At 51.1% G+C, this 283,427-nt stretch overlaps 5 protein-coding genes and 1 long non-coding RNA gene across 10 annotated transcripts; all 6 read left to right on the top strand.

The window, feature by feature from the left end:
- Positions 1 to 11,748: 11,748 nt before the first annotated feature.
- LOC140402395 (uncharacterized) lies at positions 11,749 to 14,506 on the top strand. The gene is made up of 2 exons (XR_011938132.1): positions 11,749 to 11,885; positions 14,051 to 14,506. It is a non-coding gene; the product is annotated as an uncharacterized lncRNA (long non-coding RNA).
- A 965-nt stretch (positions 14,507 to 15,471) lies between these two features.
- Positions 15,472 to 32,650, top strand: LOC140402394 (WD repeat-containing protein 20-like). The gene is made up of 5 exons (XM_072490146.1): positions 15,472 to 15,723; positions 15,989 to 15,997; positions 21,549 to 21,731; positions 23,120 to 24,397; positions 31,881 to 32,650. Exons 1-5 carry the CDS (start codon positions 15,481 to 15,483, stop codon positions 31,932 to 31,934), a joined length of 1,767 nt encoding a protein of 588 aa, XP_072346247.1. The 5' UTR covers positions 15,472 to 15,480; the 3' UTR covers positions 31,935 to 32,650.
- Positions 32,651 to 40,232: 7,582 nt separating this feature from the next.
- On the top strand, positions 40,233 to 67,319 carry tbcb (tubulin folding cofactor B). The gene is made up of 6 exons (XM_072490145.1): positions 40,233 to 40,507; positions 54,416 to 54,559; positions 60,040 to 60,136; positions 65,107 to 65,298; positions 66,713 to 66,785; positions 66,933 to 67,319. The coding sequence occupies exons 1-6, from the start codon at positions 40,385 to 40,387 to the stop codon at positions 67,048 to 67,050; spliced, it is 747 nt and encodes a 248-aa protein (XP_072346246.1). The 5' UTR covers positions 40,233 to 40,384; the 3' UTR covers positions 67,051 to 67,319.
- A 7,084-nt stretch (positions 67,320 to 74,403) lies between these two features.
- sdhaf1 (succinate dehydrogenase complex assembly factor 1) lies at positions 74,404 to 79,073 on the top strand. 4 transcript variants are annotated; one of them, XM_072490141.1, is made up of 2 exons: positions 74,404 to 74,548; positions 78,483 to 79,073. In XM_072490141.1, the coding sequence occupies exon 2, from the start codon at positions 78,502 to 78,504 to the stop codon at positions 78,781 to 78,783; it is 282 nt and encodes a 93-aa protein (XP_072346242.1). In that variant the 5' UTR covers positions 74,404 to 74,548; positions 78,483 to 78,501; the 3' UTR covers positions 78,784 to 79,073. The 4 variants fall into 4 exon arrangements, with proteins under 4 accessions (XP_072346242.1, XP_072346244.1, XP_072346243.1 ...); XM_072490143.1 differs by lacking the exon at positions 74,404 to 74,548 and adding an exon at positions 74,667 to 74,848; XM_072490142.1 differs by lacking the exon at positions 74,404 to 74,548 and adding an exon at positions 74,850 to 74,869.
- A 13,446-nt stretch (positions 79,074 to 92,519) lies between these two features.
- Positions 92,520 to 167,884, top strand: clptm1 (CLPTM1 regulator of GABA type A receptor forward trafficking). Of its 2 annotated transcripts, XM_072490139.1 has the most exons (14): positions 92,575 to 92,698; positions 111,891 to 112,018; positions 113,845 to 113,968; positions 115,874 to 116,032; positions 118,479 to 118,596; positions 128,429 to 128,514; positions 128,780 to 128,900; positions 133,998 to 134,242; positions 140,602 to 140,695; positions 141,882 to 142,072; positions 146,392 to 146,487; positions 154,120 to 154,255; positions 159,789 to 159,956; positions 167,464 to 167,884. In XM_072490139.1, exons 1-14 carry the CDS (start codon positions 92,651 to 92,653, stop codon positions 167,628 to 167,630), a joined length of 1,881 nt encoding a protein of 626 aa, XP_072346240.1. In that variant the 5' UTR covers positions 92,575 to 92,650; the 3' UTR covers positions 167,631 to 167,884. The 2 variants fall into 2 exon arrangements, with proteins under 2 accessions (XP_072346241.1, XP_072346240.1); XM_072490140.1 differs by lacking the exon at positions 111,891 to 112,018 and having other exon boundaries at positions 92,520 to 92,698.
- Positions 167,885 to 193,929: 26,045 nt separating this feature from the next.
- On the top strand, positions 193,930 to 206,256 carry LOC140402525 (potassium channel subfamily K member 13-like). The gene is made up of 2 exons (XM_072490384.1): positions 193,930 to 194,292; positions 204,452 to 206,256. The coding sequence occupies exons 1-2, from the start codon at positions 193,959 to 193,961 to the stop codon at positions 205,336 to 205,338; spliced, it is 1,221 nt and encodes a 406-aa protein (XP_072346485.1). The 5' UTR covers positions 193,930 to 193,958; the 3' UTR covers positions 205,339 to 206,256.
- Positions 206,257 to 283,427: the final 77,171 nt, after the last annotated feature.

Here is a 283,427-nt window from a genome sequence, read left to right as displayed (position 1 = left end):
CCCACCCCACACATCTCCCCCCCCCCACCCACACATCTCCCCCCCCACCCGCACATCTCCCCCCCCACCCGCACATCTCCCCCCCCCCACCCGCACATCTCCCCCCCCCACCCGCACATCTCCCCCCCCACCCGCCCATCTCCCCCCCCCCACCCACACATCTCCCCCCCCACCCGCACATCTCCCCCCCACCCCACATCTCCCCCCCCCCACCCGCACATCTCCCCCCCCCCACCCGCACATCTCCCCCCCCACCCGCACATCTCCCCCCCCACCCGCCCATCTCCCCCCCCCCACCCACACATCTCCCCCCCCACCCGCCCATCTCCCCCCCCCACCCGCCCATCTCCCCCCCCACCTGCCCATCTCCCCCCCCACCCGCCCATCTCCCCCCCCACCTGCCCATCTCCCCCCCCACCTGCCCATCTCCCCCCCCCCCACCTGCCCATCTCCCCCCCCCCCAGCTGCCCATCTCCCCCCCCCCAGCTGCCCATCTCCCCCCCCCCACCTGCCCATCTCCCCCCCCCCACCCGCCCATCTCCCCGCCCCACCCGCCCATCTTCCCCCCCCCACCCCGCCCATCTTCCCCCCCCACCCGCCCATCTCCCCCCCCCACCCGCCCCATCTCCCCCCCCCACCCGCCCATCTCCCCCCCCACCACCCGCCCATCTCCCCCCCCACCCGCCCATCTCCCCCCCCACCCGCCCATCTCCCCCCCCACCCGCCCATCTCCCCCCCCACCCGCCCATCTCCCCCCCCACCCGCCCATCTCCCCCCCCCCACCCGCCCATCTCCCCCCCCACCCCGCCCATCTCCCCCCCCCCCACCCGCCCATCTCCCCCCCCACCCGCCCATCTCCCCCCCACCCGCCCATCTCCCCCCCCACCCGCCCATCTCCCCCCCACCCGCCCATCTCCCCCCCACCCGCCCATCTCCCCCCCCACCCGCCCATCTCCCCCCCACCCGCCCATCTCCCCCCCCACCCGCCCCATCTCCCCGCACATCTCCCCCCCACACCCGCCCATCTCCCCCCCCACCCGCCCATCTCCCCCCCCCACCCATCTCCCCCCCCCACCCGCCCATCTCCCCCCCCCCACCCGCCACATCTCCCCCCCCGCCCATCTCTCCCCCCCCACCCGCCCATCTCCCCCCCACCCGCCCATCTCCCCCCCCCCCACCCGCCCATCTCCCCCACCCGCCCATCTCCCCCCCCACCCGCCCATCTCCCCCCCCACCCGCCCATCTCCCCCCCCACCCGCCCATCTCCCCCCCCACCCGCCCATCTCCCCCCCACCCGCCCATCTCCCCCCACCCGCCCATCTCCCCCACCCGCCATCTCCCCCCCACCCGCCCATCTCCCCCCCACCCGCCCATCTCCCCCTCACCCGCCCATCTCCCCCCCACCCGCCCATCTCCCCCCCCACCCGCCCATCTCCCCCCCCACCCGCCCATCTCCCCCCCCACCCGCCCATCTCCCCCCCCCCACCCGCCCATCTCCCCCCCCCCACCCGCACCATCTCCCCCCCCCCACCCGCAGATCTCCCCCACCCGCCATCTCCCCCCCCCCCACCCGCCCATCTCCCCACCCCCACCCGCCCATCTCCCCCCCCCCCCACCCGCCCATCTTCCTCCCCCCACCCGCCCATCTTCCTCCCCCCACCCGCCCATCTTCCTCCCCCCACCCGCCCATCTTCCTCCCCCCACCCGCCCATCTTCCTCCCCCCACCCGCCCATCTTCCTCCCCCCACCCGCCCATCTTCCTCCCCCCACCCGCCCATCTCCCCCCCCCCACCCGCCCATCTCCCCCCCCCACCCGCCCATCTCCCCCCCCCCACCCGCCCATCTCCCCCCCACCCGCCCATCTCCCCCCCCCCACCCGCCCATCTCCCCCCCCCCCACCCGCCCATCTCCCCCCCCACCCGCCCATCTCCCCCCCCACCGCCCATCTCCCCCCCCACCCGCCCATCTTCCTCCCCCCACCCGCCCCATCTCCTCCCCCACCCGCCCATCTTCCTCCCCCCACCCGCCCATCTTCCTCCCCCCACCCGCCCATCTTCCTCCACCCCACCCGCCCATCTTCCTCCCCCCACCCGCCCATCTTCCTCCCCCCACCCGCCCATCTTCCTCCCCCCACCCGCCCATCTTCCTCCCCCCACCCGCCCATCTTCCTCCCCCACCCGCCCATCTTCCCTCCCCCACCCGCCCATCTTCCTCCCCCCACCCGCCCATCTTCCTCCCCCACCCGCCCATCTTCCTCCCCCACCCGCCCATCTTCCGCCCCCCACCCGCCCATCTTCCTCCCCCACCCGCCCATCTCCCTCCCCCACCCGCCCATCTCCCTCCCCCACCCGCCCATCTTCCGCCCCCCACCCGCCCATCTTCCTCCCCCCACCCGCCCATCTTCCTCCCCCCACCCGCCCATCTTCATCCCCCACCCGCCCATCTTCCTCCCCCCACCCGCCCATCTTCCCCACCCGCCCATCTTCCCCCCCCACCCGCCCATCTTCCCCCCCACTCGCCCATCTTCCCCCCCCACTCGCCCATCTTCCCCCCCCCCACTCGCCATCTTCGCCCCCCGCCCATCTTCGCCCCCCGCCCATCTTCGCCCCCCGCCCATCTTCGCCCCCCGCCCATCTTCGCCCCCCGCCCATCTTCGCCCCCCGCCCATCTTCGCCCCCCGCCCATCTTCGCCCCCCGCCCATCTTCGCCCCCCCGCCCATCTTCGCCCCCCGCCCATCTTCGCCCCCCGCCCATCTTCGCCCCCCGCCCATCTTCGCCCCCCGCCCATCTTCGCCCCCGCCCATCTTCGCCCCCCCGCCCATCTTCGCCCCACGCCCATCTTCGCCCCACGCCCATCTTCGCCCCACGCCCATCTTCGCCCCCACGCCCATCTTCGCCCCACGCCCATCTTCGCCCCACGCCCATCTTCGCCCCACGCCCATCTTCGCCCCACGCCCATCTTCGTCCCCCCGCCCATCTTCGCCCCCCCGCCCATCTTCGCCCCCCCGCCCATCTTCGCCCCCCCGCCCATCTTCGCCCCCCCGCCCATCTTCGCCCCCCCGCCCATCTTCGCCCCCCCCCGCCCATCTTCGCCCCCCCCCCGCCCCATCTTCGCCCCCCCGCCCATCTTCGCCTCCCCGCCCATCTTCGCCCCCCCGCCCATCTTCGCCCCCCCGCCCATCTTCGCCCCCCGCCCATCTTCGCCCCCCCGCCCATCTTCGCCCCCCCGCCCATCTTCGCCCCCCCGCCCATCTTCGCCCCCCCGCCCATCTTCGCCCCCCCGCCCATCTTCGCCCCCCCGCCCATCTTCGCCCCCCCGCCCATCTTCGCCCCCCCGCCCATCTTCGCCCCCCCGCCCATCTTCGCCCCCCCGCCCATCTTCGCCCCCCCGCCCATCTTCGCCCCCCCGCCCATCTTCGCCCCCCCCGCCCATCTTCGCCCCCCCGCCCATCTTCGCCCCCCCGCCCATCTTCGCCCCCCCGCCCATCTTCGCCCCCCCGCCCATCTTCGCCCCCCCGCCCATCTTCGCCCCCCCGCCCATCTTCGCCCCCCCGCCCATCTTCGCCCCCCCCGCCCAACTTCGCCCCCCCGCCCAACTTCGCCCCCCCCGCCCAACTTCGCCCCCCCGCCCATCTTCGCCCCCCCGCCCATCTTCGCCCCCCCGCCCATCTTCGCCCCCCCGCCCATCTTCGCCCCCCCGCCCATCTTCGCCCCCCCGCCCATCTTCGCCCCCCCGCCCATCTTCGCCCCCCCGCCCATCTTCGCCCCCCCGCCCATCTTCGCCCCCCCCCGCCCATCTCCCCCCCCACCCGCCCATCTCCCCCCCCACCCGCCCATCTCCCCCCCCACCCGCCCATCTCCCCCCCCACCCGCCCATCTCCCCCCCCCCACCCGCCCATCTCCCCCCCCACCCCACCCGCCCATCTTCCTCCCCCACCCGCCCATCTTCCCCCCCCCACCCGCCCATCTTCCCCCCCCCCCACCCGCCCATCTTCCTCCCCCCACCCGCCCATCTTCCTCCCCCCACCCGCCCATCTTCCTCCCCCCCACCCGCCCATCTTCCTCCCCCACCCGCCCATCTTCCTCCCCCCACCCGCCCATCTTCCTCCCCCCACCCGCCCATCTTCCTCCCCCCACCCGCCCATCTCCCCCCCACCCGCCCATCTCCCCCCCCCCCACCCGCCCATCTTCCTCCCCCACCCGCCCATCTTCCTCCCCCACCCGCCCATCTCCCCCCCCACCCACCCATCTCCCCCCCCCCCACCCGCCCATCTCCCCCCCCACCCGCCCATCTCCCCCCCCCCACCCGCCCATCTCCCCCCCCCCACCCGCCCATCTCCCCCCCCCCACCCGCCCATCTTCCTCCCCCACCCGCCCATCTCCCCCCCACCCGCCCATCTCCCCCCCACCCGCCCATCTCCCCCCCCCCACCCATCTCAACCCCCCACCCGCCCATCTCCCCCCCCCACCCGCCCATCTCCCCCCCCCACCCGCCCATCTCCCCCCCCCACCCGCCCATCTCCCCCCCCCACCCGCCAATTCTTCCTCCCCCACCCCACCCGCCCATCTTCCTCCCCCCACCCGCCCATCTTCCTCCCCCCACCCGCCCATCTTTCCTCCCCCCACCCGCCCATCTCCCCCCCAACCCGCCCATCTCCCCCCCCACCCGCCCATCTCCCCCCCCCCACCCGCCCATCTCCCCTCACACCCGCCCATCTCCCCCCCCCACCCGCCCATGCTCCCCCCCCACCCGCCCATCTCCCCCCCCACCCGCCCATCTGCCCCCCCCCACCCGCCCATCTCCCCTCACCTACTCATCCCCCCCCCCACCCACCCATCCTCCCCCCCCCCCCACCCGCCCATCTCCCCCCCACCCGCCCATCTCCCTCCCCCACCCCGCCCATCTCCCCCCCCACCCGCCATCTCCCCCCCCACCCGCCCATCTCCCCCCCCACCCGCCCATCTCCCCCCCCCCACCCGCCCATCTCCCCCCCCCACCCGCCCATCTCCCCCCCCCCCACCCGCCCATCTCCCCCCCCCCCACCCGCCCATCTCCCCCCCCCCCCACCCGCCCATCTCCCCCCCCCCCACCCGCCCATCTCCCCCCCCCCCCCCACCTGCCCATCCCCCCCCCCCACCCGCCCATCTCCCCCCCCGCCCATCTTCGCCCCCCCCGCCCATCTCCCCCCCCCCACCCGCCCATCTCCCCCCCCCACCCGCCCATCTCCCCCCCCCAACCCGCCCATCTCCCCCCACCCGCCCATCTCCCCCCCCCCACCCGCCCATCTCCCCCCCCCCACCCGCCCATCTCCCCCTCCCCACCCGCCCATCTCCCCCCCCCCCCACCCGCCCATCTCCCCCCCCCACCCATCTCCCCCCCCCACCCGCCATCTTCCTCCCCCCACCCCGCCATCTCCTCCCCCACCCGCCATCTTCCTCCCCCCACCCGCCCATCTTCCTCCCCCAACTGCCCATCTTCTCCCCCCACCCGCCCCATCTTCCTCCCCCCACCCGCCCATCTTCCTCCCCCCCACCCGCCATCTTCCTCCCCCCACCCGCCCGTCACCCCCCACCCGCCCATCCCCCCCCCACCCGCCCATCTCCCCCCCCCCCACCCGCCCATCTCCGCCCCCCCCACCCGCCCATCTCCCCCCCCCACCCGCCCATCTCCCCCCCACCCGCCCATCTCCCCCCCCACCCGCCCATCTCCCCCCCCACCCGCCCATCTCCCCCCCCCACCCCGCCCACCTCCCCCCCCCCACCCGCCCATCTCCCCCCCCCCCCCACCCGCCCATCTCCCCCCCCCCCACCCGCCCATCTTCCTCCCCCCACCCGCCCATCTTCCTCCCCCCACCCGCCAATCTTCCCCCTCCTCTCGCCCATCTTCCTCCCCCCACCCGCCCATCTTCCCTCCCCCCACCCGCCCATCTTCACCCCACCCGCCCATCTTCCTCCCCCCACCCGCCCATCTTCCTCCCCCCACCCGCCCATCTTCCTCCCCCCACCCGCCCATCTTCCTCTCCCCACCCGCCCATCTTCCTCCCCCCACCCGCCCATCTTCCTCCCCCCACCCGCCCATCTTCCTCCCCCCACCCGCCCACATCCGCCCCCCCACCCGCCCATCTCCCCCCCCCACACCCGCCCATCTCCCCCCCCCCACCCGCCCATCTCCCCCCCCCCACCCGCCCATCTCCCCCCCCCCCCCCCACCCGCCCATCTCCCCCCCCCCCACCCGCCCATCTCCCCCCCCCCACCCGCCCATCTCCCTCCCCCCACCCGCCCATCTCCCTCCCCCCACCCCGCCCATCTACCCCCCCCCCCACCCGCCCATCTACCCCCCCCCACCCGCCCATCTCCCCCCCCCCACCCGCCCATCTCCCCCCCCCCCACCCGCCCATCTTCCTCCCCCCACCCGCCCATCTTCCTCCCCCCACCCACCCATCTTCCTCCCCCCACCACCCATCTTCCTCCCCCCACCCGCCCATCTTCCTCCCCCAACCCGCCCATCTTCCTCCCCCCCACCCGCCCATCTTCCTCCCCCCACCCGCCCATCTCCCCCCCCAACCCGCCCATCTCCCCCCCACCCGCCCATCTCCCCCCCACCCGCCCATCTCCCCCCCCCACCCGCCCATCTCCCCTCACACCCGCCCATCTCCCCCCCCCACCCGCCCATCTCCCCCCCCCACCCGCCCATCTGCCCCCCCCCCACCCGCCCATCTCCCCCCACCTACTCATCTCCCCCCCACCCACCCATCTCCCCCCCACCCACCCATCTCCCCCCCACCCACCCATCTCCCCCCCCCACCCGCCCATCTCCCCCCCCACCCGCCCATCTCCCCCCCACCCGCCCATCTCCCCCACACCCGCCCATCTCCCCCCCACCCGCCCATCTCCCCCCCCCACCCGCTCCATCTCCCCCCCCCACCCGCCCATCTCCCCCCCCACCCGCCCATCTCCCCCCCCCCACCTGCCCATCTCCCCCCCCCCCCACCCGCCCATCTCCCCCCCCCGCCCATCTTCGCCCCCCCCGCCCATCTTCGCCCCCCGCCCATCTCCCCCCCCCACCGCCCTTCTCCCCCCCCCACCCGCCCATCTCCCCCCCCACCCGCCCATCTCCCCCCCCCCCACCCATCTCCCCCCCCCACCCGCCCATCTCCCCCCCCCACCCGCCCATCTCCCCCCCCCACCCGCCCATCTCCCCCCCCGCCCATCTCTCCCCCCACCCGCCCATCTCCCCCCCCACCCGCCCATCTCCCCCCCCCACCCGCCCATCTCCCCCCCCACCCGCCCATCTCCCCCCCCACCGCCCATCTCCCCCCCCCACCCGCCCATCTCCCCCCCCACCCGCCCACCTTCGCCCCCCCGCCCATCTTCGCCCCCCCGCCCATCTTCGCCCCCCCGCCCATCTTCGCCCCCCGCCCATCTCCCCCCCCCCACCCGCCCATCTCCCCCCCCCCACCCGGCCATCTGCACCCCCCACCCGCCCATCTCCCCCCACCTACTCATCTCCCCCCCACCCACCCATCTCCCCCCCCCACCCACCCATCTCCCCCCCCCACCCGCCCATCTCCCCCCCACCCGCCCATCTCCCCCCTCACCCGCCCATCTCCCCCCCCACCCGCCCATCTCCCCCCCACCCGCCCATCTCCCCCCCCCCCACCCGCCCATCTCCCCCCCCCACCCGCCCATCTCCCCCCCCCACCTGCCCATCTCCCCCCCCCCCACCCGCCCATCTCCCCCCCCCGCCCATCTTCGCCCCCCCGCCCATCTTCGCCCCCCCGCCCATCTCCCCCCCCCACCCGCCCATCTCCCCCCCACCCACCCGCCCATCTCCCCCCCCACCCGCCCATCTCCCCCCCCCACCCGCCCATCTCCCCCCCCACCCGCCCATCTCCCCCCCCACCCGCCCATCTCCCCCCCCCACCCGCCCATCTCCTCCCCCCACCCGCCCATCTTCCTCCCCCCCACCCGCCCATCTCCCCCCCCACCCGCCCATCTCCCCCCCCACCCGCCCATCTCCCCCCCCCACCCGCCCATCTCCCCCCCCCACCCGCCCATCTCCCCCCCCCACCCGCCCATCTCCCCCCCCACCCCGCCCATCTTCCTCCCCCCACCCGCCCATCTTCCTCCCCCCACCCGCCCTCTTCCTCCCCCACCCGCCCATCTTCCTCCCCCCACCCGCCCATCTTCCTCCCCCCACCCGCCCATCTTCCTCCCCCCACCCGCCCATCTTCTTCCCCCCACCCGCCCATCCTCCCCCCCCACCCGCCATCTCCCCCCCACCCGCCCATCTCCCCCCCCCCACCCGCCCATCTCCCCCCCCCCACCCGCCCATCTCCCCCACCCCACCCGCCCATCTTCCTCCCCCACCCCGCCCATCTCCCCCCCCCCACCCGCCCATCTCCCCCCCCCACCCGCCCATCTCCCCCCCCCACCCGCCCATCTCCCCCCCCCACCCGCCCATCTTCCTCCCCCACCCGCCCATCTCCCCCCCCCACCCGCCCATCTCCCCCCCCCCACCCGCCCATCTCCCCCCCCCACCCGCCCATCTCCCCCCCCCCACCCGCCCATCTTCCCCCCCCACCCGCCCATCTTTCCTCCCCCACCCGCCCATCTTCCTCCCCCCACCCGCCCATCTTCCTCCCCCCACCCGCCCATCTCCCCCCCCCAACCCGCCCATCTCCCCCCCCCCCACCATCTCCCCCCCCACCCGCCCATCTCCCCTCACACCGGCCCATCTCCCCCCCCACCCGCCCATCTCCCCCCCCACCCGCCCATCTCCCCCCCCCCACCCGCCCATCTGCCCCCCCCACCCGCCCATCTCCCCCCACCTACTCATCTCCCCCCCCCACCCACCCATCTCCCCCCCCCACCCGCCCATCTCCCCCACCCTGCCCATCTCCCCCCCCCCACCCTGCCCATCTCCCCCCCCCACCCGCCCATCTCCCCCCCCACCCGCCCATCTCCCCCCCCACCCGCCATCTCCCCCCCCACCCGCCCATCTCCCCCCCCACCCGCCCATCTCCCCCCCCCCACCCGCCCATCTCCCCCCCCCACCCGCCCATCTCCCCCCCCCCACCCGCCCATCTCCCCCCCCCCACCCGCCCATCTCCCCCCCCCCCCCACCCGCCCATCTCCCCCCGCCCCCATCTCCCCCCCACCCGCCCATCTCCCCCCCCACCCGCCCATCTTCCCCCCCCACCCGCCCATCTTCCCCCCCCACCCGCCCATCTCCACCCCCCACCCGCCCATCTCCCCCCCACCCGCCCATCTCCCCCCCCACCCGCCCATCTCCCCCCCCACCCGCCCATCTCCCCCCCCACCCGCCCATCTCCCCCCCCCCACCCGCCCATCTCCCCCCCCCCACCCGCCCATCTCCCCCCCCCACCCGCCCATCTCCCCCCCCACCCATCTCACCCCCCCCCACCCATCTCACCCCCCCACCCGCCCATCTCCCCCCCACCCGCCCATCTCCCCCCACCCCACCCGCCCATCTCCCCCCCACCCGCCCATCTCCCCCCCCCCACCCGCCCATCTCCCCCCCCGCCCCACCCGCCCATCTCCCCCCCCACCCGCCCATCTCCCCCCCCCCCACCCGCCCATCTCCCCCCCCCCCCACCCGCCCATCTCCCCCCCCACCCGCCCATCTCCCCCCCCACCCGCCCATCTCCCCCACCCCCCACCCGCCCATCTCCCCCCCCCCCACCCACCCATCTCCCCCCCCCACCCGCCCATCTCCCCCCCCCGCCCATCTTCGCCCCCCGCCCATCTTCGCCCCCCGCCCATCTTCGCCCCCCCGCCGATCTTCGCCCCCCCGCCCATCTTCGCCCCCCCCGCCCATCTTCGCCCCCCCCGCCCATCTTCGCCCCCCCGCCCATCTTCGCCCCCCCGCCCATCTTCGCCCCCCCCCACCCGCCCATCTTCGCCCCCCCCCACCCGCCCATATTCCTCCCCCCACCCGCCCATCTTCCTCCCCCCACCCGCCCATCTCCCCCCCCCACCCGCCCATCTCCCCCCCCCACCCGCCCATCTCCCCCCCCCACCCGCCCATCTCCCCCCCCCACCCGCCCATCTTCCTCCCGCCCACCCGCCCATCTCCCCCCCCCCACCCCGCCCATCTCCCTCCCCCCACCCGCCCATCTCCCTCCCCCCACCCGCCCATCTCATCTCCCCCCCCCCACCCGCCCATCTCCCCCCCCCACCCGCCCATCTCCCCCCCCCCACCGCCCATCTCCCCCCCCACCCGCCCATCTCCCCCCCCCACCCGCCCATCTCCCTCCCCCCACCCGCCCCATCTTCTCCCCCCCACCCGCCCATCTTCCTCCCCCCACCCGCCCATCTTCCTCCCCCCACCCGCCCATCTTCCTCCCCCCACCCGCCCATCTTCCTCCCCCCACCCGCCCATCTTCCTCCCCCCACCCGCCCATCTTCCTCCCCCCACCCGCCCATCTTCCTCCCCCCACCCCGCCCATCTTCCTCCCCCCACCCGCCCATCTTCCTCCCCCACCCGCCCATCTTCCTCCCCCCACCCGCCCATCTTCCTCCCCCCACCCGCCCATCTTCCTCCCCCCACCCGCCCATCTTCCTCCCCCCACCCGCCCATCCTTCCTCCCCCCACCCGCCCATCTTCCTCCCCCCACCCGCCCATCTTCCTCCCCCCACCCGCCCATCTTCCTCCCCCCACCCGCCCATCTTCCTCCCCCCACCCGCCCCATCTTCCTCCCCCCACCCGCCCATCTTCCCCCCCGCCCGCCCATCTTCCCCCCCCGCCCGCCCATCTTCCTCCCCCCACCCGCCCATCTTCCTCCCCCCCACTCCCCCCACCCGCCCATCTTCCTCCCCCCACCCGCCCATCTTCCTCCCCCCACCCGCCCATCTTCCTCCCCCCACCCGCCCATCTTCCTCCCCCCACCCGCCCATCTTCCTCCCCCCACCCGCCCATCTTCCTCCCCCCACCCGCCCATCTTCCTCCCCCCACCCGCCCATCTTCCCCCCCCGACCGCCCATCTTCCCCCCCCGACCGCCCATCTTCCCCCCCCACCGCCCATCTTCCCCCCCACCCGCCGCCCATCTTCCCCCCCCGCCCCGCCCATCTTCCCCCCCCGCCCGCCCATCTTCCCCCCCCGCCCGCCCATCTTCCCCCCCCGCCCGCCCATCTTCCCCCCCCCGCCCGCCCATCTTCCCCCCCGCCCGCCCATCTTCCCCCCCGCCCGCCCATCTTCCCCCCGCCCGCCCATCTTCCCCCCCCGCCCGCCCGCCCATCTTCCCCCCCCGCCCGCCCGCCCATCTTCCCCCCCCGCCCGCCCGCCCATCTTCCCCCCCGCCCGCCCATCTTCCCCCCCCGCCCGCCCATCTTCCCCCCCCCCGCCCGCCCATCTTCCCCCCCCGCCCGCTCATCTTCCCGCCCCGCCCGCTCATCTTCCCGCCCTCCACCGCCCCCACCCGCCCATCTTCACCCCCCCCACCCGCCCATCTTCACCCCCCCCCCCACCCGCCATCTTAACCCCCCCCACCCGCCCACCTTCCCCCCCCCCTGTCAATCTCCCCCTCCCCTATCCCCCATTTCCCCCCTCTCCTAACCCCCCATTTCCCCCCTCCCCTAACCCCCCCATTTCCCCCCTCCCCTACCTCCGATCACCCCCCCCCCCCCCAACTACCCCTTTTCCCACTCCCCCCACCCCCTCCTTTCCCCCGCCCTGGCCTGACCCTCTCTCCCATCACTTGAAGCTGAAATGATCTGATTCTTGTTGCAGGTGGCTCTGTGGAACTGGCTGAATTGTGATGATGAAGCGAGCAAACAGCTGCTGAAGGCAGTGACTGGAGCTCGAGTGGCTCACTCACTTTACCAGCACCTAACGGGGCAGGATCTTATTGACATGTACAAGGTAATGAGAGTGGCAATCACCCCAAGAGTGTTTGATGGGGACAGTGTAGAGGGAGCTTTGCTCTGTATCTAACCCCGTGCTGTACCTGTCCTGGGAGTGTTTGACGGGGACAGTGTAGAGGGAGCTTTACTCTGTATCTAACCCCGTGCTGTACCTGTCCTGGGAGTGTTTGATGGGGACAGCGTTGAGGGAGCTTTACTCTGTATCTAACCCCGTGCTGTACCTATCCTGGGCGTGTTTGATGGGGACAGTGTCGAGAGAGCTTTATTCTGTATCTAACCCGTGCTGTACCTGTCCTGGGAGTGTTTGATGGGGACAGTGTAGAGGGTGCTTTACTTTGTATCTAACCCTGTGCTATAATTGTCCTGGGAATATTTGATGGGGACAGTGTAGAGGGAGCTTTACTCTGTATCTAACCCCGTGCTGTACCTGTCCTGCGAGTGTTTGATGGGGCAGTGTAGAGGGAGCTTTACTCTGTATCTAATTCCGTGCTGTACCTGTCCTGGGAGTGTTTGATGGGGACAGTGTCGAGGGGGCTTTACTCTGCATCTAACCCCGTGCTGTACCTGTCCTGGGAGTGTTTGATGGGGTCAGTGTAGAGGGAGCTTTACTCTGTATCTAACCCCGTGCTGTACCTGTCCTGGGAGTGTTTGATGGGGACAGTGTAGAGGGTGCTTTACTTTGTATCTAACCCTGTGCTATAATTGACCTGGGAATATTTGATGGGGACAGTGTAGAGGGAGCTTTACTCTGTATCTAACCCCATGCTGTACCTGTCCTGGGAGTGTTTGATGGGGACAGTGTAGAGGGAGCTTTACTCTGTATCTAACCCCGTGCTGTGCCTGTCCTGGGAGTGTTTGATGGGGACAGTGTCGAGGGAGCTTTACTCTGTATCTAACCCCGTGCTGTGCCTGTCCTGGGAGTGTTTGATGGGGACAGTGTAGAGGGAGCATTACTCTGTATCTAACCCCATGCTGTACCTGCCCCCTGTTTGATGGGGGCAGTGTAGGGAGAACCCCTGAAGGAAGTTTCAAGTTGAAGGGAGTGGACTGATGTGACGTCATTCACTGTTGTGGTGAGTATAGAGAGCATCAGGATATTTTTGGAAACGTCTGAAACTACAAAAGGTTGATCGTCCAAGGGACTTGGGCGTTCTCCTACAAGGAACATGAAGTTAGCATGTAGGTGCAACAAGAAATTAGGAAGGACATCTTGTCTATTAATGCAAGGGTGTTGGAGCAGAAGAATAAAGGTCTAATTATACGGGGCTTTGGTGGGACCACATTCGGAACATTGTGCCCAGTTTTGGTCTCCATATTTAAGGCACAATAAATGTGTCTTGGAGGTGGTTCAATTAATGTTCACTTGGTTGGCCCCTGGGTGAGAGGATTGTCCTACGATGAGAGGCTGGGTAAATGGTGTCTATATTCTCTGGCGTTGAGAAGAATGAGCTGTGATCTCATTGAAGCAGAGGATTCTGGAGGGATTTGACGGGGAAGATACTGATGGGCTCTTTCCACTGGTTTGGGAATCCTAGAACGCAGGTACAGCCTCGGGGTTAGGGGGGGGCGATCATTTGAGATCGAGATGAAGAGAAACCTCTTCACTCAGTTGTGAATCTTTGAAATTCTCCACCGCACAGGGACCGCTGAATTTATTTAAGGCCTTCTGCAGGAAATTAGAGGGTTGGTCATACAGTTAACGGCAATAGATAACATCACAGGGCCTGAATGGATGTCAGGAGTGAGAGTTTGACCCTCAACGCCGATTGGGGGTCACCTCAGACTGAGTTCAAGCCCAACCCTGTGTTGCAATGGGAAAGGGAGTTCTCGGAGCTGCTCGTGATCAGCATGGGATTTTGATCTTGTGGGGAATGAAGGGATGTGGGGAGTTGGCGGGAAGGCGGGTTAAAGATCAGCCATGATCGTATTGAATGGTGCAGCAGGCCCGAGGGGCTGAATGGTCTAATCCTGCTCCTATTTTGTGTTGTGATGTTTGCCTCTTCCCTGCCCTGTGGGTCCTAAGAGTGGCAGATAGTGGCAAGTTGGAGAGTTGGCGACTATCTCCCTCCACTGCTTTCCGGGTGCTTTTAAGTCGAGAGGATGTTTCGAAGAAACCCGCCGTCCCTTTGCTGTGATTAACCACTTGCTGGCTTTCGCCCTCAGAGACAGTGTATCCTTGGCATCGTGGAGTTTGTGAAGGAGCACCCCCGGGCCTCCCCATCTCAGCTGAACAAGGAGCTGGAGAAGCAAATTCTGCTGTTTGCAGCCAGAGTCCATGCCCTGCAGTAACGTAACGGCTGGCGATTACGGGGAGGTTCCTGACTGCCTCGAAACGGGATCGTTCTCGAACTGAGCTGCCCCCAGTTGGCGCTTGTTTGTTAAACTCTATCATAAGCCTTGTTGCTCTTCACTCTGTCCTCTGTAACATTCCCTGTTTGCTGCTGATCCTGTGACCAAGTCGTGCTGTGGCCCGAAGGTTTGAAGATGTGGCTTTGTTGCTGGGGGTGTCCCAATAAAAAGGGGATTTTGACTGTATGTGTCTCAGGTTGGGTCCTGCAGCGATTATAATAAAACCCTTTTACATCTTGTTCTAAATAAAATGAAATCTCTGTGAACAAACCCGGCCCTGAATGTGTCACTTTATTGTTTCGAAATCCTCCCTCATCCGGTTTGTTTTACGTGAACATCTGGAGCAAGAATCAAATCCAAACTGCTCAGCACATCACACTGAGGGTTGGGGTAGAGCGTAAACGCCTGATTACGACGGAGGGGCCGAATGGCCTGGCGCACATTTGATGCAATTCACCTGCCGCCCTGGAGGAGGCGCTGTGGACGGAGGCCCGGCCGGGAGGGGGCGCTGTGGGCGGAGGCCGGGTGCTGCAGGCTGGGCGCGCTGTGGGCGGAGGCCGGGCTGGAGGAGGTGCTGTGGACGGAGGCCCGGCCGGGCGGGAGGGGGCGCTGTGGGTGGAGGCCGGGTGCTGCAGGCTGGGCGGGAGGGCGCGCTGTGGGCGGAGGCCGGCGCTATGGGCAGAGGCCGGGCGGGAGGGGGCGCTGTAGGCGGAGACCGGCCGGGCGGGGAGGCTGCGCTGGGGTCAGAGACCGGGCGGGAGGGGGCGCGATGGGCGGAGGCCGGACGGGAGGGGGGCGCTGTGGGCGGAGGCCGGGCGCTCCGCGGGAGGACGCGCTGTGGGCGGAGGCCAAGCGGGACGGGGCGCTGTTGGCGGAGGCCGGGCGCTCAGCGCTGCGCGGGAGGGGGGCGCTGTAGGCGGAGGCCGGGAGCTCCCCGCTGGGCGGTAGGCGGCGCTGTTGGCGGAGGGCGGGTGCTCAGCGCTGCGCGGGAGGGGGCGCTGTAGGCGGAGGCCGGGAGCTCCCCACTGGGCGGTAGGCGGCGCTGTTGGCGGAGGCCGGGCGCTCAGCGCTGGGCGGTAGGGGGCGCTGTAGGCGGAGGTCGGGCGGGAGGGGGCGCTGTGGGCGGAGGCCGGGCGGGAGGGGGCGCTGTGGGCGGAGGCCGGGCGGGAGGGGGCGCTGTGGGCGGAGGCCGGGCGGGAGGGGGGCGCTGTGGGCGGAGGCCGCAGTTTGGCGGCTCCGGGAAGATGGCGGCGGAGGGCGGCGGGAAGGAGCTGAACGAGATCAAGTCCCAGTTCCGGACCCGGGAGGGAGCCTATCAGCTACTCAGTCTGTCCGAGTACAGCCGCCCCAACCGAGTGCCGCTCAGCGCCGCCCAGGGCACCAACCCGGTCCGGGTGTCGCTGGTCAACGTCCGCGAGCCCAGCGCCGGCGGGCAGCGCATCTGCTTCAATGTGGGCCGCGAGCTCTACCTCTACCTGTACCGGGGGGCCGCGCAAGGTGAGGCCGGGGTCAAGGGGTAGAGGGGCGGGGTCAGGGGGTAGAGGGGCGGGGTCAGGGGGTAGAGGGGCGGGGTCAGGGGGTAGAGGGGCGGGGTCAGGGGGTAGAGGGGCGGGGGTCAGGCAGTAGGGAACCAGGGTCAAGAGGTTAGTACGCTTAATGGGGTCACAGGTTGAATTCAGGTTCATGTTGGGGGTCAGGAGTTGAAGTCAGAGAGTCAAGTTCAGAAGGCTGAAGGTCAAAGGTTTGGTTCAGGTGCAGAGAGTTCAAAGGTTGGGTTCAGGTAGCAGGTGGTGAGGGGTTGCTGGGTCTCGGGGCAGGGCAGATGGTTGAGCTCCAGGGCAAAGAAATTAGTGGAATCTGAAAATCAATCTGACCAGTTAGATACTGAGTACTAAATAATAAATACTCTGTGTCTAACCCCGTGCTGTACCTGTCCTGGGAGTGTTTGATGGGGACAGCGTGGAGGGAGCTTTACTCTGTGTCTAACCCCGTGCTGTACCTGTCCTGGGAGTGTTTGATGGGGACAGTGTAGAGGGAGCTTTACTCTGTGTCTAACCCCGTGCTGTACCTGTCCTGGGAGAGTTTGATGGGGACAGTGTAGTGGGAGCTTTACTCTGTATCTAACCCTGTGCTGTACCTGTTCTGCTGGGAGTGTTTAATGGGGACAGTGTAGAGGGCATACATAAATACACAATGTAAATACACGGGCACAGGCAGCGGGTGAAGCCTACGGAGTGTAGTACTACTGAGTAGAGAAGAGATCAGTTACTTCATAAGAGAGTCATTTAGGAGTCTGGTAACAGCGGGGAAGAAGCTGATTTTGAATCTGTTCGTGCGTGTTCTCAGACTTTTGTATCTCCTGCCCGATGGAAGAAATTGGAAGAGAGAATAACTCGGGTGGGAGGGATTTTGATGATGCTGCCCGCTTTCCCAGGCAGCGAGAGGTGGAGACAGTCAATGGATGGGAGGCGGGTCCACGTGATGGACTGGGCTGTGTTCACGATTCTCTGTAGTTTCTTACAATCCTGGGCCAAGCAGTTGCCATACCAGGCTGTGATGCAGCCAGATAGGATGCTTTCTATGGTGCATCTATAAAAATTGGTAAGTGTCAATGTGGACATGCCGAATTTCCTTCGTTTCCTGAGGAAGTATAGGCAGTGTTGTGGTTTCTTGACCAGCTCTTTAGTTTTGCTGACATTGAGGGAGAGATTGTTGTCGCTACACCACGCCACTAGGTTCTCCATCTCCCTCCTGTATTCTGACTCATCGTTGTTCGAGATCCGACCCCCTGTGGTCATGTCATCAGTAAACTTGTAGATGGAGTTGGAGCCGAATTTTGCCACACAGGTGTGTGTAGAGGGAGTATAGTAGGGGGCTAAGCACACAGTCTTGTGGGGCCCTGATTTTGAGGACTATCATGTTTATCCTTACTGATTGTGGTCTATGTGTCAGGAATTTGAGGAGCCAGTTGCAGAGGGAGGCACCAAGTCCAATGTTTTGGAATTTGGATATGACCTTGGCTGGGATTATGGTGTTGAAGGCGTAGCTGTACTCAATGAATAGGAGTCTGATGCAGGAGTCCTTTTTGTTGAGATGCTCCAGGGATGAGTTTGGACCAGGGAGCTGATATCTGCTGTGGACCTGTTGTGATGGTAAGCGAATTGCCGCGGAACAAGTATGGAGTTTTTTTCAAATTTAAAATGCCCAAATCATTTTTTTTCCAATTAAGGGGCAATTTAGCGCGGCCAATCCACCAACCATGCACATCCTTGGGTTGTGGGGATGAGACCCAAGCAGACACGGGGAGAATGTGCAAACTCCACATGGACAGTGACCCAGGGCCAGGATCGAACTCAGGTCTTTGGCACCGTGAGGCAGCAGTGCTAACCACTGAGCCACCGTGCGGCCCCTCGGAGTATGGAGTTGATGTGTCTCATGACCAACCTGTTGAATCGTTTCATAATGACCAATGTCAAGGTCACCAGACGTGAGTCGTTGAGGCACGTTGCCCAGTATTTGATGAGGACAGTGTAGAGAGAGAATACTCTGTACCTAACCCTGTGCTGTACCTGTCCTGGGAGTGTTTGATGGGGGACAGTGTAGAGGGAGCTTCACTCTGTATCTAACCCCGTGCTGTGCCTGTCCTGGGAGTGTTTGATGGGGTCAGTGTAGAGGGAGCCTTACTCTGTATCTAACCCCGTGCTGTACCTGTCCTGGGAGTGTTTAATGGGGACAGTGTTGAGGAAGCTTTACTCTGTATCTAACCCCGTGCTGTACCTGTCCTGGTAGTGTTTGATGGGGACAGTGTAGAGGGAGCATTACTCTGTATCTAACCCCGTGCTGTACCTGTCCTGGGAGTGTTTGAGGGGGTCAGTGTAGAGGGAGCTTTACTCTGTATCTAACCCCGTGCTGTACCTGTCCTGGTAGTGTTTGATGGGGACAGTGTAGAGGGAGCATTACTCTGTATCTAACCCCGTGCTGTACCTGTCCTGGGAGTGTTTGATGGGGACAGTGTAGAGGGAGCCTTACTCTGTATCTAACCCCGTGCTGTACCTGTCCTGGGAGTGTTTAATGGGGACAGTGTTGAGGAAGCTTTACTCTGTATCTAACCCCGTGCTGTACCTGTCCTGGGAGTGTTTGATGGGGTCAGTGTAGAGGGAGCTTTACTCTGTATCTAACCCCGTCCTGTACCTGTCCTGGGAGTGTTTGATGGAAACAGTGTAGAGGGAGCTTTACTCTGTATCTAACCCTGTGCTGTACCTGTTCTGCTGGGAGTGTTTAATGGGGACAGTGAAGAGGGAGCTTGCACTGTATCGAACCCTGTGCTGTGCCTGTACTGGGAATGTTTAATGGGGACAGTGCAGAGGAAGTTTTACTCAGTATCTGACCCCGTGCTGTAGCTGTCCTGGAAGTGTTTGATGGGGACAGTGCAGAGGGAGCTTTACTCTGTATCTAACCCCGTGCTGTACCTGTCCTGGAAGTGTTTAATGGGGACAATGTAGAGGGAGCTTTACTCTGTATCTAAACCTGTGCTGTACCTGTCCTGGGAGTGTTTGATGGGGGTCAGTGTAGAGGGAGCTTTACTCTGTATCTAACCCCGTGCTGTACCTGTCCTGCGAGTGTTTAATGGGGACAGTGTTGAGGAAGCTTTACTCTGTATCTAACCCCGTGCTGTACCTGTCCTGGGAGTGTTTGATGGGGTCAGTGTAGAGGGAGCTTTACTCTGTATCTAACCCCGTGCTGTACCTGTCCTGGGAGTGTTTGATGGGGACAGTGTAGAAGGATCTCATCTCTGTATCTAACCCCGTGCTGTACCTGTCCTGGGAGTGTTTGATGGAAACAGTGTAGAGGGAGCTTTACTCTGTATCTAACCCTGTGCTGTACCTGTTCTGCTGGGAGTGTTTAATGGGGACAGTGTAGAGGGAGCTTTCACTGTATCTAACCCTGTGCTATGCCTGTACTGGGAATGTTTAATGGGGACAGTGTAGATGAAGTTTTACTCAGTATCTGACCCCGTGCTGTAGCTGTCCTGGAAGTGTTTGATGGGGACAATGTAGAGATGGCTTTACTCTGTATCTAAACCTGTGCTGTACCTGTCCTGGGAGTGTTTGATGGGGTCAGTGTAGAGGGAGCTTTACTCTGTATCTAACCCCGTGCTGTACCTGTCCTGGGAGTGTTTAATGGGGACAGTGTTGAGGATGCTTTACTCTGTATCTAACCCCGTGCTGTGCCTGTCCTGGGAGTGTTTGATGGGGTCAGTGTAGAGGGAGCTTTACTCTGTATCTAACCCCGTGCTGTACCTGTCCTGGGAGTGTTTGATGGGGACAGTGTAGAGAGATCTCTACTCTGTATCTAACCCCGTGCTGTACCTGTCCTGGGAGTGTTTGATGGAAACAGTGTAGAGGGAGCTTTACTCTGTATCTAACCCTGTGCTGTACCTGTTCTGCTGGGAGTGTTTAATGGGGACAGTGTAGAGGGAGCTTTCACTGTATCTAACCCTGTGCTGTGCCTGTACTGGGAATGTTTAATGGGGACAGTGTAGATGAAGTTTTACTCAGTATCTGACCCCGTGCTGTAGCTGTCCTGGAAGTGTTTGATGGGGACAATGTAGAGGGAGCTTTACTCTGTATCTAAACCTGTGCTGTACCTGTCCTGGGAGTGTTTGATGGGGACAGTGTAGAGGGAGCTTTACTCTGTATCTAACCCCGTGCTGTACCTGTCCTGGGAGTGTTTGATGGGGACAGTGTAGAGGGAGCTTTACTCTGTATCTAACCCCGTGCTGTACCTGTCCTGGGAGTGTTTGATGGAAACCGTGTAGAGGGAGCTTTACTCTGTATCTAAACCTGTGCTGTACCTGTCCTGGGAGTGTTTGATGGGGACAGTGTAGAGGGAGCTTTACTCTGTATCTAACCCCGTGCTGTACCTGTCCTGTGAGTGTTTGATGGGGACAGTGTAGAGGGAGCTTTACTCTGTATCTAACCCCGTGCTGTACCTGTCCTGGGAGTGTTTGATGGAAACCGTGTAGAGGGAGCTTTACTCTGTATCTAACCCCGTGCTGTTCCTGTTCTGCTGGGAGTGTTTAATGGGGACAGCGAAGAGGGAGCTTTCACTGTATCGAACCTTGTGCTGTGCCTGTACTGGGAATGTTTAATGGGGACAGTGTAGACGAAGTTTTACTCAGTATCTGACCCCGTGCTGTGGCTGTCCTGGGAGTGTTTGATAGGGACAGTGTAGAGGGAGCTTTACTCTGTATCTGACCCCGTGCTGTAGCTGCCCTGGAAGTGTTTGATGGGGACAATGTAGAAGGAGCTTTACTCTGTCTCTAAACCTGTGCTGTACCTGTCCTGGGAGTGTTTGATGGGGTCAGTGTAGAGGGAGCTTTACTCCATATCTAACCCCGTGCTGTACCTGTCCTGGGAATGTTTGATGGGGACAGTGTAGAAGGATCTCTACTCTGTATCTAACCCCGTGCTGTACCTGTCCTGGGAGTGTTTGATGGAAACAGTGTAGAGGGAGCTTTACTCTGTATCTAACCCTGTGCTGTACCTGTTCTGCTGGGAGTGTTTAATGGGGACAGTGTAGAGGGAGCTTTACTCTGTATCTAACCCCGTGCTGTACCTGTCCTGGGAGTGTTTGATGGGGACAGTGTAGAGGGAGCTTTACTCTGTATCTAACCCCGTGCTGTACCTGTCCTGGGAGTGTTTGATGGGGACGGTGTGGAGGGAGCTTTACTCTCTACCTAACCCCGTGCAGTACCTGTACCGGGACCGTTTGATGGGGCCAGTGTAGAGGTGGCTGGCTGGAGTGAATAAAATAATTCTTCACGAGCGGGAGGGTAGTAGTTTCTGGAACATTACGGACAGAAATCGGAACTGTCTCCACTCTTCGCATAGTGAATCCTTCAGATCATCTTGAGTACTTGGTAAATCAGGGAATGTGAATTGGTTGAGGTTCAAGTTGATCGTATTGGTCCTACTCCCCCTGTTAACTTGTGTGTCTGTGTTACTGGTTTGGTATTGGGCCTAACTAAGCAATGCCAGCCCTTGCTCCAGTATCATACGGTAATGAGCCGAGGTCTGAATGGCCTACTTCTGTTGCTATGTCCCTGACATGTTGTGCCAGGATTTTAGAAGGCAAACAAATGTGTCGGGTTTTTCACGCCCACGCCGTCTTGTTTGCAGTCACAGTTTAGTCACCCTGGTGGGATTTGGGCCATTGGCCTGACAGGAGTTATAAAATGTTGGTGGTTTTCCTGCTTGGGGTGCTGACACCCCCGAGTTTGACTAACAATTGCACCTTTTGTACTCCTTAGGCGGCAGATTTGAGTAAGCCCATCGACAAGCGTATCTACAAAGGGACACAGCCCACCTGCCATGATTTTAACCAGTTCACCGCCACGCCCGACAGTGTCTCGCTCGTGATCGGCTTCTCGGCCGGACAAGTCCAGTATCTGGATCCAATCAAGAAAGAGACCAGCAAGCTGTTCAATGAAGAGGTAACTGTTCGCCCCCAAGTACGCATCGCACCTTTGAGGCTTGGCTGTGGTTTCAACAGTCCCTTTCTAACCAGAGGGGCAGGGGTTCCCATTGGCCCCTCTGAGAATGGCCCTAGTCTGCTACCCCTTGCTCTCGAGGTGTAGCTTAAGAGTTCATCCATCACCCCGGTCGAAAGCCCCCTCCATTTTATACCCTCGCTTTCAAACCTCCCCGTGGCCTTACACCATCTCAATCACTCTCTAACACACTCCCAAGGGTTCTGCCCTCCTTACACTCTGACCTCCTGTGCAACCCCTATTTGAATCCCTCTGCCATTGGTACTCTGCCGCAGTCCTAAGCTCTGGAATTAATTTCCTGAATCTCTCATTCCTCTGAGCCGTTCCTGGAAGCCCATCCCTTTGAGCGGGCTTTCGGACATCTTCCCCAGCATGCCGTTAGGTGCCTCGGTGTGACATTGTGTGGCTGACGCTCCTGTGAAGGTGCCTTATGGTGCTTTGCTGTGTTAAAGGCGCCACCTCAGTGCAAGCGGCTTTTGACCTTCAGGGTACCCCAGTCTGCCACTGGCAAGCGCACTGGTTCAATTCACCTTTGGGTAAACGTGCCGGGGGCTGGACTATTCGCCTCCCGTCATCTTTTCCCTGGGGATGAACGGGACAGGGAAGTACTGGGAGATGGTCAGTGCTCTTTCATGGAATGTGGGCTGTGTTGACGTTGAATTTGTGCCGCAATAGAAGACGGACTTCAAATTGGTAACTAAGCACAGCCGTCCCGAGTTGGGGATGGGTGAGGGAATTATTGCACGCGTATATAAAGCAGTTCACTCTGGGTGCCTGGGAGGAACCGGGAGAGTCTGTGACTGTGCATTGCTGTCTTGGAAATCAACCTGTTTTAAGGTGCAGGGTAGCTTCAGATTCATTCATCCTCAGCATACAATTATTGGAATTAACTAACGTCCCTGGCTAGGCCAACATTCATTGCCCATTCCGAATTGCCTTTTAAAACAACTTGCTTCCCACTGAATGCACCCAACAGAATAATTGGCACTCAGGATCCCAGACGGTTACCTGGGTCAGCTGTTCCCGCATCACAAACCTAACTTTTATTTTTTCAATCTTGGAGGGGCGCAGCATGTACTCAGACTCTCCACACCTACCGCCTCGACCTGGGTTCGATCCCAGCGCCGGGTCACTGTCTGTCTGGAGTTTGCACATTCTCCCCATGTCTGTATGGGTCTCACCCCCTGTGCAGGCTAGGTGGATTGGGCACGCCAAATTGCCACTTAATTGGGGGGGGGGGGGGGGGGGAATGAATTGGGGTACTTTAAATTTTTTAAAAATAAGTTTCTCTGCAGAGGTTTAAAGGTCTTTTGTTCCTCTTTGCTGTGCAGAGATTTATCGACAAGACCAAGGTGACCTGCTTGAAGTGGATGCCAGAGTCCGAGAGCCTCTTCCTTGTCGCCCACACCAGTGGCAACCTCTACCTCTACAATGTGGAGCACCCATGTGGCACCACCGCACCCCACTACCAGCCGCTGAAACAGGGGCCTGGCTTCGCCGTGTACACCTGCAAAAGCAAGTCGAGCCGCAATCCGCTACTCAAATGGTCGGTTGGCGAGGGCGCCCTCCACGAGTTCGCCTTCGCCCCTGATGGCAAACACGTGGCATGTGCCAGTCAAGACGGCAGCCTGAGGGTCTTCCACTTCGACTCGATGGAGCTGTACGGTGCCATGAAGAGCTACTTTGGGGGCCTGCTGTGCGTGTGCTGGAGCCCGGACGGCAGGTATATTGTGACTGGGGGCGAGGACGACCTGGTGACGGTCTGGTCCTTCTGGGACTGCCGGGTCATCGCTCGGGGCCACGGCCACAAGTCCTGGGTCAGCGTGGTGGCCTTTGACCCTTACACGAGCAGCGTCGACGACGGGGAGCAGCCAGAGTTCAGCGGCAGCGACGAGGACTTTCAGGAGCATGCCCCGTTTGGCCGCAATCGGACCAACAGCACTTTATCCAGACTCTCCAAGCACAACTCGACGGACGGCCGGGCAACAAACGTGACTTACCGGTTTGGCTCCGTGGGGCAGGACACCCAGTTCTGCCTGTGGGATTTGACGGAAGACATTCTGTTCCCCCATCAGCCCCTCTCACGAGCTCGGACGCACACAAATGTGGTGAACACAGCTGTCCCCGGCTCCCTGAGCTGTGGAAGCCACTCTGGTGGCCTGGCGCTGGAAGCCAACCTGGCCAACTCCATCCCGCACTCGCTGTCCCGGTCAAACAGTCTTCCACACCCGGCCGTTACGAACGCCAACAGCAAGGCCCACGCGACGGACGGGGGCGGCTCCTTCAGCATCAGCAAGTTTGCGACACTGACACTCCACGAGCGCAAAGATAAAAGTGCAGAGAAGGACCACAAACGGAACCACAGCATCGGGCACGTCATCAGCAAGAGCAACGACAAGCTCAACCTGGTCATGAGAAACAAACTAGATTCAGCAAAGACTTTGGGGACCACTTTGTGTCCTCGCATGGACGAGGTGCCCTTGCTGGAGCCTCTGGTCTGTAAAAAGATTGCACACGAGAGACTAACGGTGTTGATATTCTTGGAGGACTGCATAGTCACTGCTTGCCAAGAAGGCTTCATTTGCACATGGGCAAGGCCAGGTAAAGTGGTGAGTATGGGAGGGATGGAGCGGGGCCAGAGTCAGTCTCTCTGTGACCTCCTGCAGCCTCCCAACCCTCCAGAGATCTCTGTGCTCCCCAACTCCTGGCCTCCTGTACACCCCCCGGTTTTAAGCGCTCCGCCATTGGCAGCCGTGACTTCAGCCTTGACCCTAAAGTCTGGAATCCCTTCCCTAACCCCGTCTGCCTCTTTACCTCTCATTCCTTCGAAGACTGCTTTTCAAACCCCACCCCTTCGGCCAACCCACCTAAGTATCTCCTCATGAAGCTCGGTGTTTGGTGAAATGCCTTGGGACATTATAGAAATGAAGTTGTTAGTCGGTTGGAAATGAACCGCTGCAAAGTCTTGTTGGCGAAGAGCTGGAGAACATTTTAAATGTACTGGACACCTGCAGAACAAATACCAAATGTTCTTGACCTCTTTGTACCTGCACAATGCTGATTCCTCCGCCCTCCAACAGGTTTTCTGCATCCCGGCCTTTCTAAGCCCTCGCAACCCCCCCCCCCCCCCCCCCACCCCCATTTTCTTTGCTCCTCTGTTGCTAGCCATTCCTTTTTTTTTAAATACGTTTTATTTAAAAAAAATTCCCAAACAACAATTTTTCCCCTCTTACAAGGCAAACGCAACAATAACAATACAGAAATTTTTAACAATACACAAGTAACAAAACCCCTTTATCTTTGACCTAAACTAAACCCCCCCCTCCCCCCCCCCCCCCCCTCCCCCCCCCTGGGTTGCTGCTGCTGGTCATCTGTCTTCCCTCTAACGTTCCCCTAGGTAGTCGAGAAATGGCTGCCACCGCCTGGTGAACCCTTGAGCTGATCCTCTCAGGGCAAACTTTTATCTGCTCCAGTTTAATGAACCCCGCCATATCATTTACCCAGGCCTCCAGTCCGGGGGGTTTCGCCTCCTTCCACATGAGTAGGATCCTGCGCCGGGCTACTAGGGACGCAAAGGCCACAACGTCGGCCTCTTTCGCCTCCTGCACTCCCGGCTCTTCCGCAACTCCAAATAGAGCTAGCCCCCAGCCTGGTTTGACCCGGGCCTTCACCACCCGCGAAATCACTCCCGTCACTCCCTTCCAATACCCTTCCAGTGCCGGGCACGCCCAAAACATATGTGCGTGGTTTGCCGGGCTCCCGCCACACCTCCCACATTTGTCCTCCACTCCAAAGAACCTGCTCAATCTTGCTCCCGTTATGTGTGCTCTATGTAGCACCTTAAATTGAATCAGGCTAAGCCTGGTGCATGAGGAAGAGGAATTTACCCTGCTTAGGGCATCAGCCCACATACCCTCCTCTATCTCCTCCCCTAGTTCTTCTTCCCACTTTCCTTTTAGTTCGCCCACCGACTCCTCCCCCTCTTCCCTCATCTCTCGGTAAATCTCTGACACCTTGCCCTCTCCGACCCACACCCCTGAAAGCACCCTGTCCTGTATCCCCTGTGTCGGGAGCAACGGAAATTCCCTCACCTGTTGTCTAGTAAACACCCTCACCTGCATATATCTCAGTTGCTAGCCATTCCTTCAGCAACCTCTGCCCCAAACTCCGGAGTTCACTCTTCAACCTCTCCGTGTCCATCCTTTTTAAAACCATTAAAAGCCACCTCCGTGACCAAGACTTTGAACCCCTGTCCATTTATCTATTCTGTCAGGTGATCCTCCTGTGAAGTACCCAGGGGCATTTTGCTCCACATGAGGTGCCACCCAAGTGTTGCTGTGCATCTCTTAAGAACTACAGCAATAGCTCTGCAGAGTGATGAGGGAAACCCCCCCCACAGGTAGTGGGATTTTGAACTTCCAACAACTTGTATTTTCATAGCACCTTTAACATAATAAATGAGCATCATGTGGCGCAATTTGACATCCAACCACTTGAGGTGATGTGAGGGCAGGTGGCTGAAAGCTTGGTTTCAAGCGCAGGTTTCAAGGAGCATCCCGGAGGAAGGAGGAGAGGTTTTGGGAGGGGTTTTCCAGAGCGTAAGGCCCAGGCGGCTGTTGGCATGGCTGATTAAAATCGGGGACGCCCAAGAAACCCCAACTGGCTGAGCGGAGGCAGGTGGGGCTGGCGGAGATTACAGAAGCGGGGAGAGGCGGAGCCATACAGGGGATTGGAATGCAAGACTGAGGATTTTAAAATCGAGGCATTTCTTGAACCGGAGCCAAGCACCGGCGAATATTTATGGATCTTGGCCACTGTGAGGAAGGGGGAGAGGGTAGATGAGGTTATTTTGCCAGTCTTTATTTGTACTGTTAACTCATGGCTGTGCTGTGTGTCACATTAAATCGATTGTACCCTATTCCTTGCTGCGTGCTTGCTCAGCGATGCTGTTCTTTGCGACTTTCCCCTCCTCCTCCAGAGGCATTCACCTTTTCTGGATATAGTTCTATGATTCCAGTCTGAGGAACAGCCTCTTGAGCCTTCAGGAAGATATGCGCCTAACTCCATATGCCTACCGTTCCCCGATATTCCTTAATATCATTGGTTAGCAGGGCGGCGCAGTGGTTAGCACTGCTGCCTCACGGTGCCGAGATCCCAGGTTCGATCGCGGTTCTGGGTCACTGTCTGTGTGGGTCCTCCCCGTGTTTGCGTGGGTTTCGCCCCCACAACCCAAAAATATGCAGCGTAGGTGAATTGGCCACGCTAAGTTGACCCTTAATTGGAAAAAATAATTGGGTACTCTAAATTTATAAAAAAATATATCGTTGGTTTCCGAAAACTCGTACCAATCTTATTTAAACTTTGCATCAATTACAGTGGTTAGCACTGCTGCCTCACAGCACCAGGGACCCAGGTTCGATTCTGGGCTTGGGTGACTGTCAGTGTGGAGTTTGCACATTCTCCCCGTGTCTGCGTGGGTTTCCTCCCACAGTCCAAAGATGTGCAGGTTAGGTGGATTGGCCGTGCTAAATTGCGTCTTAGTGAAGATGTGCAGGTTAGGTGGATTGGCCGTGCTAAATTGCGCCTTAGTGTCCAAAACAAATGTGCAGGTTAAATGGGGTTGTGGGGATAAAGTGGGGGAGTGGGCCTAGATAGGGTGCTCTTTTAGAATGTCAGTGCGAGGGCGGCATGTTACGCAATGGTTAGCACTGGGACTGGGGCGCTGAGGACCCGGTTTCGAATCCCGGCCCGTGTGGAGTTTGCACATTCTCCCCATGTCTGCGTGGGTTTCACCCCCACAACCCAAAAGACGTGCAGGGTAGGTAGATTGGCCACACTAAATTGTCCCTTAATTGGAGAAAAATAATTGGGTACTCTAAATTTATTTTAAAAAAAAGAATGTGCGGACATGATTGGATTGGATTTGTTTATTGTCACGTGTACCGAGGTACAGTGAAAAGTATTTTTCTGCGAGCAGCTCAACAGATCATTAAGTACATGAGAAGAAAAGGGAATAAAAGAAAATACATAATAGAGCAACATAACATATACAATGTAACTACATAAGCACCGGCATCGGATGAAGCATACAGGGTGTAGTGTTAATGAGGTCAGTCCATAAGAGGGTCATTTAGGAGTCTGGTGACAGCGGGGAAGAAGCTGTTTTTGAGTCTGTTCGTGCGTGTTCTCAGACTTCTGTATCTCCTGCCCGATGGAAGAAGTTGGAAGAGTGAGTAAGCCGGGTGGGAGGGATCTTTGATTATGCTGCCCGCTTTTCCCAGGCAGCGGGAGGTGTAGATGGAGTCAATGGATGGGAGGCAGGTTTGTGTGATGGACTGGGCGGTGTTCACGACTCTCTGAAGTTTCTTGCGGTCCTGGGCCGAGCAGTTGCCGCAGAATGGCCGCCTTCTCCGCTCGGAGTTCTATGGCTCTAATTGCTTTTGCGCAGGTTGTTTTTTGCAGTAACTGATAGTTTCATGGTCTCCATTACTGAGACTTGTTTTCTGTTCTCAAGGGCAATTAGGGATAGCAATAAATACTCTCAGGGCAGCACGTGGTGCAGCGGTTAGCACTGCTGCCTCACGCCGCTGAGGACCCAGGTTCGATTCCTGCCTCGGGTCACTGTCTGTGTGGAGTTTCCACTTTCTCCCCGTGTCTGCGTGGGTCTCACCCCCCACAACCCAAAAAGATGTGCAGGGTAGGTGGATTGAACACGCTCAATTGCCTCTTAATTGGAATTTGTTTTTTAAAAAAGCAATAAATCCTCGCCTGGCCAACGAAGAGACATCACGTGAATACATTTTTTCAAAATTCCAGTCACCCTTGACTCCCCAACTTGGGGAGTAGTATATCTCGTCTACTTGACCAGTTCGTCTTGATAGCTTGAAAATTTTTATCAAATCATTTCTTCTTCTTACAAATTCTGGGGAATACCATCCTCGTTCATGTAATCTCTCTTCATGATTTAACCTTTCGAATCCAGGTATTATTCTCGCAAATCTAGGCGGCACTCCCTCCAAAGCCATTATATTCTTTCACAATACTCCATGTATCTTCCCTCTAGTACTTCAGCTGTGGTCATTTTTCTAAGGGCCATGGCAGGGTTTGAACCTGTGTCTCCAAAGCAGGAGCCTGGGTCTCTGGATTACTAGTTTGGTGATATTACCGCTATAGAATCTTCTGTTCGGCGGCGTGAGGCAGCAGTGCTAACCACTGCGCCACCGTGCTGCCCTAAGAGTATTTATTGCTAGCCCGAATTGCCCTCGAGAACAGGAGACGGTTTAGCACAGGGCTAAATAGCTGGCTTTTAAAGCAGGCCAGCAGCACGGTTTAATTCCCGTACCAGCCTCCCCGAACAGGCGCCGGAATGTGGCGACGAGGGGCTTTTCACAGTAACTTCATTTGAAGCCTGCTTGTGACAATAAGCGATTTTCATTTCATTTCATTTCAGAATCCCTACAGTACAGAAGGAGGCCATTTGGCCCATCGAGTCTGCACCAACACTACCAAGAACACCCCACCTAGGCCCAATCCCTGTAACCCCAACTATCCTGCAGATTCCTGGACACTAAGGGGCAATTTAGCATGGCCAATCCACTGAATCTGCACATCTTTGGACTGTGGGAGGAAACCGGAGCACCCGGAGGAAACCCACGCAGACACTGGAAGAACGTGCAAACTCCACACAGACAGTGAATTGAACCTGGTCCCTGGTGCTGGGAGGCATCAGTGCTAACCACTGAGCTGCCCCGCGTCTCCCCTTCAATGCAATTGAGTGGTGGAATAGATTTGAGCGACGGAACCAACTTAACTTTCCTTTTGTGATTCCTTGCATTAATAGTCCCTGAGGGGTTTCGGTGATTATCGAATCATACGACACAGGTCATTTGGCTCATTGTGTCTGTGCTGGATCCTTCTTTTTTTTAAATTTAGAGGACCCAATTCTTTTTTGTTTTCCAATTAAGGGGCAATTTAACGTGGCCAATCCACCGACCCTGCACATCTTTTATGGGTTGCGGGGGTGAGACCCACAGACACAGGGAGAATGTGCAAACTCCACAGTCAGTGACCCGTGGCTGGGATTGAACCCGGGTCCTCGGTGCAGTGAGGCAGCTGTGCTAACCATTGCGCCACCGTGCCACCCCGGATCGCTGACAGAGCTTTCCTTTGGGCAGCACGGTAGCACAAGTGGATAGCACTGTGGCTTCACAGCGCAGGGTCCCAGGTTCGATTCCCCGCTGGGTGATCGTCTGTGCGGAGTCTGCACGTTCTCCCCGTGTCTACGTGGGTTTCGTCCCACAGTCCAAAGACGTGGGAGGTTAGGTGGATTGGCCATGATAAATTGTCCTTAGTGACTAAAAAGGTTAGGAGGGGTTATGTGGATAGATTTCATAGATTTTACAGTGCAGAAGGAGGCCATTCGGCCCATCGAGTCTGCACCGGCTCTTGGAAAGAGCAACCTACCCAAGGTCCACACCTCCACCCTATCCCCGCAACCCCACCCAACACTATGGGCAATTTTGGACACCTAAGAGCAATTTAGCATGGCCAATCCACCTAACCTGCACATCTTTGGACTAATATAGGGGTGATTCATTTCCCCCATCACCCCCAACACAAGTTGCCTTTCTTCTGGCACCTGTCCCATGCAAGCACAGGAGGCGCAACACCCTCCCACTGATCAAGATCCCAAACACTGCACCTGGTGAAACAACGATATACATGTACTTCATCCAAGTCAACATTATGCATTTGCTTCTCTGCACCAAGGGAAACTGGGTGTAGCGAGTACTTGAACAATCCTGCTGTCTGCGGGTACAACTAAACTTATTATCCCATTCTTATCCATGGCCACCTCCTTGCTTCCAATGAAGGTCACAAAAGCTCAAGAAACAGCTCCATATCTCTATATGTGGGCATCCCGCTCCTATGAAGAGCAGCTTCAGACTTTAAGTAGAGCTCCCTCTCTGGCTAGAGGTGTGGAATGGTGTACCAGCATTGATATTGGTGTGCAGGAGAGCAAAGCAGGTCAATGCCTGGGTCGGGAACCATTGAAATAGTGCTTTGGCAGGGTGAGCACTCTTGGTGTCGGCCTGCTTTTCCCACCTGCCCCCCACCAAGATCCTGGACTACTACAATCTGCTCTGCTGTTTTATACTACTCTGCCACGTATCTCTCTCTCCATGCCTTTTAACTATTCCCAATTTTTTGATTTCTTTCATTATGTCTCCCACTACCCCATGTTTAAACCACTTCAGGCATATAGCTGTGACCCATTTTGCATATAAACCTTGTGTGGGTCAGTGTTCGGGCCCCATTATGTCTCCTTAAATGCTAGTCCTCTGCGAAAGAGTGAAAGGTTGAAAAACAAAAGTGGTTTGTTTTGTACACAGATTCATCCTGTGATAATTAAATGGGCGTTGTGGTACTTATTTCACACATTTCAGATTAGCACATGAAAGTGCCTACACACCAGCTAAGAAATTATTTCCAAAAATAGCAACCAGCTGAGGTAATGAAAGAATTGTTGTTTAATATAACCTCCTTTCACGTGGATATTTAAATAGGACTTTCAAACTGTTGTTCTCAAACGACATTGTATAAATAGAGCAACATGTTCCCCTTTTGTGTCAGACAGAAAATTTACCAAAAAAAATTTAATCCAATGACAAAGCAGCCAGAGTTGCTTAAAAGTTTTGATTATTCCGGTTTTTAATATTTAAGTACCCTCCAGCTCTTCGTGTACCCTTAACACTGTCTGTACCAGCTCATAGGTAACTTCTCCTGCCGAGGTGATTGGTTTGCCCAGTGGAAGGAACTGGTATCTTTCATAGATTCTGTAAGTTTGGAGTACTTAGTGGAAGACAGAATGTGGACTTTCAGTGCACACCAGGCAGAGCAAGGAAGTGAGGGCTTAAGTGGGTCGGTGCAGACTCGATGGGCCAAATGGCCTCCTGTACTGTATGTTCTAGCTATCCAATTCATCCGACTCCCCTGCTCTTTCCCAATTACACCCTGGCTGGGGTGTTACGGCTGTGGCCCCTTTGTTAACCAGTATGTCGTGATAACCTGTTGCATATTTTCTATTCACAGGGTCTGCTGTCGGCACAGAATCAAGCAAATTCGCCCAGTGGGACCGTGGTGTAGCTGGCGTCTGAGGCAAAACATACTTTCTGCGGCCTGGGCACTGCCAGTACACTGGCACTCGCCCGTCGATTGTCGGAGCTGCTGGTGCACTGACGCTCCCAGTTCTGGGACAAGGAATCCCGAAACTGCCACACATCACTGGTGGAAGAAAATAAACTTCTTTATTTATTAATAGTTTGAAACTAAATCCCTCGGTGGAGCCCGAACCTCAAATCACTTCTAATTTATGTAACTCTACAGTCTAAATGTAACCCAGCGAGCAATGCGGGGAGCTTTATCAGTGTCTTACTACAGATAGATTATTATATATTGTGTACATAGACAAAGAAACTAATTAAGGGCAGAGAAATCAGTGTAATTCTCATCACAGTATCAGGTACGAGCAAAGAGCAATATAAATCCCACAAGCGTCAGAGGTAGCATTTGGTCAAAAACCAGGCCCAATTTTTGGAATTGTTCATCTCCAAACTGGAAGAGGAATTTGAGGCCTTGGCGGAACAATGTCTGCTGCTGTTTGCAGAGTGGGCAAGTGGAGGGTTGCCATTGTTTTAATTTTTAATTTGCACTTAATTGAATTGTTCTACCGAAAACTGAGCTACGGTGCACTACATTTGGTGGTATTAGCTCTGGCCATAAATATTGTCTATGCTGTGATTTGCAAATGATAACAAATGACTGGTTTCCCCTTTATTAAAATATTTAAAATATGTTTCTAACACGGTGGGGGTTGCTTTTCTTGACTTGTTCTACCCTGGCCAGGGTGAGTGGGGGAGCAAGGTGTGAATGTCCGCAAGCTGTGGGAGGCCGGTGTGCCCTGGAGACAGCGCCAAGATGAGGGGGACATCGTGACTCTTCGAGATTCTCTACTCCAGAGGGTGGTGGATGCTCCTTGGGCAAGGCTGAGATCGCATGATTTTCTTGGCTGGAGGACTCGAGAGATGGGGCACTGATGGCCTGTACTGCGCTGTATCGTTCTATGTTCTATATGTTCTATGATGTGGGAAGAGGAGTTTGAGGCAGAAAATTAGCCACAATCTTATTAAATGACAGGAGGTTTCAGGGGCCAAATCTTAATGCCTTAATTATATCTTAATGCCTCCATTTTAAATGCCTGTTGACCTTATTTATCTGACCCTCTTAGTAAGCCTGCAGGGGGAGCCTCCAGCTGCATTTTGCTGACCGTACTAATCCATGGGCAATTTCTATTCAGCCATCTGTCAATTGGTATCCCTGGAAAATGGCTGGAAGGTGACACCTCCCCACATTTTAAGTGGGATTAAAATGTTCCCATTGGTTTGAGGCAAACATTTCCTGAACTGCCTGTTGATCCCAGCAGATCCAAATCACGTGTAAACAGACTCCAGACCCATGAAGCTGGACATTCACTCCTAATTCGTGTCCCTCTGCCAACTGGGCAACATGCCCATTGTAGCGTGCATGGATTTGGCCCCATGACACCCACTTGTGGTTTGAATTTGTACCTGCGCCTACACAGATTCGGCTCTGCAGTGGTTTGTTGCTCAGTTTGCAGTCGTTACCAATACTGCAATGCTCTTTGACCTTTGGGCCTTAAGTGGAAGGATTACAGGTTATCCCCCTGCAGACATCAATTTTGGCCACGTCAGTCGAGTTCCTAGCTGTAAGGACGAACAGCAAAAAATGTTCCTGTCGTTTACTTACTCAAGAAGCTCACAGAATAGGCTTTGCTTGTGATGAGGGTAGGAGGCGGGATGAGGCTGAGGGAGAGTCTGCGAGGAGGCAGACAGAACAGTGAGGGGCTAAGAAGACGAGGACTTAAAGGAGTGTCTTAACAATGAGGCGGGACTGAAGGGAGACGGGCTGAGAAGAGGGAGGGGCTGAGAGGGCATGGGGAGAGGAGGGAATCCAGGTTTCCAGAGCCAATACCATTACACCACTGCCTCCCCCAGATAGAAGTCTCTGTGACTCAGGGAAATGTCTGAAAAATACATTTTGAATTTGTGATGGTGATGCCAGACAAATGGTGATCTCTGTGGAATTAGTTACACGCTTTAATTATTCCACAATTAAATCAAGTGTTTAATCAGATCTGGAGAGATAAAATTAACTAAATAATTGCTAACCATGGGGATGAGTACTGTGGCGGTGGCATGGATCACCAGAATGCTAACCATGGCATCTTGGGAGAGGAAATAACCAAAAAGAACAATAAACCCAAATTTTAAAACCTGGTCGAAGGAACAAACAATCTAACTTAAAAATGTAAGCATGGATTTCAAAACGGAGCCAACCTTCTTGCATTCTCTGAACATGTAAAAGAACAGTAAGAAGTCTTACATCACCAGGTTAAAGTCCGACAGGTTTGTTTCAAATCGCTAGCTTTCGGAGCACTGCTCCGTCCTCAGGTGAATGAAGAGGTAGGTTTCAGAAACATATATATATATATATATATAGACAAAGTCAAAGATGCAAGACAATGCTTTGAATGCGAGCATTTGCAGATAATTAAGTCTTTATAGATCCAGAGATAGGGGTAACCCAGGTTAAAGAGGTGTGGGTAAAAGAAAACATAGCTAATGGCGGGTGCAATTTAGTTTGATTTTCTAAAGGGCCTTTGATTAGGTAGCCTACTGCCAAAGGTCAGAACATGTGGAAACGAGACAGGGAGCAGAATGGATAGCACGTTGGCTACACTCCAGAGAATGGAGGAGTTGATGCTCTGTCCTCAGAGGGGCAAAAACATGTGAAGTGGTTTTCCACCAGCATCACACCGTTGTTCAATATTTACGTGAATGGTTTGGAATTGAAAATAAGATAAATTTGCCAACCAAGTTGGCGGACTTCGTGAATGCAGTGAAACAAAATAAATTCACACAACGGGTTTGTAATTGGCAACCGGAGGGCAACACGGTGGCGTAGTAGTTACCACTGCTGCCTCACGACACGAAGGGCCATGGTTCGATCCCGGCTCTGGGTCACTGTCCGTGCAGAGTTTGCACATTCTCCCCGTGTTTGCGTGGGTTTCGCCCCCACAACCCAAAGATTTGCAGGGTAGCTGGATTGGCCACGCTAAGTTGCCCCTTAATTGGATAAAATGAATGGAGTACTCCAAATTTATTTTTTAAAAAGTAATTGGCAACCGGACCGCAAAATCACTGTGTGCTGAGGTCCACTTTGGTATGAAGGATACAATGCCACCTGGAGGAAAATGAAGCCTGTATTTTCGCAAGAGTCCATTTGCAAATTGATCTATGTAGAAAACAGAAACTTACTGTGCTGGCCATTTTGAAATGCTCTTTCAGATGTTTTATGAATGAAGTATATTGTTGCAATGAAGAAATATTAAAAACGACAGGTAAGGCCAGATTTCAGAAATCCCGTTCCCCGGCACCCCTGATTGCTGCTGGAGTGCATTAAGGTTGCAGGTAGCGAGAGTACACCTGCACGTCTGGTCTCGAAGGCCGCATTATGCGGACAGGCATCTCCTAGCTCTCTGCACTTCTCACGATGTCAAGCTAGCTTCTCCGTGACTTGTGGTTTACGGTCCCTTGGAGGAGTCGTGAGCTGTAGTCTGGATTTGGAAAGTTCTTGCAAATTAAGTTCAAGAGGTCTTATCCATGATCCCCCCCCCCACCCCACCATTCCAACTCAGTTTGAATTTATGGCCCCTGTGGACCCCATTACAACTTCTGAACCTTCCATGCCCATTCACTCAGTGTACACTGCAAAACCAATGAGCCATATAGTAACAATAGCATGGATGGAACTGCGCAAAAAGTCATTCACAAATTGGAAAAAAAATGCTACAACCCTATATAAATGTCAATCAGACAGACTACTCGAGTATCAATAGCAGAGACTTCAAACACTTCTCACCTCTTGGTGCTGTCCAAATAAGCAGTGAGACATTGATAAAAGTGACCACAGAAAGAACCCCTTATAACCACTTAAAAATGTCAAGCAGGTAGAGTCAAGTGTTGTCTCCTGTTGTCAAAACAGAACCCCCGACTGAGATAATCCTTTTCTGACTCTGGGCTCTCAGTCAAGCCTCATTATGTTTGCTTTAAACATTAACCAGCAAGTGGTACTCCGCATACAATAATGGAATAAATGTGTAAGTGGTGCTAATACTATGTGTTGATCTAGAAACCTCACCAGTATAACATTTCAAACACCCATATGCATATCCTACCACATTGATGTGGTGCATCCTGTGTGGCTACAGCACAGGTAGCTGCAAGCTAGTCAGATCGCTGCACTAACTGCCGAGAGGCTTTTGACCTATGATCTCAGGGATTAGGACACCGATGGTCCACTAAAGAGTGCTACAATCAACAGATGAGCATTCCTAAAGGAGTCTAACTTCCATGAACCCTCTTATGAGTAACTTCACTCCTACTATGCTGGAAGCAGCTTCCTGAAGATAGGTGATACACTGCGAGTCCATGGATAAGGCACCTATTTAAGGCAGCAGCCATTTCATGCTCAGCTGTGGATTTGCCCTGCTCGGAGTTGGCTGCTCCATGGCATTCTCACAATTAATTATGAAAACAATGTACCCCCTGTTCAAGCTCCTCCTCCCCCTCCACTATTGTGGAGGGTGTACGTGACATGTCCTTCAATGCCTGACAAAGTCAGTGCTGTCAAAGCCACTTTATCTCCTTCTCAACATTGGTCTCCGGGGTTCAACCTCTGTCTTCAGCTGAGCAGAAACAAGATAGGTTTGCACTCCCTGAAGTGGACTCTCCACAGATGCTCCTGCCACCAGAGCTAACGGGTGAAAAGTTAACTCATGCTCCGACTGGACCGATTGAGGCGCAAGTATGTGTGCTGGCTGGATGGCTGTACATCATATGCATTCACAGAAGGAAGGTATTCTGAGAAATTGTCCTCTTTATCTCCATGGATTGATACATGGAGAGACGAGGACGTACATTGGGCTAGGCTCCTTTTGATTTCCCTTTGTTCTCATTTCTTTTGTTTTATTATTTTTGATCCATGGACTCATAATTGGAATGTGCCTTTAAGCAGTGCACTCAAGATGAAGCAGCCTGCTAGTCAGAGCAGTGTGTTCCAGGATTTTTTGGGAGGTGAATATAGATTCATCGGCGCCGGGTGAATTTTAAGAACCAGATTTGGAGGAAGTTGATTCGATTGGCTGGCTGGCAACCTGTGGGCTGGCCAGGGACAGTGTTCTGGCTGACAACAGTCAGTGATTGGTTCCTGTGGGATGCTTCTGAGAGGGCTGGGCAGAAGTGATTAGACCCTGAAGGGAGTAGGAACTCTCACCGCTGGTAAATAACTGCTTTATTGTTCGAAAATCAGCGAGTGCCTGGCAGATCCTTATAGTTGAAATGATCTTGAATCTACAAAGCACTCTTTTCCCTTGGTTAATGTGGCTCCCCCTGCCCCTCCCCCTCACTGTCCCCTCCCCCTCACTGTCCCCTGCCCCATACTGACCCCTGCCCCACTGTCTCCTGCCCTCACTGACCCCGCCCCCTGCCCTCACTGACCCCCCCTGCCCTCACTGACCCCTCCCCCTGCCCTCACTGACCCTTCCCCCTGCCCTCACTGACCCCTCCCCCTGCCCTCACTGACTCCTCCCCCTGCCCTCACAGACCCCTCCCCCTGCCCCATACTGTCCCCTGCCCCACTGTCTCCTGCCCTCACTGACCCCTCCCACTCCCCCACTGACCCCTCCCCTGCCCTCACTGACCCCTCCCCCACTGACCCCTCCCCCCACTGACCCCTCCCCCTGCCCTCACTGACCCCTCCCCCAGCCCTCACGGACCCCTCCCCCAGCCCTCACGGACCCCTCCCCCAGCCCTCACGGACCCCTCCCCCAGCCCTCACGGACCCCTCCCCCAGCCCTCACTGACCCCTCCCCCTGCCCTCACTGACCCCTCCCCCTGCCCTCACTGACCCCTCCCCCTGCCCTCACTGACCCCTCCCCCTGCCCTCACTGACCCCTCCCCCTGCCCTCACTGACCCCTCCCCTTGCCCTCACTGACCCCTCCCCTTGCCCTCTGACCCCTCCCCCTGCCCTCACTGACCCCTCCCCCTGCCCTCACTGACCCCTCCCCCTGCCCTCACTGACCCCTCCCCCTGCCCTCACTGACCCCCTCCCCCTGCCCTCACTGACCCCCTCCCCCTGCCCTCACTGACCCCCTCCCCCTGCCCTCACTGACCCCCTCCCCCTGCCCTCACTGACCCCCTCCCCCTGCCCTCACTGACCCCCCTCCCCCTGCCCTCACTGACCCCCCTCCCCCTGCCCTCACTGACCCCCCTCCCCCTGCCCTCACTGACCCCCCTCCCCCTGCCCTCACTGACCCCCCTCCCCCTGCCCTCACTGACCCCCCTCCCCCTGCCCTCACTGACCCCCCTCCCCCTGCCCTCACTGACCCCCCTCCCCCTGCCCTCACTGACCCCCCTCCCCCTGCCCTCACTGACCCCCCTCCCCTGCCCTCACTGACCCCCCTCCCCTGCCCTCACTGACCCCCCTCCCCCTGCCCTCACTGACCCCCCTCCCCCTGCCCTCACTGACCCCCCTCCCCCTGCCCTCACTGACCCCCCTCCCCCTGCCCTCACTGACCCCCCTCCCCCTGCCCTCACTGACCCCCCTCCCCCTGCCCTCACTGACCCCCCTCCCCCTGCCCTCACTGACCCCCCTCCCCCTGCCCTCACTGACCCCCCCTCCCCCTGCCCTCACTGACCCCCCTCCCCCTGCCCTCACTGACCCCCCTCCCCCTGCCCTCACTGACCCCCTCTCCCCCTGCCCTCACTGACCCCCCTCCCCCTGCCCTCACTGACCCCCCTCCCCCTGCCCTCACTGACCCCCCTCCCCCTGCCCTCACTGACCCCCCTCCCCCTGCCCCTGCCCTCACTGACCCCCCTCCCCCTGCCCTCACTGACCCCCCTCCCCCTGCCCTCACTGACCCCCCTCCCCCTGCCCTCACTGACCCCCCTCCCCCTGCCCTCACTGACCCCCCTCCCCCTGCCCTCACTGACCCCCCCTCCCCCTGCCCTCACTGACCCCCCCTCCCCCTGCCCTCACTGACCCCCCCTCCCCCTGCCCTCACTGACCCCCCCCTCCCCCTGCCCTCACTGACCCCCCCTCCCCCTGCCCTCACTGACCCCCCCTCCCCCTGCCCTCACTGACCCCCCCTCCCCCTGCCCTCACTGACCCCCCCTCCCCCTGCCCTCACTGACCCCCCCTCCCCCTGCCCTCACTGACCCCCCCTCCCCCTGCCCTCACTGACCCCCCCCTCCCCCTGCCCTCACTGACCCCCCCTCCCCCTGCCCTCACTGACCCCCCCCTCCCCCTGCCCTCACTGACCCCCCCTCCCCCTGCCCTCACTGACCCCCCTCCCCCTGCCCTCACTGACCCCCCTCCCCCTGCCCTCACTGACCCCCCTCCCCCTGCCCTCACTGACCCCCCTCCCCCTGCCCTCACTGACCCCCCTCCCCCTGCCCTCACTGACCCCCCTCCCCCTGCCCTCACTGACCCCCCTCCCCCTGCCCTCACTGACCCCCCTCCCCCTGCCCTCACTGACCCCCCTCCCCCTGCCCTCACTGACCCCCCTCCCCCTGCCCTCACTGACCCCCCTCCCCCTGCCCTCACTGACCCCCCTCCCCCTGCCCTCACTGACCCCCCTCCCCCTGCCCTCACTGACCCCCCTCCCCCTGCCCTCACTGACCCCCCTCCCCCTGCCCTCACTGACCCCCCCCTCCCCTGCCCTCACTGACCCCCCTCCCCCTGCCCTCACTGACCCCCCTCCCCCTGCCCTCACTGACCCCCCTCCCCCTGCCCTCACTGACCCCCCTCCCCCTGCCCTCACTGACCCCCCTCCCCCTGCCCTCACTGACCCCCCTCCCCCTGCCCTCACTGACCCCCCCTCCCCCTGCCCTCACTGACCCCCCTCCCCCTGCCCTCACTGACCCCCCTCCCCCTGCCCTCACTGACCCCCCTCCCCCTGCCCTCACTGACCCCCCTCCCCCTGCCCTCACTGACCCCCCTCCCCCTGCCCTCACTGACCCCCCTCCCCCTGCCCTCACTGACCCCCCTCCCCCTGCCCTCACTGACCCCCCTCCCCCTGCCCTCACTGACCCCCCTCCCCCGGCCCTCACTGACCCCCCTCCCCCTGCCCTCACTGACCCCCCCTCCCCCTGCCCTCACTGACCCCCCTCCCCCTGCCCTCACTGACCCCCTCCCCTCCCCTCTCCCCCTGCCCTCACTGACCCCCTCCCCTCTCCCCGTGCTGATTGGATGTTGAGAATGGGGCGTGGCCTCCCGTCTATCCAATCAGCGTTGGCCCGGAGGCAGCCGCTGGAAGATTCTGGAAGCGGCGCCGCGCGAGAGCCAAACGGCCCCGAGATTCAAACCGGCGGCACCGGGACTGAGGAGTCGCCAGGCGCGGGCCAGCCGCTATTCGGAGGTGGGAGGGCGGTGAGGACCGGACTCTGTGGCCGGGATGGAGGAGGGCTCATACCGGGTGGTGTCGGCGCCGGCGGTCGAGGTGCGAATCAGCAGCTCGCTTTCGTCCTTTGTGTCGGAGAAAAGATTCAACCGCGGCGTCACCGTGTCCGAGCTGAAAGTGAGTCACCGGCGGGCCTGGGGGATCTGCCATCCGCGAAATTTAAACCCTCCCAGGCGGCGGCTGCGGGGCCGGGCCGAGTGTCCGCGGCCGAGCCAGGCGGGGGCGGGGCCGGGCCATCTGGAGGCGGGGCTGATTGTTCAAGGGCGGGGTCCGCGGGGGAAATGAGGGCGGGACGAGGCATTCGGGGCGGGGTACGTAGGGAGTGGGCGGAGTCAACGCGTGGACACTGCCTCCCGGGCCTGCGCCGACTCGGGGCCGGGTTAATTTATGGTGGGCGGGGTCATAACGGGAGTGGGGCGTCGGGATCAGATTGTGATAGGCGGGGTTTAAGGTCGCACATGCGCTCCTTGCCTTGACAGATGTGTCAAGTGCCATTGAATCAAAGACTTTATCGTCCAGAAGGAGGCCTTTAGGCCCATCGTCTGCACCAGCCCTTGGAAAGAGCACCCTACCTAAGCTCACACCTCCACCGTATCCCAGTAACCCCACCTAACCTTTTTGGTGTCTGAGAGGGCAAGTTAGCATAGCCAATCTACCTAACTTGCACATCTTTGGACTGTGGGAGGAAACCCGGAGCACCCGGAGAAAACACACGCTGACACCGGGAGAACGTGCGGACTTTGCACAGACCGTGACCCAAACTGGGAATCAAAGCTGGAGCTGGGAAGCAACAGTGATAACCACTGCACTGCTGTGCCGCCCAGCTCGGGGTGTGGTGCCAGGTATCCAATCACCAAAATCACACCTTCCCAAATGCGCTCTCTACCTCCAACCTCATGGCAGCTTGCCATAGATCACTGGGCGGCCAGTGGAAACATTTCAAAGATACCCCGAAAGCCTATTTTTGAATAATAATAATCTTTATTGTCACAAGTAAGCTTACAGTAATCTTTGTCACAAGTTGGCTATGAAGTTACTGTGAAAAGCCCCTAGTCACCACATTCCGGTGCCTGTTTGGGAGAATTCAGAATGTCCAAATTACCTAATACCACGTCTTTCGGGACTTGTGGGAGGAAACTGGAGCACCCAGAGGACACCCATGCAGACACAGGGAGAACGTGCAGACTCCGCACAGACAGTGACCCGAGCCGGGAATCGAACCTGGGACCCTGCATTGTGACACCATAGTGCTAACCACTGTGCTACTGTGGGTTTGCTTTGACCTCAAAAGCAGAGAAGAATGTGCTCTGGACACATTCAGGAGTAAAAGGAAACCTCAAGAAGGTGTGCAACCCCCCCCCCCCCCCCCATATTGACCACCGACTAACCATAAGATGTAGGAGCAGAGTTTGTCCACTCAGCCATCAAGTCTGCTCCGCCATAGGGTCAGATGATGTGGAGTCTGTGTGGGTAGAGTTGAGGAACCACAAAGGCAAAAAAAGCATAATGGGAGTTATGTATAGGCCTCCTAACAGTGGTCAGCACCTGGGGCACAAAATGCACCACAAAATAGAAAGGGCATGTCAGAAAGGCAAGGTCACAGTGATCATGGGGGACTTCAACATGCAGGTGGACTGGGTAAATAATGTTTCATTCATTGAATGTTTACAGGAGGGCTTTTTGGAACAGCTTGTGATGGAGCCCACGAGGGAACAGGCCATTCTGGACTTAGTATTATGTAATGAGCCAGACTTGATAAAAGATCTTAAAGTAAGGGAACACTTAGGAGGCAGTGATCATAATATGGTAGAATTCAGTCTGCAATTTGAAAGAAAGAAGGTAGAATCAGATGTAAAGGTGTTACAGTTAAATAAAGGTAACTACAGAGTAGAACAGCAATGGCAGGAGTTTCTGGGAGTAATTGAGGACACAGTACAGAGGTTCATCCCAAAGAAAAGAAAGGTTATCAGAGGGGGGATTAGGCAGCCATGGCTGACAAAGGAAGTCAGGGAATGCATCAAAGCAAAAGAGAAAGCCTATAATGTGGCAAAGAGTAGTGGGAAGTCAGAAGATTGGGAAGGCTACAAAAACAAACAGAGGATAACAAAGAGAGAAATAAGGAAAGAAAGGATCAAATATGAAGGTAGGCTAGCCAGTAACATTAGGAATGATAGTAAAAGTTTCTTTAAATACATTAAAAACAAACGGGAGGCAAAAGTAGACATTGGGCCGCTCCAAAATTACGCTGGTAATCTAGTGATGGGAGACAAGGAAATAGCTGAGGAACTAAATAAGTACTTTGCGTCAGTCTTCACAGTAGAAGACATGAGTAATATCCCAACAATTCAGGAGAGTCAGGGGGCAGAGTTGAATATGGTAGCCATCACAAAGGAGAAAGTGCTAGAGAAACTAAGGTCTAAAAATTGATAAATCTCCGGGCCCAGATGGGCTACATCCTAGAGTTCTAAAGGAGATAGCTGAAGAAATAGTGCAGGCGTTAGTTATGATCTTTCAAAAGTCACTGGAGTCAGGGAAAGTCCCAGAGGATTGGAAAATCACTGTTGTAACCCCCTGTTCAAGAAGGGAAAAAGGAAAAAGATGGAAAATTATAGGCCAATTAGCCTAACCTCGGTTGTTGGCAAGATTCTAGAATCCATTGTTAAGGATGAGATTTCTAAATTCTTGGAAGTGCAGGGTCGGATTAGGACAAGTCAGCATGGATTTAGTAAGGGGAGGTCGTGCCTGACAAACCTGTTAGAGTTCTTTGAAGAGATAACAAATAGGTTAGATCAAGGAGAGCCAATGGATGTTATCTATCTTGACTTCCAAAAGGCCTTTGATAAGGTGCCTCACGGAAGACTGCTGAGTAAAATAAGGGCCCATGGTATTCGAGGCAAGGTACTGTTGTAGGGAAAAATCCCTTGTACCAGTGCATTCAAGAGGCCGAGTCTCAAGGCAAGGTTCAAAGCGTTGTTCCTTATTGTACAATTACTGAAGCCTTCAGGGAGACCCACGCAGCCAGCTCAAACAGTGGCTTGGCCCACGTTGATCTCGACAATTACACATTCGCTCTGGATTTTTATAGGAATCCAAATTCGAGCGGGAACATTTGCTCATACATAATAGTTAAAAACTGGCGGGTAGTTTTGATTTAGATCTCTCAGACAGGTTTAAACTGAGAATATGCATCCTATTCGGCCAGGAAGCTCCCTGGTAGACTTTGTCAATTTGCATCTGTATGGTGTGTGTATGTGTTGATGAGATTATCTGTGCTCGCTCCGGTGTCCCTTGTGAATTTGCATCTGTATGGTGTGTGTCCATGTTGATGTGATTATCTGTGCTCGCTCCGGTGTTCCTCACTTTTCTAATGTGTTTTCCATTATCTCCCTGATGTGTCTCCTTAACTAAATCGACCTCCGATGTCTGTGGCTGTGCTATGCTTTTGTTTCTGTGTTTGCTAGATGAGGTGTTAATGTCATCTTTGTCCTGTGTGTGTAGGGGACGCCAATCTAATCTATGCATTTCTTTTATTCCTTCTATTCTGGTTTCTTTGCCTGCCTTGGCCATTTTATTTATATACTATTTCATTCTTTCATAAGTCTTTGTAATACAGTTGTGCCATATATCCCACTGCCAGGGTCTTGACTCGCAGATATCCCGATCTCCTGGCCATGGGGCCGTTTTAAGATGCAGCCTCGTGCTGTTGCTGGGCAGAACAAGGGTCTTCCATCAATTTCGAATTAAAGGTCTCTCAGCTGTGCAGAAGGGGATTTAAACAAATGTCCATCCGGGTGTCCCCTTCTGCATTGTGGGCACATTATAAACGGTGCCAATCAGTCCAATAAAACAGTCCAATGAATGAAGAATGTTTGATGAGATGAGATAAAAATATGATCTTGGAAAATGGCCTACTTCAGTACTAACATGGATTGACGATTGGCTGTCAGGCAGAAGGCAGAGAGTTGGGATAAAAGGTTCTTTTTCGGAATGGCAACCCGTGACGAATGGTGGCCCCGCAGGGTTCAGTGTTGGGGCCACAGCTGTTCTCTTTGTATATTAACGATCTAGATGACGGGATTGGGGGCATTCTGGCTAAGTTTGCTGATGATACAAAGATAGGTGGAGGGGCAGGTAGTAGAGGAGCTGGGGAGGCTGCAGAAAGATTTAGACAGTTTAGGAGAGTGGTCCAAGAAATGGCCGATGAAATTCACCGTGGGCAAGTGCGAGGTCTTGCACTTTGGAAAAAAGAATAGAGGCATGGACTATTTTCTAAACGGTGACAAAATTCATAATGCTGAAGTGCAAAGGGATTGGGAGTCCTAGTCCAGGATTCTCTAAAGGTAAACTTGCAGGTTGAGTCCGTAATTAAGAAAGCAAATGCAATGTTGTCATTTATCTCGAGGCTTGGAATATGAAAGCAGGAATGTACTTCTGAAGCTTTATAAAGCACTAGTTAGGCCCCATTTAGAATACTGTGAGCAATTTTGGGCCCCACACCTCAGGACGGACATACTGGCACTGGAGCGGGTCCAGCGGAGATTCACACGGATGATCCCAGGAATGGTAGGCCTAACATACGATGAACGTCTGAGGATCCTGGGATTATATTCATTGGAGTTTAGGAGGTTGAGGGGAGATCCAATAGAAACTTACAAGATAATGAATGGCTTAGATAGGGTGGACGTAGGGAAGTTGTTTCCATTAGCAGGGGAGACTAGGACCCGGGGGCACAGCCTTAGAATAAAAGGGAGTCACTTCAGAACAGAGATGAGGAGAAATTTCTTCAGCCAGAGAGTGGTGGATCTGTGGAATTCATTGCCACAGAGGGCGGTGGAGGCCGGGACGTTGAGTGTCTTTAAGGCAGAAGTTGATAAATTCTTGATTTCTCAAGGAATTAAGGGCTATGGAGAGAGAGCGGGTAAATGGAGTTGAAATCAGCCATGATTGAATGGTGGAGTGGACTCGATGGCCGAATGGCCTTACTTCCGCTCCTATGTCTTATGGCCATTCAATCGTGGCTAGTATTTTTCTCATCCCCATTCTCCTGCCTTCTCCCCATAACTCCTGATCCCTTATTTAAAAAATTTTTTTAGAGCACCCGATTCATTTTTTCCCATTAAGGGGCAATTTAACGTCGTCAATCCACCTACCCTGCACATCTTTGGGTTGTGGGGAGCGTAACCCACGCAAACACGGGGAGAATGTGCAAGCTCCACACGGACAGTGACCCAGAGCCGGGATTGAACCTGGGACGTCGGCGCCGTGAGACAGCAGTGCTAATCACTGTGCTACCGTGCTGCCCTTGATCCCCTTATTAATCAAGAACCGGGGACTTCCGGTTGCGGCGATGCCCTGCTAGCCGCACGTTTCGGCGGCTCCAGCTCCGACGGACCTTCGGGCTCTTTTAAGAGCCCCAACGGGAAATTTTTGGGCGACGCAACCCGGTGTGGGGTGAGTGAATAGGGAGGTCCCCCCCCCCCCCCCCCCCCCCCCCAACGAAAGAGGAAAATATCGGCGGCGGCTGCTGCAGCGCGAGGAATCGTCGACGAAAGGGACAGAAAGGGAGAAGACACAAGATGGCGGCGGAGAAAGCCCAGGCGACATGGGGGCCCCGAGCAAGACGAATTTCTGAGACGGTGTGTGGAGCTACTAAAGAGGGAGGTGCTGACCCCGATGCTACAGGCAATTGAGGGGCTCAAGGAGGCACAAAGGACCCAGGAGACAGAGCTTCGCGTGGTGGAGCAGAAGGTGACGGATAATGAGGACGAGATCCTGGGCCTGGCGGTCAAAACACAGACGCACGAGGCACTCCATAAAAAGTGTATTGAGAGGATTGAGGCCCTAGAAAACAGAGCGCGAAGGAAGAGCCTTCGGATACTGGGTCTCCCTGAGGGAGTGGAAGGAGCGGACTGTGGAGCTTATGTAAGTACGATGCTAAGCTCATTGATGGGAGCTGAGGCCCCTGCGGGCCCCTTGGAGGTGGAGTGGGCACATCGGATCCTGGCGAGAAGACCAAAAGCGGGAGAACCACCCAGGGCGACAATCGTGCGATTTCACCGCCTTAAAGATAGAGAAGAGGTCCTGAGATGGGCTAAAAAGGTGCGGAGTAGCAGATGGGAGAATGCAGTTGTACGGGTGTACCAGGATTGGAGTGCGGAGGTGGCGAGAAGGAGGGCGAGTTTTAACCGAGCCAAGGAGGCGTTACACAAAAAGAAGGTGAAGTTCGGGATGCTGCAGCCGACACGACTATGGGTCACGTACCAGGAGAGACACCATTATTTCGATACGGCGGAAGAAGCATGGACCTTTATTAAAGAGGAGAAATTGGATCGGAACTGAGGGACTGATACTGTAGGGAATGTTATTGTTATTGTTGATGTAAATAGAGAAGTAAATTGGGATGGGGGAGATACTAGGAAATGTGGGCGCCGGTGAGGGGGGAAAGAAGGGACATAGGCGGAGAATGAGGAATGGGAGGGGGAGAGGAAAGGGAGCTGCGCCACAAGAGGCGGGTCAGATAAAGGGATGTTCCCACGCCAGAAAGATTATGGCGGGAAGACAGGCGCAAGGCGGATGGGAGTTCCCCACACGGGGGGGGTCAAGGAGTGAGCAGGAGTAGCCGGGGTCAGTTGAAGTCAGCTGACTTGCGGAAGTAATCACGCTAGAAAGGGATCTAGCGGGGGGGGGGACAACTGGGTTGCTGCTGCGGAAATCAAAAAGGAAATGGCTAAAGAGTGGGTGGACGGGGATGGAATGCGACGCCTGGGGAGCGAGTGGGAGCGCGGAGGCGGGATATGGGACTGGCCTAGAGAAGGTGATGGCTAGTCGACACGGGAGGGGGGCAGGTAGCCCCCTAGTGAGGCTGATCACGTGGAACGTGAGAGGCCTGAACGGACTGATTAAAAGGGCCCGAGTGCTCGCGCACTTGAAAGGACTAAGGGCAGACGTGGCTATGCTCCAAGAGACGCACCTGAAGGTGGCGGACCAAGTTAGGTTAAGGAAAGGATGGGTGGGACAGGTGTTCCACTCAGGACTAGATGCAAAGAATAGAGGGGTGGCCATATTGGTGGGAGACGGGTAGCATTTGAAGCAAAGAACATCGTAGCAGATAGCGGGGGTAGATATGTCATGGTGAGTGGCAGGCTGGAGGGAATGGAGGTCGTGTTGGTTAATGTATATGCCCCGAATTGGGACGATGCGGGATTTATGAGACTAATGCTGGGTCGTATACCGGACCTGGAGGTAGGAAACTTGATATTGGGAGGGGACTTCAATACCGTGCTGGACCCAGGGCTAGATAGATCCAGATCAAAGACCGGAAGAAGGCTGGCAGCTCAAGGGGTTTATGGACCAAATGGGGGGAGTGGATCCATGGCGATTTCTTAGACCGAGGGCCAGGGAGTTCTCCTTCTTCTCCCATGTCCATAAAGTGTACTCCCGGATAGATTTTTTTGTTCTGGGAAGGTCGTTGATCTCAAGGGTGGAAGAAGCTGAGTATTCAGCCATAGCGGTTTCGGACCATGCCCCACACTGGGTGGACCTGGAACTAGGAGAGGAAAGGGAGCAGAGAGCACTCTGGCGATTAGATGCGGGATTGATGGCGGACGAGGCAGTGTGTGGAAGAGTGCGGGGGTGTATTGTGAGATACCTGGAGGTCAATGACGACGGGGAGGTCCGTGTGGGAGTGGTATGGGAAGCACTAAAAGCGGTGGTCAGAGGAGAGCTGATCTCCATTGGGGCCCACAAAGGGAAAACAGAGGCCAAGGAAAGGGAAAGATTACTGGGGGAGATTTTAAGGGTGGATAGGGAATTTGCAGAGACCCCGGAGGAGGGACTGTACAGGGAGAGGAGACGACGCCAGACGGAGTTTGACCTCCTGACCACCAGAAAGGTGGAGGTGCTGTGGAGGAAGGCACAGGGGAGGAGGTATGAATATGGGGAAAAGACTAGTCGCCTGCTGGCTCATCAGTTACGAAAGAGGACAGCGGCGAGGGAGATAGGGGGAATTAGAGACGAAAAGGGAGCCACGGTGCGAAGAGCAGGGAAGATAAACGAGGTGTTCAAGACCTTTTATGAGGGACTGTATAGGTCCCAACCCCCAGAGGGAGAGGAGGGGATGCGGCAGTTCCTGGATCAATTGAGGTTCCCGAGGGTGGAGCAGCAGGAGGTGGAAGGCCTGGGGGCACCGATTGGGATGGACGAGGTTATTAAGGGGCTGGGGAACATGCAAGCAGGGAAGGCTCCGGGACCAGACGGGTTCCCGGTGGAATTTTATAGAAAATACGTGGACTTGTTGGCCCCGTTGTTGGTGAGGACTTTCAATGAGGCCAGGGAAGGAGGGACTTTACCCCCGACAATGTCGGAGGCGACGATATCGCTAATTCTGAAGAGGGATAAAGATCCGTTGCAGTGCGGGTCCTATAGACCTATTTCATTATTGAATGTGGACGCCAAATTGCTGGCAATGGTACTGGCATCGAGGATAGAGGACTGTGTCCCGGGGGTGGTGCATGAAGACCAGACAGGGTTCGTAAAGGGGAGACAACTGAATGTCAACGTGCGACGACTATTAGGGGTAATAATGATGCCCCCAGTGGAGGGAGAGGCAGAGATAGTGGCGGCAATGGATGCAGAGAAGGCGTTTGATAGGGTGGAGTGGGAGTATTTATGGGAGGTGTTAAGGAGGTTTGGGTTCGGGAACGGGTTTATTAGCTGGGTCAAACTTCTTTATGGGGCCCCAACGGCAAGTGTAGTCACGTGTCGGCAAAGATCGGAGTATTTCCGATTATATAGGGGAACAAGACAGGGATGCCCACTATCTCCACTGTTGTTCGCGTTGGCAATTGAACCTCTGGCCATGGCGTTGAGAGACTCCAGGAAATGGAGAGGGATGATTAGAGGGGGAGAAGAACACTGAGTCTCGCTATACGCGGATAACCTACTGTTGTATGTGTCGGACCCAGCGGGGGGGATGATAGAGGTTATGCGGATGTTGCGGGAGTTCGGAGATTTCTCGGGATATAGGCTTAACATGGGGAAGAGTGAACTATTCGTGATACACCCAGGGGACCAGAGTAGAGAGATAGAAGGCCTGCCTCTAAGGAAAGTGGAAAGAAACTTCCGATACCTGGGGATTCAGATCGCTAGGAGCTGGGGAACCTTGCACAGACTTAATCTGACACGATTGGTAGAACAAATGGAGGAGGACTTCAAGAGGTGGGACATGCAGCCTCTGTCGTTGGCGGGCAGAGTGCAGGCAATTAAGATGATGGTCCTCCCGAGGTTCTTATTTGTATTTCAATGTCTCCCTATACTAATCACTAAGACCTTTTTTTAAAAAATAGACAGGAGCATCACGAGCTTCGTGTGGGCAGGGAAAGTCCCGAGGGTAAGGAGGGGGTTCCTACAACGTAGCAGGGACAGAGGAGGACTGGCGCTACCGAATTTGGGTGACTACTATTGGGCCGCCAATGTGGCGATGATTCGTAAATGGATGATAGAGGGAGCGGCGTGGAAAAGACTGGAGAGAAAGTCCTGTAAAGGGACGAGCTTAGAGGCGCTGGTGACGGCGCCGCTACTGCTCTCACCAAAAAAGTTTACCACGAACCCGGTGGTGGCGGCAACATTGAATATCTGGGGACAATGGAGGTGACAGAGAGGTGTGCGGGGAGCCCTGGTGGGGTCCCCAGTCAGGAACAACCATAGGTTTGCCCCAGGAAGAATGGATGGAGGATTTCAGAGCTGGCACCAGTTGGGAATTAGGAGGGTGGGAGATTTATTTATAGATGGGACGTTTGCGAGCTTGGGAGCATTGGAGGAAAAGTATAAGTTGCCCCGGGGAAACTTCCTTAGATATATGCAGGTGAGGGCGTTCACAAGACAACAGGTGAGGGAATTTCCGCTGCTCCCGGTACAGGGGATTCAGGACAGAGTGCTTTCGGGGGTGTGGGTCGGAGAGGGCAAGGTGTCAGAGATATACCGAGAGATGAGGGAAGAGGGGGAGGAGTTGGTGGGCGAATTAAAAGGAAAGTGGGAAGAAGAGCTAGGGGAGGAGATAGAGGAGGGTATGTGGGCTGATGCCCTAAGCAGGGTAAATTCCTCTTCCTCGTGCGCCAGGCTTAGCCTGATTCAATTCAAGGTGCTACATAGAGCACACATAACGGGAGCAAGACTGAGCAGGTTCTTTGGAGTGGAGGACAAGTGTGGGAGGTGCGGCGGAAGCCCGGCAAACCACGCACATATGTTTTGGTCGTGCCCGGCACTGGAGGGGTATTGGAAGGGAGTGACGGGAGTGATTTCTAAGGTGGTGAAGGCCCGGGTCAAACCAGGCTGGGGGCTAGCTCTATTTGGAGTTGCGGATGAGCCGGGAGTGCAGGAGGCGAAAGAGGCCGATGTTGTGGCCTTTGCGTCCCTAGTAGCCCGGCGTAGGATTCTACTCATGTGGAAGGAGGCGAAACCCCCCGGACTGGAGGCCTGGGTAAACGATATGGCGGGGTTCATAAAACTGGAGCGGATAAAGTTTGCCCTGAGAGGATCAGCTCAAGGGTTCACCAGGCGGTGGCAGCCATTCCTCGACTACCTAGGGGAACGTTAGAGGGAAGACAGATGACCAGCAGCAGCAACCCAGGGGGGAGGGGGGGGGGTGGAAGTTTTAGTTTATGTTGAACGATTAGATTACCATGTTGATTAGCCATTTGTTTATTGTTAAACTTTCTTTACTGTTATGTTTGATCTGTAAAGGGAAAAAATTTTGATCGAAAACATTTCAATAAAACATATATTTTTAAAAAATTAATCAAGAACCTATCTATCTCTGTCTTAAAGACACTGAGTGATTTGGTCTCCACAGCCTTTTGCGGCAAAGACCCACAGATTCACCACCCTCTGGCTGAAGAAATTCCTCCTCATCTCTATTTTAAAGCATTGTCTCTTCAGTCCGAGATTGTGTCCTCTGGTTCTAGTTTTACTACAAGTGGAAACATCCTCTCCACGTCCACTCTTTCAACTGACTGAGTGCTTCCCAAACATAACCCCTGGGGATGATGGTGTTCATTCCCGGAGTGGCAGGGCCATTGAGTGTTTTTAAGGCAGAGGTAGATAGATTATGGACTCAAAAGGGGTCCACGGTTACCAGGGTTGGGCAGAATATGGATTTCAGACCACAATCAGATAGATCATGATATTGAATGGTGGAGCAAGCTCAAAGGGCCCAAAGGACCTGCTCCTAATTTGTTTGTTCGTATTTGAAGGGACCTCACAACTGTCAAAAATCAGTCCGAGCTCAGCCTTGGAATTCACGGCAGCAAAATCTGGCCCCGCTCAGGATCATGATGCACAGATTGTGAAGCCCTGGACTAATGACTGACTGATTGAGAAATGTGGATTTTGGATTTGTTTTTCACCTGAATGTTTTCTATCAACCTTTTCCGTCTCCTTTATCTTGTACTGACTTCTTGTACTGACTTCACCTCATCTCATAGCCTCTACCTTTCTCCCCCTCTTCTCTCCCTCCCTCCCTCTCTCTACTCTTGAGATTCCACGGCATGCACCCTCCTCGCTCTGAGGGACCACCATTAGTTAGTCACATCCAGCAGGCAGCTAGAGCCAGTAGGTGCTACAGAATCTTTAGTAACTGGCTATATGCAGCTTATCATAGAATCCCTACAGTGCAGAAGGAGGCCATTCGGCCTGTCGAGTCTGCACTGACCCTCTGAAAGAGTATCCCATTCCCCTGCTCAATCCCCGCAACCTCACCTGACCTGCACATCCTTGGACACTAAAAGTCAATTTAGCACTGCAAATCCATCTAACCTGCACATCTTTGGACTTTGGGAGGAAACCCACGCAGACACGGGGAGAACGTGCAGACTCCGCGCAGACAGTGACCCAAGCCGGGAATCGAACCTGGTACCCTGAAGCTGTGAAGCAACTGTGCTAACCACTGACAATCGCCCAAGGCCATAATTGAACCCGGGTTCCTTGCGCTGTGAAGCAGCAGTGCTGACCACTGCCACCCAACATGATTTCTGTAATTTGTTTGGCTGTCTTTATTCACAGCTAAAAGCAAACTAAACTTTCTCTTTGCTTAAAGGAAAGCTTTTGTATGCATCAGGGTGAGGCAAACATTATGATATGGGACCATTTTTCCACTTTATGTATATGATGTCAGCATTGGAAAGTTCAGATTATGTGCCGATCAATATACCCTGTCTCAACTGGTTTCTCAAAGAAACGTTACAGACGTGCCATTCTAAATATCTGCCTCAAATCAGTAGAACACCAATTTATTTGGGGAAAATTAGAAGGATGAAGCACTGACCTGCAGCCACTGTGAAAGCAAGCATACATATTAACATACAAATTAGGAGCAAGGGTAGGCCATTGACCCCATCAGGCCTTGTCCGCCATTCAATTTGATCATGGCTGATCTGATTTTACCCTCAACTTTACATTCCTGCCTACCCCCTATAAACCTTTCACCCCCTTGTTTATTAAGAATCTATCTACCTCTGGCTTAACGATATTCAAGGACTCTGCCTCAACCAGCTTTTGAGGAAGAGAATTCCAAAAATCTCTGTCCCTATTTTGAATCAGTGACCCCGAGTTTTATATTCTGCCAGAAGAAGAAACATCCTTTCCATCCAACTCGCCTCAGGATCTCAGCTGTGTGCAGTTCTGTGCACTGCAGCACAGGGTTATCCTGTCCTCGGACTAGAATCTGGCAGATATTTGGTATTGGGCACTGACAAAAGATATGGCCATCTGGTGGGACAGGTCAACATTTTGAAATGAATACTTTTGGTAAAGGTAAAGATTGGAGTCGAGAAGGACATTCAACCAGGATAATATGGCAGAATCAAAGAACTAATTGATCGCTTCCTACATTACAACAGGGGCTCAAAAGTACTTCATTGGATGTAAAGCACTTTGAGATGACTCGTAGTCCTGAGAAGCACAATATAAATGGATGTCTTTCTTTTGCTTCTCCCTCCTTAGCTTTAGTGTTGAAGCAAAAATCCTGCTCGATGGATGTAATTTGGTATTAATTGAGAGCTAAATATACAGAATTAGAAATGTGCTGTTGGGATTATTGTCTCCTGTAAGGTGCACAGCCACACTGCAGTCTGGAACACACTGCACTGCAACAGATTGCACATAGCAAAAGTTCCCTCTAATACATAAATTACTCCGGTTTGGGAATAGAACAGAGGGTATTGATGATATCTGGATGTTCTGTCTTTGCACTTTTAAACTATATTTACTCAAGATGTGGAAAAATAAAGTTTATTTTAATGTTGGCCTTTAAGCCTAATGTTTTCACAAGTATTTTTCTGGGGGGAAAAAAGAATGCTTGCACAAGTTAGGTGCTAATTTGTGAGCTTTGCTTTCCCAGGATCTGTATGTTTTGCGAGCCTGCCATAGAACCTGCACATTCCTTCACACCCATTGTTTCGGAAAGTCGTTGGTTACTCTCTTGCTGTGGAATCCACAACAATTTTAACTTGTGTTCACCCTTAATGTCGTAAAACATCCCAGGACATTTCACCGGAGCATTATGAAACACAGTATGACTGAGCCACATGGGGAGACATTGGATCAGATGACGCAACGCTCAATGAAAGAGAGTGGTGGGTGTTGGACAGGCAGTCATATATTTTCAACACAAGGCTGCCGAAAGCATAATAACCTCTGTGGAGTTGGGTCACAGAACAGGCTCGAGGTGCTGGCTGTTCTCATGTGCTCTGTGAGGTGTGTGCATGTGCAACAGTCCAGAAGGTACCATGCAAGCTGCTCACAAGTTGTTCCATTCAAGATAATGCATGTGTTATTCAAAATTGAAAGGTACCATGCACACTGCAAAAAGGTAACAGGGAAAATTGGCACGAATGATGCAATGAAGAGAGTAGTTAAGAATTAGTTTTAAGGCATATAACCCCACTGCTATGGATATCCAGTTTCTGTTAAATCCTCAATATGTTGTGAGGAACCTGTTTTTAAAACCTTGCTGTTCTTTGTTTACAACAGTGCAAATTGGAGCTGATTGTGGGCTCTCCAGCCACCTGCATGGAGCTGCAGCTCTTCAGTCCAGATGACAAATTCATTGGCTTGCTGAACCAAGATGATGCATTGCTGGGTTCCTATCCAATTGATGATCGCTGCCGAATACATGTGAGTATAGCACAGTCACACCTATCTTCAGTAAAGCTCATTGAATGTGAACCTCAATGAGTCCAATAAAAGGACCTTTTTAAAAAAAATCTACTTTTTCATATTCCTTTCGTTTTAATTGTCCTTGATCCCATCAAGTGCCTTTTCAATCTTCCTTGTTGCCCACATTATCATCTATTTTAAAAATTCATTTATTGTATGTGGGTGTTGCTGGCCAGGCCAACATTGGTTGGCCATCCCTAATTGCCCCTTGAGAAGGGTAGTGGTGAGCTGGCTTATTGAACTGCTGCAGTCCATCTGTAGGTACACCCATAGTGCTGTCAGGCAGAGAATCCAGGATTTTGACCCAGCGGCAGTGAAGGAAAGGTGATTATAGTTCCAGTGAGTGGCTTGAAGGGGAATTTTCAGGTGGTAGTGTTGTTGTTTTCTCTAATTCCAGCCTTTGAACACCATCTAGGCTGGTACGTGAAAGCAGAATTAATCTAATTCTCCACACTTGTGCCTGTTCTTCTTTTGGATGTGATGTTAGAGTAATAACAAATTTATGTCTTTTCATAACCCTGGCTCTATTTGAAGTTGTTCAGGAAACTACTGTTATTTGCATCATTATTATCCTACCAAAACCCACTAAATTGTTGTTTGATGTATTGCTGAGAAGAGATACATCGGAACTTTTAGTCTTGCACTAATCATGACACTTACAAGAAGGGACTTACGGTGACGCCATGTAAAGACGACACACAAAAAGTGGCTTTGTATTTGATCCTTTTTACCTATTTCACCCCCCCCCCCCCCCCCCCCCCCCCCTGGATTTTCTGAGCCCAAGCCCAGTGAGTTGAGTAGGTGAACTCTTTCCTAATGGAGGTATGTCGAAATCATCGTCAAAGAAGCCCAATGTTAAAAAGGCTCAGGAGGGAAACCCATCGAAGGAAGGAGATGGCCGTCATGCCACAACATTAAACACGTTGGTTGTGGTAATGGTGCAGGAGCTTAAAAGTCAATAAACTAATGGACAGGCAGCCCGAGCGGCAGGGCCAGGAAATTAAGGAATCTTTTAAAGCGGCTTTGGGCCTGTTCCATGAACAGTTGATGCGAACTTCGAAAGTGGTGCAGGCACAAGGCAAGACCCTAAAAGGGGTCGAGGGGCCTTGTCGAAGCATGAGGATATGTTTGCCTCAATGGAGGCAGAGTTGCTGATGGTGGCGGAAAGTAAAAAAGGCTTGAAACTCAAATTGGAGGACCTCGAGAATAGGTCATGGCGGTTAAACCTCAGGTTGGTGGGGCTGCCAGTGGGAGCGGAGGGCCAAAAGCCGAACCAGTATTTTTCTTGGCAGGTGGGGGAAGATGAGGTATTCGTCCCTCCAGAATTGGTCAGAGCACGTCGGGCGATCAGGCAAAAGCCAAGACCGAATGAGCCACTGCGGGCGGTGATAATCCACAATTATCAAAGGAAGGAGAGGGTCTTGGACTGAGTTAAAAGGATTCAGAATATTGACTGGGACGGGCTTACGATCTGAATATATCAAGATATTGGTACTGAATTTGCAAAGAGGTGTGCGGCCTTCAGTAGGCCGAAGGCGGTATTTTATAATGGGGTGAGGTGTGGGGCGGTGTACCCGACGCAACTATGGGTTACAATGGATTCAAATGATCACTTTTTTGATACGCTGGAGCAAGCAGAGGCCTTCATCCTAGAGAAGAAGTTGGGACGGTTGTGTCTAGGACTATTTTAGATTCTGTGTACGAAGGGGAGTGTTTGTACGAAGGGGAGTGTTTGTACGAAGGGGAGTGTTTGTACGAAGGGGAGTGTTTGTACGAAGGGGAGTGTTTGTATGATGTAGTTATGCTGCTCTGTTTTTCACTGTTTCACTTTTGTTCTGTTGCGGGAGGGAGTTGGTTGCAAAAGGGGATTGGTATGTGTTCTCTTGTTTTTATTTCTCTTGGCGGGGAAAGAGGTTTAGGAATCATGTTCGGATTTGGGCACAGTTGGGGAGGGGGTGGAAGGGACGTTTTAGCTGTTGTTTGAGGGGACATGTTAAGGGGACCTTGTTTGGGAGCTGCTTTGCTAGCAATGAGGAGTGGAGAGGCTAGCAAATGGGAGTGGAGTGGGGGAAGAGAGGCTGCGGATGCTGTTTGTTTACGGTTCCGGAGAAGTTTGGGATTGATCCTGGGTATATTGAAGAGGTTCAGTTCCTTTTCAGGCTATAAACTAAATGTTGGGAAGAGTGAATATTTTGTGGTTAGCTCTCTTAAGGGGGGGTGTTGGGTTGGGGACATTGCCATTCCATCGGGTGGGGACCAGTTTTCGCTATTTGGGGGTTTAGGTGGCCCTGAATTGGCCGCGACTTTGTAAACTGAACTCTTCAGCTTGGGAGCAAGGTTGGAGTGGACTTGCAGAGGTGGGACAGCCTTCCACTGCCACTGGCGGGCTGAGTTCAATCTATTAAAATTAACATTTTGCTGCCAATTGTGTTCTTACTTCAATGCCACCCAATTTTTTTCGGGAGATGGAGTGGCTCATAATGGGCGTCAAGGGCAGCACAATGGTTAGCACTGCTGCATCACAACGCCGAGAACCCAGGTTCGATACCGGCTCTGGGTCACTGCCTGTGTGGAGTTTGTACATTCTCCCCTTGCCTGCGTGGGTTTCGCCCCCACAACCCAAAGATGTGCAGGGTAGGTAGGTTGGCCACACTAAATTGCCCTTTAATTGGAAAAAATTAATTGGGTACTCTAAATTTAAAAAAAAATAATAATGGGCTTAATATGGGTGGGGAGAACAGCTTGGATTCGGAGATGGGTCCTACAGAGGGGAAGGCAAATGGGGGAGAGGGGGGGTTGGCAGTGCCAAACCTGTTGTATTATTACTGGACGGCCAATGCGGAGAAGGTGTTGGGGTAGTTTGAGGATCAGGAAGATAATTGGGTCCAGATTGAGTTGGGGTCATGTAGAGGGACAGGTCTGGAGGCCCTTTTGATGGCATCTCTGCCATTTTCGACAGCAAAATATTCTGTGAATCCGGTGGTAATCTCGAAAAGTATGGCGGCAACTCTGTCAGTACTTTAAGTTGAGGGCGGTGTCAAGGTGGGTCCCAATCTGTAGGAATAGTTTGAGCTGGCAAAATTGGATGTTACATTCAGGGGGTGGAAAGACAAGGAGAGGGTGAGGGATTTGTTTCTGGGGTGGGTGGTTTGTGAGCTGGGAGGAATTGAAGGAGAAAGCAGGGTTTGGGAGACAGGATAGGTTCCAATAGTACCAGGTGCAGGACTTTGTTCGGGGTTAAACCAAGTAGTTGGATTGGTCAAGGCATTGCCCTGAGAAATGAGTCAGTGAATGGCTGTCACTTACTTTGTTTAGCTGAAACATGTACAATGTGGGTACATGTTCTTTCTGTCTGTAAAGAACAGGGCCCTGTGTATTAATATATATAGCTTCCAGTACGCACAAATGTACCATACTGCGAGCCAGACTGACGATCACTAATTTTCAGTGTGCTAAGAATTATGCTGCCAACCAATTTAATTTGTCAGTTGAGCTTGCAGTGTGGTCCGTTGACCAATCGGTCAAACTGCCTGGTTAAATTTCAAACAATGCTTGGCACTTAACTGTCAGTCACCTGGTGCATTCCCCATGGCAACACCTCTACCAATCAATCAGTTCTTTCTTTTCGTACAGAATAAATTGTTGTTTTTGCCTGATATCTGTACTCTTGAGAGTGTCCTGATGAATGCAAGTCAAAGCTTCAAATGTCTCTTTCTCTTTTGTTTCAGCAACAACTAAACTGTTTGTCTCGGTCATGTTTGTCTGAAACTGTCTCTTTGAGGGAGCAGGCTGAAAACAAAATTATTACTGCCCGTGTCCAATTTGTAGCACTTCAGAAACAGCTGCTGCCCTGTGGAGCCTTTTGGAATATCCTCAGCAACGTAAAACAGTGTTTGAAATTCTGTGGAAATTTGAGTGCATTCAGTAAATCCTATCTTACTGTTTCTCTTTCAAACTATATCCAGGTTAAAATCTTTCATTTATCGCCCCTTACTGACCAGACCCAATTTGAAAATCATAGAATCCCTACAGTGCAGAAGGAGGCCATTCGGCCCACGAGTCTGCACCGATCCTCTGAAAGAGCACCCTATCTAGACCCACGCCCCCACCCTATCCCCATAACTAGTAACCCCACCTAAATATTTGAACACTAGGGGACAATTTAGCGTGACCAATCCACCTAACCTGTATATCTTTGAACTGAAATAAATCGCTGTCCCACCTATCCAAATGCCCCTTGGACCAAGTCATCACTTTTGGCCACTCTCACTCCTGCTCCGCAATCTTTTTTTAACATATAAATTAGAGTACCCAATTCATTTTTCCCAATTAAGGGGCAATTTAGCGTGGCCAATCCACCTACCCTGCACATCTTTGGGTTGTGGGAGCGAAATCCACTCTCACATGGGGAGACTGTGCAAATTCCACACGGACAGTGCCCCAGAGCCGGGATCGAACCTGGGACCTCTGCGCCGTGAGGCTGCAGGGCTAACCACTGCACCACCATGCTGCCCCTCAATCTTTAATTACTATAGCTAATTGTGCATAAAACTTGATTGATTTCACCACATGTTCAGTTAAAAAGCTGGAAATACAAAACAAAATTGTTGAATAGGTTAGTAATTTGTGTACAAAATCAGCTTAGACACCCTAAATTCTTTTGAATGGGGAATGATTGAATATGTTTCTCTGTAAGACCACCAAAATAACATGAATGTGTGCTGAAACATGCAGCTTCTGATAATCGAATCCCTACAATGCAGAAGGAGGCCATTTGGCCCTTCCAGTCTGCACTGACCCTCCGAAAGAACACCTTACCTACGGCCAATCCCCCTAACCACATCTTGACTGTGGGAGGAAACCGGAGCACCTGGAGGAAACCCACACAGACACTGGGAGAAAGTGTAAACTCCACACAGTTACCCAAGGTCGGAATCGAACCTGGGTCCCTGGCGCTGTGTGGCAGCAGCGCTAACCACTTTGCCACCGCGCCGCCCTTCATGTTGAAGGATGAAAAAAAAAAAATTGGATTGCTTTTTTTTCCACTTCCTGGAATCTGAAAGAATGAATTAGATTAACTTCTTTGAATGTTACGTAAGCCTTTGAGGTGGTATGAAATCACCACAATGGAATGAATTCATTTCACTTCATTGCTCCTGAGCTGACAGATGGGAATTTAATAGTACTCTTTAAAGTTTTAATAATCCCGCATTTGATAAATCGAAAGGATTCACCAAATGACTGAAATACCAGGTGGTTGCTGGTGAGGTTCGACTAAGTTCAGATAGAAATCCTATTTTGGTGCTGTACAGAAGAACAGTGCTTGATAGAATTTGGTTTGAGTTTCTGGAGCAGATTGTCTCCACCCACTGGCACAGTGCAGAATGGTTATTATCATTTTCCTTACCTAGGGTGATTATTTAATATTTGTTTTGTAGGTAATAGACCAAAGTGGGGTGAAGATTGGAGAGTTTGAGGATGTGTCTAACGTTATAAAATATGAAATGTCCAATGAAGCCTATGATAAGAGATCAGGTAAGATGGCTTTGGAAGCAATGTCTTGTGCTGGCTTTTTTCAAAGAAAATACTCTAACCATGGAATGATTCAGTCTTGCATTCTATAACGTGTAGAATTGTTTTTGGAAAATGGGCTGAGAGTTTATGGTTCCATTTCTGATTTTCTTATTTAACCACTAGTTACTTCATGTGGCCAGGTTCTCGCTGCCAGAATGCTCTTAAACCAGGCACTGTGTATGCAGGAGTCACCTGAGCTGACACTTTTTTTGAAAGAGGATTGCAGGTGAAGTGAAGGAATTCACATGCAACACTAAATCTGGTTTGCAACGTGATCTTTTTATTGTGTTCAAATATACCTTTGTCACACGCATTGTCTGTAAGTAGCAGACTTCTGGAAAAAACACTACCCATTCGGGGATCCCTGTGATGCTGACTTTCTGTAAATTGTGAAGGAGTGCCCAAGAACTACATAGACCTAGATGATTCATTACATCCGGATAGCTTTTGTGAATAAATCTTTCCCCCCCCCCCCCCCCCACCACCACACACACACACACACACACACACACACACACACACAAATGAGGTAGCACTGACAAAACGACAAAACACCAGATGCCAACCCGTCCACCTGTCCCATTGTCCCATTCCCTATTGCTGTCTCGGGACTCGTCTCATTTAACAATGTAATGACATTTTGTCAGGCGGATATGAACTGCGCAAACTGCATTTTCAGCCAACGTTAAACGGCATAGTCAGCTAAATTGTGTACCCTGCCACACTAAACCTGAAAGCTGATCCTGAGTATGAGCGACATTTAAGCACATCATTGTTTCTAGCCGCAATACAAAGTCACCAAACATTGGGCAAAAAAGAAGAAAACAAAAAAACCTTAATTGTCCCAAGATACTCTAATCCTACATATATATGTATTCATTATATCTTACAGAGACATGGCCACAATTTGGGCACCTTCCTAATAGTTACCCTGGATTTTCGTCAAAAAGCAGATTCCTTGGGGAAAATCCACATTTTCTCAAATAGCGTGGAACAGTGAATCCTTAAACCATTGGAGTATGCACCAGAAAAATGGTGTGTAAAAGGTGTATCCTCCTGATCTCTGAGGTAGTGAAAGCACTCCTGACAAACCATTTTTTGCTAAGGCTAAAAATACTTCTGAAGTTTAGCTATGACTTTCATTTTAACAATGCATTTCACTAAACCCCCAAAATAGTCCTGTACAATAATTGATATTTACAGTTCTTAAGTCATTTTTGCATTGGTGATGAGAAGCTTTGAGAACTGATTCTCATGGAGGCCCTTTCAATCTCCCAACCTGGTCAGAGCAATGCAAAAACAGGGGATTTAAACTAGAGATTGGGGGGGGGGGGGGGAAGGGAAAGTCAGGGAACCAAGAGGTGAAGTAATCAGTGGGAAGCGTAGCTGCTTAAGAATACAAAAAAGCACGAAAAGACAGAACTCAGGAGAGGTTACGATAGTCCCCATCCCACAAAATATGACAGTGTATGGAAAGGCTCAGTAAACCAAGGTCCACCACACTAAGAAAACAAAAAGGGACAGTCAATAGAGAATTAAAGGTGCTATATTTAAATGCGCGCAGTGTACGGAACAAGGTAGATGAGCTTGTGGCCCAGATTGTGACTGGCAGGTATGATGTGGTAGGCATCACAGACGTGGTTGCAGGGGGTTCAGGACTGGCATTTAAACATCCAGGGATTCACAACCTATCGAAAAGACAGAGGTGGGCAGAGGGGGTGGGGTTACCTTGTTAATTAGGAATGAAATTAAATCAATAGCACTAAACGACATGGAGTCAGATGACGTGGAGTCTGTGGGTAGAGTTGAGGAACCACAAAGGCAAAAAACCCATAATGGGAGTTATGTACAGGCCTCCTAACAGTGGTCAGGACCGGGGCACAAAATGCACCGTGAAATAGAAAGTGCATGTCAGAAAGGCAAGGTCACAGTGATCATGGGGGACTTCAATATGCAGGTGGACTGGGTAGATAATGCTGCCAGTGGACCTAAGGAAAGGGAATTTATTGAATGTTTACAGGAGTGCTTTTTGGAACAGCTTGTGATGGAGCCCACGAGGGGACAGGCCATTCTGGACTTAGTATTATGTAATGAGCCAGACTTGATTAAAGATCTTAAAGTAAGGGAACACTTAGGAGGCAGTGATCATAATATGGTAGAATTCAATCTCCAATTTGAAAGAAAGAAGGTAGAATCAGATGTAAAGGTGTTACAGTTAAATAAAGGTAACTACAGGGGCATGAGGGAGGAACTGACGAAAATCGACTGGAAGCAAAGCCTAGTGGGAAAGACAGTAGAACAGCAATGGCAGGAGTTTCTGGGAGTAATTGAGGACACAGTACAGAGGTTCATCCCAAAGAAAAGAAAGGTTATCAGAGGGGGGATTAGGCAGCCATGGCTGACAAAGGAAGTTAGGGAATGCATCAAAGCTAAAGAGAAAGCCTATAATGTGGCAAAGAGTAGTGGGAAGTCAGAAGATTGGGAAGGCTACAAAAACAAACAGAGGATAATAAAGAGAGAAATAAGGAAAGAGGGTCAATTATGAAGGTAGGCTAGCCAGTAAAATTAGGAATGATAGTAAAAGTTTCTTTAAATACATTAAAAACAAACGGGAGGCAAAAGTAGACATTGGGCCGCTCCAAAATGACGCTGGTAATCTAGTGATGGGAGACAAGGAAATAGCTGAGGAACTAAATAAGTACTTTGCATCAGTCTTCACAGTAGAAGACATGAGTAATATCCCAACAATTCAGGAGAGTCAGGGGGCAGAGTTGAATATGGTAGCCATCACAAAGGAGAAAGTGCTAGAGAAACTAAGAGGTCTAAAAATTAATAAATCTCCGGGCCCAGATGGGCTACATCCTAGAGTTCTAAAGGAGATAGCTGAAGAAATAGTGCAGGCGTTAGTTATGATCTTTCAAAAGTCGCTGGAGTCAGGGACAGTCCCAGAGGATTGGAAAATCGCTGTTGTAACCCCCCTGTTCAAGAAGGGAAAAAGGAAAAAGATGGAAAATTATAGGCCAATTAGCCTAACCTCTGTTGTTGGCAAGATTCTAGAATCCATTGTTAAGGATGAGATTTCTAAATTCTTGGAAGTGCAGGGTCGGATTAGGACAAGTCAGCATGGATTTAGTAAGGGGAGGTCGTGCCTGACAAACCTGTTAGAGTTCTTTGAAGAGATAACAAATAGGTTAGATCAAGGAGAGCCAATGGATGTTATCTATCTTGACTTCCAAAAGGCCTTTGATAAGGTGCCTCACGGGAGACTGCTGAGTAAAATAAGGGCCCATGGTATTCGAGGCAAGGTACTAACATGGATTGACGATTGGCTGTCAGGCAGAAGGCAGAGAGTTGGGATAAAAGGTTCCTTTTCGGAATGGCAACCGGTGACGAGTGGTGTCCCGCAGGGTTCAGATTTGGGGCCACAGCTGTTCTCTTTATATATTAACGATCTAGATGACGGGACTGGGGGCATTCTGGCTAAGTTTGCCGATGATACAAAGATAGGTGATGGGGCAGGTAGTATGGAGGAGGTGGGGAGGCTGCAGAAAGATTTAGACAGTTTAGGAGAGTGGTCCAAGAAATGGCTGATGAAATTCAACGTGGGCAAGTGTGAGGTCTTGCACTTTGGAAAAAAGAATAGAGGCATGGACTATTTTCTAAACGGTGACAAAATTCATAATGCTGAAGGGACTTGGGAGTCCTAGTCCAGGATTCTCTAAAGGTAAACTTGCAGGTTGAGTCCGTAAATAAGAAAGCAAATGCAATGTTGTCATTTATCTCAAGAGGCTTGGAATATAAAAGCAGGGATATGCTTCTGAAGCTTTATAAAGCATTAGTTAGGCCCCATTTAGAATACTGTGAGCAATTTTGGGCCCCACACCTCAGGAAGGACATACTGGCACTGGAGCGGGTCCAGCAGAGATTCACATGGATGATCCCAGGAATGGTAAGCCTAACATACGATGAACGTCTGAGGATCCTGGGATTCTATTCATTGGAGTTTAGGAGATTGAGGGGAGATCTAATAGAAACTTACTAATGGCTTAGATAGGGTGGACGTAGGGAAGTTGTTTCCATTAGCAGGGGAGACTAGGACCCGGGGGCACACCCTGAGAATAAAAGGGAGTCACTTTAGAACAGAGATGAGGAGAACTTTCTTCAGCCAGAGAGTGGTGGGTCTGTGGAATTCATTGCCACAGAGGGCGGTGGAAGCCGGGAGGTTGAGTGTCTTTAAGACAGAAGCTGATAAATTCTTGATTTCTCGAGGAATTAAGGTCTATGGAGAGAGAGCGGGTAAATGGAGTTGAAATCAGCCATGATTGAATGGTGGAGTGGACTCGATGGGCCGAATGGCCTTACTTCCGCTCCTATGTCTTATGATTGAGAAAATGGGCGCCAGTCTGGCTAAATGACTATCCAAGCAGGCACAGTGGTGAGATGGCAGCATTCCATATTGATTTAAAGTAGTGTTGCCTGATCTCTGCTGGGCAAATGGGAATGTGGACAAAATGAACCCTCATCATACTGTTTCCTTAGCTGATTAACTACCAGTCAACAGTCTGGCCTGCTTTCCTCAGTTATTTTACCCAGCTTCTAATTTCCATTTTTAATCGTATGATCACTCTGGTTTAAAAAAACCTCTCAATTTATCAACACCTGTAAAGGGGAAATAGTAGTGGTTTCCAACTTAGATCTATCTATGTGGGAAGGGGAGTTACAGGGTGCACCTTGAAGAAAACACAGAGCTGGTGAGTGAAGTTTAGTGTGTGGCATTAGTAAGGGAGTTTCATTCCGCTCCTCATATGCATTTGTTCAGTTAGCTTTTATATTAGGTTTTTGAACTGTGTTCCAACAAATGTGGTGAGAGAAGTTAGCTGAAATTGCTTCTGGCTGTTTATAACCAAACAATTAATCGGTTTCTATTTTAGATTCGATGCGTTTGTTCCTGAAACGCAGTAAACTGGGCTTGTATAATGAAGAACAGAAAGCAAAGAATGAGATCGAACTTGAGCAGAGGGTACAAGAAGAAAAGACTTTGGCTGGTGCCATTCTAGTTGGTGCAAGATGTGAGGTTGTAATCTCGGGCCAGCCAATTAAACGTGGCACAGTAATGTATGTGGGTAAGTTGCTGCTGACTTGACAGTAGAGTCCACAATTTAAAGATCTTCACATTTTTTCAAATGTAACATATCCTTTTGCCAGGCATTCGATATTTCCCTTCCCCCTCCTTTTTCTCCCCCAGTCCGGCCACTTCATCCCTACACAGATTCCTTTGTGTTGATTGAGATGAAACGTAGAATCTTAGTAGCCCCATTAGAGCGATGTATTTGTGGCCCATCTAGACTGGGAATGCCTTGTTGGTTGGGCTGTTGCCAATAAAGGAATTGCTATTTTAAGAGTCCCTGTTTATTTCCTTTGTTGCCATTTATTTTCTTTTATTATTTTGGTTTGTGGAGCTATAGTAGGGATGTGCCATTAAGCAGAAGATTCAAAGTTGAAACAGCTTGCTTGCTGGGACAGTGTGTACCCAGGTTTTGTATTTTGGAGAGGAAAAACCAGACTCCTGAATCAAGTGGATCTTAGGAACCAGCTTTGGAGGGAGTTGGTTTGATTGGTTAACTGGCAACCGGTGGATTGGCCAGGGACAGTGTTCTGCCCGGCAGCGGTCGGTGATTCGTTCCAGTGTGATGCTGACACTCGCTCTCTCCCTGAAATGATGCTGGGTCTGCAGAAAAGGTTCACACAACCTTGCCCGAGAAAACCATCTCCAGCCTAGAAGGAAGTAGTATTAAAACAAAGGTCTGAACTTCAGAAAGACATTTACTGGAAGTCATCCCAGTGCACCCAAGATCCTTATCCTTTTATATTATTTTATTTTCCTTTCCATAGCTCTTTCCCCTCTGTGTTGTGTGTGATTTCCTGTTTAATTATAATACTGTACGTAATAAAAGGTTACTTGTGTTTTAAATGATAAACCTAACGACTGTAATTGATTGGGGCTCAACCAAAGACCTTGATTATTTGAAATAAAATCTAATTTCACCTGTGATGCCACTCTGAGTCAAGTTGACCACGCATCAGCCCAGGGTATTGTGACACTTTAAAGTAGCTTTGGTTCCTGTTACATCGCACACTATTGATTTTGGCTAACTATATTGAGCAACATGACAGCATTTAACTGGGAACATTTGTCTACCAACTATAACACATTATGGCCTCGATTGGATACTAACCCCAATGCCCTTCTTTATTTTGTCTGTTTACACGTGGCATGCTTCTGAGATGTATTCTGAAAAGTGTTCAAGAAAATGTGTTCAGGTTGTTGGTTCCAGTAGAGCAGTTTTGAACATGAGACAGGATCCACGGGCCTATTTGGAGCCCAGCATCTTCACCCAGGAGCCCATTCTGTGCCTCGTCGTGGGTCCCAGTTGTACGTTTCACTGTCACCTGAGTGCAGATTCACAATAAACATTCACAAGCCCAGCCTGGGTTTACATATTGTCTCAAATGTAAACAGTAGTTTTTCTGTTTCAGGTCAAACGGATTTTAAACCAGGATACTGGATTGGACTGAAATATGATGAACCTTTAGGGAAACATGATGGAAGGTAAAGCCTGTGATGTGAAATTCAGTTGTTGCCACTAATTGGACAATCACCTGTGCTGAAATAACATTTTGAATGTAAAATTGTCATAGTCAAATTGGTCTGAGTTCTTTGCTCGTCAGATAACTGCTTTTGTTTTTTCCTCTACAGTGTGAACGGAAAGAGGTATTTTCAGTGTCAGTGCAAGTACGGTGCATTTGTGAAGCCACAGTCCGTAACAGTGGGAGATTATCCGGAGGAGGACTACGGTCTAAATGATGAAATGTGAATGCTAATTGTCTACATCTTGGAATTGTTGCCACATTATTTGTGGACTTGTGTCCTGATGATCCTGAATACAATGATTCCTTCTTGCAGCCACATTCACACGATTGGAGTTCCTGAAAACATCAGGACTTTGCTGTTTATTTGTTTTACACGCTCTGCAGATAAGAGTTTGGCCTGTGATATTTGCAAGAGTAATATTCGTAAATTACTAGCTGACACTAGTTACTTGCAAACCGGCATAGAATTTGCAAAGTACAGTGGCTTCAACAACTAGCCATTACCTGAGTCACTGTTGGCATCTCTATGTAAACACTCAAGTAAAAAGTTGCTACACCTAATGTAAACCATGGAAATTAATATTACATTGCATCAGACCACAGCCATGGCTTAACAATGTCCGTCACTACTCATTTTATATACATTTATGAAAGAACAGTGTTCGTCCCTTCTGAACCTTGTCTTTTATATTCATGTATTTTGCTCACTCGGGCAGGGGTCTGAGCATTTGACTGCAGTAATCGAGCAACTGCTGATTGCCACAACAAGAACTTTTAAATAATATCAGCTACCCTGATGATTACCATTTTAACTTGTTTCTTGGGATAGCAAGTCACAGCCACGCTTGTTGTTGAATTCTTTTAACTTGCTGTGTGACGCCTGTGGGTACAATCTCTGTAAGCAAAAAGCTTAAAACCTGGCATCCGCCCTGCCTTGATTCTGCTGAGTTCATGCAGAGGACAATGTCACATCAGCTGTGTAAAAGGTTAGATCGTAAACATGTCTTATTTTTTACTCGTATTTAAAAAAAAATGATTTTCTGGTGAGTTTATAACACCTAATTGAGATTTAAAGTTTGCATTATCTTGCCAAACACCCACCTTCATCTATTTGAAAAAGAGGGGGCAGTGATTTACTCGTGTGTCACTGAAATGTTGCTTTATTACCAGGGTGTGCACATAACATTTTTGTGTTGAATGAAAAGGACATATTTGTTCCCGCCTTAACTTTACTGTTTCTCGCTGATGATCACTTAAGTGTAGTGAGCAATTTAACAATTAAAATACAGCGCCGTTCACTTGTCTCTCTCCATTTCTTTCTGGCGCAAATGTTTTAAAAGAAAAATAAATCGGTTACTTTATCAACTAGATGTGTTTGACAATTGGCTGCACTGCTAAGATTGTCCCTGCAGCAAGGTTTAGGCAGATGTACACCAATATGTTTTAATTTGATGAGATGTAAAAGATAGCGAAGAAATAAAGCATTCTTACCTCATGGAAGCTTTTCATTGCATTCTGATACTAGTTGTTGAGTTGGCCATTTGGATTGGATTTGTTTATTGACACGTACTGAGGTACAGTGAAAAGTATTTTTCTGCAAGCACCTCAAACAGATCATTTAGTACATGAAAATAAAATAAAATGAAAATAAAATACATAATAGGGCAACACACGGTACACAATGTAATGTAAATACATAGACATCGGGTGAAGCATACAGGAGTGTACTATTAATCAGGTCAGTCCATAAGAGAATCGTTTAGGAGTCTGGTAACGGGGAAGAAGCTGTTTTTGAATCTGTTTGTGCGTGTTCTAAGACTTTTGTATCCTGCCCGATGGAAGAAGTTGGAAGAGTGAATAAGCCAGGTGGGAGGGGGTCTTTGATTATGCTGCCCGCTATCCCAAGGCAGCGGGAGGTGAAGACCAAGTCAATGGGTGGGAGGTAGGCTCGTGTGACGGACTGACTGGGCTGTGTTCACGACTCTCTGAAGTTTCTTGCAGTCTTGGACTGAGCAGTTGCCATACCAGGCTGTGATACAGCCCGATAGGATGCTTTCAATGGTGCATTTGTAAAAGTTGGTAGGAGTCAGTGTGGACATGCCGAATTTCCTGAGGAAGTATAGGCGCTATTGTGCTTTCTTGGTGATAGTGTTGACGTGGGTGGACCAGGACAGATGTTTGGTGATGTGCACACCTAGGAATTTGAAGCTGTCAACCATCTCTACCTCTGCACCATTGATGTGTGAACTGTACTTTAGAAGTTTATAATTGATTTTTCTCCACAGTGAAGTACTCTTCAGAAATTTCCTCTAATTGTTTTTTGACATGGGAGAATGGTTGGGGTAGGGTATGAATATACAGAGATCATTGACTGGAGTAGTACATGGCCAAAATAGAGGTTCCCATCTATAGAGCGCGGTGGCTTGAGAGGAGAGAAAGAGCAGCCATTATATTGAGTCTTTTGTAGGCATTGTTATTTTCAGTGGGAGGACCAGAGTAGGTGATGTGTGTAGGGAGTGGTCAGCAAGGACCTTTAGAGCAAGTATGTGATGCTGGCCTCTGTGCTGGCAGTGGAAGGTGACTACAGGGGCAGCACGGTAGCCTTGTGGATAGCACAATTGCTTCACAGCACCAGGGTCCCAGGTTCGATTCCGGCTTGGGTCACTGTCTGTGCGGAGTCTGCACATCCTCCCCGTGTGTGCGTGGGTTTCCTCCGGGTGCTCCGGTTTCCTCCCACAGTCCAAAGATGTGCGGGTTAGGTGGATTGGCCATGATAAATTGCCCTTAGTGTCCAAAATTGCCCTTAGTGTCCAAAATTGCCCTTAGTGTTGGGTGGGGTTACTGGGTTATGGGGGATAGGGTGGCGGTGTTGACCTTGGGTAGGGTGCTCTTTCCAAGAGCCGGTGCAGACCCGATGGGCCGAATGGCCTCCTTCTGCACTGTTAATTCTATGATTCTATGATGACACTTTGAAGATAGTGTGTCGCAGGTGGTGGGGGACTGTTGGGAGGAGTACAGCGGTTGAGGCTGACGGATGTTACTGGAGGTAAGGAGTTCTGGTGAGTTTCACACCAGTGCTGTGTTGGGAGGAGTGAAGTAAAATTATAACCGAAGTAAACTGTTCAGCCCCTCTAATCTATTCTGCCATTCAGTTAAAATGTCTAAACTGCCTCCCCTCATCAGGTTCTAGTGACTTAACCATATGGCAAGAAAGAACACTTTAAATGTTGAATTCAGAAAGTTTATTGACCATTAAAAAAGGTAAGAAGTCAGTCAAAAAGCAAAGTGTCAATCAAATGCAATTGGCAGTAATTTAATAGTAAGAGGAGAAAGCTTAAACTTTAACAAATGAACAGACATCTCACCACCCTTCTCAGACCAAGTCACAAGGTAACAACTCTTTAAAAACATCAAAGACCACTCTCCGCGCCTCTCCATAAAGACCTCTCTCTCTCTCTTCCCACCTCTCCTCTGCCTCATAAACATCTCTCTCTCTCCCCTCACTACCTACATCTTTCTCTTTACATCTTTCTTCACATCCTTTTCTACCTCTGCTCATCCTTTTTTAGTAAAATGACTTCTCCAGACGCTTTTTTTATACCTTAAAACATCAAAAACCCACTTTAGCCAATATGTAGGAAAAATAGCCAATTGGTCTTTAACTTGTCAATAATAAAATAATAATTAACCCATTGATTTTTAGCTAATTTACACATACTGCCTTCGTTTTCTTCTCAAACTACTTCTCTCGAGGTAGGCTTCGATCTCAACCAATAATTGGTCCACATGGCTGTCTGCCACCTGGAATTAAGGGCCTATTCCGTTCTCCCCCTAGTCAAGGTTAACATTCATATCCTGTCTTTGTGTACTGTGGCCTGAGAAACACATTAATCCTTTCTCTCAAAGCACTTTAAACGTCTATTAATAATCCAGTGTTAATAAAATGTCCAAAGATGTGCAGGCTAGGTGGATTGGCCATAATAAATTGCCCTTAATGTCCAAAATTGCTCTTAGTGTTGGGTGGGGTTACTGGGTTATGGGGATAGGGTGGAGGTGTTGACCTTGGGTAGGGTGCTCTTTCCAAGAGCCGGTGCCGACTCGATGGGCCGAATGGCCTCCTGCACTGTAAATTCTATGATAATCTATGAAAAATGCTTATAATTACAAAAGTCATAAACATTTCTCTTCCAAATTACATTTCCAGCCTTTCTAACATCTATTAACGGATTACACAATTAAGGCCGTCTACTTATCTAATCTGGCTGGCTTCCAATCATACTTGTTTATTTTTTATTAAAATGGCTTCCATCAACTTTAGCAGAAAACGCTTAACATATTAATTCCAACTACAAAATGATAGTCACACAAAAACTAGTGATTTTCAAACTACCAACAACACTCAATGACGGATTCTACAGGCCTCTGGGGTAGAGAATTCCAACGTTTTAAACCCCCCCCCCCAACCGTAGTTTCTCCTCATCTGGATCCTAAGTAGTTTTCCCCCTTAATTTGAAATTGCGCCCCCTGGTTCGAGACTCCCCAGCCAAGGAAAACAATTTACCTGCATCTACCCTGTCTATTCCTTTTAAGTATTTTGTGGCTTTCATAGAGTCTCCAGGTCTCAGGGTTCATTACAGTCGTGGGTCTATCAGTAACTCAGGGCAAGTCACCATCCCCAAGGCTGAGGGGTGGTCATAGTGTCATACAGCCCAGAGAGGCCCTTTGGCCCATCATGTCTGTGCTGGCTATCAAGCCTATCCAATCCCATTTTCCAGCACTTGGTCTGTACCCTTGTGTGCTGGGGCGTTCCGAGTGCTCATCTAAATGCTTCTTAAATGTTGTGACGGTTCCTGCCTCTACCACCCTTTCAAACAGCGAGTTCCAGATTCCCACCACCCTCTGGGTGAATATGTTTCGCTTCAGATCCCCTCTAAATCTCCTGCCCATTACAGTAATTCTATGCACCCTGGTTATTGACCCCCTCCGCTAAGGGGAAAGGTTCCTTCCCATCTAGGCAATCTATGTCCCTCATAATTTTGTACACTTCAGTCAGGTTCCCTCCCAATCTCTGCTCCAAGGAAATCAACTCAAGCCTAACTAGTCTTAATGGTCGAAACATTTCAGCCCAAGCAACACCCTTGTGAATCTCCTCGGCACCCTTTCTAGTGCCATCATTTCCTATAGTGTGATGACTAGAATTGTACCCGTACTCCAGCTGTTGCCTAATCAGTGATTTATACAGCTCCATCATCATAACCCCCCTGCTCTTGTATTCTATGCCTCTGCTAATAAAGATAGGTATCCTATATGCCTTCTTGACCACCGTATCCACCTGTCCTGCTGCCTTCAGGGATCTGCGGACATGCACCCCAATATCATAAGATATCAGAGCAGAATTAGGCCGTTTGGCCCATTGAGTCTACTACGCCATTCGATCATGGCTGATCTTATCCTGGCCCTAACTCCACCATCCTGCCTGTTCTCCATAGCCCTTCAACCCATTACAAATGAAAAATCTGTTGAATTCCTTAAATTTACTCACTTTCCCAGCATCCACCGCACTTTGGGGTAGCCAATTCCACGGATTCACAACCCTTTTGGGAGAAGTAGTTTCTCCTCAACTCTGTTTTTAATTTGGTACCTCATCCTAAGGTCCCTCTAATCTTGAACTTCCAGCGTCCTACCGTTCATTGTGTTTCCTTGCCTTGTTAGTCTTCCCAAAATGCATCACCCCACACTTTTTGGGGTTAAGTTCCATTTGGCACTGTTCTGCCAGCCTGTTCATATCGTCCTGTAATCTCAGGCTTTCCTCCAGGCTTTTTACTGCACCGCATAATTTTGTGTGACATGTTTTGTGTCAGTGAGATCACTTCTCATTCTTCGAAACTCTAGGGAACACAGGCTCAGTTTTCCCGGTCTCTTGATAAGAGCATCCCGCCATCCCCCGAACAAGTCTGGTGAACCTCCGTTGCACTCTCAGCTCTACGTCTTTAATCTGTCCTTTCGCTTCCCTTTAGTTTTTAAAAATAAATTTAGAGTACCCAATTCATTTTTTCCAATTTAGTGTGGCCAATCCACCTAGCCTGCACATCTTTGGGTCTTGGGGGCGAAACCCACACAAACATGGGGTTGTTGTGAATGTGCAAACTCCACATGGACAGTGATGCAGAGCCAGGATCGAATCTGGGACCTCGGTGCCATGAGGCAGTAGTGCTAACCACTGTGCCACCGTGCTGCCCTTCATTTCCCCTTTGTTAACCTCTGGCTCATTAGAAAAGATCTTTGGCTTTTGCTGGCTAATAATGTTTTGCTCTCTTTACTTTCCTAATTTTCTTTTTCTATTTTGCCCTTGCACTTTTTATAATCCTCGATTTTTACTGATGATTTCTGGTAGGAAACATTGCGGTTCAAGGGAAACCGCAGCAATGCAAACAAGGGCAATTGGTGGAGGTGGGAGGATTGCAACTTGTCGCTGAGCTAGGAGGACCACAATACAATACAATATAATCCTGACAGTGCAGAAGGAGGCCATTTCACCCATCGTGTCTACTCCTACCCTCTGAAAGAGCACCCTAACTAGGCCCACCCCCCATATCTCTGTAACCCCATAACCCCACCGAACCTTTGGACACTAAGGGGCAATTTATCGTGGCCAATCTGCTTAACATGCACATGTTTGGACCGTGGGAGGAAACCAGAGCACCCGGAGGAAACCCACGCAGACACGGGGAGAAAGTGCAAACTCCATGCAGTGGCCCAAGGCCGGAATTGAACCCAGGTACCTGCTGCTGTGAGGCAGCAGTGTTAACCACTGTCCCACTGTGCTGCCCCAATGGGTTGTGGCAATGGGTGGCATTGCGCTGGGAGGACTTGGGTTGCTGTAGTGGCACTGGGAGGATTGGTGTCGCTGCGCTGGCAGGACCTGGGTTGGTGTAGTGGCGCTGGGAGGACTGGTGTCGGGAGCGGCAATGGGTGGCGCTGCACTGGGAGGACCTGGGTTGATGTAGTGGCGCTGTGAGGACTAGTGTCGCTGCGCTGGGAGGACCTGGATTGGTGCAGTGGCGCTGGAAGGACTGGTGTCGCTGCGGTGGGAGGACCTTGGTTGGTGCAGTGGTGTTGGAGGACTGGTGTCGCTGCGCTGGGAAGACCTGGGTTGGTGCAGTGGCACTGGCAGGATTGGTGTCACTGGGAGGACTGGTGTCGCTGCGCTGGGAGAACCTGGGTTGGTGCAGTGGTGCTGGGAGGACTGGTGTCACTGGGAGGACTGGAGTCGCTGCGCTGGGAGGACCTGGGTTGGTGCAGTGGTGCTGGGAGGACTGGTGTCACTGGGAGGACCTGGGTTGGTGCAGTGGTGCTGGGAGGACTGGTGTCACTGGGAGGACTCGTGTCGCTGCGCTGGGAGGACCTGGGTTGGTGCAGTGGTGCTGGGAGGACTGGTGTCACTGGGTGGACCTGGGTTGGTGCAGTGGTGCTGGGAGGACTGGTGTCACTGGGAGGACTCGTGTCGCTGCGCTGGGAGGACCTGGGTTGGTGCAGTGGTGATGGGAGGACTGGTGTCACTGGGTGGACCTGGGTTGGTGCAGTGGTGCTGGGAGGACTGGTGTCACTGGGAGGACTCGTGTCGCTGCGCTGGGAGGACCTGGGTTGGTGCAGTGATGATGGGAGGACTGGCGTCACTGGGAGGACTGGCGTCGCTGCGCTGGGAGGACCAGGACTTTGCGGGTAAGTCGGAGGGGAATGGATGGTGTATTTGGCCGCTTCGGGGTGGAATTGGTTGGGTTTAAACATGGGGAAAGGGGATATGGGGTCAGACAGCCGGGAATGTGAAAGGCCGCTGACATTCTGGGCTAAGGCTGAGAGGAATTTCCTCCCTGTGGAAAGGGCGGCGCAAGTCTCTCAACGTCGGGTTACGACGGTTTTGCGCCAAAATGCTCCATGAGCTGAGGGAGGGCAAAGAAATTCGTAAATACAAAATACTGTGGATACTGAACAATCTGAAATTCAGACAAAAAGTATCAGCAGGTCGGGCAGCTTCTGTTTTAGGTAGAAAAGCAAAAATGTTTAATATTTATAGAGTCATGGTGATTTTACAGCACAAAGAGGCCCTTCGGCCCATCCTGTCTGTGCCAGCCAACGAGCACCTATCTATTCTAATCCCATTTTCCCACTCTTGGTCCGTGGCCTGTGGCGTTCCAAGTGCTGATCTAAATACTTCTTAAATGTTGTGAGGGTTCCCGCCTCTACCACCGTTTCAGATAGCGAGTTCCAGATTCCCACCAGCCTCTGGGGCAAAGGGTTTTTCCACAAATCCCCTCGAAATCTCCTTCCCTGGCCTTAAATTTATGCCCCCTGGTTATTGGCCCCTCTACTAGTTCAAATCCTTCCTATCTACCCGATCTGTGTCCTTCAGAATTTGGCACACCTCCATCAGGTAACCCCATCAGCCTTCTCTGCTCTAAGAACAACCGCATCCTAACCAGCCTGTCTTCATAGCTGAAATGCTCCTGCGCAGGCAACATCCTGGTGAATTGCCTCTGCACCCTCCCTAGTGTAATCACATCCTTCCCTTACTGTGGCGACCTCAACTGCATACCGTACTCTAGATGTGGCCGAACGAGCATTTTATGCAGCTCCAACATAACCTCCCTGCCTTTATATTCTATGCATTCGATAATAATTGCCTTAACCACCTTATCTACCTGTCCTGTTGCTTTCAGGGAGGGACATGCATCACAATATGCCTCTGTATTTCCTAACGTCCTACCGTTCCTTGTGTTTTCTCTGGCCTTGTTTATGAGGTCAGAAATAAGTTTAATAAGGGCAGCACGGTGGTGCAGTGGTTAGCACTGGGACTGCGACGCTGAGGACCCGGGTTCGAATCCTGGCCCTGGGTCACTGTCCGTGTAGAGTTTGCACATTCTCCCTGTGTCTGCGTGGGTTTCACCCCTACAACCCAAAAGATGTGCAGGTTAGGTGGATTGGTCACGTTAAATTGCCCCTTAATTGGGAAAATAAAAAAATTGGGTACCCGAAATTTATTTAAAAAAAGAAATAAGTTTAATAATCTTTATTAGTGTCACAAGTAGGCTTACATTAACACTGCAATGAAGTGACTGTGAAAAGCCCCTAGTTGCCACATTCCGGCGCCTGTTCGGGTACACGGAGGGAGAATTCAGAATGTCCAATTCACCTAACAGCATCTCTTTACGGACTCGTGGGAGGAAACCGGAGCACCCGGAGGAAACCCACGCAGACACGGGGAGAATGTGCAGACTCCGCACAGACAGTTACCCAAGCCGGGAATCGAACCTGGGACCCTGGCGCTGTGAAGCAACAGTGCTAACCACTGTGTTACTTTGCTGTCCTGTTTAACTGTCTCATACACACCCCGAGTATTTTCTGTTCTTATGCCAGAGAGAAATACTTGGGATAAAGTTGAAGGAAAGGGTTCTATCACATTCCTCGGGGCTTGCAACATATTCCTCATATTTCACATCTGCCTCTCCTGTAAAAGCACTTCTGCTTCTTTGTTCCAGTTTCACAAGCTTTCCATCCCTGAATTTGGACTTCCCTTTGTCTGTCTTGAGCAGCCAAACGGGGGCTCAGTGGGCTGCCCTCCTGATGCGCAGGATTGTGGGTTTTGAGTGAAGCCCCAGAGACCTGAGGGCAAAATCTAGGTTGACACATCTGTCCAATATTGTTTCAACTGAGGTGCTGCCTGTAATCTCGGTTGGAAACATGGAAAGTTTACATAATAGAAGAAGGCCATTCGGACCCTCGTGTGCTGGCAAAGGGCAGCCACCGATACGGTTTGCCAGCTCTTCATTCGTAGCCCTGTATTTTGCAACATTACGTGCATATCTGAATATTTCTTACAGGTAGTGAGGATTTCTGCCTCAACCACCCTTTTCAGCCAGTGGGTTTCAAATGTCCCAGCCCTCATAGAATCCCTACAGTGCAGAAGGAGACCATTCAGCCCATCGGGTCTGCTCCGACCCTCAGAAAGAGCGCTCTACCTAGGTCTACTCCCCCACCCACTCCGTCCTGTCTCCAAAACCCCGTAACCTAACCTGCACATCCCTGACCACGAAGTGGCAGCTTAGCACGACCAATCCGCCTAACCTGCACATCTTTGGACTGCGGGAGGAAACCTGAGCACCCGGAGGAAACCCACGCAGACACGGGGAGAAAGTGGACAGTCACCTAAAGCCGGAATTGAACCCGGGTGCCTGGCGATGTGAGGCAGCAGTGCTAACCACCGTGCCGCCCATTCTCTGTGTGAAAAGATTTCTTAACACCCCTCTAATCCTTCCACCAAATACTCTAAATCTATGTCCCCTGGCTATTCTCTCTGATCTATCCACTCTATCTAGGCCCATCATCATTTCCACACCTCAATTAAATCACCCCATAGCCTCGTCTTGTTCCAGAGACAACAACACCAGCCTATCCGATCACTCCTTGTAGTTAAAAGTCTCCATTCCTGGCAACATCGTCATAAATCCCTGCTTCACATTTCCTGATATGAGCGGATTCTTCTGGTAATGCAGTGACCAGAACTGTGCGCAGCACTCTAGCAGTGGTTCCATACAGTTGAGCGTTGCCTTTCTGCTCTTGAGGTCAGTGCCTCGGACAATAAAGGACAATTGTCCATTTGCCCTCTTGATCACCTGATCGATCTGCCCTGCTACCTTCAGGGAAATGTGGCCCTGCAGTCTACTCCTGTACACTTCTCGGTATCCTGATGTCAACTGTGTCTTCCCTTTGCATCGTTTGTCCTCCCAGAATGGGTTATTCCCACTTCTCCAGGTCGAATTCCAAAATTATCACATTAGCTTTTTCACGCAGCGAGTGGTTAAAGTCTGGAATGCGCTGCCTGAGAGTGTGATGGAGGCAGATTCAATCTGAGCACTCCCAACGGGATTGGGTTATTAGGTAAGAAGGAGAAACACACAGGGATCCGGGGAGAAGACCAGGGAGGCACAGGGTGCATTTGCTCGCCCGGGAGAGTTGGCACAGACGCGATGGGCCACTGTAACAATCCCGTGCAGTTTGTGTGACCTTGCTGTGTGCCAATTGGCTACCTTGCTTCCGACACACAGCAGTGACTCCACTTGTTAAATACTGCACGTGGGAGGACCTGAAGCTGTGAAAGGCGCTATATAAATGCAGTCCTTTGCTCCTTGAAGGAATTTCAATTTTGACCTGTCAGCTGAATTGTATTTTCGGTGGCCCCAGTGCTTCGTTTCCATCTGCACCCTCGAATTGGTTAAAACTACTTCAGCGAGCCCAGTTCCCCTCTGACAAATGAAAACAAAATATCACGGATGCTGGCAATCTGAAATAAAGGCAGAAAGTGCTGGGGTAAACTCAGCAGGCCCGGGGAGAATGTGCAAACTGCACATACAGTGCCCCGGGGCCGGGATCAAACCCGGGCCCCCAGCACCGTGAGGCAGCAGTGCTAACCGCTGTACCACCGTGCCACCCGCCGCCCCCCCCCCCGGAACTCTCTTACGTAGGTTTTACGTTTCATCGATCCATCGATGTTTACCGCTCAGAAGGAGGCCATTCGGCTCATTGTGACCATGCTGACCTACATTTTCAGTGGGATTGAAACGCAACGAGTGCCATAACATTATTTGTGTTTTTTGAACAGATTCGGGCAAGCCACCACCATGCTGAGACACAGCAAACTGCAGAAACAGATCTTAAACCTTTACAAACAATTTCTCCGGGCAGTCAAGGCCAAACCGGGATTTTTGCCTCTGATCCGCGATGAATTTCGCAAAAACTCCCAGATACCCAGAACCGATGTGATGCACATTGAGTACCTGCTGCGACGAGGGCAAAGGCAGCTGGATCTGGTGCGCAAGTCAAACACCAAACAACTGTCAGCGTTCACCAGATCCGACCCATCGAAGAACCTTGAGCTACGGGAGATTAAAGACTCGCCTTGACAGCTACTGGAGCTGGTCTGAAAACTGTTAACATCCTGGTTGTGATTCTCTGGTTCCTCCCCGCCGCGTGTTTCCTTGGCGGCACGCCGTTCGTTGGCAGCGGGATTCTGCAAGCAGGGGTGTGGCTTCTGGCGGGATCAGAGAATCCCGAAGACCGGAGAATTCCGACCCTGAATTCCTTGTGCCAAAATCGGAAGTGTGATGGGAATTAAGCCACAGGATACTTGTGGAATCCAGTGAACTAGTTTGCTCTGGTCACACTAATAAATTAATAAAAGTGATGTGTTTGATATCATGGCAGCAAAGTGGTTATGTTACTGGACTAAGTAACCCAGAGGCCTGGACTAATGTTCCAGAGACCGGAGTTCAAATCCAACCACGGCAGCTAATGAACCGGAATTAATTGCCAGCTGTTCGCTGGTTCATTCCTCAGGACCAACTACAGTCAAGCTGCCCGGTTTAAACAATGCTTGGCAGTTAACAGTCAGCCACCATTAACGGGTGCATTCTCCATGGCAACACCCCTACCAATCGGGAGTCCGCCAGCCAACCAATCAGCGCTCTCTTCTCATACCATCTGACGTTTCCCCCGATATTGTTGTTCTTGCCGTTGTCCTGTTGAGTGCAAGACGAAAAGCTTCGACAAAATGTCTCAGCAATTCTCAAGAACCTCATTGGGCCGGGGGGGCCTCAGTAATGGTGACCAGGAAACTCCCAGATTGTTGTAAAAAACAATCTGGTTCACTCGTGTCCCAACATATCACCCACAGCAAATGTGGTTGACTCTTAACTGCCCCTCTGATATGGCCTTGTGTTCATAAGAACTAGGAGCAGGAGTAGGCCATCTGGCCCCTCGAGCCTGCTCCACCATTCAATGAGATCATGGCTGATCTTTTGTGGACTCAGCTCCACTTTCCGGCCCGAACACCATAACTCTTAATCCCTTTATTCTTCAAAAAACTATCTATCTTTATCTTAAAAACATTTAATGAAGGAGCCTCTACTGCTTCACTGGGCAAGGAATTCCATAGATTCACAACCCTTTGGGTGAAGAGGTTCCTCCTAAACTCAGTCCTAAATCTACTTCCCCTTATTTTGAGGCTATGCCCCCTAGTTCTGCTTTCACCCGCCAGTGGAAACAACCTGCCCGCATCTATCCTATCTATTCCCTTCATAATTTTATATGTTTCTATAAGATCCCCCCTCATCCTTCTAAATTCCAATGAGTACAGTCCCAGTCTACTCAACCCCTCCTCGTAATCCTACCCCTTCAGCTCTGGGATTAACCTAGTGAATCTCCTCTGCACACCCTCCAGTGCCAGTACGTCCTTTCTCAAGTAAGGAGACCAAAACTGAACACAATACTCCAGGTGTGGCCTCACTAACACCTTATACAATTGCAGCATAACCTCCCTAGTCTTAAACTACATCCCTCTAGCAATGAAGGACAAAATTCCATTTGTCTTCTTAATCACCTGTTGCACCTGTAAACCAACTTTTTGCGACTCATGCACTAGCACACCCAGGTCTCTCTGCACAGCAGCATGTTTTAATATTTTATCATTTAAATAATAATCTTTTTTGTTGTTATTCCTACCAAAATGGATAACCTCACATTTGTCAACATTGTATTCCATCTGCCAGACCCTAGCCCATTCACTTAGCCTATCCAAATCCCTCTGCAGACTTCCAGTATCCTCTGTACTTTTTGCTTTACCACTCATCTTAGTGTTGTCTGCAAACTTGGACATATTGGCCTTGGTCCCCAACTCCAAATCATTTATGTAAATTGTGAACAATTGTGGGCCCAACACTGATCCCTGAGGGACACCACTAGCTACTGATTGCCAACCAGAGAAACACCCATTAATCCCCACTCTTTTCTTTCTATTAATTAACCAATCCTCTATCCATGCTACTACATTCCCCTTAATGCCATGCATCTTTATCATATGCAGCAACCTTTTGTGTGGCACCTTGTCAAAGGCTTTCTGGAAGTCCAGATATACCACATCCATTGGCTCCCCGTTATCTACCGCACTGGTAATGTCCTCAAAAAATGTCACTAAATTAGTTAGGCACGACCTGCCCTCTTTGAACCCATGCTGCGTCTGCCCAATGGGACACGTTCCATCCAGATGCCTCGCTATTTCTTCCTTGATGATAGATTCCAGCATCTTCCCTACTACCGAAGTTAAGCTCACTGGCCTATAATTACCCGCTTTCTGCCTACCTCCTTTTTTAAACAGTGGTGTCACGTTTGCTAATTTCCAATCCGCCGGGACCACCAGAGTCTCGTGAATTTTGGTAAATTATCACTAGTGCATTTGCAATTTCCCTAGCCATCTCTTTTAGCACTCTGGGATGCATTCCATCAGGGCCAGGAGACTTCAAGAAGATGACTCACCATCACCTTCTCCAGGGTGACAAGGGATGACCACATCTGTTGAAATACATCCTGAATGGTCTTGACAAGGTGGATGTGGACAAATGTTTCCCTCTTGTGGGTGAACTAGTCCAGAACTATGGGGCACTGTTTTAAAATTAAGCGTCTCTCTTTTAGGACAGAGATGAGGAGAATGTTTTTCTGTCCAAGGTTGTGAGACTTCCGAGCTCTTCCTCAGTGGGGGGTGGGGAGAGTCATTGAATATTTTTGAGGCAGATAGATTCTTGTCGGGCAAGGGAATCTAAGGTTATCGGGGGATAGATGGGGAATGTGGGATTCGAAACGCAAATAGTTCAGCCATGGTTAAATTGAATAGTGGGGCAGGCTCGAGGGGTCGAATGGTCTACTTATAATAATAATCTTTATTGTCACATGTAGGCTTACATTAGCACTGTAATGAAGTTACTGTGAAAATCCCTTGGTCGTCAGATTCCGACGCCTGTTCGGGTACACGGAGAATTCAGAATGTCCAAATTACCTAACAGCATGCCTTACGGGACTTGTGAGAGGAAACCGGAGCACCCGGAGGAAACCCACGCAGACACGGGGAGAACGTGCAGACTCCACACAAACAGTGACCCAAGCCGGGAATCAAACCTGGGACCCTGGACCTGCGAAGCAACAGTGCTAACCACTGCTCATATTTCATGTGTTTGAATAAAAACAAAATTGCATTAATTAGAAACCTGCAGTGCAGAAGGAGGCCATTCAGCCCATCGAGTCTGCAGCAAACCTCTGAAACGGCACCCTACCTCGGGCCGCACTCCCGCCCTATCCCCGTAAACCCCACCTCACCTACACGTCTTTGACACTAAGGCCAATTTAGAATGGCCAATACACCTAACCTGCACATCTTTGGACTGTGGGAGGAAACCCATGCAGACACGGGGAGAACGTGCAGACTCCGCACAGACAGTGACCCAAGCCGGGAACCAAACCCAGGTCCCTGATGCTGTGAAGCAACAGGGCTAACCACTGTGCTACCATGTCGCAGTGGGTCGCATTCCTGCCCCTGAGCTCGAAGCTCCGGGTTCCAGTCCATGGTAACTTGACCACAAAACATTAGTCTTTGTATCTGCGAATGACTCTGCCATTAGTTAGTTCCACGACGGCAGACACTGGACCACTTTGGTTCAGAGTAACTCCAGGCAGCCATTGTTAGCTACTGCCGAAACGTCTCACATTGACACAGCCACCCGGATTGAACTGCCTCTCCTTCGCATGGTAGTCATATCTCTCCTGCATTTCTGGTCTCATACTCACTCTTGCTTTGCCATCTGGATGTAGCAGACCCAGGTGAGACCTTGGCTTCCTACCCATCAACATTTCAGCCGGTGAGTGTCCTGCTGTGGTTTGTGGACTGATACGATAAGAGCCGCGAGAGCTTAGTTCCTGAAATACCGTCTGTTACTCTCTTCATTCCATCTTTCAGTGTATGTACAGCTTGTTCTGCTAAACCATTCAACGCTGGATGAAAAGGAGCGTCTTCAATTTCTTTGCATAAACTCCAGAAACAAATCACTCGTAAACGTTGCCCCGTTAGAAACAAGAGAATCTGATAAGCCACGAGTTGCAAAAACTTGGCCTGGCTTCTCTATCGTAATGGGAGCTGTGATGTTGCTCATGATGTGTACTTCTAGCCCCTTAGAATACACGTCCACTACGTCCCTAAAGAATGCAACCATCCTGCACACTAAGCTCATTATAAATTTAGAGTACACAATTATTTTTTTCCAATTAAGGGGAAATTCAGCATGGCCAATCCACCTACCCTGCACATCTTTGGGTTGTGGGGGTGAGACCCACGCAGACACGGGGAGAATGTGCAAACTCCACACGGACAGTGACCCGGGGTCGAACCCCGATCCCCATATTAACCAATTATGCCCTTAAAGTTTGATAAAAAGAGGGGGGGGGGGGGGGGGGCTCGCGTGGACTATATACAGAGTCTCTATTTACCCAGTCCATACCCCTCAAGATCTTGAATACCTCTATTGTGTCTCCTCTCAGCCTTTTTTTCTCCCCCAAAAAAGTCTCAAATATCTCCAATCTATCCTCATAGCTACAGTTCTTTATCCCTGGAATCATTCTGGTGAATCCTCCTCTGTACTCTTCTCCAATGTCTTCACATCCTTCCCCAAGACTGGCACCCAGAACTGAACACGGTCTCCAGCTGAGGCCCAACTAGTGTCTCATACGAGTTCAACGTGACCTCCTTACTCTTGTACTCAATGCCTCTATTAATAAAGCCTCGGATAAGATAATGCAACAAGCCCTGCCACCTTCAATGAGGTATGTAGATATACACCGAGGTCCCTCTGTTCCTGCACTTCCTTTAGAGTTTCTCCCTTTATGTTACTCTATCTCTCCATATTCATCTTGCCGAAGTGAATCACCTCACACTTCTCTGCATTGAACTTCATCTGCCGCTTGTCTGCCCAATCCACCAACCTGTCTCTTGCATTTTGAAGTTCAAGACTATCCTTATCACAGTCGAAAATGTTCCCAATCTTTGTATATCCTGAACAGAAGGGTCTCAGGAAGAATCTGGTCAGTGACCAGATCAACAAGAAATCTGGTAATTTATCTAATTGTTTGTAGAGCTGTTCTTGGGCATTGGTGCAGAGGAAATGAAAAGGAAGGTTCTTCAACTCCTAGCTTTCATATCAGGGCCGAATGGCCTTCTGCTGTTCCTACGTCCTATGTTTTGTTTCCCTTCCTCACTTGTTCCCGTATAGCCTTTTGCTTTTCACCTGTTTTTAAAATTTTATTTAGTGTACCCAATTCATTTTTTCCAATTAAGGGGCAATTTATTGTAGCCAATCCACCTACCCTGCACATCTTTGGGTTGTGGGGGTGAAACCCACACAAACACGGGGAGAATGTGCAAACTTCACATGGACAGTGACCCAGAGCCGGGATCGAACCTGGGACCTCGGCGCCATGAGGCAGCAATGCTAACCACTGCGCCACCGTGCTGCCAAAATAAACATAGTTTAAAGTAATTTCTATTTGTATTCACGTGTGTTGGGCATAACCTATAGCCTTAAGTTTAACCTGAATTTATATTTCTGCAGTTGTGTGTTAAGGGAACCTGAGTTTAGTTTCACTTCAAAAGATGCCTGTATTTTAGTGAGGTTTTTTACAACACTAGAGCAAACACAGGGTATAAAAAAACTGAGTTGTTGCCTAGCAACCAAGGGCCAACAGAAACGGCAAAAATCAGTGTCAGTTCTATTGGTGATTATGCTGTGAGACGGAGGGAGTAAGTCTCTCTCTAGCAGGACATGAAGGGAGACTGCACATTGCAGGCAGGCCCTAAACCTGATAACAGAAGAGGTCCTAAAACCAGGGAGACGGAGTAAACCAAGTTTCAAGCTTCTAGTTAAAGGACCAAAGAACAGGAATCTGGGAAAAAAGTGGTTAAGAGTGAGGAGCTTAGACTCCAAAAGGTCAAGCAGACAGAAGATGAAGTGGGCTTGCAAGAAGTCAGAGATCCAAGGTGACCAGAAGGTTCGTGACTGGGTTGGCAGGACGGACGTATGAGGACAAATTAAGTTGGTTAGGATTGTATTCGCTGGAGTTCAAAGAATGAGGGGAGATCTGATAGAAACTTATGGGCCAGGGTTTAGAGAACCCCAAAGTGTATCATGGAGTTCACCTGACCCACAACTTTTAATAGATTGTGGTATGGGGAGCACACGGCCCACTCTACAGGTGTGGTACAGCAGAAATGGAAAAGTATTTTTTAAAGCAAAACAATGTTTATTCTATGAATTCAAGTTAATCTTTTTAAAACATACAATGAATATCTTAGCAACCATCAATTCAAATATAACCCCAAAAGAATACAGCACTAAGTAATCCTCAAACTGTCCTTTTAACATCCATACGACTTACTTAAAAAAACTTTAAACAGAAGCACATCAGGTTAAAGTCACTACTGAGAGCAGTTCTTAATTTTAAATCAAAGGATCGATTTACAGTTCTTAGATTACAGAGAGAGACACTAATACCCCTTCTGGCTGTAACTGCAGCTATCCAGCTCTGAAAACGAAACTAAAACACACCCTGCAGCAAACAGCCTAAAACGAAAGCAAAAAGCTGACAGACAGCCCAGCTCCACCCACACTCTGACATCACTGATAAACATCCATTTCTTAAAGGTACATTTCTTAAACACCCATTTCTTAAAGATACTCTCACATGACAAAACCTATAAACTTCTAACAGGACTAGATAGGATAGATGAAAGAAGGATGTTCCCTATGGTGGGGATGTCCAGAACCAGGGGTCACAGTATGAGGATACGGTGTAGACCATTTGGGACAGAGATGAGAAATTTCTTCATCCAGTGAAATGAAATGAAAATCGCTTATTGTCACAAGTAGGCTTCAAATGAAGTTACTGTGAAAAGCCCCTAGTCACCACATTCCGGTGCCTGTTCAGGGAGGCTGGTACGGGAATTGAACCGTGCTGCTGGCCTGCTTTGGTCTGCTTTCAAAGCCAGTGATTTAGCCCTGTGCTAAACCTGAACCTGTGGACTTTGTCACCACAGGAAGTAGTTGAGGCCAAAACAATGTATGGTTTCAAGAAGCAATTAGATACAGCACTTGGCACGAAGGGGATCAAAGAATATGGTCGGAAGGCGGGTTTGGGTTATTGAGTTGGATGATCAGTCATTTTGAAAAATAAATTTAGAGTACCCAATGTTTTTCCAATTAAGGGTGATTTAGCGTGGCCAATCCACCTACCAGGCACATCTTTGAGTTGTGGGGGTGATAAATCAGTCATGATCATAATGAATGGCGAACCAGGCTCAATGGGCAAAATGGCCTCCTCCTGCTCCTATTTTCTAAGTTTCTATGATTCCCTACTACCGGCCTGTGAAGCAGTGGTGATCTGTTGGCATGGCCGGTTATCTGAGTGTGTGGAAGGTGAAGTTTGAATGCGCATGGGGTCCCAGCGGAGGAACATCGAAAGGAAGTTGAAACCCGGGAAGTGAAGCCTTGGTGAAGACATCCGAGAGAGAGCGTTGTTTGGGGGAAGATTCCAAGGTGTGTTCTTCGAGAGAGGAGATTGGAAATGCTCCTGTGGAAGACAGCGTGTCATGTGAGAGTACCTTTAAGAAATGTGTGTTTATAAATGGGTGTGTATATAAATATCTGTAGTGAGAGTACCTTTAAGAAATGGGTATTTATTACTGCAGTGATGTCAGGGAGTGGATGGAGCTGGGCTGTCTGTCAGCTTTTTACTTTTGTTTTCGAGCAGGCTGCAGGGTGTGTTTTAGTTTAGTTTTCAGAGCTGGATAGCTGCAGTCACATCCAGAAGGTGTATGAATCTCTGTAATCTAAAGACTGTAAATCGATCCTGGTGATTTAAAACTAATAACAGTAGTGACTTTAACCTGATGTGCTTCTGGTAAAAGGTGTTTTAAGTCTTATGGATGTTAAAAGGAAAACTTAAAGGATTACTTAGTGTTGTATTCTTTGGGGGTTATATTTGAATTGATGGTTGCTAAGATGTTCGCTGTATGTTTTAAAAAGGTTAACTTGAGTTCATAGAATAAACATTGTTTTAAAAAATACTTTTCTATTTCTGCTGTACCACACCTGTAGAGTGGGCCGTGTGCTCCCCATACCACAATCTATTCAAAGTTGTGGGTCAGGTGAACTCCATGATACGCTGTGGGGTTCTCTAAACCCTGGCCCATAACAAGAGTTCCAGTAAAACCAGATGGCTCACTGTGTGGCAAACATCTGGGTGCTGGGGTGGGGTGGGGGGGGGGGTGTAGGGAGGGGGGACAGGGAGTAATGAGAAATCCCTAGAAGTTGGTTTGAACGGCATCTCTCACTTGGTTTCTGAGGGTGGGGTGTCTGACCAACATTTTTCCGATTGGTTTACATGGACTGTGTACTTACTGTGAACATTAGAGAATAAGATAGATCTTGTAAGTTACACTTACAAATCTGTATACCTTTGTAAAGGTATAGTTAAGGTGAAGGAGTAGTGTAATATATTTCATCCTGCCTTGTTTAATAAACATTTTAGTCTTTTGTTAAATATTCATCAGCTGACTCCTGTGACTCTGTTGAGTAGCTGCCTTCCACGTGTCTAAACATAAAATAAAAGTTAGGATCTATCATGCCAGGTACCGCCCTGGGATCTGACTTGTCCAGTAGTTACACCAGCGAGGATCACAACACACCCTGCTGGCCTGAAAACTCAGGCAAGGATACTCAATTGCAGGAGATCCAATCTTTACAGGATGACACAAAGCATGTGATCAGATGCCGCATTGTCATACGTCACATGATCAGGTGTCATGTGCTGTCACATGGCCATACCCTGAGTAATCAGACATCCTGTGAGCCGAACGTCGCACAATTGAATCTCCCGACTAGAGTTCGTAGCCTGAATGCAGCATCTTCCAAAATGTCAATGTGCATTCCCAGCAGTGTGAAACTCCTAATTACTTTTGCAGAAAGTCGTGGAGTCCTCAACTCTCTGACATCAAGGACTTCCAACAAAGGTAGTTTATTGCTACGCCGAACAGCAACATATATACAGTAGCAACGCACTGCCAGAGATCCCGAGGATAACTCCCGTGTTTCCCGGCACGTGGCCACTCGGTCTACAATCACTGAGAATTTATTTTTAAAAAAACACATTTATTAAGAATTTTTAAACAAAATTTTTCACCCTTACAAACCCCACCCCGTAACAAAAAGAAAGAAAGGTCACATAGCAAGACATGAACATGGTAAATCGATATGATACATAGCTTTGTACATTGGATTCCTCCTGTACATGTCAGTTTTCCGGTTCATTCATGTATTTTCTTGCTCGAATGCCCCCCAAATAAACTCACTGAGAAAATTTGAACTCCGCCCACTGAAATCCAAGCGCAAAGTCAACCGTCTGGTTTAACCATTTTTATTCCCTCCCCTCTTATTTGCCTCTCCTGGAATATTATGTAAATATGGGGTCAGGAGAAAGGAGAACTATTCGGTCCTGGTGCTCTTTTTTTTTTTTATTTCTTAAAAAGTACTTCATTCATTCAATTTCGCAAACATCCAGTACATGACAGTTCAAGTTTGACATTGCACAAAGCCCAATACAGTTCCGTTTTTGTTCATTACAGCACATGTCACCCTGAGGGGCCTCGGCTCACTGACAATTACAGGTTATAAACATTTCATTTCAAACATGCACTGGTGCATATGGCCCAATTTCACACAGGTCCCAGTCGTCGGTGTTATAATTCGATGCTCATTCGCTGGGCCAAAGGGGAATTGCAGCCAGTCTTTCCTAAAGAAAGGTGTATTCACAAAATCCAGAGTACACAAGCTCAGGGTTCCTTCTACGTCCTCCCACACAGGTGAAAACCGGTTCTGATATGCAGTTCAGAATAATTCCCAAACCTTTCCCCAATTAGTTCCTGCTTAAAGCGAGAGAACGCACTTCATGATTGCAGCATTGACACTTGATTTTTTTCTGGTGAGAGGGCCTGTGGCCAGGGACATTCTCCAGGTTTGGCCTGTGGTGATCTTACCTGTCAATTACACATGTATCATTTAGCTGATCGGTGGACTTTCTTGACCAAGGGGCGTGGTTAGCACTGCTGCCTCATGGCGCTGAGGACACAGGTTCGATCCTGGCCCCAGGTCACTGTCCGTGTGGAGTTTGCACTTTCTCCCTGTGACTGCATGGGTCTCACCCCCACAATCCAAAAGATATGCAGGGTAGGTGGATTGGCCACGCTAAATTGCCCCTTAATTGGAAAAAAAAGAATTAGGTACTCCAAATTTATTTTGAAAAAGAATTTCTGTGACCTATTTCTCCGTGCCCTTGTATGCATCAACTGGCCACGAGATTCAAATTCCCAATTATTATAATAATAATCTTCATTATTGTCACATGTAGCACAATGGGCACAAGGTAGCACAGTGGTTAGCACTGTTGCTTCACAGCTCCAGGGTCCCAGGTTCGGTTCCCGGCTTTATTATTATATTATTGCACTGCAATGAAGTTACTGCAAAAATCCCCTAGTTACCACACTCCGGCGCCTGTTCGGGTACACTGGGAGAATTCAGAATGGCCAGTTGGCACGTCTTTCGGGATTTGTGGGAGGAAACCAGAGCACCCGGTGGAAATCCACGCAGACATGGGGGGAACGTGCAGACTCGGCACAGACAGTGACCCAAGCCGGAAATCGAACCTGGGGCCCTGGCGCTGTGAAGCGACAGTGCTAACCAATGTTCTGTCTTACTGCAATAGCGTTCAGTTGCAATTCATTGGAAAAAATGTCACGGTGGAACAGTGGTTAGCACTGCTGTCACACAACACCAGGGATTTGGTGTTCCATTCCAACCTTGGGTGACAGTATGGAGTTTGCACATTCTCCCCGTGTCTGCGTGGGTTTCCTCCGGCTGCTCCGGTTTCCTCCCACAGTCCACAGGTGTGCAGTTTAGGTGGGTTGGCCATTCTAAATTGCACCTTAGTGTCCGAAGGTTGGGTGGGGTTACAGGGATAGGGCTGGGGAGTGTGCCTAGGTTGGGTGCTCTTTCGGAGGGTCGGTGCAGACGCGATGGGCCAAACGGCCTCCTTCTGCCGTTGGGATTGTATTCTAAAATAATGGAGGTGGGGAGTACAGTGGAACAGACGAGTCTCAAGATGGCAGGGCTGCCACAGTAGATGATTTGAAGCAGGAGGATAATGGAAGTTCTTTCTCTCCTCTTTAACCTTTTCCTGGACCACAGCAGTTATGAAAACAAATGAAGTCTAAAAGTTCAAACAGTAGTTGACCCACCTCCGGAATCTTCCTCCCTCTGTCTCTCAGTTTTATCAGGTTTTTTTATCCATTGGTGCTGTTGGCTTGAACAGTGGATATAACACACAGATTGCCAGCTTAGCCACTCAGCACAATGTAACAAAAGGATAACATAATAGGAAGCAGTCCAGAAGTTGCATTTTTTACTGAACTGAAATGTAAGCTCCATTTTCCGCTTAGCTCAGTTGCCAGTTAATTGTGCAACCCTTTCACTGACGCCCTTCATGGTGGAGAGAGGGGTTAAGGGCTGAGAAAGCACTGTCTGAGAGTGTAGTGGAGACAGGTTCAATGGAAGGATTCAAGAGGGAATTAGACAGTTACCTGAAAAGAAAAAAATGTGGCGGGTTACCGGACGAGAAGGCGGGAGAATGGCACTAAGGGAATTGTCAATTCGTAGAGCCAGCACAGATACGATGCGCCAAATTGCCTCCTTCTGCACTATAACAATTCTGTGATTCAAAGATATAATCAAAGATCCCTCCCACCCGGCTTACTCACTCTTCCAACTTCTTCCATCGGGCAGGAGATACAGAAGTCTGAGAACACGCACGAACAGACTCAAAAACAGCTTCTTCCCCACTGTCACCAGACTCCTAAATGACCCTCTTATGGACTGACCTCATTAACACTACACCCTGTATGCTTCATCCGATGCCAGTGCTTATGTAGTTACATTGTATATGTTGTGTTGCCCTATTATGTATTTTCTTTTATTCCCTTTTCTTCTCATGTACTTAATGATCTGTTGAGCTGCTCGCAGAAAAATACTTTTCACTGTACCTCGGTACACGTGCCAATAAACAAATCCAATCCAATCCATTCTACAGGGTTGCCAACTGTGATTAAACGTATTCCTGGAGGTTCCATCACATGACTTGCTCCCCACGCTCCAGCCATTAGTCGGCCAACATATTCGTCCTTGTGATGTCCGGCCTTCCTACGCCAATCGAAAGCAGAAAGACTTATTTCCCAATAGGATGATGCTTGACTATCAGTTAAATCTCCTTTTTTGTTTACCCTATTTTCAATATTTTTATATCTGGTAAAAAGAAATGTTCAAAGAATATGAAGAAATAATGTCCCTATTATTTTTCTCTTGGGGACATCGAAATAAGAACAGAATTAGGCCATTCGGCCCGTCAAAGCTTTGACAAACAGTCAACTGGACTCGAAACGTTAGCCCTTTTCTCTCCCAACAGATGCTGCCAGGCCTGCTGCGATTTTCCAGCATTTTCTCTTTGGTTTCAGATTCCAGCATCTGCAGTAATTTGCTTTTAACGCTTCAAAATCTGGACGACCCTCCTGCCGAATTGTATCTCTCTGTATGATAAAAACAGAAAATGCTGGATAAATGCAGCGTCTGTGGAGAGTTAACGTTTGTGTTGAGTTCACAGAAGCAGCCACACAGGAAGGGTTGGGAATGAAAGGTTTATTTCAGAAGTATGAAAAGGTTATGTACACAGGCCCCAGCAGGGACTACTGCGCCTGACTCACACTCGGGCCAATTTTAAATACTCTGATTCCCTGTCCCGCTGATAAGACAGCCCTTCCCCTCAGCGGGGAAGCTCATACTCCACGAATCTCACAGGGAGACTAATTGGCCCGGCCCTGTTGGGTGACAGGTTTGGAATCTGGATGTAAAGTAAAGTCGCCATTGTCCCAGATGGCCATTGGCTGCTTTCCCCTTTGCGGGGGAAGGCTGACTGGTGCTGATTTAACCTGAGGATCACCACACTTCGGGCGAGGTTGAGAAGGCTCCTGTATAACCATGGCGTCTACCGGATTTGGCATCAGCCTTCCAGGCCACGCATCGGGGGGCAATGCTCCGGCCCCAGGTTCACACTCCAAGGCGAGGTTCTGGCTGGAGCAGCACATGGGCGGAACGGTAGCACTGTTGCTTCACAGCGCCAGGGACCTGGTTTGATTCCTGACTTAGGTCACTGTCTGCACGTTCTCCCCGTGTCTGCGTGGGTTTCCTCCGGGTGCTCTGGTTTCCTCCCACAAGTCCCGAAATACGTGCTGTTAGACGAATTGGACATTCTGAATTCTCCCTCTGTGTACCCAATCAGGCGCCGGAGCGTGGCGACTCGGGGATTTTCACAGCAACGTCATTGCAGTGTTAATGTAAGCCTACTTGTGACACACCCGCGCCTCGCCCCATCTCACGAACCAGCCAACTGAGCTAGACCATCCACAGAGCCAAACCTCTCCGCAGCTCTCCCTCCCTCTCCAGGCAGATGCTGAGTTCACCCAGCAAGTGGCTTTTTTTGAAAATAAATCAGGTCCAGCATCCGCAGTGTTTTGCTTTTATTATGAAAGTAAATTACCGCTGATGCTGGAATCTGAAACGGAGACAAGGAAATGCAGGGCGGTGGCAGTAGGTCCGACAGCGCCGGTGGAGGGAGAAGGGCGTTTGGAGCCTGGTTGATACTTCGCGGGCAGGCAGGCGGGGGACTTCCGCCAGCATCAAAGATGTCGGGAGCCCCACTTGTCACAGGCCCGCGAGATTCCCGTCTGACCTCCGCGCCCCCCCCCCGCCCCCATCCAAATCCCGCAGTTAAAGGTGTTGCGGGCCGGCGGGAGGGAAGATGGCGGCGCAGGAAAGCGAGGCGCCGGTCAGGCCGGCCAACGGCGAGGTGAGAGAGCCCGGGGCTGGGGAGCCGAGGGCAGGGCAGCCGGCCGCTCAGAGGCACCGGCGGCGGAGGAAGCCGCCTCGGATCCCGGCCTCTGGGCAAGCCGGACATCCCCGGGCAGGAGCAGCCCAGAGGCCGGGACTGACACTGAGGGAGGGGGAATCCCCCCCACTACCCCCAGCCGGTGGAATTTAAATTCAATTAATAAATTTCTGGGATTATTATTATCGGTGGCGAAAGCTCCCCCCCCCCCCCCCCCCCCCCTGGTGCTCTTTCCAAGAGCCGGTGCAGACTCGATGGGCCAAATGGCCTCCTGCACTGTAAATTCTATGATTGGAAGGCAATCCGCCCTCCTCACCCACTCCAGCCCCCCAGCATTCCAGACAGAGCTGCCCCCCCCCCCCCCCCCCCCACACACACACACATACCATCCTCTATGGCCGCTGTGAGCGGGCGAGATGCCCCGACTCAAAACGCCAGCCCCCCCCCCCCCCCCCCTGCCTGGACGGCATCGGGGTCCGATGCTGAGGTTGTCCACGGGTTGGGCGGATCGGCCATGCCAGGTTTGCGCCCCCCACCCCCCGTGTGATCGGGGGAATGGGCCCAGGCTGGCCCGCTCTTTCAAAGGGTCAATGTGGGCTCAATGGGCTGAATAGCCCCTTTCTGCACTGTACATTTTTAGACTTGATGGGCCGAATGACCTCCTCCTGCACTGTACATTCTACGACTCGATGGGCCAAATGGCCTCCTGCACTGTACATTCTATGACTCGATGGGCCAAATGGCCTCCTCCTGCACTGTACACTCTACGACTCGATGGGCCAAATGGCCTCCTCCTGCATTGTAAATTCTAGACTCGATGGGCGGCAAGGCCTCCCCCCTGCACCGTTAGGGGTTCTGTGATCATCCGGCAATGTTCCCATTCCCGCCTCAGCGGTTTACGGTTGGCTCTTAACTGCCCCTCTCTTCTCTTCCCCCCCCCCCCCCCCCACCACTCGCTGAGGTGGCCGAGCGGGTCGCTCGGTTCGAGAGGTGGTGAGGGACGGGCAACCAATGCTGGCCTTGCTGGCGAGGTCCATATCCCGTTGAAGGATACATGTATAATCGTGCGGGGAGAGAAAGAGATTTCTGCTGGTTGAAGAGTTTAAATTTGGGTGGGGGGGGTTGGGGGCATGGTCTGAAACATTTACAGCCAGACCTCTGAAGTTCCGTAATCTCCAGGGCAACGGGCCAAGTGCTAGAAAATGGAATGAGGGTTGGGTGGTTCGTGTCTCAGCCGACGCACAGGCGGTGGGCAGAGTGACCTCCTTCTGTTACTTTTTTTTCTATATTTTTCTTAATTTCTGCGAAGTGGCAATGTGCAGGGATGTGGGGAGCCATGGCAGTATGTGAATTGCTCCTTGCGAGAGCATGCATTGGTGCGGTGGGCTGAATGGCCTGCTGTGCTGTGATGATTCTCTGACCTCTGGAGTGAAATTAGGAAGCACCAGAAGGGTGGTTGAAGTTGGGAACTCTCCCCCGCAATAGGTGTCGGGTCACTTGTTAACTTTCAATCTGAGATTGAGAGCTTTTTGGCTAATCAGAGGTGTGAATGGATAAGAATGTCAGACCTGGGAGTAGGCCATTTGGCCCTTCGAGCCTGCTCTGCCATGCCATAAGATCACATATGATCACATGCTCTCTCTCTCTCTCTCTCTCATTCTTATTGCATCATCTTGGGTTTCCAGTAGTTGGATATCTTAGCCTGAGTTTTCACACCGCTTTCAGCTGAAAGCGAAGAAGTCACGTGGGAGCAAGTGAAGAAGGGAAGCCAAAATATAGGCCTTGGCAGCAGGACGAGGCCATTCGGCCCTTCAAACCTTACCCACCATTCAATCAGATCTATGCTGATCTGATTCTGGCTGTTGTCTTGACCCCTTTCCTGTCTGCTCACTCTTCATCCGTGGCTCCCTAGTCTATCAAAAATCTCTCTCACTCTGCCTTGAATAAATTCGAGGGCCCAGCCTCCACTTCTTTCCTGGGGAAGGGAATACCACAGATGAACTCCTCTGAGAGAACAATTTTCCGCATCTCTATCTGAAAACCTCTTATTCCCAAACCGTGTCCCCTAGTCTCTCCCACGAAGGGATACATCTGGAATCTGTCAAGTCCCCTCGGGATTTTGTATATTTGAATAAGATCACATTTCATTCTGAACGCCAATGGATGTGGGGCAAAGGTAGGTATGTGGAGTTGGGTCAGAGAATGAGGGGGCAGGATTGAGGGACTGAATGGCTTCCTTCTGTTCCTGTGTGCTTGCAGCAGAACGCAACTGAGGTGAGAGACTGCAGAGATGAATGTGCAGCTAGTAAGGTTGAACCCCCCCTCCCTCCCCTTCGATCTTCCAGTAAAGGAGCAGCTTGATCTGAATTGATCAACCGCTCTGCTAAAGGAAAGTGGGAACAAGCCCACTCATAATTTTTAACAAACCAGGACAAACCTGGCTTGCTATAGTGCATTTTGCAACCTTGGCTATTGGAAAAGATTGGAAAGGCAGGGGTTATTTAATAATCTTTATTAGTGTCACAAGTAGGCTTACATTAACACCAGTGAAATTACTGTGAAAATCCCCTAGTCGCCACATTCCGGCGCCTGTTCGGGTACACTGAGGGAGAATTCAGAATGTTCAATTCACCTAACAAGCACATCTTTTGAGATTTATTGGAGGAAACCGGAGCACCCGGAGGAAACCCACGCAGACACGGGGAGAATGTGCAGACTCCGCGCAATGACCCAGGCCGGAAATCGAGCCTGGGACCCTGGTGCTGTGAAGCAACAGTGCTAACCACTGTGCTACCGTGCTGCCGCCCTTTCTTTGGAAGGCTGAGAGTTTTTTTTTGAGTACCCAATTACGTTTTTTCCAATTAAGGGGCAATTTAGCGGGGCCAATCCACCTAAACTGCACATCTTTAGGGTTGTGGGGGTGAAACCCACGCAGACTCGGAGAGAATGTGCAAACTCCACACGGACAGTGACCCAGAGCCGGGATCGAACCTGGGTCCTCAGCGCCGTGAGGCAGCAGTGCTAATCACTATGCCACCCCTGCTGAGAAGAGTTTTAATTGAGGTATATAAAATTATGAGTGGGCTTCTTTCCTCTTTCCTTTAGCAGAGCGGTTAATAACTCGGGGGCATAGATTTAAACAGAACTGGTATGATTAGAGGGGAGGTGAGACTTTATTTTTAAAAAACTCACTCCTCGAAACAGTGGTAGAGGCAGGACGCCTCTGGTATTGGACAGGAGCTTGAAATGCCGTGACCTACAAGGCTATTGTCATGTGAGAGTACCTTTAAGAAATGGGTGTTTACTACTGCAGTGATGTCAGAGAGTGGGTGGAGCTGGGCTGTCTGTCAGCTTTTTACTTTCGTTTTTGAGCAGGCTGCAGGGTGTGTTTCGTTTTCAGTGTTGGAGCTGAAGCCAGACCAAGCAGGTGTACTGCCGTTCTCTCTGCCATCAAAAGACTATCTCTTGATCATTTGGTGAATTCAGAATTATAAATGTTTTCAGTCGTGACTTTAACCTGATGTGCTTCTGATAAAGGTTTTGTTTTTCAGTCGTCTGGATGTTAAAAGGAAAGCTTAAGGGATTACTTAGTGTTGTATTCTTTGGGGGTTGTATTTGAATTGATGGTTGCTAAGATGTTCACTATGGGGACTTCCGGGTGCGGCGATGACCAGCTGAGTCGCACGTTTCGGCAGCTCCCTGTGAAACGGACTTTTGGGCTCTTGATAGGAGCCCCAACGGCAATTTTAACGGCTGAAAACACCGTGCGGTAAACCAGAAGGGTGTTCCCCCTGGACACGGATGGAAAAAGGAGAGGAAAGTGGCCGGATTGCAGCGGATCCTTTGGAACAACGGCAAGGAAGGCAAGCAGAAACCAAGATGGCGTCGGAAGGTGGCAGTTTCATATGGGGCCCTGAACAACAAGAGTTTTTGAAACGCTGCGTGGAGGAGATAAAAAAGGAAATGAAGAAAGAGTTGTTGGCCCCGATATTACAGGCGATTGAAGGGCTGAAAGAGGAACAAAAGACCCAGGAGCAGGAGCTTCGGGTCGTGAAGGCGAAAGCAGCTGAGAATGAAAACGATATACAGGGCCTGGTGGTGAAGTCGGAGATACAGGAGGCACACCAGAAACGATCTGTGGAGAGGTTGGAGGCACTGGAAAATAACGCAAGGAGGAACAACTTGAGGATTCTTGGCCTTCCTGAAGGTGTGGAGGGGGCGGACGTCGGGGCATATGTGAGCACGATGCTGCACTCGTTAATGGGAGTGGAGGCCCCGACGGGTCCGTTGGAGGTGGAGGGAGCATACCGAGTTATGGTGCGAGGACCGAGAGCAGGAGAAGCTCCCAGAGCCATAGTGGTGAGATTTCTCCGTTTTAAGGATAGAGAAATGGTCCTTAGATGGGCGAAGAAAACTCGGTGTAGTAAATGGGAGAACGCGGTGATCCGCGTCTATCAAGATTGGAGTGCGGAGGTGGCGAGAAGGAGGGCGAGCTTTAATCGGGCCAAAGCGGTACTTCACAAAAAAAAGATAAAGTTTGGAATGCTGCAACCGGCAAGACTGTGGGTCACATATCAAGGGAGGCACCACTACTTTGAGACGGCGGATGAAGCGTGGACTTTTATTGTAGAAGAAAAATTGGAATGATTGGACTACGAAAATGAACGTTTGGACAAAGTGGTGGGACGAGTGGGGGGGGGGGGGCGAAGAGGGATTGTATTGTATGATTAATCCTGCGGTATGGTAACTTTTCTTTCTCCCACAGGTGGTGATGGGGGGAGGTGGGGAGGGAGAGGAGATGGGGCGTTGGCCATGGGAGGCGGGGCCGAGGGAGAGGCGCGGGCTTGGTTCCCGCGCTATGATAATTATGGCGGGAATAGAGAAGCAGGAAGGAGGGGGCACCGCACGGGGCGAGCCGTGATCACGGGGGGAAGCCGAGGTCAGCCAGAGTTTGCTGACTTCTGGGAGCAACATGGGGGGAGTAATTACGCTAGCGGGGGGGGGGGGGAGGGGGGAATTACTGGGTTGCTGCTGCTGGGGAAAGGGGGGAGTGGGTGCGGGAAAGGATGGGCGGGGGGGCACCGTCTGGGAGAAATACAGCCGCGTGGGAACTGGGCGAGAAGCTGGAAAAAGATGATGGCTAACCGGCAAGGGGGGGGGGGGGGGGAAGCCCCCCAACTCGGCTGATCACGTGGAACGTGAGGGGGCTTAACGGGCCGATAAAGAGGGCACGAGTACTCGCACACCTTAAGAAACTTAAAGCAGATGTGGTCATGTTACAGGAAACGCACCTGAAACTGATAGATCAGGTTAGGTTGCGCAAAGGATGGGTAGGGCAGGTGTTCCATTCGGGGCTGGATGCGAAAAACAGGGGGGTGGCTATATTAGTGGGGAAGCGGGTAATGTTCGAGGCAAAGACTATAGTGGCGGATAACGGGGGCAGATACGTGATGGTGAGTGGCAAATTACAGGGAGAGATGGTGGTGTTGGTAAACGTGTATGCCCCGAATTGGGACGATGCCAATTTTATGAGGCGAATGCTAGGACGCATCCCAGACCTAGAGACCGGAAAGCTGATAATGGGGGGAGACTTTAACACGGTGTTGGAACCAAGGCTGGATAGGTCGAAGTCCAGGACTGGTAGGAGGCCGGCAGCAGCCAAGGTGCTTAAGGATTTTATGGAGCAGATGGGAGGGGTGGACCCGTGGAGATTCAGTAGACCTAGGAGTAAGGAGTTCTCGTTTTTCTCCTATGTCCATAAAGTCTATTCACGCATAGACTTTTTTGTGTTGGGTAGGGCATTGATCCCGAGGGTGAGGGGAACGGAATATACGGCTATAGCCATTTCGGATCATGCCCCACACTGGGTAGACTTGGAGATAGGGGAGGAAACAAGAGGGCGTCCACCCTGGAGAATGGATATGGGACTAATGGCGGATGAGGGGGTGTGCTTAAGGGTGAGGGGATGCATTGAAAAGTACTTGGAACTCAATGACAATGGGGAGGTTCAGGTGGGAGTGGTCTGGGAGGCGTTGAAGGCGGGAGCTGATATCAATAAGGACACATAAAGGGAAGCAGGAGAGTAAGGAACGGGAGCGGTTGTTGCAAGAACTTTTGAGGGTGGACAGACAGTATGCGGAAGCACCGGAGGAGGGACTGTATAGGGAAAGGCAAAGGCTGCATGTGGAATTTGACTTGCTGACCACAGGCACTGCAGAGGCACAATGGAGGAAGGCGCAGGGTGTACAGTATGAATATGGAGAGAAGGCGAGCAGATTGCTGGCACAGCAATTGAGGAAAAGGGGAGCAGCGAGGGAAATAGGGGGGGTGAGAGACGAAGATGGAGAGACGGAGCGGGGAGCGGAGAGAGTGAATGAAGTGTTCAAGACATTTTATAAAAAATTGTATGAAGCTCAACCCCCGGATGGGAGGGAGAGAATGATGGAGTTTTTGGATCGGCTGGAAATTCCCAAGGTGGAAGAGCAGGAAAGGATGGGATTGGGAGCACAGATCACGGTAGAAGAAGTGGTGAAAGGAATTAGGAACATGCAGACGGGAAAGGCCCCGGGACCGGACGGATTCCCAGTTGAATTTTACAGAAAATATTTGGACTTGCTCGCCCCGCTACTGACGAGGACCTTCAACGAGGCAAAGGAAAGGGGACAACTGCCCCCGACTATGTCAGAAGCAACGATATCGCTTCTTTTAAAGAAGGAAAAGGATCTGCTACAATGCGGGTCCTACAGACCAATCTCCCTCCTCAATGTAGATGCCAAGGTCTTGGCCAAGGTAATGGCAATGAGAATAGAGGAATGTGTCCCGGGGGTGGTTCATGAAGACCAAACTGGGTTTGTGAAGGGGAGACAGCTGAACACGAACATACGGAGGTTGTTAGGCGTAATGATGATGGCCCCACCAGAGGGTGAAACGGAGATAGTAGTGGCGATGGATGCCGAGAAAGCATTTGATAGAGTGGAGTGGGATTATCTGTGGGAGGTGTTGAGGAGATTTGGGTTCGGAGAGGGGTATGTTAGATGGGTGCAGCTGTTGTATAGGGCCCCAGTGGCGAGTGTGGTCACGAATGGACGGGGATCGGCATATTTTCGGCTCCACAGAGGGACAAGGCAGGGATGTCCTCTGTCCCCATTACTGTTTGCACTGGCGATTGAGCCCCTGGCGATAGCGCTGAGAGGTTCCAAGGGATGGAGGGGAATACTTAGGGGAGGAGAAGAACACCGGGTATCTTTATATGCGGATGATCTGCTACTATATGTGGCGGATCCAGCGGAGGGGATGCCAGAAATAATGCGGATACTTGGGGAGTTTGGGGATTTTTCAGGGTATAAATTGAACATGGGAAAGAGTGAGCTGTTTGTGGTGCATCCAGGGGAGCAGAGTAGAGAAATAGAAGACCTACCGTTGAGGAAGGTAACAAGAGACTTTCGTTACCTGGGGATCCAGATAGCTAAGAATTGGGGCACATTGCACAGGCTAAATTTGACGCGGTTGGTGGAACAGATGGAGGAAGATTTCAAGAGATGGGACATGGTAGCATTGTCAATGGCAGGGAGGGTGCAGGCAGTTAAGATGGTGGTCCTCCCGAGATTCCTTTTTGTGTTTCAGTGTCTCCCGGTGGTGATCACGAAGGCTTTTTTCAAAAGGATAGAAAAGAGTATTATGGGTTTTGTTTGGGCCGGGAAGACTCCGAGAGTGAGGAAGGGATTCTTACAGCGTAGTAGGGATAGGGGGGGGCTGGCACTACCGAGCCTAAGTGAGTATTATTGGGCCGCTAATATTTCAATGGTGAGTAAGTGGATGGGAGAGGAGGAAGGAGCGGCGTGGAAGAGATTAGAGAGGGCGTCCTGTAGGGGGACCAGCCTGCAGGCTATGGTGACAGCCCCATTGCCGTTCTCACCAAGGAACTATACCACGAGTCCGGTGGTGGTAGCTACACTGAAGATTTGGGGACAGTGGAGACGACATAGGGGAAAGACCGGAGCACTGGGGGGGTCCCCGATAAGAAACAACCATAGGTTTGCCCCGGGGGGAATGGATGGGGGATATGGAATGTGGCAAAGAGCAGGTATAACGCAATTGAAAGATCTATTTGTGGATGGGAAGTTTGCGAGTCTGGGAGCGCTGACCGAGAAATATGGGTTGCCCCAAGGGAATGCATTCAGGTACATGCAATTGAGGGCTTTTGCGAGGCAGCAGGTGAGGGAATTCCCGCAGCTCCCGACACAAGAGGTGCAGGACAGAGTCATCTCAAAGAAATGGGTGGGGGACGGTAAGGTGTCGGATATATATAGGGAATTGAGAGACGAAGGGGAGACTATGATGGACGAACTAAAAGGGAAATGGGAAGAAGAGCTAGGGGAGGAGATTGAGGAGGGGATGTGGGCAGATGCCCTAAACAGGGTAAACTCGTCGTCCTCGTGCGCCAGGCTAAGCCTGATTCAGTTTAAGGTATTACACAGGGCACATATGACTGGAACACGGCTCAGTAAATTTTTTGGGGTGGAGGATAGGTGTGCGAGGTGCTCGAGAAGCCCAGCGAATCATACCCATATGTTTTGGTCATGCCCGGCACTACAGGGGTTTTGGATGGGGGTGACAAAGGTGCTTTCGAAAGTAGTAGGAGTCCGGGTCGAACCAAGCTGGGGGTTGGCTATATTTGGGGTTGCACAAGAGCCGGGAGTGCAGGAGGCGAAAGAGGCCGATGTTTTGGCCTTTGCGTCCCTAGTAGCCCGGCGCAGAATATTGCTAATGTGGAAAGAAGCCAAGCCCCCGGGGGTGGAGACCTGGATAAATGATATGGCGGGGTTCATAAAGTTAGAGCGGATTAAGTTCGTCCTAAGGGGGTCGGCTCAAGGGTTTACAAGGCGGTGGCAACCGTTCGTCGAATATCTTGCGGAAAGATAGATAGGGGAGAACAAAGAAGGCAGCAGCAGCAGCCCAGAACTTGGGGGGTGGGGGGTGGGGGGTGGGGGGTGGGGGGGGGGGGGGGGGGGGGTGGCCTGAGACAAGGCAGTTGCCAATTAGGGCTAGTTTTTATTTTTGTTATTTAATATTTATTTATTTGTTGTTGTTTTCTTTTGTTCTTGTTTAAATAAAAAAGGTCATTATTATCTGTATTGTTATAATGTTGTGTAAAGGATGCACAATGTACTGTGTTGGTTGACCAAAAATTTTCAATAAAATATTATTTAAAAAAAAAAAGATGTTCACTATGTTTTAAAAAGGTTAACTTGAGTTCATAGAATAAACATTGTTTTACTTTAAAAAATACTTGTCCATTTCTGCTGTACCATACCTGTAGAGTGGGCCGTGTGCTCCCCATACCACAATCTAGTAAAAATTGTGGGTCAGGTGAACTCCATGATACACTTTGGGGTTCTCTAAACCCTGGCCCATAACACTATTGATCAAGAATTGAAAAGTGTGCACATTCTCCCCGTGTTTGCGTGAGTTTCGCCCCCGCAACCTGAAAAATGTGTAGGGTAGGCGGATTGCCCATGCTAAATTGCCCCTTAATTGGAAAAAAATGAATTGGGTATTCTAAATTTATACAAAAAAAAAGAGAGAATTGAAAAGTGGGATTATTCTGAATAGCTTTTCTTTTGGCAATCCTGGCTATGGTGGGCCAAATGACTGTCCTTTTCTGTGAAAATTTCTATAATTCTGTGAACTTCAGAGAACATTGCAGGCAATGTCCATACCCGAAGTGTCATCACCGTTGGCAATACAACAGTAATTTGTGCACAAGAGGTTTCCGAAGTAATGGGGTGAATTCTGTTTCTGACGTTGGTTGAGTGATAAATATTGACCAGGAGACCAGAGAGAAGTCATCTTGCTTAAAGGGAAGACAAGGTTTTAGTTTAACATCTCCTCTCTCCTTCCATACTCCACTGAAATGTCAGTCCAGATACTGATCCTAAATCTCTTCCCTGAGCCTGTTAAAGAGATTCAGAGACCAGACTAACAGATAAATGCAAAGTACTGTAGATGCTGGAATATGAAACAAAAACAGGAAATGCTGGACAATCTCAGCAGGTCTGACAGCCTCTGTGGAGAGAGAAGGGAGCTAACGTTCCAAGTGTGGGTGACTCTTTGTCAAAGCATTTGTCAGAGATTGTGAGTTGAGGATTATCACATCAGATCAGTCATGATCTCATTGAATGGAGCAGACTCGATGGGCTGAGTGGCCGACTTCTGATCCTACGCCTTGTGGTCTAACTGGAGGCCGTCAATATAAACTAGTCCCCAAGAAATCCAGTCGGGAATTCAGAAGAAACTTCTTTACCCAGGAAGTGGTGAGAATGTGGAAGTCACTCCCACAGGCAGGTTTGATCAGCATGTGGGCGAAGCAAATCGACGGTTATGCTGATAGAATTAGATGAGGAAAGATCAGTGGAGCGTTTGGTTGGGCAGAATGGCTGTTTCTGTGAAAACCTGTGCAGTTCTGTTGAATCCGTACCCACCAGCCTATAAAGCAACACGTTCTAAATCTGAACCTGTGTAAATCTAAATTTGTATGAACAGCTTTTTCCTCGTGTCGTCTGTTTCGTTTGTCAATTGCTTTAATTCTGTATCCTCTGGTTACTGACCCTTCAGCCATTGGAGACATTGGCGGTCGCTAGAAGCACCGAGGGCCAATTGGGATGTTAAAACATTTTGATTGGGCCGCCGGGAGGGGTACTGGGTTTGGTGGGGGTTGGGGACAAGTTGGAGGTGGAAAATGGGAAAGTTGGGAGTCGGGGAGGTGTGGGGAGTGTTGCATACGTCTTGCAGACTCTGATGCACGCCGGCAGCAATGGCAAATTCCAGTGTATTTCACAGCAAGATGAGGCCTTGGAGGAGAAGTGACCTGTAGCAAATACCCTTAATCCCTCAGGATTTGAAGCACCCGTATCAGAGCTCCTCTTTGCCTTCTCTGCTTAATGGAGAGCATTCCTAGTTTCTGGAGCCATTGTAGTAAATCTCTTCTGTACCCTCACCAAACCTTTCATGTCCTTCCTAAAGTGTGATACCCGGACTTGGACGCGCAACAGCCCAGCTGAGGCTGAACTAGTGTTTTATACAGGTTCAGCATAACTACCTTGCTTTTGTACCCTTATCTAATAAAGTGCAGGATTTACTGTGCCTCAACTGTTATGTTAACCTGACCTGGTCTCCTTTTAAAGATTTGTGTGCACACACCCTCTTAGTTAATGCACCACCTTTAATATAGTACTTTTTAGTTTGTTTGGCTTCCCCTCATTCTTTCCACCAAAATGTGTCGCCTCACACCCTGCCCTCTTGAGCCTATTTATTTTCCTCACTTTCCTGTGCTTTCACGTTGTGTGTCATGTACAAGTTGCTTCCTGTTCCCCGTCCAATTCATTAACGTATATCAAACAAACAGCAGAGGTCCATGCTGAATCCTTGTGGACGTCACTTCATACCGCCTTCCAGTCAGAACAAAGAGCTATTCACCATCCAGACATTGTGTATCGGTGACGCATTGCTCGGCTCTTGTATGTTTTGGTTAGTTAGCAAAGCTCTCATCTGATTTTGGCCATGGTTCATGTCCTACTGAGCTGACCATTGCGGCAGTTGAGGGCTCGTCAGCTCGAGAAGTGTAGGCTGAGTAACGCTCCTGTTACTTGCAGGATAGTTGCTCGTTGCATCCAAATTCAGTGGACTGAAGGGGGGTATGGATGTTACAGCAGGCCTGAGACCGGTTAATACAAACAAAGAACAGTACAGGAACAGGCCCTTCGGCCCTCCCAAGCCTGCACCGACCATGCTGCCTGTCTAAACTAAAATCTTCTATATTCCGAGGTCCGTATCCCTCTATTCCCATCCTATTCATGTATTTGTCAAGCTGCCCCTTAAACGTCACTATCGTCCCATGCTTCCACCACCTCCTCCGGCAGCGAGTTCCAGGCATCCACTACCCTGATAATGGTCTGCGTGGCTTATGAACGGAGAGAGGTTGCCTCCAAGAAGTAAGTTGCTCCTCTTGTACCAAGCGTGTTCTTCCTGCTTCAGCACCTCTTAACCACAACATGTCTCAAGCTGTGGAACTTGTCGATTCCCTTCCAGAAACCTGTGGGCTTTCGCTTGACCGTGCCAGCTTACTTTCTCATTTGCCCTGTCTTCTCTTTTTCTTGCTCCAAGACTGGTGACTTGAGCATGAACCCCAAGTCTTCATCTTAAACTGAAGCTCATGAAATATGCGTATTACCCACAATTGGATTGCCCTGCAGAGAGCTGGCATGGGCCGGATGACCGCCTTCTGTACTGTAATGACTCTAACCCTAATGAGGGGTGGGGAGAGAGAAGCTTTCTAACATAGAACATACAGTGCAGAAGGAGGCCATTTGGCCCATCAAGTCTGCACCAACCCAATTAAGCCCTCCCTTCCATTTTATCCCTGTAACCCAATAGCCCCTCCTAACCTTTTTGGTCACTAAGGGCAATTTATCATGGCTAATTCACCTAACCTGCACGTCTTTGGATTGTGGGAGGAAACCGGAGCACCCGGAGGAAACCCAAGCAGACACTGGGAGAACGTGCAGACTTCGCACAGACAGTGACCCAGCGGGGAATCGAACCTGGGACCCTGGCGCTGTGAAGCCACAGTGCTATCCACTTGTGCTACTGTGCTGTATATAGTGAGTACATAGTTTGTACTCCTGGTCAGAATGCTGTCATGATAGACAATTATGTCTAATCTTGACCTTTCTCTATTGTGTTCTCTTCACTCTTCTGCTGGGAATGTCTCTCGTGGTTCCTCTAAGCTATAATCACTGCATCCTGTGCACCCTCCCTTCTCACTGCTGAAATTAAGATACGTGGCAGTTTCACACAACTATTGTTTCCCAAGGTCTCAGAACCTTGCCTCAGGCTTTTGCTGCTCAAACTTGGTAGAATGAGTTATCTTTTCACCATTTTCAACCTTGGTGGCTTCTACCAGAACTTCTCACCAAACGGTAAAGCATTAAATGCATTTTTCTGACCCTGGTTTTCTGCTTGTCCCCTTCCAAAACAGTTGCTATGGGAACACTTCTTCCAGGATACCTTTTCTGTCACTCACCATCCCCTCCGTGTTCTGAAAGCCTTATTTCTCAGATTGCGTCTTTTCTGTATCCCTCCAGCTGCTTTAGATTCTGCTCTCGTGACATGGAGCTGTGACAAGTGCTGTATAATAACTTGCATTTCAGAGGAAGGACAGCTCGGTTTAAGCTGGTTAAAGAGTTACATTTTGCAGAGCAGAGAGAGGGAGGGCAGAGAGCTTTAGGGAGGAACTGAAAAGCACAGGCACCAATGTCAGGGGCGATGCAAGTGTAGCAGTTACAAGAGGCCAAGGCTGGAGGAAGGCAGAGATCTGGGCAGGGTGCACGTTACAGAAATGGGGAAGGAGGAAGGCCGTGTACACCAGGAAGGGGATTTTAACGTTGCATCAGCAGCCAATGTGGCTCAATGAGCACACGGCTGATGGGTGAACGGGACTTCAGTGCGAGCTAGGGAATGAGCAACAGGGCTTTGGTTGTCCTTGACTTAACCGAGGCAAAACAATGGGAGATTCGCCTGGAGACCATTGGAACATTCAAGTGGAAAGGTAACAAAAGTATGGATGAGGGCGGCAGCACCAGATGGTACCAGATATCCAAAAATCAAGTAGTTACTCTGATTGTTACATTGAACTTAGAACACAGAAATGCTCAACTGGTGTATGCCTCACAAACTTCCCTTCCTTCATCAAGCCTGCTGTTCTTTTCTCCCTAATGTGTTTATCCAACTTCCCTTTAAATGAAGATTCTATAACAATCACCTCAGCCTCGCCGTGTGGTGAATTCCACATTCGCACCACACTCTGGGTAAAAGTGTTTCTCCTGAATTCCCTGTGGGGCTATCTCTAATAATGGCTCCTTAGCTTTGGCCTCTCCTGCAAGTGGGAGTATCTTTTCTAAATTGGCTCAATCCAATCCTTTTGTGATCTTATCAGACCTCGATCAGGCCACCCCTCCGGTCTTCTCCTTTCTAATCGGAAACTGTAACTTTAGCAGTTAAGGCTTTTTAGCGTGCCATCTGTGACTTGAGTGCACTGCCATTATTTACAGGAATTTGCATTGATTTATTTAAAAATCCACCTACAGGATCCTGAAATCTGAAGTTGGTGTCTTCAGTTTGTGGATCAGTAGCACGGCTTTTCACACCAAAATGATACTGGAGTTTGGGAAGGTGTTTGTGTACATGTTCTTGTACCTTAACCTGTAACAGTGATCTGCTGACTGTTTAATATTAAAAAGGATTTGATGGGGGTCGCCAAGGCGAAACCTCTGGTGGGAGAAATTAAACACAGAATCTTGCGCTTAGGAACCCGCCTTCTTGGCCGAGTTCTTCGACAGCTGATGGGGTTATTCTGAATGGTGCCATAGACTCTAGGCCTGCATAGTTATTGTGTGTGAGTGTGTTGTAAATGTCATCTTGTGCTGTGGAATTATCCTGATTGTGGATCTTGGGTGTTGCAAAGCTGATTATTGCAAAGAAGCTCAGCAGAACACGTCCAGATGTGACAGTGGGCGAGTGAGTGCAGCAGAGCTTTGGACTGGGAAAAACTTTTCCATATCTTGGAATTTTCATGCGTTAAGACGATGTTAGGGCCTTTAAATCACCTACCACTGTCTAATTTTACTGTCAGGTGGATGTACCTTTTAAGAAATGGGTGTATATCAAATAGCTGCAGTGATGTCAGTGTGTGGGTGGAGCTTGGCTATCTGTCTTTTTACTTTCGTTTTGAGCTGAAAAGCTGCTTTGTGGCTCTGTTTTTGGTTTGGTTTTCATAGTTGGAGAGCTGTATTCAAAGCAAGCAGATGTGTAATGATCTTTCTCTCTACAAGCTGAAGAATGTCTTCAGCTCACTTGATGATTTCAAAGTAATACCTGTTTCTGTAGAGAATTTAAACCTGTCTTTGTAAAAAGTGTTCAACTTATGGATGTTGTTCGGAAAGGTATTAAGGGTCACCTAGAGTATTGCATCTGTGGGGTTACGTGTGTTGGTAGTTGATAAGAGTTTACTGTGTGTTTATAAAATGTTAACTGGGTTCATAGAATAAACATTGTTTTTTAAAAACACTTAAGGTCTCTGTTGCATAACACCTGGAGAGTGGACCCTTGTGCTCCCCATAACCAAAATCTATTAAAAGTCGTGAGTCAGGTAAACGCCATGATATACTTGAGTTTTCTAAATCCTGGCCCATAACATTACAAATATCCAGACTGAAACTGGCCACTTTTGTAATAGATCCATGCCAATGTTGGTTTCATGAGAGTATCTCCTGCCACTCTTTGTCAGTGTATCCTATTCCTTTGTTCCTCTTTACAAAGCTTCCCCATTACTATAACCATGCTGTTCATCTCAACTACTTGTGGTGACCATTCTACATTTTAACCTTTCTCTGGGTAAAGAGGTTTCTGCTGATTTTATTGCTGGATGTATTAATAACTTGTATCCTATTCCTTTGTTCCTCTTTACAAAGCTTCCCCATTACTATAACCATGCTGTTCATCTCAACTACTTGTGGTGACCATTCTACATTTTAACCTTTCTCTGGGTAAAGAGGTTTCTGCTGGATGTATTAATAACTATCACTTGTGACCCATCTTCTGGTTTCACTTACAAGGTATCCCGCGTCTCTATGTCTGATCTACCAAACCCTTTCGTAACTTTAACAACCTCTGTCAAGTCGCATCTCAGTCCCAGCCTGTTCAATCTTCCCTGATGGGTATAATCCCTCCATTCTGTTTAGTTGTATATGGAGATGTACAGAGAGTTCCATGCAGACGGTTTTGAATTCTCTTGTCCTTATTTCCTGGCGGTTGATATTGTGGCATACATTGGCCGGTACTGTGCCATTAGTTTGCAATGACCAGTGAAGTGACGCGGAAGATGCAAGTCAATGCAACTGTGAAGTCATAATTTTAGTAGGAAGAATGAGGAAAGACTATGAATTAGATAGAAAACTTTGAAAAGGAGTGCATGAGCGGGGTGTTAAAGGGGGTGGGGGGAGGGGTTAAGATCACTAATCGCTGCATGCAATGTCATTCGCTTGTGCACAAAGGCATAGAATATCAAAGCAAGGAAATTGCTAAATCACTGGTTTGACCCCACGAGAATATTGTGTTCGAGTTTAGGCACCGCACTTTAAGAAGGATACCATGGTCACTGAGGGCGTGTGGAAGTGATTTGAGCGTTGCGGAAAAAAGAGGAATGCTATCAAAGCTTTTCATGTTGCACTCATCAGAGAGCTATGCAAGATGAATCACCAGTAAAGGAAACAATTTATACTGCATGCAAAGTGAGTGCTGATTGATTAGTCTGGTAGAAGACTTGTCAAGGACATGACCACGCATTGTACCTTTCCCAGCTAAATGAAAACTTAGGGGGTCTGCCAGTCCCTGGTTCATTGACCAATCCGAGTCGACCTGCCTGTTTGAATTTGAAACAAAAGCTTGGCAGTTAACTGTTCTCTGTTGCATTCCCCTTGGCAAATGCCCTTGCCATGGCAACACTTCTACAATCAGTTCACTTGCCAACTATTCCGCATTCTCTTCTCATGCGGTATAAATTGTTGTTCCCATTACTGTTGATTTATCTTGACGAGTGAGTACAAGTCAAAAAGCTTTGATAGCTTGTCTTTTTTTTAGCAATACACCGTTTCTGTACAAATAAGTGACGATTAAAAGTGGTCTACTAGAATGCTACCTCACATGTGATTTCAGTTTCACGGCGAGACTGATGTAGATAGGATTGCTCTCCTTGGAGTGGGGAAAATTGTGAGATTTAGTTGAAGTGTTTGGTACACCGTTTTAAGGCAGTAAATAAGGAGAAATTGACAGGAAAGTCAGTAGGAGGATGTAAATTTTAAGCAATTGGCATTGAAAAGAAAATGTAGAGTACCCAATTCATTTTTTTCCAATTAAGGGGCAATTTAGCGTGGACAATCCACCCACCCTGCACATCTTTGGGTTGTGGGGACGAAACCCACGCAAACAGGGAGAATGTGCAAACTCCACACGGACTGTGACCCAGAGCCGGGATCGAAACTGGGATGGTGGCGCTGTGATGCAGCAATGCTAACCACTGTGCCACCATGCTGCCCGTAATTGGCATTTTTACACAGCTGAATATGATCTATGTTTTTCACGGCGACCCACTGGCCAGCCCTCGCAACCCTCAATTATGTAACACCATTTTTTGAAAAAGATTGTTGGTCTTCTAAATACTGTTTCCTGCACTGAAATTAAGATACTTAATATGTTCTGCATTCACAAGTAGATGGGAATGATTCTGCATGTTCAATTAGAATGTTGTACTGCGGTGTTATGTTGTAATTGGCAATGGGTGTGAATGTAGGCTGGTCGGGAACATTGGAAATTCTCATGAGTGAAACATAATTGCAGTATGCGCACCTCCTTGCTGAATTAATTATCTTTAGTGTCACAAGTAGGCTTACATTAACACTGCAATCAAGTTACATGAAAAGCCCTAGACGCCTGTTCGGGTACACAGAGGGAGAATTCAGAATGTCCAATCCACCTAACAGCATGTCTTTCGGGACTTGTGGGAGGAAACCAGAGCACCCGGAGGAAACCCACGCAGACACTGGGAGAACGCGCGGACTCTACACAGACAGTGACCCAAGCCGGGAATCAAACCTTGGGCCCTGGAGCTTTGTTTCTTAGTTAGAAATAGGTCTCAGGTTACAAAGAATCTTTTCTTCTTGTTCAGGCTGTGGGACAGTTGAAAGTGGGTTAAACTGCAATGGTTTTATTAACCATCTGTGCGAACAGGGTTTAAAATGCACCAGAGCATTCCATTCACCTCCTGGGTTAGCGGTCTTCAGCCACACTTGGGAGGCTGGACTATTGGCTCTCGCACGGCCTCGGGAGGAATTGCACTGCGTTCAATTGGAAGAGTTCTGCCAGCGACAACTGCGCTCACAAATAATTTGGCTTGTACAGTATTTATCAGCTAGGGTCCGGGGAGTGGGGAAACATGCTTTGCAGACTTAGATAGTCAGCTGTGTGCGCGTGTGTGTATGGGGGCAGCTCGAAACAGTGACACACACTGGGGGTCACTTTTGGTGATCCATTTGTCAACACCCCGCGACCCGAGGGTTGCGACCCCCACTTTGAAAAACACTTATCGAGAATGCACTACTTGAAAAGTTTGTGGAAGCCGATTCAATAATAACTTTGAAAAGGAAGTTGAATAAGTGCTTGAAGAAATGGTAAACATTTCCAAACTATGTTGGGAAAGGTTGAGGAATGGGACTAATTGGACAGCTCCTTCAAAGAACTGGGATCGACACGATGTGCGGAATGGCCTCTTGTGGTGTATCACTGAGTCAATGGTTTTCTCAGTGGAGTGTTAATTTTGACATTTCTAAATTTATCATCTTTATCACATAAACAGCAAGTGATGTCAATCAGGCTTGAATTTTCATTTTTTAATAACTCTATACTGCTCAATCCTTTGAATTTTAATATTTAGTGTGCATTAGTGAATTTTATTTGCAGGCGTATTTGGCTTCTTATTTCAATGCTGTTCTAACGCAGCTGTTGAAAAACCACCCAGTAAGTAAATGAGGAGAAATAACTTTAAAACATTTTTTAAAAAATGTCTTGAGTTTATATATGGGTTTCCACAACTTCAGAGGGTCCCAAAGCCTTTTGCGTTTGAAGTATAATCGCTTGCTGTTTGGAAAAAGAAGCAGCCAATTTGTACAAAGTAAGCTCCCACGAACAGCAGTGAAGTAGATTCCTTGGTTTCACATCTCGTCCAAAAGACGACACTTCCAGCAGGGCTAAAAGAAAAGAAGCATGCTATCAAAGCTTTTCATCTTGCACTCATCAGGACAGCTACCCAAGATAAGTCAACAGTAAAGGGAACAACAATTTATACTGCGTGAGAAGAGAGTGCTGAATAGCGTGCGAGTCTAGATTTTGTCTCCGGAGTGTGACTCAAACCCACAATCTTCTGAAAGAGTTAACCAACTGAGCCACGGCGGAAAATATCTCCGCCATTTATGCGAACCATGTCCACTTTGTTCCATTGTTTCTGTCCCTCGCTCAATCACCTGTTTATGTTTGCATTCTGCAGATCAGCAGTGAGGTGGTTGCTGATGGGCAACTCCAAGTATCGGAAGGTAATCAGGTCGAGGCAAACCCACCTCAGCAGCCGCAGCAGCCCCCCAATGCCTGGCAAGTGATCAAAGGGGTTTTATTCAGGTGAGGGCTGCATCGTGTTCAGAAATATTACCGCCGTTGAAAGGATGTAATGAAGATCCAGCAGGGACGAGGGGGGTTGTAGTTGTGAAGGTGGATGAAAGTAGATGGGTAGAAATTATTTCCTCTGGGAGGGGGCATAACCTTGAAATTAAAGCTAAGCCACTTGGAGATGATTTCATGAAGCACTTTGCACCGAGTAATGGGAATCTGGATCTCACTTCCTCCTAAAAGCTGTGGAAGTTACAGAATGAACATAGGAATTTGGAGCAGGAGGAAGAGGCCACTCGGCCCCTCAAGCCTGCTCCGCCATTCAAATAGATCATGGCTGATCTAATTGTACTCCCACATTCCTGCCAACCCCCCGATGACCTTTCACCCCCTGGTTAATCAAGAATCTAACCACCTCTACCTTAAAAATATTCAAAGACTCTGCTTCGTGTCTTTTGAGGAAAAGAGATCCGAGGTTACTTAACCTTCTAGCTCTGGATTCTCCCAACAAGAGGAAACATCCTCTCCACATCCACCCTGTCAAGACCCCTCGGCATCTTAAAGGTTTCAATCAAGTCGCTTCTTGCTCTTCTGAATTCCAGAGGATACAAGCCCAGCCTGTCCAACCTTCCCTCCGAAAACAATCCAGCCATTCCTGTTACTAATCTGGTAAACCTCCTCTGAACGGGTTCTAACCCTTTTACATCCTTCCTTAAATAAGAAGACCAATACTGTGCACAATGCTCCTGATGTAGTCTCACCAGTGCCTTGTACAACTGAAGCATAACCTCCCTACTTTTGTAATCCCGTCCCCTCACAAATTATAACCTTCTATTAGCTTTCCTGCTTACTTGCTGTACCTTTTGTGATTCATGTACCTTAGTACACCCAGATCCCTCTGAATCTCGGAGCTCTGCAATCTCTCGCCATTTAGATTATAAGCTTTTTTATTCTTCCTGCCAAAATGGAGAATTGAACATTTGCCCATATTTTATGCTCCATTTGTCAGATCTTTGCCCTCTCGACTTGTATGTCGCTTTATAGGCTTCTTGGGCCTTTGCAATTTACTTTCCTACCTATCTTTGTGTCGTCAGCAAATTTAAGAACAATACCTTCAATTCCATCATCCACGTTATTGTATCCAATTGAGGCCTGTGGCACTCCTCTTGTACCAGCTTGCCAACCAATTAGTGGTGAGGGAACACCGACTCGCAAGCAGAATAACGAAGCAGGAAGCTGAAGCCTACAGAGGTCACTGGAACATGGAATGTCTGGCTCCTCATGGCTATGTAAATTGAAAAGGAATTGGGTAGCATTTGAAGAAGATTAATAAAGAGGACCTGCAAAAAGATTATGAATCTCTATTTAAAACCAGTGGTGGATGGGCGGCACAGTGGTTAGCACTGCTGCCTTACGGGCCAAGGACCCGGGTTTGATCCCGGCCCCGGGTCACTGTCCGTGTAGAGTTCGCACATTCTCCCCGTGTCTGCGTGGGTCTCACCCCCACAACCCAAAGGTGTGCAGGGTAGGTGGATTGGCCACGCTAAATTGCCCCTTAATTGAAAAAAATAATTGGGTACTCTATTTATATTTTAAAAAATATATATTTTTTAATTCTCTTCAATTATCACTTGTTAATATATTCTCCATAAATTGAATTTCCAATTTCTTATGTTTCGCGGTCCGTAATATATTCTCCAGCGATGCTCCGGATTCCTTGATATTCCTGACCTCCATCTGACTGGATTTTCCAGGTGTGGCGTGTTCGATTTCTGTTTTCAATCCCTTCTTTTACTGAAGTGATTATTAAATTTTTTTTTTAAAAAATTGTGTTTCAGAATTTTTATCATCTGGCTGATCAGCAGTTGGTTCCGTCGTGGAAGTGCACCTCCAGAGCAGAGTGATCCAACCGGGACCGTGCGACTTCCCAGCCGCAATCTTTTCCCCAAAGACACACTTATGGTAAGCCTTTTGATGATCTTAAGACAGCCCAATGCACTTCACACATCACAGAGAGGATCTAACCATTGCCCCATGACATTCAATGGCAATATCATCGCTGAATCCCCCACAATCAACATCCTGGGGGTTACCATTGATCAGAAACTGAACTGGACAAGCCACATTAGTACTGTGGCTACCAGGGCAGGTCAAAGACTAGGAATCCTATGGCGTGTATCCTCCTGACCCCATAAAGCCTGTCCACCAGCTATAGAGAAAAGTCAGGAGTGTAATGGAATGCTCTCCACTTGCCTAGTTGAGCGCAGCTCCAGCAACACTCCAGGTGTTCGACACCGTCCAGGACAAAGCAGCCCGCTTGATTGCTCTCCCTTCCACAAATATTCAAACCCTCCACCACCACACAGTGGCAGCCGTGTGTACCACCTACAAGATGCACTGCAGGAACTCACCAAAGCTCCATAGGCAGCACCTTTCAAGCCAACGACCACTACCATCTAGAAGGACAAGATCAGCAGATACCTTGGAACCCCACCGCCTGGAGGTTCCCCTCCAAGCCATTCACCATCCTGAATTGGACATATATCGGCCGTTCCTTCACTCACTGGGGCAACATCCTGGAACTCCCTCCCGAACAACACAGTGGGTGTACCTACACCTCAAGAATTGCAGCGGTTCAAGAATGCAACTCACCGCCGCCTTCTGAAGGGCAATTAGGGATGGGCAATAAATGCTGGCTTGGCCAGCGACGCCCACATCCCGTAAATGAATTTTTTAAAATCCATGACGTCCTTTTGAGTTACTGTTGCAATGTAGGAAGCATGGCGACCAATTTGCACATTGCTAGCTCCCACGAACAGCACTGTGCTAACGTCCAAGTTATTTTACATTTTACTGATGTTGACTGAGGGATAAACATTGGCCAGGAAAATAGGGAGAGCCCCCTTGCTTTTCTTTGGAATAGTGCCATGGGATTTTTTACCTAACACACAATCCAAAAGACAGCACCTCTGCTGGACTCCCTCAGTGTTGTTCTAACCCCAGAACTATCCTTCACCGTGAGGGTATAACTGGATATCCTCCCTCTCGCTCAAGCTGGGTGAATCATCCAGCCTCGTTTTAACGTTTCACGAATTTGGTCCTTTCAATCTCAGCACAACCTTCCCGCATTTCAATGCAATGACCCATAAGAGATTTTCGGCTGATAATCTCTGCCTTCTTGCCAGTCAGCCAATCCTCTATCCATGCCAGGATCTTACCCTTAACACCATGGGCTCTTAACTTATTTAATAGACTCCTATGCCGCACCTTGTCAAAGGCCTTCTGGAAATCTAAATACATCATGTCCACTAGTTTTCCTTTGTCTAACTTCCTTGTTACTTCCTCAAAGAACTCTAATAGATTTTTCAGACGTGTCCTCCCCTTGATGAAGCCGTGCTGACTCAGTCCTATATTATCATGCACTTCCCAAGTACTCCGTGATCTCATCCTCACCAATGACCGAAGTCAGGATAACCAGCCTATAATTTCCCGTCTTCTGCCTCCCTCCCTTCGTAAGCAACGGTGTTACATTAGCCACTTTCCAGTCCTCTGGGACCCTTCCTGCCTCCATGGAACATTCAAACCTGGAACATTCAAACCACTTGGGTCTGTTGCCAAGCAGAATTCCGAACGAATCACATGTCAGCCATTCATTTTACTTAAAAGCGACAGTCCCAAACCATAGCAATCTTATCAGCCTCGTAATTGTAACAGTGTGATAAATATCCCAGACAGTACAAACCAAATGTACAATGCCATTGCTTTTACTTGCACGCTGATTCCAAATTTACCGTGCAATTTTAATCTATTCTTCTTGTGTTTTTTTTTTACAATTGACCCAAAATATCTCCCTTCTGATCCTGACAGGACCTACGAGTTTACGTCTCGGAGAATGAGAACTTTGCAGAATTTAACGACACTGGTCTGCTTTTCTGGGAGCACCTTGATCTTGTGTACGGAGACTGGACAAGCGGAGAGTCTGGGACTGGGTGTTATGAGCACTACGGAGAGATAGAAACCACTGAGGTACGACCGCTTCAATTTCCCCCAACTACCTATTTTTGTGGTTAGAAATTGAACGCCCCCCGGGATTACTGAATTGTTTCTGTTCTTGGGCTAATAACGCTTCAGACCAGAGGTTGCTGACAGTGATGTTGGTGAATCAGTAGATTGTATTTTTCTTTGGACTTGTAGGGTTTCCTTATGCACAGCAACAAAGATTGCTCCAGTCAGCAAGCTATCACTCTGTGGTTAATATGTTAGTTGGCTCATCAACCAGAGACCTGGGCTTCACAAGGTAAACCCCACCGGAGAGCTGAGGAATTTAAATTGGTTCAATAAATCTGGAATAAAAAGCTAGTATCAGTAAAGGTGAATATGGAACTACCAGATTGTCACCTTGACAAGGGGATGTGGAAAGGATGTTTCCTTCCCCCTTGCGGGTGAGTCCAGACGTAGGGGGTCACTGTTTTAAAATTAGGGGTCACGCATTCAGGACAGAGACGAGAATTTGTTTTCTGAGGGTTGGGCGACTTTGGAACTGTCTCAGAAGGAGGTGGAAGCGGCATCACTGAATGTTTTTAAGGCAGATAGATTCTCATTGGCAAGGGAATCCAGGATTATTGGGGGGCAGGAAGTGGAGATGGGAAAGTGGAACTCAACTCAAAAAACATTCAGTCATAATCTTATGGAGTAGCGGAGCAGGCTTGAGGGGTCGAATGGCCTGCTTCTGCTCCTAAATCATAACGTTAGTCAACCACCTTGTTCACTAATGTCCTTTAGGGAAGGAAGTTTGATGCCCTGACCCGATCTGGCCTATGTGTCTCCAAACCCTCACCAATGTGGTTAGCACTGGAAAGCAGTGTTCTATTAGTCTCTGAAAGAGGGCTTGATTGGGGTGGCACAGTGGTTAGCACTGCTGCCTCATGGCACGAGGGTTTGATCCTGGCCCCAGGTCACTGTCTGTGTGGAGTTTGCACATTCTCCCCGTGTCTGTGTGGGTCTCACCCCCACAACCCAAAGATGTGCAGGGTAAGTGGATTGGCCACGCTAAATTGCCGTTTAATTGGAAAAAAAGAACTGGGTGCGTTAGATTTGCAAAAAAGAGAAAGGGAGCTCGGTTGGCTGGACGGCTGGATTGTGATGCGAAGTGACGGCAACAGCGCAAGTTCAGTTCCCACACCAGCTGACGTTATTCATGAAGGCCCCGCCTTCTCAACCTTGCCCCTCGCTTGAGAAGTGGTGACCCTCAGGTTAAATCACCACCAGTCAGCTCTCTAAGGGGAAAGCAGCCTATGTTCCTCTGGGACTGTGGTTACATTTACATAAACTACAAAACCGATTTATCATTTTGAATTAAATAAGATGCTGTGTAAATTTAAGTTGCTGTATGCATTTTTTCGAAGACAGAAAACACAGATTTACTGTAATAAACAGAACATAACTATGCCTGCATAAAATTTACACCGTTACAATTTAGGAATGCTTTTGGACAGAGCATGGCAAGGCAGAGTTTTGTACTTAATGAGCACTAACATAATTAAGATCACTCTCATTTGCAGCAAGCTACAGACGCACCATCTTTTTTCCTGTCTGTTGGCCAGACCTGATCCAAAATGAAATACACAAACTTGCTTCTAATGAAATTTAATCCACGGAATTAATTAAACTGAGGCATAAAAATTAAAATTGGCTGCATCTGCTGATGGACGTTTAATGCGTTCGTATAACGTTCCTCTGTCTTTCCTTGAAACTGAGTTAGAATATTGGAAATAACTTCTTCCTTTCTCCTTTTTATTAAAACTTAGTCTTGTGTCTCTATATTAAGTTTTGTCTCTTGTCCGTTTCTAGCTTTACACACTTCTTGTTGCAAAGTAGGTGCATCAGTTTGTTCTTCTAACCTGCCTCATTTGCAGTTTCTCAGATTGAGGTTGGACCGAGTTGCAGGCAGTAAGAGAGAGATGCAAGCTTGAATTTGGAGTTACGCTATTTTACCATTTTGCACACCTCACTTGGGTCACCCCTCTGTCTCCGACGCCCACCCCTCTGTTTCCGACGCCTAAAGGAACACAGGCCATGTTTTTCAACCTGTTCTCACAAATTCACCCTCCAACGGCTTTGAAGATGTACTAATTCCTCATTGAATGATGCAATGCAGGTTATTGTGAATCCTGGTTGAAAGTATTCTGTTAGGATGCAGATGCCCTTTACATCCTGAGCTTGCAGTTTGAGGGTCGATTGCTGCTGTTAAGATGGGTTTATACCTTTTTATATAATCTCCAGATGCATCATTAAGCTCATCTCCAGAAGCCATTTTATCTTTGTAAAAATGAACTAATTAGAGTGCGTTGTACTATTCGCAGCCGTGGCTGGTGTTAATTAGGCATCGGTGTTAGCCGACTGACAGGATTTATCTGTTCACTAGATTTAGAGCTGGGAAATGCGGGAGTAATATTTGCTCTCTTTATTACAGAATATGAAATCCAATGGTTCCATGTACATTCACATATATTTCACCAAGAGCGGGTTTCATCCAGATCCAATGAGGAAAACCCAGTACAGGCGCCTGGCCTCCGTGTCGACAACAAGAAGTAAGCTTTTCTCTTATTCATCCACGGGACGTGGGCTTCCCTGGCTGGGCCACCATTTATTGTTCATCCCTAGTTGCCCTGGAGAAGGTGGTGGTGAGGAGCTGCCTTCGTGAGTCCGTGTGGTGCAGGGACATCCACAGCGCTGTTAAGGAGAGAGTTCCAGTAGTTGACCCAGCGACCGTACAGGAACGGTCCAAGTCAGGATGGTGTGTGGCTTGTGTTATGGGCGAGGCGTTTTCAGAACCCCAAAATGTATCATGGAGTTCAACCAGCCTCCCCCTTTAATGTATTTGTTGCTTTTCCTAGCACACGGCTTGTTCCCTAGGTGTGGGATTACAATTATGGACATGTGGGTTTTTAAACACAAAACACTGTTTATTCCATGAACTCAACTTAACTTAACATCTTAAATACACATTGGATCTCTTAACACCCCTTACTTCAAAGATAACTCCGAAAATATTACAACAGTAAATAATTCCTCAAAATGTTCCTTCAAACTTCCAAGAGACTTAACACCTTTAAACAGAATCACATCAGGTTAAAGGCTTTACTATTATGAGTTTAAATCACCCAATGATCCAGAGATAGTCTTTCATGGCAGAGATCACAGCAAATCCAGCTCACTGCAAAACACAAACACTTCCCAAGCTCTCTTCCTCCAAACTGCAGCTCTCTGGAGACACACAAGCTGCTTTTTCTAACTGCAGCTCTCTGGAAACACAGACACATACAAGCTGCTTTTTCTAACTGAAACTTCAAAATGGCTGACCTGAGCTCAGCTCCACCCACTCTCTGACATCACTGTTTTCTTAAAGATACATTGCTTAAAGATCCATGTCTTAAAGGTACCCTCACATGACACCTCCCCCCAAGAAACAAAAATAAACCACCAACTTCAAGATGGTTTCATTTTTCACTTTTGCACCATCTACTAAGAAATGCACAAACTAAATATACATTTTCATTTAAAGAAAACAACACACTCAAACAGGTATAATAATATAGTCCATTTTTCTTTGTTCTTCTTCCTCCCAACCAAAATCCTTCTCGATTGACAGTCTCTTTGAACAAAGTCTCTGCACGATCCATCCATTCCTCTACTCCTCGGCAATTCTCTTTAGAATCAGATACTTTAGTTCAATCTGACCACCGAGACCCTTGCAATACTCCAATACAGGAACATTGATTACCACAGCTTTCAGGCAGTCAAATGCCTGTTGAAAGTCCGCTGTTCATTGACATTTTTAAAGTTCCTTCTGCAATTCCATAAGTGGAGTAATCACGCCACAAAACTTTTGCACAACTGTTCGATCAAATTCATTCATGCTAGGAGATCGCATTATTTCCCGTCGTCTTGAGAGTATCGGAAACTCATCAAGGAAAGTGATTCGGGCTTCTCCAAATTCACTTTCGGCAAGGTTCATCACCAAACCCGCCTCCTGAAGTCGATCGAGGAACTCCATACGATGTTTTAAATGTTCTTTCCTTGCCTGGAAGTTGGAAATAAAAGCAGATTGTCCCAATTTCACAATGCAATCCTCCAAACGTGGGATAGGATAAGAGTCCGTTCTTGTAACTGCATTCACCTTTCGACAGTCCACACACAACCGTTGGGTACCGTCTGGTCTAGGTACCATCACTGGGTGAGCTCCATTGACTGCAACCCACTTCAATTATGCCATTCTTCAGCATACTCTCAATCTCTCTGTTAACCTGTGCCAATTTTAAAGGATTAAGTCTATATGGATGTTGTTTGATAGGAACAGCATTTCCCACATCTACATCATGTATAGCCATTTTAGTACTTCCCAATTTATCTCTACAAACTTGCCCATGTGGTATCAATAACTCTTTCAGGTCAGTTTGTTTTTCCTCTGGAAGGTAACTTAACAATTCATCCCAATTTTTAAGAACATCTTCATTTTCCAATTTAATTTGAGGTATGTCAAATTCACAGTCTTCTGGATTTGGTTCGTCACTGAGTTAGAATCATTAAAACCTCCTTTTTCTCTCCTTCCCTTTCAAAGTACCTTTTAAGCATATTCACATGACACACTCGGTGAGTCTTCCTTCTATCTGGTGTTTTTACCACATAATTCACCTCACTTAATTTCTTTTCAATCTGATACGGTCCACAAAACCTAGCTTTTAAAGGCTCACCTACCACTGGTAACAACACAAACTTTATCCCCACTGGCAAAACTACGAACTTTGGATTTCTTGTCTGCTACCCATTTCATCACATTTTGTGCAACTTTCAAATGTTGTCTAGCCAATTCACCTGCTCTATTTAATTGTTCCCTAAAATTTGACACGTAATCCAATAGTGTAATTTCCGATTTCTCACCCACCAACATTTCCTTAATCAATTTAAGTGGTCCTCTTACCTCATGACCAAAAATTAGTTCAAAATGACTAAATTTGGTAGACTCATTAGGTGCAAACCTAATTGCAAACAAAACGAATGGAATTCCTTTATCCCAATCCTCTGGATAGGTATATACCGCAGGGCAAGAGTTATATCTGGGGGAAAGGCAATTATGATGCGATGAGGCAAGACTTGGGATGCATCGGATGGAGAGGAAAACCGCAGGGGATGGGCACAATGGAAATGTGGAGCTTGTTCAAGGAACAGCACGGTAGCATGGTGGTTAGCACAATTGCTTCACAGCTCCAGGGTCCCAGGTTCGATTCTGGCTTGGGTCACTGTCTGTGCGGAGTCTGCACGTCCTCCCCGTGTGTGCGTGGGTTTCCTCGGGGTGCTCCGGTTTCCTCCCACAGTCCAAAGATGTGCAGGTTAGGTGAATTGGCCATGCTAAAATTGCCCTTAGTATCCAAAATTGCCCTTAGTGTTGGGTGAGGTTACTGGGTTATGGGGATAGGGTGGAGGTATTGACCTTGGGTGGGGTGCTCTTTCCAAGAGCCGGTGCAGACTCGATGGGCCAAATGGCGTCCTTCTGCACTGTAAATTCTATGATAATCCTATGAAACAGCTACTGCGTCTCCTTGATAAGTATGTACCTGTCAGGCAGGGAGGAAGTGGTCGAGCAAGGGAACCGTGGTTTACTAATGCAGTCGAAGGAGGCTTATGTAAAGATGAGACATGAAAGTTCAGTTATGGCGCTCGAGAGTTACAAGTTAGCTAGGAAGGACCTAAAGAGAGAGCAGAGGAGAGCCAGGAGGGGACATGAGAAGTCTTTGGCAGGTAGGATCAAGGATAACCCTAAAGCTTTTTATAGATATGTCAGGAATAAACGAATGACTAGGGTAAGAGTAGGGCCAGTCAAGGACAGTAGTGGGAAGTTGTACTTGGAGTCCGACGAGATAGGAGAGGTGCTAAATGAATATTTTTCGTCAGTATTCACACAGGAAAAAGACAATGTTGTCGAGGAGAATACTGAGATTCAGGCTACTAGACTAGAAGGGCTTGAGGTTCATAAGGAGGAGGCGTGAGCAATTCTGGAAAGTGTGAAAATGGGTAAGTCCCCTGGGCCGGATGCGATTTATCCTAGGATTCTCTGGAAGCTAGGGAGGAGATTGCTGAGCCTTTGGCTTTGATCTTTAAGTCATCTTTGTCTACAGGAATAGTGCCAGAAGACTGGAGGATAGCAAATGTTGTCCCCTTGTTCAAGAAGGGGAGTAGAGACAACCCCGGTAACCATAGACCAGTGAGCCTTACTTCTGATGTGGGAAAAATCTTGGAAAGGTTTATAAGAGATAGGATGTATAATCACCTGGAAAGGAATAATTTGATTATAGATAATCACCGTTTTTTTGTGAAGGGTAGGTCGTGCCTCACTAACCTTATTGAGTTCTTTGAGAAGGTGACCAAACAGGTGGATGAGGGTAAAGCAGTTGATGTGGTGTATATGGATTTCAGTAAAGCGTTTGATAAGGTTCCCCACGGTAGGCTACTGCAGAAAATACGGAGGCATGGGATTCGAGGTGATTTAGCAGTTTGGATCAGAAATTGGCTAGCTGGAAGAAGACAAAGGGTGGTGGTTGATGGGAAATGTTCAGACTGGAGTTCAGTTACTAGTGGTGTACCACAAGCATCTGTTTTGGGGCCACTGCTGTTTGTCATTTTTATAAATTACCTGGAGGAGGGCGTAGAAGGATGGGTGAGTAAATTTGCAGATGACACTAAAGTCGGTGGAGTTGTGGACAGTGCTGAAGGATGTTGCAAGTTACAGAGGGACATAGATAAGCTGCAGCGCTGGGCTGAGAGTGGCAAATGGAGTTTAATGAAGAAAAGTGTGAGGTGATTCATTTTGGAAGGAATAACAGGAAGACAGAGTACTGGGCTAATGGTAAGATTCTTGGCAGTGTGGATGAGCAGAGAGATCTCGGTGTCCATGTACATAGATCCCTGAAAGTTGTCACCCAGGTTGAGAGGGTTGTTAAGAAGGCGTACCGTGTGTTAGCTTTTATTGGTAGAGGGATTGAGTTTCGGAGCCATGAGGTCATGTTGCAGCTGTACAAAACTCTGGTGCGGCCGCATTTGGAGTATTGCGTGCAATTCTGGTCGCTGCATTATAGGAAGGATGTGGAAGCATTGGAAAGGGCGCAGAGGAGATTTACCAGAATGTTGCCTGGTATGGAGGGAAGATCTTATGAGGAAAGGCTGAGGGACTCGAGGCTGTTTTCGTTAGAGAGAAGAGGGTTAAAAGGTGACTTAATTGAGGCATACAAGATGATCAGAGGATTGGATAGGGTGGACAGTGAGAGCATTTTTCCTCGGATGGTGATGTCTAGCATGAGGGGACATAGCTTTAAATTGAGGGGAGATAGATACAGGACAGATGTCAGAGGTAGGTTCTTTACTCAGAGAGTAGTAAAGGCGTGGAATGCCCTGCCTGCAACAGTAGTGGACTCGCCAACACTAAGGGCATTCAAATGGTCATTGGATAGACATATGGACGATAAAGGAATAGTGTAGATGATGGGCTTTAGAGTGGTTTCACAAGTCAGCTCAACATCGAGTGCCGAAAGGCCTGTACTGCGCTGTAATGTTCTATAATCTTGACAATGCGCCCTCAACATTGTCTTTAATGTCTGATGCCACCTTTCTAACGCTCCCTGCGATTCTGGATGATACGCAGTTGATTTAAATTGTTTTATTCCTAAGCTATCCATAACTTCTTTGAATAACTTTGAAGCAAAATTTGATCCTTGATCCGATTACATTTCTGTGGGTAGTCCATATCTAGTAAAGAATTTAAGTAACTCCTCCACAATCCTTTTAGCTGTAATATTACGTACTGGAATGGCTTCTGGAAGCCTAGTAGTCACATCCATTATAGTCAAAAGGTAATGATTCCCACTTTTTGTTTTAGGAAGCGGTCCTCCACAATCAATTAGAACCCTTGTAAAAGGTTCCTCAAAGGCTGGAATGGGTATTAAGGGCACTGGTTTTATCACTGCTTGAGGTTTCCCTATCACTTGACATGTGTGACATGATTGACAAAATTTAACTACATCTTTATGTAGTCCAGGCCAGTAAAAATGTTTCTGGATTTTAGCTTGAATTCTCCTTATTCCCAAATGACCTCCCACTGGTACCTCGTGTGCAACTCGCAACACCTCTTTCCTATACCCTACTGGCAATACTACTTGATGAACTTCTGCCCACTTTTCATATGCCTGCATATGTACAGGTCTCCATTTTCTCATCAAGATATCATTTTTACGGTAATAACACTCTGGTATACTCTCCGATTCCTCTTCCGTATATGCTTTCTGATATATCTGTTTTCTGCATCTTTCTGTTGTAACTCTGCCAATTTTCCTGAACTAAAAATATCCGCCTCATCCTCCACCTATTCTTGTTCTTTTAATCTCGCAGTTTTAACCCTCTGTTCTTCCACATGAGTTCTCACTACATCAGGAATTGAATTTTTAAACCCCTGCAAATGTATAATTTCTCTGAGAGCTTCATACGTTTGGTCTATTTTCAAAGCTCTTATCCACCTATCAAAATTACTCTGTTTGAGCCTTTCAAATTCCATGTATGTCTGACCAAATTTGTTCCTTAAATTTCTAAACCTTTGTCTGTAAGCTTCAGGCACTAGCTCATATGCACTTAAGATGGATTTCTTCACCTCCTCATACGTTCCAGATAACTCCTCCGGTAGTGATGCAAACACTTCACTAGCCCTACCTACCAGCTTTGTTTGAATCAGTAATACCCACATGTCCTGTGGCCATTGCATTTGTTTAGCTACCTTCTCAAATGAAATGAAAAAGGCTTCTACCTCCTTCTCGTCAAACCTTGGCAATGCTTGGGATATATTTAAATAGATCCCCACCACGTCTTCAACTATGACGCTCTGTCTCATTATCCTCATCCATCTCCTCCAACTGTACGTGTCTCTTTGCGTCTGCCAAATTTAACTGATTTTCATGTTACAGAGCCATTTTCCGAAGTTCAAACTCTCTTTTTTTTTCCCCTTTCCTCTCTATCTCTTTCTTTGTTTCTTTCATCTCTCTCCTTTTCTTTTTCCTCTCTATCTCTTTCTTTTTCCACTCTCTCTCTTTCGTATTCAAGCCTCTTTAATTCTTTCTCATGTTCCATTTGTTTAATTTGCAACTGAATTTTTGCCATTTCCCATGAGTCAAACTATCTCGGGCAACTTAAATGCTTAACCAGTGCCATAATTACTTCACCTTTTTGCATTTTGTCAGGTAATGTTAACTGCAATGTTTTTGCCAGACCCAACAGTCTGCGTGTGTGTAGCCACCTAAATTGGCCAACTCCCGATTTAAAATGGCAAACGGCAAAGGCTGATGGGAAAGTCAGCCAACATAGACAGAAACCAGCAGCTGCAGGTTTGCTGTGTATTTACCTCTGAAAAGGCCAGACAACATCGATACCAGCGACCATCAGCATAACAAAGTAGCAGCCATCTGCATACTGATGAGCAATCCCCGGGAACAATAAGTAACATTTTGGACCCACAAGGCAAAGCCAGACTCCTCGGCGCCAGCAGGAGCCAACACAAAGGAGGTGAACGAGCACCTCCAGACCGCCCATCGATCAGGGAACCGCTCCAGTATTGGAGAAAATCGAACCACGCGATTGGGACAAAGTCGAATCACTTGGGACCAGGTACAGGGTCCGCCCCGAAAGGCGAGAAGCCCCTGAGGACTATAAGAGTTGAGCCCCAAGTTCAAATCGCGCTCTCTTCAGCTCACTCTTCACCTCTGCGTCCAGCCCGGGTCACCCAGCAACACGAACCAACATTGACCGTGACCGGTGCAGTGACTCCTGATAGAAGTAAGTCTTAATTCAACGCTCGCTACGAGATAGGTGCTCCTAGCTACCAATCCGTACCAACTTCGAATCCCGCAGACTCAGAACCCGAACGAAAGGCCATTTGTTCCCCTGACCTGGTGTGCCAGTCCGAAGCTAAGTATAGGCCTGTTAGTTGTAGAAGTAGCTTGGACGTAGAATTTGTGCATGAGTAGCGATTACTGTGTATAATAAATGTGCTTTGATTTGAATCTTACTAATCGGTGTATTGGGTTATTGATCATTACTCGGACTTGAACCTCGTGGCAGTATCATAAAGATACCTGGCGACTCGAGAGCAAAGGTAATAAAACCGAGAAATTGAACCAAGGAGAAAATCAGCAACATGTGACAGTCTCCACCCCTAAAAACTTCTGAGCCTCTGAAAGAGCCATTGTCCACACCACACTCCCCACGTAAACTAAAATACCACACCGGGAAAGCAACAATCCTTCGCTGTCTTTAAGTACACAAAAGCCAATCCAATAGATAGACTTTTATCCCCCTCGAGCCCCCAATTTTTATGGGCGAGGCGTTTTCAAAACCCCAAAATGTATCATGGAGTTCAACCAACCTCCCCCTTTAATGTATTTGTTGCTTTTCCTAGCACACGGCTTGTTCCCTAGGTGTGGGATTACAATTATGGACATGTGGGTTTTTAAACACAAAACACCGTTTATTCCATGAACGCAACTTAACATCTTAAATAAATATTGGATCTCTTAACTCCCCTTACTTCAAAGATAACTCCGAAAATATTACAACAGTAAATAATTCCTTAAAATGTTCCTTCAAACTTCCAAGAGACTTAACACCTTTAAACAGAATCATATCAGGTTAAAGGCTTTACTATTATGAGTTTAAATCACCCAAATGATCCAGAGATAGTCTTTCATGGCAGAGATCACAGCAAATCCAGCTCACTGCAAAACACAGACACTAGTAGTCAAGCTCTTTTCCTCCAAACTGCAGCTCTCTGGAAACACACAGACACACAAGCTGCTTTTTCAAACTGCAGCTCTCTGGAAACACACAGACACACACAAGCTGCTTTTTCTACGAAACTTCAAAATGGCTGACCTGAACTCAACTCCACCCACTCCCTGACATCACTGTTTTCTTAAAGGTACATTACTTAAACATCCATGTCTTAAATGTACTCTCACATGACACTTGGAAAGGAACTTGCTGGCGATGGTGTTCCCATCGATCTGCTGCCTAGATGGTAGCGGTCACGGGTTTGGAAGGTGCTGTCATCTTGTAGATGGTACACACGGCTACCACTGTGCGTTGGTGGTGGAGGGAGTGGATGTGGTGCCAATCAAGTGGGCTGTTCTGTCCTGGATGGTGTCAAGTGTTGTTCGAGTACAGCTTCAATGATTATTAAGCTCTAACTGCGTATAAATCACTCATTAGGCTGTTGCTAGAATGCTGCCTGTAGCTCTGATCACCACATCACAGAATTACACGAGCGAGTACAGAGGAAATTGAAGAGTATATTGCTGGGACTGGAGAATTTCAGAGATGAGGAAAGATTGGATAGGCTAGGATTGTCTTTCTCGGAAGCAAAAGTGCAGAGGGAGATTTAGTTGAGGTACATAAAATTGAAGGAGGCTGAGATCGGCCTGTTTCACTTGGCAGAAAGGTCACTAACCAGGGAACGTAGATTTGGCAGAAGTATGAGAGCAACTGAGAAACCTTTTCATCCAGAGTGTGATGGGGCCTGAAACTCACTGGGTGGAAGGGTGAGAAAGGCAGAAATCCCCATTACTTTTAAATCTGGATATGAACTAAAAGAGCTGCAACTGACCAGGCCAAGATCTGGAAAGTGAGATTAAAGCAGATTACATTTTATCAGCCAGCAGTGCAGTGGTTAGCACTGCTGCCTCACAGCACCAGGGACCCGGGTTCGATTCCTGTCTTGGGTGACTTGTCTATAGAGTTTGCACATTCTCCCCGTGTCTACGTGGGTTTCCTCCGGGTGCTCTGGTTTCCTCCCTCAGTTTAAAGATGTGCAGATTGAGTGGATCGGCCGTGGTCAGGGTTAAGGGGAGTGGGCCAAGGTGGGTCTTTTGGAGGGTTGGTGCAGACTAGAGGAGCCAAATGGCCTACTTCACTGTAGCAATTTTATGATGAGTGAAATGCCCGCATCTAATGCTGTAACCTTCCATTATTCAACGTTACCGACTTATGGCTGACCCATAATCCACAGCGAAACTGACTTTAGATCAAGTAAATGACAGAATCCCTACTGTGCAGAAGGAGGCCATTAGCCTATCGAGTCTGCACCGACCGTCCAAAAGAGGGACCTAGGCCACCTTCACCACCTGATCTCTGTAACCCTAGTTAAGTTGCACATCTTTGGACTGTGGGAGGATACCGGAGCACCCCAAGGAAACCCACGCAGACACTGGGAGAAAGTGCAGACTCCACATAGGCAGTGACCCAAGGCCGGAACTGAACCCGGGTCCTCAGCGCCATGAGGCAGCAGTGCTAAAGGTATTCCTTCATTAACTGTCTCTTATCTTTTTGCAATAGTGTTGAACAAATACAAGAGACGGAAGTTTCAGAAGACAAAAAATCTTCTGACTGGACAAACGGAGGCTGATCCTGAAATAATTAAGGTACTTTGAAAGGTTTAGTATATATTTAATGCTCTTTCTTGAACACGGCAAATAACATAAAAGCAAAACACAGCGGATGCCGGACCTGAAACAAAACATGTCCTGGGTTAAACTCTGGTTCCAAAGAAGAGACATATTGGAGGCTGAACGTTGACTTTCTCTCCACAAATGCTGTCCAAAGTTCTTGCATCACTTTCTGTTTTTATTTTAAATATTCAAAGCTGTCTAATGTTATCTGCACATGTTCATTTTTTTGTTGTTGCAGCGAGCTGAAGACTATGGGCCTGTCGAGATCATTTCCCACTGGCACCCAAACCTCACAGTTCATATCGTCGACGACCACACAGCATGGGCAATGGGAGCAGTACCACCTCCTCTCGACCAGTGTAAGTGAATAATTGCTGCCCCTTGGATTTCTCACGGCCCTTTCTATGCCCGTTACGAGCGGGGTGCAACAGTAGTTGGGTGGCACGGCAGCACAGTGGTTAGCACCCGGGTTTAATCCAGCCCCGGGTCACTGCCCGTGTGGCGTTTGCACATTCTCCCCGTGTCTGCGTGGGTTTCACCCCCACAACCCAAAGATGTGCAGAGTAGGTGGATTGGAAAAAATAATTGGTTACGCTATAAAAAAAAAAATGTAATTTTTTTTTTACAAGTTTTAACAGTAGTTATCAGCTCTGCGCAAGCAGAAAGCTAGCTTTGCCAAAGTGCCCTGGAGCTCAGGAGTATTGTGTTTCTACATCACCCTCTATGTTTCGAGGGATTTGCCCCGTAAAATGAATCCGGGTTGAATAGTAACATGGAGACAGCACCTTCTGTTAGTGGCACAGCGTCTGATTTTAATGGTGATTCCCTCCGAGCCAGTTAGAGTTCTGGGTACAGAAAGTTGCGGTTTGACTTATCGAGAAGCTACAAGCCCTGCTATTGTATGTATAACCATTCTGGAGGAAAATACTTCACTGCTATTTGGCTGACATATTTTCACCAGTATCAGCAGCACAAATTACATTCAAAAATCAGATTGTGGCCAGATAGGTGTGTAATAGTAATCGAGAGGTCCAGACTAATGCTCTGGAACCACGAATGGGAGATAATGGGTACCAAGCCAAGGAACCGGGCATTAAGGCTGGTGTGCGAATGATTGGACTTCAAGGAAGGTTTTGAAGGCAGCAGGTTGGAGTAGTTTAAAGCGGGAATTTTGCATTTGATGTGCTGGAGGGCTGGCTGTCGATGGGTGCATTTTGGACTGCTTCCTGAGGCACGAATGAAGTAGAAGTAGGTGGCGGCAAGGGGAAGAGAGCGGGGGTGCAGACAAGTGGCATTACTGAATCACAAAAGTGTTACAGCACATAAGGAGGCCATTCAGCCCATTGTGTCTGCACCAGCTCTCCGCATGGGCAGTTAATTTGTGCCCTCCTTCTGTAACTCTGCACACTTTTCCTTTTCGAATGGCAGTCTGATTCCCTCTTCAATGTTTCGATGGGACCTGCCTCCACAACACCCTCAAAGGCACTGCATTCCAGGCCTTCTGCACTTGCTGTGTGAAAAAGATTTTTCTCGCTGCTTTTGCAATTACTTCAAGCACCTGCCGTCTCGTTCTCGATCCTTTCGCAAGTAGGAGCAGGAGGGCGGCACGGTGGTGCAGTGGTTAGCACTGCTGCCTCACGGCACCGAGGACCTGGGATCGATCCCGGCCCCAGGTCACCGTCCGTGTGGAGTTTGCACATTCTCCCCTTTTCTGCGTGGGTCTCACCCCCACAACCCAAAAGAGTGCAGGGTAGGGGAATTGGCCACGCTAAATTGCCACTGAATTGGAATTCTTTTTTTTAAACCTAAGGAAAAAACAAGTGGGGGCATTTTCTCTATTGTGTTGAATTTAAACAATTGACCCATGTTCGATTCCCGGCTTGGGTCACTGGCTGTGTGGAGTTTGCATGTTCTCCTCGTGTCTGCGTGGGTTTCCCCCGGGTGCTCTGGTTTCCTCCTGCAGTCGAAAGATGTGCAGGTTAGGTGGATTGGCCATGCTAAATATCCCCTTGGTGTCCAAAGGTTAGTTAGGAAATGCATGTCAGGTGGGGTTACGGGGATAGGCCAAGGGAGTGGGTGTTGATGGGGTGCTCTTTCAGAGGTTTGGTGCAGACTAGAAGGGCTGAATGGCCTCCTGCACTATATGCATTCTATGAGGTTATCCAGCATCGAAATGCAACGTGTCCCTCTGAATAAGCAGCCTGTCAGTGATTTGCGCCTCTTGAAGGGAACAACTTTCCTACTTGCATTGTTACTTCACGTTTGTTTGCCTAACGGCGCACAACCCTGCTCGTGAAGCAAGCCCCTTTAGGCAATCTTCTAGTTTTTTATCTGTTCGCATGTTGAGGGTGTGGGTGGCTAGAGCTGTTGTGTAGTTTTGAATAATTGCTGTAGGTTTTGGGCAGAGCCAAGGTTTTTGAATTGGTTTTCATACAGCATGTACAGGTTAGGCACGTGAAGGCAAGCAATACTGTACAAATTAGTCACTCCTAATTTGTGATGTGGTGCCCCTTCACACTGTTATACTAAATACAGTCAGTGGTGGCATCTTAACTGCAGTACTAGGGACATGAATTACAAAAGCGGAGAGCCCAGAAATGAATCCACAGAATCCCTACAGTACAGAAGGAGGCCATTTGGCCCATCGAGCCTGCACCGACCCTCTGAAAGAGCACCCTACCAAGACTCACTTCCCCGCCCTATCCCCGTTTTAAAGAAACATTGACCAGCCCTGCATGACTGAACGTATACGGACTCTGGGCAGAGAGCATAGTTCATAGAATCATAGAATCATAGAAGTTTACAGCATGGAAACAGGCCCTTCGGCCCAACCAGTCCATGCCGCCCAGTTTTTTACCATTAAGCTAGTCCCAGTTGCCCGCACTTGGCCCATAACCCTCTATACCCATCTTACCCATGTAACCATCTAAATGCTTTTTGAAAGACACAATTGTACCCGCTTCTACTACTACCTCTGGCAGCCCATTCCAGACACTCACTACCCTCTGAGTGAAGAAATTGCCCCTCTGGGCCCTTCTGAATCTCTCCCCTCTCACCTTAAACCTATGCCCTCTAGTTTTAGACTCCCCTTCAGGCATGGATGAAAAACCTATTCAAGTACAGTTCTCAAAGCCAACAGCATTTAAGCCTTCATGATAATCTTTATTAGTGTCACAAGTAGGCTTACATTAATGCTGCAATGAAGTTACTGTGAAAATCCCCTAGTCCCACACTACGGCGCCTGTTTGGGTACACTGAGGGAGAATTCAGAATGTCTAATTCACCTAACAGCTCGTCTTTCGGGACTTGTGGGAGGAAACCGGAGCACCCAGAGGAAACCCACGCAGACTGGGAGAATGTGCAGACTCCGCGCAGACAGTGACCCAAGCCGGGAATCGAACCTGGGACCCTGGAGCTGTGAAGCAACAGTGTTAACCACTGTGCTACCATGACACCCTATTCAAGTCCAGTCCTCAAAGCCTACAGCATTTAAGCCTTCAGATAGCAATCTCTCCAACTCCTGAGGGAGTGACCCTGAAACACCAATCTTGCATTTGTATTTTTGAGCACACTTTTCTTTCCCCGTTTTTTGGGGGAATGGGGCAGCTGTTGGAAGGACCAATAAAGGCTGATTATCAACTTGCGGGACCGCAGCATAAGCACTCCTTCCTTAACCAATAAGCTTGGGTTGGAGTTGAACCCAGAGCTTCCAGTTCAGGGGCAGGGCCGCTCCCGACTAAACCACAAGACCTCCTACAACATCATACATGGGTTTAATAGAATAAGGACAAAGAAACCGTTTCCATTGGCAGAGGTAACAGCCTGTTGATGAAAGGGAGTTGGCGAGGGAACCAGAGGCGAGAGTGAGACTGTTGTTTCACACAGCGAGTTCGGATGACCAGTAACATGCTGCCTGAAAGGGCAGTGGAAGCCCTTTCCAAAGGAAATTGGATTAATACCTGGGGTAGAATTGCAGGACTATGGAGTAGGGGCAGGTGAGATGGAGCTAGCTGGCTAGTTCTTTCAAAGACCAGTACAGGTATGATGGACTGAATGGCCTCCAATGATTATATATGTGTGAGGTTGACTAAGGAAATTTGGCATGTCAGCTACGACCCTCACCAACTTCCGTAGAAAGCATTCTTTCTGGTTGTATCACAGCTTGGTATGGAGCCTCCTCTGCCCAAGACCGCAGGAAACTACAAAAGGTCGTGAATGTAGCCCAGTCCATCACGCAAACCAGCCTCCCATCCATTGACCCTATCTATAATTCCCGCTGCCTCAGAAAGGCAGCCAGCATAATTAAGGACCCCACGCACCCCGGACATACTCTCTTCCACCTTCTTCCGTCAGGAAAAAGATACCAAAGTTTCAGGTCACGTACCAACCAACTCGGGAACAGCTTCTTCCCTACTGCCATCAGACTTTTGAATGGACCTACCTCGTATTAAGTTGATCTTTTCTCTACACTTTGCTATAACTGTAACATTATATTCTGCAGTCTCTCCTTCCTTCCCTATGTACGGTGTGCATTGTTTGTACAGTGTGCAAGAAACAATACTTTTCACTGTATACTAATACATGTAGTGACGATGATAAATCAAATCAAATTGAGTACATGGCACTGTGACAGACTCAATAAGCATCTTGAGAATGATGCAACATCATTTTAAGTGAAGAAGAAATGCTGGATCGGATTCGAGGAGACCAGTTGCTCTTCAAATATTGCTGTTGGATCTGTTATCACTCGTCAGGCAGAGCTTTGGTCTTATTGTCTCCTCCAAACAAGACAATTTGGCGCCCCCTCGCTGCCAGCCTGCTGTGCCTTCATGTCCTCCGATTTCCTGTGAACCCAACTAACGGGCAAGAGTTTTACCTGCTGAGGCAAGGTGACACTGGAGCCCTTGTTGTTGTGTCAAGTTGAGTGTCAATCATCAGGGGTGTCATTGAAGGTAACGCAGAGAGATAAACACTGGATTAATTGGGAAGCCGTCATTCCATATGTTTATGTAAATGTCATAACTCAAAAGGATCTCGTTCAAAATGGCATCTGGCACCACCTCCCGCTGATTCCTCTTTCGCTTGTTCAGTACTGAGGGTGTGCTGCCCCGTTTGCTATGCTCCAAATTGACTGATGTGTCCCCTGCATTTTAACAGTGATTACACACTTTCAAAAAAAGTCCTTTGCTGGCCTTAACAGCGACAGCTGTCATCATAAATAGTGCTCCATAAATACAAGTCTTTATGTTTGTATCTTTGAATGCAATTTGTAGTTGAGAGTAACATTTTTTAAATGATTATACGGCAACGCCCAAATTCCCAAGTTATATTCAAGTAAAAGATAACATTTTCATGTGATTTTACACTTCGCAATAATGCAGCGAATCACAGAAGGCTGAGAGTCCGTGTCATGTGGGATAGCACTTCATGTGGTTCCTCTTCTACTTTTCCAACAGATGTGAGGTTTGATCCAGTCAGTGGCGACTATTACCCAATCATTTATTTCAACGATTACTGGAACCTGCAGAAGGACTACTTTCCCGTCAATGAGACCCTGGAGAAACTCCCCTTGCGGATGACATACTGCCCATTGTCACTATGGAAATGGCAACTGTATGCTGCACAGAGCACCAAATCTCCGTGGAATATCTGGGGAGAGGATTTGTACGACCAGCCGGACGAGGAGCAGGATTCAGTGAAGGTTTTTACTCCCTCCTCCTTATCCAATATAAGTAATGTTCTGCACCGCACGATCCAGTTGAGCTACCTTGCCCAGTAATTGCAGAGGCATGAAGGGCCGTGAATAGACCGTTGACCCTTTTCTGCCATTCCTATCAGATTTTGATTTTGTATCCTAACTCCCACTTTTTTTTTTTGCCAAATCCCTCCCCCAATCTTCCTCGGTCTTGGAAATTTCAGTTGCACCTCAATATTCCCAGCCTTTTGGTGAAGACGGTTCAGCGGACGAAACTGTGTTGCCGCTCGCAAAAGGATCGAGAACCAGGGGGAACAGATTTCAAGTAATTTGCAAAAGAAGCGGGTGTATATGTATATTTGACAGGGTGCCGTACAGGAGGCTGCTAAATAAGATAAGAGCCCATGGCATTGGGGGCAAGGTACTGGCATGGATGGAGGATTGACTTACTGGCAGAATAATAAGAAGTCTTACAACACCAGGTTAAAGTCCAACAGGTTTGTTTCAAACACTAGCTTTTGGAGCACTGCTCCTCCCTCAGGTGAATGAAGAGTTACCTCTTCATTCACCTGAGGAAGGAGCAGTGCCCTGAAAGCTAGTGTTTGAAACATACCTGTTGGGCTTTAACCTGGTGGTGTAAGACTTCTTACTGTGCTCACCCCAGTCCAATGCCGGCATCTCCACATCATGACTGGCAGAAGGCAGAGAGTGGGGATAAAGAGGTCCTTTTCAGGAATCCTGGCAGCTGGTGACTAGTGTTCCGCAGGGGTCAGTGTTGGGGCCACAACTATTCATGATGTGCATTAACCATCTGGAAGAAGGAACTGAGGACATTGTTGCTAAGTTTGCAGATGATACAAAGATATGTAGAGGGACAGGTAGTATTGAGGAAGCAGCGGGCTGCAGAAGAACCTGGACAGGCTAGGAGAGGGGGCAAAGTAGCCGATGTGACAAAGTGTGAGGTTACGCACTTTGGTATGAAGAATAGAGGCATAGGCTATTTTCTAAATAGGAAAAGGCTTCGGAAATCAGAAGCACAAAAGGACTTGAGTCCTAGTTCACGATTCTCTTACATTCAGGTTGCGTCGGGCAGTTGGAAAGGCAAATGCAATGTTAGCATTCATTTCGAGAGGGCTAGAATATAACAGTAGGGATGTACTTCTGAGGCTGTACGGTCTGGTCAGACCCCATTTGAAATATTGAATCCTTGATCTAAGGAAGGATGTGCTGGCCTTGGAAAGGGTCCAGAGGAGGTTCGCAAGAATGATCCCTGGAATGAAGAACTTGTCACAGAAGGAGCTGTTGAGGACTCTGGATCTGTACTCAGTGGAGTTTACAAGGATGAGGGGGAATCTTATTGAACCCTACAGAATACTTAAGAGGCCTAGATAGAGTGAATGTGGAGAAGATGTTTCCACTAGTAGGAGAGACCAGAACCCTAGGGCGCAGCCTCAGACTGAAGGGACGATCTTTTAAAACTGAAATGAGGTATTTCTTCAGCCAGAGGGTGGTGAATCTGTGGAACACTTTGCTGCAGAAGACCGTGGAGGCCAAATCACTGGAGTGTCTTTTAGACAGAGCGGTAGGTTCTTGATTAATGAGGGGAGAAGGCTGGAGAATGGGGATCAGAAACATAACAGCCATGATCGAATGGCGGAGCAGACTCGCTGGCCCGAATGGCCTAATTCTGCTCCTATATCTTGCGTGGTCTTATGATGGGAGGAATTGTTTTTTGATCATTCGGAAAGCCAGTGCAGACCTGATGTATCGAGTGGCTTAACCGTTCTGTGATTCTGAGATTTTCACTACCGTTACATTGTGTTCCTATCTGGGCTAATTCTAATTTAAATGATGCCCTCTTGTTCTTGATTCCACCTGTTTTCATCATCAACCTCCTGCCCTCGAGGAAGTATTCCTTTGTATCCACCCTCTCAAATCCTTACATCGTTTTAAAAGCCTCAATATTAACTTTAGGGAAACCAAGCTTATAAAATCCGATCCTCCTAATTTAAACCTTCCAAGTTTTGGTGGTTACCGTTTGGAACCCGGAGCAGCAGTCCCTCACGGCCTGGTAGGGGCATGTAACACTGTGATGTGCAGAGCAGTTGGAGATTTGATCTCCAGTCTCCGTATGGATCAATTGACCAGCATGACCGAGGAACCGCAAAACGTCACCCCCCCAACTTGCACTTGGAAATCGGTGTCCAATGAGCATGCAAACAAAAAAAATGATCTTGTGTGATTTTTAATGAACGAATGAAGACTGGGTGAAGGTTAATTCTCCTCCCTTCCCACTCCTAATGACCCTCACTTTATGGTCTTATGGATGAATCATGCCCCCTCCAGACCCGGGCTGCAGCATGAGTCGGTGCTTTCACGAGGGGAGTGGAGCCTTTTCGGCCCCATTCACCACACGCCTCAAAATCCGGCTAATTCCCACGTATGATTGAAAAAAGCATCTACCTCCTGAGACATGTAGAATTTTATTACTTTTCCTGTCTGCGGAGACCTGCTATTTTGGAGCTCTGCCAATAGTGGAGAACGGCACCCCGAGCACCCATGGGACTGGATGGCTCCATTCGGAGTTTTGCACGTTGCCATCCCTACTAGGTCTGGATGCTAATTGCGAGGATTATGGGCTACATTGCCAACTCGGCTGTGCAGCAGAACCGAACCAGTACTGAATACAAATCAGATGGCTTCCTCCCTTACTCTCTTTCAATTGGAGAAGGGGGCTGGAGGAATTATTGTTAAATGATTTGCTTTAATTGCTTTTCATTTCCTTTCCTATGGAAACTATTAATTGATTTTCCGCGGTTCTGCCTCAGCAATGTAAATACTGGGAATTGAGGGGCTTCGCTGGACTGTTTTTGATAGATATCTTTTGTTGCCATGTTTGCTGATAGATAACTTCGGGGGGAAATTTTTCCTGGCATTTCCCCTTGAACACGGACTTTTATTCTCCAGTCAAATCCTGCAATTTTAATTAAACCTCTTGGCTTTCTTTCCTTGGACATTGATTCCATTGCAAAGGTTAGTGAGATAGGAATCTCGTGAGCTACTAGGGACTGGCAGCATGCCAACACTTCGCCAGGTGCTCACCTGTCATATTTCCACATGACCAATTTAGAAACTGCAGCAGAATGGGGATAGTATTTTTTATCAAAAACTGTACAGGAGGGAACATTTGTTGAGAAAAGAAGCAGAGCAATCCTGCGGCGAATAACTCGCCTCCTGATCCCTCCCCAAAGCCTGTCCACCATCTACAAGGCGCAAGTCAGGAGTGTAATGGAATACTCTCCACTTGCCTTGATGAGTGCAGCTCCAACAACCCTCAAAGCGCGACACCATCTAGGACAAAGCAGCCCAGCTTGATTGCTCCTCCTTCCACAAACATTCAAACCCTCCACCACCGACGTGCCGTGTGTACCATCTACAAGATGCCACTGCAGCAACTCACTAAGGTTCCTTAGACAGCACCTTCCAAACCCACGACCACTACCATCTAGAAGGACAAGAGCAGCAGATACCTGGAGCCTCACCACCTGGAGGTTCCCCTCCCAAGTCAGTCACCATCCTGACTTGGGAATATATCGGCCGTTCCTTCACTGTCGCTGGGGCACCATCATGGAACTCCCTCTCGAACAGCACAGTGGGTGTACCTACACAACACGGACTGCTGCGGTTCAAGAAGATGGTGAGCTGTTTCCACTTGTGGGAGAGACAAACTAGAGGCCATAAACAAGATGGTCACTAATAAAGAAGTTAAGAAAACTTCTTTCCCTCTTCTGGTGGGGAGTTCCACATTCTGACCACTCTTTGGGTAATGTCACTGAACTCCTAATCCCAAAAGCTCCGACTAATGCTCTGGGAATGTGGGTTCAAATCCGCCAAGAGCAGCTATTCCAAATGAAATTCAATCAATAAATTCAGTTCATTTGTTTAAATAAATCTGGTATTCAAAGCTAGTCTCCGAAATGAAATTGATTATTGTAAAAACCTATCTGCCATCAGGAAATCTGCCATTCTTCCTGGTCTGGCCGACATGTGGGGCGGAATTCTCCGACCCCCCACCGGGTCGGAGAATCGGCGCGGCGCTGCGTGAATCGCGCCACGATGCCGGGACGCAATTCTCCGCAATGCGGAGAATTGGCACCGGCGCGGTGCCATTTGGGATATGCGCCGACTCTCTGAGCCGGCATGGGCCGGCGCACCAATTCTCCGGGCCGGATGGACCGAGCAGCCGTCAACAAAAAGGCGAGTCCTGCCGGCGCCGTTCTAACATCCTCTGAGCCGGCGGGACCTTGGCGTTGAAGGGTCCGGGTGTGGCCTGTGGGGAGGGGAGGGGGGTCCGACCCCGGGGGGCCTCCGTAGTGGTCTGGCCTGCGATAGGGGCCCACCAATTGGCGGGCCGGCCTCTCTGCCCCCTGGCCTCCTTTCCACCGCGTTGGCTCCTGTAGCCCTGCGCCATTTGGCGTCGGGGCCGCCGCGGGGAAGAAGGCCACTGCGCATGCGCTAGTTATTGGCGCCGGCCCAACTGCGCATGCGCTAGTTATTGGCGCCGGCCAACTGCGCATGCGCTAGTTATTGGCGCCGCCCAACTGCTCATGCGCTAGTTATTGGCGCCGGCCCAACTGCACATGCGCTAGTTATTGGCGCCGGCCCAACTGCGCATGCGCTAGTTATTGGCGCCGGCCCAACTGCGCATGCGCTAGTTATTGGCGCCGGCCCAACTGCGCATGCGCTAGTTATTGGCGCCGGCCCAACTGCGCATGCGCTAGTTATTGGCGCCGCCCCAACTGCGCATGCGCTAGTTATTGGTGTCGGCCCAACTGCGCATGCGCTAGTTATTGGCGCAGGTCCAACTGCGCATGCGCTAGTTATTGGCGCCGCCCCAACTGCGCATGCACGGACCCCGCGGCGCCGGGTTCAGGCCAGGATCGGCAGCTGGGGCCGCTCCAGCGCCGTCCTAGCACCCTGTGGGCTGCAGAATGGGGCCCCGGAACGGGCGCCGACGCCGGAGTAAAACACTCCCGTTTTTACTAAGCCGCCCGTTGGGAGAATCCCGCCCGTGATTCTCGGTCCACAGCGATGTGGTTGACATTTAACTGCCTCTCTGAAATGGCCATTCCGTTTTACCAAACTGCTGCGGGGAGGTTAAAAAGGGATTCGACTGCTCAACTTGGATAGCGTAAACAACAAAGACCCTGCAAAATCCCCCTTACTAACATCTGTGAGATTGTGCCAAAATTGGGAGAGCTTTCCCACAGACGAGTCGATAACAGCCGAAGATGGTCGTACTCCCTTTCAGCCAATATCCCAAACTCCACCATCAAGAGCTCTGGGTATGTCCTATCCCATAGGGAGGACTGACCCACCGCACCAAGGCTCCTTAGACAGCACCTTCCAAACCCACGACTGCTACTAGAAGGACAAGGGCAGCAGACACATAGGAATGTCACCACCTACAAGTTTCCTTCCAAGTCACTCGCTATCCTGACTTCGGAATATATCGCTTCACTGTCGCTGGGTAAAAATCCCAGAACTCCCTCCCTAACAGCACTGTGGGTGCACTTACACCTCCGGGATTGCAGTGGTTCAAGATGGCAGCTCACCACCATCTTCTCGAGGCCAACTAGGGAGGGACAGTAAATGCTGGTCAAGCCAGCGAAGCCCTCATCCTGCAAATTAATTAAAAAGCTAGAGTTGATGGCGGAGCATTATACAGTTGGGAGGGAGTTATCCTGGGGGTTCTCGGCATGGACGAAGAAACCTCCTGCTAATGACCACCTACCTTCCCTCAGCTGATTCATTAGTATTCCCCCACGCTGAAGAATCACAGGGTTGGAAAGTTACATTTAGTCCAGCGCTGGCAGAGTCCTGAAGGGCATGTGTGGGCCTGCAGAGAGCCAACAAGTGAGCAAAACCGACTAATCTTTGTTCGCCAAACTATCTATCACAGATAATGTCCATAAGAGCATTGGTAGGAGTAATCACACAGTGCCATTTTCAAACTTGAGCATACCGTCCATCATGTGTGGCACCACCACCACTAAATGGGTTAAATTCACGACAAATCTGGCACCAGCTGGACTGCAGCGACTTGAGAAGGCGGCTCACGACCACCTTCTCGAGGGCAATTAGAGGTGGGCTGTCAATGCTGGTCTAGCACCCCAATAATGGAAAAAAAGAACAATAATAAGAACACATATTTGAGATGAATAATATAAATGAATTTAAGGGAGGGCTGGATTAAGTTTATTTTGGCTTAAATTATTCTTCGAAGTTTGCAAAAGGATATCTGCTTGTATTGTTAGGGCAGCTTTCTGTTTAATTCATTTTTCTCCTCTATTCTCTCACGACAGGTTGCCTTATTGGAAACCAATCCCTATCTCCTAGCAGTAACTATTATTGTGTCAATTGTGCACAGCGTGTTTGAATTCCTGGCCTTCAAAAATGGTGAGATGTAACTGCAATTTATTTATATTATTTCATAATTACCGTATAACCTGCTTGTCTGATGTATGAAAGGCAACAGTGTCCATCCCAGTTCACCCAACATAAAAATGACCTGTAGTCTTTTACTATGTTGTTGCCTTGCAGTGTGCCATTATATCGGTTTTACAGACCTGGGCTTACCGATACGGGAATTATGTTGGTTATTGTGAGAAATCTTGTCGCTCTAACCCCACGGCAATCGAGACCTTTTTAATTCCCATCCATGTTGGTACCTTCCTGGACTTTAGGGCTCAGCTGGTCATTGGTAAAGTTGGAGGAGCTAAGAAACCACGAAGGTCGGAGGTTGTGTGTCCTTTCCGGACCCTAGCCTGTGATGGTTCATCATTATTATGAGATGCACTGTAGGAACTCATCTAGGCTCCTTTAGGCTGCACCCTCTGAACCCACAACTGCTGTCATCTAGAAGGACAAGGGCACCAGGCACGTGGGAACACCACCAGCTGATGGTTCCCCTCCCAGCCACTCCCCATCCTGACTGGGGAATATATCCACCGTCCCTTCCCTGTCGCTGGGTCTAAGTCCTGGAACTCCCTCCCTAGCAGCACTGTGGGTGTACCTACACCACACGGACTGCAGTGGCTCAAGAAGGCGGCTCACCACCATGTCGCAAGGGCAATTAATGCTGGCCTGGCCAGCGACATCCACATCCCACGGATGAATAACATAACATTTAATTGCCTGAAATCTCTTAAAATTTACGCACCACAATGAGGAAAGAGTGGACAAGCTGGGGTTCTTTTTTAGGGAAGAGAAAGGCTGATGGGCAAATTAATCAAGGACTTTAAGATTCTGAATGGGTTTGATAGGAAAGACATAGGGAAGATGTTTCCGTTTTGGGGGAGATCGAAACACAAACGATACGACAGTCGCACAGAACACTAATAGGGAATTTCTTTACCGAGGGAATGTGGAATCTGCAGTCGCAAGTAGTGGTTGAGCACAAATACATTTGGGGGACAGCTAGACAAGTGCACAAGGGAGAAAGGAATGGAGGGTATGCTGACTGGGTGAAATGGGGGCAGGGGTATGGAGTTGGATACACTGACCCACACCTGTTGGTCCAAATGGCCTGTTTTAGTGTTGAATGCTTGATGTAAATTGACCCAAGTGACCGATTCTTTTTCAGACATCCAGTTCTGGAACAGTCGTCAGTCCCTGGAGGGTCTTTCCGTGCGTTCGGTAATCTTTGGTGTCTTCCAGTCCGCCGTTGTATTGCTTTACATCCTGGACAACGAAACCAACTTTGTGGTTCAGGTCAGCGTGTTCATCGGCCTCTTGATCGACCTGTGGAAGATCACAAAAGTCATGGATGTGCGGGTAAGATGGTTCTTCTCCACTCCCAGGAAAGAGGTTTCGTACTGCTTTGCAGGGCAGGCTTTCAATGGGCAAGTGGCCAATCTGTGGAGAACGTTGTTCAGGGAGACTGCATGTTGATTCATTCAAATGCAAATGAGAAAGTCGGATTTCTTTCAGGAAATGCAATTTTGAATCCAGCATCTTAGTAATCGAAAGGCGCAATGTGTTGAGTGTAACATGCTTGGGTGGAGCAGGTGACTTTGAATGCTTGTAAATGCTGTACACCAAGAGGTTCTCTTTAGCTCCTGTCTGGGTCTGTAGTAGATCAATTGATCCATAGAATCCCTACAGTGCAGAAGGAGGCCGTTTGGCCCATCGAGTCTGCACCGACCCTCTGAAAGAGCACCCCACCTAGATCCACTCCCCCGCCCTATCCTAGTAACCTCACCTGAGTACTCAAAGCGGTGTAGATAAGGGACAATTTAACATGACCATTCCGCCTAACCCGCACATCGTTGGACTGTGGGAGGAAACTGGAGCGCCCGGAAGAATCCTACGCAAACACTGGGAAGAAGTTGCAAAGTCCACGCAGACAGTCGCCCAAGGTCGGAATGGAACCCAGGTCCCTGGCGCTGTGATGCAACAGTGCTAACCACTATGCCACCATAGAAGTTGATCGCTATGATTATTTTTGGAAATGTAGAATAATGTTATTTAATCCACTGCGGGTTTTTTATTGAACAGTGTTTTTATTTTAAAATATACTGCAAATTATGATGAGATTATTAAACTGTAAGAAAATGCATGGATAATCAGCTCATTCAGAAAATGCGGTACAGATATTGCGGTGCGCCCTTGCAATATATCCCCCTGCCTAATGAACCCCTTTCAACTGAAACAGGTCAAGCTAGTACAAGAATATAGGGAATATACAGTGAATGGTAGAACCCTCAAGAGTATTGAAAGTCAGAGAGATCTAGGAGTACAGGTCCACAGGTCACTGAAAGGGGCAACACGGGTGGAGAAGGTAGTCAAGAAGGCATACGGCATGCTGACCTTCATTGGCCGGGGCATTGAGTATAAGAATTGGCAAGTCATGTTGCAGCTGTATAGAACCTTAGTTAGGCCACACTTAGAGTTTAGTGTTCAATTCTGGTCGCCACACTACCAGAAGGATGTGGAGGCTTTAGAGAGGGTGCAGAAGAGATTTACCAGAATGTTGCCTGGTATGGAGGGCATTAGCTATGAGGAGCGGTTGAATAAACTCGGTTTGTTCTCACTGGAACGACGGAGGTTGAGGGGTGACCTGATAGAGGTCTAGAAAATTATGAGGGGCATAGACAGAGTGGATAGTCAGAGGCTTTTCCCCAGGGTAGAGGGGTCAATTACTAGGGGGCATAGGTTTAAGGTGCGAGGGGCAAGGTTTAGAGTAGATGGACGAGGCAAGTATTTTACACAAGAGGGTAGTGGGTGCCTGGAACTTGCTGCCGGAGGAAGTGGTGGAAGCAGGGACGATAGTGACATTTAAGGGGCATCTTGACAAATACATGAATACGATGGGAATAGAGGGATACGGACCCAGGAAGTGCAGAAGATTGTAGTTTTGTCGGGCAGCATGGTCGGCATGGCTTGGAGGGCCGAAGGGCCTGTTCCTGTGCTGTACATTTCTTTGTTCTTTGTAAGAAGCAGCAAAACCGGTGTGTCGCAGCATTCTGGATGCAGCGTAACAGGTGTGTCGCAGCATTCTGGATGCAGTGAAACCGGTGTGTCGCAGCACTCTGGATGCAGTGAAACCGGTGTGTCGCAGCATTCTGGATGCAGTGAAACCGGTGTGTCGCAGCACTCTGGATGCAGCGAAACCGGTGTGTCGCAGCATTCTGGATGCAGCGAAACCGGTGTGTCGCAGCATTCTGGATGCAGCGAAACCGGTGTGTCGCAGCATTCTGGATGCAGCGAAACCGGTGTGTCACATCATTCTAGAAGCAGCGTAACCGGCGTCGCAGCATTCTAGAAGCAGCGAAACCAGTGTCGCAGCATTCTAGAAGCAGCGTAACCGGTGTCGCAGCATTCTAGAAGCAGCGTAACCGGTGTCGCAGCATTCTAGAAGCAGCGTAACCGGTGTCGCAGCATTCTAGAAGCAGCGAAACCGGTGTGTCGCAGCTTTCTAAAAGCAGCGTAACCGGTGTCGTAGCATTCTAGAAGCAGTGAAACCGGTGTGTCGCAGCATTCTAGAAGCAGTGAAACCGGTGTGTCGCCGCATTCTGGAAGCAGTGAAACCGGTGTGTCGCAGCATTCTGGAAGCAGTGAAACCGGTGTGTCGCAGCATTCTAGAAGCACCGAAACCGATGTGTCGCAGCATTCTGGAAGCAACAAAACCGGTGTGTCGCAGCATTCTGGAAGCACCGAAACCGGTGTGTCGCAGCATTCTAGAAGCACCGAAACCGGTGTGTCGCAGCATCCTAGAAGCAGCTAAACCGGTGCATCGCAGCATTCTAGAGCAGCGAAACCGGTATGTCGCAGCATTCTGGAAGCAGCAAAACCGGTGTGTCGCAGCATTCTAGAAGCAGCGAAACCGGTGTGTCGCAGCATTCTAGAAGCACCGAAACCGGTGTGTCGCAGCATTCTAGAAGCAGCGAAACCGGTGTGTCGCAGCATTCTAGAAGCAGCGAAACCGGTGTGTCGCAGCATTCTAGAAGCAGCGAAACCGGTGTGTCGCAGCATTCTAGAAGCACCGAAACCGGTGTGTCGCAGCATTCCAGAAGCAGCGAAACCGGTGTGTCGCAGCATTCCAGAAGCACCGAAACCGGTGTGTCGCAGCATTCTAGAAGCACCGAAACCGGTGTGTCGCAGCATTCCAGAAGCAGCGAAACCGGTGTGTCGCAGCATTCCAGAAGCACCGAAACCGGTGTGTCGCAGCATTCTAGAAGCAGCGAAACCGGTGTGTCGCAGCATTCTAGAAGCGCCGAAACCGGTGCATCGCAGCATTCTAGAGCAGCGAAACCGGTGTGTCGCAGCATTCTAGAAGCAGCGAAAACTGTGTGTTGCAGCATTCTGGATGCAGCGAAACCGGTGTGTCGCAGCATTCTAGAAGCAACGAAACCGGTGTGTCGCAGCATTCTGGATGCAGTGAAACCGGTGTGTCGCAGCATTCTAGAAGCAGCGAAACCGGTGTGTCGCAGCATTCTGGATGCAGCGAAACCGGTGTGTCGCAGCATTCTGGATGCAGTGAAACCGGTGTGTCGCAGCATTCTAGAAGCAACGAAACCGGTGTGTCGCAGCATTCTGGATGCAGTGAAACCGGTGTGTCGCAGCACTCTGGATGCAGCTAAACCGGTGCATCGCAGCATTCTAGAGCAGCGAAACTGGTATGTCGCAGCATTCTGGAAGCAGCAAAACCGGTGTGTCGCAGCATTCTAGAAGCAGCGAAACTGTGTGTTGCAGCATTCTAGAAGCACCGAAACCGGTGTGTCGCAGCATTCTAGAAGCAACGAAACCGGTGTGTCGCAGCATTCTAGAAGCACCGAAACCGGTCTGTCGCAGCATTCTAGAAGCACCGAAACCGGTGTGTCGCAGCATTCTGGATGCAGCGAAACCGGTGTGTCGCAGCATTCTAGAAGCAGCGAAACCGGTGTGTCGCAGCATTCTAGAAGCAGCGAAACCGGTGTCGCAGCACTCTAGAAGCAGCGAAACCGGTGTGTCGCAGCATTCTGGATGCAGCGAAACCGGTGTGTCGCAGCATTCTAGAAGCAGCGAAACCGGTGTCGCAGCACTCTAGAAGCAGCGAAACCGGTGTGTCGCAGCATTCTGGATGCAGCGAAACCGGTGTGTCGCAGCATTCTAGAAGCAGCGAAACCGGTGTGTCGCAGCATTCTAGAAGCAGCGAAACCGGTGTGTCGCAGCATTCTAGAAGCAGCGAAACCGGTGTGTTGCAGCATTCTAGAAGCAGCGAAACCGGTGTGTCGCAGCATTCTAGAAGCAGCGAAACCGGTGTGTCGCAGCATTCTAGAAGCAGCGAAACCGGTGTGTCGCAGCATTCTAGAGGCAGCGAAACCGGTGTGTCGCAGCACTCCAGAGAGGGCCCGATGTTGGTGTACACTCGTGTTCCCTGATTGCAAAGAGATGTCAGGGCCAAGGGTGTAATCCTATTTCGTACCGTGAGACAAATAATTGCTGCTTGTTTCTTGAATTTAGAAGTTGTTCGCAGTTCTCTATGGTCCATAATTAGGAACAGAACGAAAAGGTGACAGCTTAAACTATATCTGAACAAAGTGCTGACAGAGCACCTAGTTTTTCTTTTTCGGACTCTCATATATGTTTTGTGATCCACCTCTTTGTTATAGATTGACCGAGTTAATAAAGTGGCCGGGATCTTCCCACGCTTGACGTTAAAAGACAAATCAACATATGTACAGTCCTCAACTAAGAACTATGATGATGTGAGTATGAAGCTGTGTTTAGAATTGCTTGAAGCTGTGGAATATATTTTTAAAATACAGGTACGGTGACCCAAATCCGGCGCAGTGGGACCGAGACCGTGCAGGATTTTGGACGTCCAACCTGCTCAAAGTTACTTGTTTTGTTATCGTCCATCAGGTTCAGTCACAAAGAGTTCAATCTATCTCAAGCTTGCATCCAGCTCTCGGTTATCGGTTTGCGTCTGGCTTTTTACGTTTTGAAGGCGTGTTTGCCAACCGGAACCGGAGGGAGTAGGCAACGAGGAGCTCCTCGCGCTCTTCAGCAAGAACCGATTCAAATTGCTGCTCGACCTGTATAGTACCTGACCAGCGGCGCTGGTTCCAAAAATGTCCGCCTTTTCAAGCTGCGTTACTACTGTTTTATTTGTGGACAGGCATTTGGGCAAGCATTTTGTTAAGCAGACAACAACCAGTGTGCAACAGCTCAAACTGTAAAGTTCTCTACTACAAAAATCTCCGGCTTTCGGATGCTGCTGGTTTTCGGGTAACCAGATCTGAGCTATTGTAACGGCACAAGTGAAATAAGGCTGTTTATGTTATTTCCTTGGCAATCTGTTCCCAACTCCAACCTCAGTCGCAATGCTAAAAGTATCATCTTGGAAGAAAGTGTGCCTTCTCGGCACGCCATTGGTGAGCCTGGTTTGCACAAAAGCGAGGGCTCTGTGCCAAATGGAGAATTAAGTGGGGAGCATTGGTTTAGTTCGGAGATGGCTGCTGTTGAAATTGGGGAACCCGTTCGCTTTTGTCCGTAAGTTGACTTGAGTTGGGGGGGGGGGGGGGAGAGGCTGTAGAGAACAAGGGGCTCAAACGCTTTCTTCCTCTGCGAGTGCAGTGCCAGCCAGCAGTGGGTGTAACCTTGCTGCAGTATGGTGCGAGAAGTGGAAGCCACGGTGCCCAGGAAATCAGTATCAAAATACATCTCCCATTTCATCCACAAACCGGTGCACCTACTGGGCCAGCTTTGAATGAAAGAAAGACACGGATACTCTGAAAAACATCCCACGGGGACTTCCGGTGGCGGCTATGAAGGAGTAAGTCGCACATTTGGTGGCTCCCGCTCGGGTTGGACATTTGGACCTTTTCCCCTGATTTTCTACCGGACTTGAACTGTAAAACTGATGACCGAGGCAATTGTCTACTGAATTCGCACATCGGTGCATGGACAGAAGGACCAGAAGTGCTCGTAAAGGCAGAAACAGAAAGACCGAGAAGCCTTGGGCAGAAGCTCAGCGGGAGACAGCACGGCGGAGGACCGGACCTCTGGTTTGTCGACCCAGCGGTCAACGGAGCAGCTGATGCAAGTTATTCAGGAAGGCTTTGCTAAGCAGAAACGGGACTGCTTGGACCCGATGAAAGAGTCAATTGAGCAGCTGGAGCTTAGATTGGACGCCCAAGATTGGGCGATCCAGAAGGTAGAGAAGGGGCTGGCTGAGCAGGAGGAACCTCAAACTGCGGTGGAGTTGGACGTGGGGATGCTGAGAGACCAGCAGAAGAAGCTCCTGGAGAAGGTGGAGGACCTAGAGAATAGGTCCCTGCCGGCAGAACTTGAGAATCGTTCTCCCGGAGGGGTCCGAAGGAGCGGACGCTGGGGCATACATCGCAGACATGTTTGAGAAGCTGCTGGGGGATGGGGCATTCTCCCGATCCTTGGAGATGGACAGGGCTCACCGAGCACTCGCGAGGAAGCCGCGAATGGGAGACCCCCTAGGGCAATGGTGGTGAGATTCCACAGGTACTTGGATAAGGAGCGCATTCTACAGTGGGCCAAGCAGACACGGAGCTGTAAGTGGGACAACAGTATCCTGCTGGCCTACCAAGACCTGAGTGGAGGTGGCCAGGAGAAGAGCAGGCTTCAGCCAGATTAGGTCGATCCTTTTTAAGAAAAAGGTGAATTTCGGACTGTTGTATCTGGCCCGTCTCTGGGTCACGTACGAGGAACAGCACTTTTATTTTGAGTCACCTGAGGATGCGCTGGACTTCGTGGAAAGGAAAGGACTGGTGGTGGACTGAGAACTTTTGAACTTTGCTGCAACGTTCATGGTTTTTGGGTTTTTTTTTCTGTTCTTTAAACAAAGTTTCCCATTTTTTGTTTTGTGGAAGCTGTTTGTAATGCCTTCTGTATTGGTTTGGGACCAGTGACAGAGCTGAGCGAGTTAAAGTTTTCATTTACACTGTTGGGGGATGGAGGTGTGCTTGTTTAGATTTTGGTGTTTTTCTGTCGGGCAAGCGGCTGAGGAAATGTATTCCGAACTACCTGCAGGTCAACGACGGGGGAAATTTCAGCAGCGATGGTCTGGGAAGCATAGAAGGCGATTGTCAGAGGGGAGCTGATCTCGATACGGGCCCATAGGGAGAAGGTAGACAGGGCAGAGACTGACGACTGGTAAAGGAGATACTACAGATCGATAGGAGGTATGCAGAGACCCCAGAGGCAGGGCTTTTAAGGGAATGGCTGAGGCTACAGGCGGAGTTCGGCTTGTTAACCACAGAGGGCAGTGGAACAGCTGAGAAAGGCGAGGGAGGCGATCTGTAAGTATGGAGAGAAGACCAGCAGAATGCTTGCACAGCAGCTTAGAAAGAGGGAGGCAGCCAGGGAGATAGGGAAAGTAAATGACGGAGATGGAAACCTGGTTGGAGATTCAGCAGGGGTAAATAAGGTGTTTAGTGATTTCTACAGTAGGCTGGTATAGGTTGGAACCCCTTACGGGGCCGGAGGGAATGAGGCACTTCTTGGGGGGGCTGAATTTCCCAAAGGTGGACAGGGAGCTGGTAGAAGGGCTGGGGGCCCCGATTGAGTTGGAAGAGATAGTGGAGGGTGTGAAGGCCATACAGTCGGGTAAAGCCCTGGGGCCGGACGGGTACCCAGTGGAGTTTTATAAAATGTTCTCTGGGATATTGGGGTCGGTGTTGATGAGGATGTTCAATGAGGCAAGAGAAAGAGAGGTGCTGCCCCCGACGATGTCACATGCCACGATTTCGCTGATTCTGAAGCGGGACATGAACCCGGAGCTATGTGGGTCCGACAGGCCGATATCCCTGTTGAATGTGGATGCCAAACTTCTGGCCAAAATTTTGTCCTCCAGGATTGAGGATTGTGTTCTGGGGGGGGGGGGGGGCGTGGTTGGAGGAGTGGTTGGAGGAGTCTATGCCAGTGTTCTTCAAACTTTTTTTCCGGGGACCCATTTTTACCAACCGGCCAACCTTCGGGACCCAACCCAGCCGACCCTCGTGACCCACGCCGGCCGACCTGAGCGACCACCATTTTCTCTTTCTTTGTTTGCTGCTGACAAAAATGGAGGGAATGGTTTTGGGTCCCTTTGGCCCTCGTACACGCTCCTCCAATGGAACCTGTTGGATGAAGGTGAAGCCTTCTGGTGTCGGAAAGTATGGAGTCTCCATCTGTCCAAAGTTCTGACTTTTTTCCCTGTAAAATTTGATCAAATAAACCCCCCCCCCCCCCCAAACTTGTAAAATATAAAATAAAATGCGTAAATAAATGAAAAAAGTGAATAAACCCCCCCCCCCCCCCCCGAACTTGTAAAAAAATAAAATGAATAATATAAATGAAAAAAGTAAAAATTAAATGAATAAAATAAATGAACAAAAACCACTACAGAACTTGTAAAACAAAAAGTTGCAACCGCTTAAAAAAAAAAAAAATAGCGGCCGCACTGCGCATGCGTGCCCGATTATCGGCTGCGCATGCACAGTGCGGGCAAATTATTTTTTTTTAAACATGTTCGCGGCCGCTTGCAGCCGGCGTTATGAAAAGCCGGCTGCTGCGTGACCCTCCCGACACCCGCCCGCGACTCACCCGCGGGTCGCGCCCCCGACTTTGAAGAAGACTGGTCTATGCAGACGACTTGCTTCTCTATGTATCGGACCCAATTGAGGGGATGGAAGAAATCATGAGGATTCTAGGGGAATTTGGCCGGTTTTCGGGGTATAAGCTAAATATTGGGGAAAGTGAGATGTTTGCGGTCCAGACGAGGGGACAGGAGAGGCGATTGGGGGAGCTGCCGTTTAGATTACTAGGGGGAAGCTTTAGGCACCTAGGCATTCAAGTGGTGCGGGAATGGGACCGGCTGCATAAATTAAATCTGACCCGACCAAATGAAGGACGATTTTCGGAGATGGGACGCGCTCCCGTTGTCATTAGCTGGGATGGTGCAGACGGTGAAGATGACAGTCCTCCCGAGATTCCTGTTCGTGTTTCAATGTCTCCCCATCTTTATTCTGCGGTCCTTTTTTAAACGGGTCAACAAAGTGATCACTGGCTTTGTTTGGGTGGGCAAGACCCCGCGGGTAAGGAAGGTAATGCTTGAGTGGAGTCAGGGAGAGGGCGGGCTGGCGCTGCCAAATTTTAGTAATTATTACTGGGCGGCGAATGTAGCCATGATCAGGAAGTGGGTGGTGGGGGAGGGCTCGGCATGGGAGCGTGTGGAGGCGGCTTCATGCAAGGGCACCAGTCTGGGGGCGTTGGTAACTGCGCCTCTGCCGTTCCCGCCGGCACGGTACTCCACCAGCCCCGTGGTGGTGGCGGGTCTGGGGGCAATGGAGGAGACATCTGGGAGCAGAGGGAGCATCGGTCTGGTCCCCAATCTGTAATAATCACCGGTTTGCCCTGGGAAGTATGGATGGGGGTTCCGGATATGGCGGAGAGCAGGGATTGAGAGGATGGGGGATATGTTTATAGAGGGGAGCTTTCTGAGTAAGAGGGCGCTGGAGGAGAAGTTTGGGTTGGCGAGGGGCAACAAATTCAGGTATCTGCAAGTGCGAGACTTCCTACGTAAACAGGTGTCAACCTTCCCGCTCCTACTGCTAAGGGGGAGTCAGGACAGGGTAGTTTCCAGAGGGTGGGTAGGAGAAGGGAGCGTCTCGGACATTTACAAGGAACTTATGGGGTCAGAGGAGACGCAGATCGAGGAGCTGAAGCGCAAGTGGGAGGAGGAGCTGGGAGTAGAGATCGAGGAAAGTCTATGAGCGGACGCGTTGAGTAGAGTCAACGTGTCTGCAACATGTGCCAGGCCCAGCCTGGTACAATTCAAGGTCGTTCACGGGGCTCATATGACAGTGGCCCAGATGAGCAGATTCTTTGGGGTGGAAAACGGGTGTGCAAAATGTGCGGGATGACCAGCGAACCATGTCCACATATTCTGGGCATGTCCGAAGCTTAGGGGATTTTGGCAGGGGTTTGCAGATGTTTTTAACACCGTGGACATGACAAGAGTGGCACTGAGTCCAGAGGTGGCGATTTTCGGGGTGTCGGAAGACCCGGGAATCCAGGAGGAGTAAGAGGCCTTTGCTTCTCTGGTAGCCCGGAGACATACTATTAGCTTGGAGGGACTCAAAGCCCCTGAAGTCGGAGACCTGGCTATCGGACATGGCTAGCTTTCTCTGTTTGGAGAAAATTCAGTTCGCCCTGAGAGGGTCACTGTTAGGGTTCACCCGGAGGTGGCAACCGTTCGTCGACTTCTTCGCGGAAAATTAATCGTCAGCAGAAGGGGGCTTAGTTTAGCTTAGAGTAGGGGGTTAATAAAGGTGGGACCTGTAAGGGAGGGAGACGGCTTTTGCACTATGTTTATAGATTCATGTACAATGTTTATTTTGTTGTTGTTATAATACAAAAAATACCTCAATAAAATATATATATATATATTTTAAAAAACCATCCCAAGGGGCTTTTCACAGTAACTTCATTGAAGCCTACTTGTGACAATAAGCGATTATTGTTAAGGTGGTCTCAGTGCCTCCTATTATGGCTTCCTCTTGTTCCCTTGATTACAAGGTGGTTCAGGTTATAATCCTATGGTGCCACTGTCTTGAAGGGTGAAATAGCTGACTTGAAGCTCAAAAGCGGGTCCTATCTGTCTCTACTACTGAAACGCAGAAGCATGGAAGTTATACTGAGCCTGTACAAAGCTCCGCTAGACCATAACTAGAGCACTGCACTCAGTTCTGGTCACCACGCTTTAGGAAGGATGGAGGTGCCCTCCAGGGACGCATAAGAGATTAACCAAAATGGTTCCAGGGATGAGGGATTTTAAGGACCAGGTTAGGCTGGAGAAACTGGCGGTCGATCTGGGGATTGAGGCACGATTTGATGGAGGTGTCGAAGATTCCTGAAGGTTTACGTGAGGTAAACAAAGGGAAGGTGTTGCCATTAGCTGGTAACAGTAGCTGGACACGTATCTGATGTCCTGAGCAAGCAATGCAGAGGAGATGCCAGGAAAAGCTTCTTCATTGCAGCAAGTGGTAATGACCCGGCAGTCAGACCCGTGAAGGTGGATGCAGAGGCGATTAATGGTTACAAAAGAAAATTGGATGGGCACTTGAGGGATATAATCTTGCAGGGCTATGGGGGTAGCGTGGGAAATTTGGGGCTAACTGTATTGCTCTACAGAAGCTGGTATGAACTCAATGGGCCAAATAGCCTCTTTGTGCTGTGATGACCCTCTGACTCCATAGATGTATTTTGGTCTGCATCAATTCATGACGAAGCAAACTTGGAGAGTTTCCTGGGCTTGCCATTCAATCCTCCACCATCAGACCAGTGGCAGCCGTGTGTACCGTCTACAAGATGCACTGCAGCAACTCGCCAAGGCTCCTTTGACTGCACCTTACCAAGTCCCCTACCACTTGGAAGAAAAAGGGCAGCAGATGCATGGGGACGCCATCACCTGCAAGCTCCTCCATCCTGACTTCGAAATATATCGGCCGTTCCTTCACTGTGGCTGGGTCAAAATCCCGGAACTCCCTCCCGAACAGCACTGTGGGTGTACCTACACCGCACGGACTATAGTGGTTCAAGCAGGTGGGACAATTGGGGGTGGTCAATAAATGCTTGCCGAGAATGCATATATCGTGAAAGAATAAAGAAGTGGTTATTGTGAGGAGAATAGAGGAAGTTGGATCAGTACATGAGGGACTGAGCATATAAGGATAAATTGATACGGGTGGGGTGAGGTAAATGTAGCGGGAGAAGGCGCACGAGGGGTATAAACATGCTGTTTTGTGTTCTGTAAATTAATGGATTTTGACTATAAATGGAACTTGGGCGAATGTAGATTTGTCATTTCTGAGACATGAACTGACCAGTAATTCCCTATTAACACTAAATATTTAGTGAAGTTCCCTGACAAGAGAACGTTTGGCTAATTTCCCATTCGTACGTCTCCTGATAGTGAGATATGGTGAGATTTCCTGGATTAAAAAAACAAACAGGCTTTTTGAGTGCCTGTTGCCAAACTCTTTCTTTGGGATTTGACATCGGCGCATAAATCGGGCGGCGCGGTGGCCTCACGGCGCTGAGGACCCCGGTTCGATCCCGGCCCCGGGTCACTGTCAGTGTGGAGTTTGCACATTCTCCCCGTGTCTGCGTGGGTCTCGCCCCCACAACCCAAAGATATGCAGGGTAGGTGGATTGACAACGCTAAATTGCCTCTTAATTGGGGGGGAAAAAATTGGGTATTCTAAATTTATTTAAAAAGCGACATCAATTGTGATTGTGTCGTTAATAGCCTATAGTACTGCTCTGCCCTTTGAAGAGATTATTGGGCGGTTAATGATTAACACGTTTTGGTTTTCTTTCAGATGGCTTTTAAATATTTATCTTGGATTCTGTTCCCCCTGTTGGGCTGCTATGCTGTCTATAGCTTATTGTATATGGAGCACAAAAGCTGGTATTCCTGGGTATTGAGTATGCTCTATGGATTCTTATTGACATTCGGTGAGTACGAATGACTTGCAAAAACCTTCTCGCAAATGTGACAGACTGTAAACAATCACCATCTGCAAAACGCTTGGACTGGCTCGGGCTCTGTTTTCCCTTAGAACAGACAGTGGCGCGCCTAGACAGGAAAGACTTGTTTGCCCCCTGGCTGAGGATCCAATTGCCAGGGGGCAGAGATTTAAGATGATTGGTAGAAGGATTAGAGGGGATTATGAGGAAAAACTATTTCACCCGGAGAGTGGCGGGTGCTTGGAATACACTGCCCGAATTGGTGGTCGATCCTGAATCGCTCAACTGATTTGAAAGGGTCGATAGATCTGTATCTAGAAGCTGTCATTTGCAAGGCTAAGCACTAGGTGTTGGGAAGTGGGATTAAAATGAGAAGCTCATTAAGTTTCCTCTTTTTTGGGGGGGGTGGGGCTTGTGCAGACATGATGGGTCAAATGGCCTCTTTCTACACTCTAACTGTTCTATGTTCACACGAATTACTGACTTCAAATCTATTCTATATACCGATCGTAACCTGGAGAATTAATTCTGTGACTATTGAATTCCACCAGGAAGTTATTGATTTGTTAACCCCTTTATGGGGTTTAATGTTGAATCTTTGGCATTGGAAGGGGGAAAAGGACTCCAGAGAACTGAGTATATAGAACAAAGCAACGGAGTTCAGTTATTTTCACCAGTATCCTGTGTGTCCCAGGTTCGAAACTATTGTACGTTTTGAATACAAGACTGATGTTTCCCAAAATAAATGGGGTTTTATTGAGATTAGTCACTAGTGCAGGCTTGTGGGGGCGGTGGGGGAACAGCTTGTGGGGGCGGTGGGGGAACAGCTTGTGGGGGTAGTGGGGGAACAGCAGTAGAGTTGGCAAGGTACAGTCTAGAATGGAGGTGAGGCATCATGTTCCAGATTTATTCTCGTTCGAAGTTACTTGATGGGGCGCTGTAATTGGCTTCCCAGATTTGTAGGGCAAGAAGGTGCTGCAAAAATGGGCGATGCAATCGGTGTTATCGACACTAGAGGCAGCCAGTAGCTTTGTGTAGAAATACACGTTGATCAAGCGCCGTGTAATTATTAAGCTGAGGCTGGACACGGTCTAAGTTTTAAAAAAAATATATATTTTTATTGAAGCATTTGCAAAATTTTTATAATAACAAACAATAACAAAACAATAATAACATAAACAGCAACATAGTAAACTAGACATTTCTCACCCAACCCCTTCTGTACATCCCTTAACCATATTGCACCTACCCGCCCCCCCCCCCCTTCAGAATGCTGCTTCTGCCGACATTTTAATTTTCCCCGAGAAAGTCGACGAACGGCTGCCACCTCCGAGAGAACCCCAGCATTGACCCCCTCAAGGCAAACTTTATTTTCTCCAGCCTGAGAAACACAGCCATGTCACTGACCCAAGTCTCCACGCTCAGGGGCTTAGAGTCCCTCCACATTAAAAGGATCCATCTCCGGGCTACTAGGGAGGCAAAGGCCAAAACGTCGGCCTCTTTCTCTCCGTGAACTCCCGGGTCTTCTGACACTCCAAAGACCGCTATCTCTGGACTCGGCACCACCCGCGTACTAAGCACCTTGGACATTGCCTTGGCAAACCCCTGACAGAATCCTCCAAGCTTCAGGCATGCCCAGAACATGTGGACATGGTTTGCTGGGCTTCCCGCACACCTCGCACACCTATCTTCTACCGTGAAAAACTTGCTCATCCTCGCCGCCGTCATGTGTGCCCGGTGGACCACCTTAAACTGTATTAGACTGAGCCTGGCACAGGATGAGGAGGAATTAACCCTGCTTGTGGCGTCCGCCCACAGACCCGCCTCTAACTCCCCACCTAGCTCCTCCTCCCACTTGCCCTTCAGTTTCTCCACCAGGGTCTCCTCCGCCTCCAACAGCTCCTGATAGATATCCAACACTTTCCCCTCCCCCACCCAGATATCGGACGCTATTCTGTCCTGTACCCCCCCTGGCGGGATCAATGGGAAAGCCAACACCGGTTTCCTCAGAAAGTCCCGGACTTGTAAATATCTGAAACCATTCCCCGGCGGCAGCTTGAGCTTGTCCTCCAGCACCTTCAGACTGGGAAAACTCCCGTCTATGAAAAGATCTCCCATCCGTCTAATTCCTGCTCTCTGCCAACTTCGGAACCCGCCATCTATCCTACCTGGCACGAACCTGTGGTTGTTACAAATCGGGATCCAGACTGACGCACCCTCCACCTTCGTATACCTCCTCCATTGCCCCCAGATCCTCAATGCCGCCACCACCACCGGGCTAGTGGAGTACCGGGCCGGCGAGAACAGCAGAGGTGCCATTACCAGTCCTCCCAAACACCGGTGCCTTTGCATGACGCCACCTCCATCCGCTCCCATGCCGACCCCTTCCCCATTACCCACTTCCTAATCATCGCTATGTTCGCCGCCCAGTAGAAGATGAAGAAGTTTGGCAGCGCCAACCTGCCCTCCCCCCAACTGTGCTCCAACAACATTTTCTTCACCCGCGGGGTTTTATTCGCCCATACAAAGCCCGAAATAATCTTATTTACGCGCTTGAAAAAGGCCTTGGGGAGGCACTGGAAGACAGATCCGTCTAAGATAGAAGTGCCTGGCTTTTGATAGAGCACGGTAGCACAGTGGTTAGCACAGTTGCTTCACAGCTCTAGGGTCCCAGGTTTGATTCCCGGCGTCTGTGCGGAGTCTGCACGTTCACCCCGTGTCTGCGTGGGTTTCCTCCGGGTGCTCCGGTTTACTCCCACAGTCCAAAGATGTGCAGGTTATGCGGATTGGCCATGATAAATTGCCCTTAGTGTCCAAAAAAGATTTGGGTGGGGTTACGGGATAGGGTGGAGGCGTGGGGTTAAGTGGGGTGCTCTTTCCAAGGGCCGATGGGCCGAATGGCTGCCTCCTGCACTGTAAATTCTATTAGTCTAATAGGGCAGCACAGTGGGGCAGTAGTTAGCACTGCTGCCTCATGGCACCAAGGACTCGGCCCTGGGTCACCGTGTGGAGTTTGCACATCCTCCCCATGTCTGCGTGGGTCTCACCCCCACAATCCAAAAAGATGTGCAGGGTAGGTGAATTGGCCACGCTAAATTGCCCCTTAATTGGGGGGGGGGGGAAATAATTGTGTACTCTTAAAAAAAATTTTTTTTAAAGAACACCGTGTCAATTTATGTCGGGGGAACCTCATTGGACAGTATCAACAAAAGCTGCCTGATGACCACTGGGATTCTAAAAGCCATTGATGTACATTCCAGCTATTTGAAAGGCAAAAAAGTGGCCTTTAAACTCGGCAGAGTGAGAGGGACCATGAAGAGCAGGGGCGGCATGCTGCTTGCTGAATTCCTGTTAATGAATCCAGCTAGTCAATTTACAGTCAGAAGCAGAGTTAATGTTTCGGCTCATTGACCTTTCGACACAGCAGAACCAGGAAGCTGCTTTGAGAGCCTCTGAAAGAGCGATAATGTTATATAATCTTTCAATACCTGGAGAATGCAATGCAATACCCCATTGAACTGGAGACTCAATTAGAAAGTTAAGCATTTATTTGTGTGTTTGCATAGAAGCACAAGATGAATTTAAACAACATTAAATGCAACTTAAGACGGTGAAATCTTACAGAGTTCTGAAACGAGGTTTCGATTGACTTGCTGTTTGATCATTTATCCATCTGCCACTCGTTTTATATTTTTTAAGAAGCAACTCTAGCGGTTGTTCTCCATTATCTTTGGTTGCTCTTGAGGCAGAGAAGATTAAGGAGAGATTTAGTAGACATGACCAAAATCGTGAATGGTTTTGACCGAGTAAATTAGGAGAAACTGTTTTTGAGTGGCAGCCGGCTCGGTAACCAGGACAACACCGTTTTTAAAAAAAAGGCCGTTGGCCAAAATAAAGAAACGAGGCAAGATGAGAATTTTATTTTTATTTTGCACGTGTTGAGTTGTGCTTGGGAATGCACTGCCTTTAAGTGCGGGAGGAAGCCGTAACTTGCAAAAGGTAATTGGATCAATACTTCAAGGCGAATAACTTGCAGAGCGATGTGTAAGGGACCATTCATCAGTTAATAATTAAATAGCAGCGTGATGCAAGGTGATTTGCTGCTTCACAGCATTAGGGTAGGTACTTTGTGGCAGATGTAGTATCGATAACTGTGTTGTCCGGATGCCACCTAGGTCCTGGTTAGGTTTATTTACTTTTGGCACCTCCACTATCAAATACCGTATGCGGAGGCTGTGGGTACAGCCTTGCTCTGAAGTTTAATCACTTGCTGAACATACACTATAACGTGTGGAGCTTTGCTCATCCTTCAGTGTTTCCAAGTGCTAAACCCCAGATTATAGCACTGGGTTTAAATATAACTGGCGTGAGATTAGCTCTTTGATTGCCATCTTGTAGCTGTTTATACTGATCACTCTTGCAGCTGTCTATGCGTTTGCAAATGCTCAAAGTTGTTGCATGGAGCCCACGCATTATAACAATTATAATTATGCAGCCACCCGTGAAGGTTTATTTTCCGATTTATATTCAAGCTCTCCGATTGATAAGGGAGCATGGTCTTAAAAATTAGCACCAAACATTTCAGGGGTCAAATTAGGAAATGCTCCTAGATACAAAGGAGCTCACTTCTTTTTTTAATTTGACATTTAATTCCAGATTTTAATTAGACTTTTAATTCCAGATTTGTTTTTTTTTTTTAATTGAATTCAAATTTCACCATCGGCAGTGGGGGGATTCGAACCCGGGTCCCCAGAGCATTACTCTGGGTTTCTGGTTTACTAGTCCAGTGACAATACCTCTCCACCACTGCCTCCCCCATTCTCAAATGGCAATTGATGGTAGATTTTATTTGTTTAGCATACCTTCCCACACTTTGGGGAATATGGGGTAAGTGCTGGATGGACTCCCGGGACCATCAATACATTGAACGCTCCTTCTGTGGCCATCAAATCCTGGTGTCGGACTTTAACATGGAGCTCTAGGGGTGCTGCCGCTGTGCTGCAGGACCTTCCAGATGTTAAATGAATGGTTATTTTTTAATATGAAAAGATATTAAGAAATTCAGGAATCTGTAGCAAAGGTAGATGCATGGAGTTGGGTTTCAGATTAGTCCTGATCTTGTTGAATAGCAGGGCAAGATGGTCTCGCCCCTGTTCCTCTGGTTCTTTTTGTTTTGTTTTGTACATTTAGAATACACAATTCTTTTTTTCCAATTAAGGGGCAATTTAGCAGTGGCCAATCCACCTACCCTGCACATCTTTGGGTTGTGGGGGCGAAACCCACGCAGACACGGGGAGAATGTGCAAACTCCACACGGACAGTGGGCCGGGATCGAACCCGGGTCCTTGGCGCCGTGAGACAGCAGTGCTAACCACTGTGCTGCCCTACCCCCCTGGCTCTTAATTAGATAGCTCTTTCCAAGAGCTAGCACAGGCCTGATGGGCTGCAAGGCCTCCTGTGATATATCATTTCATGATTCTAAGGATTGTAAATGTCTGTTTTTGTGTTTCTCTCCCCACAGGATTTATAACCATGACACCACAGCTTTTCATTAATTATAAGCTGAAGTCAGTAGCCCATCTCCCGTGGAGGATGCTAACCTACAAGGCGCTAAATACCTTTATTGACGATCTCTTTGCATTTGTTATCAAAATGCCAATGATGTACAGAATAGGATGTTTGAGAGATGGTAAGTGGTTGAACGAAATCTTTAAATGGATTCACTGATTGCCTGATCCTTTTGCACCCTTCACTCCCAATGCATGCGCGCGCACACACGCAGTTTGAGAAAATTAAAGATGTCTCTGCTGGCGTGCGTTCCTGCAGGTTTGACTTGTGTGGTGACTATGTGATTCATGCATCTCTGGCTAGAGTAGTCGATTTAAGCACAGTGAACTAGTGAGTTATCCTTTGGCAATAGAGTGCTAGAGAAGAGAGTTACATCGGTGATGACGTGCCCTTTAACATGAAGTTATTTATATAAACGACATAGATGACCATGTGGGGGGTAAGATCAGTAAGTTTGCGGATGACGCAAAGATTGGCCGGGTGGTGAGGTTGAGTGTCTTGGGCTACAGGAAAATATAGACGGGATGGTCAAATGGGCAGCTAATTGGCAGATGGATTTTGGCAGAGTGAGGTGACGTACTTTGGAAGGACTAATCTGGTGAGGAGTATTCAATGAATGTCCTGATACTGGGAAGTTCTGAGGAACAAAGGAACCTTGACGTGTTTGTCCATCGATCTCTGAAGGCAGAGGGCCAGGTTAACAGGGAGGTGAAAAAGGCATATGGGACACTTGCCTTTATCAATCGAGGCATAGATTACAAAAGCAGAAAGATCATGTTGGACTTTGGTGAGGCCACAGCTGGAGCACTGTGTGCAATTCTGGTTGCCACATTATCGGAAGGATGTGATTGCACTGGAGGGGGTGCAGAGGGGATTCACCAGGATGTTGCCTGGGATGGAACATTTAAGTTATAAATAGAGGTTGGATAGGCTCGAGTTATTTTTGTTGGGGCAGAGAAGACTGAGGGACGATCTGATCGAGATATACAAGATTTTGAGGGGCCGGTGCAGACTCGATGGGCTGAAGGGCCTCTCCTGCACTCTGTGATTCTTGCGAAGTTGATCATGTTAATTATCCAGGCTTGTGCTAGTTTATAGCAGAAGAACCAGAGCCTTGAGTATTGTTGAAAGCTTGGTTCTGATAGCTGCACAACAGACATTTCCAAACCATCTTATAACCTTGTCGAAGGATATAGAAATGGATTACATGACAGAAAAAGTGACCTTTGGTATCCATTGTTAAGAATTACTTCCGACTCTGGGTAATCTTTTAGATTTCTCTCTCTAAGTTCCAACTACTCGGGGGCCAAAGGGCCTGTACTGTACTGTGCTGTTCTCTGTACTCTTCATTTGACACTCCCATCTGCCTCTGCTGCACTGTAACCTTTCACTTACCTTTCACCTTTACCTATCTTACCTGCAGAATAATCATTGCCTCCCATTCCTATTGCTGATCTCGGTACCTCCACTCTGCCTTCACCAGCATTGCCAGCTCTGAATCCATCACCATTTGACTAGAAACTGAGCTGCGCCAAGCCGCATATTCACTGACTAGAAGCACCGGTCAGAGCCTGACTATTCTGCACAAAGAACGCTCCTCCTCACTTCCCCCAAAGCCTCTCTGCCAGGATGGGCAATAAATGTTGACCATCTTACAATCCTTGAACAAATTTTTAAAATTCCCCTCCAGTCACACAGCATCTTGATTTGGGAATATATCCTTTGGGAATATATCCTATCACAGCTGTTCCCTAGTTGGTAACATGGGAGTACTTCCACCATATGAACATGCAACAGTTCAAGACGGTAACAACTGGGCATGGGCAATAAGTGATGGCCAGCAATGCTCATATCTTCTGGGAGAATATGAGGGTGATCATGTTGCTGGCAATGTACTATAGACCCCCAAACCGGCAGGGAGAGACAGAAGAGCAGATACATAGGCAAATCTCAGAGGAGTGTAAAAGCAATAAGGTAATAATAGTAGGGGATTTCAACTTCCCCAATATTAATTGGGATAGACCAGAGTGGAAGGCTTAAAGGGGGCGAAAGTGTGCATCCAGAAGAGCTTTTCGAGTCCGCACGTAGAAAGTCCGGCAAGAGAGGGGATGGTAGTTTTTGGGAATGAAGCTGGGCAGGATGTAGAATTGTCAGTGGGGGAGCATTTTGATGATAGTGACCATACCTCAGTAAGATTTAAGGTAGTTATGGAAAAGGACAAAGATGGACCAGAATTAAAGTTTCTGATTTGGGGGGGGGGGGGGGGGAGATAGAAGACTGATTTTAATAGGATAGGACCGGATCTAGCCAAAGTGGACTGTAGAAAAATCCACGTCACAGCAGTGGGAGTCATTCAAAAGGAAATAGAGTACAAAGCCAACATGTTCATGTAAAGAGTGGGACCAAAAAGTCCAGATAACCCTGGACATGAGGGGAAATACAGGATTGGATCAGGGGGGGGGGGGGGGGGGAAAGGAAGGTTTATGGCAGATACAGGGGATGCCCTAGAGAAGTATAGAAAGTGCGGGGGGGGGTACTTAAAAAAAAAAAAAAAAAAAGAAATTGGGAGAGAGAAGAGGGGGCATGAAAAAACATTAGCGGGTCAAGTAAATGAAAATCCCAAGGTGTTAACGGCAAAAGGTAACCAGGAGAAAAGTAGGGCCTATTAGGGACCAAAGTGACAACCTGTGTGTGGAGCTGAAAGATGTAGGTGAGGTATTAAATTTGTATTTTGCATCTGTACTCGCTGTGGAGGAGGGGGATCAAAAAGTGTATAGAAAGCAGGGCCTGTGATATAATTGAACACCTTATCATTGAAAGGGATTAGGTGTTAGCGGTTTTAGCAGACTTAAAAGTGGATAAATCCCTAGGCCCAGATGAGATGTATCCTAGGCTGCTGTGTGAGGCATGAGGAGAGGGGTTCCGAAATTATTTTTCAAATCCTCTTTGGCCACAGATGAGGTGCCAGAGGACTGGGGGGCGGGTACAGCTAACGTACCATTATTCAATAAGGGAAGTAGGGAACAAACGGGTAATTACAGGCCAGATTTGCAGGACAGTGACAGGCCAATTAATCTAACATCAATGGTAGGGAAATTATTGGAAAAAATTCTTGAGGGGCAGAATTGATCGCCACTTGGAGAGGCAAGAATTAATCAATGATGGTCAGCATGGCTTTGTCAATGGGAGATCATATCTAGCAAATTTGATTAAATCTTTGAGGTGACTAGGTGTGTAGATGAGGGCAGTGTAGTTGATGTAGTTTACATGGACTTCAGTAAGGCTTTGGACAAGGTTCCATATGGGAGTCTGGGGCCCATGGGATCCAGGGCAATTTGGATCCAAAATTAGCTTAGTGGCGGTGGCCGAGGTCGAAGGTTGTTTTTGTGACTGGAAGCTTGTGTTCAGCAGTGTACTGCAGGGACGGTACTGGGTCCCCTGCTGTCTGTACATTAATGATCTAGAAAGGAATGTGGATTGGATTGGTTTATTGTCACGTGTACCGAGGTACAGTGAAAAGTATTGTTCTGCGTACAGTCCAGACAGATCATTCCGGACGTGAAAAGAAAATACATAATAGGCCAGACATAAAATATGTGGTGTAACCCAGAGTCTCGTTCTGATCTGGGAGGTATGATCGCTAAATTCGCAGATGGTAAATAGCGAGGAGGAAAGCTATCGATTACAAGGTGATTTATAGACTGGCTGGTCAGAACATGGCAAATGGAATTTAACCCTGAAGAGTGAGGTGGTACATTTTGGGAGGACTAACAAGACAAAGGAATACACAGTGAACGGTAGGACGCTAGGAAGTGCAGAGGACCAGGGGGACTTTGGGGTGCATGTCCATAGTTCTCTTAAGGCAGTAGGACAGATAGATAAGGTGGTTAAAATGGCATCTGGGATACTTGCCTTTATTAGCTGAGGCATAGAATATAAGCGCAAAGAGTTTATGATGGAGCTGTATGAAACACGCGTTAGGCCACAGCTAGAGCACTGTGTGCAGTTCTGGTCACCACACTACAGGAAGGATGTGACAGCACTGGGAAGGGTGCAGAGGAGATTCACCAGGATGTTGCCTGGGCTGGAGCGTTTCAGCTATGAAGAAAGGCGGGTTACGCTGGGATTGTTCTCCTTAGAGCAGAGAAGGCTGAGGGGGGACCTGATTGACGTGTACAAAATTATGAAGGACATAGGCTATATAGAAATAAACTTTTCTCCTCAGTTGAGGGGTCAATAACTTGGGGACAGAGGTTAAGGTAATGGGCAAGAGAGTTAGAGGGGATTTGAGGGAAAGATTTTTCATAGAATTTACAGTGCAGAAGGAGGCCATTCAGCCCATCGAGTCTGCACCGGCCCTTGGAAAGAGCACCCCACTTAAGCTCCACGCCTCCAACCTATCCTCTTTATCCCAGTAACCCCACCTAACCTTTTTGGATACTTAAGGGCAATTTAGAATGGCCAGTCCACCTAACATGCACATCTTTTTGACCCAGAAGGGGCAGCACAGTAGCACAGTGGTTAGCACAATTGCTTCACAGCTCCAGGGTCCCAGGTTCGATTCCGGCTTGGGTCACTGTCTGTGCGGAGTTTGCACGTTCTCCCCGTGTGTGCGTGGGTTTCCTCCGGGTTCTCCGGTTTCCTCCCACAGTCCAAAGATGTGCGGGTTAGGTGGATTGGCCATGCTAAATTGCCCATAGTGTCCAAAATTGCCCGTAGGGTGGGGTTACTGGGTTATGGGGATTAGGTGGGGTTATGGGGATAGGGTGGAGGTTTGGACCTTCGGTAGGGTGCTCTTTCCAAGAGCCGGTGCAGACTCGATGGGCCGAATGGCCTCCTTCTGCACTGTAAATTCTATGTCTATGTCTATGTCTAAGGTGGTGGGAATCTGGAACTTGCTGCCTGAAAGGGTGGTAGAGGTGGGAACCCTCACACAAGTGCTGGATAAAGGCATTAGAACAGATTGGTGTTTGATACGGGACACACACACACACGATGGGCTGAATGTCCTCTTTCTGCACTATAAAACTCTTATGACTTTCAAAACAAAGTCCTGCACCAACTGCCTTCAATCTGCAGGGTACAAGCTGAAATGTAGCTGGGGTACTGCTCACCTTTATTAATTGCTGGTTCTGGATCAGCAATGTCTAGCTTTACTCTGTCTCGATGTCTTCTGCCAAAGCTACGTGCTATGTATTCCAAAATCCATGGCGAACTCTGAGTTTCTCTTCTTGACAAGTCATCTCCTCAAACACCATTCTGCCCGCCTCCCAAACTGCCTCGAACACCAGTGTGAGGAACTCGCCCTGTCTCGCCAATGAGCCGAACGTAGATGGACACTCCTTCCTGCCCCCTTCAGTCTATCGAATCTTCGCTTTCTACCATTGATGGCAGAGCTTTTGGGTGCTTTGACCCTGCTCTTTGGAGCCCCTGCCTGAGACCTCTCTATGCTGCACGCTAACGTTTTTCCAGGTTGTGAATTTTCTCCCAAGCCTTCACTTAACCTCTATTAAACTCCACTGCTGTTCCTCTTGCAAGTAGTCTGAAAAATGCCTTGAGGCATTTTGACGTCAACCTCCGTTTTCCGAACATTGCATCCGTGTGAATATCGCCTCCTGTGGTGGAATAATTCTTTAAGCGATAGACAAAAAATCCCGCAGTGAATGGTTAAGGTCTAGAATGCTCTGCCTGAGACGGTTGTGGAGACATGTTCAATTGAAGCATTCAGGAGGAAGTTAGACGGTTAGGGGAGAAGCTGGGAGAATTGCACCCAGTGAATTACTCATTTGGAGAGCTGGTGCAGAAACGATGGGCTGAATGGCCCTGTGCGTGTAACAGTTATGTGAGTCTAAGGAAGAAAGGCTTGCATTTATATAGCGCCTCTCAACCTCCAGGAGGATCCCAAGGCAGTTGGATCCACTTGTGAAGTGCAGTCATGGTTGGAATGCAGGAAGCACCGCAGCCATTTTGTGCACAGCAAGATCCCACTAACAGCAATGTGATGATGTACGGGATGTTGGTCCTTATTTCAAGGGGGTTGGAGTAGAGGAGTCTTGCTTGCAAGTGTACAACGCACTGATGAAATCACATCTGGATGTGCTGTGAACAAAGAACAAACAAAGAACAAAGAAATGTACAGCACAGGAACAGGCCCTTCGGCCCTCCAAGCCCGTGCCGACCATACTGCCCGACTAAACTACAATCTTCTACACTTCCTGGGTCCGTATCCTTCTATTCCCATCCTATTCATATATTTGTCAAGATGCCCCTTAAATGTCCCTATCGTCCCTGCCTGTTTGGGTCTTGTGGTAACCTGACCACAAGAAGGTAGTTAAAATACGTTAATCTTAAAAGTCAAAGTTGATCTTTAATATATAAAAATAACAAAGTTTAAAATACAGTATGGACTCTGGAACGGGAACAGCTAACTAAACATCGAAATAACAGTACCAAAAAAGAATTAGAACCAACAGCAGTTAAATAGGAATATACACTGGTAACACCAACAACTAATGATGTCACACCACTTACTGATGACATCAGCAATGTATTTAAATAAGAAGATGCATAATAATAACACTCTAGCTGGTCCCCTCTTTTAAGGAAAATATTGGATGTCATTTATTGCTCAAAAAGTCATGTTTTAGCCGTGTATAGCGGGATCTTTCTTGGTGCCTACAAACTACCCCGCTATCACAACGGGTGCAGGTGGTCGTTCCTGGGCCTCGGGAGAATCGGGTGTGGACATATTTGAATGAGCCTATTGATCACTTTTAAATATGTAAATGTGGATCCAGATCGCACCCAGCGAAGGAGAGATCCAGATTGTGACGTCTCACGAGGTTTCATTAGAGCTTGTGAGGTGTTCCGAGAATCGCAAACCTCTCATTGAGATTTGATGGCCTTGTCACGTCACCGAGTCGGGCGGGAAGAGGCCGTTCAGTTGCTCCCATTATTTAATTGCAGGCGGTTCAGAGAAGGTGCACTAGGATGTACCCCAGTATGAAAGGATTGTCTTATCAGCAAAGGTTAAACAGGTCGGGACTCATTGGAATTTAGAAAAATGAGAGGTGATATCATTGAAGCACATAAGATTCTTGAGGGGTTTGACAGGGTAAGTGCTGAGGATGTTTTCTCCTCTTGGGGGAGTCTCGGACCAGATGGCATAGTCTCAGAATACAGGGGTGCCAGTTTAAGACTGAGATGAAGAGCAATGCCTTCTCTGAGGGTTGTGAGCCTTTGTAACTCCTTGCCACCGAGAGATATGGGGCCAGAGTCCTTGTGTATATAAGGCTGAGATCGACTCTTGATCAGTGAGGGAATCAGAGTTGCAGGGAGAGGGCAGGAAAATGGACGCGAGGAATGTCGTATCAGCCATGATCCTATTGGATGGCAGGGCAGACTTGAGGGGCCGAATGGCCTCTGGTTCCTATTTCTTATGGTCTTATAATCCGCATTGAGGATGTTGCTTGAGGGATAAATCTGGACACCGGGGGCGAACTCTTCTTCGAAATCTGTGATGCGATGTTGAATGAGGATGTCTGATTTGAAAGACTGCTCAGCTACAGATGGCTTTTTGAATGTCCGAAATAACACACTCTTCCATATTTTTTTCTCATTCAAACCAGATGTGGTGTTTTTTATCTACTTGTACCAACGCTGGATCTATCGAGTGGATCCTGCTCGAATGAATGAATTTGGTACGAGTGGCGAAGACTCTGGGAAGGCGCCGAAAGAGAACAGTTTCCCAAAAGCTCTACTGGAGAAAGCGGAGGGAGAGAAGAAAAATGATTAAAAGAAAATCCTCGTGTAGTCATCAGTTTAAATGTTTCACTGAAAAGGCGGAAGTGAGACCAAGGACTGTAATAATCAACTTCCTGATTTTGTATTAATATAATCCTGTTGAAGATAAGTGAATTTGGAGTCCAGGTTAATGTGCTGTACTGTATTTGTTCAAAATATCTGTATTTAAGTATGATAACTTTGTAATCACTGTATTCCACTGTGGAATATTTGGTACATTAAATTACTAATAACGTTTAAATTGCAGCCACTTGTCAAAAGGCAGCCTCTTGTTCATTGGGGGGAGGTGGGGGTGGGAGGGGAACAGATTTTAGAAAATAAAGATTCTATTCATCCAACCGAAATTCTGATTCCTGTTTCAATCCACGCTCGTGTGTCAATTTACAAACTAATTTTGAAGCAAGGTATATGTGGACTTGTTAGACTTGCCAGTGAATTCAATGGTTTAATCCAATTGCATTTTTGAAGGTATTCCGAAGAAAGTGTTGATTCCAAAGTCGGGGGGGGGGAGGGGGTGGGGGGGCAGTTCTGAGCAGAATACCCTATTGTGAATATGGTGTTTATTTCCAATAATAGAATCCATTTAAAACAAAATATTTGTGAAAAATGCTCCAGATCAGAATGTCTTTAAGGCAAAGATAGATAGATTTTTGAACGGTAAAGGAATTCAGGGTTACGGTGAGCGGTAAAGGAATTCAGAATAACGGTGAGTGGGCGGGTAAGCGGAGCTGAGGCCACAAGAAGATCAGCCATGATTTTGTTGGATGGCGGCTCAGGCTTGAGGGGCCAGATGGCCCACTCCTGCTCCTAGTTCTTATGCTCTTGTGTTCTAGATTGAGATTGCTGGATTATAGGTGCTTGGGGCTGTTCACTGCCCACCCACCCCTCCCCGACCCTCCATTCTCCTCTTCGGGCGAGGAATGAACAAATTCAGCTCTGTGGATCCACTGGATTCTGGACAATCCTTTTTTTAATAAATTTCGAGTACCCAATTCATTTTCCCCAATTATGGTGCAGTTTAGCGTGGCCAATCCACCTACCCTGTACATCTTTTTGGGTTGTGGGGGCGAAACCCACGCTAACACGGGGAGAATGTGCAAACTCCACACAGACAGTGACCCAGAGCCGGGATCGAACCTGAGACCTTGGCACGTGAGACAGCAGTGCTAACACCACTGCACCACTGTGCTGCCCCGATTCTGTACAATGCTTTTAAAAAAAAATATATATATACTTTTATTAGAGATTTTGCACATAACGCAACAAATCCTTGGGATTGGTACAGTACAGTATAAACGCCTCGGTTTCTGAATAAGACAGTAGAGCAGCAAACAGTGGGTTCAGCTTTATCATTGAACTTGGTGCCTCCGTGTGTATTAATGGGGAAGATAGAGAATGAGGGAGCAGAGGACAAGGCAATGAAAACATGTTAAAATGGCGCACCTTCCCCTGTAGCATGCACGCGTACGGCCAATGGAAATCTAGGATAAGATATTCCCGCAATGTTCAGGCATATCGGAGGCACCAATAGCATATTATGATGTCTTTTTCTTGGATCTGAGACTTATCTGTACCTTTGCAGGAGCCAGCCAACCCTAAAATAATGAGGAAAATAAGTACAGAAACAAATGTGCAAAGATTTTAGTCCGAAGTGGCTATCTTGCATATAACCACAAGCTGCAACAAATCCACAATCGTTTTTAATACAGTCTCATAGACTCGAGGTACAGACGTCTGGTTAATCTTTTGATCTTTAATTAATAAATAAATCTTTCTCCCTCATCCTTTCACAGGGATGCGGAGGAATGACACCCACTTCCTCGAGCTGTTTTTTGACCAGGCTAACGGGGAATTTAAAGTTAGATTGGTGGAATTATTAATAATTGCGGGACAGTTAATTAGATTCAGTTGAGATGTCACAATTATTGCGGCACGGGAGGAAGCTATCGCTTCTGCACCGACTCTCTGAATCAGCAACTCGCTCTGTCCCATTCTCCCCTGAAACCATGCGCCACCTTCCTCTTTGGGTATCAGTCCCATTCCCTTTTGAATGCTGCAATTAACCACACTCCACCACACTCTTGGGCAGTGCATTGCAAACCTTACCCACTCGCTGTGTGAAAATCCTTTTCATGTCGCTTTTCCTTTCGCCAATTGCTTTTAAATCTGTGCCCCCTCGTTCTCGATCCTTTCGCGGGCGGGATCAGTTTCTCCTCCATCGACTCTGTTCAGCCTCCCCGTGAATGCCTCGATCAAATCTCTCCTCTTCTGCTCAACCATGATCCAATCAGCGTGGGATAGGGTCAAGGAGCTGATTGGACTATTCCTGTTCCTAAATTTATCGAGGGTTATAGATGAAAGACTGGGTCAACCGTGACCGATAAAGAATGGTAAAATAAGCCCGGGGAACTGGATGGCCACTGCTGTGCTGCTTATATGCTGAGACTTCGCTCAGTTGGCTGGGTGGCTGGTTCGTATCGCGGAGCGACGCCGACAGCGCACGTTCAATTCCCGTGCCGGCTGAGGTTATTCATGAAAGCCCCGCCTTCTCAACTTTGCCCTTCGCCCAAGGTTAGCTCGCCACCGGTCAGCTCTCAAAAAGGGTAAAGCAGCCTGTGGTCCCCTGGGATTGTGGGGACATTTTTACTGCTACTTAACATCAGTGGTGGGATCCGCTCACGCTTCCTGTTCTAAGATGTCATCACCTGGAAGCTTGTTATTGCATTCCAGTGCAGAAAGTCATTCTGGACCCTGAGGGTTTACCACATCATGGGAATATTCTAGAGTTGAGGAAATATTTCATCACGCATAGGAACCCCTATCCCCCAAAAAACATTTTTTTGGCCAGGTTCTTCTTCGTGGGTACTTGCTGACTCAGGGTCATCTTCTGTGATGGTTGTTCCCAGGGTTTAGGCTCCTGAGGCTTCGATCTCTCGTAATTTTATGCCAATTTCTTCAGTATTCAAAAACGTTTGATGACTTATGCATAAGACCCTCATGTGACTGTCACTCTCCCAATGCCTGGTAAACAGGACACACCTATTTCATTATCCCTATGCCGGCTGTTTTTGGCCTCAACAGCTCTGCAACCACAAAAGTCAGATGACCTTCATGTTCAGGGTCTACGGTTGTCTGGTTCCAACACCTCTTCCTCCTTTCCACCACACAGTTGCTGTTTTTTGCTTATGACCTTTCTTGTGGTTCCTCACAATATGTCATGTTCCTGAACACCTGTGGTTTTCCATCATTGTTCACTTTTTACTGTAGTACTTGACCAAATTTCCCATCATGCAATCTGGTCCTGCTACACATCCACAGCATACACATGCCTCACCAAGACCCTCTTCAAAGCTGCCAAAGCAAGCATTCCACGTGGGTTTTTTGCACGTGCGTTCCTTGCTTCGACTGGATGTCGAGAACGCCTCAAAGAATTTGAAGAATCTGGTGATCCAGGTATTGCTGACCATCTCCGAACACGAGACAATGCACGCCGCACTCACTGGGAAGACCTCATGAGCAACCGGGACTGCACTCACTCTAGCCTCTGACACTATGGCACAGAGGCCCACTGGTCAACCTTTTTAAGGTCCTACCACCCTGGGTTGTTGATACCATCACTTCTCTCCTTCACAACAGACTATTTCAAGCCCATATGGGGCCCAAAGCCAGCAAATGGAAGAGGTAGCGAAATGGCCTATTTCAAGGATCAGTACTGACCTCCAGCCTGTTCAACCCGTACGTCAATGACCTGCCAGACACTTGGAGCCGCATGTTTATATATGCAGATGGTATCTGCTGTGCTTACCAAGCGAGAGATTTCAAGGACATTAACAGCGCTCTTAATGAAGACCTTTGTAAATTCTGACTCCTGTCAAACCTGGTGCCTCGGACCAAGTTCTGCCAAAACCATATCATGGAACTATCACCTTGACAATGCAAGAAGTTAAACTGAAGACTCGCACCAATTTCATCCGCAAACTAGCAGGAACACCAGAACTTTCAGAACCCCCTTTTGGGTTCTCTGCTACTCAGTAGCTGAGTACTGTGCTTCAGTCTGGAACAGTTCCGCACATTGCAAACTTGGGCTGACAAGTGGCAAGTTACATTCGCGCCATACAAGCGCCAGGCAACGAACATCTCTTACAAGAGAGGATCTAATCATCGCCCCTTGACATTCATGGCATTACCATCGCTAGATCCCCTATTATCGACATCCTGGGGATTACCATTGATCATAACGGAATTGGACAAGCCATACTAATAATGTGGCCACCAGTGCAGGTCAAAGGCTAGGAGTCCTACGGTGAGTAACTCACCCCCTGACCCCCCCCCCCCCCCCCCCCCCCCCCAAAGCCTGTCCACCATCTACAAGGCACAAGTCAGGAATGTGATGGAATACTCTCCATTTGTCTGGATGAGTGCAGCTCCAACAACACTCAAGAAGTTGAACACCATCAAAGACAAAGCAACCCACTTGATTGCTCCCCCTTCCACAAACACTCCCTCCCTCCACCACCGACGAACAGTGGCAGCCGTGTGCACCACCTACAAGATGCACTGCAGTTTCTCCCCAAGGTTCCTTAGACCACCTTCCTAAGCCACGACCACTACCATCTAGAAGGACAAGAGCAGCAGATACCTGGGAACCCCACCACCTGGAGGTTCCCATCCAAGTCACTCACCATCCTGATTGGAAAAATATCGGCCGTTCCTTCGCTGTCGGGGGGGGGCAAAATCCTGGCACTCCCTCCCTAACAGCACTGTGGGTGTACCTACACCTCAAGGGCTGCAGCAATTCAAGAAGGCAACTGACCACCACCTTCTGAAGGGCAACTAGGGAGGGCAATAAACGCTAGCCTAACCAGCGACTCCCACATCCCGTAAATGAATTTTTAAAATCTGATAGATGTCCAGCTGAATGAGACAATGAGAAACATCTCATGAATAATATGGTCAACAAACACCAATTGGCTCCCTGTGCTTTGCAACATTGCGCCACCACAGATCCATTGTGTAGTGAGCACTGCACGATTGCTAGAAAATAGTGCACCAAATCTGGATCTGCCACTGGCAGAAGACATCACCCACCCAGCAAACACCTCGTCTCAAGGCGGCCAATCTGGACTAAGCTGCCTGAGTTCGGCAGTCCTGCTGCGGGCCTGTGACATAACACCAACAACACAGCCCAGAATCAGCACTAGGTTGTTGATTCCACGTTGGAAATCCCCAGGTTGCGACCCCCTCCCCCTCGCGGCGAATGGGTCAAACTGAACAGGTTTCGCACTGGAGTCGGACCCTGCCGCAACAACCTCTTATGTTGGGGACACCCGTGACTCACCCCCCTGCAACTGTGGGGAAGTACAAACTGTGGAACCATACAGTCAGCAAGTGCCCCGACCAGTGCTTCAGTGGCACCCCCCCGCTGTCCTATACCAGGCTGCCAACTGGCTGGAGGGTTTCAAATCTGACATCAGTGCATCATCAATGCACTGGATAATAGGGCATTATGCAGTAGATGGAAACCTGCAATCTAGCGCATTGTACCCATGTGGTGGTATGCATTACGGTACCCTGTAATGCCGAGAGGCTATTGGTAGATAGACGCCTACTGGCTCCACCCAGTAAGGCGGAGTATAAGAGCCCGGGTTCTCCCAGCAGCCGCATTCTGTAACTGTGCTGCTGGGGAACAAGTCTGGCGTAATAAAGCCATTGTTTGACTCCCTTTCATCTCGTCTCGTGAGTGATTGATTGTGCTACAATTTATTACGCAAACTGTTAAGGACATGGAGCTCCGAATCATTCCGGAGTGTCTGCGAATCAGCCCCCACGCGGTAAACTCAGCGGCCACTTTTAAACATTGGTTAGCGTGTTTCCAGGGATACCTCCGAACGGCCCCCGGCATACCTACAGAGGAACAGAAAATGCAGGTCCTGCATCCAGGGTGAGCCCTGAAATCTACACGCTCATAGAGGATGCGGACGATTTCCAGGCGGCGATCGCCATGCTGATAGGAATCTACGTTCGGCCCGTCAACCAGGTCTACGCACGCCACCAGCTCGCGACGAGACGGCAAATCCCCGGGGAATCGCTGGACGAATTCTACAGTGCGCTGTTAATACTGGGGAGAAATCGCAACTGCCCATCGGTTTCGGCTAACGAACACACGGAGCTACTGGTTCGAGATGCTTTCGTGGCAGGTATGCTTTCGGCCCAAATTCGGCAGCGATTGCTAGAAAGAGACACACTAGGCCTCAAGGAGGCACGGGCCCTCGCGGCCTCGTTCGATGTGGCATCTCCGAACGCCCGTGACTACGCCCCCGACCGCGCGGCAGCCCCTTGGGCACCGTGGAACCCCGCCGCGACCGAACCCCCAGCACCCCCCGCTCCCCCGCAGGCCTGTGCTGCCAGAGCGCCAGATCACCCGGGTGGGCCGCGCTGCTACTTTTGTGGGCAAGCGAAACACCCCCGACTGCGCTGCCCGGCCCGCTCAGCCCTCTGTAAAGGGTGCGGCAAAAAGGGGCACTTTGTAGCAGTGTGCCAGGCCCGGGTGGTCGCCGCAATCTCTGGGGGAGAATCAGGACCCCAACCTCAACTCCCCCAACGATCCATGTGCAGCCACTGGGTGCCGCCATCTTGGGCCTCAGACTCCATGCGGGAGGGATGGGCGCTGCCATTTTTGTACTCCTCCGGCCATGTGCGATCAATGGGCGCTGCCATCTTGTCCAACCGACACCGTGTGCGACCCGTGGATGCCGCCATCTTGGCTGATGGCTAAGGACCCCGATGGACGGCCCCACGGGGCCTGAGGAAAACGCCCCGATGCAGCAACAGCGATTGGCTTCGGTGACGCTGGACCAGTCGCGGCCCCGAACGCTCCAAACGGCAACAACGACGGTACTCATAAACGGGTACGAGATGCCCTGCCTGATCGACTCTGGGAGCACGGAGAGTTTTATATATCCCGATACGGTAAGACGCTGTTCCCTTCCGATCCACCCGAGTAATCAAAAAAACATTTCTGACGGCAGGGTCCCATTCTGTAGAGATCAAAGGGTTCTGCATCGCGAAGCCCACGGTGCAGGGGAGGGAGTTCAAGAACTACCGTCTTTACGTCCTTCCCCCACCTCTGTGCTGCCACACTCCTGGGGTTGGATTTTCAGTGTAACCTCCAGAGTTTAACGTTTACATTCGGCGGCCCTATACCCCCACTCACTATCTGCAGCCTCGCGACCCTCAAGGTCGACCCGCCTTCCCTGTTTGTGAACCTCACCCCGGATTGCAAACCAGTCGCCACTAGGAGCAGACGGTACAGCGCCCAGGCCCGATCTTTTATCCGATCAGAAGTCCAGCGGCTGCTGAGGGAAGGCATAATCCAGGCCAGCAATAGTCCCTGGAGAGCCCAGGTGGTAGTTGTAAAGACCGGGGAGAAGCAGAGGATGGTCATAGGCTATAGTCAAACCATCAATAGGTACACGCAGCTGGATGCGTACCCTCTCCCCCGCATATCCGACATGGTCAATCGGATTGCACAGTACAAGGTCTTTTCCATGGTGGACCTTACGTCCGCCTATCACCAGCTCCCCATCCGCCGAGCGACCGCAAATACACTGCTTTTGAAGCAGATGGGCGGCTCTATCACTTTTTAAGGGTTCCATTGGCGTCACTAACGGGGTCTCGGTCTTCCAACGGGAGATGGACCGAGTGGTTGACCGGTACGGTTGCGGGCCACGTTTGCGTACCTCGATAACGTCACCATCTGCAGCCACGACCAGCAGGACCACGACGCCAACCTCCGCAAATTCCTCCAGACCGCGAACGCCCTGAATCTCACATACAACAGGGAGAAATGCGTGTTTAGCACCGACCGTCTAGCCATCCTCGGCTACGTAGTGCGAAATGGAGTTATAGGCCCAGACCCTGAACGCATGCGCCCCCCTCATGGAGTTCCCCCTCCCTCACTGCTCCAAGGCCCTGAAACGCTGCCTGGGCTTTTTCTCTTATTACGCCCAGTGGGTCCCAACTACATGGACAAGGCCCGTCCGGTAATTCAGTCCACAGTCTTTCCCTGTCGACAGAGGTCCGCCAGGCCTTCAGCCGCATCAAAGTGGATATCGCAAAGGCTACGATGCACGCGATCGACGAGTCCCTCCCCTTCCAAGTCGAGAGCGATGCGTCTGACGTAGCTCTGGCGGCCACCCTCAAACAAGCGGGCAGACCGTGGCCTTTTTTTCACGCACCCTCCATGCTTCAGAAATCCGCCACTCCTCAGTGGAAAAGGAGGCCCAGGCCATAGTGGAAGCTGTGCGACACTGGAGGCATTACCTGGCCGGCAGGAGATTCACTCTCCTCACTGACCAACGGTCGGTTGCCTTCATGTTCGATAATGCACAGCGGGGCAAGATCAAGAACGACAAGATCTTGCGGTGGAGGATCGAACTCTCCACCTATAACTATGAGATCTTGTATCATCCCGGAAAGCTGAACAAGCCTTCCGATGCCCTATCCCGCGGCACATGTGCCAACGCACAAGTGGACCGTCTCCGAACCCTCCACGAGGACCTCTGCCACCCGGGGGTCACTCGGTTCTATCACTTCGTAAAGACCCGCAACCTGCCCTACTCCATCGAGGAGGTCAGGACCGCCACCAGGAACTGCCAAATCTGCGCAGAGTGCAAGCCGCATTTCTACAGGCCAGATAAAGCGCACCTGATAAAGGCTTCCGTCCCTTTGAGCGCCTCAGTCTGGACTTCAAAGGCCCCCTCCCCCTCCACTGACCACAACGCGTACTTCCTGAACGTGATTGACGAATACTCCCGGTTCCCTTTCGCCATCCCCTGCCCCGACATGACCACGGCCACGGTCATTAGAGCCCTTGGCACCATCTTTACACTGTTCGGTTGCCCCGCGTATATCCATAGCGACAGGGGGTCCTCCTTCATGAGCGACGAACTGCGTCAATTCCTGCTCAGCAAAGGCATTGCCTCGAGCAGGACGACCAGTTACAACCCCCGGGAGAACGGTCAGGTAGAGAGGAAGAACGGAACGGTCCTGGAAGGCCGTCCTGCTGGCCCTACTGTCCAGAAGTCTCCCAGTTTCCCGCTGGCAGGAAGTCCTCCCACTCCATCCAGTCGCTGCTCTGTACAACAACGAATCAAACACTTCACGAACGCCTCCTTGTCTTCCCTAGGAAGTCCTCCTCCGGAACGTCACTTCTGACCTGGCTGGCAGCCCCGGGACCCATCCTGCTCCGAAAGCATGTACGGACGCACAAATCGGACTCGTTGGTCGAGAGGGTTCATCTCCTCCACGCGAACCCTCAATACGCCTACGTGGCGTACCCCGACGGCCGACAGGACAAGCTCTCCCTGTGGGACCTGGCGCCCACCGGAGCTCCACATCCCCCCCCAACACCAATCACCCCCTCCCTCCCACCGGCGCACCCCACAGCCACCCCCCTTCCCGGGTGGATCGGCCCTTCCCCCGGCCTCACCTAGGGGTAGTGGAGCAGGAAGAGGCATCGCTACCCTCCCAGAGACGACGGTGCCCGAACAAGCACCTGCATCACCACCGGGGCTGAGACAATCACGTAGACGACCAGGGCACCCATTCGACTCATGGAATCCGTATAACAAAGCAAGAAATGCCTCTGTAAATAATTCAGTTGCCCAGTAAAAGTGGCATTGTAAATAGTACTGGTAGTTGATATCGGAGCATAGCCGCTGTGTTAGCGGCATCTTAAGTACCGACTCTGTAAACCCCTACCACCATACGGCCCACTACCCCCGCCGGGTTCTTTTTTAACAAGGGGTGAATGTGGTGGTATGTATTAGGGGAATTACGGAACCCTGTGATGCTGAGAGGCTATTGGTGGATAGACGCTGGGTCCCGATTGGATCAGCCGCCTACTAGCTCCACCCAGTAAGGCGGAGTATAAGAGCCCGGGTTCTCCCAGCAGCCGCATTCTGTAACTGTGCTGCTGGCAAACAAGTCTGCGTAATAAAGCCATCGTTTGACTCCTTCTCATCTCGTCTCGTGAGTGATTGATTGTGCTACAACCCAAAACAAAGTCAAAGAAAGTTTGCCGAACCCAAGATATGGTGACTGAGGTAGACAGACTGTGACATCGCATTGTAGGTCCACCTCCCCATACAATGCATATCGCAAGATCAGATGCACGATATGTTTTGTAAACTGGGTAAATCTGAGGCAGGAGGCTGCACCATTAACTGAAAGAAATGGAGCTGACTTGTCGCTACCTGGCTGATCTGTCTGGGAGTGAATGCGAAACCTGGATAAGCTGACTTTGTGACGGCAACATGGACAATGATTCCTACCCTACTCCCTGAGGCTCCAGGAGAGTTACAAACAATCTAGCCTCACCTCCAACACTCTGTCACTGCCAATGTCCTCTTCGGAAATGCTCAGGTTTTTTTCATTTAAAGGAACCCTCGTCACCTGTGGCCCACATTTCTCCCAGATCACGATGCCTCTGTGGCAAGTCACCATCTTGTATCTATGAACATGGTATCAAAAGCTCAAGATAGCCAGGTGGCAAATGACAGATGGAGCACCCATAATCCTCTGGGGCAGCTAATCCCAAAGATTCACAACCCTTTGAGTGAAGAAGTTTCATCTCAATCTCAATCCAAAATGGCCGACCCCCTGATCCTGAGACTATGCCCGACCAGCGGAAACGATCGCTCAAAACAATCTCTCGACGTCCACCCTATCAAACCTCTTCAGAATTGTGTAGATTGCAATGACATCGTCTCTCATTCTTCTAAACTCAAGAGAATATAAACCCGACTTACTCAGCCTCTCATCACAGGACAACTCCCTCACTCGAGGGACCAATTCAGTGCACCTTCCTTTTTGCTTTTGTCACCTTTTTATTTGCAAAGATGCCTGTTACACACCGTCATGACCACCTGGGCTGGTACGCAGTCAATTTCAGCCCCACTTGACCTGGGGTCGCAACACAGGTGAAATTAGATTGTATTTAAAACACCCGAGGTCCTTAAATGAGCCCCAATGAGCTACAATCACCAGGTTTGTAACTTTAGAACACAAGTAACCTTTTATAATGTACAGTATTATAATTAAACTGACAGAGAAACGTAACCATCTAATACCCCTTTCCCAACCTCCCCCTCCTCCTTCCTCGCACTCTCTAAAGTGCACACACACATATGCACACGCACACACACACACACACACACACACATAACAACACAGACTAACAACACAGAGGGGAAAGTACGGTGGAAAGGGAAAGAAAATATTGATAAAAGTAGAAGGATAAAGGATCTTTGATGCACTGGGATGACTTCCAGTCAATGTCTTTCAGAAGTTCAGGTTTTCGTTTTGGTACTTCTTCTGTCCAGGCTTGAGATGGTTTCCTCGGGCAAGGTTGTCTATTTTCTCTGCAGACCCTGCATCTTTTCATGTTCACGGCAAAGGATGGGCCTGGCACTTCGGAACAATAGAGCTCAGCGGCTTGCCTGGGACCATTCCGGAGGGGCATCTCAGAGTCAACCACATTGCTGTGGAGTCACATGTGGGCCAGACGGGGTGAGAACAGCAGATTTCCTTCCCGAAAGAGACATTTGTGAGCCAGATGGGTTTTGACGACAATCCACCGAGTCAGATTTTTATTGTATTCGAATTTCACCATCTGCTGTGGTGGGATTTGAATCCTGCCCCCCAGAGCTTGACCCTGGTGTGATGAATGTAGGAAATTCACATATATTGTGTTATAGGTACTTGGTGTAGTGAGGGTTAAAAGCCTGGGTCAGTTTGTGTGTGACTGCTGCAGTAGTGTTTCTAAAGAATCCTGGGTTGAAAGATTTTGAGTGACTTCCGGTTGTTGCTATGCTGAGCTCAGTCGCACGTTCGGCAGCTCCCGCCAGAAACTGACTTTTGGGCTCTTTTGAGGGGCCCCAGCGGCATTTGTTCGACGGTTCCCGGCACTGTAGGGATTGGACCAGGAGCGGAGCGGTGAAAAAAGTAATTCTGGTGCAGCGAAAAGTGCGAGGTAGGAAAGCCAAGATGGCGGCGGGTGGCGACCAGGCAGCGTGGGCGCAGTGGGCGCAAGAGCAGCAGGAGTTTCTCACGTGCTGCTTCACGGAATTGAAAGCAGAGCTGCTGGAGCCGATGAAGGCTTCGATCAACAAGCTGGTCGAGACCCAGAAGGCCCAAGGGGCAGCGATCCGGGAGGTGCGGCAGAAGGCCTCGGAGAATGAGGACGAGATATTGGGCCAGGCGGTGAAGGTGGAGGCGCACGAGGCGCTGCACAAGAAATGGCAGGAGAAGTTCGAGGACATGGAGAATCGGTCGAGGAGGACGAACCTGCGGATTCTGGGTCTCCCGGAGGGGTCGGATACTGGAGCATATGTGGTCACGATGCTGAACACGTTGATGGGCGCGGGTGCCTTCCCGAGGCCCCTGGAGCTGGATGGGGCCCACCGAGTCCTGGCGAGGAGGCCCAAGTCTAACGAGCCGCCGTGGGCGGTATTGGTGTGGTTCCACCGCTTGGTGGACAGGGAGTGTGTCCTAAGATGGGCAAAAAAGGAGCGGAGCAGCAGGTGGGAGAATGCAGAGGTCCGTATATACCAGGACTGGAGCGCGGAGGTGGCCAAGAAAAGGGCCGGGTACAATCGGGCTGAGGCGGTTCTGTTTCGGAAGGGGGTGAAATTCGGGATGCTGCAGCCGGCGCGACTGTGGGTCACATTTAAAGACCGGCACCATTACTTTGAGACGCCGGAGGAGACGTGGACATTTATTCAGGCTGAAAGTTGGACACGGACTGAGGGTCGGTTGTGAGGGGAGGTCACGGGGGGCTACTGTGGTTACTGTGTTTTGGGGGATGTTGAGGGAATGTTCTGTTCTGTATTGTTTCCTTGGGTGCTGGGTGGGGTAGGGTGAATTGGTTCGAAGGGGGGGTTTTGTGAGAGTGTGGGCGTCGGTGATTGGAAGGATGGGGCCCCGTTGGGGGGGAAGAGGGGAGATGGGAGGCCCGAGGTGGGGGAGCTGGGATTGGGCCACAAAAGGGAGCTGTGCCAGAGAGGGCGGGGCCGGTCTGATGGAAAGCGCGGGCTTTTTCCCGCGCTAGGGAAGGAAGGGGACAGGGCTGGGGGGGAAGGGGGAACTGGGTTGCTGCTGCATTGGCCAAAGGTGAGCTGGAGCTCGGAGAGAGAGTCGGGGCTGGGGTCTGCCGCTGGGGGGAATGGAGAGTGCGGGAGGCGCGGGCACGTGGCTGGCCTAGAAAAGGGGATCGGCAGGGGGGGGGGAGTCCCCTGATCCTGCTGATAACTTGGAATGTGAGAGACCTGAACGGGCCGGTCAAGAGGGCCCGTGTGTTCGCGCACCTGAAGGGACTGAAGGCAGATGTGGTTATGCTCCAGGAGACGCATTTGAGGGTGGCAGATCAGGTTAGGCTGAGAAAGGGGTGGGTAGGGCAGGTTTTCCACTCGGGGTTGGACGCAAAGAATCGAGGGGTGGCGATTTTGGTGGGGAAGCGGGTGTCATTTGAGGCGCTGAACATCGTGGCAGACAATGGAGGTAGGTATGTGATGGTGAGTGGTAAGCTGCAGGGGGTGCGGGTGGTATTAGTGAATGTATACGCCCCGAATTGGGACGATGCCGGATTTATGCGGCGCACCTTGGGCCGGATTCCGGACCTGGAGGCAGGGAGCTTGATAATGGCGGGGGGGGGACTTCAACACGGTACTGGATCCAGCATTGGACCGCTCCAGGTACAGGACGGGTAAGAGGCCAGCGGCGGCCAAGGTGCTGAGGGGGTTTATGGACCAGATGAGAGGAGTGGACCCATGGAGGTTTGTCAGGCCGGGGGCCAGGGAACTTTCTTTTTTTTCCCACGTCCATAAAACCTACTCCTGGATAGACTTCTTCGTTATGAGCAGGGCACTAATTCCGAGGGTGGAGGGCACGGAGTATTCGGCCATAGCCATCTCAGACCATGCCCCGCATTGGGTAGAGCTGGAGCTAGGGGAGGAGAGGGACCAGTGCCCGCTGTGGCGCCTGGATGTGGGCTTGCTGGCGGATGAGGAGGTGAGCGGGCGGATCCGGGGGTGCATTGAAAGTTATCTGGAGGCTAACGATAATGGGGAGGTACAGATGGGGGTGGTCTGGGAGGCGCTGAAGGCGGTGATTAGGGGAGAGCTAATCTCCATTCGGGCCCACAAGGAGAAGAAGGAGAGGAGAGAGAGGGAGAGATTGGTGGGGGAGATTTTAATGGTGGATAGGAGGTATGCAGAGGTCCCCGAGGAGGGACTACTCAAGGAGCGACGAAGCCTCCAGGCCGAGTTCGACCTGTTGACCACGAAGAAGGCAGAGGTGCAGTGGAGGAAAGCGCAAGGGGCGGTGTATGAGTACGGGGAGAAGGCTGGCCGGATGTTGGCACACCAGCTTCGGAAGCGGGAGGCAGCGAGGGAGATTGGGGGAGTTAGGAATAAAGGGGGGAACACGGTGCGGAGTGCGGTGGGAAATAAATGGGGTATTTAGAGACTTTTATGAGGGGCTGTATAGGTCTGAGCCTCCGAAGGAGGGAGGGATGCGTCGATTTTTGGATCGACTGAGGTTCCCGAGGGTGGAGGAGGAGCAGGTGGCTGGGCTTGGGGCACCGGTAGGGCTGGAGGAGCTGACTAAGGGGCCGGGGAGTATGCAGGCGGGAAAGGCACCGGGGTCAGATGGGTTCCCGGTGGAATTGTACCGGAAGTACATGGACCTGCTGGGCCCTCTATTAGTGAGGACTTTCAATGAGGTGAGGGAGGGGCGGCCCTACCCCCGGCGATGTCCAGGGCACTGATCGCGCTGATCTTGAAGCGGGACAAGGACCCATTACAGTGTGGGTCGTATAGGCCCACTCTCTCCTCAACGTGGACGCGAAGCTGTCAGCGAAGGTGCTGGCTTCCAGAATTGAGGACTGTGTCCCGGGGGTGATTCACGAGGACCAGACGGGTTTTGTTAAGGGAAGGCAGCTGAATACCAATGTGCGGAGGCTCCTTAACGTAATCATGGTGCCTACAGTGGAGGGGGAAGTGGAGATAGTGGCGGCGATGGACGCGGAGAAGGCCTTCGATAGGGTAGAGTGGGGGTACCTCTGGGAAGTGTTGAGGAGGTTTGGGTTCGGGGAGGGGTCCATTAGTTGGGTTAGGCTACTTTACGAAGCCTCGGTGGCGAGTGTGGCCACGAATCGGAGGAGGTCGGAATACTTTTGGCTGTACCGGGGGACGAGGCAGGGGTGCCCCCTATCCCCCTTGCGATTTGCATTGGCAATTGAGCCTTTGGCTATGGCTCTAAGGGAGTCCAGGAACTGGAGCGGGCTGGTCCGGGGGGGGAGGAACACCGGGTTTCGTTATATGCCGATGACCTGTTACTGTATGTGGCGGACCCAGTGGGGGGGATGCCGGAGGTGATGCGGATCCTCAGGGAGTTTGGGCACTTTTCCGGGTATAAGCTCAACGTGGGGAAGAGTGAGCTCTTCGTGGTACACCCAGGGGACCAGGGAAGGGGGATAGACGAGCTTCCACTGAAGAGGGCAGAAAGGAGTTTTCGGTACCTGGGGATCCAGGTGGCCAGGAGCTGGGGGGCCCTACACAAGCTCAACTTGACGAGGCTGGTGGAGCAGATGGAGGAGGAGTTTAAAAGGTGGGATATGCTGCCACTCTCCCTGGCGGGTAGGGTACAGTCGGTGAAGATGATGGTGCTCCTGAGGTTCCTTTTTATATTCCAGTGCCTCCCCATCCTGATCCCTAAGGCCTTTTTTAAGCGGGTCAGTAGGAGCATCATGGGATTCGTGTGGGCGAAAAAGACCCCTAGGGTGAGAAGGGTGTTTCTGGAGCGGAGTAGGGACAGAGGAGGGTTAGCGTTACCTAATCTGTGTGGGTATTACTGGGCTGCCAATGTGGCGATGATACGCAAGTGGGTAATGGAGGGGGAGGGGGCAGCGTGGAAGAGGCTGGAGATGGCGTCCTGTGTGGACACGAGTCTGGGAGCGCTGGTGGCAGCACCGCTGCCGCTCCCGCCGATTAGGTACACCACGAGTCCGGTGGTGGCGGCGACGGTGAAAATTTGGGGGCAATGGAGGCGCCACAGGGGTGAGGGAGAGGCTTCGGTTTGGTCCCCGATCCGGGAGAACCATCGGTTCGTCCCGGGGAGAATTGATGGAGGGTTCCTGAGCTGGCACAGGGCAGGAATTAGAAGGATGGGGGACCTGTTTTTAGATGGGACGTTTTGCGAGCCTTGGGGCGCTGGATGAAAAATTCGGGCTTCCCCCTGGAAATGCCTTCAGGTACATGCAGGTAAGGGCGTTTGTAAGACGGCAGGTGAGGGAGCTCCCGCTGCTTCCAGCACTCAGGATCCAGGATAGGGTGCTCTCGGGGGTGTGGGTTGGAGAGGGCAGGGTCTCAGCGATCTACCAGGAGATGCAGGAGGAGGAGGAGACCTCAGTGGAGGATCTAAAGGGTAAATGGGAGGAGGAGCTTGGGGAGGAGATAGACGAGGGTACGTGGGCGGACGCCCTGGGTAGGGTTAATTCTTCCTCCTCTTGCGCCAGGCTTAGCCTGATACAATTTAAGGTTCTTCACAGAGCGCATATGACAGGGGCGAGGCTGAGCAGGTTCTTTGGGGTGGAAGACAGATGTGGGAGGTGCTCGGGGAGCCCAGCAAATCATACCCATATGTTCTGGGCGTGCCCGGCGCTGGATGGGTTCTGGAGGGGTATTGCGAGGACGGTGTCTAAGGTGGTGAACACCCGGGTTAAGCCGAGCTGGGGGTTAGCACTATTTGGGGTATCGGACGAGCCGGGAGTGCAGGAAGCGAAAGAGGCCGGTATTCTGGCCTTTGTGTCCCTGGTAGCCCGGCGGAGGATTCTGCTACAGTGGAAGGATGCGAGGCCCCCGAGCGTGGAAGCCTGGATCAGCGACATGGCAGGGTTCATTAAATTGGAGAGGGTAAAATTTGCCTATAGAGTGTCTGTGCAAGGGTTCTTCAGGCGGTGGCAACCGTTCCTAGACTATCTAGCGGAGCGTTAGGAGGAGGTCAGCAGCAGCAACCCAGAGCGGGGGGGGGAGGAGGGGGGGTGTACTTTGTGTTTTCTACTGTGTTTAATATTGCTTAATGGGGGGTTTGTATATTGGGGGAATTTGTGATGTAGTTGTAAGATGTTTATTTATGTGTTCTTTGTTTTTCTTTTTTCTGTTTGTCGAAAATATGTAAAAATTTGAATTAAAATATTTTTTTAAAAAAAGAAAGATTTTGGGAGCTGTGTGCAATTAAAGCATCGCAAAAAGCTTGGGCTAATGGGATGTTGTTTGGATTAAGGGGATTCCCTGTGGAGTACGATGATGTAATTACTGGGAGGAGCCAAACTATCAGGCATTTTGCAGAAAAACAGGGTTTAGTTGTGAGTTAGTTGGAGATGTGAGCAGAAGTCAAGCATCTCAGTTCAGTTAAAGATATATCTATAGCGATGTTAGCGGTTTCCTTTCAAGCAGTTCAGAACAGTGTAATTAGAAGGTAAGCTGAAACAAGCTGAAGCAGCTTTTGAAGAAATACAGCTAGAGTTTCTGCATGGATCTGACAGGAGTCAGATCTTTTCTTTAAAGAAGTTGGACAAGATCTCTCTTTCTCAAAGAACATCTCTGTAAAGTAGGTATTCCTGAGGACTAATTGTATTTTAACAGTGGATTGAGAGCTGAGGTGGTTTTTGTGTTGTTTGAGTGGGAATAAAGATAGCAGTTAAGGGTAACAACACTCACTGTGTTGATTTGCATTAATTAAGGGGTAATTGTAGCTATTTTCTGGTGTGCGATTAAAGATATTTTAATACTGTGTTAGTAATGACGTTTGTTTCAATCTACCATCTCCCTATTTCTTTGCGAATTCACTCCTACAGCGAGGTATTCTTTTCTCACTGTCTTACAAAATTAAAATAAAATATTGGGGTTTCTGTTCAGTATCTGAGCGACGGTTGGGCTCAGGTCCGGGATCATAATACTGGATCCCTGGATTACTAGTCCAGTGACAACACCACTATGTCATCACCTCCCACCCCCATTTGACCGGTAATGAACCAGGCCAGGTGTTGGATTTGGAGGTAGGAGAGCACTTTGGGGACAGTGACCACAATTCGGTGACGTTTACGTTAATGATGGAAAGGGATAAGTATACACCGCAGGGCAAGAGTTATAGCTGGGGGAAGGGCAATTATGATGCCATTAGGCGTGACTTGGAGGGGATAAGGTGGAGCAGTAGGCTGCAAGTGTTGGGCACACTGGATAAGTGGAGCTTGTTCAAGGATCAGCTACTGCGTGTTCTTGATAAGTATGTACCGGTCAGGCAGGGAGGAAGGCGTCGAGCGAGGGAACCGTGGTTTACCAAAGAAGTGGAATCTCTTGTTAAGAGGAAGAAGGAGGCCTATGTGAAGATGAGGTGTGAAGTTTTAGTTGGGGCGATGGATAGTTACAAGGTAGCGAGGAAGGATCTAAAGAGAGAGCTAAGACGAGCAAGAAGGGGACATGAGAAGTATTTGGCAGGTAGGATCAAGGAAAACCCAAAAGCTTTCTATAGGTATGTCAGGAATAAGCGAATGACTAGGGAAAGAGTAGGGCCAGTCAAGGACAGGGATGGGAAGTTGTGTGTGGAGTCTGAAGAGATAGGAGAGATACTAAATGAATATTTTTCGTCAGTATTCACTCAGGAAAAGGATAATGTTGTGGAGGAGAATGCTGAGACCCAGGCTATTAGAATAGATGGCATTGAGGTACGTAGGGAAGAGGTGTTGGCAATTCTGGACAGGCTGAAAATAGATAAGTCCCCGGGGCCTGATGGGATTTATCCTAGGATTCTCTGGGAGGCCAGGGAAGAGATTGCTGGACCTATGGCTTTGATTTTTATGTCATCATTGGCTACAGGAATAGTGCCAGAGGACTGGAGGATAGCAAATGTGGTCCCTTTGTTCAAAAAGGGGAGCAGAGACAACCCCGGCAACTATAGACCGGTGAGCCTCACGTCTGTAGTGGGTAAAGTCTTGGAGGGGATTATAAGAGACAAGATTTATAATCATCTGGATAGGAATAATATGATCAGGGATAGTCAGCATGGCTTTGTGAAGGGTAGGTCATGCCTCACAAACCTTATCGAGTTCTTTGAGAAGGTGACTGAACAGGTAGACGAGGGTAGAGCAGTTGATGTGGTGTATATGGATTTCAGTAAAGCGTTTGATAAGGTTCCCCACGGTAGGCTATTGCAGAAAATACGGAGGCTGGGGATTGAGGGAGATTTAGAGATGTGGATCAGAAATTGGCTAGCTGAAAGAAGACAGAGGGTGGTGTTGATGGGAAATGTTCAGAATGGAGTTCAGTTACAAGTGGCATACCACAAGGATCTGTTCTGGGGCCGTTGCTGTTTGTCATTTTTATCAATGACCTAGAGGAAGGCGCAGAAGGGTGGGTGAGTAAATTTGCAGACGACACTAAAGTCGGTGGTGTTGTCGACAGTGTGGAAGGATGTAGCAGGTTACAGAGGGATATAGATAAGCTGCAGAGCTGGGCTGAGAGGTGGCAAATGGAGTTTAATGTAGAGAAGTGTGAGGTGATTCACTTTGGAAGGAATAACAGGAATGCGGAATATTTGGCTAATGGTAAAGTGCTTGGAAGTGTGGATGAGCAGAGGGATCTAGGTGTCTATGTACATAGATCCCTGAAAGTTGCCACCCAGGTTGATAGGGCTGTGAGAAGGCCTATGGAGTGTTGGCCTTTATTGGTAGAGGGATTGAGTTCCGGAGTCAGGAGGTCATGTTGCAGCTGTACAAAACTCTGGTACGGCCGCATTTGGAGTATTGCGTACAGTTCTGGTCACCGCATTATAGGAAGGACGTGGAGGCTTTGGAGCCGGTGCAGAGGAGATTTACCAGGATGTTGCCTGGTATGGGGGGAAAATCTTATGAGGAAAGGCTGATGGACTTGAGGTTGTTTTCGTTGGAGAGAAGAAGGTTAAGAGGAGACTTAATAGAGGCATACAAAATGATCAGGGGGTTAGATAGGGTGGACAGTGAGAGCCTGCTCCCGCGGATGGAAATGGCTGGCACGAGGGGACATAGCTTTAAACTGAGGGGTAATAGATATAGGACAGAGGTCAGAAGTAGGTTCTTTACGCAAAGAGTAGTGAGGCCGTGGAATGCCCTACCTGCAACAGTAGTGAACTCGCTAACACTGAGGGCATTTAAAAGTTTATTGGATAAACATATGGATGATAATGGCATAGTGTAGGTTAGATGGCTTTTGTTTCGGTGCAACTTCGTGGGCCGAAGGGCCTGTACTGCGCTGTATCGTTCTATGTTCTATGTTCTATGTCTTCGCTGGCAACTTATCTTAGGCTTGGAAACATTTGAGCCTTTTATGGTTTCAAAAACTCTTACAAACCGGCAATTATTTCTCTCACTTTGGCCATTCAGACTTTGTTTGGCCTGAGAGTTTTATTTGCGCTCCCGCCAATGCCCGCAGTACTCATTGTGAACAGTAGATGGGGCACGGCACCAATATTTGCTCAGCACAAGTCAACGGTTTGCTGTGTCTTGCGATCTGCCGAGTGTTGCTGGGGCCGTGGGTTGCCAACCCTCCAGGATTGGGCCTGGACTCTCCAGGCATCGAAGGTCAATCTCCAGGACGCTGCTGTGGGCCACACTGGAGAAAAATCACCGGGACATTAAAAGAAGATCATTTTTGCTTGTCATTTTCTTTGAGCATTTCTCTTTATCAGAGCTGGACAGCCCTGCTCTGTTCTGCAAGACTGAATTGGTCAGAGTCCCTGTGAGGTCAGCCCCCACTCCCGTCGCCCCTTCCCGTATACCCACTCAATCTGCGTCTCACGGTCACCCTCCCTGATCCACACTGAAACACCAGCACAGGGAGGGGGACCACGTCCCCTCGATCTGCTCTCAGTCACGCTGATCCTCAACATCCTGAGGTCTATTGGCCAACATTGAGTACAACCACTGACGGAGCTGCCGCGGCTTCCCTGGGATGGAGACTTCCACAATCTTCGGAGTGACGAGATCTCAGCTCATGGAAGAATCGCGGAATCCCTACGGTGCAGGAGGAGGCCATTCAGCCCACCGAGCGTGCGCCGACCCTCCGAAAGAGCACCCCACCTGGGCCCACTCCCCCTCCCTATCCCCATGACCCCGACCTTAACCTTTAGAACATAGAACATTACAGCGCAGTACAGGCCCTTCGGCCCTCGATGTTGCGCCGACCTGTGAAACCACTCTAAAGCCCATCTACACAATTCCCTTATCGTCCATATGTCTATCCAACGACCATTTGAATGTCCTTAGTGTTGGCGAGTCCACTACTGTTGCAGGCAGGGCATTCCACGCCCTTACTACTCTTTGAGTAAAGAGCCTACCTCTGACATCTGTCCTATATCTATCTCCCTCTGGACGCTGAGGGGCAATTTTATCCTGGCCAGTCCACCTAACCTGCGCATCTTTGGACTGTGGGAGGAAACCGGAGCGCCCCGCAACCCGGCGAAGGCTCCATGGGCCGAATTGCCGCCTCCAGCTCCTCTTTCGTATGGTCTTAAATGCCCTTGAGGAAGTAATGGTGATGGACCACCCCCGCGGTCCATACTGTCCACTGAAGATGCTCCCACGATGTGTGGTCTTCCCCGACTTGGGAGTGTCTACTGCTGTTGACCCCAGGAGGGGAGGGTGTGGGGGGTGCGGTGCGGGGGGGGGGGGGGGGGGGGGGGTGGGGGCAGTCCCAGAGTGGGTGCCTCACCCGGGCAGCCGGGGACACAGAGACCCAGATAATCTCTATGGCCTGGCTGTTTTTCCATCAAGATTCTCTGTGACAAGAGCATATCCCAATTCATGCCTGGTGGGCGTCTTCCGGCCTGTGATCCCCCCCCCCCCCTTCTCCACCCTGGCCAGGGCACCCAGCTCCTCTCCCAGCTCATCAAGTGTGGGTGAAGGTCGATTGTGAAGCGGTGCTCTCTCTTTCTCTCTCTCTCAGCCGTCGGCCGTGTGATGTGGAAATGATGGATTTGAAAGCTTTGCCAAAGCCTGGAGCACCCACTCAAAGGTGCGTTGAATTTCAGATGAAGGCTTGGCTCAAAGAAAGGGAAAAAAAGATAATGTTATGATGCATGCACTAGGCTGACTTCAAAGAAGCGGCTGGAGTGAGGAGGGGGCGGGAGGCGGGGGGAGAGAGGGGGGGGGGAGGCGGGGGGAGAGAGGGGGGGGGGGGTGGGTTCTTTAATATGTCTGTCCGCGCCCCCCCGGGCACAGCTGAGAGAACACATTCTGTGTCACCGAAAGAAACTTTGATCAGCCGGTCTATTTACAACGCAAGTGACTGAAGTGGACGCGATGCAGGATTTCGTCCCCACTTGAGGCCTTCTTCAGTCAAGTGGCTGAGCAACGGAGGCCGCTCCGTGCAGCCCGGGCGGAGCTCGCAGATCAAGGAGGACAGGCGACAAAAGGAGAGCAAACAACAAGAGTGGGCGGGATTCTAGCCTCACGAGCTCCGCCCTGCCTGTTAATGCGGCCCCTCTCCCTCGGCGTCCAACCTCCTTCCCAGCCTCTGTGCCACGGGCCACGACAGGCTTTGTGCCTTTCGGAGACCCAGTTTACACGGAATTGGCAACAAGGCCATTCGAGCCTCCTCCAATTCTATTTGCTGCATCCCCCATCCTTCTCCCTCACTGGTTGTCTGTCTTCCCCATCAATTAGCTAATGCTATTCACCTCCCCTACTCCAGGCTGGTAGCAAGGGGAATGATGAATGACCAACTGGTTGGCCCCTGAATTTCCATGAGCTTACATTGCACGCTGGCGCCGTGGTTAGCATTGCAGCCTCACAGCGCCAGGGACCTGGGTTCAATTCCGGCCTTGGGTCACTGTCTGTGTGGAGATTGCACGTTCGCCCCGTGTCTGCGTGGGTTTCCTCCGGGTGCTCCAGTTTCCTCCCACAGTCCAAAGATGTACTGGTTAGGTGGATTGACCACGCTAAATTGCCCTGAAGTGTCCAGAGGTTGGATGGGGTTATGGGGCTATGGTGAGAGATTGGGCCTAGGTAGGGTGCTCTGTTGGAGTTTCGGTGCAGACTCGATGGGCCGATTGGCCTGCTTCTGCACTGTAGGGATTCAGTGAATCTATGAATAGTCCCGTCAGCGAAGCCACCCCACCCCTAACTACCCTTCAATTGAATGGCTTTCTTGACCGTTTCAGAGAGCGCGGTCGCTGTGGGTCCGGAGTCACGTGTAGGCCAGACCGGGTAAGAACGGCAGATTTCCTTCCCTAAAGGACATTAGTGAACCAGATTGGTTTGCACAACCTAGAAACTAGGAGAGGAGGAGGACATTCCCCCCTTCGAGCCTGCTCCTCCATTCAATCCCAATGCCCATATTCCCGCATTCACCCCTAGTTGCCGTTGAAATATTTTTAAAAACCCGACCTCTCTCTTTTCTGATTATATTCAGTGACTCGGCATCCACAGCCTTGGTGGAGAATTCCACAGCTTCACCACCCTCGAGTGAAGATGCCCCTTAAATGTCACTATCGTCCCTGCTTCCACCACCTCCTCCGGTAGCGAGTTCCAGGCACCCACTACCCTCTGCGTAAAAAACTTGCCTCGTACATCTACTCTAAACCTTGCCCCTCGCACCTTAAACCTATGCCCCCTAGTAATTGACCCCTCCAACCCGGGGAAAAGCCTCTGACTATCCACTCTGTCTATGCCCCTCATAATTTTGTATACCTCTATCAGGTCGGCCCTCAACCTCCGTCGTTCCAGTGAGAACAAACCGAGTTTATTCAACTGCTCCTCATAGCTAATGCTCTCCATACCAGGCAACATCCTGGTAAATCTCTTCTGCACCCTCTCTAAAGCCTCCACATCCTTCTGGTAGTGTGGCGACCAGAATTGAACACTATACTCCAAGTGTGGCCTAACTAAGGTTCTATATAGCTGCAACATGACTTGCTAATTCTTATACTCAATGCCCCGGCCAATGAAGGCAAGCATGCCGTATGCCTTCTTAACTACCTTCTCCACCTGTATTGCCCCTTTCAGTGACCTGTGGCCCTGTACACCTAGATCTCTCTGACTGTCAATACTCTTGAGGGTTCTACCATTCACTGTATATTCCCTACCTGCATTAGACCTTCTAAAATGCATTACCTCACATTTGTCCAGATTAAACTCCATCTGCCACCTCTCCGCCCATGTCTCCAAACAATCTAAATCCTGCTGTATCCTCCGACAGTCCTCATCGCTATCTGCAATTCCACCAACCTTTGTGTCGTCTGCAAACTTACTAATCAGACCAGTTACATTTTCCTCCAAATCATTTATATATACTACAAAGAGCAAAGGTCCCAGCACTGATCCCTGCGGAACACCAATAGTCACAGCCCTCCAATCAGTCACTGCCGTCTTATTTTTTCATAGAATCTCCACAGTGCAGAAGGAGGCCATTCGGCCCTTCGAGTCTGCACCGGCCCTCTGAAAGAGCACCCGACCTAGGCCCACTCCACCCGCCCCATCCTTGCAACCTTGCAACCTAACCTACACATCTTTGGACACTAAAGGGCAATTTAGTGTGGCCAATCCACCTAACCTGCACATCCCTGGACTGTGAGAGGAAACCGGAGCACCCGGAGGAAACCCACGCAGGCACGGGGAGAACGTGCAAACTCCACACAGACAGTGATCCAGCCGGGAATCGAACCTGGGACCCTGGCGCTGTGAGGCAGCAGTGCTAACCAATGTGCTACTGGGCCGCCCATGATTGTGGAGTTCTCTTTGCCCTATTTACACTTTATCTTCAAGGTTGTCTCCTCACCTCGAGTTGAAGCGTCACCCCCCCCCCCCCCCCCCCCCCCCCCCCCCCCCCCCCCCCAATTATATGTTGTTGGGGGATCCGAGATTGTCGTGTTGGCTGGGGCATCCCATCCTGGTGTTTTTCAAGCTCCTCCTTTGGCTCCAGGTTGAAGGCCCAGGTTCCTGTATGAACCCTGATGCACCACAACTGACTCTTTTCCCCAGAGTGGACGTTTGCTTTTTATATTGTGGAGGAGACAATGGACTCCTTACAGCTGTTTCCAATCTTTGGACTGTGTGATGCGTTGCCATGCCGACCCGGAAGAGAAGACACTGGTGTTTTCTTTGAAGGCTACATGTGATGATCATTACAGTTGCGGACTGTAAGGAGGCCCCTGCTCCATCTCAACAGCAGACCCGTTCTCCCCGGGGACATTTTTGACGGCCACGGTTCTTCAACCTATTGGACACCTCGACACTCTGCGCCACAATAAGAAAACGGATGGCTCGGGTTCCATCGGTAATAATATCAATGACTTGTTACCCAGAGAGTTCTCTCGAATGACCCCAACCATAAACCAATAGTCCAGTCATTTCACTGATTGCGGTTTGGGTGTAAGAATTGGTTACTACATTTTCCTGTATTATACCAATTTGAAAATACCTCATTGGCAATGAAGTGATTGGGAACATGTCCAGATATGTCCTGAGCTAATGAAATGACCTTATAAATCCCAAAGTGTCCATTCTTTCAAATAGCCACAAGTGGCTCCATTGTGCCTGGAATTCTCTGGCCATTGGGGGAGTCTCTGTTCCGGCTGGTAGCGCACCCCTGCCCATGGGGGGGGGGGGGGGGGGGGGGGGGGGCGGCTTCAATGGGAAATCCCATTTACTGGGATTTGAACATTCTGAGCTGGGTTTTACTGGGATTTGAGCACGGAGCTGGTTTTACTGGGATTTGAACATTCTGAGCTGGACTTTACTGGGAGTTGCACACTTGGAGCTGGTTTTTACTGGGATTTGATCATTCTGAACTGGGTTTTACTGGGATTTGAACTCTTGGAGCGGGTTTTACTGGGATTTGAACATTCTGAACTGGGTTTTACTGGGATTTGAACACTTGGAATAGTTTTTTACTGGGATTTGAACACTTGGAGCTGGTTTTAACTGGGATTTGAACACTTGGAGCTGGTTTTCATTGCGATTTGAACACGGAGCTAGTTTTAACTGGGGTTTGCACACTTGGAGCTGAGTATTTCTGGGATTTGCACACTTTGAGCTGAGTTTTAACGGTGTTTACTGGACTCCAGGTTAAGGCAGGTGCAGTTGGGCAGGTACCTGCTGCCTTATATGGAGCACAAGAGGTTGAAGTGCGTCTGGGTGGAATGGGGCTGCTTGTCAATCGCTGTGAGCGAGACCCCCACCACCTCCGATGCCAGCCTGCCCAGGCAGCTCTCCCTTCGCCCGGGGGGCATGGCAGGGAGGGCAGGGGGCTGCCGCTGCCCACTGCCCAATGAGGACAACGGGCGCTTCTGCCTGCTGGCCCTGCTCATCCTGCTCTACCTGGTGTGGGGGGCCGCTGTCTTCTCGGCCATTGAGCGGCCCCCGGAGCTGCGGGCGCAGCGGGCGTGGAGCCGGAGGCTGGACACCTTCAGCCGGAGCCACAACATCAGCCAGCCGGAGCTGGCAGCCTTCCTCCGGCAGTACGAGGCAGCCAATGTGGCCGGGGTCCGGGGGGAGCCTCTCCGAGCCAGATGGGACTTCACCGGAGCCTTTTACTTTGTCGGGACGGTGGTGTCCACCATAGGTCAGTGTTTCCATCATAGCAGAGGCTGAGGCTGCACAGGGAACACTAATGTGTTCTCCCTCTGCCTGTGTGTTCCTCTGCTTGTGTGTCCCTCTCTCCCTCTGCCTGCGTGTCCCTCTCTCCCTCTCCCTGTGTCTCTGCCTGTGTGTCCCTCTGCTTGTGTGTCCCTCTGCCTGTGTCCCTCTCCCTGTGTCTCTGCCTGTGTGTCCCTCTCTCCATCTCCCTGTGTCCCTCTCTCCCTCTGCCTGCGTGTCCCTCTCTCCCTCTCCCTGTGTCCCTCTCCCTGTGTCTCTGCCTGTGTGTCCCTCTGCTTGTGTGTCCCTCTCTGCCTCTGCCTGTGTCCCTCTGCCTGTGTGTCCCTCTCCCTGTGTCCCTCTCCCTGTGTCTCTGCCTGTGTGTCCCTCTCTCCCTCTCCCTGTGTCCCTCTCCCTGTGTCTCTGCCTGTGTGTCCCTCTCTCCCTCTCCCTGTGTCCCTCTGCCTGTGTGTTCCTCTCTCCCTCTCCCTGTGTCTCTGCCTGTGTGTTCCTCTCTCCCTCTCCCTGTGTCCCTCTGCCTGTGTGTCCCTCTCTCCCTCTGTCTGTGTCTCCCTCTCTCCCTCTGCCTGTGTATCCCTCTGCCTGTGTCTCTGTTTCTGTCTGTGTTCTCCCCGTCCCTCTGCCTGTGTCTCCCCCTCTCTCTTTCTCTCTCCCTCTGCCTGTGTCTCTGTCTCTCTCTGTCTCTGACTCTCTCAGACTTTCCACCTCTGTCCCTTTGCCCATCTTTCTCTTTGTCTGTCTCTCTGTCTGTCTCTCTCTCTGTCTCTGACTCTCTCTGCCTGTGTGTCCCTCTCTCTCTGTCTCTCCCTCCCTCTGCCCGTGTCTCTGTCTCTGTCAGCCTGTGTCTCTGTCTCTCTATCTGTGTCTCCCTCTGTCTCTCTCTCTCTGTCTGTCTCTTTGTCTGTGTCTCCCTGTCTCTCTCTCTCTTTCTCTCCCTCTGCCATCTCTCTGACTATCTGTGTGTCCCTGTCTCTCTGTGCCTCCCTCTGTCTGTGTCTTCCTCTGTCTCTCTCTTTCTCTCTCTCTGTCCATCTCTCTGTCTCTCTGCCTGTGTGTCCCTGTCTGTCTCTCTGTCTGTGTTCTCCCTGTGTGTGTCTCTCTGTCTGTCACTCTGTCTCTCTGTCTGTGTCTCCCTCTGTCTCTCTCTCGCTCTCTCTCTGTCTCTCTGTCTGTGTCTCCCTCTGTCTCTCTCTCTGTCATTCTACCTCTGTCCTTCTCTCCAACTCTTTGTTTCTCTGTCTCCTCTCTCTGTGTCTCTGTCTACGTCTCCCTCTGTCTCTCTCCCTCTCTCTGTCTGTGTCTCTCTCTCTCTGTCTCCCTCTCTCTCTCGCTTGTTACTCTCCATTTGTTAAACTTTCTCTTCTTCCCAGAGGTAAAACAACTGGGGAATGGGAATATTTGTCTTACTTGGTCTTGTACACCTTAAAATGTAACATCTTAAAACTGGGGAATTGGATTACTCGTCTTAATTGGTCAATCTGAAATTGAAAATGGCGACCGTGACAACGATCATTGATTGTGGTAAAAAGGGCAGCCTGGTATCACGGCAATCGATGATCGCTGTCGCAGTCGCCGTTACTGAGACCGGCTTTCAATTCCACATTGACCAATTAAGACGGGTATTGCCATTCCCCAGTTTTTTATAAAATAAATTTAGAGTACCCAATTCATTTTCCAATTAAGGAGCAATTTAGCGTAGCCAATCCGCCTACCCAGCACATCTTTGGATTGTGAGGGTGAAACCCATGTGTGGTAGGCTATATTAGGGGTATCGCGGTACCTAGGTGGGATGTACCTTATACCGTAGTATGAGTGGTAAAACCTGCCTGCTGGTTCCGCCCAGCAGGCGGAGCATAAGAGTCTGTGTTTCACCCACAGCAGTCATTCTATACCGGAGCTGCTGGGGTAACTACTTGTTCATTAAAGCCTTCAATTGGACTACAATCTCGCTACAGAAGTGATTGATCGTGCATCAATTTAATGAACAAAATTGAAGAATGGCTGCTCTCCGCATCAAGCCAGCGTGTCTACAAATCAACCCCCATGCGGCAAATGCAGCAGCAACTTTTAAACATTGGCTGGCAAGTTTCAACGGGTACATCAGGACGGCCCCAACTACCCCCACAGAGGAACAGAAAATGCAAGTCCTCCACTCAAGGGTGAGCCCAGAAATCTACACGCTTATCGAAGACGTGGACGGTTTCGAGGACACAATGACTTTGTTACAAGAGCAGTACGTCCACACTGTGAATCAGGTATACGCTCGGCATCTTTTAGCTACCAGACGGCAGGCCCCAGGGGAATCACTGGACAATTTTTACCGCGCATTGTTAGTGTTAGGTAGAAACTGTAACTGTCCACAAGTCTCAGCCAATGACCACACCGAACTCTTAATACGGTATGCTTTTGTTGCGGGCATGCTGTCCTCTAAAATCCGCCAGCGACTTCTGGAAAACGACACGCTAGGGCTTAAAGAGGCATGCAAACTTGCACACTCCCTAGATGTAGCCTCCCGACCGCGCGGTACCCGTATGGACAGGGTGGACCCCACCTGCGGCTGATTCCAAAGCACCCCTAAATTCCCCACAAGCTTGTGCAGTGCGGCAGCCAGGAAACCCGGGGAGGGGCCCGATGCTATTTTTGCGGGCAAAACAAACACCCCCGGCAACATTGTCCGGCCCGATCCGCAATCTTCAAGGGCTGCGGGAAGAAGGGGCACCTCGTGGCAGTATGCCAGGCCCGGTCGGCCGCCACTGTCTCCACAGGCGAACCGGGCCCGCTGCCATTCCTCTCCTCACAGGCCGTGTGCGATTCATGGGGGCAGCCATCTTGGATGACGTCTCAGGACCCCGACTCGGCTGGCCATCTTCCAGCTGACCATGTGCGATTCATGTGGCGGCCATCTTGGATGACGTCTCAGGACCCCGACTCGGGTGGCCGTGTATCGCCCGACGAGATCGCTCAGCTTCTGCCACAACTTGCCTCAGTGACACTGGACCAGTCTCGGCCCCGAACGACGTCGGTACTCATCAACGGGCACAAGACATCCTGCTTGATCGACTCTGGGAGCACAGAGAGCTTCACTCATCCCAATACGGTAAGGCACTGCTCCCTCGCTGTACACCCGATTAAACAAAAGATCTCCCTGGCCTCTGGGTCCCACTCTGTGGAGATCCGGGGGTACTGCATAGCCAACCTCACGGTCCAGGGCGTGGAGTTCAATAACTTCCGACTCTACGTCCTCCCCCATCTCTGCCCTGCCACACTCCTGGGACTGGACTTCCAGTGTAACCTGCAAAGTTTAACGTTCAAATTCGGCAGCCCCATATCCCCCTCACCGTCTGCGGCCTCGTGACCCTCAAGGCCGACCCGCCTTCCCTGTTTGCAAACCTTACCCCCGATTGCAAACCCGTCGCCATCAGGAGCAGACGGTACAGTGCCCAGGACCGGACCTTCATTAGGTCAGAAGTCCAACGGTTACTAAAGGAAGGTATTATCGAGGCCAGCAACAGCCTCTGGAGAGCTCAAGTGGTGGTTGTAAAGACCGGGGAGAAACATAGGATGGGTCATAGACTACAGTCAGACCATCAACAGGTATACGCAGCTCGACGCGTACCCTCTCCCCCGCATATCTGAAATGGTCAACCAGATAGCGCAATACAAGGTTTTCTCCACAGTAGACCTTAAATCAGCCTACCACCAGCTCCCCATTTGCCCGGACTACTGCAAGTACACTGCATTCGAAGCAGATGGGCGGCTCTACCACTTTCTAAGGGTTCCCTTTGGTGTCACAAATGGGGTCTCAGTCTTCCAACGGGAGATGGACCGAATGGTTGACTGGTACAGTCTGCGGGCCACGTTCCCGTACTTCAAAAATGTCACCATCTGCGGCCACGACCAGCAGGACCATGACACCAACCTCCGCAAATTCCTCCATACCGCAAAAATCCTTAACTTAACCTATAACAAGGACAAATACGTGTTTAGCACCGATTGCCTAGCCATCCTCGGCTACATAGTGCATGATGGAGTCATAGGCCCAGATCCCGAACGCATGCGCCCCCTCATGGAGTTTCCCCTCCCCCACTGCCCACTGCCCCAAGGCCCTGAAACGTTGCCTGGGCTTCTTTTCTTATTACGTCCAGTGGGTCCCCAATTATGCGGACAAGGCCCACCCACTAATCCAGTCCACGGTTTTTCCCCTATCGGCAGAGGCCCGCCAGGCTTTCAGTCGCATCAAAGCAGACATCGCCAGGGCGACGATGCACGCAATCGATGAGTCCCTCCCCTTCCAGGTCGAGAGCGACGCATCAGACGTAGCTCTGGCTGCCACCCTCAATCAGGCGGGCAGACCCGTGGCCTTTTCACGCACCCTCCACGCCTCAGAAATCCGCCATTCCTCCGTCGAGAAGGAGGCCCAGGCCATCATAGAAGCTGTGCGGCATTGGAGGCATTACCTGGCCGGCAGGAGATTCACTCTCCTCACTGACCAACGGTCGGCAGCCTTCATGTTTGACAATGTTCAGCGGGGCAAAATTAAGAATGATAAGATCGTACGGTGGAGGATCGAGCTCTCCACCTATAATTAGGAGATCTTGTATCGTCCCGGGAAGCTCAACGAGCCTCCTGATGCCCTGTCCCGCGGCACTTGTGCCAGTGTACAAGTAGACCGACTCCGAACCCTCCACGACAACCTCTGCCACCCGGGGGTCACCCGGTTCTTCCACTTTGTTAAAACCCGCAATCTGCCCTACTCCATCCAGGAGGTCAGGGCCGTAACCAGAAACTGCCAAATCTGCGCGGAGTGCAAGCCGCACTTCTGCAGGCCAGAGAAAGTGCACCTGGTGAAGGCTTCCCGCCCCTTTGAACGCCTCAGCGTGGATTTCAAAGGCCCCATCCCTGGGGCTGTTTAGCACAGGGCTAAATCGCTGGCTTTGAAAGCAGACCAAGGCAGGCCAGCAGCACGGTTCGATTCCCGTAACAGCCTCCCCGAACAGGCGCCGGAATGTGGCGACTAGGGGCTTTTCACAGTAACTTCATTTGAAGCCTACTTGTGACAATAAGCGATTTTCATTTCATTTCATTTCCACCGACCGCAACACGTATTTCTTAAACGTGATTGATGAGTACTCCCGGTTCCCTTTCGCCATCCCCTGTCCCGACATGACGGGACTGCCACCGTCATTAAAGCCCTCCACAACATCTTTACCCTGTTCGGTTTCCCCGCCTACATCCATAGCGATAGGGTTCCTCCTTCATGAGTGACGAGCTGCGTCAATTCCTGCTCAGCAAGGGCATCGCCTCGAGCAGGACAACCAGCTACAACCCCCGGGGAAAGGGGCAGGTAGAGAGGGAGAATGAGACGGTCTGGAAGGCTGTCCTACTGGCCCTACGGTCCAAGAATCTCCCAGTGTCCCGATGGCAGGAGGTCCTCCCTGATGCACTTCACTCCATCCGATCACTACTGTGCACTACTACCAGCGAAACACCTCATGAGCGTCTCCTTGCCTTCCCTAGGAAGTCCTCCTCGGGGACCTCGCTCCCAACATGGCTGGCAGCCCCCGGACCCGCCCTACTCCGCAAACACGTATGGGCCCACAAGTCGGACACACTGGTCGAGGGGGTACATCTCCTCCATGCTAACCCCCAGTATGCCTATGTGGCGCACCCTGATGGCCGACAAGACACGGTCTCCCTCTGGGATCTGGATCCCCCCCTCACCCCCCCCCCCCCCCCCCCCCACCACCACCAACCCCAACCATTTTTTCACCGGCGCACACCACCGCAGCCCCCTTCCCAGGAGGATCCGTCCTCCCACTGGCCCCATCCGGATGCGATGAAGCTGAAGACAACATGGTCCCAGAGCCACGGATGCCCGAGCAGGCGCCAGCATCACCGCCGGGACTGCGACGATCGCAGAGGACGATCAGGGCCCCCGACCGCCTGATAGTTTCATTGTAAAATATTGTAAATAATTATCTGTAAATATGTGTATTGCATGTAAAGGCACCGAAGGGTACCGCTATAACCTCTGCCACTGTAAAAGCAAGGCCTCCACCTCCGCCGGACTCTTTTTAAACAGGGGGTGAATGTGGTAGGCTATATGAGGGGTATCGCGGTACCTAGGTGGGATGTACCTTATACCGTAGTATGAGTGGTAAAACCTGCCTGCTGGTTCCGCCCAGCAGGCGGAGCATAAGAGTCTGTGTTTCACCCACAGCAGTCATTCTATACCGGAGCTGCTGGGGTAACTACTTGTTCATTAAAGCCTTCAATTGGACTACAATCTCGCTTCAGTAATGATTGATCGTGCATCACCACGCAAACACGGGGAGAATGTGTAAACTCCACATGGACAGTGACCCAGGGCCAGGATCGAACCTGGGACCTCGGTGCCGTGAGACTGCTGTGCTAACCACTGCACCACCGTGCTGCCCTCATTCCCCAGTTTTAAGATGTTACATTTTAAGGTTAGCACTTCTGCCTCACAGCGCCAGGGGCCCGGGTTCGATCCCGCCCCGGGTCACTGTCCATGTGGAGTTTGCACATTCTCCCCGTGTTTGTGTGGGTCTCACCCCCACTATCCAAAGATGTGCAGGGTAGGTGGATTGGCCACGCTAAATTGCCACTTAATTGTGAAAGAATTAATTGGATACTTTAAATTTATAAAACAAAAAGAAATCAATTGTCATAAAAAAAAAACCCATCTGATTCATGAATGTCCTTTAGGGGAAGGAAATCTGCCACCCTTACCCGGTCTGGCCAACACATGACTCCAGACCCACAGCAATGGGGTTGGCTCTGAAATGACCGAGCGAGACACTCAAGGGCAATTAGGGATGGGCAACAAATGCTGGCCCAGCCCAGCGACGCCCACATCCCGTGAAAGAATAAAGAGTTCTATTGAATTAAAATTTCATGTTTGGACTCGAGCCCTGGTCCGGAGATTAATTGACCAGTGACAATACTGCATTACCACCAGCCCAATGGTGTGTGTGTGTCTGTCAGCGTGTCCATGTGTGTCTGTATGTTTGTCTACCTGTGTGCCCATATGCTTTCATGTCTGTTGGGGTGTGTGCACCTGTATCTGTGTATCCCCGTGTGCCGGTAAAAGGGGAAGATGTGATTGGGTTCTGTTAAGATACCTACTGTGGTCGAATAGCTTGCCAACATTCTCCGAAAAGGCTCGCACAGATGCCAACATCTACAACCATGGGGTTGGCACAACAGCAGCACACACACACACACAGACAACATACTCCAGGGACACTGAGGCCAACTACAGTGGGCTACGTCAGCTGCTCTCTCAAACCAATGGTTGAACATAGGGTTGCCAACTGTGATGAAATGTACTCCTGGAGGTTCCATCACATGGCGGCAAGGTGGTTAGCACTGCTGCCTCACAGCGCCAGGGACCCGGGTTCAATTCTGCCCTTGGGTGACTGTGTGGAGTTTACACTTCCTCCCTGTGTGTGGGGGTTTCCTCCAGGTGCTCCGGTTTCCTTCCACAGTCCAAAGATGTGCAGGTTAGGTGGATTGGCCATGATCAATTGTCCCTTAGTGTCAAAATATGTTCAGGTTAGGTGGGGTTACAGGGATTGGGCAGGGAATGGGCCACTAAGGTGCTCTTTCTGAGGGTCGGTGCAGACTCGATGGGCCAAATGGCCTCCTTCTGCACTGTAGGAATTTCATGATCCTATGACCTGCCACCCACTCTCCAGCCATTAGTCGGCCAACGCATCCATCCCGGTCACATCCGGCCTTCCTACGCCAATCGGAACGCACAAAGACCCATTATCCGATTGGCCGATGCTCTACTATCAGCGAAACACCCTTTCCCCCCTATTTTCAATATTCTTATATCTGGTAAAGAGAAATGTTCAAAGAAAATGACAAGAAACATTTTTTCAATGTCCCGATGATCCTTCTTCTGGATCGCAGCATCCTGGGGATTGATCTTCGATGTCTGGAGACTCCAGGCTGATCCTGAAGAATAGGCGACCCTGGTTGAATCTGGTGTCTTGCTGTTAGTGTGCCTCAGTACCACATCAGGCAGTGCTATCCCCCAGGCAGCCATGAGTGGGCGATCCAGGACTGTGGTGGGCTTTGTCCACGTGGCGAGCAATAGTATTTATTTACACTTCAGTGAGAAGGGAGATGCAGGCAGGGAAACCAATTGTTTGATATTTTTTCCATTACTTATCACGACCTCGGGTTCGTAACGGAAATGAATAATTAACCTAAGTCCTGTCGATCTGTGGCCTCTGCAACTACTCATTCCTCGCCCAATGTCATCAAACGATGTTTCAGTGCCAGAAAGAGTTTAAGGTTCAGTCCATTAGCAATGCGATGTGAGGAATTCAAACAAACCGACACCTGAGGCAATAAAACAAAAGGTTATGTCGAACGTCATTAATTAATGTTTCCCACATAAAAGTATCTGCAAATGTAAATCCAGCGGTTAGTGCTGATTAATATGAGGTGACAGCAGATACACAACTGTTGGGGACGTCAATAAAATGCACCTTTTCCAATCTGTGATGATAAACCTCTTCACTTTTATTTCAAAGGGAATGGAGTATAAAAATAGGGAAGTCCTGCTCAAAGTATACAAGAGAGTACACAATAGACCACACCATGGATTCTGTGAACAGTTTTGGTCCCCTTATCTAAGGAAAGATATATTGACATTGGGGGAAGTCCAGAGAAGGTTCACGAGGTCAATCCCGGGGAAGGGAGGGATTTTCTTACGAGGGGTTGAGTAAGTTGGGCCTGTGCTCATTGGAGTTTAGACGAATGAGAGGCGACCTTATTGAGACGTATCGGGGGGTTTGACAGGGTCGATGCTGAGAGGTTGTTTCCCCTTGTGGGAGAGTCTAGGACCAGAGGGCAGAATCTCAGAGTGAGGGGGTCGCCCATTTCAGACAGAGATGAGGAGGAATTTCTTCTCTCAGAGGGGAGTGAATCTGTGGAACTCTTTACCGCGGAGAGCTGTAGAGGCTGGGTCGCTAAGTGCGTTCGAGGCTGAGACAGATTTTTAACCAGTGAGGGAATCGAGGGTTATGAGGATTAGGCGGGAAAGTGGAGTTGAGGATTATCACTTCAGATCAGACAATGATCTCATTGAATGGCGGAGCAGAGTCGAAGGGGTTAATGGCCGACTTCTGCTCCGATGTCTTATGGTCACTCCTGCCTCAGCCCATCTGCTCAAACCCTCATGCCAGCCTTTATGTTATCTACAGACTTGACCATTCCAATGCTCTCCTGACCAGGTCTCCCGAAATTCAACCTTGCCCGAAACTCTCCAAACTTACCCTGAATCGCTGTTTGCCCATCACTGCTGTGCGCACTGACCTACACGGGGCTCCTGTTTCCCACAAAGCTTCAATTGTAAAATTCTCATCCTTGTTTACCAATCCATCCCTGGCCTTGTCCCCTCTGTAACCTCCTCCAGCTTCCAAACATACAGACAAACAGATGAGAATACTTAAAAGGGGTTCGACAGGGCGGATGCAGGTAAGATGTTTCCCTTGGTTGGGGAGTCCATAACCAGTGGGTTCAATTTCAAAATAAGGAGGCTGGACAGAGTAGATAGGGCAAAATTGTTCCCATTCCAAAAAGGATCGAGAACGAGCGGGCTCAAGATTTAAAGCGATTTGGCTAACGGTTTGGATCTGGAATGCGCTGCCTGGGAGCATGATGGAGGCTGGTTCAATCGGGGTGTTCAGGAGGGAATTAGATGACTATTGTAATAGGAACAATGCGCAGGGGTAAATGTGCAGAGCCGACTTGCCAACCAATCAACATTCTCTTCCCATGCAGTATAAATTGTTGTTCGCTATGAGATTTGGTATTCTAGTAAATCTGACCTGATGAGTGCAAGGCGCAAAGCTTCAACTACATGTTTCTTTTATAAATTACTTGAGTTTGAGTTCCCCAGTCAAAAAGGTTTATCGGCACTTTGCACACTCAGAGCGATACTTTGCTAATCTCTTTCCAGTTTTGTTTCAGACTGTGGTTTGAGGCCTGAAGTGGTGGCAGAATGGAGCGTGCGGACGGGACTTCAGTTATGGTGGAGTTATGGAATGCTTTCCCCTGACTGTCCTTGTTTGATTTCCTCGCAGGGTTTGGGATGGCCACACCGGTGACGACTGGCGGCCGAATCTTCCTGATCTTCTACGGGCTGGTGGGCTGTGCCGCCACCATCTTGTTCTTCAACCTGTTCCTGGAGCGGATCATCACGCTGCTGGCCTACATCCTGCGCTGGTTCCACGAGAGGAAGTTGCAGCGGAGCGGGGCGGCGCAGTCGCCAGACCGCCGAGGCTCCAGCCAATTGGGAGAGGTGGACAGCCTGGACGGCTGGAAGCCCTCCGTCTACTACGTCATGCTCATCCTGGGGGCGGCGTCCCTTGTCATCTCCTGCTGCGCCTCGGCAATGTACTCGCCCATCGAGGGCTGGTCCTACGCCGAGTCTTTGTACTTCTGCTTTGTGGCGTTCAGCACCATTGGCTTTGGCGATTTGGTGAGCAGCCAAAGAGCGGCCTACGCCAACCAGAGCCTGTACCGGGCGGGGAACTTCCTGCTCATACTGATGGGCGTGTGCTGCCTCTATTCCTTATTTAACGTCTCCTCCATCGTCATCAAGCAGTTCCTCAACTGGATCCTGAAGAAGATGGAGTACCGCTGTTGCCGACGGTGCCAGGGCGCGAAGGCGAGGAATCACTGGAATGCCGTCCATCCGGCAAGCATGAAGACCAGGCGGCAGGAAGTCTCCGTGGAGACGGTGTGCGACAGTGAGACCGATGGGCACCGGATGTCGGGCGAGATGATATCCGTTAAAGACTTTCTAGCTTCCAACAAGGTGTCCTTGGCTATAATGCAGAAGCAACTCTCAGAGACGGCCAATGGAGGCCCCAGGCAAAGCCACTCACGGTACAATGGCTTCTCTGGAGGAGTCGGGGCCTTGGCAATCATGAACAATAGGTTGGCAGAGACGAGTGTGGATAGGTAACGTCATGGATAGGAAGCTTTGCCAGTTATGAAAATAAATGGAAGTTAGCTCGGTGGGACAGCTGATACTCATCGGTCCGCCCCCACCATTGGGAAAGGATGAGGCCAGGACAGCCCCAATGTTCGGTCACTTGCTGGGCGCTGAGGCAGCTAATGTCAACCTGGGACATTGGTGATTGGGGCACCGTGACTTGCCTCAGCAAATTGGTCGAAGGAGTGGGAAAACGAGTCAGGGCCCACACTGCTGAGTGGCGCCCAGCTCCTCTATCCCCCGGCAAAGTACAGCCGTGGACCTAAGCTTCCGCCTCTCCTGCGACGGACCCCCACAGCGAACACCCCACCCCCTCCCAGCCAAGACTCGCAAACAGCAGTGTTGACCCGTTGGTCAAAATGACCGGGGTTGTCGCACCTTCAGGAGAGGAGGGAGGGGGGGGGGGTGCAGGGGGCTTTCTCCTGCCTGATGGTAACAACAACCTGTATCTCTACAGCAACTTTTAATGTTGTCGAACCCCCACCAGGGCCCGCCACAGGAACGATCTAAGGCAAAATCTGACATGACGTGTTTGTCGGACAGGCAACCGAGAGATTGGACGGTGACGAGCATCTTGAAGGAAGAGAGAGGTGGAGAGATTTAGTGAGGGAATTTTATATCCCAGAACCGAGGAAGCTGAGGGGGCTCCGTCACCAGTGATGGAGGGACAGAAATTGAGGATATGTCGGAATTGGACGGATGTTGGGGACCACTTGCTTGGTATGGACAGGAGACCCGAATTATGAGGAGCTTTGCTGTGCATTCTGGGAATCACTTGAATTATGCAGGGAGACGGTTACTATAAGATATGCTCAACCTGGAAAGATTGTGTGAAATATATTCCAAGACTACAGAACGTATCTGTAAACATTCTTACTGCTGTAAATAAAACACACATCTGTTCAAATACGATGCATTGGTATTGTAAAATAAAGCTTTATTTATATTTATACTTTAATTATAGAGAGGGACATTGGCCCATAACGAGGGATCACTCACTTGGCCTGATGCCTCGTTGCCGGTGATGATAGATGATTGGGGAAGGGACACCCTGATGCTTGCGTTTTGTGGGGTGGGGGGGGGGCGAGTGATGCAGACATTTCGAGATGGGGGTATGGTTGCTCTTCTGGGGTCAAGGGTCGGGTGCGTTGCCCATGTCTACGTGGCGGAGCACAATGTCCGTGGGTGGGAGGGTTGGTGGGAGGGGTTGGTGAGGGTGGGGGGGGACCTTCAACTTAACTTTAAGTTCTGGGCAACCCTTTGAAAACGGGCGATTGGCCGGAGAATACGACCAAATCGGGGGGCGACACCGCTTTCATGATGCTCCACCCCCTTAGCCTCTGAGGAGCCGGTTTTGCCGATATTCTTTGGGTTCTCGCTCCTCTGAGGGCTCGAGTGTCCATTCTGGAGACTAGGTGCTGCCGCCAGTGTTGAATCGAGGGAACTGCGCCTTTCTGGTCGGAGGGCCGACCAGGAGTAATTCAGGTGATGGAAATGGTCCAGCACACAGCATGCTGGACGTCATTGAGGAGAGGAGGGACACCCTCTTCCCCAGGGTGGGGCGGAGACCCAAGCCCGCCCTTCCCAACAGCGCTTGTGGATGAGGTGCCAGAGGCGGTCAGTGCTGCCAGCCTCGGCAGGCGGACTGGCGCGCAATGCAGAGGAAGACGATGAACGACTTTCTTTGGGCAGCTCGGGTGAGTCACCATCTCTGTGCCCCTGGCAGCACTCCTGTCTCTCGCTCCTCACATCAGTCCCCAAACCCCTCGAGGCCACCACCATCCCACCTGCCTGCATCTCCCTTACAGCCCAGCTTCCAGGAAACCCCAACGCCTGTTATCCTCTTTGGCCCGGAGCCTGCACACACAAGTTTCAGACCCCCCCCCCCGCCCCATAAAACTCGCCTCCCTCTGTCTAAGTATGATGTGGGGATGCCAGTGTGGGGTGAGCAACACTGGGGTGAGCACAGTAAGAAGTTTTACAACACCAAGTTAAAGTCCAACAGGTTTGTTTTGAATCACTAGCTTTCGGAGCACTGCTCCTTCCTCGGGTGAATGAAGAGGTGGGTTCCAGAAATATATATATAGACAAATTCAACGATGCAAGATTGGGTACCACCATTACACGTGAGAACAGCACCCACCAGGTACGCGGTACATACTCGTGCGACTCGGCCAATGTTGTCTACCTCATACGCTGCAGGAATGGATGTCCCGAAGCGTGGCACATTGGCGAGACCATGCAGACGCTGCGACAACGAATGAACGGACATCGAGCGGCAATTGCCAGGCAGGAATGTTCCCTTCCAGTCGGGGAACACCTCAGCAGTCAAGGGCATTCAGCTTCTGATCTTCAGATAAGCGTTCTCCAAGGCGGCCTTCAGGACGCGCGACAACGCAGAATCGCCGAGCAGAAACTGATGGCCAAGTTCCGCACGCATGAGTGCGGCCTCAACCGGGACCTTGGATTCATGTCACATTACATTCACCCTCCCACCATCTGGCCTGGGCTTGCGAAATCCTACCAACTGCCCTGGCTTGAGACAATTCACACCTCTTTAACCTGTGACTATCCCTCGCTCCAGTTGCACAGTCTGGACCTGTAAAGACTTAATTACCTGCAAAGACTCGCGTTCGAAGTACCACCTTGCATCATTGACTTTGTCTATATATGTGTTTGTGGAACCCACCTCTTCATTCACCCGAGGAAGGAGCAGTGCTCCGAAAGCTAGTGATTCCAAACAAACCTGTTGGACTTTAATCCAGTGTTGTCAGACTTCTTACTGTGCCTAATTATGTCATTTCTCTGCCCCCAAGGACAAGCTGGCCCATAATCACCGGGAGCGCCAGAAGACGGGAGGGGGGCACCCTAGATATTCAGGTCCCCACCCCCTCAGAGAAAAGGATCCTGCAACCTGAGGGGGAGGTTGAGGAGAGAGCAGTGGCAGTGATAGAGCTTGGCAGCAGCTTTATGTTCTGAAAGCAAGATAAATTATTCAACAGTAACAAACCCTATCATCTTTACAACTCGACATGGTCCAATACGCACAGGTTTGGCTGGAATGACTATGCATAGTTATCAGCAAAGAATATGCTGGTAATACGACTATGCAATGCTTCAAACATTTTATTTTGACAGATGTAAGTGCGTGATTCTATCGAGAGGCCACATTTGTAAGTTATTCTAACAAAGCTTGAATTGCCACCAGATTATTTTTCTCCTCTTGTTTTCTCGCTCAGCACACTGATTGCAATTCCTCAGTTTGCCGTTTCACGGGTTTAGGATGAAGTTCAATACAAGATTATTGAGATATTTTGTTCTTAAACAAAACCTGGCTATCCATCAGCCTCTGAAGGGAAATGTGGGCATTCAAAGCATTTCAATATCTGAGGCTTGAAGTGCCGTTTGTTGCCCCTTGAGTCGTTTTGACTGAGACACTCCAGAAACACTTAATATCAACGTGTCCATGGTGACGAGGGAACAATTGAGTTATATTTTTATAACTCACGGTGGTAGAGTGGTTAGCACTGCTGCTTCACAGCACCAGGGTCCCAGGTTCGATTCCTGCTTGGGTCACTGTCTGTGCGGAGTCTGCACATCCTCCCCGTGTGTGCATGGGTTTCCTCCGGGTGCTCCGGTTCCTCCCACAGTCCAAAGATGTGCAGGTTGGGTGGATTGGCCATACTAAATTGCCCCTTAGTGTCCAAAATTGCCCTTAGTGTTGGGTGGGGTTACTGAGTTATGGGGATAGGGTGGAGGTGTGGACCTTGGGTAGGGTGCTCTTTCCAAGAGCCGGTGCAGACTCGATGGGCTGAATGGCCTCCTTCTGCACTGTAAATTCTATGATAATCTATGACTGCCTCACAGCTATAGGGACTCGGGTTCGATTCCGGCCTTGGGTGGTCTGTGCGGAGTCTGCACGTTCTCCCCGTGTTTGCGTGGGTTTCCTCCGGGTGCTCCGGTTCCTCCCACAGTCCAAAGATGTGCAGGTTGGGTGGATTGGTCACGCTAAATTGTCCCTTAGTGGCTGAAAGATGAGGTCGGGTTACTGGCTTACAGTGATAGAGTGGAGGTGTGGGCTTAAGTAGCGTACTCGTTCCGAGGGCCGGTGCAGACTCGATGGGCTGATTGGCCTCCTTCTGCACTGTAAACTCTATGATGATGAACAAATGACGCCCAATGCAACTCAGTTGTCCCTTCAGCAAGTGAGTCACCCCTCTCCCACAGACCAGTCCTTCCCAGGGTCTCACCCCATGTCATTTGTCGGCAGAATCCCCAACAGACGAGGCTGGGGGCATCTGGGGTCACAGCCCCCCATCCACATCCCCAGAACACCACCAGCCTGGGGAAGACACCGACATCTTGCCACTGCAGTAACCTCCACCCTCCACCATCGCAGAGACTATCACCTCGGGGGGCATTTTAGTGCAGAGACTCCTTCTGGTGCACATTCCACACAAGCTGCAGCCCATCTGGTGGAGGCAGGGACTCTCCATGGAGAGGTCAGTCAGGAGGCTGCCCGATCCCAGGGAACACCTGTCGTCCCAACACGTGTCGCGCTTCTGGGAAAAGTGATCCCATCACTGGTGCAGAGCCAGAATCTACAGCAGGAGGGATGTCAGCAACATTCCCATGCCAGCAAATCCAGTGGAGGAGTCTGACCGCATCCAGACACAGCAGATTTTGCAGACATTGCGTTGGACACAGACGTTTGGGGTGGAAGGCACGGGGCAACACGTCGGAGCCATGGGTCAGGCCATGAGGGACAAGACCGAGGCAGTGAGGGACACGACCGAGGCAGTGAGGGACAAGACCGAGGCAGTGAGGGACACGACTGAGGCAGTGAGGGACACGACCGAGGCAGTGAGGGACAAGACCGAGGCAGTGAGGGACACGACTGAGGCAGTGAGGGACACGACCGAGGCAGTGAGGGAGACGACCGAGGCAGTGAGGGACACGACCGAGACAGTGAGGGAGACGACCGAGGCAGCGAGGGACACGACAGAGGCAGTGAGGGAGACGACCGAGGCAGTGAGGGACACGACCGAGGCAGTGAGGGACACGACCGAGGCAGTGAGGGAGACGACCGAGGCAGTGAGGGACACGACCGAGGCAGTGAGGGACACGACCGAGGTAGTGAAGGACACGACCGAGGCAGTGAGGGACACGACCGAGGCAGTGAGGGACACGACCGAGGCAGTGAGGGAGACGACCGAGGCAGTGAGGGACACGACCGAGGCAGTGAGGGAGACGACCGAGGCAGTGAGGGACACGATCGAGGCAGTGAGGGAGACGACCGAGGCAGTGAGGGACACGACCGAGGCACTGAGGGAGATGAGAGAGACAGTGAGGGACACGACCAAGGCAGTGAGGGACATGAGAGAGACAGTGAGGGACATGAGAGAGACAGTGAGGGACATGAGAGAGGCAGTGAGGGACACGACCGAGGCAGTGAGGGACACGACCGAGGCAGTGAGGGAGATGAGAGAGACAGTGAGGGACACGACCGAGGCAGTGAGGGAGATGAGAGAGACAGTGAGGGACATGAGAGAGGCAGTGAGGGACACGACCAAGGCAGTGAGGGACACGACCGAGGCAGTGAGGGACATGACAGAGGCAGTGAGGGACACGACCGAGGCAGTGAGCGACACGACCGAGGCAGTGAGGGAGATGAGAGAGACAGTGAGGGACACGACCGAGGCACTGAGGGAGATGAGAGAGACAGTGAGGGACACGACCAAGGCAGTGAGGGACATGAGAGAGACAGTGAGGGACATGAGAGAGACAGTGAGGGACATGAGAGAGGCAGTGAGGGACACGACCGAGGCAGTGAGGGACACGACCGAGGCAGTGAGGGAGATGAGAGAGACAGTGAGGGACACGACCGAGGCAGTGAGGGAGATGAGAGAGACAGTGAGGGACATGAGAGAGGCAGTGAGGGACACGACCAAGGCAGTGAGGGACACGACCGAGGCAGTGAGGGACATGACAGAGGCAGTGAGGGACACGACCGAGGCAGTGAGGGACACGACCGAGGCAGTGAGGGAGATGAGAGAGACAGTGAGGGACATGAGCGAGGCAGTGAGGGACACGACCGAGGCAGTGAGGGACACGACCGAGGCAGTGAGGGAGATGAGAGAGACAGTGAGGGACACGACCGAGGCAGTGAGGGACATGAGAGAGGCAGTGAGGGACACGACCGAGGCAGTGAGGGACACGATCGAGGCAGTGAGGGACACGACCGAGGCAGTGAGGGACATGACCGAGGCAGTGAGGGACATGACCGAGGCAGTGAGGGACACGACCGAGGCAGTGAGGGACATGAGAGAGACAGTGAGGGACACGATCGAGGCAGTGAGGGACACGACCGAGGCAGTGCGGGACATGACAGAGGCAGTGAGGGACACGACCGAGGCAGTGAGGGACATGAGAGAGACAGTGAGGGACACGATCGAGGCAGTGAGGGACACGACCGAGGCAGTGAGGGACACGACCGAGGCAGTGAGGGAGATGAGAGAGACAGTGAGGGACATGACAGAGGCAGTGAGGGACACGACCGAGGCAGTGAGGGACACGACCAAGGCAGTGAGGGAGATGAGAGAGACAGTGAGGGACACGACCGAGGCAGTGAGGGACACGACCGAGGCAGTGAGGGACACGACCGAGGCAGTGAGGGACACGACCGAGGCAGTGAGGGACACGACCGAGGCAGTGAGGGAGATGAGAGAGACAGTGAGGGACACGACCGAGGCAGTGAGGGACACGACCGAGGCAGTGAGGGACACGACCGAGGCAGTGAGGGACACGACCGAGGCAGTGAGGGAGATGAGAGAGACAGTGAGGGACACGACCGAGGCAGTGAGGGACACGACCGAGGCAGTGAGGGACACGACCGAGGCAGTGAGGGATACGACCGAGGTAGTGAGGGAGATGAGAGAGACAGTGAGGGACACGACCGAGGCAGTGAGGGACACGACCGAGGCAGTGAGGGACACGACCGAGGCAGTGAGGGACACGACCGAGGCAGTGAGGGACACGACCGAGGTAGTGAGGGAGATGAGAGAGACAGTGAGGGACACGACCGAGCTAGTGAGGGACACGACCGAGGCAGTGAGGGACACGACCGAGGCAGTGAGGGACACGACCGAGGCAGTGAGGGACACGACCGAGGCAGTGAGGGACACGACCGAGGCAGTGAGGGACACGACCGAGGCAGTGAGGGACACGACCGAGGTAGTGAAGGACACGACCGAGGCAGTGAGGGACACGACCGAGGCACTGAGGGACACGACCGAGGCAGTGAGGGAGATGAGAGAGACAGTGAGGGACACGACCAAGGCAGTGAGGGACATGAGAGAGACAGTGAGGGACATGAGAGAGACAGTGAGGGACACGACCGAGGCAGTGAGGGACACGACCGAGGCAGTGAAGGAGATGAGAGAGACAGTGAGGGACATGAGAGAGACAGTGAGGGACACGACCGAGGCAGTGAGGGACATGACAGAGGCAGTGAGGGACATGAGAGAGGCAGTGAGGGACACGACCGAGGCAGTGAGGGACACGACCGAGGCAGTGAGGGAGATAAGAGAGACAGTGAGGGACATGAGCGAGGCAGTGAGGGACACGACCGAGGCAGTGAGGGACACGACCGAGGCAGTGAGGGAGATGAGAGAGACAGTGAGGGACACGACCGAGGCAGTGAGGGACATGAGAGAGGCAGTGAGGGACACGACCGAGGCAGTGAGGGACACGATCGAGGCAGTGAGGGACACGACCGAGGCAGTGAGGGACATGGCCGAGGCAGTGAGGGACATGACCGAGGCAGTGAGGGACACGACTGAGGCAGTGAGGGACATGAGAGAGACAGTGAGGGACACGATCGAGGCAGTGAGGGACACGACCGAGGCAGTGAGGGACATGACAGAGGCAGTGAGGGACACGACCGAGGCAGTGAGGGACATGAGAGAGACAGTGAGGGACACGATCGAGGCAGTGAGGGACACGACCGAGGCAGTGAGGGACACGACCGAGGCAGTGAGGGACACGACCGAGGCAGTGAGGGACACGACCGAGGCAGTGAGGGACACGACCGAGGCAGTGAGGGACACGACCGAGGCAGTGAGGGACACGACCGAGGTAGTGAAGGACACGACCGAGGCAGTGAGGGACACGACCGAGGCACTGAGGGACACGACCGAGGCAGTGAGGGAGATGAGAGAGACAGTGAGGGACACGACCAAGGCAGTGAGGGACATGAGAGAGACAGTGAGGGACATGAGAGAGACAGTGAGGGACACGACCGAGGCAGTGAGGGACACGACCGAGGCAGTGAGGGAGATGAGAGAGACAGTGAGGGACATGAGAGAGACAGTGAGGGACACGACCGAGGCAGTGAGGGACATGACAGAGGCAGTGAGGGACATGAGAGAGGCAGTGAGGGACACGACCGAGGCAGTGAGGGACACGACCGAGGCAGTGAGGGAGATGAGAGAGACAGTGAGGGACATGAGCGAGGCAGTGAGGGACACGACCGAGGCAGTGAGGGACACGACCGAGGCAGTGAGGGAGATGAGAGAGACAGTGAGGGACACGACCGAGGCAGTGAGGGACATGAGAGAGGCAGTGAGGGACACGACCGAGGCAGTGAGGGACACGATCGAGGCAGTGAGGGACACGACCGAGGCAGTGAGGGACACGACCGAGGCAGTGAGGGAGATGAGAGAGACAGTGAGGGACACGACCGAGGCAGTGAGGGACACGACCGAGGCAGTGAGGGACACGACCGAGGCAGTGAGGGACACGATCGAGGCAGTGAGGGACACGACCGAGGCAGTGAGGGACACGACCGAGGCAGTGAGGGACACGACCGAGGTAGTGAGGGACATGAGAGAGACAGTGAGGGACACGACCGAGGCAGTGAGGGACACGATCGAGGCAGTGAGGGACACGACCGAGGCAGTGAGGGACACGACCGAGGTAGTGAGGGACACGATCGAGGCAGTGAGGGACACGACCGAGCAGTGAGGGACACGACCGAGGTAGTGAGGGACATGACTGAGGCAGTGAGGGACACGACCGAGGCAGTGAGGGACACGACCGAGGCAGTGAGGGACACGACCGAGGCAGTGAGGGACACGACCGAGGTAGTGAGGGACATGAGAGAGACAGTGAGGGACACGACCGAGGCAGTGAGGGACACGATCGAGGCAGTGAGGGACACGACCGAGGCAGTGAGGGACACGACCGGGGTAGTGAGGGACACGATCGAGGCAGTGAGGGACACGACCGAGCAGTGAGGGACACGACCGAGGTAGTGAGGGACATGACTGAGGCAGTGAGGGACACGACCGAGGCAGTGAGGGACACGACCGAGGCAGTGAGGTACATGACCGAGGTAGTGAGGGACACGACCGAGGCAGTGAGGGACACGACCGAGGCACTGAGGGACGCGACCGGGGCAGTGAGGGAGATGAGAGAGACAGTGAGGGACACGACCAAGGCAGTGAGGGACATGAGAGAGACAGTGAGGGACACGACCGAGGCAGTGAGGGACACGACCGAGGCAGTGAGGGACATGAGAGAGGCAGTGAGGGACATGAGAGAGACAGTGAGGGACATGAGAGAGACAGTGAGGGACATGAGAGAGACAGTGAGGGACACGACCGAGACAGTGAGGGACACGACCGAGGCAGTGAGGGAGATGAGAGAGACAGTGAGGGACATGAGAGAGACAGTGAGGGACACGACCGAGGCAGTGAGGGACACGACCGAGGCAGTGAGGGACACGACCGAGGCAGTGAGGGAGATGAGAGAGACAGTGAGGGACATGAGAGAGACAGTGAGGGACACGACCGAGGCAGTGAGGGACACGACCGAGGCAGTGAGGGACATGAGAGAGACAGTGAGGGACATGAGAGAGACAGTGAGGGACACGACCGAGGCAGTGAGGGACACGACCGAGGCAGTGAGGGAGATGAGAGAGACAGTGAGGGACATGAGAGAGACAGTGAGGGACACGACCGAGGCAGTGAGGGACATGACAGAGGCAGTGAGGGACATGAGAGAGGCAGTGAGGGACACGACCGAGGCAGTGAGGGACACGACCGAGGCAGTGAGGGAGATGAGAGAGACAGTGAGGGACATGAGCGAGGCAGTGAGGGACACGACCGAGGCAGTGAGGGACACGACCGAGGCAGTGAGGGAGATGAGAGAGACAGTGAGGGACACGACCGAGGCAGTGAGGGACATGAGAGAGGCAGTGAGGGACACGACCGAGGCAGTGAGGGACACGATCGAGGCAGTGAGGGACACGACCGAGGCAGTGAGGGACATGACCGAGGCAGTGAGGGACATGACCGAGGCAGTGAGGGACACGACCGAGGCAGTGAGGGACATGAGAGAGACAGTGAGGGACACGATCGAGGCAGTGAGGGACACGACCGAGGCAGTGAGGGACATGACAGAGGCAGTGAGGGACACGACCGAGGCAGTGAGGGACATGAGAGAGACAGTGAGGGACACGATCGAGGCAGTGAGGGACACGACCGAGGCAGTGAGGGACACGACCGAGGCAGTGAGGGAGATGAGAGAGACAGTGAGGGACATGACAGAGGCAGTGAGGGACACGACCGAGGCAGTGAGGGACAAGACCAAGGCAGTGAGGGAGATGAGAGAGACAGTGAGGGACACGACCGAGGCAGTGAGGGACACGACCGAGGCAGTGAGGGACACGACCGAGGCAGTGAGGGACACGACCGAGGCAGTGAGGGAGATGAGAGAGACAGTGAGGGACACGACCGAGGCAGTGAGGGACACGACCGAGGCAGTGAGGGACACGACCGAGGCAGTGAGGGACACGACCGAGGCAGTGAGGGAGATGAGAGAGACAGTGAGGGACACGACCGAGGCAGTGAGGGACACGACCGAGGCAGTGAGGGACACGACCGAGGCAGTGAGGGACACGGCCGAGGTAGTGAGGGAGATGAGAGAGACAGTGAGGGACACGACCGAGGCAGTGAGGGACACGACCGAGGCAGTGAGGGACACGACCGAGGCAGTGAGGGACACGACCGAGGTAGTGAGGGACATGACCGAGGCAGTGAGGGACACGACCGAGGTAGCGAGGGACATGAGAGAGACAGTGAGGGACACGACCGAGGCAGTGAGGGACATGAGAGAGACAGTGAGGGACACGACCGAGGCAGTGAGGGACACGACCGAGGCAGTGAGGGACACGACCGAGACAGTGAGGGACACGACCGAGGCAGTGAGGGACACGACCGAGGCAGTGAGGGACACGACCGAGGCAGTGAGGGACACGATCGAGGCAGTGAGGGACACGACCGAGGCAGTGAGGGACACGACCGAGGCAGTGAGGGAGATGAGAGAGACAGTGAGGGACACGACCGAGGCAGTGAGGGACACGACCGAGGCAGTGAGGGACACGACCGAGGTAGTGAGGGACATGAGAGAGACAGTGAGGGACACGACCGAGGCAGTGAGGGACACGATCGAGGCAGTGAGGGACACGACCGAGGCAGTGAGGGACACGACCGAGGTAGTGAGGGACACGATCGAGGCAGTGAGGGACACGACCGAGCAGTGAGGGACACTACCGAGGTAGTGAGGGACATGACTGAGGCAGTGAGGGACACGACCGAGGCAGTGAGGGACACGACCGAGGCAGTGAGGGACACGACCGAGGCAGTGAGGGACACGACCGAGGTAGTGAGGGACATGAGAGAGACAGTGAGGGACACGACCGAGGCAGTGAGGGACACGATCGAGGCAGTGAGGGACACGACCGAGGCAGTGAGGGACACGACCGGGGTAGTGAGGGACACGATCGAGGCAGTGAGGGACACGACCGAGCAGTGAGGGACACGACCGAGGTAGTGAGGGACATGACTGAGGCAGTGAGGGACACGACCGAGGCAGTTAGGGACACGACCGAGGCAGTGAGGGACATGACCGAGGTAGTGAGGGACACCTCAGCGCTTCTGAATCCCCTCCAACTGGCACTGGCACATCACACGGGCAGCGGGCAGAACAGGCTGACACACCGTCACCTGTGGCACCCAAAAATCATCCGGGCCCATCCACAGGACGACTGCCAAGGGCGGCATCGGGCAGAGGGCGAGACACGCAGTAGGCCGCCTCCACTTCTGATGTGCCGCCTGGGATAACACCGAGAAGCAGCAGTGGAGCAGGAAAGATTAAGAAGATGGATGACACACACGTTAACATGGGAGCAGAAGATAGTAAGGGAGAAGGGCACACCTCTTGTAAATACACACAATTAAACACTTGCTTGCGCCACCTGTTTCGAACGTCTGTCCCACAGGTGTGACGGATGAGCTGGGGCTGAGTGTTGTGTGTCTGCCGGGTGGGCAGGATGTAGGGTTTGGAGGTTGGGGTGGGGCAGGGTCCCCATCACACATGAACGTCCCACATGGTTACACCCACACCGAGAGGTGGCAGGGCATAGGGGCAGCAGTTTGAGCCTGCTCTGTATGGCAGCATCCCCAGTGAGTGAGCGCCAACCGCTCACCAGCTCCAACAACCCCCTCTTCAGGGAATCTGGGCCCGTGGGGAGGAATTGCCAGCACACATTCAGGGATCATCTGGGCGGACGGTGTTATGTTACCTTAAAGACAGGAGTCAGACTTTGTCAGATAACGAGGAGCAGCAGAGATCATCTCACAGCGAGACGCCATCATCATCCGTCCTGTGGACAGGGCTGCCAGCCCAGGGCCAACTCCCTGCAGTGATGCTGGTTCGACCCTCGGAAGGGGGAGAGCGAGCTGTGGTAGTGGGAAGGAGTGGAAGGCAAGGGGGAAGGTGGAGTGAAGGACTGAGGGAGAGGGAAGGGGTGGAAGGCTTGGGGGAAGGTGGGAGTGGCCATCCCTGGACACTAAGGGGCACTTTAGCGTGGCCAATCCACCTAACCTGCACATCTTTGGACTGTGGGAGGAAACCGGAGCACCCGGAGGAAACCCACGCAGACACGGGGAGGACGTGCAGACTCCGCACAGACAGTCACCCAAGGCTGGAATCGAACCTGGGACCCTGGAGCTGTGAGGCAGAAATGCTAACCACTGTACCACCTTGGCCACCCCACATACACTGCCTCCCTCCTGTGACATCTTGTCTCACAGAGAAATAGGAAAGGTTTTCCGCACACAGTTACATCTTCATCCATTCCATCAATTACTTTCCCAGCTAGGGTTAAATTTTACCATGCAGAGACTGTACCGGGCTTATTTAAATGTCTATTTAATCAGGAAACATATTTACGTTTTGGCCTGGGCTCAATTTGGATGAAGCGGCTGGGAGAGTGGGATAACTGGTCACGGTGATTATAGACTGACGTCAGAAATGAACACTGATTTGCTGAGGACACTCGCAGTCACCTTGTCATCAGCGTTGAGTGCCTCTCAATGGCCTAATTTTCAAATGTGAAATTGGACCGAAGCTGGCAAGAAACGAAAGACGATTTCTCAGTCCTCTTTAGTATCATTACCTGAAATCTCAATCACACTTCAACATCATCATCTGAAAACACTATTTAAAATATATATATATATATATTTATTGAGTTGCCAAAAACGAACAACAATATTAACAGGCCAGTGTACAGAATATATCGATAAAAAGTCAGAAAAGTGGAGTACATATACAACAGTCTTTTTAAATATTTCAAACAATCCCCATTGTAACCTACCCCTTTACCCCACAATCGTGTCTGTTGTGTTATGTACTCTGGGGTAACACAGGCTGCAACTCGATGCAGCTTAGACCAAAAGATACTCCAGACTTTGAAGTAATTTCAGTGTGATTTACTGAACCATTAGCACAGTTCTCTACGAGTTCGGCTCTCCTGCTAATCTTGCTGTAGTAACTCAGTCTAACTAACCAGTCTGCTCTAAGCCACGTGGTGGGTGTGATGCTTCTGATCTGCCCCTGTCCTGCTCTCTAAGTGTCGCCTGTGGAAAGAGACAGAGCATGTGTGCCCTGTCCTTATATATGGGTTGTGTAATGCCCCCTTGTGGTAGTGTCACCTCTGGGTGTCTTGACTGCCCATTGGTCGTGTCCTATTCTATGTGTTCAGTAGCTGTATGTCTGCATGTCATGATGTCTCTGGTGCTCCCTCTAGTGTTCACTTAGTCGTAGTGTATTTACATTAACCCCTTGTGGATTTACAGGGATGCATATCAACACAGTGTCCAGTTCTTTCGAGAATAAGATGAATGAAATGAAATGAAAATCGCTTATTGTCACAAGTAGGCTTCAATGAAGTTACTGAGAAAAGCCCCTAGTCGCCACATTCCGGCGCCTGTTCGGGGAGGCTGTTACGGGAATTGAACCGTGCTGCTGGTCTGCTTTCAAAGCCAGCGATTTAGCCCTGTGCTAAACAGCCCCTCATCTGGTAGAACCTTTCCCCTCCACCCCCTAATGATTTATTTAATTTTCCCCAGATGTAGGACCGTCTCATATCCTCCAACCACGCGGACGCTTCAGGTGGTTTGGGAGATCTCCCACTGAGCAATATTTGCCTCCTGGCTATCAGAGAGGGGAAGGTGAGAACATTAGCCCCCAACCCCCGAATGGAATGCCGGGGAGTCCACGGGATGGCAGGGTGGCATAGCGGTTAGCACCACTGCCTCACAGCGCCAGGTTCTCAGGTTCGATTCCGGCCTCAGGTGACTGTCTGTGTGGAGTTTGCACGTTCTCCCTGTGTCTGCGTGGGTTTCCTCCGGGTGCTCCGGTTTCCTCCCACAGTCCAAAGATGTGCGGGTTAGGTGGATTGGCCGTGATAAATTGCCTCTTAGTGTCCAGGGATGGTGCAGGTTAGGTTATGGGGTTACAGAGATAGGGCGGGACTTGGATCGGGTGCAGACTCGATGGGCCGAATGGCCTCCTTCTGCACTGTAGGGATTCTATGAAGTCTCAAAATATTTCTACCATTGGGCAAGGTTCTAGGGCCACCCACAGACCCTTACATATCGTATCGCAAACAGCTAACCAGTTTAGGACAAGACCAAAACACATGAGTGTGAACTGCGATCGCATTTCATAGAATCATAGAATTTACAGCGCAGAAGGAGGCCATTCGGCCCATCGAGTTTGCACCGGCCCTTGGAAAGAGCACCCTACCCAAGCCCACACTTCCACCCTATCCCTACCCCTCCACCCTATCGCCGTAACTCCACCTAATCTTTTTTGGACACTAAGGGCAATTTAGCACGGCCAATCCACCTAACCTGCACGTCTTTGAACTGTGGGAGGAAACAGGAGCACCCGGAGGAAACCCACGCACACACGGGGAGAACGTGCAGACTCCGCACAGACAGTGACCCAAGCCGGGAATCGAACCTGGGACCCTGGAGCTGTGAAGCAACTGTGCTAACCACTGTGCCCCCGTGCTGCATTTGTTCTCCACATCCCGAAAGAACCCACTCATCTTCGCCTTAGTCCATGTGCAATACTGAACCAAACTCCAGCCTGGTGCAAGATGGAGTGGAGTTCACCCTGTAGAGGGCTTCTCTTCAAGCCTCACCAGTCAGTACAGGACCTTATCCCAGTGGAATAAATGTCCTCCGATTTAATAGCAGCTCAAAGTGTAAGTAGACAAAGGAAGCTGGCATAATTCTGGAGCCCGACATTTAACCAGCTATTCCCTGGGTAGCTGAAATCCGCGCTGGAGGGAGAACTGCTTGCTGTTCAGTTTTTTAACATTAAATCTGCTAAGCTGTGGAAAGGCAGTGAAACTGGACAAGTGTTATTGGAGGGACACAGAGATCGTGCAGGAAGAGAAGAGATACAGTTCAGGCCTATACTCTCTCGAGTTTAGAAGAATGAGGGGAGATCTAATTGAGGTCTATAAAAGGTGAGGACAAATTGGACGTGGAGCAGATGCTTCCTCTGGTGGGACGTTCTAGAATGCGAGGTCGTAGCCTCAGGGTAAGGGGGAGCAGATTTAAAACGGAGATGAGGAGGAATGACTTCTCTCAAAGGGTGGTGAATCTGTGGAATTCGCTACCTCAGAGCGTGGTGGATGCTGGGAAATTAAGGAATGGCGGACTGGGTTCGAGGGGCTGGATTGGCCAATCCTGCTCCGAGTTCTTATGTTCTGGTTTGTGAGGAATAGACCACAAAGACTTTGCAACGTCGATACAATGGGGCCAAGTGGTCTGCTAACGTTATTCTGCGATCACGTCCTGCTGCCTGCTACGTTGCCGACGCGGGCTTGCAGGTGCTGGAAAATGGCTGCGGTTCAGTTAAGAACGATGGACAACTTTCTGAAAGAAAACCAGAAAGTGCCGTAAAACCCCCAGCGGGTCTGGCCCTGTGGAGAGAGAGAAACAGAGTTTTTAAAAAAAAAAATCCATTTAAGGGCCAATCCACCTACCCTGCACATCTTTAGATTGTGGGGGTGAGACCCACGGAGACACGGGGAGAATGTGCAAACTCCACACGGACAGTGACCTCGGCGCCGTGAGGTAGCAGTGCTAACCACTGCGTCACCGTGCCGCTGACAGAAACAGAGTTAACGTTTTGAGTCCGCATGCCTGTTCTTCAGAGCTGATTAGCGCCCATCCTTGGTTTCCCGGGTATCTTTCTGGGCGGGTTCAGGCCCCATGGTTTAGACAAAGAGCTCATAATATGATTGGCCACTGTGTTTTTTCAGAGGCGCTCCAGAGGACAGTATAGCCCTGTCAACATGGTAACCCAGACGCACCCTCCATCCCCCACCTCCGCCGCCCTCCCCCCCTCCCCCCATCCTCTGCCCACCCTGGAAAGGGGGTCTCACAGAGTGCACAGAATGGAGACCTCCACTGCAGTCAGGAGGCAGGATCCTGAAAGAGGTGAGAAAGAGGTCTCCGATCCACAGGGGACGGACACGTCGGGCCATTCATCGAACAATTGAAAGTTGCCACTTGGTCCCTCGAGCCTGCACTCCGGACGAAAAAAGAAAGAAAAGCCCCTCACCCTACCATCGTTTCCCAGCACCCGGCCTAGAGCCCTACACATTCATTGGGTGATTGGATGACTAAAGTGTGCTGGAAAAATATCTGAGCATTCTGTTAAGTATTTGTTTACTGGGGAGCTCAGTTACAAAACGATTTTTCTCCCCGCTCTCTTCATTTTCAATCTGTTCAGACTGTAATGATTTTCTGTAATCATTTAAATCCGTGATCGTGGGTAGAAACAAACACACTTTATTTTAAACACAGAAATCTTTTGGATGAGCCAACAATTTGTTGTCTTCTAATTGGTGAATCAGAGCACATTATACGGCTGAGTGAGAGTTTTAAAACACAAGGCCGCACAAAAAAGATAAACTAGCGTTTATAATGCAGCTTCCTTTACAATCTCTGTGGTTCTTTGATATGAAGTGGACTCGCTGTTATAGGGGTGGATTCCCGTTTGGACGGTGATTGGAATGTCGAGGGGAAAACGGATTTGGGGCCAATGGTCCGAGTCGCTGCCAGCCCCGCCGACCCCAGCACGCGCCCCGCCCCGCGCCGGCGAGTGATCTCAATCCATTTCCATTTAATTAACGATGATGTGGAGATGCCGGCGTTGGATTGGGGTGAGCACAGTAAGAAGTCTTACAACACCAGGTTAAAGTCCCAACAGGTTTGATTCGATGTCACTAGCTTTCGGAGCGCTGCTCCTTCCTCATATTTAATTAGCGGGCTGGAAACCACGGTCCCCGCCCATCCCCCTCCCCCACCCGCACCGACCCCCTCAGCGCGAAATCCACCGGGCGGGCTTGGGTCCAAGTTTGCCCAGGTCTGTCCCTGATGGGGTGGACCCCGCGGAGGGTCGAGGGGGTCAGTGCAAAACTGAACTCCCCCCACACACACACAAGTCTACCGGAAGGCCCCTCTCCTCCCACAATACTGCCCCCTCCCCCCGCTGACAAGTAGGAGTATCCTCCCCACATCCAACCATGCAAATAACGGGTCCCCCCCCCCCCCCCCCACCCCCCACAGCACACATGTGGGTGACCCAATTCCCACCCCTTGTCACCAACCACCCCAGAGACCTCCCCCATCGTAGACCCTCACCGGCCCCCACATCAGCGACTCCCCCATCAGACCGCTCATCCAAACACCCCCAATAAAGACCCCAACAGAGACCCTTATCAGGCACCCCCATCAGACACTCCAACAAAGACCCTGTCAAACCCCCAACCAGACATCCCCAACAAAGATCCCAACAGAGACCCCCAACAGACACCCCCAATAGAGACCCCCAACAGAGACCCCCAACAGACACCCCAATCAGACACCCCCATCAGGCACCCCTAACAAAGACCCAACAGAGACCCCCCATTTGAGACACCTCAACAAAGACCCCCATCAGAATCTCCATCAGAGACCTCCCCCCCCAAGACCCCCATCAGTCACCCCTGCCTGAATGCTGTAGGGCAGTCCAGGCCAACGGCCATCACCTTTAACCTACTGGAAGGCAGTAAGGGCCCTTTTAAATATCCAGATCAGGATCCAATCTGGCATTTTGTGGGCGACACGGTAGCATAGTGGTTAGCACGGCTGCCTCACGGCACCAGGGTTTCAGGTTCGATCCCCGGCTTGGGTCGCTGTCTGTGCGGAGTCTGCACGTTCTCCCCGTGTCTGCGTGGGTTTCCTCCGGGTTCTCCGGTTTCCTCCCACAAGTCCCGAAAGACATTCTGAATTCTCCCTCAGTGTACCCGAACAGGCGCCGGAATGTGGCGACTAGGAGCTTTTCACAGTAACTTCATTGCAGTGTTAATGTAAACCTACTTGGGACAATAATAAAGATTATTATCTTAACCAGAGGCCTGTGCAGTGGGAGCAGTTTTCATTGGATCTTATACCTCCGCTTGAGGGGCTGGATTGGGCTTGGGTTTTTAACGTCCTCTGATAGTTTTCCTTGTGAGCCATGAGGGGCTCCCCCGGGCCCACTGGAAAGCCTTGGGCCTCCCTCACTCCAGGCATCCCCCCCCCCTATTGTAATCACACCCCCCCTCCCCCCCAATCCCGGTCACCAGCCTCTTGAAGCCCTCATTCCCACACTTCAGTTGCCTAGATAGTGGAGCTGACTGTAAGTGGGTGGCAGTCTGTGAGATTAAGTGCAACGTTTTTTAAGAAGTGTTTTTTGTTTTTTTTTCACATATTTGAGATTAATTCTAATGAGGTCCAGTTGTAAAAAACGTCTGGGTTAACTAGCTATTCAGCTGAATGGGGCATCGCAGGCAAACCACTTTCAAGCTTTGTGACAATTATTGATTTTTGGTTCTGCGTGGCCATCTGGTGGTCGCGTCAGACCTAGCAACTGGTTAAATACTTTTGGTGTATGAGGAGGTATATCAGGGCACAGGTCCAAAGAAATGCTCAAAGAGGTAGGTTCCAACAAACGTCTTGATGGGGGAAAGCGAGGTCGAGAGGCGGTTTAAAGGGTTAAGGGCCCAGGCAGCTGGATACGTGGCCGCCAGTGCTGGAACGATTAAAATCAGGGGGTTCTCAAGAGGCCGGAAAAGAGGAGCACAGAGATCTGGGAGGGGTTGCGGGGCTGGGCTGGAGGAGACTACAGAGATAGGGAGGGAGCCAGGCCACGGTGGGAGTTTTCTTCAAACACGCTCCCTCTCACTCTCTCTCTCTATGTCTCTCCCTCTCTTTCTCTCTCTCTCTCTATCCCCCCCCCCTCTCTCTCTCTCTCTCTATCTCTCTCTCTCTATCTCCCCCTCTCTCTCTCTCGCTCTCTCTCTCTTTCGCTCTCTCTCTCTCTCTCTCCCTCTCTCTCTCTCTTTCTATATCTCTTTCTCTCTAGCTCTCTCTCTTTCTATCTATCTTTTTCTCTCTCTCTCTCTCTCTTTCTATCTATCTCTTTCTCTCTATCTCTCTCTCTTTCTATCTATCTCGTTCTCTCTATCTCTCTCTCTCTTTCTCTATCTCTCTCTCTTTCTCTCTCTCTCTCCCTTTCTATCTATCTCTTTCTCTCTCTATCTCTCTCTCTCTTTCTATCACTCTCTCTAGCTCTCTCTCTCTCTTTCACTCTCTATCTCTCTCTCTCCCTCTATCTCTCTTTCTCTTTCTATCTCTCTCTCTATCTCTCTTTCTCTCTCTCTCTCTTTCTCTCTCTCTCTCTATCTCTCTCTCTTTCTATCTCTCTCTCTAGCTCTCTCTCTCTCTTTCACTCTCTCTCTCTCTTTCTCTCTCTCTCTATCTCTCTCTCCACAGATGCTGCCAGACCTGTTGAGCTTTTCTTGGACTTCCTGTTTTGATTTCAGATCTCCACCATTTTGCTCTTGCCTGAGGTCAGTCGATGGATGGGATTCGGAGCAGCAGAATTCTGAGTGACCCGATGTTCAGGGAGGGAAGCATGCTGGAGGCTGGCCACAGTCAAGTCTGGAGGTGCCAGAGGAATGGATGAGGGTTTCGGCAGTCGATGAGCTGTTCACCGGCGGTGGGATTCCCTGGTCTCCGTGGCAGCTCATCGCTGCCGTAGGTTTCCAGTTGGCGTGGGGTGGTTTCAATGGGAAATCCCATCGCCAAGCGGTGGGAATAGAGAATCTCGCCACCAGTGAAAGCGCGGCCAAATTCTCCGCCCTCGCTAGCGGGGCGGGGCTAGCGGGGCGGGGCTAGCGGGGTGGACTCGCAACAGAGAACCCCGGCCAGGGTGTTTTCTTTAAGCATTTCTTCCTAACCTCAATGTAGTCGGGGAAAGTGCTGGAAGGATTCCTGAGCTGGTTATCAACCCATTGAACAAGGACTGCACGGAGGCGCAGTGGTTAGCACTGCTGCCTCATGGCGCCGAGGACCCGGGTTCAATCCCGGCCCCGGTCACTGTCCATGTGGAGTTTGCACATTCCCCCCGTGTCTGTGTGGATCTCACCCCTGTGATGATATGCATAATGCAATTCTCTACATAATGTTATACACGACCTCTGACCACTAGGTGGCAATGTAAACCCACCACATGACCCTGTGGCTGGGGAGTTGGGAGTAGGTCGTGCTTGAGGCTAGACGTATTTTGCAGTAGCTCTACAATAGTTAATTAGTGTTGGTAGTTTATTATTTTATGTTTCCTAGTTATCTTTCTCATGCGGTTGTTCCATAATAAACTAGATGTTCTGTAGTTCATCATTCACTTCGGCCAGTTTACAGAACGTGACAACCCCACAAACTCAGAAAATGTGCAGGGTAGGTGGATTGGCCGCGTTAAATTGCCCCTTAATTGGAAAAAAAAAAGAATTGGGCACTTTAAATGTAAAACAAAAATCAACCAACATGTCCTGACACTGGACTTGAACCCAGGGCTTTTGGTCCACCACCAGGGCTCAAAACCTCCTTGGAGAAGGGTGACGATAGGGGTGTGGAAATTGGCAGCCATTGCGATGACGTGGATTTGTTACAATTCTCTCTTCAGGTACCACGCCCGAAGAGGGCGGTGGTAACCATGGACCTTCATATTAACCTTGCTCTAGAAGCATGGGTCATCTCCGTCAGTGGTACGTTCATCCAGTTTGCGAGATCTTTTAGAAATATTGACGTCAGTTCCACTTGTCCCTTCCTGATCTTGGTCTGCTGAAGTCTTCGGGTCTCAGATTTTACTCACTCCTTTTCTTGTCCCGTGTACCTTCATTATTCACCTCAAACTCCCAACCCTGCAGCATCAATTCTTCTCTGCATTGCTTCCCTGATCGTCCAACACTAGCTTCCGTAGATCAAGATTGGTGTGATGTATGATTCCAGGATTCTCAGCTTTGTTTTCACGACTAATTTTGAGTTGATCATTTTCTTTTTCACTTCTGTTGTCAGAATTATGAGGCTGAGCAGATAGTTTTATTTTGGGACTGTGCCTTTAAAGTAGGGTAAAAGGAAGGGGGTCACGTGACCTGTTCTGACAACTGTGTCGCCTGTGAGTAAATGAGGCAGTTCATGGCCATAATCAGCAAGTCCTGGACAGTATCCAGGCTTTGGGCTGACAAGTGGCAAGTTATGTTTGTGCCACACAAGTATCATGGGCAATGACCAGCTCCAATAAGAGAGGATCTAACCATCGCCCCATGGCATTCAATGGCATTACCATCGCTGAATCCCCCACAATCAACATCCTGGGGGTTACCATTGATCAGAAACTGAACTGGACCCAGCCGTATAAATACTGCGGCTACCAGGGCAGGTCAGAGGCTGGGAATCCTACGGTGAGTAACTCACCTCCTGACTCCCCCAGAGCCTGTCCACCAACTACAAGGCACAAGTCAGGAGTGTGATGGAATACTCTCCACTTGCCTGGATGAGCGCAGCTCCCAACAACACTCAAGAAGCTCGACAGCATCCAGGACAAAGCAGCCCCGCTTGATTGCTCCTCCTTCCACAAACATTCAAACCCTCCACCACCGACGAACAGTGGCAGCCGTGTGCACCATCTACAAGATGCACTGTAGGAACTCACCAAGGTTCCTTAGGCAGCACCTTCCAAACCCATGACCGCTACCATCTAGAAGGACAAGAGCAGCAGATACCTGGGTACCCCACCACCTGGAGGTTCCCCCCCTGAGCCTCTCACCATCCCGACTTGGAAATAGATTGGCCGTTCCTTCACTGCCGCTGGGGCAAAACTCCCTCCCTAACAGCACAGTGGGTGTATCTACATCTCAAAGACAGCAGCGACTCAAGCTCACCACCACCTTCTGAAGGGCAACTAGGGATGAGCAACAGATGTTGGCCTGGCCAGCGATGCCCACATCCTGTAAATGAATTTTTATAAAATGAAAGACTTTTCGTCTTCTCTGTTGATGTCAGATTCAGATTCACTGTTATTTTAAACCAAGTCAGGCTGAGAATCAAAAAGAAAATCCCTTTGAAGGTGGATAAAGAGCAAAGGAACTTTGCCTGACGCACTCCATTAGAGCTATGATCAAACAGACAACACATGAGCTACTTGTCTTTGTGCTGAGAGAACTTTCTTCCTGTGAAACATTTTGTTCAAAAATGATGGTGGCTCTAAGTATCGGGTTGCCAACCATCTGGTGTTGACGTCGAGCCTCCAGGAATCGAGGATCAATTTCCAGGACACTGTTGTGAGCAAGCCTAGAACAATCGCTGTGGCATTAAACAAGTTTATACTTTTCTTGTTATTAGTTACAATACTTTTGGACGTGTGGGGGGGAGGCTGTTTGACTGACGGTTAAGAAATCATCCAATTGGGTCTTAAAGAATCTTTCCGCTTTCCAATTGGAAGAGGTTGCCATGGGGATAAAGGTGCTGGACAACCGATGGCGCGGATCTTGTGGGACAGTTGGAGGCAGAAGGTCAAGTTTTGAAAGCTCGAGGATTATATGCAACACCGTTGGCACCCGGAATAGCAAGGCCTCTCGGGCAAGACGCCACCTCCGACCTGCCTTCTTTGAGTTTCACTCACCCCACTCCGCTGCTTTCTGCAAATTCCACTTCCAGTTCTTCCCTCTTTCCGAGGCATGGAGGCGACATTACGTCAATCCCTTCTGCAGTAGACAGCGGCACTTTTGCGACAGGGTTTCATGCTGAACCTTGGAAAGATTCTCAGCAATCTACGTTGACTCCCAGTCGGGCAACACCTCGATTTCAAAATTCTCATTCTTCTTTTCAATTCACTCCATTTTCCTGCTCCTCCCTTACTCTGTGATCTCCTCCAGCCCTGGAAACCTCTGTATCTCTGTGCTCTGCCAATTCTGGGCTCTTGAGCATTCCTGATATTAATTACCCCATCGTTGGCGAGATGCAGAACAATGCCAGCGACGCGGGTTCAATTCCCGTACCAGCCTCCCCAAACAGGCGCCGGAATGTGGTGACTAGGGGCTTTTCACAGTAACTTCATTGAAGCCTACTTGTGACAATAAGCAATTATTATTATTATGTGCCTTTAGGTGCCTGAGCCCCGCACTCTGGAATCCACTCTTTATGCCTCTTTCCCTCGTTTTCCTCTTTTCCTGAAATGAAATGAAAATCGCTTATTGTCACAAGTAGGCTTCAAATGAAGTTACTGTGAAAAGCCCCTAGTCGCCACATTCCGGCGCCTGTTCGGGGAGGCCGGTACGGGAATTGGACCGCGCTGCTGGTCTTGTTCTGCTTTACAAGCCAGCTGTTTTGCCCACTGTGCTAAACCTTCCTCATTTAAGATGCTCCTTATAAGATGTACCTCTCTGACAAAGCTTTTGGGTATCTGACCTAATTATTTGGTTTTCTGCCAAATTTTGTTAATATTCCTGTTAAACATTTTGGGACATTTTATCACACAAAATGCTCCATGTAAATAATATAATTGGTAATAATGTAACCCGGTGTGTTCTCCATGGCAACCTCTCCCAATCAGATTCCACTTGCCAGCTATGGAACCTACAGTGCAGAAGGAGGCCATTCGGCCCAAGTCTGCACCGACCCTCTGAAATAGCACCCCAATTCGGACCACCCTGCCCTTTCCCTGTAACTCCGTAACCCCAACTAACCTGCACAGCTTTGGACTGTGGGAGGAAACCGGAGCACCCGGAGGAAACCCACGCACACACAGGGAGAACGTGCAGACTCCACACAGACAGTGACCCAGCGGGGAATCGAACCTGGGACCCTGGTGCTGTGAAGCCACATGTGCTCCCGTGCTGCCACATGCTTGCCCACATGCACTTACACTTGCACAAAAATAAATCAGCACTCTCCTCTCATACAGTATAAATCGTTGTTTCCGTTTACATTTGGTATTCTTGCGGATTGTCCTGATGAGTGCAAGTCGAAAAACATTGACAGCATGTGCCCTTTTCCTGCAATACCCAAGGTCGGTACAATTAAATGACAAATGACTTTTTAGAAATAATATAGCATTATTAAATCCCAAACCTAGTTCCGAGGTAAGGGGATTACCGATTCAGATTAGCTTGACATTGGAGGAAAGGTCTCCATTCAATTTTGTGCAGAGCAGGATAGTCTGATGGGCTGAATGGCCCCCCTTCTCTGCTATGGTCCAAGGCCTTTGCTGAGATGAATTTAGGGAGGGGGGGGGGGTAAGAAATGAGCAAGCAGGATCTTGGAATGGTGCACACAGGTGAGCATAGAAATAACGGGATGGATGAATGCGTGGCTGGAAAGACGGTGCAGGAGGGGGATGCCTGGGACACTGGGACCAGCTCTGCGGGAGGATGGACCCGTCCCGGCTAGACGGATTGCACCTGAGCAGAGCTGGGCCTGAATTCCTTGCTCGTGCTATTGGGGAGGTTTCAAACTTACCCTGGCTGGGATGTGAGAACGAGGGGGCAGTGACAGAGTGGAGGATGAAATGCGCGGCATACTTGGGGTGATAGGTGGCACTAGAGTGGAGAATAGTAAGTTGATGAGAGTAAGGGAGAAAATATTAGAGACTAAGGGATCACGGCTATCGTGCAGGTATGTGAATGTATTGAGCCTGGTAAATAAAATTGGTGAACCACAGGTGTAGATAGTTAAGTGGGAAAGGTAATAATTATGGGCTACAATAATCGATGACAGGATCGTTGGATTATCAATGCGGAATGTTGTTTCACAAATTGAGGGGAGAGGAAAGTAGTGGTGACCATAGAACCGTCATAGATTGTGGCAAAAACTCATCTGGTTCACTAATGCCCCTTTAGGAAAGGAAATCTGCCGTCCTTACCCGGTCTGGCCTACACGTGACTCCAGACCCCACAGCAATGTGGTTGACTCTTAGCTGCCCCTCTGAAAGATGAAACAATTCCCTTCTCGGGGGCGGCACGGGTGGCGCAGTGGTTAGCACTGCTGCCTCACGGCGCCGAGGATAACGGGTTCGCTCCCAGCCCCGGGGTCACTGTCCGTGTGGAGTTTGCACATTCTCCCCGTGTTTGCGTGGGTCTCATCCCCACAACCCAAAGATGTGCAGGTTAGGTGGATTGGCCGCGCTAAATTGCCCCTTAATTAGGAAAAAATAAATCAAGTCCCTTCTCTCCCAGGCTGACCGACTTACTGGGAGTGAGACAGCGGATGATGAGGGACAGTGAGTACAAAATCCCTTTCAGGTAGTCTTAAATTGCACCTTTGGAAGGTTTCTGTGACAGGCTAAAAGGATTTGCTCCAAGGCTTCTATGTACAATTATTATTATTTTAGAGCAGAAACTTATAGCCAAGTTCCGCACACATGAGTGCGGCCTCAGCCGGGACCTGGGATTCATGTCGCATTACATTCATCCCCCACCATCTGGCTTGCGAAATCCTACCAACTGTCCTGGCTTGATACAATTCACACCTCTTTAACCTGGGGTTACCCCATCTCTGGATCTGTAAAGATTTAATCACCTAATGCTCTCATTCCAAGCATTGTCTGGCATCTTTGAATCTGTCTATATATATGTTTCTGGAACATACCTCTTCATTCACCTGAGGAAGGAGCAGCGCTCCGAAAGCTAGTGATATCGAAACAAACCTGTTGGACTTTAACCTGGTGTTGTAAGACTTCTTACTATTATTTTATTGTCTTTCCTTTGCTAGCGAGGTTGACAGTCTTCTGTGAGTCCGTGGATGGCTAATGAGGCCAGTTTGGGATCCGCGGACTTTCGAATCATAGAATCCCTCAGGTCCAGAAGGAGGCCATTCGGCCCATTGAATCTGCACCGACCCTCCGAAAGAGCACCCTATCTGGGCCCACTCCCCCGCCCTATCCCCATAACCCCACCTAACTTGTGCATCTTTTGGACACTAAGGGCAATTGAACATGGCCAATCCACCTAACATGCACGTCTTTGGCCTGTGGGAGGAAACTGGAGCACCCGGAGGAAACCCACGCAGACACCGGGAGAACGTTCAAACTCCACACGGAATTGAATGAGGGTCCCTGACGTGGTGAGGCAGCAGTGCTAGCCACTGTGCCACCATGCAGTTTATGGCACACAGGGCAATTGTTGTCATGGTCGGTCGCGTGTTTTTCGGTTTGAGTCATGGTGCTGACTTTCCCCTGATCTTGCTTTTCCTCTCCATTTCGTTGCCGTACATTTCTCAGAACGCCGCGATGCATGATGTCCTTTCCATACAGTAGCTGTTAGCAAAACATATGAATCCCAGGAATGTTGTACAACTATTTTTCACATTTGTTCAGCTATTTGGAAGGGAAGGAATTGCCGATACAGTCGCTGTGGATTTATTTACAAATCTGACGGCATTATTGGCCTAATGATGTCAAACTGGGGCAGCACGGTAGCATTGTGGATAGCACAATTGCTCCACAGCTCCAGGGTCCCAGGTTCGATTCCGGCTAGGGTCACTGTCTGTGTGGAGTCTGCACATCCTCCCCGTGTCTGCGTGGGTTTCCTCCGGGTGCTCCGGTTTCCTCCCACAGTCCAAAGATGTGCAGGGTAGGTGGATTGGCCATGCTAAATTGCCCTTAGTGTCCAAAATTTCCCTTACTATTGGGTGGGGCTATTGTGTTATGGGGATAGGATGGAGGTGTGGACCTTGGTAGGGTGCTCTTTCCAAGAGCCGGTGCAGACTCGATGGGCCGAATGGCCTCCTTCTGCACTGTAATTTCTATGATTCTATGAAACTGGCCTGGAAACAGCAAACCCTTAAATAATAGCGGGCGGGCTTAGAATTTGAAGCAACTTTTATTTTTACAACTCTTGGGTCTTTTGAGGAGCTCGTCCATGTTCGGTTGGTGGATGTGGTTAGTTTGTTAGGATATGTTAAACAAATATGTTAATCTGTTGTCCATGTGTAACTGTGTGTTCTCTGCTGTGTCTCCATTATGTTTTATATGACCTCAATTAGAGTTTAATTTGCTCTTGGATCAATTTGAGATACAATGGGCTTGAATTTCCGTGCCCTTGTTGGGCGTGTGTCGCGTGTTTGGAGCATGGGGTGGGCCATGTAAAATAGGTCGGGTGGTTAGCCCACCATCTTCTCACCCCCGCCCCCTCCCTTTCATAGATTATCATAGAATTTACAGTGCAGAAGGAGGCCATTCGGCCCATCGAGTCTGCACCGGCTCTTGGAAAGAGCACCCTACCCAAGGTCAACACCTCCACCCTATCCCCATAACCCAGTAACCCCACCCAACACTAAGGGCAATTTTGGACACTAAGGGCAATTTATCATGGCCAACCCACCTAACCTGCACATCTTTGGACTGTGGGAGGAAACCGGAGCACCCGGAGGAAACACACGCACACACGGGGAGGATGTGCAGACTCCACACAGACAGTGACCCAAGCTGGAATCGAACCTGGGACCCTGGAGCTGTGAAGCAATTGTGCTATCCACAAGGCTACCGTGCTGCCCCTTTCATGCCACCTGCCCAACGGAAGCCAGCCCCCGACACCCTCTGATCTCTCCCTTGGCATGGGATCCCTCCATGCCAGTTCCATCCCATTCCCTGGATCTCTGAGGTTGAGCCACAGTATTTGTGACTTTGGCATCATATTCGCCCACAGGCCCGAGCCAACATGACGGCCGCCTATTTCCACCTCCGCTACCTTACCTGACTCCGCTCCTGTCCCTGCTCACCAGCTGCTGAAACCCTCATCCACAGCTTTCTTACTTCTAGATTAGACTGTATTCCAACGGTGCCCACCCCATGGTCAACCTCCCACATTCTACCCTCTGTCGACGTCCAGCTCGTCCAAAACTCTGCCGCCCGTATCTGAACTCGCCCATTCCCCCATCACCGCGGCGTTCCCTGATCTACGCTGGCCTCTATTTAGGCAGTGCCTTAATTTCAAAATTCTCACTCATGCTGTCAAACCCCTCCAGGCCTCTCCCCGGAATTTTCTCCAGTATCTCAGGCCTGACCGACCTCTGGAAATATCGGTGCTGCTCTAAGTCTAGTTTCTTGAGCAGTGATGGTCAATCTAGGCCAGTGAGTGGGCCGCACGAGAGGCCCTCCTTCATCTCAGTGGGCCGTAGGATTGAAATCGGCCTTGTTCACTCACCCTATGGATAAGATTAAATACATTTAATACACGCCCAATATTTCATAACTATTTATAGAAAATGCTCCATCATTTATATATTAATAAAACTCTCATCAACATCAAATGGCAAAAACAACAGAAATGTTTACACTTTGGACAGAGAGGGAGCGCACGGCTCTCACAGTCAATGTTGTGAGCAATCGGCACGCACCTCGCTTCACTCACCCCTCACTTCACTCGCCCTCGCTTCACTCGCCCCTCACTTCACTCACCCCTCACTTCACTCACCCCTCACTTCACTCGCCCCTCACTTCACTCGCCCCTCACTTCACTCGCCTCTCTCTTAACTCGCCCCTCACTTCACTCGCCCCTCACTTCACTCGTGAATCACTTCAGCCATACCAGCAGGAAAAAAAACTACACGGACGGAAATCAGCGGAATGTGGCGATCCCGCGCATGGGCAACGGTCAACAAATGTCTCCTGGGCCCAGAGATCTTTAATACTCCCTCTAATGTCATAAGCGCATAAGAACATAAGAACTAGGAGCAAGAGTAGATCATCTGGCCTCTCGAGCCTGCTCCGTCATCCAATAAAATCATGGCTGATCTTTCTGTGGACTCAGCTCCACTTACCCGCCCGCTCACCGTAACCCTTAATTCCTTTATTGTTCACAAATCTATCTCTCTTTGCCTTAAAAACATTTAACGAGATAGCCTCAACTGCTTCACTGGGCAAGGAATTCCACAGATTCACAACCCTTTGGGTGAAGAAGTTCCGCCTCAACTCAGTCCTAAATCTGCTCCCCCTTATTTTGAGGCTATGCCCCCACGTTCTAGTTTCACCCCCCAGTGGAAACAACTTCCCTGCTTCTATCGTATCTATTCCATTCATAATTTTATATGTTTCTATCAGATCGCCCCTCATTCTTCTAAATTCCAATGAGTATAGACCCCGTCTACTCAGTCTAATGTCTCTGCCTCTAACTCTCTTCCTTTAAGATAATCATATTTATCTGACCAAGCTTTTGGGCCTCTTTCCCAATATATCCTCATGTAGATCAGTGTCAAATTCTGTTTTATATTATCACTGGGAAGGCCTTGGGGATGTTTCATTACATTAAAGGTGCTAGATGAATGCCAGTTGTTGAGATGAAATTTCTTTCCCTCAATGAACAAAATAAAGAACAAAGAACAATACAGCACTGGATCAGGCCCTTCGGCCCTCCAAAGCCTGTACCGGTCATGGTACCACCCTTGGCCAAAACCCTCAGCACTTCCTTGTCCCGTATTCCTCTATACCCGTCCTATCCATGGGTTTGTCGAGATGCCTTTTGAACGCCGTTAATGTATCTGCCTCCACAACCTCCCCTGGCAACGCATTCCAGGCACTCACCGCCCTCTGCGGAAAAAAACTTGCCTCGCACATCTCCTCTAAACTTTGTCCCACGGACCTTAAACCTATGCCCCCTGGTGACTGACCCCCCTCACCCTGGGAAAGAGTGCCTGCCCATCCACTCTATCCATGCCCCTCATAATCTGGTACCTCCTTGGGCAAAGGTGGCATGTAGGTGACAGCTTGCTCACTCCAAGGCGCACATTGTAATGTGTCTCACGGAGCCTGGAGCTGATTCACTCCTTCACCATTCCAGCGGGCGGCCCTGGTCCCTGCTCACACACCTTCTGCATTGATCCAGCCGGGATCGAGAACTTTCCCCAATGGCGGGTTACATTGACAAACCTCATCGTCCAATGTCAGGTTATGTTCCAATGCGTGGACAATGATTGAGTCAGTGCATCAAAGAACATCCAGTTCCAGGCTCGGCAATTTATTATTGTATAACAAACCGTGGGTTGGAAACGAGTGCTACCAAACTGGGACAATCACTAACACGACAAACCACGCCAATTTCTTCTGCAGATTCCCCCCCCCCCCCCCCCCCCCCCGAGATGGCAGGGTATAACTTGCCTGCCACCTAGTGGTCAGAGGTCAAACATTTTTACATGTGGATTTGCTGATGCATATCACGACAGATCGGAGGGCTGTGGGATCACCGCATTTGCTGCAGTGTCTGGGCAAGCTAACCCCATCCCCCGTCGAGGACATTCCGAACCTAGCTCACCAGTAAAACAGCGCACGGCAGAGTGGGACCTACGTGGTGGAATGTATTACACACTGACCTTTCAACCCAAGGGCCAAGATACAAATCTCGCCAAGAGAGGCGTTTATTCTGCCCGTTACCTTTGTGGGCCAGTGCTAATAGACATGAAGTCACTTTGCAAAAATGCCCCATTTTGCCACTATCTGATATTGAGATTAGTTTCTCATTGGGCAAGACTATTCAGTAATTTGTAAAATACGAGCCAAGAGCATGGTCTATTCACCCAGTCTCTGAAAGAAATTCCTTTCCATCCCCCCTTTGTCCTTTCTGTACAATCCATCCTCAGTTTGTTACCCCCTCAGGAACATCGATGGGGCAAAGAATTCAGAGGTTTCAATTGCATCGAACCCCGTGCTGTACCTGTCCTGGGAGTGTTTGATGGTGACAGTGTGGAGGGAGCTTTACTCTGTATCTAACCCCGTGCTGTACCTGTCCTGGGAATGTTTGATGGGGACAGTGTAGAGGGAGCTTTACTCCGTATCTAGCCCCGTGCTGTACCTGACCTGGGAGTGTTTGATGGGGACAGTGTGGAGGGAGCTTTACTCCGTATCTAACCCCGTGCTGTACCTGACCTGGGAATGTTTGATGGGGACAGTGTGGCGGGAGCTTTACTCTGTATCTAACCCCGTGCTGACCTGTCCGGGAGTGTTTGATGGGGACAGTGTAGAGGGAGCTTTACAAGCAGGACGGGTTGCATCTGAACCAGAAGGGCACCAATATCCTGGGAGGGAGGTTTGCTAGTACTCTTCGGGAGGGTTTAAACTAATTTGGCAGGGGAATGGGAACCGGATTTGTAGTCCAGCAACTAAGGTAGCCGATATTCAGGACGCCAAAGCATGTAATGAGGCAGTGGGGAAGGGAACACTGACAAAGGAGAGTATGTGCAGGCACGGAGATGGGTTGAAGTGTGTATACTTCAACGCAAGAAGCATCAGGAATAAGGTGGGTGAACTTAAGGCATGGATCCGTACTTGGGACTACGATGTGGTGGCCATCACGGAAACTTGGATAGAAGAGGGGCAGAAATGGTTGTTGGAGGTCCCTGGTTATAGATGTTTCAATAAGATTAGGGAGGGTGGTAAAAGAGGTGGGGGGGTGGCATTATTAATTAGAGATAGTATAACAGCTGCAGAAAGGCAGTTCGAGGAGTATCACCCTATTGAGGTAGTATGGGTTGAAGTCAGAAATAGGAAAGGAGCAGTCACCTTGTTAGGAGTTTTTTATAGGCCCCCCAATAGTAGCAGAGATGTGGAGGACCAGATTGGGAAACAGATTTTGGAAAGGTGCAGAAGTCATAGGGTAGTAGTCATGGGCGACTTTAACTTCCCAAATATTGAGTGGAAACTCTTTAGATCAAATAGTTTGGATGGGGTGGTGTTTGTGCAGTGTGTCCAGGAAGCTTTTCTAACACAGTATGTAGATTGTCCGACCAGAGGAGGGGCAATATTGGATTTAGTACTGGGTAATGAACCAGGGCAAGTGATAGATTTGTTAGTGGGGGAGCATTTTGGAGATAGTGACCACAATTCTGTGACTTTCACTTTAGTAATGGAGAGGGATAGGTACGTGCAACAGGGTAAGGTTTACAATTGGGGGAAGGGTAAATACGATGTTGTCAGACAAGAATTGAAGTGCATAAGTTGGGAACATAGGCTGGCAGGGAAGGACACAAGTGAAATGTGGAACTTGTTCAAGGAACAGGTGCTACGTGTCCTTGATATGTATGTCCCTGTCAGGCAGGGAAGAGATGGTCGAGTGAGGGAACCATGGTTGACAAGAGAGGTTGAATGTCTTGTTAAGAGGAAAAAGGTGACTTATGTAAGGCTGAGGAAACAAGGTTCAGACAGGGCATTGGAGGGATACAAGATAGCCAGGACGGAACTGAAGAAAGGGATTAGGAGAGCTAAGAGAGGGCATGAACAATCTTTGGCGGGTAGGATCAAGGAAAACCCCAAGGCCTTTTACACATATGTGAGAAATATGAGAATGACTAGAGCGAGGGTAGGTCCGATCAAGGACAGTAGCGGGAGATTGTGTATTGAGTCTGAAGAGATAGGAGAGGTCTTGAATGAGTACTTTTCTTCTGTATTTACAAATGAGAGGGGCGATATTGTTGGAGAGGACAGTGTGAAACAGATTGGTAAGCTCAAGGAAATACTTGTTAGGAAGGAAGATGTGTTGGGCATTTTGAAAAACTTGAGGATAGACAAGTCCCCCGGGCCTGACGGGATATATCCAAGGATTCTATGGGAAGCAAGAGATGAAATTGCAGAGCCGTTGGCAATTATCTTTTCGTCCTCACTGTCAACAGGGGTGGTACCAGGGGATTGGAGAGTGGCGAATGTCGTGCCCCTGTTCAAAAAAGGAACTAGGGATAACCCTGGGAATTACAGGCCAGTTAGTCTTACTTCGGTGGTAGGCAAAGTAATGGAAAGGGTACTGAAGGATAGGATTTCTGAGCATCTGGAAAGATACTGCTTGATTAGGGATAGTCAGCACGGATTTGTGAGGGGTAGGTCTTGCCTTACAAATCTTATTGAATTCTTTGAGGAGGTGACCAAGCATGTGGATGAAGGTAAAGCAGTGGATGTAGTGTACATGGATTTTAGTAAGGCATTTGATAAAGTTCCCCATGGTAGGCTTCTGCACAAAGTAAGGAGGCATGGGATAGTGGGAAATTTGGCCAGTTGGATAACGAACTGGCTAACCGATAGAAGTCAGAGAGTGGTGGTGGATGGCAAATATTCAGCCTGGATCCCAGTTACCAGTGGTGTACCGCAGGGATCAGTTCTGGGTCCTCTGCTGTTTGTGATTTTCATTAATGACTTGGATGAGGGAGTTGAAGTGTGGGTCAGTAAATTTGCAGACGATACGAAGATTGGTGGAGTTGTGGATAGTAAGGAGGGCTGTTGTCGGCTGCAAAGAGACATAGATAGGATGCAGAGCTGGGCTGAGAAGTGGCAGATGGAGTTTAACCCTGAAAAGTGTGAGGTTGTCCATTTTGGAAGGACAAATATGAATGCGGAATACAGGGTTAACGGTAGAGTTCTTGGCATTGTGGAGGAGCAGAGAGACCTTGGGGTCTATGTTCATACATCTTTGAAAGTTGCCACTCAAGTGGATAGAGCTGTGAAGAAGGCCCATGGTGCGCTCGCGTTCATTAACAGAGGGATTGAATTTAAGAGCCGTGAGGTGATGATGCAGCTGTACAAAACTTTGGTAAGGCCACATTTGGAGTACTGTGTACAGTTCTGGTCGCCTCATTTTAGGAAGGATGTGGAAGCTCTGGAAAAGGTGCAAAGAAGATTTACCAGGATGTTGCCTGGAATGGAGAGTAGGTCTTACGAGGAAAGGTTGAGGGTGCTAGGCCTTTTCTCATTAGAGCGGAGAAGGATGAGGGGCGACTTGATAGAGGTTTATAAGATGATCAGGGGAATAGATAGAGTAGACAGTCAGAGACTTTTACCCCAGGTGGAACACACCATTACAAGGGGACATAAATTTAAGGTGAAAGGTGGAAGATATAGGAGGGATATCAGAGGTAGGTTCTTTACCCAGAGAGTAGTGGGGGCATGGAATGCACTGCCTGTGGAAGTAGTTGAGTCGGAAACATTAGGGACCTTCAAGCAGCTGTTGGATAGGTACATGGATTACGGGAAAATGATATAGTGTAGATTTATTTGTTCTTAAGGGCAGCACGGTAGCATTGTGGATAGCACAATTGCTTCACAGATCCATGGTCCCAGGTTCGATTCCGGCTTGGGTCATTGTCTGTGCGGAGTCTGCACGTCCTCCCCGTGTCTGCGTGGGTTTCCTCCGGGTGCTCCGGTTTCCTCCCACAGTCCAAAGATGTGCGGGTTAGGTGAATTGGCCAATGATAAATTGCCCTTAATGTCCAAATTGCCCTTGGTGTTGGGTGGAGGTGTTGAGTTTGGGTAGGGTGCTCTTTCCAAGAGCTGGTGCAGACTCAAAGGGCCGAATGGCCTCCTTCTGCACTGTAAATTCAACGATAATCTATGATTAATCTAGGACAAAGGTTCGGCACAACATCGTGGGCCGAAGTGCCTGTTCTGTGCTGTATTTTCTATGTATGTTCTGTATCTAACCCCGTGTTGTACCTGCCCTGTGAGTGTTTGATGGGGACAGTGTAGAGGGAGCTTTACTCTATATCTAACCCCGTGCTGTACCTGTCCTGGGAGTGTTTGATGGGGACAGTGGAGAGGGAGCTTTACTCTCTATCTAACCCCGTGCTGTACCTGTCCTGGGAGTGTTTGATGGGGTCAGTGTAGAGGGAGCTTTACTCTGTATCTAACCCCGTGCTGTACCTGTTCTGGGAGTGCTTGATGGGGACAGTGTAGAGGGAGCTTTACTCTCTATCTAACCCCGTGCTGTACCTGTCCTGGGAGTGTTTGATGGGGACAGTGCAGAGGGAGCTTTACTCTGTATCTAACCCCATGCTGTACCTGTCCTGGGCGTGTTTGAAACCACGTTAGGTGTCTGCTATCCTTTACATGATAGTTTATATCAGTGCTGGATAACTGTGTTGGTGTGAAGATTCTGTGCGAGAGACACAGTCCAGTTGCAGCTGAGGTGTAAAACTAGAACAGATTCCAAATGGAACACACCGAAAGCAATGGATGAATGACCTCTTGCGTGTTCGGGGCAGCTGGAGATCCCCCTGCAGACATTGGGCGACCCTGGCAGCTCTGTGAGAGAACAACGCGATGAATGACTTTTCCCGAATATCTGCACATTGAAGCTGTACAGGACGAAAAGCAGATGATGAAGTGTGTGCGTTTCCATGACGCATATCCACTTAATCTTCCGCAATATCTTTGAACATGCAGGACTTTGTACTTCACTAGTTTAATAAGAAAGATCCAATTACACCCTGGCCTCTCTTAAAGACACTGAGCGCAACTTTTTTATTGGAAGAAATCATCCCTCTGGTGCATCGTCCGCGTCTCCGGACCATTAAGGCTTTCGACTGAGTGGGGGGGGGGACACAGGACATCGCTATTGAGGACGGTTCTGCTTCATACCCACACATTTGCCAGCCAAAAGCAAAGCTTTCTCACCTTCGTCTTCACACTGTAACATATCTGTGGCAGAAATCTGTGAATCTCGCTTTCAAAATGTTAAGGTGAACCCCATCACTGAGGGTTTGGAGTCACGTGTAGGCCAGACCGGGTAAGGGCGGCAGATTTCCTTCCCTAAAGGGCGATCGGTGAATCAGAGGGAATTTTCCAACAACCATCACCATGGTCACCATTAGACTTTTAATTCCAGATTTTGTTTTAAGACCGGCCGTGGTGGGATTCGAACCCATGTCCCCAGAGTATTACCCTGAGCCTCTGGGGTACTAGCTCAGTGACAATACACCACCACCGTCCCTAATTGTCATCATTGACTGGCCTAGATCTAAGTTTAAGGATGTGCCTCCTTTGATCGGGGTCGCTCTGTGAAAGGCTGGGTGTTGTGGGGGGGGGAGAGGCTGGGTGTTGGGGGGGTGGGGACACTGTGAGGAGGGAGGATGTGGCGGGTCGGCCCTTCCAAAGAGCTTCCTCGGGGGTCAGCTACCACGGACCTGTGAAAAATAAATATCATCGCAAACAAACAATGCCCCGACTGTCCAGGCTGCACTCTCGCACACAGACCTCAGCCCCCGTGAATATCCGTGAATTCTGGGCTGGATTCTTCGCGGCGCACCGCCAGTAGTTCCTGATGCGCCAGAGAATCCAGGGTCGCCGATCCCGTTCCAATGCTCTGGTCTGAGCTGGCGGTGACATCAAGGTTTGTACCCTGCGCCAGCGGGTGGATGGGTGATATGACCCATTTGCATCGAGGTTTGTACCCTACGCCAGCGGGTGGATGGGTCATATGACCCATTTGCATCGAGGTTTGTACCCTGCGCCAGCGGGTGGATGGGTCATATGACCCATTTGCATGACGTTTGTACCCTGCGCCAGCGGGTGGATGGGTGATATGACCCATTTGCATCGAGGTTTGTACCCTGCGTCAGTGGGTGGATGGGTGATATGACCCATTTGCATCGAGGTTTGTACCCTGCGCCAGTAGGTGGATGGGTCATATGGGACGGCCACGGGATTCTCCAAGCCTGCATAAATCTCTGGTCCTCTGAGAGTCTCTGGTCCTTGTTGGAGCCTCTCATTACTAAATGTTCCTAGTTCTGCTCCCAGGTATACTGGCTTGCTGCATCTGAGCTGGGGCATCGCTGAGTCATTGAGGAACGAGGTGGGAGGCAGGTGGGAAAGTACGCTTCAGAATTGTTGTTACCCCCATGAGAAACACGGGACGACCCGATCGATCTCCCCTCGGGGCTCGTGGAGTACGAGCTCCCCCGCTGAGGGGCGGAGGCCCAACAGCTGAACTCGTTGACTCCCCAAAATAAAAATCGGCCCAAGAGGGAGCCGGCGACGCAGGATGGTCCCGGCTGGCATTTCCTAACCAGGAGTGGGAAATAAACTACTTTTGACTTACATTTTCGGGGCTCCTCATTGACCACAATATTGGCGACGAGGATAAAAAAGAACTACAGGCAACGCTGCCGGACACTCAGACCACGGCTGAATCTCAATGCAGATGAGCAAGGTTAGCCCCGTTTCAAAAATGCCGCTCTTGGGTCAACTCGACACTTTTAACCTGAACGTGGAAGACTGGGCTCAGTACGTGGAACACATGCGCTAGTTTTTCAGAGCAAATGCTGTTACTGGGGAGTAGCGCCAGAAGGTGCTTCTTTTCACCACCTATGGGGTCATCACTTTCAGCGTCATAAAGAGCTTAGCCTACCCGGCGAACCCAGATTCCAAGACGCTTGATGAATTGGTGGCGTTCACAATCAACCACTATGTCCCTGAGCCTTCGGTCATTGTCCAAAGATTCAATACGGCTGGGAGAAGCCCGGGGGAGTTGGTCGCTGAGTTTCTGGCATGCAAGCTAGCAGAGCACTGCACCTATGGGCCATCCCAATGAGGCTGCCTTGTGTGCAGAGTAACCAACATGGCGGCCCAGCGGAAACTGCTGACCGAACCGTCTATGGACCTAAAAAGGGCCATTGATATCTCCCTCGCACGGGAGAGCACGGAGAAGGGGGGTCCTGGAGCTCCAGGGCACGTCAGAACCTAATTGCCCCTTCCATCAGAGATGGAAGTGAGTAGTGTAGGACCCCCCCCATTCAGACGAGCGGCGCCCCCTAGGGACAAAACCTCTGGGACCCAGCCCTTGCCTGAATATCGTTGAGGGCCAGGCCTGTTGGCCGGGCCAGCCTTGGGGGCACATGCATGCAGATGTTACCGGACTGTTTCAAGGCTCAATGTTCTTGTTGACAGTGGACACCCATTCCAAATGGTCAGATGTCCATCGAATGCCGTCCACCGCTTCAAAGGCCACTGTTGAGAGGCTACGACTCTCATTCGATGCCCATGGCATCCCAGAGGTATTAGTCACGGGCATCGGTACCCCCGTTCACCAGCGAGGAGTTTGCACTTTTTGTGAAGACAACGGGGCGAAGCACATCCGGACACCACCCTTCCTCAAATGGTCTGGCTTAACGAGGATTGCTCTGGGAGTGAGGTGCTGCGTCATACAGACCATTGTAAACACTTGTAAATGAATCTATCTTATATTTACTGTCGGTCTCCTCTGCGTCATTATATATGTTATTTGTGGTTGTGAGTTTAGTGGGGCACTTAACTGTGCTTCGTATTGTAATGAAATTGAACTATATTGCATTTCATGTAATGTCAAATTTAAACTGTTATGTAACGTACTTTGACAAACTTTATGACTAAAGTATATTTGTTTGAAAATTAATCTGTTTCTCTTCTCCTTTCACAGTTTTTCCTTTTTTTTCATTTCTGTGATATGGGCGTCGCTGGCTAGGCCGGGCATTTACTCCCCATCCCTAATTGCCCCTTGAGAAGGTGGTGGTGAGCTGCCTTCTTGAACCCACCGCAGTCCGTGTGGTGTAGGTACACCCACTGTGCTGTTTTAAAAAAAAAAAAATTTTTATTCAGGTTTTTTAACAACACAAGTTTCCCCCCTTACAAACAATAACCCCCCCCCCCCATAACAAAATAACACAAATTCTCCCTAAACAAGATATATACAAGGCAAGATGATATATTTACATAGCTTTATACACTGGCTCTTGGCCGCGCGTACCGTTTCCCCCCACCCTCCATGCTATCTCCCGCTCGTCCATCCCCTCAAACAGTCTCTCGTTCCCCCCCCCCCCCCCCCCCCAGAGTTGCTGCTGCTGCTGATCGACCTTCTTCTAACGCTCAGCGAGATATTCTAGGAACGGTTGCCACCGCCTGTAGAACCCCTGCGCAGACCCTCTCAAAGCAAACTTAATCCTCTCCAATTTTATGAACCCCGCCATGTCGTTAATCCAGGCCTCCAGGCTGGGGGGCTTCGCCTCCTTCCACAATAGCAAGACCCTTCGCCGGGCTACTAGGGACGCAATGGCCAGAATTCCGGCCTCTTTCGCCTCCTGCACTCCCGGCTCGTCCACTACTCCAAATATTGCTAGCCCCCAGCTTGGCTTGACCCGGACTTTCACCACCTGAGATATTGCTCCCACCACTCCTCTCCAGAACCCCTCCAATGCCGGGCATGACCAAAACATATGGACATGGTTCGCTGGGCTCCCTGAGCACCTTCCACATCTGTCCTCTACCCCAAAGAACCTGCTCAACCTCGCCCTCGTCAAATGCACTCTGTGAACCACCTTAAATTGTATCAGACTGAGCCTGGCACACGAGGAGGAGGTATTAACCCTACCCAGGGCGTCGGCCCATAGCCCTTCCTCAATCTCCTCCCCCAGCTCCTCCTCCCATTTACCTTTCAGTTCTTCTGCTAGCGCTTCCCCCTCTTCTTTCATCTCTTGGTATATTTCCGATACCTTGCCCTCCCCGACCCATACCCCCGAGATCACCCTATCTTGAACTTCTTGTGCCGGGAGCAACGGAAATTCCCTCACCTGTCGCCTCACAAAAGCCCTCACCTGCATATATCTAAAGGCATTTCCCGGGGGTAACTCAAATTTCTCCTCCAGTGCCCCTAGGCTCGCAAATGTCCCGTCAATGAACAGGTCCCCCATTCTTCTTATCCCCGCCCGATGCCAGCCTTGGAACCCCCCGTCCATCTTCCCCGGGACAAACCGGTGGTTACCCCTGATCGGGGACCACACCGATGCTCCCATTGCACCCCTGTGTCTTCTCCACTGGCCCCAGACCTTTAGTGTTGCCGCCACCACCGGGCTTGTGGTGTATTATGTCGGCGAGAGCGGCAGCGGTGCCGTTACCAACGCCCCCAGACTCGTTCCTTTACAGGACGCCATCTCCATCCCCTTCCATGCCGCCCCCTCTCCCTCCATAACCCACTTACGGATCATCGCCACATTTGCTGCCCAGTAGTAACTCTCTAGGTTTGGCGAAGCCAGCCCTCCTCGGTCCCTGTTGCGTTCCAAGAACCCTCTCCTAACCCTCAGGGTCTTATTTGCCCACACATACCCCGTAATACTCCTACCTACTCTCTTGAAAAAGCTCTTGGTGATCACAATGGGGAGGCACTGAAACACGAACAAAACCTCGGAAGGACCACCATTTTGACCGACTGCACCCTACCCGCCAACGAGAGCGGGAGCATGACCCATCTTTTAAAATCCTCCTCCATTTGCTCCACCACCCTCGTCAAATTCAGTTTATGTAGGGCCCCCCAAGTTCTGGCTATCTGGATCCCCAGATACCGAAAACTCCTCTCCGCCCTCCTCAGCGGTAGGTCCCCTATCCCTCTTTCTTGGTCCCCTGCCTGTAATACAAAAAGCTAACTCTTCCCTACATTAAACTTGTAGCCTGAGAACTCCCCAAACTCCCTCAGAGTCTGTATGACCTCCACCATCCCCTCCATTGGGTCCGCCACGTATAGCAGCAGGTCATCCGCATATAGCGATACCCGATGCTCCTCTCCCCCGCGGACTATCCCCCTCCATTTCTGAGACTCCCTAAGTGATATGGCCAAGGGTTCGATCGCCAATGCAAACAACAGTGGGGACAGGGGGCACCCCTGTCTTGTCCCTCGGTACAGCCGAAAGTACTCTGACCTCCGCCGGTTTGTCACTACGCTCGCCACCGGGGCGCTGTAAAGGAGCTTAACCCATCTAATGAACCCTCCCCCGAACCCAAACCTGCACAATACCTCCCAGAGGTACTCCCACTCTACTCGGTCAAAGGCTTTTTCCGCGTCCATAGCTGCCACTATCTCCGCCTCTCCCTCCTCCGATGTCATCGTTATCACGTTTAAGAGCCGCCGCACATTGATATTTAACTACCTGCCCTTTACGAATCCCGTTTGGTCCTCGTGAATCATCCCCGGGACACAGTCCTCAATCCTCGTGGCCAGTACCTTCGCCAATAGCTTAGCATCCACATTGAGGAGCGAAATCGGCCTGTACGATCCACACTGCAGTGGATCCTTGTCTCGCTTTAGGATCAGGGAGATTGTCGCCTCTGACATTGTCGGGGGCAGGGTCCCCTCCTCTCTTGCCTCGTTGAAGGTCCTCACTAGTAGCGGGGCCAGCAGGTCCACATATGTTCTGTAGAATTCCACCGGGAACCCGTCCGGCCCCGGGGCCTTCCCCGCCTGCATGCTCCCCAAACCCTTACTCAACTCCTCCAGCCCAATTGGTGCCCCCAAACCAACCGCCTCCTGCTCCTCCACCCTCGGGAACCCCAGCTGGTCCAGGAATCGCCTCATCCCCCCTTCCCCCCCTGGGGGCTGGGATCTGTACAGCTCTTCATAGAAGTGCTTAAATACCTTATTTATTTTCGTTGTACTTCGAACCGTGGCTCCCCTTCCATCTTTGATTCCCCCTATTTCCCTCGCTGCCGCCCTCTTACGGAGCTGGTGCGCCAGCATCCGACTAGCCTTTTCCCCGTACTCGTAAGTCGCCCCTTGCGCCTTCCTCCACTGTGCCTCCGCCTTGCCCGTGGTCAGCAGGTCAAACTCCGTCTGGACCCGTCGCCTTTCCCAAGTAATCTTTCCTCCGGGGCCTCTACGTATTTCCTGTCCACCCGCAAGATCTCCCCCACTAGCCTCTCCCTTTCCATTCCCTCTATCTTCTCCCTATGAGCCCTGATGGAGATCAGCTCTCCCCTGATCACCGCCTTCAACGTCTCCCATACCACCCCCACTCGCACCTCCCCGTTGTCGTTGGCCTCCAAGTACCTTTCAATACACCCCCTCACCTTCCCACACACCACCTCATCGGCCAGCAGTCCCACATCCAGCCGCCACAGCGGGCGTTGGTCCCTCTCCTCTCCCAGCTCCAGTTCCACCCAGTGTGGGGCATGGTCCGAAACGGCTATGGCCGAATACTCCGTCCCCCCCACTCTCGGGATGAGCGCCCTGCCCAGAACAAAGAAATCTATCCGGGAGTAAGCCTTATGCACGTGGGAGAAAAAAGAGAATTCCCTGGCCTGCGGTCTTGCAAACCTCCATGGGTCCACTCCCCCCATCTGATCCATAAACCCCCTAAGTACCTTGGCCGCCGCCGACCTCCTTCCCGTCCTTGATCTGGAGCGGTCCAGTGCTGGGTCCAGCACCGTATTGAAGTCCCTTCCCATTATTAGTCCTCCTACCTTCAGGTCCGGAATGCGTCCTAACATGCGCTTCATGAATCCAGCATCATCCCAGTTCGGGGCGTATACATTTACCAACACCACCCACGTCCCTTGCAACCTACCACTCACCATCACATATCTCCCTCCATTATCCGCTACGATAGTCTTGGCCTCAAATGACACATGCTTTCCCACCAGAATTGCCACCCCTCTATTTTTTGCGTCCAATCCCGAGTGAAATACCTGTCCTACCCATCACTTTCTTAACCTGACCTGGTCTGCCACCTTCAGGTGTGCCTCTTGGAGCATTGCCACATCTGCCTTCAGTCCCTTCAAGTGCGCGAACACTCGAGCCCGCTTCACCGGCCCATTCAGGCCCCTCACGTTCCACGTTATCAGCCGGATTGGAGGGACTCTCACCCCCCCACTGCCGACTAGCCATCTCCTTTTCTGGGCCAGTCCCTTGTCCGCGTCTCCCTCACTCTCCAGACCCCCCGTCCCAGCCACCTCTTCTGTGTCCCGTTCTCTTTCGGCCAGTGCAACAGCAACCCTTCCCCCCCCTCTCTTCCTCCCCTCCCTCCTCTCCCCCCTCCCTCCTCTCCCCCCCCTTGCCCCCCCCTCCCGCTAGATCCCCGTCTAGCTTTTTTACTCCCCCCATATCCCTCCCGTAAGTCAGCTGACACCTGCTGACCCCGGCTTCCCCCGCCATCCCTTTAACCCCCCCCGTGTGGGTCTCTCCCAATCAATGTATATTCCTTTGTTCCCCTTCCCGCCCTTTTTTTTTGTTGCCGCGCGCGGGAAAGACAACCCCGCGCTTCCCAAAGCCTGCCCCGCCCCCCATGGCGCTGCTCCTGTCATGGCCTTGTCCCTCTCCCCCAGCCCATATATCCTTTCCTGCGCGTGGTTGACCCCCTATGTACAACAAACATCATACTTCACCCCTCAAACACCCCCTTCCCACACAAACCCTCAATTAGAGTCCAATTTTTCAGCTAGAATAAAGGTCCACGCCTCTTTGGGCGTTTCGAAGTAGTGGTGTTGGCCATTATGTGTAACCCACAGTCGCGCTGGCTGCAGCATTCCAAATTTCACTCCTTTCCGATGCAGCACCGCTTTGGCCCGGTTGAAACCCGCTCTCCGCTTAGCGACCTCCGCGCTCCAATCCGGGTATATTCTGATCTCTGCATTGTCCCACTTGCTGCTCCGCTCCTTCTTGGCCCATTTCAGGACCCACTCTCTGTCCGTGAACCGGTGAAATCTCACCACCATCGCCCTTGGCGGCTCATTTGCCTTGGGCTTCCTCGCCAGCACCCGGTGCGCCCCATCCAGCTCCAGCAATCCCGGGGGGGCCTCCACACCCATCAGCGCCCCGATCATTGTGCCCACATATGCCGCGGCATCGGCCCCCTCCATTCCTTCTAGGAGACCCAGGATCCTCAAGTTGTTTCTCCTTGATCTGTTCTCCAGGTCTTCGAGTCTTCCCGCCCACGTCTTGTGTAGCCCCTCGTGCCGCTCCACTCTCTCCGCCAGGCCCACGAGCTCGGCGCCGTTCTCACTCACTTTTTCCTGGATCTCCTGAATCTTCACCTCTTGGGCCTTCTGGGTTGCTCCAAGTTTTTCCACCATTGCCAGTATAGGCGCCACCATCTCCTTACGCAGCTCCTTGAAGCAGCCCTTGATGAACTCTTTCATCTCCTCTCTGTCCGTGGGCGCCGCCATTTTGTTTTTTTCTTCTTTCTTCTCCCGCTGCTCCAGGGCCGTTTTCCTCGCTGTTTCACTGCGGGTCCGGTCCATGCAGGGCTGTAGGGGGCTACCTCCGTTCTTCCCCACGGGTTTTTTTTTTTTTACAGGTCGGTTAGCGGGCCCAAAAGTCCGTTTCTGCGGGAGCTTAGCTCCGCATCGCCGCGACCCGGAAGTCCCGACTGTGCTGTTAGGGAGGGCATTCCAGGATTTTGCCTCAATGACAGAGAAGGAACGGCCGATATATTTGCAAGGACGGTGAGTGACTTGGAGGGGAACCTCCAGGTGGTGGGGTTCCTCGATATCTGCTGCCCTTCTCCTTCTAACTGGTAGAGGTCGTGGGTTTGGAAGGTGCCGTTTGAGGAGCCTTAGTGACACAGCAATGCGAAGACACCATTCATTCTCCTGGCTGTTGCTCTCCACAGATGCCATAGAATCATAGAATCCCTACAGTGCAGAAGGAGGCCATTCGGCCCATCGCGTCTGCACTGACACTCCGAAAGAGCACCCTACCTAGAGCCACTCTCCTGCCCTATCCCCGTAACCCCAGCCAACCTGCACATCTTTGGGCTGTGGGAGGAAACCGGAGCACCCGGAGGAAACCCATTCAGACATGAGGAGAACGTGCAGACTCCGCACAGACAGTCATCCGAGGCTGGAATCAAACCCGGGTCTCTGATGCTGTGAGGCAGCAGTGCTAACCACTGTGCCACCCATATCCATTGATTGTAATATGTTTTGAGACAGCTTAAGATTGTGAAAGGTCGAACGTCAACGAATTGGAATCCACTCCCTGACTTTTTGGAAGTTTTTTTCACTAACAATGTGAAATGTGCATCATGTGTGTAAATGTAGGAGGCTCCGGAATCACTGAGAACAAGGACTTGCCGGCTGCTTTAACACTTGTGCCCTGCCCGCGCTCCTGGGCTACCTCCTGCCGTGTGACCTCTATTGTACCTGCGTCATCACACTCTCACATGACAACTTGGTCTACAATTTAGCGTGGCCAATCCATCTACCCTGCACATTTTGTGGGTTGTGGGGCTGGAACCCACGCAGACACGGGGAGAATGTGCAAACTCCACACGGACAGCGACCCGGGGTGCGGGATGGAACCCGGGTCCTCGGCGCCGCGAGGCAGCAGTGCTAACCACTGCGTCACCGTGCCGCGCTACCCCTCAATAACGTTAAGATGCATCCACCACAGTGGTCTCTTGCTCGCTGTGGGTTATTAAGATGCACTGATGGAAATTGCTCAACAGTTTTACCAACTTGTTTTTCTCACTAGTCTCGGATCCGCAAGACTTTAAGGTGTGGTTTCGTTCAGGCCTGGGCCCAAACCTAAAAGAAGCTGTGGTCTCGGAATGTGATGCAAACTTGCACAACCCAAATGTCACCAACTTCTTTCATCTGAGGGCAGGGATCAACCTGTATCATGGACAGGCGACCGATTTCTCCTTTCAGTTTTCATCAGATAGACTTCCTGCGCAGCACGAGCACCTTCAAAACCGCAAGGCTCTGGCGCAGATAAATAGAACCAAGAAACCATTGTCGATGGTCGTTAAAAATCCGCTTCACTCATGCCCGGCTGGGGAAGGAAATCTGCACAGGAATCGAACCTGGGTCCCTGGCGCTGTGAAACAACAGTGCTAACCACTGTGCTATCGTGTGAGTTTACCGGATGCTCCGGTTTCCTCCCACAGTCCAAAGATGTGCAGGTTAGGTGGATTGGCCATGATAGGTTGCCCCTTAGTGTCGAAAAGGTTAGATTTGGTTACGGGGATAGGGTGGAGGTGTGGGCTTAGGTAGGACAACCCTAGCAACGCTACTGAATACCCCCCACCCCACGTCTATCGCCTGAGTCCTGGATTACCCTCCCCACACCCTCGATTACCCCCAACCTGACTGTCTCCCTAGTCCTGGACTACACAAACCATGCTCGTAAATAATATAACCCCCCCTCCAACTATCCCCTAGTCCCAGACTACCCTTCTCATGCTCCTGAATACCCCATTCCCCCGACTATCCCTCCAGTTCCGGACTACGCTCCTCATGCTCCTGAATACTCTCAAAATCCCTGACTACCCCCCTAGTCCTGTACTACTCCCCCCACACTCCTGAATATAACCCCTCCCCCTCCAACTATCCACTAGGCCCGGACAACCCTCCTCATATTCCTAAATATCTCCAACCCCTGTCTATTGTGCTAGTCCCGGACTAGCCCCTCCCAAATACACACCAACACCTGACCCCCCCCCCCCCACCTCCCCCCGCAACTTACCCCACCACTCGACTGACCACCCGACCTCCCTCAGACGCCCTCCCGAACCCCATCCACTCACCCCCGCTTAACCCCTCACCCCCGCCTACCTTCTGGCTTCCCAAAGCGGCAGAGACTGCTGAATGTATTGCTTTGCAGCAGTGAGTGCCGTGAAGAAAGGGGGGTGGCTTCTTCAAACCCCCCTCCCCTCCTCCCCTCCCAGCGCTGCTGCCCTGCATTGAGAAGAGTACTGAGAGCTGGTAGGCTGCACACTTCCAGCAGGCCCCAGCCGGAGAAATGTCCGGGGCTCCCGACAACGGTAGGGGGAACGTTGCGGGGCGGCATTCCGACTGCGAGTGGCGCTCCTTGGAAGTTCCGGCCCCTAAGTTTCAATAAGATCATCCCTCAATCTTCGAAACTCCAACGGATACAGGCCCAATTGTCCAACATTTCCCCATAAGACAACCCCTCACCCAGGGGAGCAGTCGAGCGAACCTGCTCTGAACCGCATCTAACACAATTAGGCCCTCTCTTAAATTGAGCAGACCAAAGCGCTGCACGGTGCTCCAGATGTGGCCCCACCTGTACAGCTGCAGCGAAACATTCCAACTTTTATATTCCATTCCCCTCCAGGAAACAGCAACATTCCCATTTGCCTTTGGATCTTTTATATCCACCTGAGACGACAGGTGTTGCGGGGGGGGGGGGGAGTCCTCGATTTAATGCTTCATCTGAAGCCACCTCGCGACCCCCCCCCCCCCCCCCCAGAAACCGTCAAATAGTGAACCAGATGTTTCTTTTTACGACAATCGATGATGGTTACGTGGCCACCGCTTCTGAGACTCGCTTTCAATCCCGGATATTATTCATTGGGAATTCCAAATCCAGCAGGTGCTGCGCTGGGATTCGAACCCACGAGAAGAACAAGGGGCGTTATCGCATCCCCCCACCAAAAACCTATCTCTCAGCCACAACCACTAAAGAAGATTATCTGGTGATTATCTCAAAGCTGTTTGCTGTTGGGGGGGGGTTCCCAGATTTCCTGCATTACGGCAGCAACGGGACTTCAGAGGCACTTTATGGTTGTGAATTCCTCTTGGGAGCCTCCAGAGGTTCAGTGGAAGGTGCTTTTTAAATGCAGGTCGTCCTTCACCAGTCCCTGGAAGTGTTGGTGCGGCTGGTTTCCCTGCAGTTCTGCTCCTCTGAGCCTAGGAGGTGCTGTTTGCTACCAGTTGACCCGGACAGAGACTCAATTCCCTCTTCCATCTCCCAGCGTTTTAAAACAAAACACTTCTCTGCTCGCTGGTTTCAAACGACACAGAGCACAGATTGTCCCCCCTTTGCATGCCTGGCCGTACCTCAGCGAACAACCCGCATCTACACAGCGCCTACAACCTGGAAAACAATCCCAAGCGCGCTTCGCAGGACCGTTGCCGTGGAGAGGCTTAAAGCGGGAATTCCAGAGCTTTGGGGCTTAAGGATCCCAACAGTGGGGGAGGGGTGCGTGTATGGGGGGGGGGGGAGCGGTTAGGAAATTGGGGATGTGCAAGAGGATGTGCACCAGGGGCTGGTTTAGCACAGGGCTAAATCGCTGGCTTTGAAAGCAGACCAAGGCAGGCCAGCAGCATGGTTCAATTCCCGTACCGGCCTCCCCGAACAGGTGCCGGAATGTGGCGACTAGGGGCTTTTCACAGTAACTTCATTTGAAGCCTACTTGTGACAATAAGCAATTTTCATTTTCATTTCATTTCATATAATTTGTGTGTGGTGCGGGGTGGGTGGGGGGTGGGGGGGGTGCTGATAGATTTACCAAATCCGCCCGGGTATCGTCAGAGGTTGGACTGGAAAATTTGACGGATTGTTTCGACGTCTGTGACCTTGGGCGGGAATTTCCGGTTTCGGGGTGGGCGGGCGGCGGGAAATTCTCAGGGTGGTGGTGGTGGGGGGTGGGGGGGGGGGGGGGGATGCGGGCGCAGGGGTGTGCGGACTATAGAGTCCTCGAAGGGTTGTTAGGCTGGAGGAGGTTATGGGGGCAGGTAGGGATGAAGCCACCAAAGCAGGGAGCTGGCGGGGATAGTGCAGCGAAGGGCCAGTCTTGCAGAGTGAGGGGTGGGGAGGCGTTAATACGGTTCACGCCCTCACAGTGCCTCCCCAGACCCCCATTGCCAAGCGGCTTAATTCCTCATGTTCCAAACCTGTCTGGAACCCTTTATCTCGTTGCTTGCGAATCCTGCTCGTTGCTCAACCTTTCCACTGTGCTGGCCGCAACATCTGTTAGCACTTCCCTAAAAATGTTGGGAGACTTTTACGATGTTGAAAGCAGTACATAAATCCAATTAAGCCGCGTTTGATAAAATAAATAGATTTCCTCACGGCTGGTGAGGTTTGGATTTACGATTCACACTGAGAGAACAAATGAGAATTTTTTCCCCAGTGCAGTTGTTTGGATACGCAATGCTGAAGCTGCTGTTTGGAGAAAATCCATAATAGGAAAATTGATGCAAGGAATGAGAAGAGGAATGGGCCGAATGAGTTGGCTCCTTATCGAGCTGACAGGGAGTCGATGGGTCGAATGGCCTCCTGTTCGGCTGTCTAACTCTAATGGGGGTGATTCAGCGACCCCATTGCGCCCATCGTGGATCCGGGCACAATGGGTGAATCGCGTACGACTCCCAAATTGGGCACGCCGCCGGGCGTGAAACGTCGCGAGACTCTCCGGACTCCTTCTGGCCTGGCATCATGTCAGTGCAGCCTATGCATCCTGGCACTGTCAGGGTGCCCGTGTGTCACTGCCAGGGTGCCAGGCTGGCGGTGCCAGGGGTCAGGCCCGGCCGGCGGGGGGGGCCTTGCCACTTGGAGGGGGTGGGAGGGAGGTTCCCCTGGGGGGGGGGGGGGGGGGGGGGGGGGGGCACGAACATGGGGGGGGGGTTTGGCTGAAAGTTAGGGGGGTAGGAGATCGGGGCTGTCGCTCACAATGGCTCCCCGATCTGCGTCCCTGTAGGTGCGGCCTGGGTGGGGACAAACGCCCCCCCAATCACCCCGCTAAACGCACCTTTCAGCGCACGTCGACCAGAGTCCGCTGGATCGCGACCCACGATTCTATGGTTGGGATTTTCCGGCCCTCCCCCCGCAGGGTGTTGTCCGGCATGGAAGTGGCTTCCACTGGCCATTGGGGGGGGTCTCCCAGGCCTGCCGAAGTCTACGCCATTTGTACGGCTCGCCCGTCCCGCTGGCTGGGAAACCTGCTGCAGGGGGCCACCTTTGGTGGGACTGTATCGCGCCAACACGAAGGGCTGGAAAATCCCACCCTCTCGGCGGGATCTTCCCACTGCTCTCAATGGGGTTTCCTGACGTTTGCACCAGAGAGAGCCTTTGACCGGACCAGACGAACGCGCCCACAGTAACTCTAGTGGCCTTGGATCCTGCTGACTTCGTAGAATGCTTGATCTGCAGGATAAGCCTCTCGCTACCACACTGTTTCCAAAGAGCCCTCGCTGGCAGGCCCCTGCCCTGGCCGGGAGGCCATGGCCGTCACTGAAACCGAAGATAAGACTGAAAGAAAAGTTAACTGAAGACTTTGTAGTTTCAGTCCTTCCTCACTGACTTTTCTCCTCCCCAAAGCCCTCACCCAAGTGAAAATGATTCCTGGCTCCCTCCCCCCCCCCCCCCACCTTCAGCATCTGTCTCACTCCATCAACGTTAGACTCTGGTTCCTTACATCGGGTGGCACGGTGGTACAGCGGTTAGCAGAGCTGCCTCGTGACTCCAGGGACCCGGGTTCGATTCAGGCCTTGGATGACTGTGCGGAGTCTGCACGTTCTCCCCGTGTCTGCGTGGGTTTCCTCCATGTGCTCCGGTTTCCTCCCACAATCCAAAGATGTGCAGGCTAGGTGGATTGGCCGCGCTAAATTGTCCTTTAGTGTCCAAAGGTTAGGTGGGTTATGGGGGTCACAGGGATAAGGCGGGGGGGTGGGCCTAGGTAAGGTTCTCTTTCAAAGGGTCGGTGTAGACTCGACGGACCGAATGGCCTCTTCCTGCTCTGTAGGGCTTCTATGATTCTAACCCTTACGAGGCCCACAGGGAAATACTGATCGATCTCCCCGAGTGACTCGAGATTTGCCAGAAGGGGTCGGAGGCCGGGCCCAGCTGAGGCTCGTTGCCTTACTTTTTAAAAGCCGGCCTAGTTTGGGACCGCCACTTTGGTTAGTTTGTTGTGTTGTATGCCGCCCATAGCGACCCGGTTCCTTAAACTAAAATAAAACTCCAGTTAACTCAGGCTCTCGGGCCTCCTGGATTTTTATACTGAGGTATTCCTCTGCGCTGCAGAGCAAAAGGTTAACTCTAACTGCAGGTGTGCTACACCCAATCAATGTAATTGACTGAAGGTGGCAGAGCGATAGCTTAGTGTACTGGAGCTGGGTCTTAGTTTTAACCTTTGTAAATAATTAGATTGAGATGAAGACTTCCTCCAGCAAGAAGCTAACCAATTCTGAGACCAGACCACAATGGCGGACGCATCCTGCTCCGCTTCCCGCCATACTCTGGGCCTGATTCTGCGGAGGGGGGTGGGGTGGGAGGGTCTCCGTGATTGTCCCAATTTTGCTTTGCTGCCTCCTCGACACTGAGACAGATCACCTGCCTTAAGCTGGGGTTTTGCTGCCCCGCCGAAAGTCAGTGGATTTTTGGTTGGCCCTTGGTGGGTCCAGCCGGCCCATTCAGGCCTTAGTCGTTGGTGTAGTTCCTGAAAGCATGGGTCAGAAAGAAACCTTGTTGAAATGGAGTAAACAGGTTGTTTATTCAACATTACAAAAGCTGTAGGAAATGGCGTAACTGTTTCACACTCCAGATTGTAATAATTCCTAGTTACTGTGATCAGATAATTCGTTCGGAACTTACAACTGACCTCGCACACAGCAGCCTGTTAGTTTGGATCAGAAAGCGTCGCCAAAATTTAATTCCATGTTTTAACGTCTGACTTGTGGGACGGTGAACTGTATGGAGTTTAATTGCAGTATCGTTACAATGTAGAAGGAGGCCGTTCGGCCCATCGTGTCTCCTGCCGCAACCTTCTTCCTGCTCCTGTTGTTTGTCTTCCCAAGTGGCGCACAAGGCAGACTGTCACCTGTTGCCATCGCCAGTTATCTCTTGAACCTCATCCAGCCCGATAACCTTTCAAGAGATCTGCATGGCAGGGCAGCACGGTGGCATAGGGGCAGCGCGGTAGCACAGTGGTTAGCACCGTGGCTTCACAGCGCCAGGGCCCCGGGTTCGATTCCCGGCTTGGGTCACTATCTGTGCGGAGTCTGCACGTTCTCCCCGTGTCTGCGTGGGTTCCCTCCGGGTGCTCCGGTTTCCTCCCACAGTCCAAAGACGTGCAGGTTAGGTGGATTGGCCATGCTAAATTGCCCTTCGTGTCCAAAAAGGTTAGATGGGGTTATTGGGTTCGGGGGATAGGGTGGAAGTGAGGGCTAATGTGGGTTGGTGCAGACTCGATGGGCCGAATGGCCTCTTTCTGCTCTGTATGTTCTATGTTCTAATTACAACAAATCTAGCCTCTTGCGCATCCGCCGTTTCCTTAGCCCAATCTATGGCGGAGGTGCCTTTACCATCTTCTTTCTACTTATTCATTCATGGGATGTGGGCAAAGTTGGCATTTATTTCTCATCCCTGGTTGCCCTTGGGTACATGGCGATGAGACGCCTTCTTGAACATGTTGCCGTTGGATGTTAAAGGAGGTGTTTGGACTCTCTCTTCTTGGAGATGGTCATCAGCTGGCATTTGGATGGCACAAGTATTGCTTGTCACTTGGGTCCATGGGACACTATCCTGAGGCACTCCTGCAGTGATGTCCTGGGGCTGAGACAACAACCATAACAACTTCCTTTGTGTCAGGCAGGACTCAGGCCTTAGGTCTAAGGCCCTAAGCTCTGGAATTCCCTCCCTAAACCTAAGGTAGTTCAATCCAGTCCACAAAAGGACCAATAAGCACCTTCCTCCATTTGAGGAGAGACAATAGGTTAATAAAAAAGCTTGGGGATACCACCGTGTAAAAAAATAGGGCAGGATTGTCCGTTTGGGAGACTATGGCCGGGAGTCTCTAAACACGCGGCTTTAATGAGCCTCTAGGCCCAACGATTCTGTAGCCCACAGGGGGCCAGCAGGGTGCCGGAGTGCTCCGCGTTACTCCAGCTGCCTTACGCGGCCCTGCACTGCTGGCCGAGGGTCCGCGCATGCATGCGGCGGCTGGACGCGAGTTTGCGCATGCGCACGGCGGCCGCTTCCGCGTGGCGCCACGCAACATGGTGGATCTACACAGTGGGCCGGCACGGAAGAAGGTAGGACACCCCCCAAATCTCGCGCGCCCGCTGATTGACGGCCCCCGATCGCGGGCATGACCGTCGTGGAGGCCCCCCCCCCCCGGAGACAGATCCCCCCCCCCCCCCCACCAGGACGGCCACCGCAGCCGCGACGCCGAGCTCCCACCGGGTGGAACCATACGTGAACCACGCCAGCGGGAACTCGGCCGGTCGACCGCGGGGTATCGGCGCGGGAGCCTCTTTCAATAGCGCCCGGTCGCCGGTGAATTGGTGTCCCGGCGTCGGACCCGCTTGCGGGTCTGAGGCTCCATTCTCCGCCCCCGCGCTGAGCGTCATTTCGGCTCGGAGAATCCCGGCCTATGTTTTCCAGCAGGAGAAATTTTGTATAGCGAGGGTTGTGAGGGATGCACGAGGGAATCTCGCTATTGGGCTGCCATTTTGAGTCGGCGATAGCGAGGTCCCGTGGCTGGCTATTCCCCTCCCCTCAACACAATTCAACCCATCCACAAAGCAATTCAGCCCCCCGCCCTTGGATTTTCTGGGACTGCCGTTCGTCCAGTACGGGGGTGATCTGACCCGTCTTCCCCCAACAAAGACCCCCTAAGTAAAGAGACCCCCCCCCCACAGACACCCCAGAAGAGAGACCCCCGTCAGGAAGCGAGAGCACAGTCCAGTCAGAGGCAGCGAAAGAAAAAACAATTGCTGCTTTAACACTCACCTGGGCAATACACCTGCCTGCTCAGGCAGAGGAAGCAACACCTGTCAATTCCTGGAAAGGGAAAACCAGTCAGCTGGGTTAAACCCCCCTCAGATCTTTGAGCTGCAAGCCATTCATTCATTTCTGTTTGATAATGATTTTACTGGGCTGTGATTGACAGCTGCCACACCCTCCCAGCTGTCAGCATTGTTCCATTCATCTCCCTTCATGGTTGAGTAACTTTGAAATGCTCTAGCTGCAATGTTTATAAATGTCAATCTTTGACTGACAGCTCCTGGACCACTTCAAACAGAATTATGTGCTTTCCAATCACCTCCCATCACAGTTGAGTGACTTTGAGGAGGTCAGCTAGAAACTGACAGCCTTTAATCCAGGGCAGCTGTGTAGCCACCTGGGTTGGCCAACTCCTGACGTAAAATGGACAACAGCAAAGGCTGCAGGGAAATTCAGCCAACAGAGGCAGAAACTAGCAGGTGCAAGTTACTGTGTATTAAACTCTGCAAAAGCCCAGACAGCATCGATACAAACAGCCATCTGCATAATAATGTAGCAGCCATCTCCATACTAATGAGCGATCCCCAGGTACAATCGAAACATTTGGGATAAACAAAGCCAAGCCAGACTCCTTGGCGCCAGCAGGAGCCAACACAAAAGAGGTTAACGGACACCTCAAGACCGCCCATCGATCAGGGAACCGCTCCAGTATTGGAGAAATCGAACCAAGCGATTGGAACGAAGTCCAATCACTTGGAACCAGGTACAGGGTCCGCGCCGAAAGGCGGGAAGCCCCTGGGGACTATAAAGTTAAGCCCCCAAGTTCAAATCGTTCTTCTTGACCGGGTCACTCAGCAACGCGAACCAACCCTTGACCGTGACCGGTGCAGCTGCTGCCGAGATCCAGTAAGTCTTAAGTCAACGCTCGCTACGAGATAGGCGCTCCCAGCTACCAGTCCGTACCAACTTCGAATCCCGCAGACTCAGAACCCGAACGAAAGGCCATTTGTTCCCCTGACCTGGTGGGCCAGTCCGAAGCTAAGTATAGGCCTGTTAGTTGTAGAAGTAGCTTAGACGTAGAATTTATGCATGAGTAGCGATTACTGTGTATAATAAATGTGCCTTGATTTGAATCTTACTAATTGGTGTATTGGGTTATTGATCATTACTTGAACTTGAACCTCGTGGCGGTATCATAAAGATACCTGGCGACTCGAGAGCAAAGGTTATAAAACAGAGCCAATTGAACCAACCAAAAGTTGGCAACAGCTGGTGGAATTTAAATTCAATGAATAAAATCCGCAATTGAAATCCAGTCTCAGTAACGGCGACCGTTACTGAGACTCGATTGTTGTAAAAACCCATCTGGTTCACTAATGCCCCTTTAGGGAGGGAAATCTGCCGTCCTTACCCGGTCTGGCCTACATGTGACTCCGGACCCACAGTACTGTGATTGACTCTCAACTGCCCCTCGGAAATGGCCGAGTGAGACCCTCAGTTCGAGAGCAATTAGGAATGAGCAACAAATGCTGGGCCCGGCTCAGCGACGCCCACATCCCGTGAAAGAATAAGGAGAAAAGCACTAAGTTTGCGTGGCCCCTTTAAGGGGCTATCTCTCATGGGCCTGGTGACCTGCTCGGGGCCTATCACGTGGGAGCATGCATATATAGACCATAAAGTGCAGAAGGAGGCCATTCGGCCCATTGAGTCTGCACCGACCCACTTAAGCCCTCACTTCCACCCTATCCCCGTAACCCAATAACACCTCCTAACCTGTTTAGTCACTAAGGGCAATTTATCATGGCCAATCCACCTGACCTGCACGTCTTTGGACTGTGGGAGGAATCCACAGCACCCGGAGGAAACCCACGAAGACACAGGGAGAACGTGCAGACTCCGCACAGACAGTGACCCAAGCCGGGAATCGAACCTGGGACCCTGGCGCTGTGAAGCCACAGTGCTACCCACTGTGCTACCGTGCTGCCCTAAACTAATACCCCGACCAATGGGGGAAAAGCACATGACCTGGGGCAGTGTGGACCCCGGGTGTCAATAGATGCTTCTGAGGCAGCGCGGTGGCGCAGTGGGTTAGCCCTGCTGCCTCACGGCGCCGAGGTCCCAGGTTCGATCCCGGCTCTGGGTCACTGTCCGCGTGGAGTTTGCACATTCTCCCCGTGTTTGCGTGGGTTCCACCCCCACAACCCAAAGATGTGCAGGGTAGGTGGACTGGCCACGCTAAATTGCCCCTTAATTGGAAAAAATAAATTGGGTACACTAAATTAAAAAAAAAATAGATACTTCTGTACCAGTATATTGCTAAACCTCATTGAGTGACAGAATACCGACAGTGCAGAAGGGGGCCATTCAGCCCGAGTTTGCCAACCCTCTGAAAGAGCACCCCAACCTCGGCCCACTCCCCCGTGCTATCCCCCTAACCCCACCTAAGCTTTGGGACACGGGGAGAATGTGCAAACTCCACCGAGACAGTCACCCAAGGCGGGAATCGAACCCAGGTCCCTCGTGATGTGAGGCAGCAGTGCTAACCGTCGTGCCAACGTGCCGCCCAATAAACCTCTTTGTCGTATAAGAAGCCTTCTTCAGTGATACCTCGTGCTGTTGCACACTCCATCCATGCATTCCACACCCCCCCCCCCCACCCTCCCAACCCCCCCCAGGCTAGAATGCCTTCTGACCGCAGGCACGTCGCTGGCCCCTATTTTACGTTTTAATAGCCTTGTTTGCTGTCTTTGCCGAGTTTCCAATGCACTGGAAAATACTGATTGCATTCACCTATTTACTCTGCAGCCTCAACCTGTCATCCCCCAGGCCGCCCTCTCTCACACTAAGTACATAGTCACTGTTGCAAAGTAGCTAAAGCAGTCTGCACGGAGCAACCCCGCCCCCCACAATGAGAATGACCACATCACCTGCTTTGGGTAATATTGGTTGAGGGGCACATGTTGACCAGGACTCTCTTCTTCAAATAATGCTGGGGTACATCTTACATCCACTTGAGAGGGAAAGTGGGACCAATATTGTCTCACTGTTCACTATCAACGTCTTGGGGGCTCACCATTGACCAGAAGTTGAACTGGACCCAGCTATATAAATACTATGGCTGTCAGAGCAGGTCAGAGGCTGGGAATCCTGCGGAGAGTAACTCACCTCCTGACCCCCCAAAGCCTGTCCACCGTCTACACGGCACAAGTCAGGAGTGTGATGGAATACTCCCCACTTGCCTGGATGAGCGCAGCTCGAAACAACACCCAAGAAGCTCGACACTATCCGGGACAAAGCAGCCCAGCTTGATTGCTCCCCCTTCCACAAACATTCAAACCCTCCACCACCGACGCACAGTGGCAGCCGTGTGCACCATCTACAATCGGCACTGCGGCAACTCACCAAGGCTCCTCAGGCAGCAACGTCCAAACCCATGATCGCTACCCTTTAGAAGGACGAGAGCAGCAGATACCTGGGAACCCCACCACCTGGAGGTCCCCCTCTAAGTCACTCACCATCCCGACTTGGAAATCTATCGGCCGTTCCTTCACTGTCGCTGGGGAAAATCCTCGAACTCTCTCCCAAACAGCACTGTGGATGTACCTACACCACAGAGACTGCGGACGTTCAAGAAGGCAAATTACAACTACCTTCTCAAGGGGCAATTAGGAACAGGTAATAAATGCTGGCCCTGCCAACGATGCCCACACTCCGTATACGAATACAAAACCTTGAGAGTCGGAGCTCTCTGAAGATATAGCGCCCCCTCAGTACTGCACAGGGAGTATCAACTGAATTGAGTGTTCAGGTCTCCAGGGTAGGACTTGACCCCACTGATGTGTTGGGTGTTCTGGATCATAAACAGGTCACCAACACTGGAAGTGGTGCAACTCTATTTTATTATAAGGTTAACTATATTAACATACTTGAACTGTGGGTAAATGCAATACCAGCTTTAACTGTTGACCCTTGCCTAGTCCTAATCAGGTGATGCACTCAACACATGGTGAATGTCTGTGTTGCAGGCTGTGAGCTCTGTGCTCCGAGCTGGCTGCTACTCCTGTCCCCTGTGTTGATAGTGCGTGTGCTCTCACTGGTGATTGGCTGCGGTGTTGCGTATGCTGATTGGTCCCACTGCATGTCCATCAGTGTGTGTGTGTGTGTGTGTCTGCACCATAATATACTGGTGTATATTATGACACCCACAACCTGCTGACTCTGAGGGAGAGAGCCCCCTGAACATATTGTAAGAAACTTTGAGGGGATAGCAGCATGATGTCACCAGAAGGGTAATGTGTCATGTAATCCAGGTTTTGTCTCGTTCAAAGAATCATAGAATCTCTTCAGTGCAGAATGAGGCTATTCAGCCCATCAATTCTGCACTGATGCTCTGAAAGAACATCCTACCCAGGCCACGCCCTGAAACCCGGTAACACCACCTAACCCGCAAATCCTCGGACACTAAGGGACAGTATAGCGTGGCCAATCCACCTAGCCTTGCACATATAGAGGGCAGCACGGTAGCATTGTGGATAGCACAATTGCTTCACAGCTCCAGGGTCCCAGGTTCGATTCCGGCTTGGCGTGTGTGCGTGGGTTTCCTCCGGGTGCTCCGGTTTCCTCCCACAGTCCAAAGATGTGCAGGTTAGGTGGATTGACTGTGATAAATTGCCCTTAGTGTCCAAAATTGCCCTTAGTGTTGGGTGGGGTTACTGGGTTATGGGGATAGGGTGGAGGCGTTGACCTTGGGTAGGGTGCTCTTTCCAAGAGCCAGCGCAGACTCGATGGGCCGAATGGCCTCCTTATGCACTGTAAATTATATGATAATCTCTGTGGGGGGAAACCGGAGCGCCCGGAGGAAACCCACGCCGACACGGGGAGAACGTGCAAACTCCACACAGACAGGCACCCGAGGCTGGAATCGAACCTGGGTCCCTGGCGCCGTGAGGCAGCAGTGCTAACCACTGTGCCACCGTGCCGCCCCTCTTACACTGCAAATCTTTCCAAGTTCTGAATTTGAAAAAAAGCCACTGGGCGCGATTTTCCATTCCCGTCGGCGAAAGCCCCGCCCCCGACGTCGATAAACCTTCGGCTGGTCCGGCAAATCCTCCGCCCCCACCCCCGGCGATCGCTGCCGTGGAGAATCCAGGCCGCCGTTGTTAACGGCTGCATTATTTTCCTCCTGAGCCGACTTGCAGCAGGGTCCCGGAGGTTAGTCTCCACGGCGATTCTGGAGGGTTGGCAGCCCTACCTCTGCACCCTCCCAGCGCCCGGGTCCAGCTCGGCCACGTTTTTCCACACAGCCTTCTGTTACCAATCAGAAATGTGTGGACAGCGACCAAGCAATTAACAGAGGTTAACATCAAATCTGGGAAGTTGCTGTCGTGCCGGTGGTAAGGCCATTAAAGGAAACAGCTTCACTGGGGCATAATGTACAGGACCACTCCAAATGCTCAGAATTCTGCCTCTTGCAAAATCCCTCGCAAAGCTGGATTCACTGTAAACAATACTCCTTAACTGTTTACACTGGCTATAATCTGCAACATGTCAGCACCAAGGGTTTAATATATACTTATGCGTTTTGCAACGGCACTTTCCTAGCTGATAAATTACATTGCGATTGAGCTGCAGCTTGACTTACTGGTAATATATAACTCCCTTCTTGTGGGTTTGCACTAACCCACCTTGACACAAAGACTTCCTCAACCTACATTGAGGGCTGGAGTGGGGATTGTTGTGTGGAGGTTGTGTCAATTGCCCTCGTTGCTTGGGTTGAGAGAGGGCAAAAGTTCTTCTCACTCCCGACCGCTGCCCAGTGAGTACCCTGCAGGCGCAACAAGCAATTCGGAGGCACCACAAATTAGGAAGGCCACTTGGTTTGCACCCTGTCCACCACCATCAACATTCGCTCCCTCCACCACCCGCGCACAGAGGCAGCCGTGTGTACCGTCTACAAGATGTACTGGAGCGCCTCGCCGAGGCTCCTTCGACAGCACCTGCCAAACACGCCATACCTACCGGCATTGGGGCAGAGGAACACCCACCGCCCGCACATCTCCCTCCAAGCCACAAACACTCCCCACAGGTGCTGCCCAACTTTATCCAGCGTATGCTGTATTTAATTTCAAATTTCCAGCCCCCTGTGGGTGTGACTGTGTCTCTGAAGGGGGCTTGACGGGGTAGATACTGAGAAATTGTTTCCCCCTGGCTGGGGGAGAGGGAGCACAATTTCAGGATAAGGGGTGGACCATTTAGGACTGAGATGAGGAGAAATTTCTTCACCCGAAAGTGTGATAAATGTGGGCTATTGTAGTTGTGTGCAATGTCTCTTTTAAGAGTGGAGTCATGTGACTTACCGTGACGCCATTGGCAACCTCGTGGGTTTGTGGGGAGTCTAGTACCAAACCTTATACAGTGAAGACCTATTTGATAAATCTCTGAAATGAAATGAAATGAAAATCGCTTATTGTCACGAGTAGGCTTCAAATGAAGTTACTGTGAAAAGCCCCTAGTCGCCACATTCCGGCGCCTGTTCGGGGAGGCTGGTACGGGAATTGAACCGTGCTGCTGGCCTGCCTTGGTCTGCTTTAAAAGCCAGCGATTTAGCCCTGTGCTAAATCTGTTAACCTTGCATCGAGCCCACGTGGATCTGCAATTCAGTTCCTTTCGTACTGTTCGTTTCAAAATACAGTTGTCAAAAAAGAAAATTGGCGACGAGGCACAGATCAGAAGAAGGAAAACATTCCCCGCATCCCCCCCCCTCCAAAATTGTTGGAGTGGAGCAACTTCAAAAGACCAATTGACCAACGGATTAACAGAAGTTCGGGAATTGCTGGCATCGGAACCTGGAAGGTTTCGGGACAAAAATTCAAAGGAGGAGCCCTTACTGATTTTAAAGCGGCGATCCGAGGCATCAGGCTGTGGGGCCCGCCACGTGCAGTGCAGCGAGACATGGAGGTGGAGCAGAGTACAAAGGATTAAGATAACTTGCATGGAAGTTAAAACCGTTCCAAGCTAAAGTTGATGCAAGTTAAAGGGGTTACAAATTGGTCGTACAGCTTGAATGAACTGGACCATTGAATTAAGTGAAGGGAGAGAGCATTCTGACACCATGAAAAATGGAAGGAAATTTTGGCTCAATGAGGACTCAGAGAGCTGGAAGTCATATTCAGAGAGGTTCCATTATTACATTTTAGCCAACAAAATATCGGAAATATTGAGGTCCCTGCATTCTTAAGTACAACCAGAAACAAAACTTTTAATTTGCTAAGAAGCTTAGTTCTGCCAGAGATCTCCAGATAGAAGACATATCAAGAACTGGTGAAAATATTAGACGACCATTATGCACCAAAACCCTTGATTGTTGTGGAGAGGTTTTGATTTAATCGAAGGAATCAGTTGGAGGGTGAAAATACTGCTCAGTTCGCTGCAACCCTCAAGCGACTTAGAGAGTTTTGTGAATTTGGCAACTTGTTAGATGACACAATTAGAGATTGTTTCTAATTGGCTAAGGGGGCTTCTCAGCCCAGAGCGAGCACGAGGATACATAAACTGGCTGCCGCCCAGAAGACATCTACCCAGCAACCGGCAAATCATCGCTGTGCAAAAATGGGCCATTCACAGGCTGCTAGCTGGAACAAGGGCCGCCAAGATATAATTGTGGCAGAACTGGCCACACAGCAAGAGCCTGCTGGAGTAAAATAACTTCTCCAGAGAAGAATGCTCAAAGGAAGACACTGAACTAATTCGAAGGAATAAACAAACCAAATTCAACTAAGAAAATTCACAATGTCGATGAAAAAGTACAACAACCCCAATGAAACTAAAACAATTCATTCCGGTGAAGAATTAAAGTTGAACGTGCTCTCTCCCCAGGGTGGATCACACCGTTTTTGCATTGTGCCAAAGTTAAATGGGCAACTTATTAAAATGGGGTCTATTGGGTCGCCGTCGCCCTAATTCCTGAGAACATCTATAAATAGAAACTTAATCCTCCGTTTAAAACCGGCAGATGCGATCTTGAGGCCCAGTCCTGAAGCGATGGTGCCCCCGAGAGGTTACATCACGGTGAATGTTGAGCTAAGTGGACAAACCGCAGTTACCGCTCCATGTGGTGCAAGGAAGTTTCCCAGCTCTCTTTGTCTGCACCGTTGATTCAAAGTCAGGCTTACTGACAAAATGGAAAAAGACAGCAGTGTTTTTGAAGATGCACTGGGTCCCATTAAAGGTGTACAAGTGTCCCTGAAGATTGAGAAAAATAGCCAGTCAAAATGTCTCGAGGCTAGATCTGTACCCTATGCAATACGTCTGAAGTTGGAATCAACACTACTGAAACTTGTGGAAACAGGAGTCTTAGAGCATGTCACTACTAGTGACTGGGCAACTCCTATTGTACCTGTCATGAAGCAGGATGGTAAAATTAGTATCTGTGGAGATTTTAAGACAACAATCAATCTGGTACTACAGTACTATTGATTGAGGATTTGTTCGCAGGCCTAGCAGGAGAACAGAAGTTCAGCAAGCTTGGCCTTCGCAGCACTACCTTCAAATTAATGTGGCAACTGAATCTCAACACTTTTTGGAAAAACGTCTACACCAGCTTTATTTCAACACTCAATGGACCAGATCCTTAGTGGTGCACGGGGGTACAGTGTTACCTAGATATATTGATATATTGATCACCAACACAAATGAACAAGAATATTCAGAACACTTAGAAACTGCTCTGATACAATTTCAAATGCATGGGCTTTGTCACAGGGAAGATAAGTGTGATTTCGTCCAGACACCTATGCAATATCGTGGACATGTAATTGACAGTAAGGGTCTGCATAAGGTACCTAAAAATATTGGAAGCCATTAGGGATGCTCCAAGACCAACGGAAGTCATTCAACTTAGTTCATTCCTAGGGTTAATCAACTACTATGGAAAATTCATCCAGCATCTGGAAACCATATTGAAACACTTACATGCACAAAACAAACATGGCAATGGACACCAGAATACAAAAAACATATCAATCAGCAAAAGAAGCATTGTAAAAGTCAGAGATATTGGTACATTTCAACACAAATTTACCACTTGTTTGTGATGTTCACCGTACAGTGTTGGAAAGGTGGTGCCACATGTACCAATAGCTTTTGCATCTTGTACCTTGACAAGTGCAGAATCGAGCCATACTCAGTTGGAGAAGGAGGAACTGAGGATGCATGATGACGAATACCTTTACCAGCTGGTCAAATGCTACCTAGTCGCGATAATATTCTTGACTGCTCACAGCTTGAGAATGTCCCAGTGACTGTAGCTCAGGTCCGGAAACGACCCTGCGACGGGGAAGAGAGGCACACAGTCATGGTTGGCGCACACTCAAAGTGGGCCTGGGGTGGTCGTAATGAAGTCGGCGGCTGCAGAACAAACCATTGAGGGTCTCGACGAGATCTTTGCGAGAATCAGAAAACCAGAGATCGTGAGCGACAATGGACCACAGCCCAAAGGTTTGAGGATTACTGAAAGATACGTGGAGCTCAACATATAAAGTTAGCACCTTACCATCCGTCCACGGATGGTTCAGCCGAAAAGTTTGTCCAGTCCTTGAAACATGCACTGAATGCTCCAAGGCCCAAGATTCACTTCAGCGCCGTGTGAACAAGTTTTTAGCAACGTATCGATATACGATGCAACGTACGGAAAATTCATCCAGAATCTGGCAACCATATTGAAACACTTACATGCACAAAACAGGCTGCGACTCCACAAAGCTCACCAGCTTGATGAAAAGGAAGCTGAAGACTACCTTTGATTTACACTTTCCAGAGGATACACCTGACACAGTAGAGCGAAGCCAACAATCACAGATCTTGAGACGTGAAAGTAACACAAGGAAATGCTTGTTTCAGCGAGGAGAGCAAGTGTTAGCGTGCAGCTCCACCACTAATGAGACGTGGGTCCCTGGGACGGTATTGGCTCAGACCAGTGAAATATCCTACATGGTCCAGCGGCAGCACGGTGGCGCAGTGGGTTAGCTCTGCAGCCTCACGGCGCCAAGGTCCCGGGTTCGATCCCGGCTCTGGGTCACTGTCCGTGTGGAGTTTGCACATTCTCCCCGTGTTTGCGTGGATTTCGCCCCCACAACCCAAAGAGGTGTAGGGTAGGTGGATTGGCCATGCAAAATTGCCCATTAATTGGGAAAAATGAATTGGGTATTCTAAATTTATAAAAAAATAATAAATAAATCTACACAGTCCAAACGACAGACAAACCCATGTGGAGACGTTATGAGGCCAACATGCGCTTGTGTGCCAGTGCTAGAACTACCTCAACAGGTAACGATCTCCTTTCCAACTAACTGTGTATCCAACTATCATGGCCAATCCACCTAACCTGCACATCTTTGGACCGTGGGAGGAAACCGGAGCACCCGGAGGAAACCCACGCACACACGGGGAGGACGTGCAGACTCCGCACAGACAGTGACCCAAGCCGGGATTGAACCTGGGACCCTGGAGCTGTGAAGCAATTGTGCTATCCACAATGCTACCGTGCTGCCCAGAATGTTCTTGCTCTAGATTTAATGCTACTGTAACAGCCCTATGTGTCTCCCAGCCAGCTGTTTGCCAGAGCAATCTAACATTAATCCCACTTTCCCGTCTCTCTGCTAATTGCTCCGTATCTGCTTCTGGTCGAAATATTCTTTTTTGAAATCTTTTTATTGGCATTTCTCATATTTATAAACAATTGTATATATATATATATCACATTTTTCTTACCCGTGTTAATTTACTTTATTGTACAGAGAGGTAAATTTTGTCTTTGATTTAATTGACCCTATATACATTTTGTCACCCTCTGGATTGGTCTATAGTTCCTCCCCCTGCCAGCCCCCCCGCCCCCCCCCCCCCCCTCGGGTTGCGCATTCCTTTGGTTCCTCGTCTATCTTGATTTTTTATTCTTAGCTTACTCCTCGTTGTTGGCCTCGAACAGGTTTTGGAACAGACCGCCAAACTGCCCCCAAGTATCCAGGAAGCCTTCCTCCGACCCTCGGGTGGCGTACTTAATCTTCTCCGGGTGGAGAAATTCCGAGAGGTCAGCGAGCCAGTCTGCAGCTGTGGGTGGTGCTGCCGATCGCCAGCCGAGCAGGATTCTCCGGCGTGCGATTAGGGAAGCGAAAGCGAGGGTGTTGGCCCCCTTCCCCCATGTCTAACTCTGGCTGCTCCGATACCCCGAAGATTGCCACTATTGGGCATGGCTTCACCCTCACCCCCACAACCTTGGACATTGCCTCGGAGAAGGCGGTCCAGAACCCAGCAAGTTTGGGGCAAGACCAGAACATGTGGGTGTGGTTGGCCGGGCCCCTCTGGCACCGCTCACATTTGTCCTCCACCTCCTGGAAGAACTTGCTCATTCGGGTTCTGGTCAGGTGCGCTCTGTGCACCACTTTGAGCTGCACTAGGCTGAGCCTTGCGCAGGAGGAGGTGGAGTTCACCCTGCTCAGTGCCTCGCCGAGTTCCCATCCTACCTCTGTCCCCAGTTCCGGTTTAAATATTCACTCAGGAAGAAGCATCGTGACTTTTTCAGGTTTTAAAAAAAAAAAAAGGCATTGTTGGGACATTGGGCTGGATCCTCCAGCCCCCCAGCCGCGTGCCCCCCCGGCAGCGGTGGAGGCGCGCCATCCGTTGACGGCGGGATTCTCTGTTCCCGCCGCTCGCCAACGGGAATTCCCAATGAAGCCACCCCATGCCGCCAGGAAAACCCACGGGCGAGGGTGCATTGCCGGTGGGGCCAGAGAATTCCACTGTCAGCGAACGGCCAGAGAATTCCGGCCAGTGCTGCTCACCCCTGATCGTTCTCGAGGCGAAGGTGGCGAATTTGCAGTCTGTGTGCTGCAGTTCGAGACAAGTGAGTGGCTTCAAAGGATCATTCCAGAGTTAAGAGACAACTGTAATGATATGCATAATGTAAGGAAAGTAAAGGGTTAACAAGATGATGTTCACTTATCTCAACACTAGATGGCATCATTGAGTAGTCTTATAAAAGGCTGCGTCTCTAAGCATTCTGGGGAAGCTTATGGAGAAGGATAGTGCGAGTTTGAGATAGAATGTTGGTTGTATTAGAGAGACATAATAGATTACTGTAACATCGATTCAATACTGTTATTTTGTTAGTTATTACTGAGTAGAGCATGCAAACCATTTAAAGTAGTGTAAAATAAACAAGCTTTGTTTTAAACCCATAGCTTAATGTTCTTTGTAAACACTACGACTTTTAGCTATCTTGGCGAACTATACAAGGAACATCACACTTTGCTGTGGGGTCTGGAGTCACATGTAGGCCAGACCGGGTAAGGACGGCAGATTTCCTTCCCTTGAAGGGGCATTAGTGAACCAGATGGGTTTTTACAACAATCGATGATTGTTCAATAAGCCACATTGTCGAGACTAGAGTTGTGGAACTTTTACAACACAGAAAGAGGCCGTTCGGCCCATCATGGCTGTCCCGGCCATCAAACACCTACCTACTCCAGTCCCATTTTCCAGCACTTGGCCCGTAGCCTTGTATGCTGTGGCATTTCAAGTGCTCATATGAATGCTGCTTAAATGTTTTGAGAGAGCTCCCGTCTCCACTGATTTATATTCTGGATGATTAAAAAATGAATTTTAAATTCCACCAGGAGCCATGGCGGGATTTGAACCCGTGTCTCATTAGCCTGGGGCCTCAGGATTAGTGGTCCAGGGGCATTACCACAATGCCACCATCGCCCCACAAGTGGAGTCACAAAGTCCCTTTTTACACAAAATTGTCCATGTAGGAAAACTGTGAGTCTCTCCCGCAAAGGGCTGTGGGCGCTGGAGATCCATCAACATCTTTAAGGCTGAGATTGTTCAACGTTGTACTGAGGATAAAAATCAGAGGTGGGCAGATAGGGCTGATGCACACATTGCGACTTGATTGGATGGCTATTGTAGCCATCTGGGATGGCCACTTCCCGATTACAAAATGGACACTCTGCAAAGATTGCAGGGAAAATGGACATGACTGAGAAAGCGAGCAGGTGCCGGGTTTGTCTGTTGATTGGAGCCTTAGCTCCCAGACAAGACCGATACTGCAAAACCATTACCATACTAATGAACCATCCCCGGGGACAAAAAAGTAACATTTAAGTAAACAATAGCAAGATAGACACCCCGGCGCCAGAGGAGACCAGAACAAAGCAGGCCAACGGCCACCTAGGACACGCCCAGCAATCAGGGCACCCACCCCTCTATTGGAGGAAATCGATAGGAACGATTGGGAAACGGCCCAATTAATTGGGGCCAAGTTCAAGGCCCGCCCAAAAGCGCGTGAAGCCCCTTTTGGGTATAAGAAGAATCCCCCAAGAGAGAATCGCTCTCTTGTGGCTCCGGCTCTCACCAAGGAGAGACCTGCCCAACAGCAACATCAGAACAAGTAAGTCCAAGGTCAACGCACGCTACGAGACAGACGCTCCTAGATGTTATTCCGTACCAATCCGACCCCAGCAGCCTCAGAACCGAACAATGGCCATTGTTCCTCTGACTGAGTGGGCGCCCGAAGCTAAGTATAGGCTTTAGTAATAGTGATAGTTTAGTTTGTAGAGTTTTGTGCATGAGTATGTTTGACTGTGTGTGTAAATAAGTGAGCATTGAGTTTGAACTTACTAACTGGTGTACCGAGTCTTTGATCAGTATTCGGGTTTGAATCTTGTGGCGGTGTCGAAAGATACCTGGCGACTCGAGAGCAAAACGTAATTAGAATTAAGGAAGGCGACCATATTGGCCGCCATCTTCAGAGCCAAATGAAGAGAAACACAATTAGCAACACTATGGACGAGCTTGAGGACGGACCGGGCTCCACCTGCTCAGCGTACATGTATTTTCTGCTTCTCAGGCCACTGATTATTAGTAAGAAGTCTTACAACACCAGGTTAAAGTCCAACAGGTTTGTTTCGATGTCACTAGCTTTCGGAGCGCTGCTCCTTCCTCAGGTGAATGAAGAGGTATGTTCCAGAAACATATATATAGATAGATTCAAAGATGCCAGACAATGCTTGGAATGCGAGCATTAGCAGGTGATTAAATCTTTACAGATCCAGAGATAGACTGCCGGCTCAAAGTGGAGAGGATCTCCAGGAAGATCGCGCATGTAGACACTGACATTAAGTTTCTACAAAGATGCAAGAAAACAGACAAGATCCCGAAAGGGCTACAGATCACAAACCCACTCCAGTCGACCTGCAACACAGACTACGCTGAGAGACTCTGCCGTCGCACCTCTCACACTCCTCAACCACCTCGTCCGCCAGCTCTACAGCAGACGACGCAACCTGTAAACCAAGATAAAGGCCATATTCTCGACTTGCGCTCAGGATGCAGCAGACCAGCTGCGGGACACCGCCAAACTGATGAGACAACGATACTATGCCACCTATATGCATACCAAGAACAGGAAGCTTGAGAAACTCGGCATCACCACAAGCAGCAACCAAGCCACCCCCGGTACCACAGTAGAAAACAATACAGGGAAATCTATTGTCAACTTGTCAGACTACACCCTTCAACCAGACGAAATCGAAGTCCTCAGCAGAGGGCTCAATTTCTGCACCACCACCTAAATGGACCCCATCAGTCTCGCGTCAGACACGGAGGAATTGATCAGTCGAATGAGGCTCCGGGAATTCTCCCACAGACCCCAAGAGGCCAACAGCGAACCCAAGCAGACTACCAATGAACCGGAACAGCAGACCGAGAGATCTGCGGTGCGGCAACTGAAGAGGAAAGAGTCGAATTGGACCCCTCCGGAAGGCCGCTGCCCTAGACTCAACATGTACGCTGAAGCCGTCAGGAGTCGCGTCAATGCCAGATTCATCAGTCGCATTCACAAGACAGCCCCGAACGTCACCCAAGCACAACGCAATGCCATCCGCGCTCTCAAGACCAACCGCAGCATCGTCATCAAACCAGCAGACAAAGGGGGGCCACTGTCATACTGAACAGAATGGACTATTGCAAAGAAGTATACCGACAACTGAACAACCAAGAACACTACAGACAGTTACCCACAGATCCGACCAAGGAACACATCCGCCAACTTAACAGACTGATCAAGACCTTGGATCCAGATCTTCAGAGCACCCTACGTGCTCTCATCCCACGTACTCCCCGCATTGGAGATCTCTACTGCCTCCCGAAAATACACAAGGCCAACACACCAGGCCGTCCTATCGTTTCAGGCAATGGGACCTTGTGTGAGAACCTCTCTGGCTACATCGAGGGCATCTTGAAACCCATCGTACAAGGTACGCCCAGCTTCTGTCGCGACACGACGGACTTCCTACAGAAACTCAGCACCCACGGACCAGTTGAACCAGGAACATTCCTCGTCACAATGGACGTCTCGGCACTCTATACCAGCATCCCCCATGACGACAGCATTGCTGCAACAGCCTCAGTACTCAACACCGACAACTGCCAATCTCCAGACGCAATTCTGCAACTCATCCGCTTCATTCTGGATCACAACGTCTTCACCTTCGACAACAAGTTCTTCATCCAGACGCACGGAACAGCCATGGGGACCAAATTCGCACCCCAATACGCCAACATCTTCATGCACAAGTTTGAACAAGACCTACTCACCGCACAGGACCTTCAACCGACGTTATACACCAGATACATCGATGACATTTTTTTCCTTTGGACCCATGGCGAAGAATCACTGAAACGACTACACAATGACATCAATAAGTTCCATCCAACCATCAGACTCACCACGGACTACTCTCCAAAATCAGTTGCATTCTTGGACACACTCATCTCCATCAAGGACGGTCACCTCAGCACTTCGCTTTACCGCAAACCCACGGATAACCTCACGATGCTCCACTTCTCCAGCTTCCACCCTAAACACATTAAAGAAGCCATCCCCTATGGACAAGCGCTCCGTATACACAGGATCTGCTTAGACGAGGAGGAGTGTAACATACATCTACAGACGTTGAAAGATGCCCTCGTACGAACGGGATATGGCGCTCATCTCATCGATCGAAGTTCCAACGCGCCACAGCAAAAAACCGCACCGACCTCCTCAGAAGACAAACATGGGACACAACTGACAGAATACCCTCCGTCATCCAGTACTTTCCCGGAGCGGAGAAACTACGACATCTTCTTCACAGCCTTCAACACGTCATTGATGAAGATGAACATCTTGCCAAGGTCATCCCCACACCCCCACTACTTGCCTTCAAACAACCGCGCAACTTCAAACAAACCATTGTTTGCAGCAAACTACCCAGCCTTCAGAACAGTGACCACGACACCACACAACCCTGCCATGGCAATCTCTGCAAGACGTGCCAGATCATCGACATGGATACCACCATTACACGTGAGAACACCACCCATCAGGTACGCGGTACATACTCGTGCGACTCGGCCAACGTTGTCTACCTCATACGCTGCAGGAAAGGATGTCCCGAAGCGTGGTACGTTGGCGAGACCATGCAGACGCTGCGACAACGAATGAACGGACATCGCGCGACAATCACCAGGCAGGAATGTTCTCTTCCAGTCGGGGAACACTTCAGCGGTCAAGGGCATTCAGCCTCTGATCTCCGGGTAAGCGTTCTCCAAGGCGGCCTTCAGGACGCGCGACAACGCAGAATCGCCGAGCAGAAGCTTATAGCCAAGTTCCGCACATATGAGTGCGGCCTCAACCGGGACCTGGGATTCATGTCGCATTACATTCATCCCCCACCATCTGGCCTGCGAAATCCTACCAACTGTCCTGGCTTGACACAATTCACACCTCTTTAACCTGGGGTTACCCCATCTCTGGATCTGTAAAGATTTAATCACCTGCTAATGCTCGCATTCCAAGCATTGTCTGGCATCTTTGAATCTGTCTAGATATATGTTTCTGGAACATACCTCTTCAGTCACCTGAGGAAGGCGCAGCGCTCCGAAAGCTAGTGACATCGAAACAAACCTGTTGGACTTTAACCTGGTGTTGTAAGACTTCTTACTGTGCTCACCCCAGTCCAACGCCGGCATCTACACATCATGACTAATTATTAGATACTTGATGAATACGGCATGAGCAATACAGAACCTTCTGGAAGTGTCAGCCATGTTGTTATCGCGGTTCCCAGAATCACGCTGTTTCACACAGGTGCGTGCGGGAGATGATATCTCTCAGAACCTGCCATACTGCGGAACAATACATTGTTGCTTTGGTACTAACTGTCGTGCAGTGATGTGGCATTCTGGATATGCACGTATACTTGCGCATAACAATATAGTTCCTCGCTCTTTCTGGATCATTTAACAAAATGGCGAACACAGGCTCACTCACCTACAGGCGCTACACAGGTATTGATGCCGTTGTCCTTCCAGTTACGCTCTTCACAGTTACAAATGAACAGGACGCAGGCACGATATTACTTACCAGCATGCAAGAACTCGATATGGTCAAGCAAAAATAGCAGCAGGCGGCTGGCACTAAGCTAAAGGCCGCGCGATTCAAAGCAAAGGTGCCTTCTGTTGTCTCACATGAGCTCCATCGTTTTCTCCCCCTCCTATTCCTGACTTGTCTTTGACTTCCCGGCCTAGGAATTGAACTGGGCCGTCAGTCGTTGGCGGACAGCCTAAGGCCCGAGGATGACGGACAGGAAATGACAGCACAGTTCCGGCCACCATATTGTGCGTCAAGAAAAGGTTCCCTGTATCCATAAATGGATAATCCTGTATCGTTAGGCCCTTGTCCTCGCTCAGCTCACTATGAAAATGCAGCAATGAAGGATATATAAAGACCGTGGTGCCCATTCGGTCTATCCCGCAGAACTCCAAAGCCTTTGTGGATGTGGATGTTAACCTATAGGCCAAAAAAGGAGGGAGAAAACTCTGGAACTTGACTCCACGGGACAATCAAAATGAATCCACTGAAGAGTCCACTCTGACCCTGATTCTGTTCCTCCCTCTTGCCGGAGGTGATTGTGCTCCAGCTAGATCCAGGCCCAGCTCTCGCTCGAAGGAATTCTGCTCCTCAGCGCCCACTTCACGGGGCTGCAGCCTGTCCGGGAGCGATAGTATTCTCAGGGAAAAGAATCATCTCCAGACATCTGACCCCAGGCCCTGACCTTAACAGAGTTTAGATTGCCACTCCTAATGCCCCCCAGCCTCTTATAGGGGGAACAAGCTGCCTCCTAAACAGCCCTTGTAGAAACGTTGATTGTGAATAATACCCACTCGGCATCACTGTCACAAATCGGTAAGGACCTGAAGAACTGTACCCCAGAAAGTGCCGGATTTCTCTGTTCATAAGACCATAAGGCACGGGAGCAGTTGCAAGTCATTCAGTCCATCGAGTCTGTGCCATTCATTGAGATTGTGACTGATCTGATGTGATAATCCTCAACTCCACTTTCCCGCCTTATCCCCATAATCCTCGATTCCCTCACTGATTAAAAATCTGTCTCAGCCTTGTGGTGAATGTATAGTGCTAATAATTCACCCGTGCATTTGTATCATGTTCTGCTGTTGTGTTATGTTGTTAACCCTGTGGGCTCCACCTATGGGCCATTGTGTGGCTTCACCCACAGGGGGATATGTTGGGGCATGTACGGGCTCTGCCCATGGCTCCTCCCCTTGAAAGGAAGTATAAACAGCAGCTGACCTGCAGGCGGTTCCCAGTATTGTACCAGTCGCAGGCAGGCACTGTTCTAAGCTGATTAAAACCACGGTTTACTTCTACTCGTGTCTTTGAGTGAATTGATGGTCGCATCAATTTAATCAGCTTAAACACAACTATGGAATCAGCCCTCAAACCTGACAGACTGGAACTCGATCCGCAGCCGCGGAGGCGAAATACATTTTTTCGCACTGGCTTCGATGTTTCAAGGCCTATCTCGCCGCGTCGTCTACGCCATCCGTCACTGACGAACAGAAGCTGAGCCTCCTCCACGCACGGCCTGTGAATAAGGTCTACGCGCGCCATGTCTTCACCACTCGCCGCCAGCGACTCGGGGAGTCGCTAGATGACTACCTACGCGACCTCAAAGCCCTCGCACGCAACTGTAACTACCAGGCCGTTAAGGCCACTCAGCACATGGAGCTCGCCGTCCGAGACGTCTACGTGTCGGGAGTCCGGTCGAACTATGTGAGACAGCGCCTGCTCGAAGAAGGGGCCCAGGACCTGGACGACACGGTAAAGTTAGCCACCTCACTGGAGGTTGCCTTCAGAGCCTTACTGCGTTCCCGGCCGACCACGCAACTCCCTCGTGGGCCCCCGACCAGAGACTACCCCAGGCCTGTGCTGCGCGGCCGCCTGCCCATCATGGGGGGGCTACCCTGCTACTTTTGCGGCCTGTCCCAATACCCCCACCAGCACTGGCCTGCCTGCAACGCGAACTGCAGCAGCTGCGGGCGAAAAGGACACTTCGCCAAGGTCTGCCTGGCCAGGTCTAAGAACTCGAACTCACAGACCCGATCCACAGACTCACAGGCCCGCAGACCCCAGCGTGTCTGCCGACTCTGCCTCCTCACAGCACGTGCGACTCACGGGGGCCGCCACCTTGGCCAACCTCCCCCATGTGGCTGGCCACGTGCGATCCATGGGGGCCGCCATCTTGGATGCCATCTTCCTCACCGCCCGCCACGCTCGACCAACGGGGGCCGCCACCTTGGCCGCCATCTGCTACGCCGCTCGACGCGTACGTTCTACATGGATAGTCATCGCGGGGCCGCCCCAGCACCTCCGACCACGCCGCTGGCTACCCACAACTCAGCGCGGTCACCCTGGACCAGTCGCGACCTAAGCACCTCCAGAGCTCCACGATGGCCGTCCGGGTTAACGGGTACGAGACACCTTGCCTTTTCGACTCCGGGAGCACAGAGAGCTTCATTCACCCGGACATGGTAAGACGCTGCTCGCTCCCAATATTCCCGACGCAACAAACCATCTCCCTCGCCTCTGGGTCGCACTCGGTGCAAATCCAAGGGTGCACAATCGCAACCCTAGCGATACAGGGCGCTGAGTACGCAAATGTTCAACTATATGTGCTCCCAGACCTCTGCGCTTCTCTCCTTTTGGGACTCGACTTCCAGGGCAACCTCAGGAGCCTAACTCTTAAGTTCGGGGGACCCCTGCCCCCGCTCACCATATGCAGCCTCGCGACCCTAAAAGTCGACCCTCCCCCTCTCTTCGCAAACCTCACCGCCGATTGCAAGCCAGTAGCCACCAGAAGCAGGCGGTATAGCATGCAGGACAGGGTGTTCATTAGGCCCGAGGTCCAGCGTCTCTTGCGGGAGGGAATCATCGATCCAGCAATAGCCCCTGGAGAGCTCAGGTGGTGGTCGTCAAGACCGGGGAAAAGTTCCGGATGGTGGTTGATTACAGCCAGACCATTAACCGGTTTACGCAACTCGATGCGTACCCCCTTCCCCGGGTTGCAGACATGGTAAATCAGATCGCACACTACCGCGTGTTCTCCACGGTGGATCTGAAGTCTGCATACCACCAGCTCCCAATCCGCCCGGAGGACCGCCACTACACGGCGTTTGAGGCAGACGGCCGCCTTTTCCATTTCCTCCGGGTCCCCTTTGGCGTTACAAACGGGGTTTCGGTGTTCCAACGAGCGATGGACCGAATGGTGGACCAGTACGGGCTGCGGGCCACATTTCCGTACTTGGACAATGTCACCATCTGCGGCCATGATCAGCAGGACCACGACGCCAACCTCCACCGATTTCTCCAAACCGCCCAAAAACTCAACCTCACCTACAACAAGGAGAAATGCGCTTTCCGCACAACCAGACTAGCCATCCTCGGCTACGTCGTGGAGAACGGGGACCTAGGGCCCGGCCCTGACCGTATGCGCCCCCACCTCCAATTCCCTCTCCCTCACTGCCCCAAGGCCCTGAAAAGATGCCTTGGGTTCTTTTCATATTATGCTCAGTGGGTCCCCCAGTATGCGGACAAAGCCCGCCCACTATTCAAGGCCACCTTTTTTCCACTGGCAACTGAGGCTCGCCAGGCCTTCAGCTGCATCAAGGCGGACATCGCTAAAGCCACGATGCGCGCGGTGGACAAGTCCGTCCCCTTCCAGGTGGAGAGCGACGCCTCAGTGGTCGCTCTCGCCGCCACCCTCAACCAAGCAGGCAGACCGGTAGCGTTCTTTTCATGCACCCTCACCACCTCTGAAATTCGACACTCCTCGGTCGAAAAAGAGGCCCAAGCCATCGTGGAAGCCGTGCGGCACTGGAGGCACTACCTCGCTGGTAGGAGGTTTACCCTCGTCACCGACCAGCGATCGGTAGCCTTCATGTTCGATAATACGCAGCGGGGCAAAATCAAGAACAATAAGATCTTGAGGTGGAGGATCGAACTCTCCATCTATAACCACGATGTAGTATATCGTCCTGGGAAGCTCAACGAGCCCCCAGATGCCCTGTCCCGCGGCACATGCGCCAGCGGGCATGATGACCGACTACGGGCTATCCACGATGACCTCTGCCACCCGGGGGTCACCCGGCTCGCCCATTATATCAAGGCCCGCAACCTGCCCGACTCCACCGAGGAGGTCAGAGTTATGACCAGGGACTGCCAGATCTGTGCGGAGTGTAAACCGCACTTCTATCGACCGGATAAGGCCCACCTGGTAAAGGCATCGCGGCCCTTTGAACGACTTAGTATCGATTTCAAAGGGCCCCTCCAATAACCGCAATACATATTTCCTCAACATCACAGATGAGTTCTCCCGCTTCCCGTTTGCCATCTCCTGCCCTGATATGACCACCCCCACTGTAATCAAAGCCCTGCATAGTGTCTTTACCCTGTTTGGTTTCCCCAGTTATGTCCACAGTGACCGGGGCTCGTCGTTCATGAGCGACGAACTGCGTCAGTACCTGCTCAGTAAAGGCATCGCCTCGAGCAGGACGACCAGTTGTAACCCCAGGGGAAACGGGCAGATGGAGAGGGAGAATGCAACGGTCTGGAAGACCGTCCTACTGGCCCTGCGGTTCAGGAATCTCCCAGGTTCTCACTGGCAGGCGGTCCTCCCCGATGCGCTCCACTCTATCAGGTCCCTCCTTTGCACGGCCACAAACCAGACTCCTGATGACCATTTGTTTGTTTTCCCGAGGGGAGCGACCTCAGGGGCCTCGCTTCCGTCCTGGCTGAAGACACCGGGTCTAGTCCTCCTCCGAAAACACGTTCGGAGCCATAAAACCGACCCCCTGGTAGAGAGGGTCCAGCTCCTACACTCCACCCCACAATATGCTTATATTGAACACCCCGATGGCCAACAAGATACCGTCTCCCTCCGGGCCCTGGAACCCGCAGGCTCCACCACCACCACCGCAGCCCCCACACTATATCTCATCCAACCTCCCATGTCCAGCGCCCCCGCCCCTATATGGCTCCCGCGCTCCCTCCCGCCCACCACACCGGTCCACAGGAATGAAGCTCCGGAAGAGCCGCTCCCAGAGTCCACACCTGTGCCCGCTCTGGACCCACTTCCCCAGCCACCCGGACCGGCTGCAACACCAGTGCTTCGGCGGTCGCAGCGCACGATCTGGGCGCCGGACCGGCTGAACTTATGAGCCAGTCACCCCCGCCGGACTTCATTTTTTTAACAGGGGGTGAATGTGGTGAATGTATAGTGCTAATAATTCACCAGTGCATTTGTATCATGTTCTGCTGTTGTGTTATGTTGTTAACCCTGTGGGCTCCACCTATGGGCCATTGTGTGGCATCACCCACAGGGGGGTATGTTGGGGCATGTACTGGCTCCGCCCATGGCTCCTCCCCTTGAAAGGAAGTATAAAGAGCAGCTGACCTGCAGGCGGTTCCCAGTATTGTACCAGTCGCAGGCAGGCACTGTTCTAAACTGATTAAAACCACGGTTTACTTCTCCTCGTGTCTTTGAGTTGTCGCATCAATTCTCAAACACACTTAGCGACCCAGCCTCTACAGCTCTCTGCGGTAAAGAATTCCACTGATCCTTGAGGAAGCAGGTCGCAGGTCGGATCGCTCCCATCCGCGATGGGCAAACGGACCTGTTTTACAGGATTTCTTCCGGACCTGGCGGCCTGAATCGGTGGAGGAGACGAAAAGAAGACGTTTTCCTCCCGGGGTATGGACAGTCGGACCAGAAGTGGTCGAGTGGAGCGGCGAAGTTCGAAGCGGGAGGAGCGGGGACCTCTGACCGGGCGGCGAAACATGGCGGACGGCAGGGACCAGGGAGCGGAGGCTCACTGCCCAAGGGAGCAGCGGGGACCCCAGACCGGGCGGCGAAGCATGGCGGCTAGCAGGGAACAGGGAGCGGAGGCTCACTGGCCAAGGGAGCAGCAGATGGGGGTTTTTCCGGAGCTGCTTCGCCGACTTGAAGAGGGACACGCTGGACCCGATGAGGGCGGTGATGGACCAAATGGTCGAGGCGCAGGCGGTCCAAGAGAAGGCGCTAAGGGAGGTCGAGGTGAAGCTCTCCACCCAGGCGGACACAGTAACGGAGCTGGAGCACGAGGTAGAGGAGCTGAACGCCCGCCAGAGGAGGATGCAGGAGCAGCTTGAAGAGCTGGGGAACAGAGCCAGGAGGCAGAACCTGAGGATCGTGGGCCTCCCCGAGGGCTGTGAGGGATCGGATGCGGGCGCATACGTGATGGGTATGCTCGAGGCGCTGATGGGACCGGAGGCCTTCCCTCGAACCCGGGAGTTGGATGGGGAGCATAGAGCCCCCGCAAGGAAGCCCAAGACGGGTGACCGACCGAGGCCCTTGGTGGTTCGCTTTCACCGGCTTGCCGACAGGGATCGTGTGCTGCGACGGGCCAAGGCGGAGAGGAGCAGCAGATGGGAGAATTGCGAGGTGAGCATCTACCAGGACTTGGGAACGGAGCTGGCCAAGAGGCGTGCAGGATTCATCAAGGTAAAGGCAGCCCTCTTCAAAAAGGAGCTGAGATTTGGAATGCTGTATCCTGCGAAGCTTTGGGTGACGTTTGAGGAACTTCATTACTACTTCGAGACACCAGAACAGGTTTGGGCTTTCATTAAAGATAAGAAGCTGGACTTGAACTAACGGACATTTGGTTTGTTTTTCAATGCTCTACAGTGGCGGCGGTATGTTAACCTAACTTGTTTTGACTAGAAATGGACTTTTATTAAAAGAAGAAGCTGGACTTGAACTAAAGGACTCTGGGCTCGCAGAGCTTTTGTGTGGTGGCGGTCCGTTAAATTATCCTGCACTGTAATGTTTGATTTAAGATTGTATTCAGCCTGGACAGAGAACGGGGACTGGAG

Source organism: Scyliorhinus torazame, chromosome 25, assembly GCF_047496885.1.
Source record: "Scyliorhinus torazame isolate Kashiwa2021f chromosome 25, sScyTor2.1, whole genome shotgun sequence".
Classification (NCBI taxonomy): domain Eukaryota; kingdom Metazoa; phylum Chordata; class Chondrichthyes; order Carcharhiniformes; family Scyliorhinidae; genus Scyliorhinus; species Scyliorhinus torazame.
This window is presented reverse-complemented; position numbering and strand designations above follow the sequence as displayed.

What these genes read in the sequence shown, in the direction of transcription:
- LOC140402525 (XM_072490384.1), top strand. Translation starts at nt 193,959, where the DNA reads ATGGCAGGGAGGGCAGGGGGCTGCCGCTGCCCACTGCCCAATGAGGAC. An exon ending in GACGGTGGTGTCCACCATAG is followed by an intron (nt 194,293 to 204,451) that starts GTCAGTGTTTCC and finishes ATTTCCTCGCAG; the next exon opens with GGTTTGGGATGGCCACACCG.
- LOC140402394 (XM_072490146.1), top strand. Translation starts at nt 15,481, where the DNA reads ATGGCGGCGGAGGGCGGCGGGAAGGAGCTGAACGAGATCAAGTCCCAG. An exon ending in GCAAGCTGTTCAATGAAGAG is followed by an intron (nt 21,732 to 23,119) that starts GTAACTGTTCGC and finishes TTTGCTGTGCAG; the next exon opens with AGATTTATCGACAAGACCAA. An exon ending in GGGCAAGGCCAGGTAAAGTG is followed by an intron (nt 24,398 to 31,880) that starts GTGAGTATGGGA and finishes TTCTATTCACAG; the next exon opens with GGTCTGCTGTCGGCACAGAA.
- tbcb (XM_072490145.1), top strand. Translation starts at nt 40,385, where the DNA reads ATGGAGGAGGGCTCATACCGGGTGGTGTCGGCGCCGGCGGTCGAGGTG. An exon ending in AGCCTATGATAAGAGATCAG is followed by an intron (nt 60,137 to 65,106) that starts GTAAGATGGCTT and finishes TTTCTATTTTAG; the next exon opens with ATTCGATGCGTTTGTTCCTG. An exon ending in TTAGGGAAACATGATGGAAG is followed by an intron (nt 66,786 to 66,932) that starts GTAAAGCCTGTG and finishes TTTCCTCTACAG; the next exon opens with TGTGAACGGAAAGAGGTATT.
- sdhaf1 (XM_072490141.1), top strand. Translation starts at nt 78,502, where the DNA reads ATGCTGAGACACAGCAAACTGCAGAAACAGATCTTAAACCTTTACAAA.
- clptm1 (XM_072490139.1), top strand. Translation starts at nt 92,651, where the DNA reads ATGGCGGCGCAGGAAAGCGAGGCGCCGGTCAGGCCGGCCAACGGCGAG. An exon ending in TCCCCAAAGACACACTTATG is followed by an intron (nt 113,969 to 115,873) that starts GTAAGCCTTTTG and finishes TGATCCTGACAG; the next exon opens with GACCTACGAGTTTACGTCTC. An exon ending in TGGATTCTTATTGACATTCG is followed by an intron (nt 154,256 to 159,788) that starts GTGAGTACGAAT and finishes CTCTCCCCACAG; the next exon opens with GATTTATAACCATGACACCA.